General features: G+C 42.5%; 19 protein-coding genes across 38 annotated transcripts in view; 6 read left to right on the top strand and 13 right to left on the bottom strand.

Annotated features, from left to right (window-relative positions):
• The window catches only part of map3k10 (mitogen-activated protein kinase kinase kinase 10), a 28134-nt gene extending 3540 nt beyond the window's left edge, over window positions 1–24594 (top strand). The window contains exons 1-11 of one of the 2 annotated variants that reach the window (XM_068318219.1): window positions 11377–11519; window positions 16356–16536; window positions 17008–17156; window positions 17890–18065; window positions 18303–18549; window positions 19177–19299; window positions 19386–19524; window positions 20490–20602; window positions 20691–20983; window positions 21871–22405; window positions 22873–24594. In XM_068318219.1, the coding sequence (XP_068174320.1) occupies window positions 16454–16536; window positions 17008–17156; window positions 17890–18065; window positions 18303–18549; window positions 19177–19299; window positions 19386–19524; window positions 20490–20602; window positions 20691–20983; window positions 21871–22405; window positions 22873–23258 (2244 nt within the window). In that variant the 5' untranslated portion in view covers window positions 11377–11519; window positions 16356–16453 and the 3' untranslated portion in view covers window positions 23259–24594. Of the gene's footprint in view, window positions 1–11376; window positions 11520–16355; window positions 16537–17007; window positions 17157–17889; window positions 18066–18302; window positions 18550–19176; window positions 19300–19385; window positions 19525–20489; window positions 20603–20690; window positions 20984–21870; window positions 22406–22872 lie in introns of those variants that run through there. The other variant, XM_068318218.1, reaches the window with a different exon arrangement.
• Window positions 24595–31378: 6784 nt separating this feature from the next.
• Window positions 31379–53728, bottom strand: ttc9b (tetratricopeptide repeat domain 9B). The gene is made up of 3 exons (XM_068318199.1): window positions 53254–53728; window positions 33221–33403; window positions 31379–31515 (listed from the first exon to the last, which is right to left on the bottom strand). Exons 1-3 carry the CDS (start codon window positions 53726–53728, stop codon window positions 31421–31423), a joined length of 753 nt encoding a protein of 250 aa, XP_068174300.1. The 3' UTR covers window positions 31379–31420.
• Window positions 53729–59023: 5295 nt separating this feature from the next.
• On the bottom strand, window positions 59024–64391 carry c6h19orf47 (chromosome 6 C19orf47 homolog). 2 transcript variants are annotated; one of them, XM_068316487.1, is made up of 8 exons: window positions 64350–64391; window positions 63291–63378; window positions 62760–62874; window positions 62574–62655; window positions 62303–62428; window positions 62099–62173; window positions 61418–61488; window positions 59024–61320 (listed from the first exon to the last, which is right to left on the bottom strand). In XM_068316487.1, exons 1-8 carry the CDS (start codon window positions 64366–64368, stop codon window positions 60784–60786), a joined length of 1113 nt encoding a protein of 370 aa, XP_068172588.1. In that variant the 5' UTR covers window positions 64369–64391; the 3' UTR covers window positions 59024–60783. The 2 variants fall into 2 exon arrangements, with proteins under 2 accessions (XP_068172588.1, XP_068172587.1); XM_068316486.1 differs by having other exon boundaries at window positions 59025–61320; window positions 62024–62173.
• Window positions 64392–66065: 1674 nt separating this feature from the next.
• On the bottom strand, window positions 66066–74815 carry fosb (FBJ murine osteosarcoma viral oncogene homolog B). Of its 6 annotated transcripts, XM_068316485.1 has the most exons (6): window positions 74544–74815; window positions 74043–74230; window positions 71911–72324; window positions 71349–71456; window positions 70720–71064; window positions 66066–70559 (listed from the first exon to the last, which is right to left on the bottom strand). In XM_068316485.1, exons 1-6 carry the CDS (start codon window positions 74605–74607, stop codon window positions 70494–70496), a joined length of 1185 nt encoding a protein of 394 aa, XP_068172586.1. In that variant the 5' UTR covers window positions 74608–74815; the 3' UTR covers window positions 66066–70493. The 6 variants fall into 6 exon arrangements, with proteins under 6 accessions (XP_068172586.1, XP_068172585.1, XP_068172581.1 ...); XM_068316484.1 differs by having other exon boundaries at window positions 66066–71064; window positions 74043–74280; XM_068316480.1 differs by having other exon boundaries at window positions 66066–71064.
• A 14853-nt stretch (window positions 74816–89668) lies between these two features.
• capn12 (calpain 12) lies at window positions 89669–105780 on the bottom strand. Its single transcript, XM_068317307.1, has 21 exons — window positions 105456–105780; window positions 104740–104809; window positions 103996–104114; window positions 99896–100029; window positions 99575–99746; window positions 99408–99491; window positions 98629–98714; window positions 98456–98533; window positions 97180–97361; window positions 96738–97096; window positions 96550–96629; window positions 95919–96041; window positions 94920–94956; window positions 94752–94823; window positions 94613–94658; window positions 94226–94287; window positions 93929–93997; window positions 93663–93741; window positions 93446–93562; window positions 90693–90745; window positions 89669–90610 (listed from the first exon to the last, which is right to left on the bottom strand). Exons 1-21 carry the CDS (start codon window positions 105654–105656, stop codon window positions 90584–90586), a joined length of 2250 nt encoding a protein of 749 aa, XP_068173408.1. The 5' UTR covers window positions 105657–105780; the 3' UTR covers window positions 89669–90583.
• A 9948-nt stretch (window positions 105781–115728) lies between these two features.
• Window positions 115729–124677, bottom strand: znf296 (zinc finger protein 296). Of its 2 annotated transcripts, none has more exons than XM_068318321.1 (3): window positions 124365–124677; window positions 122040–122402; window positions 115729–119183 (listed from the first exon to the last, which is right to left on the bottom strand). In XM_068318321.1, the coding sequence occupies exons 1-3, from the start codon at window positions 124414–124416 to the stop codon at window positions 117436–117438; spliced, it is 2163 nt and encodes a 720-aa protein (XP_068174422.1). In that variant the 5' UTR covers window positions 124417–124677; the 3' UTR covers window positions 115729–117435. The 2 variants fall into 2 exon arrangements, with proteins under 2 accessions (XP_068174422.1, XP_068174423.1); XM_068318322.1 differs by lacking the exon at window positions 124365–124677 and adding an exon at window positions 123934–124158.
• A 526-nt stretch (window positions 124678–125203) lies between these two features.
• clasrp (CLK4-associating serine/arginine rich protein) lies at window positions 125204–137962 on the bottom strand. 2 transcript variants are annotated; one of them, XM_068317316.1, is made up of 21 exons: window positions 137861–137962; window positions 136674–136813; window positions 135275–135372; window positions 135082–135183; window positions 133988–134067; window positions 133326–133410; window positions 133080–133216; window positions 132156–132252; window positions 131828–131906; window positions 131678–131751; window positions 131563–131604; window positions 131292–131486; window positions 130620–130916; window positions 130353–130538; window positions 129805–129844; window positions 128070–128130; window positions 127871–127929; window positions 127735–127781; window positions 127529–127620; window positions 127247–127271; window positions 125204–125826 (listed from the first exon to the last, which is right to left on the bottom strand). In XM_068317316.1, exons 2-21 carry the CDS (start codon window positions 136770–136772, stop codon window positions 125778–125780), a joined length of 1944 nt encoding a protein of 647 aa, XP_068173417.1. In that variant the 5' UTR covers window positions 136773–136813; window positions 137861–137962; the 3' UTR covers window positions 125204–125777. The 2 variants fall into 2 exon arrangements, 1 of the variants encoding a protein (XP_068173417.1); XR_011035563.1 differs by lacking the exons at window positions 125204–125826; window positions 127247–127271 and having other exon boundaries at window positions 127531–127620; window positions 129801–129844.
• Window positions 137963–143553: 5591 nt separating this feature from the next.
• LOC137596543 (protein jagged-1b) lies at window positions 143554–187582 on the bottom strand. Its single transcript, XM_068317183.1, has 14 exons — window positions 187310–187582; window positions 182218–182562; window positions 162017–162074; window positions 156419–156667; window positions 155446–155506; window positions 154852–154982; window positions 153612–153731; window positions 151986–152099; window positions 149409–149522; window positions 146962–147075; window positions 146589–146635; window positions 146121–146303; window positions 145364–145514; window positions 143554–145280 (listed from the first exon to the last, which is right to left on the bottom strand). Exons 1-14 carry the CDS (start codon window positions 187442–187444, stop codon window positions 144847–144849), a joined length of 2256 nt encoding a protein of 751 aa, XP_068173284.1. The 5' UTR covers window positions 187445–187582; the 3' UTR covers window positions 143554–144846.
• A 3196-nt stretch (window positions 187583–190778) lies between these two features.
• Window positions 190779–193367, bottom strand: snrpa (small nuclear ribonucleoprotein polypeptide A). The gene is made up of 7 exons (XM_068318166.1): window positions 193223–193367; window positions 192950–193030; window positions 192678–192850; window positions 192367–192540; window positions 191595–191759; window positions 191413–191501; window positions 190779–191335 (listed from the first exon to the last, which is right to left on the bottom strand). Exons 2-7 carry the CDS (start codon window positions 193020–193022, stop codon window positions 191176–191178), a joined length of 834 nt encoding a protein of 277 aa, XP_068174267.1. The 5' UTR covers window positions 193023–193030; window positions 193223–193367; the 3' UTR covers window positions 190779–191175.
• Window positions 193368–193566: 199 nt separating this feature from the next.
• On the top strand, window positions 193567–198356 carry actmap (actin maturation protease). 2 transcript variants are annotated; one of them, XM_068318165.1, is made up of 7 exons: window positions 193567–193976; window positions 194658–194867; window positions 195458–195520; window positions 195719–195843; window positions 196153–196282; window positions 196373–196443; window positions 197051–198356. In XM_068318165.1, the coding sequence occupies exons 2-7, from the start codon at window positions 194704–194706 to the stop codon at window positions 197392–197394; spliced, it is 897 nt and encodes a 298-aa protein (XP_068174266.1). In that variant the 5' UTR covers window positions 193567–193976; window positions 194658–194703; the 3' UTR covers window positions 197395–198356. The 2 variants fall into 2 exon arrangements, with proteins under 2 accessions (XP_068174266.1, XP_068174265.1); XM_068318164.1 differs by having other exon boundaries at window positions 195452–195520.
• On the bottom strand, window positions 197893–214518 carry itpkcb (inositol-trisphosphate 3-kinase Cb). Its single transcript, XM_068318163.1, has 8 exons — window positions 214128–214518; window positions 210739–211981; window positions 202207–202306; window positions 200995–201208; window positions 200702–200906; window positions 200138–200239; window positions 199971–200042; window positions 197893–199829 (listed from the first exon to the last, which is right to left on the bottom strand). Exons 2-8 carry the CDS (start codon window positions 211894–211896, stop codon window positions 199620–199622), a joined length of 2061 nt encoding a protein of 686 aa, XP_068174264.1. The 5' UTR covers window positions 211897–211981; window positions 214128–214518; the 3' UTR covers window positions 197893–199619.
• A 636-nt stretch (window positions 214519–215154) lies between these two features.
• gfm1 (G elongation factor, mitochondrial 1) lies at window positions 215155–225591 on the top strand. Its single transcript, XM_068317878.1, has 18 exons — window positions 215155–215328; window positions 215432–215584; window positions 215677–215809; window positions 216465–216669; window positions 218541–218657; window positions 218963–219113; window positions 219265–219416; window positions 219551–219635; window positions 219737–219874; window positions 220015–220116; window positions 220227–220283; window positions 220392–220529; window positions 220677–220759; window positions 223978–224140; window positions 224240–224384; window positions 224479–224639; window positions 224764–224817; window positions 225170–225591. The coding sequence occupies exons 1-18, from the start codon at window positions 215254–215256 to the stop codon at window positions 225299–225301; spliced, it is 2244 nt and encodes a 747-aa protein (XP_068173979.1). The 5' UTR covers window positions 215155–215253; the 3' UTR covers window positions 225302–225591.
• lxn (latexin) lies at window positions 220835–225940 on the bottom strand. 2 transcript variants are annotated; one of them, XM_068317879.1, is made up of 7 exons: window positions 225705–225940; window positions 223237–223407; window positions 223088–223150; window positions 222483–222657; window positions 222216–222352; window positions 221592–221654; window positions 220835–221177 (listed from the first exon to the last, which is right to left on the bottom strand). In XM_068317879.1, the coding sequence occupies exons 1-7, from the start codon at window positions 225855–225857 to the stop codon at window positions 221061–221063; spliced, it is 879 nt and encodes a 292-aa protein (XP_068173980.1). In that variant the 5' UTR covers window positions 225858–225940; the 3' UTR covers window positions 220835–221060. The 2 variants fall into 2 exon arrangements, with proteins under 2 accessions (XP_068173980.1, XP_068173982.1); XM_068317881.1 differs by lacking the exon at window positions 225705–225940 and adding an exon at window positions 223671–223781.
• Window positions 225941–227424: 1484 nt separating this feature from the next.
• neu4 (sialidase 4) lies at window positions 227425–233553 on the bottom strand. Of its 3 annotated transcripts, none has more exons than XM_068317247.1 (4): window positions 233428–233553; window positions 230377–230615; window positions 229585–229840; window positions 227425–228662 (listed from the first exon to the last, which is right to left on the bottom strand). In XM_068317247.1, the coding sequence occupies exons 2-4, from the start codon at window positions 230575–230577 to the stop codon at window positions 227704–227706; spliced, it is 1416 nt and encodes a 471-aa protein (XP_068173348.1). In that variant the 5' UTR covers window positions 230578–230615; window positions 233428–233553; the 3' UTR covers window positions 227425–227703. The 3 variants fall into 3 exon arrangements, with proteins under 3 accessions (XP_068173348.1, XP_068173347.1, XP_068173345.1); XM_068317246.1 differs by lacking the exon at window positions 233428–233553 and adding an exon at window positions 231483–231535 and having other exon boundaries at window positions 230377–230612; XM_068317244.1 differs by lacking the exon at window positions 233428–233553 and adding an exon at window positions 231483–231513.
• Window positions 233453–235493, top strand: wdr53 (WD repeat domain 53). The gene is made up of 3 exons (XM_068317248.1): window positions 233453–233586; window positions 233833–234322; window positions 234429–235493. The coding sequence occupies exons 2-3, from the start codon at window positions 233834–233836 to the stop codon at window positions 235092–235094; spliced, it is 1155 nt and encodes a 384-aa protein (XP_068173349.1). The 5' UTR covers window positions 233453–233586; window position 233833; the 3' UTR covers window positions 235095–235493.
• A 278-nt stretch (window positions 235494–235771) lies between these two features.
• On the bottom strand, window positions 235772–239130 carry srprb (SRP receptor subunit beta). The gene is made up of 7 exons (XM_068316878.1): window positions 238930–239130; window positions 238582–238676; window positions 238413–238490; window positions 238256–238338; window positions 237835–237971; window positions 237695–237749; window positions 235772–236586 (listed from the first exon to the last, which is right to left on the bottom strand). The coding sequence occupies exons 1-7, from the start codon at window positions 239075–239077 to the stop codon at window positions 236376–236378; spliced, it is 807 nt and encodes a 268-aa protein (XP_068172979.1). The 5' UTR covers window positions 239078–239130; the 3' UTR covers window positions 235772–236375.
• A 310-nt stretch (window positions 239131–239440) lies between these two features.
• On the top strand, window positions 239441–265299 carry LOC137596389 (collagen alpha-1(XXVI) chain). Of its 4 annotated transcripts, none has more exons than XM_068316875.1 (15): window positions 239442–240337; window positions 240558–240680; window positions 241092–241195; window positions 254585–254646; window positions 254734–254860; window positions 255366–255470; window positions 255574–255702; window positions 257587–257649; window positions 258161–258213; window positions 258300–258362; window positions 258793–258828; window positions 258900–258944; window positions 259017–259101; window positions 260113–260259; window positions 262039–265299. In XM_068316875.1, exons 1-14 carry the CDS (start codon window positions 240168–240170, stop codon window positions 260241–260243), a joined length of 1296 nt encoding a protein of 431 aa, XP_068172976.1. In that variant the 5' UTR covers window positions 239442–240167; the 3' UTR covers window positions 260244–260259; window positions 262039–265299. The 4 variants fall into 4 exon arrangements, with proteins under 4 accessions (XP_068172977.1, XP_068172976.1, XP_068172975.1 ...); XM_068316874.1 differs by lacking the exon at window positions 262039–265299 and adding an exon at window positions 260380–261918 and having other exon boundaries at window positions 239444–240337; XM_068316876.1 differs by lacking the exon at window positions 262039–265299 and having other exon boundaries at window positions 239441–240337; window positions 241098–241195; window positions 260113–261922.
• Window positions 265300–265437: 138 nt separating this feature from the next.
• On the bottom strand, window positions 265438–267326 carry LOC137596390 (alpha-(1,3)-fucosyltransferase 4-like). The gene has a single exon (XM_068316877.1). It carries the CDS (start codon window positions 267157–267159, stop codon window positions 266089–266091), a length of 1071 nt encoding a protein of 356 aa, XP_068172978.1. The 5' UTR covers window positions 267160–267326; the 3' UTR covers window positions 265438–266088.
• Window positions 267327–272962: 5636 nt separating this feature from the next.
• The window catches only part of cux1a (cut-like homeobox 1a), a 62956-nt gene continuing 50842 nt past the window's right edge, over window positions 272963–285076 (top strand). For 2 of the 4 annotated variants that reach the window (XM_068316870.1, XM_068316869.1), the window contains exon 1: window positions 272963–273173. In XM_068316870.1, the coding sequence (XP_068172971.1) occupies window positions 273111–273173 (63 nt within the window). In that variant the 5' untranslated portion in view covers window positions 272963–273110. The remainder of the gene's footprint in view (window positions 273174–285076) is intronic. The other 2 variants (XM_068316871.1, XM_068316872.1) reach the window with 2 other exon arrangements.

The raw sequence follows: 285076 nt of genomic DNA, 5'->3' as shown, positions 1-285076 counted from the left end.
TGTGCAAAATCTGGAGCAAAATTAGTTTAGGTGAACAATGAATGACAAAATGTCCCAAAATTCCTTTTAAAATTGCAAAACCTAATCAACTCAACTCAAATAATCAGAGGAATAATAGCTTATAAAACTGAAATAAAATGATAACTCATTTCAAAAGATCATGTTTTGTGGTTTTGATGTTCTATATGTAGTCATAATTATCAGTTCCTCTCATGGGCATGAGTAAATTAAGTAGATTAAAAAAAAGTTCAAACATATATTGTAACCGTAATGATTTCATGACATCACAGAGCAAAAGATTTGTGTGAGGTTATCAAAGGTCATCTTTGAATTCCAACACCAGGAACTGACAAACAGCTCAGCCGGGCTCCTGAGTCCTGGGGAGCTGGTCTCCTGCTGCCATCTTTTACTCGTCATCTCTCCTCTTCCTCTTCTTCTGCCTCCTTTTTTCCTCCTCTCCTCAAGGAGAACAGATCTGCTCTGCAACTCGCTGAGCTATTTTAGGTCCTTTGTGCTACATGCTGTTTAAAGACACAGTTGAAGTTGTTGGTGCATCAAAGAAATAACACGCGGCGCACATCTAAGTGCTTGTGTGTGTGTGTGTGTGTGTGTGCGTGTTTGTGTGTGTGTGTGTGTGTATTTATCCCAAGTGACACAAGTGATGGGGGTGGGAGTGTACAAATATGGGTGTGGGTGTGTGCAGGATGCTGACTAAAGGCTTTTAAGGAGGGAGATGGAGCAGAAGTGGAGCTCGAACACACTTCCTGTTCATCGGTTTAAACGTCTCCTGCTCAGTCCCACACTTCTCGAGTCTCTCAGTTATTTCACGTCACATCTGTACCATCAATGAGGGATCAGATGTTTATTGGACAACAGAGCCTTGGCAACAACGCCATAACGCTGCCTCCTCCATGGTGACATGGGCGCTGCTTCTGTGCCACTGAGTCATACAGCTGCTAGCCACGGTCAGCTGCTGCACAAAATGTCAGTCCCCAATTTAGAGTCCACTATTGTCTGCATGAGAATAGCAACTGAAGAGATGCAAGAATGTCTCCCCAAGAATGATGATTGTTACTGAAAAGGCGTTGGTGCTAATTGCTAAGTATGTGATTAGACTGTGACATCACACCCACACTGAGGGACGTTTGACTCGGTGAGGCTCATGAGAGTAAAGACAAGACGCAGGAGGGAGACAGCGAATCAAAAGATTATGAGAATGAGAGAGAGAATGAGACTAGCAATAGCATGACGGACATTAGTCGTAAATGGAAATCTTAAATTTTGGAGCATTCCTACATAAGGAGGGGAAGCCATGGTATTTCTTTTAAATTTATTCTAACAGAATACTATCAGTCCATTTTTATGGACTGATGTGTGTAATGGAATTTAGATTATGGTTTAATTTTATTAAAATGGACGGTTGGGCCTCTGTGGGGCATTCACTCTTCTTAGTGTGTTTCTAGTTTATTGCTTAATTTTATTACTGTAATAATCTACATCTGAAGCATCAGTGGGGTTAAAAAGTATTTCAAGTTTAGAAAGGAGGCTGATGGGAAAGAGCTAGAGAAAGAGAGAGCCGGGAATCAACAGTGGTTCATCTCAGTTTAGGGTTACACCTTGGCTCATTGTACAGGTACGCTGGTCTCAGGTGTCCTCTTCAAACTGCCGACCATTTGGCATCACCGCGGTGACGGAGCAGCTCAGGCCCTCGAGCCTCTCCTCTGTCGTCCGTCAGCCGTCGTCGGAGCCCGGTAAACAAAGTGCCATATACCACAGAAGAAGAATTCATCAGGGCTACGTGTGACACTCCTCTTGGAGTCAGTGTGCGTTTGAAGCTGACCACACATCAGTTTGTATTTTCACTCATATGCTTTTGTATAATTGTATTTGTGGAACAATTACAAACACAATTAGATGAAAATTGTTTTCCAGGCATGACGAAGTGCATGTGTGAGAGGCTGTTCTGTGCTTTAACCTGTCAAGCCCATAGCAGCAAGTCAGTTGGACACAATGTGATTGCTGTGACCTCCTTAGAGTGATGTCACTGCAGGTTTGTGGGTTGGCAGGTCATTGTCACCCGCGGTCATACCTGAGCTGTCGCTCTGACCCCGAATCAACCTCCAGGTGCTCAAAGCATAGGGCGCCAGTCCTCCTTGATTGTCTCAATTCACTAAAGTGGAGTTAAAGAGAGGCAGTGGACAGAACCGGAGTGTTAACATTAATAAAGATAGTGACATAGTATCAGGACTATTACAGATCAGCAAGGTCATCATCAGTGAATCTATGGAAGCCTTTTTTACTTTTTTAACACAGCGAGACAAGTTCAGGTCTTATCTGATCTACAAACTGCTCTTACACTACATAGCTGAATGACATTAAATATTAAAATACAGGTAATATTTGTGTTAAATAAAATGATGGCCCTCCTCCTCGTTGACAGTATTTTTCGCACTATAAGGCACACCTAAAAGCCTTTCATTTTCTCAAAAACCAATAGTGCGCCTTATAGTCCAGTGCGTCTTATAGTGCGGAAAAATATTGTAATATTTTTGAAAACAAATGAAAGTAAATATAATTCAGTGTTTTTTTTATTATTGAACACGATGTCCAGCTGTGATTGTGAACGCTAATAAAACAGCATCGTCAGAGGATGGTTGGTCTTCCTGCCGTTTTGATGGCTGGAGCCTCCAATGGAAGTTGTGTTTACACAGTAAACAGACATGTGAATAATGTCTCCCAGCAGGCTTGTCAGGTATTCTGTTTACACATAGAGTATTTCGATTACAAAGCACAAACACTCCAATACTAATAATAGTTCTTTTTCTGTAGGGTCTTCTCTTGTAGTTTCGCATGATGTATGAAATCAGCTACTATCTCAGCACACGAGTGCCATGGTAGCTAGTTAAGAGATTAGCAAGGCAAACAGTTGTTGCCACTGAATTGCTCACATCTGGCTGTGTGTGTGTTGAGCAGTAGAGAGGTAGATAGTCTGGACTCCTAATCCCTCTGAGAGGCGGAGTGGTTTCGTGTCATTCATGAGTGACGCAGAGGAGTGGGAGGAAGAAACTGATACTCTGGCCTTTAAGACAGAGGTGTGGCATTTAATCACTGTGGATTAGAGTTGTGATACATTCAGGTGACGTTTGGATGTGAATCCTGTTATTTAAAGGGACAAGATTCTTTCAGGATCTGAAGGATTCTGATTCTATTTTTTAGTTCTAGTTGTAGGTTTCAATCCTTTCTGAGGCAGAATCCAAACACACCACTAGTTAATTTTCACAAAAGATGAAATAAAAAATTATTTTGTATAAAGAATATAATGCTAAATTACTCCAATATATTCACAACAACTGACTAGAATGAATCACATCCCTGCAAACAGAAAAACAAACATAACCTAGCGCTACTATTACTGTAGGTCATAGTAGTGAGTAGCCTACTAGAAGCCAGCTTATGTTTGCTTAGATAAATATTGGGACTTTACATTCTGAGAAGGTGTTCAACCTTTGCCGTGGAACTCTCCAGTTTGATCCATTGACATTCTTCTCTTTACTGATGTGTCAGGTTGTAGGTTCAGGGTTAGAGTTACACAACCCAAACTGAATTCCGATTCATTAGAACTAAGGAGAATCTCCTGTTATAATTATGTCATAGTTAAAGCTATGTCTCACTCAAACTTAACAAGAACCAATGCAGTCACAGACTGCAACATCCCGCAACACCCCTGAATTCAAAATTTTACTCTGACCTACAGTATTTACATAGGTCAAAGATCAAAGCTAGTGCTCTGACCTACTGTCATCAATAAAAGCACTATCTTTGATCTACGGTCTGACTCACACTGGCCTTCTCCCTCGTCTTTCTATCTTATCCGGTTCCTGAGTGTACAAAATTTGAAATTTGACCTTGACCTATTTTTCTCAAGGTCAAGGTTATCATCTCATTTTCATCCCCTTTGCCGCCTGAGTAATCTGCTTTTTGTTTCATCTTTCTACCTGCAATGGTTGCAAAGATATTTGGTGGACACACGAACGGGCGGACTAACGGACGAACAAACGGACGAACACACAAACACTGACAATTACAATACATCACCGCTTTCAAGCGGGATGTAATAACAAAAAAATCAAGTAATATAACCTACAAACCAATTATTGGAGAGAGTTTGGATGTACTGTAAACACTGAAGCAACCACAGCAACACGCAAAGGAAGAGGAAGTGAGGCATCACTCAGAAACCTGGGATAACCAGGTTATCATGGCGTAATAATGCGCAGCAGTGACGATGCAACTCTTTCATACAGAAGGGAAAAATCTAGGCCTTGTTCCACCAGTGTGCATTTATTGTAGTTCCTACACCTCACTGATCACTGACGAGTCTTGATCAAATAACCACTTTTTGTTTCACATCTGTCTGAATGCTCTGTCTCTACGGGTTCATTTAAAGGCTTTTTTAAACTATACTCTTGACAACCTTGAGATTTGAGAGCTATTATAGAGATCTGTACATCATCAGTTGTCTTTGTATTTTTTTTTTTTTCCGACAGGGTGCTCAGTGCTGTGTTGTGTTTGGTTGCCTTCATTTAGTGGGACACAGAAAGACACACTATACTCTCTAAAGTACTACAACATGTTGGAAAGCTAAAGGTGCCTGGAGACACGTCAGTCTGTGAGCAGCTCAGACTTATATAGATCATTAACAAACATGTCAAAGCTTCTCTCCTACTTGAAATGATGATGTGATACTCATTTAAATCCCAATTTCTATGAGTTTGATCTTTTGATATTATGATTTTAGAAAGTTAGGCAGTTCCTTCGGCATCTCTACACTGCATCTGTGTGTTTCAAAAGGTGATAATAAGATATTTACACTTACATTAGCAAGGGTAAAATTTGCATTTCTACTTTGACAAAGTGACGAAATTGATAGTAAAACGCTTAAGTGCCGATTTAAAAAAAATTAATGTGTGAAATTAAGAAAACAAGATTATTTGCTAATCCTTTTAGAAATATGTTCCACTGAAAACAACACAATTAGAAAATCCTTATTTAAATCCTTATTCTATTCAAATCCTTATTTACAAGGAAGGTCAACCACATTTTGAAACACAAAAATATATCAACGGTATTACTTGGGTTGGCTCAAAGTGTTCAATAATGGTCAAACAGAGGAAAATAGATGATTTTATTCAAGGCAGGGGTTCGTTTTATTTGATCACCCGATGCTATAATTTCCAGGAAAGAGTCCATACGAGGGAAAGTAAGGGTAGTGACTAAATCCATTACTTAAACTTTAAAACATCATGTTGTCTTTGAAGATTGATGCATTAAAAACTCTTTTTACTTAAACCTTGATCTTCAGGATCAAGGTTTAGCCCTATAATGGCTCAATAATCCTATGGCTTGCTAATAGCTACTTCGTACTTGCTCTGATCTGCAGGGATTATAAAAATGTTCAAGGACACACCTCCACGCCACGTCAAATTAAACATAGCTCGACCAACATTTACAAAGTACTGATTATTGTTAAATCTATTAGATCCATACGACTGTAGTTTTTGGATTTTACAGTGCACAGCTCGTGACTCCACAATAACTTCCTATTTGCATAGCTGATTATCCTGCTTTGCCTGGTACTGATGTCTGATGTGTGCATTTACTCTTTGTTTTTTCCTGCTGTATATCTGATATAACAAGGAGTTTTTAAATGTTTGTTTTGTTGAGAATGTCTGAAAACTTGATGTGGGCGTGTGCAGCTCATATGTAGGCCTGTGTTTCAGCAGTGGACATGCTGACACAAGGAACTCACCCTCCTATCATCACACACATCTACGCACTGCAACAGGCCAACAATGACCCCATTCTCACACAGCAGCCCAAGATAGAGCCAGAGCAGGGCCACAAAGGCAGGAGTCAATGCAGGGGGGGGGGGTTGGTGGCAGTGGTGGTGGTGTATGGGGGGGTATGGGCTGCAAGGGATGACTGTAGGCTGTGAAGGACAGTGAGGAGAGATGGATGGAGGCAAGGCAGGATAGATGGGAAAGCAGAACAGAATTGGAGTGGCAGTAGAAGAACCCCCGGGGGCTCGGTGGGGAGAGCGAAGGGGGAGGGAAAGATGAGGGCAGGAGGAGTATGAGACGTGTTTAAGAGGAGGTCAAACCCTTCTTTCTCTCAGTGAGCTCGATCCAGATTTAGACTGACAGTTTGAATCGGTGAAGGGGGGCCTCTATACCAGAACACCTTTAGTTGTAATCAAAAGCATTAAAAAAAACCCTTAAAAAACATACGACTGCCATTAGGTGCCGGATTTCAACTAGATGATAATCTGACCCCTCTCAAAAAAATATTCCTCAGGATGACCCTGAGTTTTGATAGCAGGCAGCATATGGAACATCCCAATGACGTCAAGTGATGCATAAATAAGTCATTATCCTGATTTTCTACTAATTTAAAACAAAAATTCTGTCAGCAATTGGACTGATATGAAATCAAATGACCCCTGCCTGACCTCTAACACCACCATGACGATACTGTTTGTGTTGTTTGGTGAAACGCTTCCTCAGTCGCGTGGATTGTCAAGAATTACGTTCAGCCCGTTTCTTGCGGAGCTTTTTAACTCTTATAATGGCTCTGACACGTCGGAGGAAATCACTTTAGTCTGTGGAGAGATTAAATACCGTTCAGCTTCATTTGAGAAGATTTCAGTGACAATAAAACAGGCCACATGTTTGTTAGCTGACATTAGTCCAAATCACATTATTCATTTAATGAATTGGTATCTCCTGGATTGTTTTCAAAATTCCCAGGCATCAAATATATTTCTGTCATTCAGAAAAGGGGAAGATGCTGAGTTTGTGACTGACAGCTGCTCAGACATTTTGATGTAGGACAGAGTTTACATCATGTCAGCTTGATTTTACTGTCTCGCCATACTGTAACTGCATTTACCATGTTGGTGCACTAAAGGCGTGGATTGAGGGAAAAATCAAAGCATGAGATAACAAAGTAAAAGTTAAGTTGGTGACTACAGACATTAATGAATGGTGTAAGCATGTTAGCAGGGGTCAGAAGGAAACGCTGTGTGGATTTGTTCTTTCTCAGTGACAGAGAGATAGCTACGGTAGCTACACAGCTACACCAACACTAAGACCAGTCAATGGCTGCACGATTACCAACGAATACACTCGTGTTCACTCACACACTCAGACATGCATGACAATTATTTTTCTCCACTGGTCGATAAAAGGTTGATTTGACGCCAGCCGACGTGATGACTCCCCGATGCGCTCCATTGCTGCTCTGCAGCTCAGGTTCTGTGTGGACCTGCCAAGCATACTGACACACATTTACACCTCCTCCTCTTCCTCCTGCTGCTGCTGTTGCACATAAAACACATCAACATAATTAGCTTTTCCCACATTGATGTGGATCTGCTGTTCTGTGGTTTTATTTGATGCATGCAAATGCTGTTCACTGTTTTGTGATCTTATGTCATAAGTACAGTTTTATCAATACTGTACTCCAGTTTGTTTGCATAAACAGAAAAGACTAGATCTAGGATGGGCAAACCATGGCCCGTGGCCCATTAGGCTATGCAATCCGGCCCACCAAACTCGTTTAAACTATATAAATAATTGTATGAAAATGCAGTTGTAAAATATTTTGTATAATGTTTTTTTTTTTACATCAAGCATTAGTTCAAATAAACATACACATCTGGTCCTTAGCTGGCCTGCCTGGGAACTCTGTGCGGCTCACCAGTCTAAAACTTTGCCCACCCCTGGAGTAGATCGAAGCGTCTGGTGTTTTTTTAAATCTTTATCCGCAAAACAACTCTAATAAATGATTTCCTCTGTTCTGAATTAGGAGATTTTCCAGCATTGGTGCAGTAACACCTCTGTAAAACAACACAGGTCGTCAATATTCTCATTACCACTTCATATTTAGATGGCGTGCTTGAGATGTAAAGATCCAAGAGGTTACAGAAACTCAAGTTATTACACAGAAAATCAACTAGAGGGAAGACGTGTTTTCTCTTGTTTTACTTCATGCAGCTGTCATGTTTTACGTTGATGTTTCCTATAAATATAACACAGCATGACTTACAGTGTGTCACTGGGTACAATTGAATATTACAAACACAGAGGGTCATTGTTGTCTGTAGCAGCCCGTCATGGAGTGTAGGGAGTAAGGCCAAGAGGAGAAGGCGAAGGGACCCCCCCCAAATGAAATTCCTTTAGCCACCTTCATTTTTTTAGTCAAGAAGAGGAAGCTTCACTCCGGTGACAGACAACATGCAGCACGCTTGTACGAAATATATAGATCAGACCTGGACAAACTGTGGCCCTTCGTACATCCCTATCCGGCCCATGTGAGACCAATCATAAATTACTTACACAGAAAGAACACAAATTACGTAAATTAAACACTGCAATTTCAAATAGCCTAATTTAAATATTTTCAGTGTTTTATTCTTCCGATTAGCAGTACCAGCTATTCAAAATATTTAATTTAGTGTATTTTACAGTGGAAGAAAGTCTAGCGGAATGAAGTTCAACTATCGTTGGTGTGACCCTCTGACGCAATTCAGGTTTCTAATATGGCTCCTTGTGAAAATTAATTTCCCATCCCTGATATAGGTAATGGGGTCAGTAGGAAAGTATTCCTGGGAGATTTTATATATTTTCATGTTGTTCTTCTAAACTTCACTGAGAACTCAACCATTACTCAAAATACGCCATTTTTGATCGTACTTATCGTTTACACATGATGCAGCGAGTCGTCAGTTTTCCACTCAGAGAACCCTTGAAGCTGATGTTCAACCAGTTTCTTCTTCATCCATCTTTCTACAATTACAAAGCCGTGCACCGGTTTATGTCTGTCAGTGGTACATTTGACAAAGCTGTTTGCGTATGTGAGTGTGAAATAATAGTAAAAACAGACACACATTTCAAGTTGTCAAATTGGAATAATGGAACAAATAGATACTCTATTCCATCTCATTTCTTGATCCTTCATCAGCAGGTTCCTCCTCCTCATCTTGTTGTGGTGAATATTTCATGAAGAAACTCATCCGTAGTTTCTTCGTTGTGCTTTGCTTTTACAGTCTTTGTCGTTAATACATATTGGTGAAACAAAAGAGCACTTATTTAACTTTTTTGTCATTGTAACATACAGTTGAATCTACTGATGTTGCTGCACACAAAAGGATCAAAAGATCACCGTAAATTCCCACACTTTCAATGCTCCCTTTTCAGATCACACACTTCGGTGTGTTCTGAGAGCGAGAGGCTGTCTGGTCACACGAATCTGGCAGCTGCGTTTGTGTGAAGACAAAGTTGACGGCTGCGGGGTGAAACTGTGCCACAGCACGGCTCGGGATTAGAACCCCGCCGGCCCGGGGCGCTACGAGTTAAGCCAAGCCGGGGTATCGGTGACATGGGAGCATTCCCACTACAACATCCATATGAAAACAAAGGGGACCCAGTGATTTGGTTCATTCCGTGTCCCCCACCGGAATTTATTGTTGTTTATGTGCTGAAACACGTTAGATACAATAGATCTGTGTGTTTAGTCTTTTAGAGAATTAAATAGCTTTTTTCTGCATTTGATTTTTTTATGTCTGATTTAAATTGACTTTAGATTTAAACTCTGAGGTTGTTGTTTTTTTTTTGTGATGTTTCATGTCTTCTCTGCTTGAAATCTCTTCTGAGACAAGATGTGTGAAAGCAAGAGGAAAATGCGGAGACCTTTTGAAATCCAAAGACATCTGGTGTGTGCTGCCAGGAAAATAACAAAAGCTCTCCCTCCAGTCAACTCTCTTTACCTCTAACAGCCTGCATCTTTTCATCCATTCATTATTACCCTCTTTCTACTCCTGCCTGTCTCTTCTCTCGCCATCTTCCTTTTCTTATATTACGTATCCTAACGCACTCCCTGTTCCTGCCCAATATTTCATTCTTCCTCTCTTGCCCTCATTTTTTGCAGCAACTCCTCTCTTCCCTCTTGCCATTTTTATGTCTCTTTCCTGCCTCCATCCTCTTCTTATCTTCTCCCTTCCCCCATCGCTTATCCTCAAACCTCCACCCTGCTCTGGCTCCTCAGCCTCTCGCCCGCCGTCTCCCACGTTACGTACGACAGTCTACCGCTCAGTTACTCTCTTTTACTCTCCCTGCATCTCTTCTTCCGTGTCTTCTCCCCAGTGTGTTGTGATCATAGCCAGGCTGGCGACAGCTGAAACAGCAGACAGTCGTGCAGCGAGCATCAACACAGGGAGGGAGCGGGCGAGGGGGTGTGAAGATGAGGAGGCAGTTGGGTTGGAGGGGTGGGTACGTCTTCCTTGCCACGGTTTTGATCTTTTGCCCAAGCAGAAATGTAGATTGAGACGTGGGGCCTGGGAGGCGGGCTGCTGCTGTGCATCTCATCATGCTGATGTACAGGCGACCTGCTGCCATGTCAGTCGACGTGTCATCCTGACATGCTCACGCACACCACAACAAACAGACGGCTGGAACCAGCACTGGGAGCGATGGTGTTGTTCCATAACAACCAGCAGCTCTTAAGCGAGCTGTGGGACGAGGAGCTGGATGAGGGTGGGAACATGTTGTCCATTTAGACAGACGAGGGTTTGTCGAGACGCTGGTCCTGATTTGCTGACTTGGCACCGCCGTAACAGCTGTCCAGGCCGCACCTGTTTTTACACGAGGGATGAGGAAGAGGATGATGGTGAGATGTAGAGGATGAATGTAGTTGCAGAGAAAGCAAAGGAACAGTCTGCTGCTCCGCTGCCACTCCTTCATCCAAGATCGGTTTCTACACAAAGTGTGTTAATAATCTAACAACAGCAGGATATCAGACACACAAGCGAACGTTAATAGTTAACTTCCTCCAGCTCATCTTGGCATAGGAAGGGGTTAAAGCAGACGGGATCGGTCCAGAACAAATAAATCTGACTGACTAGTTCCACACTTGTCAAGCCAGTTCATATTTTTTACCAGACTGCAGTTTACCAGGAACAGGTGCCGCCTTCATTGATGGCATAACACAACAATAGAACACAATACACCTGCGTCACCTTATAATGGGTGTACATACGCCTGTGTGCACCTAATTGGACGTCATTAACAGAGGTGTGAGAGCTCCAGTGACTGAGAAGCACGTTGACAAGACAGCAGAAGACGGGTTGAGCTAAAGTTTTATGTCATTGATAGAGAATGTCTCATAAGGATGCTCCTATTTGAGCAAATCAGGCAACTGAAATGAATAAAGACACGTTCCAACTGGTTCTTCTTGGAGTTCTAGAAAGATGGCGGAATATATTAAGACAGAAATCAGTTCTCCTTTAAAATATTATGTAATGGGGGGGAAAAAGAGGATTTTTTTCTTTCCTACTATTATGGTCTTGTGTAACTTTTGACCTGCAACAGAAAGTGGGGATCTGTAAAAGGAGAGAAAACCCTGCGGCTGCTCCGCCCCGATCAGCTGCTCTGACAGACGAAAGCTGTCAGCTGACATCTCAGGTAACCTCGCCCAACTCGTCGGTCAGTGTCATTGTTTATTTAAGGTGAGGCGGCGCAGAGACAATAAGGCTTTACAAGCCTGTTGATGTTCTGTTTGCACTTTGATTGAAAATGCTCAAATGATCACAGACAGAAACAACAGATTGTTTCTATTGGTTCATGTTTGTGTGTACAATGTTGTCCTTTGTTCCAATTACATAATGAATGAAATAACAGAGGTTATTCAGTCCCAACCTGCAGCTCAAACAGGTGGTAAGGTTACAGTCCCCTTCACCACCCAGCCTGACTTCAAAGTTTACTACACCGATAATATTTTTCGCTGTTATGTTGTCTTTTTATGTAAACGCTGACCTAATCTGATTTTTATCTTCTGCTGACCTGCAGAGAATTTCCACCACATGCCAAACACGTCGCACGTGTTTGAGGTCTTATAATCTTCACTGGAAGTGACAGTAACACACATTAGAATGGATTTCTCTGTGGAGAAATGTGTGTGTGGGATGTTGGCTAATGCATCACCTGCACTGGAGATCATTAGTCAGGTTAAAGCCCGGCTGTTTACGTCTCTGTCGGCAATGGAGCTGTGGCATTTCTCAACACTCGGTCAGGGTCAGGGTCCAAGGAGGGGTGAAGAATGATGGCTAAATTAAAGATTTACCACACTGAAGGAAAGTTGCTGCTGCGCTGCTGACGATCCGACTCAATAACACAGTAACATTTGGCTCTAACAACAGTTTGTGGATTGTGGCCAAGGCTTCACATTGTGTACTACAGTACATCCCTAATGGCATCTTAAACCCTCCAGCCCTGTAAGAATATATCAGATTCCAAACTGGTGCGAATCCACTGTGTGCCTTTGTTTAATGGCTTTAATGTGATTAATACGAGGCATCACAACAGACCGGGGGCCTCACGCTACGTTATCTGGATATCGCTGCCAATGAGAATCTCTTTTTCAGCTTTATTTATCTCTATCTGCTTCTTTGTATTGATATTTAACACCTCATTATACACTTTATGAATTAAATTGACAATCTGCGAAACCCCGTCCTGATCAGTACCGGACGGGTCGTCTTTGTGACACATTTACAGTATTTTCTGGACTATAAGGCGCACCTTCAATGAATGGCCTATTTTAAAAGTTTTTCCATATATAAAGTACACTGGATTATAAGGTGCATTGTTGGTTTTTGAGAAAATTGAAAGCTTTTAGATGCGCCTTGTAGTGCTGAAAATACTGTAATGACTTTTCTTGTTGACTTACATCTGGTCCAAAACCTTTCTGTGTGTTTTCTGATCATTCAGCTTCAGTGTTGTTGGTGTTATCTCCTTATAAGCAGCCCTAACAGCCTCAGAGAGCTGCTGTTGTAACTATTATTGACAATCAGAGAGATTGCACTTATTTAGCAACTACAGACACAAAACCAGGCCAATCTGATTGTTGAGATTGAATTTGGACACTACCGATGGACATATTCCAAGACACGTAAAGAAATGCTGACACGTGTTGTAGCTCACACGTACGTCACATACACAGATTTGATGGTGATAGTAAACATCAGTACAACATCATACAGTTTTACAGCCTGTGATCTATGGAGGAAACAGGGAGATTGTCAGCAGTGTGATTTTCCTCTCTAGTCTGAGGTAACGTTTCCAGCAGCGCCGCCGATGCCTCGTTGTATAAAAGCCACAGTATCCTCGAGGATGTTTTTCTTTGTCGTTGTGAGAAATAAACAGGCTGTGATGCTTCTGACAGCCACGTGAGCGTTAAATGTTCACTGCTGCAGTTCAGGTTTCTGCACTGCTCTCTGAAAACTAACATATTGATCTTTATGCTTGACGTGTGAATGAAATGCTGGAAGCAGCGAGAGCCTGAGGTGGAAGGTGTTTCTTATAAAGCCTCACACACACAGAGGTTTGTGAGGTGTGAAGGCAACACGCTGATGGTGTAATCACACGGGTGTAGGAGCAGGTGGAGGTGCTGCATCGGTCACACGTTCAGTGAAGTCAAGACACCTCCTCGCTCTTTTCCCTCCTCCCTTACAGAACCTGATGTTGGTGTAGGGATGCGCTCTGAGCGGACTCGCCCGTCAGAGCCACGCAATCGCATCACTTCCTCCGCTCCTGTCTGAAAGAGCGAGCCCCGAGGAGACAGCTGTCCCTCACAGAGACGCAGGATCACAATGGGACAGACATCTGGAGCGCTTTCCCGTTTTAGTAGTCTCAGTAGTCACGTGCACATTTGAAAAGAAAATATGGCCGTAGTTACACTTTGCTACCAGTTATGAGAAGGGACGAGATCAGATGGTCAAGTTTTTATTTATTATAACATTCCAGTCTATAGATTTTTATTTTTTTTAAATCTGATACATTATAGAAAACAATGGAAATACTAAGAATAAGAAGTTCATCAGAATTACACTCAAATACTTGTGATTTCAATTATTTGCCAGTATGGAGATGTGGACTTTACTGAGTGGCGAAGACAGACGTCAAAAGTCTCGTTTGAAAGACTGGTATCTGCAAATTTTTTTCTCTCTGATCAATTTATTGATTAAAAGATGATTTTCTGTCTGACATGATTTTAAAAAAAGGTCAATCCTGAAAACATTACTGGCTCTGAAACGCTTCAATACTGTGTGCTCTATCGGCTCTGATATTCATGTTTATTCATGATTTTTATACTTTTTTATTTACATTTTTTATGAACAAATATGTATTTCAATCAATCAATCAGTTAACTTTTATTTATATAGCACTTAATCACATCTAAAGACATTTCAAAGCGTGTTACAGATAGAAAGCCAACAATGCTGTTAATGATTCAGTTTCAGTTAGTCTGTCGGTCGACAAGCAGTGTTTCTCTCATGCAGTAGCGATGAACACTGTAGATTTTCTTTGTCTTCACTCCTTCCTCTGCCTGGACCATGTTGTGTAAATGTCCTCCTCCTGTCTCACCGTCTTTGCACAGAGAAGCACAAATCGCCGTGACAAAGGCTTCATTTGTTGACACTGAACAAACTGCTGCGTTTTTGTGACCGTGTTAGTGTTCGTAAGCTAAAGAGCAGCGACGTCATCTAACTTTCTACACATGCATGTAAATAACAAGGCAGTCACATGCTGCAACATTCCGCGAGACCCCTGAATTCAAAATTTCACCTTGACCTATTCTCATGATGGTCGCACCAATGAATTCTATATTGTCCTATCGAGTATTTGGCTTTTCTTTTCATATTTGTAAGTTTACCACTGCTAGAGGTACAATATTGTTCTGGGCATTAAAAAAAATTAAAATTTGACCTTGATCTAGTTTTTCAAGGTCAAGTTTGTGATCCAGTTTTCATCCCCTTGCCTCCCTGAATATAACACCTTTTGTTTCTTATATGGTTCCTGACATATGTACAAAAAAATGAACAAAAGTTCAAATTTGACCTTGAGCTAGTTTTCTCAAGGTCAAGGTGATCATCTCATTTTCATCCCCTTGGCTGCCCGAGTAATGTGCTTTCTCTTTCATCTTTCTATCTGCAACGGTTGTGAAGATATTTGGTGGACGGACGGACGCGTAAACATTGACAAGTACAATACATCACCGACAAAAACATCATCGGTCTGGATCTTGTTGTATTTTTAGAGTCAGGACACTTCGCTCCGTCTCCCACGTTGTCCATGAACACATCGTACGGCATCAAAACATGTTGTCCTTGACCCCGTTCACACCTTCATAGCATTCATTCAGAACGGTGGCGCCCCATCCCGCCTGGAGCTGGCTGCGTAAAAAAGGCCCAGGATTCCTTCCTTTATAATTAGATACTGAACTAAAACTGCTGCTTCAGCCCAAAACCAAACCAGCTACCCATGTAATAATGCATCAGTAATTACATAGCGTGTAAATACTATTTTTAATACATTATAATGATTACTGCAGGTGTAATTGGGTAATCTGTCAGTACGGTTTTGTTACTGATACTCAGTGAATGGTGTGTTTATCTACGGGCTGCTCTCAGATCAGCTCTTTATCACTGAAACTGGTCTCTGAGCGAGGTTGTGGACGGAGCAGCGCCCGGAGAGGCACACCTTAGTCACGTGGAAGCCTGTGTGTGTTTCTGTGTGTGTGTGTGTGTGTGTGTGTGTAAACAAAGACATTGCTGCGTGTGTATGGCTTCTCTATCCACCGCCCTTTGCATATGCCTGTAGATAAATGAGAGGGAGAAGGCCCAACCCCCCACCCCCTTCTTCCCACCTGACTCCCAGCATCTGGGAAATGTGTACATTCCAAATATTTCCATAGTCAGCCATGAAACGCAAAGAGAGGAGGAAGTTTCACGGAGAGACGGAGGGACAGGAAGTGTTGTTAGAGATCCTGTGTGAATCAGAAGAATGGAAACGCAGACACAAACCGCTGGTCAACCCCAGCAGAAAGATAATTAGTAGGCAGGTCTGACCACGCCTGCACTACAAACATGAACTTTATCTCATTCGTTTTGGAGTGTGGAAACTCTTTGTGACACAGTTGAACAAATTACTAAACTGGATGTTAATGTAAATTGACTTGAATCAACACTATTTATTTTAAATATTTAGATGGTTTATCAGAAAGTCCTGTTCTCCCGTTTGTTTTGTTTATTTAGATTGATGTTCTGCCTTTATTTTTTCTCTTTAAATTAATTCATAACCGTTCATGCTATTGAGGAGAACATTAATAAGTTATTAATTATTATGACATGAATTTTAAATCTAAATTAAAAAAGGAAATGTTCACATTCAAGCAGTGGTGAGGGTTTGGTACAAGTACAATAACGTGGTTGTCATCCTTTCCTTTCTCCTCTTCCTCAGTCCTCATCCTGGAGCCGGTGCAGAGGGACGACCTGAACGGGAAAACCCTGAAGATCACAGACTTCGGTCTGGCTCGGGAATGGCACCAGACGACCAAGATGAGCGCCGCGGGGACGTACGCCTGGATGGCCCCCGAGGTCATCAAGCTGTCCCTCTTCTCCAAGAGCAGCGACGTGTGGAGGTACGCAACGCTTTCACCTCGTCACTATGACGACTAACTGCCACAATATCTAGATATGTTTTAATGGAAGAGTGTAAAATTGTCGAATCAGTGATCCAGGATTATATGACAGCTTTGAGAACCTCAAGATGATCAAAAATGAGAAAAACAACGCACACAAGTTAGAAACACTTGAAATCGTGTGTGTATGTATTATATGTTGTATATGACGATAATACATATGACATATACACTAGTTATTTACTTATACATATGTACTATAACGGTATTATTGATTAAATAACAATCAAGACGATTAAAAAGTTTTTTTTTATTATTATGTAGCTTGAATTCACACCAGTCTTACATTCTGCTGGGTTATTGTTTCTGATCAGTAATCTGATTACTGTCATGACATTTTGTTTGTGAAGTGTTGGTACGATGGGACGTGACATTGTTGTTGTTGTTGTCTTCCCCCTACTCTCACCACAGTTTCGGGGTGTTGCTCTGGGAGCTGCTGACCGGTGAGGTTCCCTACCGGGAGATCGACGCTCTGGCTGTAGCGTACGGCGTAGCCATGAACAAGCTAACGCTCCCCATCCCGTCCACCTGCCCCGAACCCTTCGCTCACCTGTTGGAAGGTAAGACGAATACAGTGAAGGAATATCTTGATTGTTAATATTTTGTGCTTTTTTGGGGGGGGGGGACCAAACTGTTCATCAGTCATCAAATGTGACATTTAAGGTGTCACTGATGACAGGCAAAGCCTTCTGGGTATTCACAGCTGAGGTCACCGCTGAATTTTTCTAAAGCTCTTCATCCCTCCATCACTCCACCTCATGTTGTCTGCATTCGCTCATTATTCCTGCTATTTCCTCTCCTGCTTTGCTCTACATTTACTCCTGTCTTCATCTCCTCTAAATTTATCCACACAGTCTTTGTGCTAATTATAGAGCACCTAATAAATTCATCGATATACCTGCTGGAAACCGTGAAGCAGATCATTGGTTATTCTTCACAAACACACGGCCCATGTCGATGCTTTTCTCAGCATGCATCTTTCAGTAGATGTGGTTTCAGATATGATCAGGGTGTGACTCTACAGATCAGTGAAGGTGTCCGCTACTTTCTTTAGCCGTCATCCCCGGTTGGTTTCTTTAAGGTGGACATATGCTGTCCCAGATCAATGTTTCCAATTTTCTTTTTGCCCAAAAAAATTCATGGTAGAGTTTTTTTTTTAACACAAGGATGGGTATTACAGATGAGCGGGTGTGTTTTGACAGATATATATACGTCACGCCACTTGAGTATCTTCAAAACATTCATAAGGTAGTGTCAATAATGTAATGTCAATATGCCTCTCTCCTCCATTAGAGTGCTGGAGCCCCAACCCCCACAGCAGACCTTCTTTCACCAGCATCCTGAGGCGGCTGCTGGCCATCGAGCAGTCGGCCATGTTTCAGATGCCTCTGGAGTCGTTTCACTCCCTACAAGAAGACTGGAGGCTGGAGATCCAGCAGATGTTTGACGAGCTGAGGGCCAAAGAAAAGGTGGGACAGCAGTCGTTTCTCCACGGGGGTTGAAGTATTTGTCATTTTTGGGGAAAAAATTAACCTTTTTGAAGGTTTTTTTATATCAAATGCTTTTCTGATCTGGGTTTTTCTGTTGAATAAAAGAATATTTCACGCTGTGACAAAGGTGTTTCCACAAGTTAGAATTACCCTAGCAACAAGCCTGTCATTTGTAAAGGTGTTGCGGCGGTGCTCATCACCTCCTCTTCTCCTCAGGAGCTGAGGTCTTGGGAGGAGGCGTTGGCTCGAGCGGCGGAGGAGCAGCGAGAACAGGAGGAGCAGCTGAGGAGGAGAGAGCAGGAGCTGGCAGAGAGGGAGATCGACATCGTGGAGCGAGAGCTCAACATCATCATCCACCAAGTGTACCAGGAGAAACCCAGAGTCAAGAAGAGAAAGGGCCACTTCAAGAAGAGCAGGCTGCTGAAGCTGGGCCGAGACAGCAACTGCATCAGCCTGCCCTCTGGTGGGTGGAAGCTGAAACTGCAGCCAATAGTTTCTTCTATTATCAGAATCAGAATCAGAAAAAGTTATTGTTTTTAAAGTTAAATTACTGCAGCCTCATTCTTTTAATCATTGCCACGACCGGCAATAAAGGGCCCAAAAAGACCCATAGATGTTTATCAGAGCACTATATTATTTCTGATTCCATCCATCCATTTTCTTGAAGACCAGACAACCGTAATCATCTTGTCTTCAGCCGTTTTTCCACCTTGCGGGTCATGGGGGTTGCTGGCGCCTATCCCAGCTGACTATGGGTAAGAGGCAGGGTACACTCCGGACACGTCGCCAGTGCCCGCAGAGCTGTTTCTGTTTCAGTTTAATAATGAGTGTAACAGCATAAGTTACACTGGTTTCTCAATATCATGCATACTATATTCAAGGGTGTTTTGTGTGACTTGTCTTTTTTTTAAAAATATTTTGGGGGAATTGTGTGCATTTATTAGATTATTGAAGACATCACAGAAAACTAAGAAAAGGGGGGTGGAGGGGGTACATAGGAACTGATGACGTGTATTTATATTCCGATAATTTTGATTCACACAAATGAAAACTGATTTATTCAAATATTTCCGTCCTTGTTCATCTGCAGGCTTTGAGCATAAGATCACAGTCCAGGCGTCTCCCAGTGTGGACAAGAGGAAGACTCAGGGGAGTGAGAGCACCACCCCTCCCGCCAGCCCGGGGGTCATACCCCGCCTGAGAGCCATAAGATGTGAGTGCAGACCCCCAACATGACCAGAGAGCATCCCGTGTGAGAAGCAGGACGTTTGAACTGTGGCTTGTCTCTCTGTCGTTCAGTAACACCGAGCGATGGCAGTAAAACGTGGGGCCGCAGCGCCGTGTGTAAGAAGGAAGACCTGTCGGCCAATAAGAAGAAAGGACGCACCTGGGGCCCAAGCTCCACCCACCAGAAGGAGAGGGTCGGCGGGGAGGAGAAGTACGTGCACCTTTAGTAAACATGACAAAAAGAATCCGTGCACAAAATAAACTTCATTTTAGGAAATGTTGAAGACATTTTTGATGATGAAATTATCTCAGAATAAATTAATGATATTAATATAAAAGTACAGATATTATAAATATCTACGAGTAGCAACCTGTGTTTAAGAAGTTACCCAATATATAAAGTTTAAGAAGGAAAAAGTCAGGGATTTTTTTTTTCAAAATAAAATTCACAAGAATATCATTCTGTTATTAGATTGTTGTAACTGGTTTTTAATTCAATGATTGATTGAACCGAAAGTGATGAGTTTACAACGTCGTTTTGATTATTATATGGTCAATATTAGAAATAATGATGACAACAACAACATTATTATTATTATTATTATTATTATTATTATTATTAATAGTAATAATAATAATAATAATAATAATAATAATAATAATAATAATAATAATAATAATAATAATAATTCAAGGACACATAGTAAAATAAGGCAAAATTCTTCAACTCTTCAAGACTCAGGCACGTCATCGAAGATGTTTCAGATGTCAAGGAGTGGAATATTTCTGATGTCTTCTGGTCTCTTGTTTTCTCCCTGGGGAGCCCTAAATCTGCCTGAATAGAACAGGTTTTCATTATGTCTTGTGGAGTTTTCTAGACTGACTTTAATACCACAGTGTTCCTGATGCTCCTGCAAAAAAACACTGAGGTACTAGTTCACAGATGTATTATTCCTGACAGGTTATTGTTAAAACATGGAAACGAAACCTTTCAATCAATATCTCATTACAGTCTGTGGACCAGCCAGAAGCAGAACAATCATCTGGGGAAATTTGGTGGAACGAAATTTATGTAGTGTGTGACGGCTGTCCTCAAATCATGTCGTTCTTTATTCCGTCTGTCTGACAACAACATTCTCATTTGCTTTTTTGTCTCGGGGATGTTTCGCTTCGCAGGCTCAAGTCTTTGGGCGAGGGAAGCAAAGTTTGGTCGTCCAGCGCACCCAATCTGGGCAAGTCCCCCAAACACGCCCCCATGACGGCCGGCTTCTCCAGCCTTAATGAAATGGGTGAGTGTTGTTTCATTTGCATCACAGACTAAGTGATGAGAATCCACCTGGTCTATTTAACCTCCCCCCCTGCTGGTCGTTCAAACAGAGGAGTGCAGCGAGTTTGAGGAGTCCCCCGGGTCCATGCTGCCCTCAGACACCAGCAGCAACGGGGCCGCGGAGGACTCGGGGCCCCTGTGGAGCAGCCTGGGACCAAACACAGCGCTGACTGTTGGTGGCTACAGTCAGGGGCCCGTAGGCCTGGGGTCGGGAGCAGGAAACCAGGACTCGCTGCGCCGATGCAGCCAGAGGAAGAAGAGTGATCTGTTTCTGCTGGGATGTGCCGCTCTGCTGTCGTCTGTGGGCCTCGGACAGGACCTGATGCAGCTGGGAAAACTACAGGCAAGAAAACACACCGGCACCGTCGTCTGATAGACACTCATACACAATATAGGAAATAAAACCTTCAGATCATAGGTCAGACAAAAGGACACCCCCAATATTGAGAATGTATTAATCCATCCAATTTGAGTTTTCTTCTGTTATTCACACTAAAACAAAATTTCAATATGAAAATGTAGATAAATATTTTACACAGTATAATTGTGACAATTGCATCTCCATTCAGATCATACTGCTGCTGATAATATAGAGCATATAGAACCAGAACCCGATCCGTGGAGAGCATTCCTCCACCAGCGCCCAACAGTCCCTCATCCAAAACCCAGTTATTAACCCGACCTGACGTCCAAGAGGTCATTCAAACTAACAAACAGTCGTTGGAAAGAACAAAACCCCTTATGGGGAATGACACACAATCCAATCACTTAGTTTACAACTTAATATATATAAATATACATAGATACCAGAAGTAGCGTCTGACTGCTCGACTAACTTCAAGCTACTAACCTTTGAGGGAGACATTCTGTTATTAGGTGATATAATGTCAGCGTGGGTTTGACTTCTGTCGTTACTTTAGCTGTCCTTGTTTGAAACCTCATCAGTCTGTGGGATTTGACTGCTTGTCTTTCATTTTATTGCTTCTTTTTTATTTTACAAGCTACAAAGAAAATTTTCCAAAAGTTTTGGTGAAACCTTATAAATTCTTTCTCACAGTTCTTTTCCCTGGATAATCCCTCAAACAGATGAACGCACAGTCGGTACATATTACCGACCAGCTCTGTGTCGTCTGTGTGGTGATGGAACAGCGTCTAAAGTATTTTATAAGAAGCGTGAGGGGACCGTCTTGTTTCCTCCGTCTGGTTAACGCCCCCTGACGCTGTGTGCAGGTCATCCAGGACGAGCAGGACCTCAGAGAGGAGCAGCGCAAGAAGAAGGAGGGTCTGTTCCAGCGGGCGGGGCGCCTCCGTCGCAGCACCTCCCCGCCCAGTCGAAACCTGTCGCTGTCCCTGTCCAGACATCACGACTCAGCGCTCCCCTGCCTGGACCCGTCCCCTTCCGTCACACTCCTGTCTCTGTCCTCCCTGTCCGATTGCAACTCCACCAAGTCCCTCCTTCCCTCCGACCCGGACGAGTTCTCCCTGAGCCCCATGGTGGGGGGGGAAACACCAGCGGGCCCACCGGCCCCTGCCCTCAACCCGCTCTTGGACCTCAAAGCGGAGAGCTTCAAGAAGGAGCCCAACCAGTCGCTCACGCCCACACACGTGTCCACAGCCATGGCGGTGAACAGAGGGCACAGACGGACCCCCTCAGACGGGGCCATTCGGCCCCGAGCACAGACTCTGGGGCACCGCAGGACCCCCTCAGATGGGAGCATGCCCATGCCCCCTCCACCTGCAGGACTTCACAAAACTACTAACAAAGGTAAAGAAACGGAAAAAGTGTCTGCTGGACATCCCCGTCTCGGGTAAATGATGTCATCTCGGTCGGGTTGTCCGGTATTCTCGAGTCATTCTTCACAATATTTGATCTTTTTTAAAATATATATATGAGCAGAGATGGCTTAAATTCACATTTGGGTATTTAAGACTCAAGATTTCTCCAAAAAAATTTGTGAATCTCATGTAAATTTCTGAGCTGCTCGACATGAATCTACAGTCAAAACAAAGACAGGACTGAAATTGGGCCAAATGATGAGTGACATGCGTCTGATTGTCTACAATCAGAGGTTTATTCAGGAAAAAAAGTCTCAAAATCCTGAAAGGCCGAGTACATCAGATATGACATACTTAGTTTTAAAGAGTTCATTGCATAAATTAGATGAACTAAGACAAGACTTTGTCCTTTATGCCGTATAAAGAGCCTTCTTCTTCTCTACGTTCTCCATCCAGCTGCTCACGGTTCCCAGGAAATCCCTCGCCTTCCCGACCCGTCCACCATCTTCCCGGTCCCCCATCGGCGTAAAGCCCCCGCGCCACCCATCCTGGATCCTCATCCTCTCTGCCTCATCAGCCCCCTAGAGAGACCCAAAACGCTGGAGTTTGCCCCGAGACCACGTCCCACCCCCGCCAGGGTGAGAGCCGATCCCTGGAAGCTGGGCTCTCTCTCCCGGACGCTCAGCTCGTCTCCGGGCAGCAGCTGCGACAGCCCCCTGGGCTCCGGGGACAGCAGCGCCAGCGCCACCCGGCCCAACCTGATGGACATGGACATGGAGGGTCAGAGTTCAGACCACACCGTTCCCCTGTGTGGACAGCAGCAGCATTCCACTATGTGTTGACAACAGGAAACAAGTCAACCTTCACAAAGTCAGGACGAGGACAGGACTAAAGGTGTCGGCTTCTGGTTGGGAGCCATGGGAAGTGGAGCCACTGGAAAAACATCAGGTCATGTTTGGAAGCCATTCCTAATAAAGTGTGAACCCCTCCTCGCAAGCCATCCCCTGTTCTCTAATCCGCACAACACTAAGGGCCCTGGAGGCCCTTTCAAGGGCCTTTCTTACCGTCCCATGCCCAGATTTCATTTCTTTCCAGACCCCCAACCTTCAAAAGCCATTCGACTTCCTCGTGAAGCTGCTGTTTGACTTTGCCGACTGTTCGTTTCGACCCACCTGCCCCCGCTTCTGCCCGTCGGTGTAGCTGTCAGCTTTCTGCTTACATCTTACGTCAAACTTCTTTCACATCTCACCTAAACGTTTGCTTCAGGATTGTTTCCTGGACAAAACGTAGAGTTCAGAATTCTTCACTGATAGTCCTTGTTCTTAGTTTTTGCACACCGTTTCTTCTCTCACCTCCTGTGAACCCTCCTTTGTCAGCTCTGCTTTCATCCTCATGTGTCATCTGGGGGGGTGGGGGGGGGGTCTTCATCACCTCTACCCTACAAGTCTCAGACAGAAAAGAAGCCTTCTTCTCATTGCACTGGTGACGTCGTCAGCCTTGTACAGTAAAACAGAGTTTATTTTCTCAGTGCATCCCTACAAAAGGTTTTTCTATTGGTTTGGCAGAGCGGGTGTGCTCCTCTCTGCGTGACTGTGTAAATATCACTATACATGTGTAGAAGAACAAACTGGCTTTTTTTTTTTTTTTGCGTGCCGGTTATAAGTGCATGTTATTTTACATTTGGACGATGCGCCGTGCTTTTCTGCAGCGCTCCATCGGAACACTGGATCCCATTCGACGCCACACAAACGGACCCGAAAGAAGACCCGTCTGGAAACGAGGGAATCTGTTGAATTCAGCACTTCAGAAGCAGCTTGTCAGACTCTCTGTTGAACTCAAATCCTCTCCTACCTGTTGTCACACGGTGGACTTTTACTATCGGCTACAGGTGGGATTTACTGTGTGTGTGTGTGTGTGTGTGTGTGTGTTTGTGTGAATATGAGTGTGTTTGTTATTATTTGTATCAGATGATTACGAACCTTTTCGGTAGAAGAGTGAGCCCGAACTCATTCTCCTTGTGCAGTTAAGAACACTGAGTATTTATTAAATTAATTAATTAATTATTATGACGCTCTTCCTGGGATATCTGTATATATTTGTTAATATAAAAAGGGGGGAGAAAAAAAAACAAGTAAAACCATCCACATCGTCTCCGGTGTCAACCTGTGACCTCTATGGGTTCAGTGAGGAAGATTTGTGAAATGTGATAAATGAGAGACAAATAAAAAAAGAAAAGTATTTCAGCGTCAAAGCTTTGTGTTTATTGGCCTTTATTATTTAAATGATGTAAAAATAAGGAGCAGCTGGCCACCCGCTGTGTTCAGCGCTGAGAAGGGAGCACATGGAGCAACGTTGTGTTTTAAAATATCTAGACTAGACCAAGTTTCTATATTGATGAGTTGTGTTCTTAGACTTATTCCTGAATGTTTTCCAGGTGATGATGTATTTAATTTGATGGCCTGTTGGTGGTGTCAAATTCTCTTCTCCCCCATCTACAATAACAATCACTGTAACCTGTCCCAGCTATAGCCTTTTCCAGCTGTAATCTGTTTTAGATGTAATCTGTCCCATCTGTAATCTGTCCCGGTTGTAATCTGTCACACCTGTATACATGCAAAGTATTCCGGTCTGGATTCGGACCTGGATTCTTCCTGTGAGGTCATGGATCTCGCCGTTGCTTCGCTGTACAAATAAGGAAAGGTGAAAATAATTTATTACAACTAAAAGCCATGAATGAACTCCCCTACAGAAAGAACATAAATACACTCAGGAAAACCCACTCAGAGTGAGGCAGTGATGATCACTGTGGTTCCACGGCAGCAGCAGGGGTCTGGGTTCCATGGAGACCTTCATGTGGAGTACGCTGGCTCCCAGCTCCTTCTAACACAAACATAAACCGGGGTGATCCGCCAACTCCAAAGTGTGAATTTGAGCATGAATATTTTTCTGTATGCGAGGCCTGTGATGACGAGGCGACTTGTCACACTGCATGTGACCCTGACTGTGGTAAAAGTAGTCAAATGTATTGAAAAGGTGGGTTGAGAATGTTCTGAATGCATCCAACATATTGGATCGGTGGATGTGGCTTTAACTCTTTCAGTCCACTGGTTCCAACCCGAGGGGTTATACTCGTCTGTCAGAGGCCATTGGACACATCCGAAGGTCAAAACATTCACAGACATGTGACAGGTGGTGGTAACTCAGCTCCCTTTAACTGTAATGTGTCCCAAACTAAAAACCAGTAAAAACCTGAATGCGTGTGTTTTGCGTTATACATCGAGTAATCGCACGCAAGAAAATAAAGTCATAAAATATCATGATATATCCAAAAGGCCAAATTTAAATGAACACGATGTTCCACAAAAACAAAATGCGGTATCTAGCAGCTGTTCTAGCACCGAAACTGAAGAACAGAATAGGAGAACATGACCATGTTACACATTTTCTTATCAAAGACACTGATGTCGACCACTGGTGACTGAGTGAAACATCCTCCATTCAGAATTTGTGACTTCTTTGCAGAAACAATATCAATCTCTCATATACGCACCGCTGTTACATAGATTATTTTAGTGTGTGTGTGTGTGTGTGTGTGTGTGTGTGTGTGTGTGTGTGTGTGTGCGTGTGCGTGTGTGTGTGTGTAAGTGATTATAATTGATGGTTGAGACACAAATATGTGAGAAAGATACAGTATGTTCAGAAACAAAGAGGGCTGCAGTGACGCGTACAGTCCTGTAGGTGTCACCACTGGGGCCTATGACGTCACCCCCCCATCCCTGCTCCCGTTCACCACGGAGTGAATTCCGGTAGTCGCTGTGTGACTCCGCAGTTACCGTGATTGGCAGATGATGGTGCACTCATGCAATCAACACAGTTTATGTGGGATTTCACAATTAAATATGTCAGGGAGGAGAAACGTCTGAAGAAAATATATTAACACAAACATGACATGTGACTAATGTGAAGACGGATGCCACGCAGCGTGTGGAGTGTGTGTTTAAATACAAACACACAAAAAAATCCACAGACTCCACTGTTGTGTCTGTCAGTGTGGCTGCAATCAAACACCCACAAAGACGCCGGCCAGTTACCTAGCAACCCCATCCTCACTTCGTGGTGATGCTATTAAAAGCCACAACAAAGAAAAAAGGGGGAAAGGGATGATGGGTAAGGAAAATGAATGGAGATGGAGGAGCAGAGGTGTTTAAGAGCCATCAGAGAGGCAGGAGTGTAACTCACATCCCCATCTTTATGGCCGTGTCAATGGTACCTCTCTCTCTCTCTCTCTCTCTCTCTCTCTCTCTCTCTCTCTCTCTCTCCATCTTACCCTTCTTTGTTTCCTCAAATGTTTCCTCACCAGGGTGATCTCAGCAATACTGGAGCGGTTTCTATAATTCTATCTTTTGTTCTCGTCTGTGTCATCAATTTGAAGAAACACAAGTACAAGTTATCTCCTTACAAAAGCATAGCACACAATTTTATCTATTTTAATAATTTGCGATATTTTAGAAATTTTGAAAACATAGTTGAAATTGATTTATAACCCTAAATTCGAATCTAAATTTGCTTGGTGTATACTGTATTATTTTATAGCGCTCGTCATTTGCTTGTTTTGCTTCTTTTCCCTATAATTTGGAACCGGTTGAATGAGGATTCTTCACCAGAAAAAAACATATTGATCATCCTAATTGTCAGATATCTGTTTGTCTTGGACCCTGCTGTATCCACGCTGACCTCTAATGCTGTGACCACCTCAGACTGTTGTTCATGGTGAGTTGTTCCTCTGATCTTCTCCTTTGTTCCAGAGTCAGAAAGTAGATCTGAGTGTGTGAGTGTGACGGACACACAAGTGTTAGATTATTTTACCATAAAATAATCTAACACTCCTTGAATAAATACGGAAGAATGTCCATCCATTCATTCTCTCGTAAAGAAGATGATCATAATCATCTGTCTAAGCCAGGTGAAAAGTGGGGTATACACACACACACACACACACACACACGCGCGATCACACCTACAGACAGTTTGGTGTGACTAATTCACCTAAGCTGCATGATTTTGGAAGAAGTTGGAGAACCCTGAGAGAACCCATGCAGACCTGGCGAGAACACACGAACTCCACTCCATGGAACCTGACTTCTTGCTGTGAAGCGACAGCGCTACCCGCTGCGTCACCCCACTGTTAATAAACACAAGAATGAATTTTGACAGGCGCTGACAGCTTCAGAGACCTCCAGAGAACATTACACACATTCTTCTTTGTGTGTAGAATTGAAGGAGGGTCCCGATAGAACAACCAACGATGTACTTTTAGAATATCATGACTCATGATGGACTTTATCGCAAGTATTAAAATCACTGCAGCAGAACTAGAGTTATCATCTTTTTTATTGTTAAAATTTGGTTCCTACATTTCCAACAATGCACCTGGACATAATTTCCATGCTTGCACATATTTGGGTGTGTTGTGCTGATAGGATCTTGAGTCGATACCCCAGATTTACCCCACAGAGGCTTTGAATAATAAAAACAGAACTGGTAACACATAAGAAGCAGAACAGACACCCTCCTGTAAGCTTGACCACACAAGACCAATATTCCTCTTTGTTTGAAACTTTATTCATAATCTTCATTGACCGATCAATAGTGCATTCCCGGGCTAGTAGTTCAGTCAAACCAGTGATGGAGGCCTGCGATGTTTGACGTCGAATGGCGAAAGGCCTCTAAGGAGCGAGACGAGACACAGATGCAGTCTTAGCATCGATGTCCCAGCTTTACGTCCTTTTGTTCTCTCACATCACCAGGGATGGAAAAACAGGAAGCGGACTTGTGGAGTCCTGCTCCACTGCTGCCTTTCTGGCCGTCTGACGAGGTCATCAGATCAGAGGTGGTCTGGACAAGGTGGGGCGGGGGGGTCATTGCACATACTCCAACCAGTTCTGCATCCCTTGTTGTTTGGGACATCAACAAAAATACCAACAAATACAGACACAGTCACAAAGCAGCTCTGTAGACGAGCCATAGAAAAAATCTCTTTCTATCTCTTACTTTTATTTTCCCATCTTTAAAATAATTGTAAAAATAACAAAGTAAATTAAAGCTTTCCACAACCATAAACTTTCCATTTTTTTTTGTATATTTGTATCATATATTCACAAAAACTACTCTGACATTTGACAAACATTTACCTCAAATGACACCAACAGAAAGAGCAAAAAAAACCCAACACAGCCAGTAGATTTTCAGACTTGTCAGTCTATTTTTTTGTTGTTGTTGTTGTTGTTGTGCTTTTTGTTGTTTCTTTTCAAAGCTACACTGATTTACAGATCAAGTATCTCTTCTTGCACAGACGGCGTGTTGTCAGATTACGCACACGCTGACAGCCTCAGAGTCAGCGCCAACATTGATCAAGAACCAATTAGCCGCAACTGAACTCGTCCTGTTTGGAGCTATTTATCCCCAAGACGGTCGTGGCGCGCGTTGAACTTGAATGACGCAGCACAGAGAGACAAAAACAAGAGGTTTACGGCTGCCACGGAGAGAGGACCATGGGAGGACACCTACCCCCCCCCCCGGGGGGGGGGGGGGGCTGTGGGTGAGCAGGCACAGCCAGAGACAGCCATGGAGACCAAGTCTGCAGGCGCTGGTCCTCGCTTGTTGTTTTGCTGATTTATTTCCTCTGGGGGCAACAGAGTGTGGGTATAGGAGCGAGGAAGGCCTCCGTGTCTGACGCTGACAAAATCACATATTTGCTCAATTTTTGTCATTTTTGTATCCGATCATTGCAACAGATTTTATTTTATTTAGAAGAACACCGAGGAAAAGGATCGGTTCAACACTTTTTCTGGAAAGAAAACTCACTTATTCTTTCAATCCTTGGTTGAAATGTTGCGTTTTCTTGCGAATTTTTGCACTGATTGCACAAACGTCAATGTACTGTATATAAGAATTTGATAGGCTACCTGTTACAAGTCTTTGTGCTACGCTAAATAAACGTAACTATAAACTCTTATTAGCATTCGGACATGGGAGTGTTCATTTCTCCTTTCAGAAAACGTCACCATGTTCAAGCCAGGAGAACATTTTAACTATTCACTTAAAGAAGACCCGTCTGAGAGAATCAACCAGGTTGAGATTGTGGCAGATTAACGACTGGATTTTAACTTCATCCTGTAAATGTTTAACGCTCATCTATGAAGATGGAACCTCGATTTTCTTTCTTCTGTAATCACGTCTGTGCAGTCACAGTGATTTGACACATTCAGGTCCCTAAACTTCCTTGAAGGTCAGGGGAAACATGTGGAGAGGGAGTCCTTAGGAGCATCGTTATTTATTTCTTTAAATTCTTATTTCTAGCCTGGCCTGAGGCAGACGGTGACCCTACTTCATTAGAGACCTCTTTTCTTTTTTTTTTCTAGATTTACCGACCTATTCAAGCTGTGATCATGGTCTGTCACCACTTTCTGTGGTTGATGCATCAAAAAGAGGTATGAGCAGAGAGTGTGGCAGCATGCCATGACAGAAAGCAGAAGAGCTGTTAGAACCCTCATCCTGTACATCTGAACTAACTCTCTGGAATCCCATGTTACATGCAGGAGCTGTGCTCGCACACAGGAGGAGTTTCATGGGAAGTTCAGGTCATGCTGATCCATCCTTTTGCGGAGCAGGGCAGGCAGATTCAAGCTGGTGTCAAAGCTGTTATGAAAGCAATATGTACCAATGCTTTGGCTTCACAAGTCACAAGAGAAGCAGTAGCAACTTATCTATGAGTCTTCTGAGAGTTGGCCACGGATACACACCATACCATCAGTGGCGTTGGCTAATGCTAATGCTAATGTTGCGTTATCTATCCTCCTGGACAGATGGAGGTGATTGTTTGTCCTGCGCTAAATGGACACAGAGACTCCTCTCGTGCCACGGACATCGATAAAAGGTAAAAGTGGAACTCCATCCAGCCAACAAGTCTCAACAAAGCTCTGATCCCATTGGCTATTGACGAAAGGGAGGGCGGGGCTTCAACAGTCACCCCTCACTGCCTCACCTGCGACACGTGACCCAGGTGGGGCTTCAGACAGTCAGTTCAAGACACGCCACAACAGCAGATCCCATCACAGCAGGAATTCCGCGTTCGCTGCACACACAGACGCTCCGAGCAAATTAATGATTACAAACGCTAACAGCGGTATCCTAGTAACAGATTACAAATTAGCCCTTGAATTGAAACAAAGAGATAAACGGCATCTAGGATAGAAAAGCAAGACAGAGGAGAGTTGGATTAAGTTTTGTTTCTCTTCTTGTCGAAAGATTTGTCATGCTGTTCCGTCCCATCGTCTGACTGAGGGGTGTGAGTGAGCCCAGTGGGGGGAGAATGTACAATCAGATTGGGCTGCAGTCTCGATATGTATCACACACACACACGCACACACACATACACACACACACACGCGCACACACACACACACACACACACACGCACACACACACACACACACACACACATACTCCCGGTTTGTTTGAGCTTTCCAACCCCAGAATGGTTCAAAAGAAGAGGGAGAGAAGGCAAAGAGCGAGACAGCAGAAACCAAACGCATTATCATTATATGGTTTGAAACATTTACAAAGTCAAATGTCCATTATCCACATGTATGTTCTGAAGCTCCCTTCTTATTCACACACGTCCTATGAGTATAATACAGCGTGTTGTTCTTTTTTTGTTCCCGTTTTGATGTTTACTTGACTTTCTGAACCCGGTGGGGCAGGGGGGTTGGGGGGGGGGCACGGCACCTGAGGGACAAACAGGACGGAGGAGGAGGAGGAGGAGGAAGCGATCAGGAGGCTGGGCTGCAGACAGCGTTTGATATGTGTTGCGGGTGTTTGGGTCTGTCTGTGGGCTGTACTGCTGTCAGGGAGGGGCAGAGGAGGTAGAGATAGGGAGGATCGATGTAAGGGTGGCTTCTAGGGTCAAAGGTCAAAGGGTCAAGGAGAGTGAAGGGGTCAAGGATTATCCCTGGGTCTCTTTGCCGCTCTCCCTTTCCCGTTGTCCACTCTTGCTCATCTTCATCTCTGTCAGCTGGATGTACCGCAGCACGTTGGTGTCTGTGATGGGGAGAAAAAATGGAATAGATGTGAGGCAGAGACGTCAAAATACAAACGGGACATCACCAAAGTCGGCAGGTAAAGCAATTAAAATGAAGCTTGGTGCACAAGTTCAATGGAGAACAGATAATAAACTCCACTGTTGAGGCCACTGATGCTGCAACACCGGTTCACATCCCCGCCCCCCCACAACACACTACACAACTACATGGGTGATGGGTACGAGTGAAAACAACTACAGACTGGCTTACAGACAGAAATAATGTTGGGGTTCAGTTTTCTGGTTACCATTTCCTGTTTTATTTTGTGAGTTTCACATCCTGTGCTTTATGTTACTCTATGATCTGCTTTATCTCTACAGTTTCTCTTTCTGTATTTTAGTTTTCTATGTTTTTAATCCCAGTTTCCTTCCTTTCCATCTGTCGGTTTGCTGTAGTGTTACTGTATTATCATGTAGGCCTTTTGTCTTCCTCTCTAGGGTTTCCCTCTCCTCCTCTCTGTTCCCCCCGATCTCCATCTCCTCTCATTTCCTGTCTGTATTCATTCCGTTCTTCCTGTTGCGTCCATGTTTTCAGTTCTCTCATCTTGTGCTTGGAAAAATTGTATTGTTTTTAAAACTTTGCCTGTTTTTCTTGTGTATGAGTTGTTGGTTCTATCATCACCTTTCAGACTGTTTTCCTGTCTCGGATTGGATTTTGTGTTATTAGAACCACGGAGTTGCCTGTCCTGTCTCCCTGCCTGCATTTAGGTCCTCAACAGTTTTGCTGAGCTGTATGAAACAAACGCTGAGGACAGGAACACACTCCTAAGCATTTACAGAATGGATCGTCTGAAAGACAAAATGAGCATCTCTAAACTTTGGTAACTTCCTTATATTTCTGTTTCTTTAATTGATCTTGTTAAACTTTACATTAGGTTTTTTTCTTCTCAGCCTGAACATCAAAGTGGTTTCATAAAAGGAATACATTTTTGATAGAAAATCATCAAACCTTGATTAATTTACTCTTAAATTTAGAAATAACGATATAAAAAAAACAACCTCAACTCTTTGTCAACCACAAGAATTTAAAAAATAAGTACAGTACAGCAGTACCTCGAGATACGAGTTTAATCCGTTCCATGACTGAGCTCATAAGTCAAACATTTTCCCATTTTAACATAACTAAAATCATTTTAATCTGTTCCAGCCTCGTATAAAAGCCCCAAAACCCTCCAATTATGAAAAAAAACCTCCATATTTTTTATCAACCAATAAGCTGCATACTTTCCCAGTGCATAATTAATTATATACAAGTTGAGTAAACAATGATAAAAGTATGAAAAGAAACGCAAAAGTCACGAGAAAACAGGAGCTACATCCACCACCGCTATCTCGGATTTCCCTCAAATGTTGAACAAAAATATGGACAGATTGACAGCTCGTATCTCAAATAACTCGTATGTCGAGCAGCTTGTATCTCAAGGTACTATTACATATTGAAATTACCTCATTGTCTTAACTAGTACTTAAATGAGCCTCGTTTTAAGACATTATAACTAAATATTGCTAATCGCCAGACATGGGAGTGTTTTTATGTTCTAAATCTCAAGCTTGCCTTCAAGAAATCCATTTCGTTTCACTTTTTAAACCTTACATTCTGCTTTAACCCCCCCCCCCCCCAGCCATCGGTTATGTGAGTAACGAAACTGATGGGTTTCCCCTCACCTGTGGGTTCGCGGTTCTTGGCGTCACGCAGGTAGCGTAGGGCACATTCGTAGTCGCCCAGGTGATAGAAGGCGATGCCGGCTCGGTACATGGCCTTGAAGTGGTCTCTCTGGTGGCTCAGCACCTTCAGGCAGTACTCCTTCACTCTCTCGTAGTTCACCAGCTCCGACTGCAGCAGGCACGCTGGGAGGAAACCGGATCACAATGTAAAAATGGATTCCAGAAAGGATTTTGAGCACAAAGTGAAGTTAAACTGGCTTCTGTGTCGCATGAGTGTAAAACAAGGATGGGGATATTTCGCTGACATCTAGACATCTGTGCCTTTTAATAGAGCTTGAGTTAATTCCAGGCTCCTCAGTACTTCCTCAGGATGGATGTGAGCTGACTATAAATAGCTAATACTAATATCTCAGCGTGTAGAAGATAAAATATGTTGTGTTAGCAGTTAAAGCCCTGCGGCAGGAAAGTAATGTCTTTACATGCTGCTCTTGAACTCGACATGAAAATAGAAAAATAGTGGGAGCTCGGCTTGTGGGGGATGAAGGACTGAATACTGTGAGGGTGCAAACGTCTTACTTCCCCGACGTAGCATACAGTGCGTGATAGAGCAGCAAGAGACAAGACAGAAAGGTTAATATGCAGAGATCAAGGTGAGAATGTGTGGTGAATGATGAAGTGGAGGCGGTGAGAGCTGCTCGCTGTCGATGAGCTGAAAGAACGTCATGAAGAGAAACAGTTCTCCTCCTGATGCGTCTGGAATGATTCTCAGCAGCTCTGAACTGGGTTGGGATTCCTTCACAGTAAACGCAGCTTCTATTCCACTAAACCTTTAAAGGTCTGATGATCACTCAAATGCTCTTCTCTTAGTGAACACAAACTCTCCCAGCATCACACCCCCTCCGTCCCGTCCTTGTCCGTCAGCTCTAATCTATGTGACGATAAAACAGAAACGATTTTCCCTCCTTGTACCCGTACATCTACCCCAGGACCTTAACCCTTCCTCCGTCCTTCCTCCATCTTCCCCCTCCCCATCTGCCTGTGGCAGCTCTGTAAATAACATGAGTCAGGGACTATTAGCTGGGAGGCAGGGTGAGTCAGGCGTGCAGACAGGCGGAGAGGGGAGGAAGGGTTGAAGGGCATGGCAGCAGGAGGAAGGGGTAAAGCAGAGTGGAGGTGAGAGCTCTGGGGGGGGGGGGTATTCACATGAGGAGAAAAGGGTTAGAAGCAGCTGGTGGTCCACCTGTCATCTCCACCTGAGCCTCAAAGACTCGATGTGGAGGATCTGGCTTCAGCCGTCAACAACAGAACAGCAAAGCACTAAATAATTCATGCTGGACATCAAGGGACCAACTGACTCAGTAACGATCAATGTGTTTTGGTATTTAATGGTTGAAGTTGTGTATCTGGTACATTCAGACAGCGCAGTGTTTGTGCGTGTGTGTGTGTGTGTGTGTGTGTGTGTGTGTGTGTGTGTGTGTGTGTGTGTGTGTGTGTGTGTGTGTGTGCGCGTGTGTGTGTGAGTGCACACGTTTGTGTATTCAAAAAAGTGCAATTATCTAAAAAGAGAGGTGAAAGTTATTGAAATTATTTCTGACCAGCGTTACGATTGTGTTTACAGTGACATCCATCACCATATTTCTATTTTCATTCTAATGTCATTTCTGGACTTTGACCAGGCAGGAGGCCTAGAGGAAGACCAAAGAGGAGGTTTATGGATGTAGTGAAAGAGGACATGAAGGTAGTTGGTGTGAGAGAAGAGGATGCAGAAGACAGGGTTAGATGGAGGCAACGGATTTGCTGTGGCGACCCCTGAAGGGAAAAGCCGAAAGGAAAAGAAGAAGACCATAACAGGGTACCAGCGGTTTAGTATTTTGGTGTAGTAGTAAGCGCTGTCACCTCACAGCTAGAAGGTGCTGGAGCTTCTAGTTTCTGCACACATTCCCTTCAAAAACATGTAAAATTGGTAAATTGGTGACTCTAACTGCCCAACTATGTGTTTGTCTCAATACGACCATTTAGACATGAATGGTTTTACCATAAAATGTTTGTTTTTCTTCCTGTGTTAAAGTCATTTCTTTCTATGACAATCAAATTTTTGGGGCCTGAAAATGAAACCTTTTGAAAATGGGCTCCGGAGCGCAACTGAAAACACAAAAAGCAGCTGTCTTGCAAAATGCTGCTAAACTATTATGACTGTGTTATTATTCTAAAGTGCTGATTATCAAAGATTATATCGCCAACTACTGGCCTGGAATGCATATTACAGCACTTTCAATCAGACAAAGGATACAAAATGTTGTCAAAATCTATTTTAGAATGCAAAAATTTTCAAGGGAACATCGACTTAGTGTCTTGTCTACTAACTCTTTTCTCACAATGTCAGGTGGGACAGGCTGCAATGCCCCAAATCCCCCCAGATATCTTCTAAAATCTGAATCGATGTATGAACACTCATCCTAATAATAAGCTGAACTAAACCAGACCAGACAGTCGTCTGATGTTCAGCTCCAGATCCAGAACAGAGCAGGAAGGTCAAAGTTCCTCTCCTTCTACCATCCTGTATCATCTTGCTCAGAGGGAATCACCTCAGACGCCCTCGTCCCCCCTGCACCCCCTTCACCGACTCCACTCCTCTATTTGTTTTTACAACCATCCAGCTACTAGATGACTACTCCCATCCCTCCACACACCCATCCATCATCGCCCCCCCCAGCAATGGATGAGAGCAGAGCTTTCAGAGGATTCAGTTACAGTACATAATGGCCTAATGGCTGACTCAGTTAGAGAGTTCACTGGCACCTGCACACACACACACACACACACACACACACACACACACACACACACACACATACATGCACGATACAGTAGCTACCAATGGGATAGCAGTGCAAACAGACTGGCGGTGGAATAGGTACCAGGAGGTTTGGATTGAACTTGATGACACAATCACAAACTGATGACATGAATACAAACAAAAGGTTGCACAAAGTGTGGTGGAAGATCTGTGCAAAATACACACAACCACACACACACACACACACACACACACACACACACACACACACACACACACACACACACACACACACACACACACACACACACACACACACACACACACACACACAGAGAAAAGTAGTGTACACAAGTGATGACTGGCTGGCCGCACCCTACTGGCCCATTAGGCAGATGGATGGCATGCCAGAGGAAATGTAGAGTGTGGTGAGATGCATTAAGGGTGTGATAATGACAGCATCATTGGTGGAGGCTGTGCAGGGACAGACAGACAGAGGCTCCATAAAAAAATGGTAAAACAATACGACTGGAGCCAAGGTGTCCCGGTCTGTTCTACAGGGAGACGTGTGGGTCTGAGGGTTTACTTTGTCCTTCTGCTCTATTATACAGTGGTAGATGGGAGGGGCAGGCAAGGAAAAATACATCAAGTGAGTCAACCGTCGTTCCAAACCTGGAGGTCTGGACCCTCTCAACGGCCTGCAACATAAACCAGAGAGAAGAAGACAGGATGTGATGTCATCTAATCTTTGCTTTGTACTGTCAATCACAGACTCCATCAAACTGAACCAGCTGCAAGAAAGAGAGCTGAGTAAAGTTATATAATGTTAGACTACCTTCACATTTGTGTGTTTGTGAGACCGTGGTGATCCATAACTAACCTGCAGTTAGTTCATTCTAACTAAACCTATACATTTTTCTGTTGTCTAATCTTTTTTCCTCCCTTTAACCGTACAATGGGTTAAATTGAAAGCTTCGCCATTCGATCTAATTTATTTTGCAAAGGTGTGCGATGCTGTCATTCAAAGCCAGCAACATGATTCTGACGCCGCAGGGGTCACGACTGCACACAGGGGTCACGTGGGGAGCACAAGTGATCAGTTTCCATTAGTGCTGGATTAAAAAACGAGAACGCTAAGAGGGTACAAACCTCTGTCAGGGTCCAACGATCCCCGACAATCGATAACTGTTACTCCAGCAGTATCGCTCAGCTGCTTCTACAGTCTGACTGTTATATTCTAAGGTTTTTAGCTCCAGTAGGAATAACTCTTCAAAAGCAAAAAAAAAAAAAAGTTCTTTGCTTTGCATCTTTGCGACAATTTCAAGCAGCAGTTTTTGTCTAAACAAACCAAAACCAATCTCCTGGTTGGAAGTAGTTAATCAAAAAAAATTCTATATATTTGACATTTTTTAGTGTTTTTTTTAAGTGTAAATGTTGGATTCATATTCCTAAATGTGATAATCTGTTGCTTGTCGAACACAAAGAAACCAACAGAGCTCACTGTATTATGAGACGTAATGATAAATGTTGTATAAATAGGCAGGTATGGATTATGGATTAGGAAAATAAGACAATAAGAGGTTCAGATTGTTGCCGCAGCGTTCAGAATCAGCTGCTCACAACATCCGTCTGCGTCATGACACACACAGATTCTAAAACGGACTTCCTTTAAGTTCTTACTGGATGGCTAGATTTAATAAGTAATTTGAAAATTCCATCTTTGATCCAACTAAATATTTCACATCATTTTTCACTCATTTCTGAAACAAAATGATTTGCGGATCTGGTTTCAGGACAAAAGAGCCATGAACCGCAGTGATTATAGAAACCGATCATTACATCAATGTGGCTCCAGATCCAGAATCCGTGCCAGCGCCGGTTCTGCTCAACCCACCCCGAACCGTGACTTTCCAATGAAAGGATCAGATGTGGTCTGCTGATTTTTGCTTTTGATAAAAGATGATGAATCTCCACAGCTTTAGGTACGCAGATGCTGAGAGAGCAGGGAGAACGAAACGTGAAAAGGAAATTAGTGGAGTAGACAAGATGGATTGGTTTTAATAAGGGACTTGAAGTAACAGAGAGACAGAGAACGAGGCTTTGCACACCATCCAGAGTCAGGGTCACGACTTGAAGTAGTTTTTTCTTCTGAGAAACCAGAACACGTGATCAGCAGAACAGAACAATTGATTCAAATACATCTGAATGCCTGAAACCCAGAATAAAGCAACAGATGCGTGTGGGCGTGCTTGCATTCACGTGACCGTGTGTGTGCGTGTGTGCATGTGTGTGTGTGTGTGTGTACATGTGTGTGTGCGTGCTTGAATTTCAAATGAGAGGTGTTGAGTGGGAGTGGTTAACAGATGCTCAGGAGCCTCACTGGTGTGCCTGAAGCGTCACGTCTGAAAAAACATCACAGCACAGACACTCGCTTTCATTGTGCTGACAAAGCGCCAAAGGCTGAGATGAATAAAAGAAAAACAGATTTGAGAGAGAATTTAAGGCAAGAGAGTCAGTTCAGGAAAAATATCAACGGATTCTCTTCGTGAAAAGTGAAGAAGACGAGATGAGACAAGCAGAGGGGAAACAGTGTGCATTGTCCATCACGTTCCTCCTCTTCTTCTCTTCTATAATGCATGATCCAACCCCACTTTCACTACATCACTACATCCTCCCTGTGGACCCCCACCACCACCACCACCACCACCCAGACCCACTCGGCTGTCCTTCTCCATCACAGCAGGTCCAGCATCACCATACGGATAATTTAAAGCCACTTAGGTCCTGGTGATTAGTCTCCTGTCCATCACTGTGTAATTAGGTCTCCTTCAAGGTAACGGCAGACGGAGAGACCCGTCAGTCTCACTCATGTTCTCACACGGACACATTTCCTCACACATCTCTCCATCTTTGACCCTCATCTTTCAGTCCTCCGTACTCTGCCCCCCCCCCCACACACACACACACACACACCTTTCACTGTACCTCTTCCATGAACGTAGTGCGCAGTCGTCATTGTGAATCACCTCAAAGATTCTCTGAGAAGAGTCTCCTCCATGTGAAATCAATGATGTGATGTCAAAGCAAGTCCACTCAGCAGACCTCCAACCAAAGCCCCCAGCTCCTTCCATCAGAACGCTTTATCTTTATCTGACGGCGTTCGCTCTGACCTCAGCAGACAGCACCTGCATCCTCAGCTTCCTGTTGCATTTTTGTGTCTCTGTTTTTTCAGAAGTTGCTGCTTCTCATCTTTAATCCTTACTTTATAGTTTTTTGACACTGTCCACTGGATGGTTTTTAGTAAATCATTCAAACGCTGACTATTAAATAGGCTGTTCTCAGAGGAATGGCTCATTGGCTCACCATAAACCATTTCACTTAGAACAAGTGGTGCAGATGAGCTTTGACTGTGTGTCATGGTAACAAAAGACTAATGCAGCTCCACATGGTGTCAGAACCTCTTGATGTGACTACCATTTATTTGACTGGGTGAGTCACACCAGCCTCCACAGGCTCCTGTGGAGTGATGGTGGATTGTGTGGTTCTGGTCCAACCCTACAAATGAGTCAAGAGAAGATTAATTCTTATTATAAGGGGTTCAATTCCCTGAATGTCCCATTTGACAAAGATCTCTACAATAGCTATGATCGCTGCTAAATAGATTTACATCCAAACAAAATTTAACTCATTTTAAAGGAACAATAATGTATGAACAAACATGTGTATTCATCTAAAAAAAATGGAAAAAGGATGACACGCTGTGGAAACCTCTAACTGAACAAGCTGGAAAGAAGTTTTAAGTGCCAGCAAACCATTCCATATATTTAAAAACAGTTGTGTGGTATTTATTTGGGCTCATGAAATGATGTGAGTGAGGCTACGACCACCTCTGACGGAGAACAGTATGGTGAAATAAAGGAGCAGCGGTCCTGCCTTGAATGAGCTGTATGAAAAGGTGTGATTAGGTTAGAATTAACATTTTGAACTGAGTGAGCTACGTGTCCCTCATAAGGGGGTAGGAAGACCTACAGTATTTTCTGCACAGTAAGCAGAAGGGTACGCCAGTTTTTGAGGGTGCGCCTTAAATTCGAGTGCACCTTATACATGAAAAAAAATTAGAAAAGGGTATGGCAGTTGTTGAAGGGGCGCCTTATATTCCAGTGCACCTAGTAGTGTAGAAAATACTGTATTTGGGTAGATATGGAGGGAGCCCAGCTAGCTGTCTCTCATCTTTATGCTAAGCTAAGCTATCTAGCTGTAGTTTCACATTTAGCGGGAACATTTAAGAGCAGCATCGACATTCCCATGACAACGTAATCCTTTAAAAGTTCATCCTGCATCTCATTCTTCCTTTCAGCGCTCTACCTCACAGCATCTGTCTGCCCACTCCAGCGAAAACCCCGGTTGACATGTTGATTTCCTCCCTGACACCTCCTGTCACTGCTTGGAAACTGCTGGCACATCAAACATATTGGCATGAATTACCCACGATGCAGCATGGATCCTGGGAGGGGGGAAATAAAGCATCCACGTTATCCTGTTAGATCCCGCAGAGGGCCAAGGGGGCAAAAGAACGTTGAACGCTGCTGCTGATGGTTTACTGTACAGACCGGTCCAGGTTCTGGGCGCATCCGTCCAGACAGACGGACGACTTGAATCCAACCGTTTGCTGATAACCTGCTTTTAGCCATGCATCACCACACATCCTCAAACTGCAGTTTCACAAAGGTTCTTTTTCTTTACTCCATCATTTACACCCTCCTACACCGTCCTGCTCTCTGAAAATAGTCGCTGACTCGGTATTAATGCTCATCTGCTTAAATATTTATACAACTGAGGGAGCAATCGTCTCCACGACTTCACCTAAGATGAAATCATTTAATGTTCTCCATCGCACAGCAGAGATTCCAGAACTTCAGCCGTCCTGTTCATGGCGCTCAGGGCAGGTCTTAATGGGTTTCCTCCTTTAGAGAAACAAAGGGTTCACATCATTATGATATCTGACTCATTACAACTTCTCTTATTTTATATCCTTTAATCAAACAAAGGATCCAGGACTTTCTATATTATTTTTACTGTTGTCATGAGTAAAACCAGGCTTTCGTATATAACGTAAGTACAGTTTAATAAAGCATAGACGTGACTTTTACTGAAGCTGTAACGGTAGTTGACCCCTTCCAACTGAGACACAGCTTTGTTGCGGTCCTTAGCTGGGCTATCTTCTGATCACTGATTGGTGTTATCTGAGGACACAGGGCAGACTCCCGCCTTCATTCCACTAGACCTTGGGCTATGAGTTCTGCTTTTGTCAAACCTACTGTTACTATCATCAGTAATCATTCTGTTGTGAAACATTGTACAGAAAATGTATTGGATCCCCTTCTTGTATCTTATTGGATTTGTTTAGAATAATCGGACTCTGGTGCATCAAGGCGAGTACAAGACAGATGAGAGTCTTTGGAAAGGTCAAGAGAAAACATTGCCAAGTGCCTTGGCCCAGACTCTGGTGGAGTCAGCCGTAATCCGTGAGGTAGTAAAGCTTTTACACTAAGTGCCTAAAGTAAATTAATAGCTTCAGCATGAACTTTCTTAATTTCAGTAAATGATACAACCACATACCGGCAGGCTGTCATGATCAGAAAGTAGGAAGGTAAGCATCCAGTGAAGATGGAGCATATGGATCTGCAAACTATTACAGTGCTGAATCAGATGTTGGCCGATTGGTTGTATAATTTGAGTTTGCACAAAAGGTTTTTTTCTTTCAATAATGCAGGCAAGGTTTTGTTTTTGTTTTTTAAATGATGGCTTGTACTCCGTATTTTCTCAACATGAATGCATCATGATGGTGATGTCAGGATAAAAGGAGTTCTAACACCCAGATCTAACACTGTTGGCAGCCAGCAAAGCCAGAGAGGCTTGTTGGCAGCACACGGCCAACATAGCTAGTGTTCTTGTCAAATTACCTCTAGTTTATCCTACATGCCCTTGTTTTATTTTTTAATATGATTCTCAATTCATAATGCATCATTTCTATTCATAATTAATAAGGTAAAAGCAATGTAAGAGGGGAATTGTGGGTTTTAAAAATCAGAGTAAAGGTGTAAATGTCCAAGAAATTGTCATATGGTATATGTTTCTGACATTGAATTTATATATTTACTTTGCTTACAGACCAAATCCCTTCATCTTTTAATATTAAAAACTCTGTTTAGTCACGATGTCAATCAATCACATTAGTAAAGGTATGATTTTGTCTCCAGCATACATACCCACAGACACCTATCTACTCTCTAAAGCACCCACACTCTATGGGTTACCTGTACAGTAATACCTCTATTTATGAATGTCTCTACTTACGAAATAGAGACATAGAGAGGTATTACTGTATTTATATTTCGCTATTTGAAATTCTGGTGGTTAATTTATTTAATTTGTGTAATTTGTGTGTACATAATTTAGGATTGGCCTCATGTGGGCCAGACAGGGATGTACAAAGGATGTGGCCCGGGGGCCCCAGTTTGTGTACTGTACACACATCAGTAGCAGCTTGAAGTGCGGGGAAAGTTGACAAATTTAGGAAAGGGATTTATACAAGAATGTAATTTCATTTTTGTTTGTCAAGACTCTTCAAATAGGGTTTAAATGTGAGCAACATTTGGATGGAGCTGTTTGGACTGGGCAATGCATGAAGTAAAACCTTCGGTGTCAGGCTGGCACAGGGAGCTCAGACGGTGACAAACACAGCTTTTTATCAGCGTGGAGCTCAGAGGATAAATTTAAACAGCCAATTGGTTTACTCTGGTCTGTCTGCTGGAGCAGGGCTGTTAGATGGACCCAAATGGCTTCAGCAAACTCTCATTACTGACGGCTTACAGAGGGTAAATATTCTGCATTTTTCTATCATCATCTTGCACCCACCCCCACCCCCACCCCACCCCGAGGGTGTTAGAAAGGGGCATCTGTTTCAGTTTCCTGTCCGCTGATGCCACGAGTTTCAGCTAAAAACAGCTTTGACAGACACGTTCAATTTATTCATTACTTCACACAACTGTCAGTCCTGTCAGTCCACATCAAAAAATGATCCAACAGTCTAAATCACAGGAATCCACACTGTGCTACACAAATTACCAGTACACACAAACACATGGGCGCAAATAAAGCATGTAAATAAACCCCCGAGGTGTCAGTCCAATGTGATAATTGCAATATTGCCAGAGGGGATTTCACACAAATACTGTAGTTTTTTTCTCATTCTATGCTGGTGAGCTGACAAGAGGTCGTTTTTACGTAATTATTCACCTATTTTTATTTTGAATGTTATGTCTTTGGTTTGGTTGAATTTTCAGTTTGTTTTCCTGTTGGCAGGATTACCAAAAGTTTCTGAATGGATTTAAAAAAAACCATTTTCTGATAAGTAGGATACAGCCAAATATAGAATCCAATAGATTTTGGAGATAATCCAGTGGGTTTGAAGCATGAACAAGATTCTGAGTTCTGATGTCATGGATACAACCCATAAGTCTTGGATAAACGCAGAGTCCGACTGACTCTTCTTCTTCCTTTTCTTTCGTCTTTTCCCTTCAGGGGTCGCCACAGCGAATCAGTTGCCTCCATCTAACCTTGTCTTCTGCATCCTCTTCTCTCACACCAACTACCTTCATGTCTTCCCTCATTACATCCATAAACCTCCTCTTTGGTCTTCCTCTAGACCTCCTGCCTGGCAGTTCAAAACTCAGCATTCTTCTACCAATATATTCACTATCTCTCCTCTGGACATGTCCAAACCATCTCATTCTGGCCTCTCTGACTTTATCTCCAGAACCTCTAACATGTGCTGTCCTTCTGATGTACTCATTCCTGATCCTATCCTTCCTGGTCACTCCCAGAGAGAACCTCAGCATCTTCATCTCTGCTACCTCCAGCTCTGTCTCCTGTCTTTTCCTCAGTGACACTGTCTCTAGACCAAACAACATCTCTGGTCTCACCACAGTTTTGTACACCTTTTCTTTCATTTTAGCTGAAACTCTTCTATCACACATCACACCTGACACTTTCCTCCACCCGTACCAGTCCGACTGAATAATAATCAATATTACAACTCTGATGTTTAAATTCCAGAAAATCTGCTACTGTGATATAACAACAACCACAACGACGACAATAATAATAATAATAATAATAATAATAATAATAATAATAATAATAATAATAATAATAATAATAATAATAATAATAATAATAATAATAATAATAATAATTGTATCATCACAATTGGGTAGACTGAGCTGCCTCGGCAGAAGTTGGGGCTTTCTGAGCGCTGCCTCATTAGCACTGTATTTATCTTTCAGTATTACACAATGCAACCTGCAGACCCAATGCTAATAATTTCTGCCACATCAGAAAAACTAACCACATTAAGCCGCCCTGTAGTCGTTACTCACAGCCTCATTTTAAAAGCACAGTGGAAAACGTCTCCAGTGGAGCTTTAGTCCAGTGATTTGTCAGACACCTTTTAAAAAATCAGGTATGGTCTGACATTTTCTTTAATTTTTGGTGAAACGCCTGGATAACTTAATGAGTCTATGTGTAGTGCTGATACCAGAGTCCAGGGATCGATCCTAAAGCTTGATCTTGACTATTGACTGGTTTGCAGTGAATGTGGGTACAGACATTTTAGACCCAATCAGATGTTTTGATTTTCATTCAGGTCAAAATTGTATATTCCTTTTTAACTTAATGATCTTGGTTCAACTTTGGTCCACTTTGGTTCCACCTACAGAACCAATCACACATCCACTAGCTCTATCTCCACTTTTAGCTTAACGCTGGTCAGCGTGTGAACATAAAGTTAAATGCATGTCATCTTACTTAGCAGTGGGTCTTTATTTTGGTCACTGTGAGCAGCTGTAACAGAGCTACTAGTTTATGAAAATCCAAATAATTACAGTTCATTATTGATTGGAATTGAAAACACAGTAAATAAGAGAAAAAGAATTACAAAAAAACCTGTTTATTTTCTCCCTCCTTCCCTCTGAGTCTCTGCCTTTCCTGTCTTCTGCTTTACTTCCTGACAGACGACTGAATCTTATTTACTCTTTTGACAGGACTCATCTGGGCCTGTCAGGACTCTGATATAAATCAGCTTGGTCTGGATTGGATGGTCTGCTCGCTCATATTAATAAAAAATAAATTAAAAAAATAGAGAGATGAAGCTCTAAAAACCCTTCACTGCTTAGAGGTCATGGAGGCAAGAATTATGTTTCTTTCCTGCTGTGTTCTTTTGTGTAATCCCATTGTTTGTTCACTCGGTCCACTTCATCCCTCTCCTTTGGTTTTACTACCCTGCCCCATTTTTTCCACCGACTCACCCCTTTCCCCATCCTGTAAATGTGTGTCCCGTGATTCAGACGGATGTATAGAGTAAAGTGTGAGTGGTAGAGAACAGGGAGCACCAGTCGTAACCCTGACAGCAATGCCACACCATCTGCAGCCCTGGCACACAACGTTTCCACTTCTCCGTCCCCCCCCCTCCAATGACTTGCACACAGTGGGGGAGGAAAAACACCAACCAAACCTCCCCATCCCCCCTTCTCATTCTCCAACACCATCCGTTCCCTCCACCCTCCTACCAGAACACCGCTCTTCATCCCTCCAACAGCACCGGACCCGTCCTTTACCTCTCCCAGCTGCTTACACAAGCATCCAGCGTGAACGTTTCTTCATCCCACCTCTCTTTATCTCACGCACTCCACCACATCCCCCGATGATGGAGCTGGCAGGAGATGAAAGGAAGGAGTTTTCTGCTCCTTTCTGTTTTTGTAAGTCAGCCTTGATTGTTCACCAGCAGCGGTTTAGGGTTGCCCGGCGGATCAAACCGTCCGTCAGGCCTCGTCTGTGCGTGCTGATGAGGTGGAAACATACGCCTACGTCTCATGACTGACACTATAGGCAGAACCTCAGTGTTTCTCCAGCTGTTAATGCCACCAACAGGTTCATTAAATCTTCAGCAATAGGACTGTGTTTGTGTGTCACGTATCAAAAGTTAATGAACAGCTTCAGCGAAGCGTCCCTCAGCCTCAGAGGTCGGAACACGTGACGGAACAGACCTGGTGTTCATATCTGTGCTGAACCTGGGTAGTATCCATCACTCCCTTCATTTATGTCTGGAGTTGATGTTGTGTGATGATGATCACATTCCCATTTTTATAGTTCCAACTCCAACTGAATCATTTTTTCCAAAACAAACTACAAAACAACTGTTTCCCATAGCTTTAGTCGTCCTTTTCATGCTTTCATGACACTCAACCAGACCGGCCATTGATGGAGAGCTCTCTGCAACTCAACCGTCAGACTAGGTGTATTCAGAGCAGATATCAGGACGAGTATTGGTGAAGCTGATTGACGAGTCAATCAATATGACTTGGTTGATGTGACCCTCTTCTAATCTAAATTTAAATGCTGCATGTTAACAATCAGGATGAATGTGGTGGTTTGGAATTGAAATCATTCTCTAATCCGTCAATTCTTACCAGGAACACATATTTATTCATATTTTTGTTTGTTTTTGGAACAAGGTGTGGTTTTTTTTTTTTTTTTGTCATACAAATTGCTTTATTTTTATATAGTCAATCGAGTCGAATTTGCTCCAAAGTCCGAGAAAGCACCACCTGAGCAGGAAATTAAAACAGAATTTAAAGTAATTAAGTGTAGATAAGGTGGCATAAAATGGATGTTATAAACTAAACTAGAGGGATCGGCCTCTTCAAACACAAGCAGGTCCACTGAGGCTGAACGTAGCCTCAGCAGGATGAACATCATGGAGACCGGTCGAATAAAAATGAGGTTGAAGGTGGTGTTAGGAAACAAACCGCTTCACTCATTTCCTCCTCTCTCCTAAAGCTGTGACTTACGACTCACTCACAGTCGAGCCCGTCAGGAGGAACAAAGGGAGACTCCAGGCAGAGATCAGAATAAATTGAAAAAGCCAAACTGATCACAACAGCTTCACACAGTCCTGCTGGCCGTTTTAGGGCAGCAACGACTCTTACATTAACCCCAGCGTTGGTGGTTCAATCCCCGGCCCATGTGTCCTTGAGCAGGACACTGAAATCAGAGTTATTCTCTGCTTAAACCTGCAGCCTCTAAGCTGTTTGCTGAACATGTTGCTGTTAAAACACTTCCTCATGATCAATATCAAGAAAAGGAGCAAACAACCTGCTGCCAGGAGTGTTATTTCTGGATGTGTGTGTTGTCAGTGGGTGGATGGGTGAAGGAGGCAGGCGGTCTGCCTCTGGCCAAAATGTTGCAGCACCGTGAACTGCCAGACATCCAGATGGCGGAGAACATGCAGCCCTACAGGGACACGCAGTCGGGGTGTCTCCTTAACAAGGCCAGCAAAAAGGACATTCATCTTCTATCGTATGTTTCTGACAGAATCGGGTGATGAGAATGTCGGAACTCTTTTCTCTTTAGTCACACCTTATTCTAAAATTCAAGGAATCTTTGTCTGTAATTCAGTCGTTCATCTGATTTACTTCAAACTTCCACATGTGACCTGCTGGGAGGCCCAGAGACGTAATTCCATGACTTTGGTGCAATGTAGTAATGGATACATTCAATATTAATGCATTTAGACTTAACAGACGAACAGAATTCGATACAGCAGCTGGGGTGAAGCTTTGTTCTGAAACGGTGACTCTGCTTTTACAGCTGTGTACTTTCTAGACACATGATCAAAACCTCCTCCACTGTAAATGAGCCAAGGGGCACTGCCTGGGTACTAACAACAACATTAACTAGCTTCAACATGGATAAATGGATAAATGATCACAAAACACATCGCATTTGAGTCAATGTGATGGATTTAATTAACAGTCTCCGATTAGACGCTGTAGTTCAAAGCTAGATCAGAAAGCTTTTAGGAGATAGGATCACACCCGCCATCGCTGATACAATGATATGCTGGTGGGCAAAAATAGAAATAATCATCTCATTCTGCAGCGTTGCAGAGACATTCAGTATCCCGTGTACGACAGCGTTGACCTCGGATGGAAAGGTAACGCGACCTGTTAGAGAAATCCCGCAGCGGCGTGTTCTTTTATCGCAACGTTTTGCATCACTTTCACATGTTGCATTGATAAAGTCACACCTGCTGGATTTTATTCATGCATGTTTATTCAAATCATGCTCTGTAAAAGGTTGTACTACTCGCCTAAAAACAACCACGTTCATCTCATTTGACAGGAGAGACGAGTGAGGAGTGGCAGATGAAGGGACCGGCGCTGAATCCAGTGGGAGGGAGAGAACAAATCATAACTGATGCATCATTCACTGCAACATTTCACCTGATTCTCACATTTTACTGCTTATATACACCACTACCCACTGACGTGGTTTCACAGCTAATGCTGTCTGATATTTGCCCTCCAATTGTCTTTAAAATGCAAACCAGAGAAGCCTAAATTTTTAAAATAATTTCCTGACTCAGAAACTCTCTAGCCAGCTCTGAGTTTGGAACTCTGTGTTACTATTTCTCTCCTGTGTGAGTGAGAGTGTACGCATCCTTTTACAGATTAAACAAGACAGTCAGAGACCGCAACATCCCGCGACACCCCTGAATTCAACATTTGACCCTGACCTACACATTTTTGTGCCTCTGGCTTCCTGAAAATGTTGCTTTTTGTTTTGTGATTATATCTCATCAGGTTTCAGAGATGTGTACCTAAATAAGGTATACAGTGCGCCTGTCGTTCATCGCGGTCAATGCGTTCCAGGAACCACACGCGATTAACGAATTCCGCGATAAAGCGACAAACTATTTATCTCATTATTTACAGTAATTTAAACGTATATGAACCCTCCCCATACTGATATTACACCACCTTCTATCTGTTTTATCTTTTCCCCCACTATGATAGACTGTTTAAAGCCCTTTTGTGTCTCATGGAAGTCCGAGACTCACAGAACATAGCGTACTTCCAGATGCCGTCAGCCAATAGAATGCGCGTACGGTATCACGTGACTGCCTTCCAAAAATCCGTGATGAGGACAAAAATTGAAATTTGACCCTGACCTTAGTTTCCCAAGGTCAAAGTGATCATCTCATTTTTGTTACTTAGTTTGGTTTTAAAATTGTCCTTGCTTCACTTCAAATGTCCTTTCTCAGTTGTTTCTTGTCTTGTTTTCTTGTTTCTTGTTAAAGTTTCATATATTATATAAACCAATGAAAAATACCCACCATAGATTTATAAAGCTGCTCTGTTTTCAACATTCCAAAACTTTAAAATATTCAGTTTTCTATCCTCATACAGCGGCGCATCTCAATGAGATGCTGAAATATTGATCTAGTTTGATGAAAAAGTTGAGTTATTGATCCAGTAATGTATTAATAGATGTACAGTAATAAAAAGTAAAGACACACAAACCATGCTTTTTTTATTAAGATGGATTATTTCAAATTCTTTGTTACCATATTAGTCTATTTTACTGTTAGTTTATTTACACTACAGTTTAACAGTACAAGACAATTTATAAAGTACTGTGTAGCTGCAAAATACAGGCAAATATTTTCCTTTCAAATGTAATAGAGTACTTTTTATTGTGCTTAAAATAGACTCAAATAAAGTACGACTACTTTTTAAATGTTGTACTTTTAGGTGTAAATGCACCCAAGTGACTTTACACCAATGCATTGAGGAAAGACCCCCCCCCCACACAGAACAAAGTCAAGAACACAGGAACTCACACAACACACACACACACACACACACACACACACACACACACACACACACACACACACACACACACACACACACACACACACATTAATGCACATGCAAACAATACGCTCCACTGACACACCATCAGCTGAGTCAGCAGAGGTCGGTCAGGGACAAAGGCAACACACGCCAACACCGACACACACTGACCCTCACATGTTGGGCTGGTTGGTGCTGTTGATGCTCTGCTATCGCGTGTCAGAGCCAGAGACAGTCGGCCAATCAGACAGCAGCTCCTCGCTCATAACCAGGGAGACCATCGTCTGCCCTGCAGCAGGAAGCAGGTGGAGCGGCACGACAGAGATCTGCAGCTGGATGTTACAGCATCAACACACATGTGACTGGTCCACGTTAGCGTGAGTCATGAAATAAACTAGCTTCAGACTTCTAGTTATAAAACAGAGCCAATGCCAACAACAAGCAGCCTGATCGGAACCTTGAATGAACGTGTCCTGACATCAGCATGTTAAATATTCGTGAATCGTGAGTCATTCAATAATCTCATATACATTAAATTATAATAGAATTATGGAAGTATAAATGTAAAAAAAAACCTCATATTAGTTTAATTACAATGTTCTTAAAACTTTAAAGTAGTGCGGAATTGCTTTTAATTCTCAAGCTGCGACAGACTGAGCTAAAGTTCATATTTAAATAAAAGGCGCGAAGAAGACATCTTAATAGTGTGGCTATGAACAGACAATATCAAGCCCAAAGAATTTAAATGCAGTATTTAAAAATAAGTTGTCAATGTTCTTTAACTGTCGTCAATAAATCGAATCGGTCCTACTAGAACTCATTTCCCTCAAGCTAAAGAGCAATTTGTCGTATCCCTCTGCACCAGCTCCCTGGTGTAGAGCTGATGCAAAACTGCTGCTATCAACATCCACACTAGTGCACCAGAGGTTAACTCTACTATAAATGCACTATTATCACAGCTGTTACAGGAAACGACTGGACTGCTTCTAAAAACACTCAAAGGATTTAAAAATATAACACCCATTACTGGCCTTATCCAAAAAAATATTTTCTCTGCCTCAAAGTCTGTCGTGCAATTTAGGGGATAATTCATGTAAAACATGTAAGGTTTGGTCATACGTGATCGATTTTGAATCTGGAAAGACAATTTTTAGAAAATAATGCACATTTATTTGGGAGAAAATTCAAGAAAATGGGGCCACGTGATCGGATCACAGTCACGATCATCTACAGGATGACGTCATCCTGTAAAATGTAAAATACTTTTTATTGTGCTTAAATTTGCGTGTCTGTGTTTTTGTAACTGATTAAAATAATCACTAAAATGAAGGAATTAGAAATAAAATGTGAGCTTTTATTCCCATGAACAAACAAGCTATAACTGAGCAAATTTACAATTGAACTGAGCGCTGCGTTTTTAAAATCCCTGGAGCGTTCGTCTTCAGCGGGAACAATGAGCTGTGGTGTGAGACGGATTTGTTGACAGCAACCGATGCAGCATTGTGAGTGTAGATAGAGCCACAGAAAAACCACAAGACGACAAAAAGACAGGAGGTTTATGATGATGGGGGGGGGGGGTAATTAATATGAATGTAAGGATCAATATCTTAGTTACTGTAAAGCAGGGACATTCATTATCATCTGTGTAAATATGAGAATAGTTGAATTGAGTTTTGTTTGTGTGAGGTACTACACACACACACAAACACATGCAAACACACACACACACACACACACACACACACACATACACACACACACACAGCAAGGGGAGGGTATAAGCGACAGTAACTACAGGGAGAAGGCCCGATGATGGTTGCCATGGAAAATATGGCTCCCTGTCGCGTGCTCGCAGTCCCTTCCTCCCCCTCTCCTCCCCCTCTCCTCCCCCTTCTGTTGCACTGCTTTTTACTCTCCCTCTCGCTGCCTCTCTTTTACCACCCTGACTTCTTTCCTCTCCATCTGCCACACGGTATATCTAGGAAGCTGCTTCCTCCTCCCCCCACTTATTGTCACTTATTTCTCTCCTCTCTTATTTCCCTCCCTCGTAATTTTTTGTAACACAATAGCCTCCCTGCAGGAACAGACAGGCCCTGATCGCTGAGCAGAACAAGGCGACCTTCAATGCATCACCTCAGACTGACTGGGCAGCACCTGGGACAGCAGCGAGACACAACGCTGTACACCCCCCATGAGCCAAAAACTCATCATCCTCGGACTATATGAAGAGATGTCCATTCTTCTCCTGGACGTAAACACTCTTCGTCATATGTGTAGTCAGTATATATAATAGACATTATTTCAGCAAAGTTGGGTTATATAATTATTATTATAAATTTCATTTGTCGCTTCATTGTGGACATTTGCGATAAAGCCTTTTGGCATTTAAACCGACACCACAAGAGTTGTCAATGGACCGTCCTCATACGGGTTTCTCTAGTCCCACACACTGCTCAGAGTGCTTTACAGTTCCAGCCAGCATTCACCCATCCACACATAAATTCATACAGTGGCTGCACCAGGATCAGTTAACATTCACACCATTTGACATCAGCTGCAGAGCCAGGGTTCAAACCACTGACCATCTGATGAGTGGACCACCAGCTTGTGAAAAGTACTTGGAATACAGAAGTATCAAGTCCTCTGGAGAACATTTCTACATACAACCTCAGTTCATAATAAGATGAAGTCATTAGGAACTTCACATTTGATTGCTGTTAATTCATAAGGAATGTACTCATCATTTAGAACCATTATGTAGAACACAGACAACCAAAGCGGATGGACTCAAACACATCACATCATTTCTTCTTGGTTGAGCTTCCTGAGTGTTCCTATTCTGTTGTGTCGTGTCACACGTTGTCATCTTATTTCTTACTAGTCGTGTGTGATACTCACCGATGGATCATCTTGACTGTGTTACTGTCCTTTCCATTCATTTTGAATGATTAATCAGTTTTGGGGGTTTTGTCAATGCATGGATGCAAAACAAAAATAATCTACTGAGGTGGGTTGGAAATGTAAGGAGTGGAAAGTACTGATATTTGTGTTAAAATGTTAAAAATTTAAAAAGTTGATAGAAAGGTGAGTACTCAAGTAAAATACAGATACCTGAAAACTCTACTTAAGAGTAACAGAGTACTTATACTTTGCTTCCCATTTGTTCCGGGGATGAACCACACATCTCTGGAGCTGACACTAGATTTGTTCACCTCTCGCTCTAATGTTAATCAGATGTAAGAGGAATATGTTTAATTAAATATAATGAAAAAATAGAAAGGCTGTCATTACTGTAATGATCCTAAAGGTAACAGCTGGTTGTGATGGGGAGTTGAGGCTGATCTGATGGGTGAACCCACAGACACATTCATTATTCCAGATTAACGTTATTCCAGATTAACATCCACGTAGCGCCTGTTTGAACCCGGTGACCCCGGAGGTACCAGCAGCATCCCGCTGGGCCGGTGTGCTCTCACCTGTCAGGCTGTCGTAACACTCGATCTCGGTGCTCTCCACGGCTCTCCGCTGCTCGTCGGTCAGCTTGGCCGCGGCTTGGGTCAGCAGGTTCACCTCGGAGCCGGCCGTCCCGTCCCCCACATGCGCCCCCTTCAGCTGCAGCAGCGCCCGGTGGTACTTTCCGATCGCTTCCCGGAATTTTTTCTCCTTATAGCAGCGGTGACCCTCCGCCTTGAAGTCGATGGCCTTCTGGATCTTGGTCTCCATCTCCGTTTCAGCCGAGCCGGCTCTGTACCCGCCGCCGCCGCCGCCGCCGTCGCCTCCTCCGGCGGCAGCCGCCAGGCTCCGGCCGCCGGTCTCCGGGTAGCTCTTGAGGCTCTTGATCTGGTGCTGTTTGGCTTCCATGTCTCTCAGTGGAAGCGCCCGGAGCGGGCCATGGCGCTCAGACACGAGTGTGTGTTTTGTCGGGGGGGACCGGACCAGCGTGCTGTGCATAAAGGACGGGAGGCGGCGGCTGGACAGGCGGCGAGGCTCGAACAGCAGCCGATTTAACCCGACCGTCCGCGGCTTGAAGCTCCTGCTAAAAGACCGGAGTTAAAATAAACTTAAAGGGCTTTTTAACGTTATAATAAAAGACTAACAAAGATAAATAAATAAAGATTTATAAAGCTGACAGACACTCCATGTATCTCCCAGACATTAGAAAAACAGATTCATCGGTGTGGAGGGATGCTCGGTGGATTTCTAAGGTAACAGCCTCTGAGGGACGCGCAGCATCAGCACCACAAACAGCTCACAAGACAGCCTCTGCCGCACAGCATTGTGGGAGATAAAGCAGAAAGAGAGAGAGAGGGAGAGAAAGAGAGAGAGAGAGAGAGAGAGAGAGAGAGAGAGAGAGAGTGTGTGTGTGTGTGTGTGTGTGTGTGTGTGTGTGTGTGTGTGTGTGTGTGTGTGTGTGTGTGTGTGTGTATTTGAGAGAAAGAGAGAGAGTGAGAGGTCGTGAGGCGTTGCTGCAGTCCAATTTTCCTGGAATAAGCGCACAGATACATCCTGAAACGACTGGCAAAACAAATCCACACGTTTTATTGCTTTGTAAATAATGCTTTTATTTGCCCATAAATAATCACTATATTTAATGTTCTTCCCTGTCTATTTGTCCTTTTCACAACAGAATCTTTTCTTTATTGTCTGTCACTGACCGGCCTGTAGGCTACATCACCTATAGATGTCCCTCCATAAACATGACATTACGGCCAAACTGGAGATGTCTGAAGACTTCAACTGATGAAGGTTTGAAGGAGAGGAGGATGAAGGGCAGCGGGATGAGGAGCGAGCGGGAGCAGGGAGACAGCGACCTCAAGCGGCCACAGGCTGCACAACACCCAGGTCCAGAGAGAAGCCCTTTAGATAGGTTACAAAAATGTTTCTTCTCCTTGACTGTTGACGTTCATCTTTTATTGCGACCCTTTTCTGACATCAATGTGAATTGATCTCTACCATGTGCATAGAAAGTAGTACCGCATATGAAAATGCCCCAAATCAGAACTGAAGGAGTCCAATCCCATGATATGGTTTGTGTTGTTCATGTTTCAAAACAACAAACAACACACACAGACACACACATCTGAGTCACAAATGAGCAGAAAAATTTTTTCTCTCACTTTGACTTGTAGTATCAAGGTTGTACTAATTTCCGTCTGATACATCTGTTGAAACCTGCCATGCAAACTCTGCACAGATGATGCATTCAATGTAAAACCAGAAGAGGCTGTGAACTGGTTCCTCTGCAGATATCTGCACCACCTTACCATCTGTGAGATTTGATTCATCCAGCCCACAAGCAGGCAGAGGAATCCTCACGCGTTGAAGGAGCAGCCTGTCGCCTGTGAGTCACCAAACAGCTGGAGTTTCACTTTCACAGCTGTGAGGAAACTCAAATTAGCTCAACTTAATGTAGCCGCAAGAGGACACAAGCCAGTGTCTTATTGTGCCGGTCCCAAGCCCGGATAAATACAGAGGGTTGCGTCAGGAAGGGCATCCGGCGTAAAACTTTTGCCAAATCAAAGATGCGAATCAAACCTATGACTTCCATACCGGATCGGTCGAGGCCCGGGTTAACAACGACCGCCATCGGCGCTGTTGACCTACAGGGCGCCGGTGGAAATTGGATTACTGTTGGTCGAAGAAGGAGAGGAGGAAAGTGCGTTCGCACGAAGAAAGAGAAGAGGAACACCAAGAGTATAGGACTGAGAGTAGGGACGTTGAATGTTGGAACTATGACAGGAAAAGGTAGAGAGTTGGTTGACATGATGCAGAGGAGGAAGGTAGACATACTGTGTGTCCAGGAGACCAGGTGGAAAGGTAGCAAGGCTAGAAGTTTAGGAGCAGGGTTCAAGTTGTTCTATCATGGTGTAGATGGGAAGAGAAATGGAGTAGGAGTTATCTTGAAGGAGGAGTTTGTTAGGAATGTCCTGGAGGTAAAAAGAGTGTCAGATAGAGTGATGAGTCTGAAGCTAGAAATAGAAGGTGTGATGTTCAATGTTGTTAGCGGGTATGCTCCACAGGTAGGATGTGAGCTGGAGGAGAAGGAGAAATTCTGGTCGGACCTTGATGAAGTGATGCAGAGCATGCCTAGAAGTGAGAGAGTTGTCATTGGAGCAGACTTCAATGGACATGTTGGTGCAGGAAACAGAGGTGATGAGGAGGTGATGGGCAGGTTTGGTATCCAGGAGAGGAACGCAGAAGGACAGATGGTAGTTGACTTTGCAAAAAGGATGGAAATGGCTGTAGTGAATACTTTCTTCCAGAAGAGGCAGGAACATAGAGTGACCTATAAGAGTGGCGGTAGGAGCACACAGGTAGACTACATCTTGTGTAGACGGTGTAACCTGAAAGAGATCAGTGACTGCAAAGTAGTGGTAGGTGAGAGTGTAGCCAAACAGCATAGGATGGTGGTGTGTAGGATGACTCTGGTGGTGAGGAAGATGAAGAGGGCAAAGGCAGAGCAGAAGACAAAATGGTGGAAGCTGAAAAAGGAAGAGTGTTGCATGACTTTTAGGAAGGAGTTAAGACAGGCTCTGGGTGGTCAGGAGGTGCTTCCAGATGACTGGACAACTACAGCTAATGTGATCAGGGAGACAGGTAGGAGAGTACTTGGTGTGTCATCTGGAAGGAAAGTAGATAAGGAGACTTGGTGGTGGAATGAGGAGGTACAGGAGTGTATACAGAGAAAGAGGTTAGCCAAGAGGAAGTGGGACACTGAGAGGACTGAGGAGAGTAGACAGGAGTACAGGGAGATGCAGCGTAAGGTGAAGGTAGAGGTAGCAAAGGCCAAACAAGAAGCTTATGATGACTTGTATGCTAGGTTGGACAGTAAGGAGGGAGAGACTGATCTATACCGGTTGGCAAGACAGAGAGATAGAGATGGGAAGGACGTGCAGCAGGTTAGGGTGATTAAGGATAGGGATGGAAGTCTATTGACAGGTGCCAGTAGTGTGATGGGAAGATGGAAAGAGTACTTTGAAGAGTTGATGAACGTGGAAAATGAGAGGGAACAAAGACTAGAAGAGGTGACTGTTGTGGACCAGGATGTAGCAAAGATTAGTCAGGATGAAGTGAGGAGGGCATTGAAGAGGATGAAGAGTGGAAAGGCAGTCGGTCCTGATGATATACCTGTAGAGGTATGGAAGTGTCTAGGAGAGGTGGCGGTAGAGTTTCTGACTGGGTTGTTCAACAGGATCTTAGATAGTGAGAAGATGCCTGAGGAATGGAGGAGAAGTGTGCTGGTGCCCATTTTTAAGAACAAGGGAGATGTGCAGAGTTGTGGCAACTACAGAGGAATAAAGCTGATGAGCCATACAATGAAGTTATGGGAGAGAGTAGTGGAAGCTAGACTAAGGGCAGAAGTGAACATTTGTGAGCAGCAGTATGGTTTCATGCCAAAAAAGAGTACTACAGATGCAGTATTTGCTTTGAGGATGTTGATAGAGAAGTACAGAGAAGGCCAGAGGGAGCTGCATTGTGTTTTTGTAGATCTGGAGAAAGCTTATGACAGGGTGCCCAGAGAGGAACTGTGGTATTGTATGAGGAAGTCTGGAGTGGCAGAGAAGTATGTTAGAACGGTGCAGGACCTGTATGAAGACTGTAAGACAGTGGTGAGGTGTGCTGTAGGTGTAACAGAGGAGTTCAAGGTGGAGGTGGGACTGCATCAGGGATCAGCTCTGAGCCCCTTCTTGTTTGCCATGGTGATGGACAGGCTGACAGACGAGGTTAGACAGGAATCTCCATGGACTATGATGTTTGCAGATGACATTGTGATCTGTAGTGAGAGCAGGGAACAGGTGGAGGAGAAGCTAGAGAGGTGGAGGTTTGTCCTGGAAAGGAGAGGAATGAAGGTTAGCCGCAGTAAGACAGAGTACATGTGTGTGAATGAGAGGGACCCAAGTGGAAGAGTGAGGTTAGAGGGAGAAGAGATCAAGAAGGTGGAGGATTTTAAGTACTTAGGGTCAACAGTCCAGAGCAATGGAGAGTGTGGAAAAGAGGTGAAGAAGCGTGTCCAGGCAGGATGGAACGGGTGGAGGAAAGTGTCAGGTGTGATGTGTGATAGAAGAGTTTCAGCTAAAATGAAAGGAAAGGTTTACAAAACTGTGGTGAGACCAGCGATGTTGTTTGGTCTAGAGACAGTGTCACTGAGGAAAAGACAGGAGACAGAGCTGGAGGTAGCAGAGATGAAGATGCTGAGGTTCTCTCTGGGAGTGACCAGGAAGGATAGGATCAGGAATGAGTACATCAGAGGGACAGCACATGTTAGAGGTTTTGGAGATAAAGTCAGAGAGGCCAGACTGAGATGGTTTGGACATGTCCAGTGGAGAGATAGTGAATATATTGGTAGAAGGATGCTGAGTTTTGAACTGCCAGGCAGGAGGCCTAGAGGAAGACCAAAGAGGAGGTTTATGGATGTAATGAGGGAAGACATGAAGGTAGTTGGTGTGAGAGAAGAGGATTCAAAGGACAGGGCTAGATGGAGGAAATTGATTCGCTGTGGCGACCCCTGAAGGGAAAAGCCGAAAGGAAAAGAAGAAGAAGAAGAGCTGTGAGGAAACTCAAATCTGACTAAAAACTCCAACACCATTCTCTCATTGTTGTCATGAATAATGATAATCATTGTGTATCTACAGTCAACACAGCTGTTCACTCTGTATATCAGTTTACAGCAGCTACTGGCATCTGCATGCTGTAGAGATAAAGTGTAACCATCAATTTAGAAGTTCTAAGTGACACAAAGCCGGAGCTGTTTTTGGTCTCTTAGTTTCGCTGTTTGAAGCTCTTTACACTTATTAAATATTGGTGGGGAAATTGTCTTGGTCTGAATTATTTAATAGATTAGCCACATTTTAAAAAAAAATCTCCATTATGTTACTGCACCTGAATGATGTAGTCTTGTCATAACTTATATTAACTTGATCAAACTGCTCCTAGATTTTGGATTCACATAATTTGATGATTATTTTACTAATTGTACTTTTATTCAATAAACATTCAGATGCTTCAGCATTGTCAACTAGTTTGATCTTATTCATAAGTATTAACATTATCTCAATACATAGCAGCTGTTTCCTCTTGAACCAGTTTTCTGCATGCATGTAGGTCAAACATGAAACTTAAGTTTTAAATAAAACTCCATTGATCTTCAGAGAAGTTCATCATCACTGAGAATATCATTCATTCATCGTATTGAACATTCATCTTTAACTGTTTATCTTAATCTGGGTTATATGTTTATGCTGGGGCCTAATCAGCCCAGCTGACTAGAGGTGAGTCGGGGTACACCCTGGACAAGTTGCCAGCTCACAAGGCAAGACTGAAAATATCGAAAGAAAAATTAAATAAGACAATCATATTTCACTTTTTTGATTTGCCCAAAATACTGTTTGAAAATAATTTAAAAAAACTTACAAGAAACATCAGATTCTTGTATTTTATTGTCACATATTCTACTCAATAAAACAATGAGCAATTGCACAAAACATGACACAAACAGGTTCTCATGTCTTTTTCCCAGGAGTGTAAATCTACCTGTATTTATGGCAGTAATGCATCTGAATGTTACTCAGTTCCATCGCACATGTACTTGTTCTGAGGAGGGCGACATAAATGTTTCAAAGGCCATAAAAATCTAGATCTGGGTGCCAAAGCACAATCTGATGAAGCTCCATTAACACTGACAGTTCAACCAGCATTACACTGCTGTGAGAGAAGCAAAAGTTGATCAGGATTGATAAAATACTAAAATTTTGGAGGGGCCTATTCCCAACACAGCGCCTCAGTGGACCTGAACCCCACTGAGATGCTGTAGTGGGACCTTAAAAAAAGCTGTTTGTGGCTGCCCTATAGCCAGTTTCCACGCTTGATTTAAACGCTGGACAATCCCTTTTCTTTATGTAAAATTTATATTTTAAATGTAAGTTTCTGATTACTCAATCGCCTCTGCTTACAATTAAATTCCAAGTGAAGATGTGAAACAGTCTTGGTTTGATCCATCAGGTCCAACAGCTTCTCTGAGTTTCTATATGAGGATACACAGACAAGGATGTCCACATAGAAAAATATGCAGAACTGGTTCTACGTTGTTTGAGATCAAGTCTAACAAATCTATACATTGCATTTTGTAATATTCTACAGATCAGACCTTCAAGTAGGTGGCTGTAGAAAGTGAGCAGTACTATGTTAGAAAATCTGACATTAATGTCTTGAGGTGTGAAATTCTACTCCGCAAAGTGCAGAAAAGGAGGCGCGGTGCTTTTCCATTTGAATTTACTTTTTCTGCACACTGAAACAAAAAAGCAAGAATTTCAATGGCACTTTCCGATGTGGCTGAGGAGGTAATTCAAGGTGGTGAAATAACAAGAAATATAAAAAATGTAATCATAAAAATAGTTTGTTAGTTTGACGCTGGACTGCCGTTTCAAAATTTGAAAAGTCAAAAAAACCCAAAAAACTCTGACATGAGATTCAACAGTACATTAGAATTGTAATTACATTACAGGTGTTAAAAAAACAACCACAAAGTCCATCTCAGAGAAAAACTTTCCACTACAGTACCTTACTGTATTTACTGAGGATGACTCGGAAAGATAAATTTTTTTTTAAAGCAGCATCTTTAAATGTTGTGTAACCGGGGAAAATAAAAACCACCATAATGGCGGCGAGGTTGATGTCATGCTCATGCTCATAAATCTAGTTCATAAATATGTATTTCATCAAAACGATAAAGGGCAGATATGACAGACACGACAAAAAGCTTCCTGTCTGAGCAACACGTTACACGGAGAATTAAAAGCTTGGACACTGATAGATGATCTTCCAGTGATAAAGTGTCACCAAGTAACATCAGGTATTCTATAAGTAAAACCCTGACAAGTCATCCATCACTCAGTCTCAGCACAAATTCAATCCAATCCGCAGTCCTGGATAAAATGCAAAAAGATACAAACGGATAATTTAACCCTTCTTACGAAAAGAGTGAATAATTTTAGGGGTTTCAGGATCCATTAGGTTCTTTTGCTGCCCAGTCTTTTAAAAACACTAACAGCCCTGACATCCATCTGTGCACCTAAACTCTCTCCTCCACCTACGGCGCCTGTGCTGCTGCTGACCTTGGGACTGGCTATGGTTCGTCTCTTCAGAGCTCTGGGCCTGGTGCTGGTCGTCACCCTGTTGTCCTGCGTGTCGGCCGGCTTTGGCGCCGACGCCGTGGTCAGGTGTGTGGCGGGGACCTTGCCCAGTCTCTGAAGCACGCTAATCTTGGCAGGGAGGAGGCCGTTAGTCGAAGAGGACGAGGGAGTCTCAGATGGAGGTAGTTTGAATTTTCCTCCCAGGCGCCGTAGGGTGATTGGGGCTGATTTAACTGCTGGTTCTTTTCTCTGGGAGGGAGACGACTTCTTGAGTACACCAGCGTACTGGAGGACAGAGCCGTCTGTGTCGCTGTCATCCTCGTGGTCTTCAGCCATGCTTGCAGAGACTTTTGCAGGCATTGCCTTCTGTTCTTCTTGCACCTCTCTGTCCAGACGGCTGAACACACCAGTGGGCTGCCAAACATACACATTATGAGCGCGGAACTTATCTTCCTGTCTGCATCCAATACAGTCCAACAAGATTTAAGAAATAAAGTTCAGTGTGTCTCACCTTGATGTTGGTTGTTGTGTCTGCTCTCGATTCGGCACCAAGTCTTTCAAACACAGATGTGCGTTTTAAACCTTTAAGTAACATGAGAGACTGTTACAAAGGTGAGTTCATTGTTGGTGTGGATTTTAATATCTGTAGAGTAACTTACAAACAGCTAGAGAAGAAATCAAAATCATCATGCAAAAGCAAACGCCTCACAGCTTTAAAGTATTTCAATCAAAATGATAGACATGATCATATTTAATGCTCTGGCTTTTCTTTTACAACTATCCAGATTTGATAGTTTGATGGTGACTTTTATATCACCAGAAGAAAAAAATTAGGTTTTATAACACTGGCAGAATAACTGAGCTATGTACATCCGGAGAATTCAGATTAAAAAAAGTAACATCTAGGTGGTGAGAGACAGAAGAACACAGGTTAGCACAGTGGGTTTGAGGGGTGTGAGTAAAAGGGTTCAGAGGGTTAAGTGAAATCAAAGCTCACAGAGAATGTGACACAGAGTCATTCAGGTTGAGTTGATGTAATCTTTTAGTTTGGGTTAGCAGTGATGTGCATCAGCATTATTGGAGAGGTTTGTTGGCGAGGCCACTGGGCCAGGTCTACCTTTTTTGGCCTGCTGGGCCAGGATGCGGCGTGTACGAGGCGTGGTGCCTTTGGGCATGTTGACGATGTACTTGCCTTCCATCTCTGCTGTCACACGTCGCCGCTTCACTACTGGCGTACCAGTTCCTTCATCAGCCGGCTGACATACAACTGACAAAAAAGGGGTAGGGGCATGAGGGTGAGGCAGGGATATGAAAGAAAACAGAACTCAAGGGGAGGCTACAGAAGGAAAGGAAAAATGGGACTTCGGAGGGGAAAATAATTCTTTACAACAGCTACCTGCTTTGCTCATCTTGTTTGCTTGTGTGTTGGACACAGTGACAGACAGGCGGTTGTCAGGGCGACGCACAGGAGTGGCTGGTGGGGAGTCATGGCTCAAGGCGTTGGCAATCATACGAGTAGCAGCTGAGCAAAAGCAAAACAGGGAAAGGACCAGGCAATAGTGATTTAGCTTGTTTTCAGCAGGAACTCTGGCAAGATAGATTTGAAAATGTGCACCAAAAGAAAAGACTAAAAACAAGAGCTAGAAAAGCAAAATGTAGGTACTTACGGGTATTGGCTGTTCTTCTAAGCTCAGCTTTAACACTGGTCTGTCCTGAGGAGATGGCCTCTGTAGCCATTTTACACATGTCCTGTAGAGGTAACATATTATAGAGGTTAAGTAAAAGTTTATGAAGGCACCAAAGCCAACCCAGGTAGAAATAACTTTCTTCACAATATGAACCTTTGATCTCACCTGTCTGTAGACCTGCTTGGCATGTTTGAGAATGGCAATGATGTCACCAATGACTGTGATGCCAAGGTCCATCATGATGTCTTTACTAAGGTCCATTAGCATGTTCTTGTGAATTCTGCAGTGATATAAAAACCAGAAATTATTTCATGCACTCCTGCTTAGATAATATACAAACATTACATCACATTAAAGTTTTGTGATCTATATGTATACCAAGCAAGCTGGAGAGCACTGATTTTCCTACTTAAAAACGCATAATATAAAGAACGTTAAAAAAAAAACACCTGACTGCAGCTGACGGCTCACATCAGGGTGAGACAATGTCTCTCATATGAATGTTAACGACTCCTATGGAGTCGAACAAATCCCCTTATCAAAATAACACGCTCTGTTCAAGTCATTATTATAATTTGGAACTTAAGCAAAGTAGAGGTAATTGTTTTTCAGATTAACTCCCGTCTTAGGTGGTAGTTCAAACAAAATAAAACATTCCAATCCACAACAGTGTGTTTCAGTGTAGCATGATATTACCTGTTGTCCACAAAGGAGACGGCATAAGTGACCGCAAGGCCTGCTGGGATTCCAGCATCTTTAAAAAATTGAATCCATTCTGAGGTGGCTGGGGAAAAAAAGAAAATGTTGAGTCAAGTACGTACTGACCTACAGTACAACTGTTCTGATTAACCATGTTTGTGAAAATACTATATATGTAGCATATATATGATAAAAAAATACAAATTGAAAATGTAGTAGATGTTCAAATAACTTTCAACCTGATCAGAAATCCAGATCCAAACCTTACATGTATTTACACTAGGTAGTTTGGAGATATTTAACAGAATCATGTGAGAAACAAACAATCTGTTTTCTAGTGACTTTAGTTTGCGAGAAAACAACACTCGTTTTCAAACGAACATCGAATTACCCAAAAATCACGGTCCACGACTGATCTAAGTCCGCACAATGGAGGCTCGGCCTGGCATACAGAGGAGGACAGGCAGCATGCTGACCCCGGCCAGCTGCAGGTTATTTATAACACAAATAATTAAGGTCTTCAGACTGGAGCCGTCGAAAGCTTCCAGACCAGATTGATAGAAGACGACTCACGCAGAGAATAAAGTTCACACATGTCTGACCAAAACACAGCGACAAACCACGACCGACAACCACCTGAATAAAGAACTTTGAACAGCTTCCACTGATGGCAGTGCCGGCTGTCAGTACCGTTCAGCTCATCTAACACACACACAATGACTGCCTAGCCGTGCTAGCCGATTTAAACACACAGCCAAAACTCCACGCCGGGTGCTCTTTTGATATCTGCTCTACAAATGTTGAATGAATCGTTATAAAAATTTTATGAAGGGAAAATATGAAAACCGGTGAGTTAGCATCCTGCGTTAGCATTCCCGCTGGCGCTGCTAGCAGAGAGCTAGCAGGCTGTACCGGCACCGAACAGCAACCGGAGGAAAACCCGGTGAGGCGCCGCAGAAACCACACAGCAGACGGAGGCTAAAATAAAACCGAACGCCAAACACCTCCACGGTGGTTAAATAAAACCGCTGGCTCGCCGGGCCTTTGTGCCTTTACCTGTTGTCACGGACGCCATGTCTACAACGAATGTGCGGTGACGCTAATCTATATCCGGAGAGCTCGCGCGGCTCCGGTGACGCAACTTCCTCCAGGAGCAACAGCTGATGGGTAACCGGTGATGGTCCGTGTGGGATTTGTAGTCCAGGGAGAGGGCGAACGAGAAGAGCGGCTTCAGGTCGGACTGACTGGTGTAGTCCAGTAGAGTCCCGGTACCGAAACCACTGGACAATGAGACTCGTTACCGGTCAGAAGGGGGCCTTTGTCCCGACCCCCTCCTCCCCCGTGTGAGCCATCAGGGTGGGCCACACCCAGGTGTGAAGGGATGTTGTGGTGTGGTGTGTGTCAACATGTGTGTGTGTCAACATGTGTGTGTGTGTCAACATGTGTGTGTCAACATGCATCAAGTGGCTGAGAGATGGTGTCCTAATCCTCCTCCTGTGTTCAGTTTGACATAAATGGCCCCTCTACCTACTCTCAAACCATCTTTTTTATATAATCATTTTATATTTGTCATACCTGTTTATATTGTACATATCTGTTTGTGTATTGTAGTGTTAGCGTTGGTTTTCTGTGTATTGAGTCTGGTTTTTACTCTTTGCACTCTGCATTTCCTTTTTGTGCACCAATCCTGTCTTTCACACCTGTCAATACTGTTGTTTTGTGTGCCCTCATTTTTCCCTTGGGGACAAATAAAGTTTTTTGAATCGAATTGAATCTCTGAACATGACTGTCCTCCAAGGAGTGACCTGCGTTCTTCAAGTGGACAGCTGAGTCCAGTTGTCCCTCCTGTGTTGAGCCATACGCTGGTGTACAAGTGACTGCATTCCACGCTGTACTGGACAGCATGCATACACTGGTGTGTTTCCTTTGTAAATTAAACAGAGTAATGTAGTGGATGCTGTACAGGACACTACAATCATGATCAAACTGGAGAAAGTGTCTCTGAGCAGAGGAGGAGCATCAATCAGCCACACACAATACAGCATTTAGCTCCAATCCCTAGAAACCACTACACCTGGTGCAGTTTAAGGTAATGGCTCTTTTAAGGGTGGGGGTGGAGTAACGTCACCCATATGAATAGGGATGACTCCTAACCAGACTTATTGTCTTTGTGTATTGGGTCGTTGATTTGTTATTGGCTCAAACAGAAGATGACTCACTTTTTTTTTTCTCTCATTTGAATTATCGCCAAACGTTTTTGGGCAAACTGAATTTTTCTGCAGGGGTTGTGATGCAATGAGATATCAAGACTTCTAGAGATCTCTGATTGTCGGATTAATGTTTCTATAATCTAATTTTTAAGGAATGTAATGTAAATTGTGCAAGTCAGTAGCAGGCTCCATCGTTAAAATTAAAAAATACATATACAAATACAGGCTACATTTTAAATGAAGCCTGTTTCTGTAAGCACTTGGTGCTGCATCTTATCACCAATTTATTGCATTATACATGTTATCCATGTTTTTGTTTTAAGAATAATTTATATGTCCCTGAAATATTTTTAAAATTAATTCCTTCTACTTGAGCCATGCCAGGAATTAAGCACTGACTTTATCATTTTTTTTCTCTCATTCTAGATAAACATGCCACGAAAAGACGATGAATATCAGTTGTTTTCATACACAGTACATACATGAATATGATCACATTTCAGGCTATTTATTACTTCTTGTGTGGGTCAAATAGAGAACAGTAAAATGAAGGCCAAGTGTCTTAATGTGAGAGACAAATTATTTATTAATTTTTCCCAAGTTGGAAATGAATGGCATTTGGTCAATCATAAAGAAGACAACTCACCCAACTTTTGCAGTCTAGAAACAAACAACAACCAAAAAAAAAACACCCCAAAATGTAATGTAAAATTTTAAGGTTACAAAAAACATCAGAAGATGAAATACAGACACAGAAGATCACATAGTCTGCAAAAGCTGCACATCTGTCAGACATTTTGGTTACAAAAATAAGTCAATAGCATTCTATAGAGATATAGTAAGTAATGCTAAATCATATGCACTGATAAAATAGACTATTTAATTTTTTAAGCACCATCATGAGCTAGTTATGTGATCCATGCACCTTGAGCAACATCTGACCTTTAAGTCTGATGATGTCACTTCTTAAAAAGAGTATCTTTGGGCCTTTTAGTTCTTCAAAAATCATCAACTCATACTGAATATCATCTATTTCCAAATGTGACCAACTACATTAATTATGTCCCCCACCCCCTCAAAAAATGAAGACTGTCACAAAGATATTGTCACAAAAAATAATACAAGGAATGTACTTAAAAACATTTAGTTTTTTTAAATTGAACGTACCTATAATAAATGAAAAAATATAGTTTCATCAATATTACATGATTTACCGTGACAACACATGTGAAAAACAACATTTAACATTCTAACACAACTGAGTAATTACAGCAATACATCATCACACTGGACATAGGGTAGCAATCAGTTTAAACGCGGTAGGACTTGCTACATTATGTCTATCCAAGGGGATAATAAGTATTGCATTTCTTTTCAAAGAGAAACTAAATCAGAATGTAAATGGGACCCGTGGAAAAATAGAATCACGTAGCAACATTCACCTCATCATAGAAAAATAAGAAAGCTCTTATTCAGTTAAGACTAGCATAGCTGTTGTACAGTACACATGGGCGCAGGCAGTTTCTCTCTTATAGCTGGTAGTTAACTATTTCTCCTGGTCTTTCTATTCTTTCTCACTATTTCCAATTAATTAGCAGCCCGTTTGTTATTGTTACCCTACAGAATAACACATTAAATACGTGAGCACATTCAGACCACTTGAATTGTATCCAAGGAAGAGGAAACTGGATGAAGAATGAATCTAATATGTAGTGTAGGTACAGCCCACAGGACTACTGGGACCTGTTCTGTCACACTTTTAGACAATATTAAATCACGATGTAACCACTGAGTGATTACTGGGTTTTTAGAGCTTTAGCTGCTGGCAATTCACTGTGTTATTGGCTTCCGTCCTGAATAATACAACAGCAATGTTCAACTTTACACCATACAATGTGAAACTGCTTCGTCATTAGAGAATACCATAAGTAGCACCACAAAAACCTATTTACATGAGAACTATTGAATATGTTTTATGCTTTTTCTCACACAAGAACATATTCTCATCACATTTGCATTTGGAGAGAAATCAGAAGGCATCTCCAATATCTTATTCAACATTTTCAAAATCAGGTCTGCCCATTTTCTGACCACCAACAGCCAAATCTCGACAAAATCTGATATCATGAATAAAGGCATTGTTCTGAATGAAGATGTTTATTTATTGAAAATAAAGCTTCTATTCAGCAAATACAACCACAGATGATTTTATTCCAATTTAGAAAACATATTGGTTTGTGTACAGGAATGAATAAACTTTCTCATCATGATGTTCATATCAAAGCTAAAGCTGTGATTAACCGTCAAACACATTTCTATTGGAAAATGTTATTGAATGGTAGAATATGAAATACTTGATGCATAAATGCAATAATATAGTCTTTATACTGTAGTCTAAGCATTTTTAAAGTATCCACTGACTTTCAGTCTTTCTTTCCTCCGGTTTTGAATCTGGTAAAAATCAATTGGCATTAAGGTGTCAGTTGTAATGGGACAGACCTCAGAGAAAAAAACAAACAAACAAACAAACAAACAAACAAACAAACAAACAAACCAAAAGGTGTTACCACAACCTTGTAACATCATAATTATAAACATACATGTAATATAACTTGAATAGTGCTTTACATTGTTTATAAAACATAAATACATATTAATAGAGGCAGTGACATCGTGCTTCATGTTTAGGGACAGGGTATACTTCAAATTTATTACATTTTTTTGTTCCTTTAGAAAAATATTTATCTGAAAACTAAACCTCCGTAACATTTTTTCTTGTTCTTCATTGACAAAAATATCCCATTTAGATCTGCAGACATTCATACTTGACAATCATGGTACATACATTCATATATACATGATACCTGTATATACTGTATGTATATGCATATAGTCTTAGAATTAGATTTTTTATGTAGTGCACAACATGCCTCCGAAGTTGCCAAAAGAAAATACAGTGAAATAATGAAACAATAATTACAAAGCAATAATAGCAACAGTTATAAGGACATCTTCTGATTAAAAAAAAACCAAAAGAAAAAAAAATGGCAACAGTACAAATGAAAGCAGAGGTCAATGCAAAACAAACACATAAACAAAGATAGACATAAAAATATAGAGCAATTCTCACTTAGACAGGCAAAACAAATTATACAAATTCACAGGCATAGAGAGGACGCAAACTCCAAAACATCAGCCTACATGATCGCTTCTTTTGTTTCTGGGTCTTGCTTTGTGCACACTCTGTCAAATCAACCTCAGTAAAGAAAGAAATAAATGGGCCAGGTGCCTCAGAGTGGACACACTCACAATAAACGTACCCTAGCCTGGTCTCCATCAAGAGAGCTGGGGGGGGGGCACAGAAGCTGCTGAGCCCAGTGTTTCGAGGTTGTCTGAATCACCACACAAAATGTGTTTTCTCTCAATAAAGGCATTGGTTCACATCTGATTGATTCTGAGAAAAAACGCGGATCTTGATGCAACAAAACGTCTGCATCTTCAGTTCAGAGACGTCAAAGCGATGGTGGGAATATGCACACGTAGGGGCCCAAAGTGATGAGGCTCTGCGGTATGGAGGTGTTTTTACTGAGGTCACCCTTACACGCAGTTTGCAAGAGCAGATCTTTTTTTTAATTTTTTTTATTTCTCAGTTGTGTTTTTTTTTTTTTTTTGCTTTGTTTTTAACATTAGCTCTTTCTTTGTTTTCAACATTTGGTTTAAAAATGGATGATACGGATTGGAGTCATCCTCTTTATCCATCGTCTGTAACTGTAATGATTTGAGTCTATCCGACTAGGTAGCATGTTCCTGCTCTCATCCTGCTAAACCTCTCTCCATCCTCACTTTGAACACCTTGGATGTGTCTAATCATTGTTTGAACAACAAAAAAATGGCTCAGCAGAAGACAGTGGCGTCCGTCTCGTGTGTTGCTTTCATTGATTATGTGCGTGTTGAAGTATTTAGCTGCTGTTTGCTGTAAGGATCCGCTTTGAGTGATACACTCCGTGAAATAAGTTCTTCTGTAATGGGGGGGTTGCATCCATGTTCTTGTATGTGAGGGTGCAAAAGGGCGCATTAGTTGGGCCATCATTCACTCAAGGTCCCAAGGGCTGGAGGAGGTCTTCGGGCTCTCGGGGTTCAAAGACTTCAGAGAGAGGGAGAAACACAGACACAAGAGGAGAAACAGATGGGCAGATGGGTGGCATGGCACGCAGGCAGATGGCAGAAGAACTTTTCTTTTTAAACAACAGAAGAAAGCACACGTTTTAGCAGAGGCTGTGACACCTAAATCCCATCTTGCCAAGTCCAAGCAGCAAATGAAGAAGCAGAGGCAAGTTGAGCAGATGAAGGGTTAGAGGTGAGCAAATAATCAGCCGTTTGTATTCCCCAAGAAAAGCCCCTGATCAAAGTGTCTTCATTCCTTTTTTTTTTTTTTTTTTAGAGCTTCACAAATACATTCAGCAAAGTGGAAGAAGGCAGAGAAGGATGGAACAGGATGAGAGCAAGAGCATTGGAAAAGGGTCAACCAGCAGAGGGAACAAGGTGGGGGCACTGGTGCTTGTCGGAGTCTCACTCAGTGGACTGTACATGTTAGAGATTTGAGACTATTTTTTGTCAATATGTTAATTCAGGCAACTTGGACTGGATCTTGTGACTCAGTCTTTGCTCAAAAGTTTGGACAGGGAGTTCAAACTTTTGACCGGTACTGTAGATTGTCCAGTTGCAGCTTTTCCGATAACACAAAAGGTAAGATTAATGGTTTAAGCTCAGCGTTATTTAAATGGCTCTTGATTGGAATGTTTTTCAAAATGTGCAAAACATGAAGCCAATCAAAAATACTTGATTGCTTGTTTGTTTTACGATGAGACTGATGGTTAATGTGCATGTACTTGCCTCAGCCTCTACTTCCAGCGAGTGCAATGTGTGTGTGGATTGATATGTGTGCCTGTGTGTGTGTCGGTCAGTCAGAGTGCCAGCAGTGAAGGAGAGTTCAGGGAATCAGATGACTGCTCGCTACTGCTGTTCCGCTGGTTGGCACTGACCCCGCAGGCTCCCTCTGGGTAGGTGAACACAAATGAAGATGTGTATGAGGCGTTGTAGCTGGCAATGGCCGCATCGTCATTGTTACCACCACCACCACCACTGTCGCTGGGCATAAGGCATGGACCGGCTGGTGCCCGCTCACCTGAGCCATAGAAAGAACTAGAAAACTCTACCTCCTGCATTATCCCTGGCTGAGGCTGCTGTTGGAGTTGCTGCGGCTGAACCATTGGCTGGGGCTGTGTAGAAGCTGGATTGGCTGTATAAGGAGGAGGCAGATAGAAAGTATCCTCCTTGATGGTCAAGCCCACATTGGAGACAGAAGATTGCAAGGTCTGGGGAGGGAGCTGGGACTGCATTGGAGGGAGCTGTGATGAGCCTTGCTGAGGTTGGTCCTGGTACTGGATCTTACAGGTTGGCTGATGGGCCACCAGGACGAACTCCAGTCGCTCCTTCTCCTTCTGCAGCTCAGATATCTCAGCTTCCAACTCGGCCTTCTCCTCCTCCAGTATGTCGGTCTCCTGTGGGCAGGCACAGAGTGGGGAAGAAAGACACGGAAGAAGACAAAGGTGGGTGAGATGTGCAACAGAAAGCAACACAACGTCTCTAAGGTGGACGCATCCGTGTCAGCGGTAATGCTTCCACCCCTTCAGGTTGATATGTGTGAAATCTTATGTAAGAGACATTAATATGATAACCCTCCTATTTACATACACACTGCTGTACTGTGGATGGTCATGTTTGTCTTAAAATGAAGGCAGCATGTAATTAAGGTCATTGCTCATTATAACAGCGTCACACTCACTGACTGTAGTCTGTCTGTCAGCTCTCTCCGACGGTTTCTGCATTTGGCAGCAGCCAGCTTGTTTCTCTCTCGTCGAACTCGCCTCTTCTCCTCCTCCTCAGGTGTCAGCTAGAATAACAGAGAAAGCATCGACGGATTAGGATGGGAATTTTCGGCATGATTCTCGAAAAAGTAGTCCTATCGTACAAATAGCAGTGTTGGCACACAGGGTAGGCGATGGCTGTCCTGAGAGTGAATTCTGTCTTTTCTGAAGGAAAGGTGTGATAATATTTTTCACATTCTGATTGTATTTTTATCCAGTTTGTGTTCTCCTCCCACAAATCCCTTTTACCAGCTCTGTCCAGACCTGATGTTCTCCAGCCTAATAGGTTTGTGTAAATGAGAAGTCACCACTGTAGACAGTGAAGTGCCATTTTTTGCTACTTTTAGCCTGAATGTGTTTGTGCATACTAATCATTAACGTCACAGAAAGCTTGATCTGATTCAGCCAATTAGCCATGTACCTGCACTGCATATTCAACACGAGAGTCAACAAACAAACCGAGCAAACACACACACTTACTAACACACCAACATCTCCATCTTCACTCACAGACTCTTCTCGTGCACGGCGGCTACGTGTTCTGGAATGTCGGATCGGGCCTGGAGCTGGGCCCGGATCTGAACTTGGAGGGGTGAACGCAGACCCCGAAGAATAACTGGGACCCGGCATGTCGTACGGGTCAACCAGCGATACTGGTTGGGTCATGGTGGTGGTGCCAGTGGACCCACTTTGCCCAGAGGCCTGAGATGAGACGAGTGTTGGTTGAACCATCCACTGCAGGTCCTGACTGGTGGTGATGGCAGTGACTGTTGGCACGAATGAACCGGGCATCTCCCCTTGAACACTGGCCCCCGGCCCGCTGTCCACAATGCTCAAGCCAGCTCCTGCTGACACACACTCCTGAGTAGGAACAGGAGCAAAGATAGAGTGAACCTGTTTAGACAAACCAATGCAGAAATGCACATGGAAACAAGTTAGAAATAGTGAGATTGTAATTTAAAAAGAAAAAAACGCTTTATTGGAGCTACAATGACACCTCCAGTAGATAAAACCACTCCTTATGGCAAAGAACTTGGTTTACAACAGGATGAAATGATGCACTTCCTTTCTCCTGAATATATGTGTGCTCACAGGACATTTTAAAGTCCTCTTATATTCATGTCTACCACTGGACAGAGTTTTTGATTCTTGTTACCAGAGGACCAGGACAACAAGAAATGATCACGTCTGAATCATCTCTGGATAAACTTTACCTTACAGCCATGTGCTGCCATTGCTACCACATATTTTATTTCCCTGCTCTTTTTTTGTCAAATAAATGACATTAAAAATCTTAATCAATCTTATTCAAGAACATAGTTTAGAATGCAAAACACTTAACATTTAGATTAATGACACAACAAGTGTGGAAAATAGTTCTAAAAGTTGTGAAGAATAAAATTAGAATGTCAGTCATCTACATTGAAATTGCATTTTAATTTTAGAGTTTTCTAACTTAAAAGGACTAGGTCAAATAATTTTAGAAATTGACGTACAAAAAATGTGGAATTTTTTTTAAATAACATCTATTAAGAGATAAGTAAACAAATAACGTAAGAAGGACAAAAGGAGGGGCGGGGAAACTAGACATTCTAAGAAAAAATTTGGATTTTCTTTTGATTTCTTTCTTTAATTTTCTTTTAACGTTTTCATTCTTTTAGTATGAAGGCTTAAACACAGAATAGTGTATTCTGCCTGTATTTTAGTTTTTAGCTCAGACCAGAGGGGGACAGTATTCATTAACAGTCGCGCAAAAACGCGTGAAGACATTGGATCAGGAAGCCCTGAAAGAAACCGCGCCGACCAATCATTTCTCTCCGTCACCGCCTTCCTCCTCCTCCTCCTCCTCCTCCCTCTTCCTCCCCCGTCACACCCCCGGTGTTCCCCTTGGCAACTCGGCGTAGCGCTCCAAAATAGAAAAAGCATTTACGTCATGGCGAGGCCTGAGAGAGGCGCGCGGGTGCGCGCGCGGAGAGGGAGAGAGAGAGCAGCGGATAGGGGCGGGGCCACGACGCTGACGTAGGAGAGTTCCAGGACCGTGTCATCAGGGCTGCGGCATGCCGAGCACGCTGTCAGAGATGTAGCGCGTCCACCGCGGCGAGACCCGGACCGACGAGAAATAAACCCACACCGCACTGTTTACACGGGACGCTCACGGAGGCGGATTCACATCATTAAAAACCTCATATTCTGAAAAAATATTGATTAAAAACGCGATACCAAAGTTTTAGAAATAAGATATCTTAAATAAAACATAGAATATGATGTTTATCTATGTCATTTTACTTGTTTCAGATTGTACTGTCATGACATGCGTCGACATGAACGACGAGTTGATAATATAGCACATTTTAGGGAACACTGTTTCTTCTACTGTTTCAAGCCATATAAAACTTAAAATTCCAAAATATATTTATTATAAAAAAATATGTAATTTAATTATATGATAATAATAATTATTATTAGAATTATAAAATTGATAACACCTTTATCGTGTATTGATTTGTGGAAACCAATCTGTCACACAAATAAGCAGCTGTAAAATGAATTCTTTTTTCTTTCTTTTTTCCAATTCTTGATAATATGTGATTCTAAAATAGTTTACGAGTTACCTGTGGAGCACAGGTGGTCGGCGGGCTCCCGAAGGAGTCCACGGAGGAAAGGTACTGGGACTCTATGGATGGAGACGAACTTCCACGGGATCCGTTGTCTGGGTCACCGGGGAACCCTTGGTACATTTCCCCGGAGGGAGAGCGAGAGAACGTGACACCTGCAGTGACCGGTGAGAGCGCGATGTCACCTGTGACGACAGGTAGCGGCACGCACAAGAAGATTACTTAAGAAGAGGTACTGTAAGGAGAGAACGACTGATGTTATAGGCAGAAAGTTACATTGATGGATTTTAAAGACTATTATATAACCCCACCACCAGCGAGGCGCACTGAATAAAACTCCTCGACAACTCCAGACGCGTAAATTGTTGCGCGAAAGGACTCTGAACAAGGAAATCTATCCAGACATGTTTCTGAACTACTCTAACGCGCCGATTTAAAAAAAAAAACAAAAAAACAAAACAAACCTTGATCGATCATATAAAATAAAAGTCGACTTACAGATACTGATTTTTTTCGTATCACCCAGTGAGACGCTATTAGTTTCTTTCCAAAAAAGTTGCATGAAGAGGCTTAATCCAGTTCCCCGTTTTGAGAGGAAAAGTGTCCAAGTTGTGTTGAAACAGTCGCCACGTTTAGCTTTAAAATCCTCTGATCGCTCTTCTGTATCCGTGGGTAAAACGCGTGGCTATATATCCATAAAGTCCACGGAATGTGGGAGACGCGGACGTTAGCTTGTTTTACGGTGCACAGTAGCAGATCTTGTCTTATGAATGAATCCATCCTCGCCGAGTTCAACCACGGCACGTCTGGTCCCGCCTCGGAGTTCCGCTGACGTACATGCCCATATTTGTCCTTGTTGTGTTTGGTATCCTTGGTGACGTTGAGGGATTCCCTCACCCACTGAAACGGACCAGAAGCTCACCTCGCCAACGGATAATAATAGATTTTTTTTTTTATTCTATCAAAGGCAGGAGATAAGAGAATTTTTTAAGGAAACTTCAGCTAAATATGGAAAGTATATGTTTAGTTTAACCTGTTTGTCTATTTCGACTGGAATATATTTTGAGTCATGACTACGTCAAAAGAGCATTTTATAATAATTCTATAATGTATTCAGAAAGCTGTTCAGGAAGTGTTGTCTTCATTTACTTGAACAAAGCAGTTTATTTGTTGTTTGTATTGTTGTCAACATGGATCCCTATCAGTATTGGACAGACGATAAAAGACGTGATCTGCTGTGGTGAGTGGAGTTACCGCTCCATCCTATTAAATATCAAAAATAACATACAATTTGCTCATTTATGGAGTACCTATGTCATCCCAGGACGGAATCCCGTCAGGAATGTGAGGGAAATCCTGCTGTAAAGTTTCTCACGACACGCCCCCATGCAGTATTCCACTCCGATGGGTGGAAGACCTATTTCCATTGTGTTTGAACACTCCCACAGTTTGAACACGGTGGTTGTGGTAATCCCGTACACATGAGATTGAGAAATCATGTATCTATAAATCATATCCTAATGCATCCAGTCGTCCGGCCGGTCTGGATAGGGTGCCACGGAGCCCACGGAGCCCCGACAGGAGCGCGTCCACTCCCAATAAACATCCTGAGGACGATCGGTGAACATCAGCGCAACTCTGTCATCAGCAGTGACGGAAATCGCCGCCTGTCATTGCAAATATCATCCAGACGACTAGAACATGATTCATTATTATAGCCTACATGAGGACACCAGTGGGAATGTGGCAGGTGGGAGGCTGGCTTTTTTTGGGTAGTAGGGGTTGGCAAATTGAGAATGGCGATTTTAAAATACAAGGCTTACGTTTTTATTGCCTCTGATGTCAAACAATGTTGGGGGGGGGGGTAAGATTGCTGCTGTGTAAGGGATGATTTGAGAAAAGGCGTGAACAAAAGGAGAGGAGTTGGGGATAGCGAATTATTAGTCAGCTCGACAACGTCAGAGACGACGACCCACGGAGGACATTCTGTCCCATCCGGACTACCGTTACCGGTGCTACCGCTGCTGAAATGGGATGACTAAATCCTGAATGAAAAGAGCTCCAATTTAGGCGAATGGTCTGATAAAAGTAGGCGAATAGCTCGGAACCACGGGCGCACAGACGAAAACATAACGGGACCTGACACCATAAGAGTTAATAAATCATAAAGATGATTAGAATTGGTCTGCTGAATATGCTTCATATTATAAAACATTGATAAAGATGACAAGTTGACTCCACGGGGATCGTTCCAGACGTGCTCCCCCCTCTCCACGCCGTTAAAAGCTCTTAAACGCAGTAAATACCCGCGTAAATACACGATAATGACTTTAAACCCGGAGGCCGGGAACCATGTGCTATCCACGGGGCTGCTGCATGTGTATAGCGTTTGGTCGCCATGGATACGCCGTCGCCTCTGACGCAAGGACGTATAAATTTGGTCTTTTTTGTTATGCCGCCTAGCAACGGGTTTCCGTGGTAACCGGGCCTGACAGACATGCAATATGGCTTCCGGATTCTTTGCGCGCAGAGAACAGAGAGAGAGAGAGAGAGTTCTGACTGCGTCGATCTCTGTGGACACATGTCGGTCCGTGGGATTCACGTCGAGTGTGTTCTCATCACGGAAAGTTGTGTTGTTGTGTGTAAACGCGTGACGTTACGCTTTCTGTTCCGTGTTTTATGCGGATGATGGTAGGTTATGCAAATACGCACAGGAGGAACAGCAGTGCGCACCCGCGCCGCACGGTTTAACAATAATTTTATTCAAAAAAATAAGCACTGTGTTGTAAATGTGTGAGTAAGAAGCAGACTTGGACTCAGTGGTGTGCTTCAAAACAACGTTCATGTTCATGTAAAGATGGACTGTGTCGAGATTTGTCAACGACTGGAATGGAATCCGTGAAGTGCAGCTGCTTTTAGGTTCTTCATGCAAACAGTTGCTAAAAAAAAAACCACAAAAAAAAAAAAAAAACCCCGAAGCAATTGCAACTAAATCCCTTTTTTTCCCCCTCTCCCTTAAGTGTCCTTGATAATTTTTTGAAAGTATGTAAAAACTACTGCAGCATCGGTCTAAAGCACACACTGACACAGTCTTGCAAACGTCTGTAGTAGTCAGGGCTAAATTTAGTCTGCGCACTCCTCTCTCCAAACTATTTCTCTCGTCCACTGTTTGTTTACAACCTGTGGTGGTCTAGACTCCAGGCGGTCCAGGTAAAAAATAGCTGCAGTGCCGTCTGCTGCCACTCATGTGCTTTGTTTTGCTTGCCCCTGTCTCTTAGCGTATTTTCGGGAAGCCACCAAAGTTGCGCTGCGCTCTGCGCGCACAAGGCCGGCCCCTCGTTTCCCTCTGGAAGGCGGGCTGTGTTTGCCTGTTCTTCCTGCCCAAAATATTTGTTACCAGGCAACAGAACAGGCCTGTCCCACTTCAGAGTAGTGGTGGCTCCATATCACAACAACATTACATAACTCTCACAGGCTCTCCCCTCTTCACTGAGGGAAATATGATCCGTCCTTCTATGGCCAACCAAAATGTCTCACCCCATCACCCCCCCCCCCCCACACACACACACACACACATATCACTCAAACCAATAAAACTGAAACTGAGGCGAAGATTGTTTATGAAAAAGTTAGGCTCAACTTGACTTTTTAGCTCAGGCTTTAACTAAAAATCCCTGAAACTTATTAAAACATGCTTACATGTTTATAATTACACGTCTGTCATGTGGGAGATTGAGACCTGTCGCTGTAATAGCTCAATAATACATCTGTTTTAATTTTAATCCAGTAATTCCTCCTTGGCGAAGTCGAAATCCTTCCTTCACGCCTGTGTAAACATGGATCTTGTGTGCTGTATTAAGTTGGGATGAAACGAGTTCAGATGATAAATGATCATAAATGTTTGAGTTTGGCATATCATCTCTTCAAATTCTGAAAAGCAACTTCTGTCTTTCTTTTTTTTTAACTTAAATGTTTAACATTTACTTTTTAATTCCAATCCAGTTAGTTTGTTGTCTTTTTTAATCCAAAGTCAATCAGAGGATGAATGCTTGAAGGTTTAAATCAGGTGTGAACTCTAGAATATAGAAGTTTGGAGCTGCATGTTTTGGTGCTGCATTGACGTTTTATCATATCGTGTTTCTACTTCTTTGTTTACTCAGCTCATGTACTGTAATTTGTTAATTTTGAGTGAAGGCACAAAATAAACAAGCTTCACCTGCCCCTGTTTTCCTTTTTATAATTATTTAAATGATCCCCAGGGACTAAGTGCGGTTTGTCCTGTTTGTTGTCTCAGAGATGGTTTTGTCTTTTTTAGTGTTGCAGGCAAGAGTGGAGCAAAGAAACTTCCTTTTTTCATTGGAGCTCACTAATCAAACCATCTAGATATACAGTATATCTACCAATATATAAACCCAGAGATCCCAGAGATAGGTAGATAGTGTCAGTGTGGAGCAGACCGGAGGGCTCCGGGCCTCAGATACCTGTGTTCCTTTATTCCAGAAACGGCACAAGACAAAACCGTCAGATCTCAGCAAATCACAAGATTTATTGAACAGACAGAATTAAGTGATTCATATGCAATTACATCAGATCTTACCAAGAGGACGTTCCATCATCGAAGTACCAAGAACCTAAACAATGACAGGAACTCTTAGTGTTTCTGGGAGGCTCTTTTCACCTAAATCTTTGCTCCTGCTGCAACAGATCGACTATAGAATGTTTTGATTATCTGTTGGAGCTTTTCTGTTACCTGGTGTGAACACTTTACCACCCAGACATTGAGTGCTTGACAAACAGGACATTAAGTGTTAAACACATTTGAAGATGCGCAGAACCATAAGTTTAAGAGTTCTGACTCCATTATACTAATTAACAGAGAATGAACCTTTAAAACATAATTATAATGCAAATAAAATGATTATGCGGTGGAGCAAACATCACAATTATTCAACTATGTTGATAATATCATAGATAGATAGATAGATAGATAGATAGATAGATAGATAGATAGATAGATAGATAGATAGATAGATAGATAGATAGATAGATAGATAGATAGATAGATAGATAGATAGATAGATAGATAGATAGATAGATAGAACACTAATATCATCTGTAAATGCGTGATAAGGATGCAAATAATTATTATAATTACAAATGAGTATTATTTATGGTATATAATTAGTTCTGCCAGGTTAAGCAGTTTGTGGATCCAGTAGTTACAAGATTTTAAAGAAAGAATGATACGAGTTAGTGAGGAGGATTGAAGGAGAGCTTTAATCCTCTGTCCTCAATTCACAGCTTTAGTCCCTGCCCAGACCTTGGAAGCAGAACAGAATTGTAATGTATATAAATCAGTAAACTGACATTTCACCCTCAGCCCTTTTTGTCAAAATGTCAAAAAGCAAATTCCCGACACTGCAGTGGGATATAAGATAGCCTCCTGCTTCAGTTAGGCAAGGATTACAGTATTTTCCGCACTATAATATAATATTACTATACTATACTACTATACTATAATAAAATATATTAATATAATTTCCTCCGTGATTAATAAAGTATCTATCAATCAATCAATCAATCAATCAATCAATCAATCAATCAATCAATCAATCAATCAATCAATCAATCAATCAATCAATCTATCTATCTATCTATCTATCTATCTATCTATCTATCTATCTATCTATCTATCTATCTATCTATCTATCTATCTATCTATCTATCTATCTATCTATCTATCTATCTATCTATCTATCTATCTATCTATCTATCTATCTATCTATCTATCTATAAGGCACACTGGATTATAAGGGGCACCTTCAATGAATGGCCTATTTAAAAAAAAAAAAAATTCATACGTAAGGCGCACTGGATTTTAAAAGTTCACTGGATTATAAAACACATTTGTGAACTCATCTTCTATGAATGGTCTATTGAAAAAAAGTTTTTCATATATAAGGCACATTGGATTATAAGAAATTGAGAAAATTAAAGGCTTTGAGTGTGGAAAATGCTGTAGTTGCACTGCAGCGCCGTGCTCGTCTCGTGACCCTTTCAGGATTTGTGTGAACAACCGGTTACGTTATGTACATTTGTGACTTTCCAGTTTTTCTTGTTCGCTGCTTGAGCTCACTTTTGTCCTGTTTATGCTAATGTTCTTGTGTTTATAACGTGTAATCCTTGTGGCTCTCCAGTTAAATAACAAGCTTGTGTTTACAGGATCCCACACAGAAGACACGCACAGCAAGCTACAGTGAACTGTGGAGACTAAAAAAAAAAAAAAAAAAGTAAATTGTACATGCGTCACAGCCTCGGTTGTGAGTTCTATCGAGGTGAAAATGTTCTCACGTCATCTCATTTCACCTAGCAGAGTAATGTCAGGCCACTTCCACCCGTAGCCCTCAGCTTTAAACCGGCGAGTGAGGCTATGGTTGACTGTGGTTTGCTGAACCTGCTTTAAAATGGTTTAAAAGTAAAGTACAAAAGAAAAAGATGTTTAAAGGTTTGATATGAAAGAGAGGTAATTGCACTGTGGTCGAAAAATTGACATGATGTGCTACACCCTGTCATCATAAAACCTCTGGCGTGCCACTAGAGCTATGGGGTAATAAAATTTTGGTGCTTGTGCTGTAGTGCAGTATGAGATCATCACGTTATTTCATGTTATCAGCATCAGAAATAAATGCTTGTCCTTTATATTGGTAATAAATGTCAACATCGAGGCACAGAAAGCCGAGTGTATGGCTCTATTGTATCATGCAGTGCATGGGAGTCAAATGCCTAAAGTTAAATGCGATCAGTGGGTTTCATTATTCCACATGTCTGAGTCAGACACAAGCAGAGCGTCAGTCCTAGCCTACTTTCACCAGGCCTGCTGCCAGTCAGAGGCAAAATGCCAGCAAGAGGAAGGGACACAAGCAAAAGGGTGACACAGAATGAGATCATAGGGGATGTAAGTCATTATATTTAGCAAAATACAGTGTCAAAGAATGGACTTACAAGTACTTCATTTTTAGCATTTATACATAACTCATTTTCTGCTTTTTAAACACGTGTGTCAGCTTCCTTTTCCCATAGCAGGCATGTTGAAGAATTAAGTTGTGACTCAGGACTGCAGAGTATCTGGACACGGAAAACGAAACTGCCAAAAGGAATTCAGCCGTTACTGGTTTTATTTTTTACATCTGGGCCACCCATCACTGGATTCTAGGAGCTGAGGATCTTAATGTGATGAGACTTGTAAAAACTCTCTTTTTAATGCAGATGCAGTTGTGCAAGAAGCATTTTTATTTTTAATTTATGACAAGGTGACAAAAAGCTTCTGTACCCGTCACATACTTAAATATCACTGGACTCCAGGGTTTGCAGGAGTTGATTGCCCCATCAGAAACCCACAGGCGTCGTGACGGAGCTGGAAACCCCTCTGCAGCTGTGGGGGTGAGTATCGCTCAGAAGGCTTCCCACAGGATCCTGGACTGTGTCTGTGGAAATTTATGTCTATTTAACCAGAAGAGCATTTTTGAGGTCAGGAGGTTTTCTCTATGTTTTATGTAAATTGATTTTCCATTTAAAACTTCAAGGCTTCAGTTGATGGTCTCTTCAGTCTGCTGTCTCACCACCACAAAGGTTTTTATGAGCTGCTGACAACAGTTACAGTTTATTTTAATGTTCATTCATTTATACATTACAGTTTGAAGAACTATGGACAAAATATCCTTCTACCTGTCTGTCCATCCATCCATCTATCCATACATCCATTCATCCATCAATCCATGCATCCATCCATCCATCCCATGAATATGCTTCTCCATACAGCAACAACAGCCTGGCCTGGTGTGACCTTACACATGTGTATAATTCCAAATAGAGTACAGTAAAAACCACGTTGCACGTGTTTGTTTTTCACTTGTGTGCCAGGTAGATGAGCAAATAAGACAAGGTCGTTGGATTTGCCCGAGGCTCAAGGTAATTACTCAGGAGCCGAGAGTAATTACTTCTAGACTCAAGTGGCTCCAGTGACCTGTTCTGCTTGGCTTACTGTTTTTCCCACGGCACCGTGAAAAGTTAATATTTTCAACAATTTTTTTTCTGCTATTCAAACAGGTTACAGCGTCTTTGAAAGGTGAAGGAAATGGAGACACATCTGGTAACCCCAAATACCCGCAGTGTGACCTCTGTGGTTTTTTGTGTTTTCAGTTCAACTCTGATGTATAATCAATACTACATTTTGATTAGCTAACATACATTTTTTAACTTTTTCTGTGTAGACGTGGTGAAGATAATTATTCTTGCCACTATTCATTTCTTCCAAAAACCTCTCTAGGCAAATTACAATTTATAATGAGGAGCTAACTATCCACATGTAGAAGGGCTGGTCTTCATTTTTCCTCATCTCCAAGTTTGAATGACGGTTGAGACACCAGGGGTTTTACTTCCACCCACCTGACTGGTGTGTGAGGTACTAAAACATCATGTCTGGAGAAGGAAGATATTTTCCTGTGTTTTTACTTTATGTCCTGTAGTGTCTCATGAGTCCTACTCAACAAACAGATTCAGCTATAGTATATTTTTATTGGCTGATTCTCTTAAAAAAAGTGACAAGTGCAACAAATCACAAAAACAATGTGGGGGTTTTTTTTATCCCCACCTTCCGCTGTGAAAAACTGTGGCTTCTTTTCATCTAGTCTATCCAGATCATGTTGCCATCCACAGTTTTGTAAACCCTTTCAGAAGATTTCTCTCAGTATTTCATTATAAAATTGTTGAAAAGTATGATTATGCTTGTCATTGATGAAAAAAAATATTTGATGACAATGAGACATAACTGAGCTGACTCAGCAGCTACAGAATGCTCATGGGGATTTGTAGAAATACACACAAACACACATCCAGACAGGCATAAAGTGCACTGAGAAACGACAGGAGAAAGTCAGTGCCGTCATGTAGGTCAGCGTGAAAGTGCAGCTCGAACAAGTCAGCTTTATGAAAAATTCAATCAAGCTCATTTCCTGCAGCACTGACAATGACACCAGCCAGAACAACCGGTCTGCGCGGTCCGAAAAGCTGATCATCCAGCTGCAGAGTTGACGCAACAGGCCCAGAGTTTGAATCCTCCCAGCAGAACCAGCAGTAGAGAACCCACAGGGACCAAGACCAGCAGGCCATTTAGACCCAGGCTACAGGATTCTGCCTTTTTCTGACCGCAACACATTTTTTCAGATCTAGACTCAGCATTTCAGAGAAGAAAAAGCCCTCAGGCTGGAAAAAGACACAATGAACCTGGAAATGGAGTTTTCCCAAATGGGCCCCGATGAAAGGGAAGGAGCAGCTCTAGATGCTGATGTCTGATCTGGTGCAGTGTTGGATGAGAAGGACGCTCTCCTGAAGATCTTTAAAAGGTTCCTGCAAACAGTGAAGGGGAAGCAGCAGGAGCGATCAGAGGATGATGGGTGTCAGTATGTACTGGATGTGGACAGATCCAGTGATGGGATGGCGCAGGAAGAGATCGACAGATAACGTTTTTGATCACTTTACCTTGGTATGTTCAATGTTTGTTATTCGACAGGATTTCTAAACAGTTTATAATGATGCATTTTCTATTTATTCTTTTGTAATATTTGACAAATTTGGTTAATATAGTTGTCTTTTATTTTATTGTTGTGATGTATTTATATTGTAAACAGTCAATATAAAACCAGTAAACAGTAAATTACAGTCAGAGACGAGCGTGTATTTCAACTGTTTGATTGTCATTCTCCTCTCCAGCTCATTCAGCGTGAAATCAAACAGTCTTTTAGGCTTTAACTGGAGGATTTTAGAAATAGAGCTGCATCTAATGTTGTACAAGAATATGCACTGTTCAACCCCACACAGATTCAGACACACCCTCGCAGTCTCTATTTAAACTTAATAGCCTCAGTTTGTAATTTGGTTTCCTGCAGAATGACTCCACGAGACATGTAATCACTCTGTCTGCGTGCAGCCTGTGCAAAAGCTTATAGAAGAGAAATTTCAACGAAACAGCAAGAAATAATTTGGACTCCAATACAGATATGTTTTCATTTTATAATAAAAAATATTATTTCTCTGAAGAGGAAGAAGAAGTCATCTAGAACCGGCCGTCCTCCGGTCACCAAAGCCAGTCCCTGTGGACTGAAATGCTGCTTCCCTGAATAACGCTGTTCTTTAGAAATCACTAAAAAAAATTCCTCCTTATTTATTTGAATACATTTGAAGACTTCTTCCACCTGAGAGTGGATACCCCCACACCCCCCCACTCATTCTGTCTCTGCTTGTTTCTACCCAGAAGGCTTTGTCTGAACCTTTTCTCCTCAGCTCACATCCTCCCTCCCCACGTCTTCTCTCTTCCTTACATAAAGACTGCCCTATTTTTCCAGGGACCGATAAGTAGCAGGAATAAAAGGAGTGAGTGAGTGGGAGAATAAGTAGTAGTAATAAAAGGAGTGAGTGGGTGCCGAAGAGGGACTATCTATCTATCTATCTATCTATCTATCTATCTATCTATCTATCTATCTATCTATCTATCTATCTATCTATCTATCTATCTATCTATCTATCTATCTATCTATCTGTCTATCTGTCTATCTGTCTATCTGTCTGTCTGTCTGTCTGTCTGTCTGTCTGTCTGTCTGTCTGTCTGTCTGTCTGTCTGTCTGTCTGTCTGTCTGTCTGTCTGTCAGGTGACCTGCTGTTTTTATATAACCCGTGACACCAGGAACATGTAATGACTGTATGCAGGAAGGAATTAAATGTGACTGAAGTTTAATGTTTAGGTTTCCAACTTACACTTGTGGAGAAGGTTTCAGCATCTTTATATCCGTTTCCAGTGGATTTTCAGTTTTGATTTTATGCGCTCAGTCAGCCGAGGTGTCAACTGTGTGAAAACAGTGTGTTAAAAGTGAGTGCTGAGATCTTCACTCCATCGACTGGCAGAGAATCTGAAGCGAAAACAGACAGCGGGAAGAAACAGAAAGAACTTAATACAGTATTAAGGAAAAGCAAAAAATTAAATACAAATGGATACTGTATACACAAGTTAATATTTTCACTTTAGTTACCCTTTAATCAATCCCTCCATAATCTTATCCCTAACCTGGCTTGTTTAGCCAGTATTTGCAGAGCAAAGACGAAAATAATAAAGGAATTTTGCATCTGTAATCTTTAAAAATAGTAGTGTATACATGTCAGAGAAAAAGGAAGAGAAGGAAGATACATAAGCAAAAAAAAAAAAAAAAAAGATCAGGTTAAAAACATTATTTCTTGTAGTTTAACATGCTCAGCTTTCATTCATCTCAGATTAAAGGTCATCAAACCCCATTTATTTTATTTTATTTTATGAATTTTAAAATCATAATTCTGCTCGGTTTTGATGGCATTGTGATACTGTTCCCTAGTCTGAATAGGCAGATCCCACGAGTACAAGTCTCAATGAAAAAGTTTTTTTTCCAAAAAGTGGGTTTTTTTTAATCTTCATTTGCAAAACAAAAACAATTAATTGTCCTCTCGTTGGATAAAGTCAGATAAACTGCTCTCTCCAGCGTGTGTGTGACACAGCGATGATCCACCTGTCACCACCACCTACAACACAAGAGAGGGGCGTCGCGCTGAAGATGCATGAAGATCCCAATTTACTCTCCATCAGTCTTCACAACTTGTAAATAAACATGTATGATGAATGCTCCCTGCGCCCCCTGCCAACACACACACACACACACACACACACACACACACACACACACACACACACACACACACACACACACACACACACACACACACACACAAACACACACACACACACATCTTTAAATACCCTCGCTCTGACGACTGAGATAGTACTGCTCATCAGATTTATGCGTGAGCAGGCCCAGGCTAAATTTGCAGCCAGGGATCCAGCTTACGCAATCCTCCCTGGTCTCCTTCTGTCTCCACCATGGCTCAAAACCTCACATTTGTGAGACCCTCCCAGCCCTCCCCAGATCCCAGCTTCCACAATATCCACTACAACTCTGGTACTATTCCTGTAGCATCCCCCACCGCTATGCCACAAACATACCAGCACCTCCAAGAATAGAAGCCAAGCCCCCGTCACAGCATCATCACATCCCACGGGACGGTGGGGGGGTGAGGGGCTGGTTGGGCTTGTTTGCAGGTGGATGAGCACAGCCGCTGTCGAAGACAAAACAAATGCTGTCTCTAGAAGAGGGGAGGACCTGGTCCACATCCACACAAGGAGTTTCTCCCTCATTTGATCAGAATGTGTCCATGGGTTTAAAACAATTATTGTACAACATAGCAGGTGCCAATGGAGAGCTGTCATTCCACAGCCATAAGTTATAGCTTATTCATTTTGTCTTCCCCATTTATGAGGCCAGAACAGTGACTATAAGTACAGTTTGGTACTGTAAGAAAACCTGACCTGAAAAGGGAAGCAGAAGACTTTACTGGTAAAAGTAGTCCAGAAAGGAGATGTCACTGAACAATAAAACATAGTACAAATCTTTAATTAGTCATCATAATCATAATTATGAATCATAATTACAATTATAATTGCAGTTATAGGTAGATATATGAGTTAATTATCGCTGATGCTGGTGTACAAACAGACAGTAAATTATAATGGGAGATGATGATAAGATGTAACTACAGAAAAGGTCCTGATAGGAAAAGTGGTTGAAAAATGCATTAATAAACATTTCAAATATGCAAATAACACTTCAAATAGTCTATCCTACCGCCAGCACCTCAGGGTAAACCTCATCTGCAGCCAGCGCCTCAAGGTGCTTCTTTTTTATGTAAGAAGCGACTATCTCCCTACCCAATATTAGAATAAGCTCACTTGAAAACCTCACGCTGTCACGCTTTTTAACTCCACCCATTACCTGTCAATCAAGCGCCCAACCAATCACGGCGCCCAACCAATCGTGGCACCCAACCAATCACGGTGCATCTACCAGAAGGAATCACGTGAACATAATGGTGTAAGGCATCAGGCAGCGAGGCTTTTTGTTGCGGTTACGCCTTTTGTCCACACGACAACGCAGATATCCGGGAGGAAAACGCTGGCCAGAGTGAAGTTTTTTGAAAACGCCGGGTCTGTGTTGTCGTGTGGACGCTGTAACCCAAACTTTTTCTATCCGGGGGAAAACCGCTGTGATGTCAGTGCGTGTGACCCGTGTCTACATGTACACACAGAATAGACTATTTTCTGACATATAACAGCTCCATGTCGAAGATGCGTTGATAAACATGCTTGACAGGTGGATATTTGGTCGTCTGTTTCTTTCTTTATGAGTCATGAAGTTTATATATTTATTTATTTATTTATTCATTCATTCATTCATTCATTCATTCATTCATTCATTCATTCATTTATCATTCATTCATTCACGTTCCTCGCCGACGCCAGTGTTGGATTTCCCAGTTGACATAATTTTAGACTGCCATAACTCTTCCAACAATTTTCATATTTTTGAGCAGAGACTCAATACAGCAGGAACGACACACACACACACACACACACACACACACACACACACACACACACACACACACACACACACACACACACACACACACACACACACACACACACACACACACACACATACTCTATTAAACAAACAATTTGAACACCAAAAGCGAAAACAAGACAAGGGAAAAAAATTGGGGGGTTATGAAATAAGTTCCATGTTCGTATGAATGGTTCGTAATACAGAACAATTTGATGTAATTTAATTTATTTTACACAGGAAACCAAAAGTAAAATAGAAGATGATGAGATATTCAGTTCTCGCTGAGGCCTGTCAGCCCAGTTTTCTATGTGATCATCTATTACAGCAGATATGTTTGTATAGATCGTCCAAAAACGGTCTCCGTATTATATATTATATATTATATATCTATCAGACATCAATCTTTGAGTGTGAGAGACGGGTTAGGAAGTCCACAGGTATATATTCCATTACTGTCCTGTGCCATCCCACAACCGAGGGGCCTTCCCCAAAATCCAATGAAGGAGAATGTTTTTCCTACATCAGTCACCCGCTACTGAGAAGACCCTGGAGGAGAGAGACTGGATCAAGATCAAGCTTAGTTTTGATTGATTGATTGATTGATTGATTGATTGATTGATTGATTGATTGATTTATCCCTCCCCATATACTTCATGCTCTAACAGTGTCAGTTGGAATCTTTTAATATCTGGGGAGTCTAGTCCACCCGTAGCAACAAGGACATCCTGAGTCGAGGAACGAGTCTTGAGACCCTGTTTTCCTCTTCAGAGGACGTGTTCGTTGATTCAAAAGTTGCTCAAGGTGGGGTTTTTTTCTCCGCCACCCAACAATACCCCCCAGTCTTGGCCAGTAGTTTGTGTCCGCTGATGAATGTGGCCCAGACCATGTCCTGCTTTCCCTTCCTGAGTCATCAGGCAGTTAGCCAGAACTTTCCACAGACACCCTGAGCTCTTTCATCCTCCAATGACCTCAGCAGCAACAGGACATGTTGACTCTCTGAGCCTCTGTCGGCCCAACAGACCGTCTGGTTCTGCTTGATGCTGACCTCCGCTGGGGGGCGTCCACCCGGTTCTCGCATGAAATGCGAAAAAGTACATGTTAGCATGCCAACATGCTACACTACACTTTGTACATTGTAAAATCCCACATGACAGCATTGTGAAGAAGTTAGCATGCTAACACTAGCATTTAGCTCTAATCAACACTGAGCGTAAGTCCAGCATCACTGAGCTGATGGCTTCCATCGCTGTAGTCCTGAGGCCTGCTGAGCGTGAGGTTGTGAGGTTGGTTGACTTCCCACAGACAGGAAGACAACAAGAGGAAGCAGCGGCCTGGGGGAAATAAAAATTAAATAATAAAGCAGGTCGCGCTGATGGAGAGGCCAGACTCTCAGAGGGTTTTATGAGTTTCTCCTTCCTTTTCTCCTCCTCTCCCTCCATCACAATGTAGCTGGATGGTTGCTGAGGACAACCTGTGTGTGCTCACCGGTTGCCGAGGACAACCTATGTGTACTCACCTAACGATGAACAGGAAGTGGTACTATTAATAGCAACATGTGTAGAAAGGACATTTGACTCAGGTGTGTGTGTGTGTGTGTGTGTGTGTGTGTGGTGTGTGTGTGTGTGTGTGTGTGTGTGTGTGTGTGTGTGTGTGTGTGTGTGTGTGTGTGTGTGTGTGTGTGTGTGTGTGTGTGTGTGTGTGTGTGTGTGTGTGTGTACAAGCATCTGTGTGCAGGAAACATGTACAAGAGAGGAGGGAGATGAAGATTGTGAGACTCAGACACTTGAGGGACCAGGAGGGGGGAGAAAGAGTATGGGATGGATGGAGGGAGTGAGGCACTAGTGCAGGAGGGGGCGAGTGTGTGTTGACGCTGTGCGTGGCGTCAGTGTGATAAGAATAGAGACGGTGCGTGTAGCTTTGCTGAGACATCACCCTTACACCCTCTGTGGGGCAGCAAGCACTCACTCTGTGTGTGTGCATGTGTGTGTGTGTATGTGTGTGTGTGTGTGTGTGTGTGTGTGTGTGTGTGTGAGCACGTGTGTGTGCGTATGTGAATGACTGTGATACATAACTCCACTACTGGTGTCACAGTGTTTTATTTCAGTTGAGTATTTTCAGGTATGAATTTTTTTATTCAGTTAAAAATTTTAAAAACATTCCCCTGTCATCGTTAAACAATTTTAGAATAAGATCATTCATTTGAACAAAATGAGAATAATATGGACTTATGAGATTGAGGAGGAATTTTCTTCTTAATAGAGCAAAGCTGCAAAAAGAGAAAAGAATATCATTTTTAAATAACGTTTATTACAATGTGGAGAAATATAGCAGCCTTACATACCATAGCATTAACTGATGGTGCTGTATATGATGTATGTGTGCAGACAGTATATATAGTTTTGTTTTGTCTGTTAGTTTTCCTTTTTTTTCCCGGTGATTACATCCACCACTGAGCTTTGGACGTTTTGTACTTTTCAGTAAGGAGACCAGAGTTATTCTGATTCAGAGAATCTCTGTTGATAGTGAGATTAGACATGTAGGTTTGGAAGTAGAATCTGAATCCATAATTGTGGTAAATCACATTTGTGTCGATAACCCATAAAGTGTTGATTATTTTCTCCTGGGTTTCAATGATCAATCAGATTTTTTTTAAACCTGCAATGATAAAACAATTGATTAATGACAGTAGTGCTTCTGGTGGTATTTGCTTTCTGAGTGCTTCCTAATTACATTTCTGTTGCTACTACTGTATACCACATCGAAATATTATAATACTTTTTTAATCTTTTCCCCTGCGTGTAGTAGGTCTGTCAGTAAAGCTGAACCTGCTACAGCGTAGGGCTGCTGTCAGACGTTTGCAGTGGTACAAGAATAATTCAACTAGCAGAGCAAAGCTTGAACAAACAGAGCCTAAGAGTAAGATGTAAAAAAGAGTTAGTGTAGGTTTCCAGTGCTGACTGCAGGTCAGTGGAATCAAACATGGAATCAACATCTCCACCTTCACACCGTCAGGAACTGATGGAGCCACTGTGGGAGCAGTAACAAAATGTGAGAGAGTCGCTCCGGTGTGTGTGAACGGCAAACAGAGATGATCTGTCCAGATACTCACAGGGTTGATTCCCCTCTCTTTCACCTCCTGACTGGTCTCGGATTCGTACAAGGCTGAGGAAAGGAATTCAGGAAATGACTGCTGAGGCATTCAGGAACTTCTGCATCAATGCTAGTGGTTGGTTTCAAAACCGTGTCAGTATGCTGGGATTTAGTGTCTAAACATTCATTTCACTTGTCTTTGAATTCAACCTGTTGTTTAAACTCATGATGTCTTCAAACTACACCAAAGGTGTAGACTTGTAGAAGACTTGTAGAAACATGTAGTTTCTTCCACTTGGGTCCCTCTCATTCACACACATGTACTCTGTCTTACTGCGGCTAACCTTCATTCCTCTCCTTTCCAGGACAAACCTCCACCTCTCTAGCTCTTCCTCCACCTGTTCCCTGCTCTCCCTACAGATCACAATGTCATCTACAAACATCATAGTCCATGGAGCTTCCTGTCTAACCTCGTCTGTCAGCCTGTCCATCACCATAGCGAATAAGAAGGGGCTCAGAGCTGATCCCTGATGCAGTCCCACCTCCACCTTGAACTCCTCTGTCACACCTACAGCACACCTCACCACTGTCTTACAGTCTTCATACATGTCCTGCACCACTCTAACATACTTCTCTGCCACTCCAGACTTCATCATAAAATACCACAGTTCCTCTCTGGGCACCCTGTCATAAGCTTTCTCCAGATCTACAAAAACACAATGCAGCTCCGTTTGGACCTTCTCTGTACTTCTCTATCAACATCCTCAAAGCAAATACTGCATCTGTAGTACTCTTTTTTGGCATGAAACCATACTGCTGCTCACAAATGTTCACTTCTGCCCTTAGTCTAGCTTCCACTACTCTCTCCCATAACTTCATTGTATGGCTCATCAGCTTTATTCCTCTGTAGTTGCCACAACTCTGCACATCTCCCTTGTCCTTAAAAATGGGCACCAGCACACTTCTCCTCCATTCCTCAGGCATCTTCTCACTATCTAAGATCCTGTTGAACAACCCAGTCAGAAACTCTACTGCCACCTCTCCTAGACACTTCCATACCTCTACAGGTATATCATCAGGACCGACTGCCTTTCCACTCTTCATCCTCTTCAATGCCCTCCTCACTTCATCCTGACTAATCTTTGCTACATCCTGGTCCACAACAGTCACCTCTTCTAGTCTTTGTTCTCTCTCATTTTCCACGTTCATCGACTCTTCAAAGTACTCTTTCCATCTTCCCATCACACTACTGGCACCTGTCAATAGACTTCCATCTCTATCCTTAATCACCCTAACCTGCTGCACGTCCTTCCCATCTCTGTCTCTCTGTCTTGCCAGCCTGTATAGATCAGTCTCTCCCTCCTTACTGTCCAACCTAGCATACAAGTCATCATAAGCTTCATGTTTGGCCTTTGCTACCTCTACCTTCACCTTACGCTGCATCTCCCTGTACTCCTGTCTACTCTCCTCAGTCCTCTCAGTGTCCCACTTCTTCTTAGCTAACCTCTTTCTCTGTATACACTCCTGTACCTCCTCATTCCACCATCAAGTCTCCTTATCTACTTTCCTTCCAGATGACACACCAAGTACTCTTAGCTGTAAGTCATAGGTTTGATTCGCATTTTTGATTTGGCAAAAGTTTTACGCCGGATGCTGTTCCTGACACAACCCTCTGTATTTATCCGGGCTTGAGACCGGCACAATAAGACACTGGCTTGTGTCCTCTTGCAGCTACATTACCAAAGGGAAGAATCTAAAATTAAAATGTAGACAGTCTCCTGTGTGCCTTAGATTCTATATGTAAATATAAGTATAAGTACCAATAAAGACTTGTGAAAATACTCTATTACAATAAAACACTCAAATCCATCTTTATCAGAATAAAGAATATCAAGTGCTGCAGTAATAATTCCATCATGATTGAAGTTTTCCTGTAAATCCACAAATTGGCTACACTACATAAATATGTTCTCATTCTCTTTTTGGTAGAATCTTTAAATTAATTTGATATTTTGAGAAATTTACAGGGACTTTTATTTTGGTGGAATATAAGAGGATCATTTTTTTCTTACATGTCTCAAGACAAAATGTTTCAGACCCACTTGTTTAACTAATGTTAAAATTAGGGTCATAAAACGTCCACATGTTCCACTGAAATGTAGTTTAGTAGAAATATAATGTTCCATATAATGGAAATATAAGTCAAGTCAAGACGAAGCGCCTGAATCCTGTGAGTGGCTGCGGTTCAGGAGGTGAAACGAACGCATCCATCCTGAGAGTTGAACGTATTTCACTTGTTGGAATGAATTCTGAGTTCCTAAATGTTCACCAACGCTGAGACAATTTGTGAAAGAAATAAAAACCGTTTGCACATGGTTAAAACCCCATATTAACTGAAAACGTTGCAGTCAACATTTCAATTTTTTTTACCAAATTTTTTTTTTTTGCTATCATCAAACTTTAAAAAGGCAAAAAGTGACATTTCTTATTTTCAACCTTTCATTGTCATCCATGTGATAAATTCACATTCTGTTTTTAATTTACATTTTACACAAGTATCAGTACTGTGTGTATTAAAGCATGTTCATGTCCCAACAAGCCTTTAACATCTTGGGCCATATTTTCCAGGTGCAGGTGTGTTAAAAATAGAAAAATATTTGTCTCACGAATGGCATGAGAGCAATTCTTTTTTAAAAATATCGGTCATGTTTTTTTTTTACGTGCTTCATGACGTGTAATGTTGTGACATTGATTGATTGATATGTGTGTTACCAAAGAGCTTGCGCAGCCTGGTGACACATGACACAAAGCCGTGGAATGGCATGTGAAGCTCCCCCGATGCAAACCGTGCAGACAGCAGCTCAACTATCTTGCTGTCACATTGCATTCCTGGGAAACACAAAAGCAGATGGCATATTATGGTCTTGGCATGTACATATGTGAGTGTGTGTGTGTGTGTTTGTGAAGGGGATGTGTATTGCATGTATACCAATAGCTTGCAGTGCTAAACTGAGTTCAAAGGGGCTCATCGTCCCTGAGGAGTCCTCATCGAACTGGAAAAACACAGACTGAAAAAGAAATCAGTAAAGCAGAAAGAATAATAATTGTAACCCACCTCTACTTGTTTGTTTATTTTTCTATCTTTTACACACACACACACACACACACACACACACACACACACACACACACACACACACACACACACACACACACACACACACACACACACACACACACACACACACACAACACCTGCAGACTGTGCAGTCTGGACAGCAGGGTTTCTGCTTGTTTACGGCTGAGACTGGATCGCCCTTCAGTCTGTCAGATGAGTTGAGGATATTTTGACAAAGCAGATGATAATGGCACAACCAGGGGTCTTCTTCAGAAAAGCATCTGCCTGAATGAAGTCTGAAAACAGCAGCTATCAAAGTTCTCAACAACACCAGTTTTTGGAGGCTGGCCTGTGAGATTCAATGATCAGCTAAAGTAAGATAAACACCAAACTAAGACTGTAATAATAAAGAATATACTGAGGACAAAAGATACATCCTCTCCAAAGATGAGCTGTCTGCATGTCTCCAGTGGCAGATGGTAATCTTTGACAAGAGCTATTGTTTTGGGGGAAGAGAAACTCAAGATTATTTGCAGTGAAACAACGAAAGTTATAATTTAAACTAAACTGGGAAAATGGTGAAGGTGAGGTCAGAGTTTAGACACTTTCATTACTTCTCCCACCCCATCAGTCGCCATCCCGCTACAGCTGAGGCTGTCTAGACGGGAGAACTTTGTGACCCCACCGCTGCTGCCTGTGAGCAGACGGGCTGCGGCTTCGCTCCCACCTACTGGCCACTAAGGGTACTGCACAATCAAAATTCATCTGTGGTGAAGCTTCGAGTCATTTCAGGATTAGGTTTAAGGTTGAAAATGCGGGACCTGAATTAAACAGCATCAGGAGCTCCTTGGCATTCAGTCTGTCATCCTGCCAGGGGAACAGAAGATATGGGTTCAGAATAATTAACCAAAAGACCCCAATTTAAACATTTTTCAGGTACATGTGAGGAAGAATTCTTACTGGGCCAGCATCATCATCGAAAGTCTTCTGAACCCTCATTTTATTCTCTGCTGAGACTGGTACTGCCATAACCTGTTTGGGACAAACAAATACAATTTATGTGGTTGTCATGGTTACCTACTGCAGGATTTTGTTTGAATGCAGATTAGACACGATCAATAAACTCACCTGGAGGAAGCCGGAAGAGCAGCTAAAATCCTGCATCCTGGAGCATAAAGACCACAATAGATAATCAGCACTGCTGTCTCGACTTTGTGTAATATGAATTTTACACAGACATAAATAAGGTCTTACATCGTAAAAACACTCAAAAATCAAATTCTTGAAATCCAAGAATTTGAGATATTTTCATGATGTAAGTTGTGCTGTTGTGCAACATAATAGTTTTTTATAGGACGTGTTACATTTTTATGGGTGGAACAAAAGTTTCACCCCTCCATGTGTATTTCAACTATGCTGTCCGAAGTACCTCCTATGTACGGCTGCTAAAGGAAGGATTTTAAATAAACTGTGTATTTCCCTCTGAATGGTAGTGAGAAGTCGCATAGGCAGTGTATAATAACAGAAATTGGAAATACAAAAAGCACAAGTATCTAATAAATGTGGTTCAAAACTTCAGTGTGCGTAACTTTGCAGTACTAGAAATTGAAGATTATTCTGATGGTGTTAATCCAGCCCAGACTGAGTGATGGGATGTTAATATCCGATCTAAGTTGTTAAAAGTAAGAATTTTAAGAATAAAGTCAGCATTCTGACTTTATTCTCACAAGTCAAACTTTTAAATATCTCTTTCTGTGGAAAACATTTATCATTCCTGATGTTTTATTCTTACACTAAAGACTTCTGACTTTAAAATACTGAGAATAAATTCTGAATTCTAAATTTAAATTGAGACTTCAGAGAATATAGATAGAATTCCCTCAAGTCACTTCTAAATCAGAATTCTAAGAGAAAAAAAAAAGAAAACGTTTATTATTAATTCTCAGATCAAAGACAGATTTTTGCGCAAAAATTCTGAGAATGATGTCAGAAAACTACAAAAAGAAGTTATGGGTTTTACTTCTTTTGGAAGTCAGACAAGAGGATTTTATGGTTGAGGAGGGAATAAAAAATGAATGTAAGCACGTTGTCTTGTTTTCCTTTATACTTTTATATTTTCAATCTTACCCCAGAGTGTTTCCAGTCTTGGAGAAAATGCGGATGAAGAAGTCTCCCGGCTGGTTGGGTCTGTAGGTGGATGCCACGATGATGTAGTCACCAGGGTCTAGGTGCATCTTCCTCCACACACCTCTGTGGAAACAAAGTTAGTGACCCCTCCCAAGTTATAACTCACATAGCTGGCAGTGACAAATAAAAATGTCCAGTGATGTTTTCTCAATGTTTTACATATGATACAGACATAAAGACAAGACTTCTGTGTTGTGTGACAAAGCTTACCACTGGATATGTTTGTGGTCGCATCTCCCAGCCAAATAGACATCATTATTTATTAAAACTACATTCAAAATCCCTCAACAAATGAAAAACCAAAGTAATCAAAGGAATTTTTCTTCAGAACAATCATGTCTCCTCATGATTTGTGCTCATTTTTCATAAATTTTTGATTACGTTTTTCAGGGAATAAGCGCATCAGTCATCCATTTGCTTCTTTTAACTTTACATGTAGTTACAAAATTGGATGAATGAAAACTCAACGAGATATTTTTCAGACTCTACACCAAATATCCTGTTTTAATGAGCAGATTGTGTAACAATCACTGATAATCTCAAACTCCTTCTGCTTGTCCTCGTCTCTCACCTCTGAGCCTTATATTTCCCAGAGCGACCCACAGGACGATTTGTCATGAAGAAGTTGCGGCTCAAACACACACCCTGAAGCTGTGTGAAAAACACCACACAGAGTAATCAATCTTGGATCTTGGTTTGAATCAATGAGATCATGAGAATGTTTTGAACAACACTTCACTGCTTTTATGAGACGCTCACCTCAGGAGGAACCTGTGAATAAACAAAAAGAAGGGTTATTTCTATACTGTAATAAACACGTTCAATAAACGAACACACAAACTGAGAGAAGAGGGCAGGTGTGACCTTGTAGACGTGGAAGGCGATGTAGCGGAAGTTCACTTTGTTTTTCTTCCTTCTGTCTTTCTGCAGGAGCTCCACAAGCACTGTGCACTTTTTGGCTTTCTGAGTCTGCTTCTCTTTTCTCTTCTTTTCCTCTGGAGTCATCATCTCCTCATCATCTTCATCATCCTCATCATCTTCATCATCCTCATCCTCATCATCTGATTGGTCCTGCTCAGTGAGAGTCAACTGAAACTGAGGATTCTGCCAGAATGACTCTAAGGAACAAGCGGAGACGGGTCTGATCACATGACCTTCAGGTGAGCGTGAATGTCTGTGAGGTCACAGGTCACAGACGTACTGTGGTATCTACGGCTACCGCCAGCTGAGCTCCCCGACACCCACACGCCGTCGTGCTCACTGATGGTCCATGTGGCCAGGGGGGCAGGAGATGGGGGGGCGTTGCCTTCCACTAGAGTGTCAGGATTGACGCTGCAGAGTTCCACGATGTCAAACAGGCTGCAGAGGGCCTCAGCTCCGATCCTAACAGAGAAGTGTGCTCATCCCGTTAAAGCGTCAGCCGTGAAATTATTGATAGAAAAATCTCATTTTGGGGAAATAAGGTGTTAATGGAACCTTTTTGTCCAAAAAATTTTAACAAAAATTTTATGTATGAGCTTTAAGTTGTATAATTTCGGCTAAATCTGGAATTTTTTCACATCCAAAACGCAGATGTGTGTTTCTGATTGAATCCAATACCTTTTACGATCTAGAAGTCTCAAAATCCTGTAAGGCTTTAAAGGGTTATTTCTAAAAATCAGTGGTGGAGTATAATTAATAACAGGAGTACTGCTTGTAAAAAAAATATACATACAGCTGTTATATATTAGAGCTCAATTGACAGTGTTAATTACCTAATTTTTAAATGTTCATCTCCTATGAATATATAGAAGAGGATAAAAATTATGAGAAAAAATTTCAAATTTTCGAGACTAAGGTCAGGAATCTACAATAAAACTGAGATTCTAAAGTGCACAGAGTTCCAATCAATAAATAATGGTTTGTTTTGTTTTTTGACCAACGGAATTCTAACTTCTTTCTCAAAACTCTCAAAAAAAATTTTTTTAATTTTTTTTTATGTCAAAGAAAAAAATTTCAGAAGTCTGACTCTACTGTTGGCACTTAAAAAAAAAAAGATCTTCTGTAGAAAACGTGTATGTCAAGGATTTGGTGACTCTTTATGGAACCTTTTGTCCTTAAATTTGAGATTAAATGCCACAAATTTTTAAAGTAAATGAAGTATTCAAACTGCCGTCTTGGATTAGCTGGGAAGTTCTTAGAGGTAAATGGTTCTAACTGTTCACTGTAACTGCACATGAATGATGATTTAATAAAACCTATTAGTCACATTCATTTATTAGTTACAATACAAAAGCCTCTTATAAGTCGATCACAGACAGAAAAACACTGACGAGGAACTTTCTACTGCAGAAGCAGCAACTTTGATTTCAAATACTTTACATTTGGAAACTAATTTGTAAACTTTCCCGGTTATTGATATATAACGTGTCATTTTAATCAGGGTTTGATTATATGTTCTACAGTTGTGTGACTTGGTGTCTTTTAATACCACATACCAGAAATCCCCATCTTCTTTCTTCTTCAACTCAATCCTTTCCTTCTGTTCTTTGTCCACCTTATCCCACTCTTTACTCCTGCAGTCACAAACAAAGAGGAATTCGAGGATGTTTGAGGTCCTATAACTCCTGTGTAAACTGATAATATATTCATTTAATAGACGTTTTCTCACTTGTCACTCCAGGGTCCACGATATTCAACAAAACCCCAGGGGTTCCTCAACTTCAGCAACAGAATCTCCTCTGATGCTTTTATCACCTAAAACAGAACAAATCAACAAAAGAGATCAGCTCATCAGATAATCAGAAACCCAAAAATTAGTACAGATTAGAGCAGATTAAATTTGATGTAATGAAACGTAACTCAATGTCATAACACATGACTTTACTCAGATGAAATGTGGTATGATTAATATGATTAGAATAGTTAAAATTATCTGGATAACTTCATTGGAATATGTTTAAAACATACAGGCAAATTAAATTTGATGGTGAAATCAACTTAGATAATATTAAAATATATCTGATGATAAATTATTCAGATTAGATTAGATTAGATAGTATGAGATGATAAAATGTAAATATTATATTAACAATATTAAGATGTTAATTAAGAATTAAGTGATTAAGAATGTTATGGCATAAGATTGAAGTAGATAGTCACATTACATTAAAGTTGGGATTAGATTCTAATTAAGTCTGTTTGATGTGATCCAAATGAGATGGGATTAGATTATATAATATCAGATGAGGTTAAATTAGAATGTTTTACTTCAGCTTTGGCTAAAAAAATGTTTATCTGGAAATTCAGGGAGATTGTCTCACATTAAAGTCTATTAGTTAGTGTATAGTTTCAATGAAAAACTAATCAACGGGCAACACAACGATGATACAGATAGAAACATCACAACAACTCGGTGAAGACGATGCCCAAACAAACATCGACACTGGCCTTTTCAGTGTCGGTGATGGCGTAGGCGTGGCCCTTGATCAGCCCATCTCCTGTTACTTTTCCAACCTCCTGGTAGCTGCTGGCCTGTGACAACGACGCGAGAAACGTGAATGCATCTACGTTATAATCCAGCTTTGCTGTGCGGATGTTTCCAAGCGTGTCCGTACCTGGATGAAGCAGCTGATCAGGCTGCCTCGAGACAGGGCCGCCGTCAGGGACCTCCAGAGAACTCGAGGGGTCCGGGACGAGACCTCCATCGAGTAGGCGATGCCTCCAGTGAAGTCCTCCATCCCCTCTGATATGTTGCCCCCCTTCAGGCTTCCATAGGACCCCATTAACCTACATACCAGAGGTGAGAAAGTCTTAGACGGCTGTATATCTGATCTTCTTGTTGTCGCAACATAATCACTTTTCTGATGCACAGAGGAAAAGAGTGGGTGGTCGAAGACATTAGATCCCACAAACATATGCTGGTAGTGGCAACTGACTTGGCGTAGGCCTTCTCCACCAAGGCGCTCCAGTATTCGTTGCGGGTGTGAGAGTAGCTGAAGAGCAGACGGCCCTGTCGCACTGGAAGCTTGTCATCCACCACCACCTCCACCCACTCACCATACTGCCAGAACTGCACAGGGACAGAGAGACGGAGAGAACAGAGGACAAGCTGATCCAATAAATCAGGAAGAAAAGCAGCAAGACGACCTGATTTACCAATTACTGTTCTGTCCACAAAGGGGCAGCAGAAACAAACAAGATTTTATTGTACAACCTTACTGACTTTATTTCTACACTCTAATTTATTTACATGGCATCACAGACAATTTAACACTTTGGTCACTGATGCAAAAAAACAATCAGGATGTGATACAACTGTTTTTATTTATCATTATTTATTTTCATTTGTTTCTTGTGTTTCATTTCCAGGATATAATTCAAAAATTCAAATATAATTCAAAGATTTTTTTCCTCAATTCTTTATCCGAACAACAACCAAATATTACAGGTAGTTTTTACCATTATAATTTGCTTCCATGATGTTAAATTGAACAGTCTGAGATTTTTTTTTCACAATTGTTTTTCTGGGGTATTCTTTAAAAACTGATTATTTTTGTCACAAAACCTTTGTAATGGTTATTTCTTGGGCCTATTGATAACCATTGGTGGCCGAGCAAAAATGTCTGACTCTCTAGCAGTCCAAAATGATCCAAGTTCCACAAAGGTTTGTAGCAAAAAATAAACCAAGATTTATTACAAACTAAAATTAATACAAAAGCCCAGAAGATCAAATATTAAATTCAAATAAGGATTGCACTGATAAAGTCATATTTTACAAAGGAGGAGCAGTCTAATCTAAAGCTTGGAGGATATGCATTGAGTGTCGAAGACTGTGTCTTCCTGCTCCGGCCACGCCCTACAGGTAGGATGACTGGACCTTTACGCTCCAGTCCAGCCACTAGATGGGGGTGAATCTGGGATATGGCTCAAACAGAACATATAGTATGAGTTAATGCAAACAAACATTCGTTTTGGCTCCTACAACCTTTATGCCTGGATATGTATACAGGATATCAGATATTTTGGGAAATATCTTATTGATTTTCTCAGTAAAATGTACAAGTGATGAGGGACCCTGAATATTTTATGTGTTGTGTTTATGTGTTATTCAATCTAACCAAAGTCTGACTAAATCTCTGCTGCTCTCTGGAAACAATGACATTTAATAAAATGTTCTTAATAACACCTTTCCTTTGTCCACTCATGTTAAACACTGCATGAAATACAAATATGACGGTCTTTTATTTTAAGATAGGTTCAGTCAACTCAGGACTTTTAAAAACCCGACTTTGAAACCAGATTGCATCACTCATGGGCAAAAACTTCCCTTCTCTCTTATCTTGAACATGCACACACACCACTAGATCTGAAGGTACTGTTGCATCACACACTACAGGATATTACAACTAGTATCATTTAAGAAGGAGTTTACATCAGTACTGATTAAGGTCTTTTCTTTCTTTCTGCTCTTATTCCAGTTGAAATTCAGTTTCATTCTCTGAATCTAAAGGCACTCATTTACAAATTTTTTAAATGATAAACTTATCAACCATTTGTTCTTTTAAATGACTAAATATTAAATGCAAATTAGGTATTATAAAGGCCACCATATTTTAACTTTCTACAAGTTTATGACACTGGGTTTTTTGAATAACTGAATACCGTGTAATGAAAATGGTTTTAATAAGAATTCCTTGTCCCGTGTTGAATCCCATTTGGTTGCTGTGCAGCATACAGTAAGATAGAAATTAGAATTATTTCATACATAGAACTACTTAAGCCTCCCATCCTCCTACTCTTCCTCTTCTATGTACTTTCTCCTCCATCTCAACAAAATTCTGTTTTTGCTCCTCATGTTATTCTCTGATTGGCCGGTGGTAGGTCATGTGACTGCTCCTTAGACCTGCCAGCCTGCTAACTTTTCACAGGTTTGAAGGTTCTAGTTTTGAGTCTACCTGAGGGCTTTTATGAGTGGAGTTTGTGTGTCTATGCTTGGTTTCCTCCTACAGTCCAGAACCCTGCAGTACCTCCAGGTCGCCTGCAGCTGTGGTCCATCCTTGTGGTACCGACTCTCTTGCCCCCAATGGACCCCCCAATTGATTAACTGTAGCTGCATTGGGCTGTTTTTGGATTAGATATTACCACACGGCTATGATGTGTTACCGCACATTAACAGGATATAAAGTAGTCAAAAGAGCTTCACCATAAACATCTACAGCAGCAAATTACAGAGCAACACCCCATTGACATTTTGAAAATATCATAAATAGTAATGAAGAACTCCAAGGACACATTTTGCTCCCTGGAGTGTACATTTTCTTTACATACTATAAACTAAATGATAATTTAGCTAGTAAAGTTTTTAAGTGCAGGACCTGTAGCGGAGCATTTCTGTGTCCTGTGTGCTACTGGAACTTTTACATCTGATGAAGTTCTGGGTATTCCTTTCACATCTCATCATCACATGAAATAGTCAAACAGTCAAAGCACAAATCAGAGCAAAAATATCAAGATGCAGGTATTTTTACATGGTTAGGACTGAAGGACATATGAACTATCAGATACAACATCAAAACCCAGAGGTCTGTTAAGGTGAACACCACCTCCAGAGTCATTATTACCACAGCGATGTGGCCAAGAACGGACTTGTCTGCCCTTTTATACCTACAGCTGTGTGTGTGTGTGTGTGTGTGTGTGTGTGTGTGTGTGTGTGTGTGTGTGTGTGTGTGTGTGTGTGTGTGTGTGTGTGTGTGTGTGTGTGTGTGTGTGTGTGTGTGTGTGTGTGTGTGTGTGTGTGTGTGTGTGTGTGTGTTTCCCAGGGGTAGTTACTACCTGCATGTCCGGACTGCTCTCCCATCACTCTGACAGGGCAGAATTATTATTTTCCAGCCCTGCTTGTTCAGTCATGTCACATTCTCCCTATCAGTCTCTAATGGCTCAGAGCTCTGGGGAAAAATCTCTGAGCAAAAGCTGTAAAAATAATTGTTGTTTTATTGTTTGGTACATGTCACGAGGTGGAAATGATGAACTATTTAAAATAGAATTACCCTTTCCAATGAGGTGATAAAGATGTTTTATGTTAGTCTCAGCTTATGCAGGGGTCCCTAGTGGCTCCCCAGTGACTTGATGCCAGTTTGATCTTGTAATTAAATAACCCAGTGTGTGAATGTAAAGTATATGTCGGTCATAAAGCCTTAATCGTTTATGCTCCTACTGCTCTGAGGTGTTAAATAGAGTATTTAAAACTCACAATACAAACTAGGAGTCACGTCTGGTCTGCTGTCGACACTGATCGAGTTGTTCTCTATTTACTTTCTCCATAAATGTGGATGAACTTCACTTAACTAGGCCTGTTTATTTTTTTTCTACCTTTTTATGATTTTCTATTGATGGGTTATTTATTAATCTTTCTATTTGGTGTTGTACTACTTTCTATGTGTTGGTGCTTGCTGTGTGCTTTTTCTGTGTTTTGTGTACTTACTGTGCTGTGTGTGACGGAGAAATTAATTTCCCTGATGGAACCTCCTTTAGGGATAAATAAAGTTATACTCTACTTCCAGTTCATCCCCTCTAGCTGACATGTTCATTCTTCCTTCCTTCCTTCCTAGCTGGCTCCAAGCTTGTCGTGTGGTTCACTGACAAGCTCTTGAATTAAACACCGATTGAAACCGGAGTGTGAAAATATAAAAATGCTATCGCTTAAATTTCCTTGTGTGATGTCACTCGAGTCAGCAGTGGTTGGATGTGAAAGCTTATTGTAAAAATTTAGAACAAATCTGGGGCACGTCATTACAAAAAAGTGACCTTCACTCTCTTGTAGCCTGCTGGACTCTGTTGGGGGCCAGAGGCTACTAACTAGCACATTGTGCACAAATCTACATCCAAACTGTTTGCGGTCACGTTGCATTGTGGGTAATCTGGTCTCGGTTCAGGAAGAAGAACACATGCAGGTCAATAGGAAACATGGAGGCCTCAGCCGGAGTTTTATTCACCAGTCACTTTTTCCTTGTTGTTCATCCAGTTTTGTGACACTTACCCTGAAGTGGAAGATCCCTGCATACGACTCCGACAGGCTTTGACCGGGTGGAACCACCTTCACGAAGAGTTTAGGGTGCATGGTGAGACAGGACAGAGCCGCCAGCAGCCAGCAGTTACCTGAGAAGCAGACGAGGAACAGATGAAGGAGTTACATGTCGCTTTGGAACGAATGATCTATGTCTAATGCATCCTTTTTACAAGCGCAGAGGGAATTGTTGTCCTGTAAGGCGTGATCCATCTCTCATCAATGCTTTTCATTCTCTCTCTCTCTCTGTTTGACACACAATAAGTCACATTCTTCTCAAACTGCAAACATCTGTTCAGCGGTGATTCTCTGGTAATGCTGCTGTAACAGATGGCATTAGCCTAGAATTTGGAAAACAACTCCTGAAACACAGTTAAAACAACCTGAAACAGTCACGGAGAAATAAAACAGGGAGGAGGAGGTTGGATCGATACTGTGACCGGTGACACGAACCATCAATATTGAAATCCCAGAGGAGGAAAGAGAACTATTTATTGTGGAGAAAACTGATCGTCCTCACAAATGAGAGACAGACAGGATACGTGGACTTTGGTGGGACATGGTCTCTGCAGATTTGGAAACAGTCTTCCTCCCTTGCTGTGTGTTTGAAGTTGGGTCCCTGAAGCTACGTGGTAACACCAGACAGTTTAAACATGCTGAGCGACAGGAAGAAAACACAGATTTGGTTGTTGGCATGTTCTGTTTTCCTGGACTCACCCAGCTGGCCTTGACAGATATCAGTGGTCCCGGTTGTGCCCTCCACAAATACAGCATTCTCACTTATTTCCTGTAGAGATGGAGCGAAAGTAAAACACGATCACGACACGTCAACACCATGAGGTTATTATAGATTAAAAATGTAGAGGTTAGTCTGTTAAAATAGTCCAGGCTCCTGCTAGTCTGGGTTGATTACTGGTTTACTTGGTTTCTGGTTCTTGGACTCAAAATGACACGTGTCATAAAATATGAAGTGTATTTGTTTCTATTTTTCTGACAATTGAAATGTACAGTAGGTCTACACCCTTCTACTTTCTTTGAGTGGTGGACACATTTTGTTCAGGATTTATAATCCTGCATTCAGGCTGCAACATGTTTCTGAAAGTTTTTTTATTTTCTTAAAATGCTTCCCTCTGACTACTTGTTTGTTGATTTCTTTCTCTTCTTCTCCTGCAGATACTGCCAGCAGGAGGTTACTCCCACAGCCCTGGTAGAATCATTATCAAACACTCCTGAGCAGCAATGCCAGCAGGCATGACAAGTAACAAGCTGTAACACATACATGACGACTTTGCTTTAGATTAAACTTCATGCACTTCAGACCTGAGAATGTTATGTCCCAAATTGATGATAGCATATTTGAATATTGGTAAGAAATGGGGATAGTTTTTGTTATTTTACAAGTTAATTGTTGAGTAAAAGACACAACTGTCTACCTTCGGTCTCTGCCACTTTATCGATTTGCTTGGATCCGGATCTTCTGGCATGCCGATGGATTTGTGGGCAGCTGGAAACACCGGGTCAGCAAACAGCTGTCCGCTCCTCACACACTCTTCCAGGAGAGTCCTGAAGTCCTGATCCATGAACTTGATCGGGTTCTCAATAGAACCCAGAGGTGCATCCTTGTCGTTCGCCATGGTCCCGGTTCAACTCTACGCCTGGTCGATGCTCGGCTGAGTTAAAAGCGCACACACACACATACACACACACACCGCTGCGGGAGAGGGTCGCTCGGAGCGCCTCCCCGGTTCCCCCGCAGAGGTATGCGGAGCCGGAGTAATGACACCGTGGCAGCATCCTCTGTGATCCCGTTAAGATTTAGTGTTATTATTATTATTATTATTATTATTATTATTATTATTATTATTATTATTATTATTATTATTATTATTATTATTATTATTATTATTATTATTTGCGTGTTTTGTTCATTTACTGAGGTCCAGTCTGGTGTAAACACCCCTCCCCCCCGAATGAACCAATCTCTATCAAATTAAAAACAGCTATTTATTATAATGAAATGGTCTCATAAAGACTTCTGGATGTGAATTTATTTATCGTACTTCACAGATATCCTGATCTGGTGTGTCATCAGGACACAAACCTCAGAGGGCAGTGTTGTTCTTCTGCCACTAGGTGTCAGTATACTCCACATCAAGATCACACCTCCGTTCTGACTCCACCAGAAGTGAGAACATCTGATGCTTCTGTCAGGAAACATTGGGTACCTGTTGAAGAAGCCGGATGAAGTTACCTGTATTGCATTTTGTCCACAGGTGACGCAAACTTTAAATTATCTGTGAATAAAGCGTAAAATCATTAAAAAAAAATTGTCAAGGTTTAGGGTTTCGGTTCTGATATACTGTACTTTATAAGATGTAAAATTTTAAGAAAATGTCTTGCAGGAATCGAACCACCGATCTTGGGAACATTGGACGACCCGCTCTACCGCTGAGCCAATATTAAGTAGCATGCATATTATTCACTTTTAATTAATTATTTTAATTAAAATAATTATGTGTATGGCATTTATTTGGTCTCTCTCATTTTTACAGATGATATTAGTGTTCTATTTATCTGTCTATCTACCTATCTATCTATCTATAGATATCTATAGATACATATATGTATGTATCTATGTATATATGTATAACTACACATATATGCATATATCTGTATATATATACACATATATGCACACACTGTACATGTATATATATATATATATATATATATAGAGAGAGAGAGAGAGAGAGAGAGAGAGATAGATAGATAGATAGATAGATAGATAGATAGATAGATAGATAGATAGATAGATAGATAGATAGATAGATAGATAGATAGATAGATACATACATACATACATACATACATACATACATACATACATACATACATACATACATACATACATACATACATACATACATAGAAAAAAAAGATTGGTTGGACGAACGACATTCAGACATTTCACCATTTTTGATAGATATTACAATGTTAATTTACTAGAGCGTTATGGATATGAATGTAATTATTGTATCTGAAACCGTAACATGTACGATGGGACGACAGATCTTTTTCATTTAATTTATAGTCAGCATGTTGTATTCACGCTACTCTGGAAGAACCCATTAAAGCTAGTAATAATTCTATGTTTATTAAAGTTAATAATCACTTAAAATTACTTCATAGTTTCATTTTAAGTCATCTTTGAAAGGAAACCCTCAGTTTGGCCGAAAGGTTGTAAATCATAAGGTGAAACTCCACAAATGACTCAGTTTACAACCTGACAAACTGAAAGTTGTTTTGCAAAGCACTAGTAAACGATTTATTGATCGTCACTGCTTTCAAAGAAAAATAACTTCCAAAGTCTTCATTCTCAAATCGATACCCTGAATTTTATTTTGTTCTCCTTAAATAGGACTGTTTGAAGAACGTGTTCAACAGCACTGCTGAAGGCTGAAGCAGATTGTGACACCAGTAGCAGCAGTTAGCTGCAGGCTGCTACTGACTTTTACACAGGCGCTCTCTGAGGACAGCTAATGGCTCGAAAAATTCTTTAGCTTGATAGATGTTTTTAATTGATGTTAAGCTAGTTGACCTAGTTTTCAAATCGTTTGAAACATATTTTTTAAAGAGATGCTTCCTTGACACAGGTTAGAGATGTTTACCAGCCCTTTGTGTTTCGTCTTATACTTTGTGCCGTACTGTCTGTTGTACTGCCTGTGTTGTACTGCCTGTGTTGTACTGCCTGTTGTACTGCCTATGTTGTACTGCCTGTGTTGTACTGCCTGTGTTTTACCGCCTGTTTTACTGCCTGTGTTGTACTGTCTGTTGTACTGCCTGTGTTGTACTGCCTGTTGTACTGCCTGTTGTAATGTCTGTTGACCGTAGGTTTGAGAGGACTGCAATTTCATCTGTGCTGTATGTCGTGTATATATGGTACATTTGACCATAAAGCTGACTTTGACTTTGATTCTTGTTGTATTTTTCAGTGACGGTAATCACTAAACAGAAATAATAACATTTAATTCCAGTTCACTTGTAAAATATTACCTGATTAATATAACATTAAATAATACCCTTCCAATACACTTTAAGCTAATGAAAGGAGATAACTGGATGCATATGCCTGTTTAGAATGAACATTGTGAGGAAAATCTCAGGTAAGTAAATGTAGTAGTTTTGCTGTAAAATAATACGTAGTTGATAGAGATGTTACTTGATAAAGCTGTGAGTGTTTATAATGTTAGACATCTGTCAACAGATGTCTAACAGCCCCATCTAAATAAAGTCTCTGCCACATGAGGTGGCATCTGAATGAAGATCTTTTTTTATTTTTTTTTGGACGGACATACGGACGGACGGACAGACGGACGGACAGGCAGACAGACAGTGAGAGAAACTTTGATCATCCAGTAGTAGATGGATGAACTGTTCTGGACTGACTGTGAAATTTGTATGGCTGTTGTACTTTTTTGACCACAAAAGATGAGTAAATGTGACCTTATGTTTGTCAACCTCTCTATTTTTCACCATCCATGAACAAACTTTACACAGTCAGGTGAACATGGCCGTAGGACATGAGGAAGCATTTTCATTCAAATCAATGATAATTAACTGGTGTTTGTCGGATGAAGACAGTTTTATAGTGGAACTATTGCATTCAGGAACACAGAAGAACTGAGAAAGCTTTCAGACCCAGACTTTGAGTTCTGCTGAAAGTTTAAGACAAATGTGATTTCTGAGCATTTGCGAATTGTTTAGAAATGTGTCCTTTTAAAATCAAATGAAATATATGAAATATATTTTGTCTAGATTGGTCTACATAAACCATCTAACTAGTCTAACGATTGCACATGGTTTGAAGGAGGAAAAGTGAAAGAAAAACAGAAAAAATATAAAATAAAATCCCTCATTTATACCACAAATTAATTCTTTTGAGTTGTAGGAGGTTGTGGGAACTTGACTTTCTAAGTATTCCTGATGCCTCCTAAAAAAACAAAAAACAAAAAAAACAATAGCTGATACACATCAAATCATATAGGATTTATTTTGCTATGTTTACAGAATATAGACGATGCATTATTCATGAGGACTGTTTGTGCTGTGAAACCTATAGCACACTAAATAAACAACGTGTTGAGGTGATGTGGCCTCCTCCTCGAGGCCATGTGTGAACTCTGGTCGTGGAATAATAATCGAAAGTGGACATCCAATTACCACTCCCCTCATCCTCCCCCCTCTGGCCTCTTATACAAAGTCATTCATTAAATTTAGGTAGATATCCATCTTCTACACCGTTGTCCCGCAGTGCTCACTCCAGGCCTCTTCAGGCGTCTCCAGCAGTTACTTCATCGCACGCCTGAATGCACTGAAAACGTGAGACTGACCGGGACTAAACAAACAAGAAGAATGGCAACACAGATCCACCTAATGGTCACCATTTAATCCCATTCATGGGTTCTCCATTATGACCGTATGTTCTTTGAGAACGGGATTATAGGAAGCCTCGGTGACAAAAGGTCAGAGGGCTGAGCAGACACGCCCACACCTTCATGACCTGCACTGATCCCACGACCCAGGCACCCGGAGCCCCATGGGCCCCTGTCGCTCTTCTCGCTGGCTAACCGGCTTTGTCCCATTCAGGTTTCTGCTGCATCACTCATACACGTTGCACCAGACTATATGGGTCAGAGGGTATCCCTGCAGACAAGTCACTGAACCTTAGATGGATCAAAAAATAACATTATCGATATGCCACCAATAAAGTTATTTAATTTTTATGTCTTTAACTTCTTAATCACTAAATGTGACGACTTAATTTTATTTAGTCTTTTTGATCCAGAGGTATACTTATTCCTTATTTAACAACAGGAATTGTTATTAGCAGCACAGTGGCTCAGTGCGTAGCGCTGTGGACCTCACAGCAGGAAGGTGGGGCCTTTACGTGTGGAGTTTCCGTTCTCCCCGTGTCTGCGTGGGTTCTCTCCAGTTCAATAAATATGCAAATTAGGTGAATTTACCACTCTGAGTTGCCCATAGGTGTGAGTACGAGTCTGTCTCTCTATGTGATCTTGCGATGAACTGCCGACTTTTCTGGAGTATTTCTATCTTATGATACCATATACTTCTACAAAGCTTAAATTCTGTAAAATATTGTTCTGTTTAGTCCAGTAGACTCATTTAAGAACCGTTACTACATTTCATTGTAAGATCTTTCATACAAATGTGAAATACATAATATAAATGATCAAATGTGAAACTTTATATGGAGCGAGCAGTTTTTAGTGTTAGAAATGTTTTATGCTGAATCAAACCCTACTCATAAATCAAATAATAAAACTAACTAATCATAATTACTATGTTTTATGACCAAGATAGTTTTTTCCATATAAATCAGTAAGATTTAAAATGAAGGCTTTAACAGAGCCTTACCTTTTACTTGAGTTACAGTGTACTGTGTTTATCTTTTTATAGATGGGGAAAACTGTAATATTAGCTAAGCTTCAACTTCCCTTATTTCTAATATGAATTTTAGGTGTGTTTGAATGTACATCAGAGTTTTAACGGACTTTTAAGAGCAGAAGTACTCTCTGTCACAAGAACTCAATGAACTGAGTGATGACAAGCCAACTAGACAAGCTGAGTCAAATATGAAGACTCAGAATCAAGCCGCCTGTAGTGGTTATTTGCTTGTGAAGACTGAAGACGGTTGGAAGTTCCAGTTCACCTGCCCTCGGGGCCGCTGGCAGCAAACACATTAAAGCATTTTCACCTGTCACAGGACTGAACTCTGCCTCCTGATCTGACTGTGCACATGAACCAGGCAACACCTCTGACCCCTAACGTGGAGCGTATATGTGTCTGTGTGTGTGAAGTGGGGGGGGGGGTGACGCGGTCAGATATATGGTCAAATCCAGTTTTTCAAGAATTTATGGACGTTTCTGAGAGGCACAAAAAACTAAACTGACTGACCTGAATGTGTGTGTGTGTGTGTGTGTGTGTGTGTGTGTGTGTGTGTGTGTGTGTGTGTGTGTGTGTGTGTGTGTGTGTGTGTGTGTGTGTGTGTGTGTGTGTGTGTGTATGTGTGTGTGTGTGTGTGTGCATGTGTGTGTGTGCGTGTGTGTGTGTGCGTGTGTGTGTGAAATTAACTGAAGGTTCACAAGGAGGGTCACCAGGTGCCCCAAGTACAGAGTAAACATGAGTGTTTATGAAAGACAAAGAGAGTGACAGACGCTGCAGGAACAGAGTGTTCCAGTGGGCAGATGTTTGATTTTCTCATCGCTTTCTTCTTCTTTATGATGAGATGTGCGGTTGGCTTTTGAAGCTCTGTGCATTAAGATTAAGGTTCTGGGTGTGTAGAGACATTCACCAGCAAACATGATACGAAGGGAAAACACCTGTCGTGAATATTCTAGTCAGCAACTCAGCTCAGAATGAGGTAGAAACAGATGAACTCACCCATTCAACCACCTTAGAGACTAAAAAAATCTGCAAAATCAAAACTACACAGAAAAAGTTCTGTCATGTCAATCATTCATTGTGTGTAGAAAGAAATTAAAGATACAGTCATTCAATAAAATTCAACCAAAAACTGAAATACAATGAAACAATCCACTTCATCACTGATCATGTAAGATTTACTTATTATACAACTCAAAAGTCACTGAAATCCCAAGTTTTTAACATTTATTTTCACATGAGAAACATTTTAAAGTGCATGATGATTGTTTTTCGGTTCATGGTTGACACACCTCTGATAAATAAACTATTCAGAGCTTATTTATTTATTTATTTATTTATTTATTTATTTATTCATTATAATTATTATTATTATTATAATTATAATTATTACAATTGTTATTATTATTATTATTATTATTATTAATATTATTAATATATTTTATTTTACATAGCCTAGAAACAATTCCCTGGTTCTTGAGGTGATTGTTCGTTCATGTTTTAGAGAAAGTGGCATTGGTGGAGTGTTTTGAGCTCTGAGCACAATTCTAGACCCCAAAGAAATAAAGTTGTTAAAGTTATTACTAACTTTAACTTTTAACTTTCTTTACAGAGTACGATTTTTGATGATTTATTTTTTTTAAAAAGTTCCTTTCCCTATCTCTTTTGTTGACCAACTCCAGAAACTTGTGCAGATATATTTTGACTACTTGTATTGTTATTATTGTTACATCCCTGCGAAGCGGTGATGTATTGTATTGTATGTGTTTGTGTGTTCGTCCGTCCGTCCGTCCGTCCATCCACCAAACATCTTCACAACCGTTGCAGATATAAAGATGAAAGAAAAAGCACATTACTTGGGCAGCAAAGAGGATGAAAATCAGATGATGACCCTGACCTTGAGAAAACTAGGTCAAGGTCAAATTTCAATTTTTGTACATTTTTTGTACATATCTCAGGAACCAGATAAGATAGAAGGACGAAACAAAAGGCGTTATGTTCAGGGAGGCAAAGGAATAAAAATTAGATCCCAACCTTGACCTGGAAAAACTAGGTAAAGGTCAAATTTTCACTTTTATACCTTTTTGGGAACACGTCCCGGAAACCTGATGAGATATGATCAAAAAACAAAAAGCAACATTTTCAGGAAGCCAGAGGCACAAAAATGTGGGATGTTGCCGTCTCTGACTGTCTTGTTATATTTAAATCTAGAGACAGCAATTCAGTGAACTCTGAGAGACATTATGACACTGGATTACAAATCACATCATTGTATCATATCATGTTATCATATCATATATCATTTTAAAGTCTCTTACTAAAATATACATATACTTGTCATTCTGCTAACATTTTCTATTACTAAAGCAGTAAATGTCAAAAGTGATACTTCACAAATTAAGTTCACGAGACAATTATATCAACGATTATTTATGTCTTTTATGTATTCTCTGAATGACTTTTATTTAAATGTGCAGTTTTGCTAGCTTTACTATTTAACAGAGTTTTCGGTAAAGAACAGCCGTATCCACTGGGTTGGTGTGAATGAATGGGTGTTTCAGCGAACCTTTCACAAAGCCGTCTCATTGACGTGGGGTAGACTCTCATTTGGGGTTAGCCTGGACATTTATTTCCACTATAGCCTGTTTAATGCAACCTTCTGTCTCACATTGTGAAAAAGAGAATCAGTGAACTTCCTCTCTTTTGTTTTTAAATGAACCTGCCTCCAGTCTCATCACCGCTTCCTCCCTCTCCAACCAAACTGAAGTGACACCGTCTGCAGAGTCTGTCCTCTGAACATGGACGCTTATATAACCTCCCATAAGAATGAACCCTCCTAGTCTTTCCCTCCTCTTATTATCTGGAGGTGTTGAATAGCAAAAGAAGAGGCGCTGGATTGACGAATAGCTGCCTGGGACAGTGTCCCCTCTCACCCCAGCCCCTCACACTCTCACTGCTGGGGCGGGAGGGTGAAGGGAAGGCGAGGATGAAGTGGGTGTAATTCCATGGTTCGGGTTTCTCTCTGCGGTCACTGCGGGAGGAGGGAAGGGCTTGAGAAGGTGGGAAATGTGGGAACTGTTGGAGGATAAAGAGCAGTGAGGGAGTCTTGTGGTTTGTCTGATAACTCCCAAATGCATCTTTCTCTTTCTTGTTATCTCTCACTCTGCTCTGCTCTGCTGCAGATTTTAATCCTCAGCCTCTGCCTCCTCCTCAGTGATGTGGGGAGGAAGAGGACAACAAGACACAGACCGCAGAGATGATTGCAGCCGTCTCACAGTGCGGCATGAGAAATGTAATTAAAGACTCTGAATTAATTGGTTTTTTTCCATGATAAAGCACATCTTCTCATACATGAGCGAGAGCCTCTCATGGCCGCAGGCCGGCCCCTCAGGAAACCCAACACAGCAGATCACTTTCCCTTTGTTGTGAGGGTTTTCACAGCTAATCACCTTAAATTCAGTCTGCATGTGTTATTCTTTGCCACGGCTGGCTCGCCAGGTCAATAAAGATAACCCATGAAGTCGGGCAAGTAGATGACAGTCAGAATGTCATTTTCATTTGTGCAGTTGTGCAGGTGAAAGATTTGTTTTGGTATTGGTGAATCTTTTGGGCACAATAATAGTTTATGATATATCTGGATCAATCCTGGTGCTGCTAACTTTATAGCAGATTTTTTTTTTTTTTTTAAAGAATCTCCACTCAGATGAAATAAAGTCATCGTGTAACTCATCACTGACTTTAGCTCTACATAAAGATCTTTACAGTTAATTTTCTCAAAAACCAAAAGTGCGCCTTATAGACCAGTGCGCCTTATGAAAAGTTTTAGAATGGGTCATTCATTGAAGGTGCGCCTTATAGTGTGGAAAATACTGTAATTTGAAATGCTCTCACCAAAACATTTTGGAGAAGAAAACAAAATAAATTGTCTTTATACTGGTCTATGTGATATTTTGATGCTCATTTCAGATTCAGTCACGCAATATTTGACCCGTGTCACAACCGGTTACAATGACAAATCAGAGGGGCAGTGTGTCTAGAGGTCAAGATGATTCAGAAAAGGTCATTTAACTTTGTGTGTACATGTGTTTGTGTACTGTAAGATGCCATTACTGTCCGTCACTGGTCAGATAACACCCCCCCCCCCAACACACACGGTGCTACCCTCAGCCTCCCGTTGGCACGCGTTCCGAACACAACATTGTGATTGGTTCATCGGGGCGCCGTGTGCAGGGGTTGACAGCAGCTCAGAGGTGTGGACTTAAAGAAGACAAAGAGCATTCTGGGATATGGAACAGATATCCACTTGCTGTAGGGGCTAGTGCGCCGTGTATCACCTTACCTTACATAATTGGTCCGTACGAGCACCAAATGGCGCCGAGCGCGGCGCCAAAGAGACGGAGGGAGAGACGGAGGACGTTACCTGTCACCTGTCCCGTCTCCTCCTCGTTTCACGTCTCTGTGGACAGAAACGAACAAACTGACTCATCTGGATCCAAAGGGGGCTTCTGTCTTCATTTCCTCCTTAGTCTCTAGAACACAATGGTAATTGGAAGGAGTGGGCGTGTGTGCATCTGGTGCAATACCCCCCCTCACCCCCCCACTTCACCTCAGCCATCTACCCCACTCCTCCCTTTCATGTACCCAGCCCCCACCCTGTTGAAAGCTCATTAAAAGACCTTCTGTTAATGAGCTAGAGGGATCATAGAACATCATTTTCATAGGGGGGGTGGGGTTGGGGCAGAGTTGCTGGTGCAGAGGTTTTCAGGCCCTTAAAATGGAGTCAGCAATTATCCCAACCCCTTGACACTCCCAACACACCACAAACAATAAGCAAAGTCCCCCCCACCCACTTTAAATTTTGGAATCCTGAGAAAAGCTTGTCACCCAAGTCCCATCACCGCTCACCCCCCAACCCAGCAGCAGGTTGACTGACATCAACTCAAACCCGTCTGCGTGCACACACAGCTGGAATCGCATTAGTGCTTGTAGACAAAGCCGCTAACATCACAGGGATGTAAACAAGGAGTGGGGGTCCCTCATCCAAACACTCGCATTAAAAATTAATAACTCAGCGCCGACTGGAGTCCTCAGAGAAACGACCCGCGCTAAATAAGACGGCGTCCTGGAGAGACGGGACACTTGAAAATAGTTTCTAAATCTTCACGGCAGCAGAAGGAGAACTAACGTATGCGTGGAAAAGCAACAACAAGATGATAAAAATAAAATTAAAAAAGACTCAGTGCAAAATGTTTCACCTCAAAGCTTTATTGAGGCTCCTCGTTTACAAAAAAAATAAAATAAATGGTGTCAAGTTCATAAAGACAAGAGGAGCAGAAGAGCTTCACGACAGCCGGTGGAGACAATGCTAGCAAAAGTGGACACAGTTTATATTAACAATGACAATGTAACAGCAAAGAAAATGTAAATCTATGTACATTATATTATCCCTGAACAGTTACACTGCACTCATTCATCGGCATCTTCTCACACTTAATAATTATTTTTTTTTCCCTGACATGAATAAAGTAGAAAAGTCACGAAAAAGCTGGTGTGGCCGTCCTCAAGGAACCTGCTATAGTTGTTAAAGGAACAGATTTTCTAGTGCTTTACTCGCATTTAACTCAAATCCTCATTGTTCCCGCATGTTGACCGGTCAGAAGCAGCAGCGGCTGCATCACGCCTGACGCAAAGAGGAGTGTCGCTACGCAAAAAAATAATAAAAATAACAACGAAACAGACAAAATTCAACCTCATTCAAACAAATGCTCACTTTTCAAAAGAGTCGACTGGCTAATCCTGCCTCTCTTGACCCTGTAAATCAGTAGTGGAACAACTCTGTTCAGTTATACAACCACCAACATGCAGCGTCCATAAATTAGGAATAATTCAAACACAGATAGCAAAATGAAAAAGGTTTAAAACAAAAAAAAACAAAACAACAAAAAAAAACCATGCACAAGCTTCAAGCAGTCCGACGCTCTACAAATGTAAACAGTAAAAGAGAAATTACCATCACAATAACAGATAAAGAACAAAACACACACCCGTTTTCAAGGTAAAATTGCAATTTTTTTTTCTGCATAGAAACAAATAATGGAAAAAAAAAAAAAAAAAAAAAAGTACACGAGACTTTGGAGTCTCATTATTCACATTTATAAAATTAGAAACAAATAAATCCAAACATTTATCTTGTCACAAAGTCAGGAGCACGACCTCACCGGGCTGCACCGGCCCTGTAAACAATCTGTTAAGTGATGTGTGTTGTGACAACCCAGCGCCTTTAAAAAGAGGAGTCTGACAAACTGCAGGCCGACAGTGTTTGGATTCATTTGACTCCTGCGTCTGTTCAAAAACATCTCTTAGTCTTTAAAAGGTCTTCTCCAAAAAAGAAAAAAAAAACAAAAAAACAGCAATAGCTAGGTAGCACGGTTTGACCTCTCTCTCCATCTGCTGAAAAATATATTAACATTTAGCAACATTATGTTGCCAAGTTGATTTTTTTTTTTTTTGTTTCACTCGATATAATCGTTTCTCTATAGTATCTGACAGTTCATATCTATCTCCATCTGTCCGGCGGGGCACCAGGCGCCGTAAATCACTCGTATTTTTGCATCCTGTGCTGCAACGTGGTGATCGGTTTCCTGTGTCGGTGTGGACTGTGGTGGTTCACTTCCTGCTCTGAGAGCTCTGGTAATCACCCCCGCTGAATGTCACGGCCTTGTTTTGCTCTGTGGTCTGAAGACGTGTAGGAGCTGAGCTTCCACCACCAGACTGTGTGTGTGTGTGTGTGGGGGGGGGGGGGTGAGGGCTGCTGGGTCGCTCTACAGCGTCGTCTTTAACTAGGTTACAGTTTAACGGTCAGTTTGCTGATGATTTATCTTCACTTGAATAGTGGAGACGGTTCCGATTACGGTGCTGCGTTTAACGTCAGTCGCCGAACGAGAGCGGATCTCACGGCGTTGACGTCAACGCTAAACCCAGATCGCCCGACAGATCGACCTCCACCGCCGGATTCCCAACGTCCTCTACGTACTTCCCTTGGTTTTGCCCCTCCTCCTTCTCCATCTGCTCCACCGTGGCTTCCTCCTCCTCCTCCTCCTCCTCCATCTTCACCACCGCCGCCACCGACTCTTCCTCGGCTTTAATGGCGGCCAAAGTGTCTTCTTCAGCTTTGATGGCGGCCAAAGTGTCTTCTTCAGCTTTGATGGCGGCCAAAGTGTCGGCGGCGCTGGCCTGAGCGTACGCGCCCACGCTGGCGTGGCTCAGGCCGTGAACTTTCTTCAGGTGTTTCTCCAAAGTGGCGTAGACGGTGAACGGCACGGCGCACAGCTGGCACAGGAAGGACGCCTTGGCCCCCTGGGCGCCGTGGGTCTTCATGTGACGCGTCAGCTTGGAGCTCTGAGCGCAGGCGTAGTTGCAGAGGCCGCAGCGGTACGGCCTCTCGCCCGTGTGGCTGCGGCGGTGCACCGTCAGGTTGCTGCTGTTCCTGAACTGTTTGCCGCAGTACTCGCAAGCTTCGTCTTTCTTCTTCTTCCCGACTGAAACGGCGGAAGCGTTGGCGACCCCTCTGCCTCCGACGCCGCCGTCTCCGACGCCCCTCCGCTCGTTCTCCCACTGCCACTCCTGCACCGCCTCGCTGACTTTAACGGCGCTCCAGTCCTTCTCCCCCCTCTCCGCCGTCTCCCCCCACTCCCCCGCCCCTCGCGCCCTGTCGCCCATCTCCGGCCGCTTGGGCGTGCAGTTGCCGCTGGCGATTCCGCTCTCGCCGCTGCCCCCCGTCTCGCCGCTCTCCAGCGAGCCCTCGGAGGGACTGGCGCAGGGCGAGGCGTGCTGCTGCTGCTGCTCGCCCTCCTCGCCCCCCTCTCTCCGGCAGTGGTACAGCCTCAGCAGCTCCTGGTCCGACGGTCTGACCTGGGGGGTCAGCAGCGTCAGGCCGGAGGCGGAGGACGGGTGTTTGGGCGGGGTCGGGTCCAGCTCCGCTCCCTTCATTCCAGCCGGCTGCGTTTGGAACGGCCCTCTCGTCTCCTGCCGCCCGACGTCTTCGTCCAGCGCCACCAACTCCCCCAACTCGTACGCGCCCCCGCCCCCGGCGACCCTGTGCTGGTTTCTTATATGACGGGCCAGCTGGCCGCTCTGGGCGAAGGCCTGCCCGCACAACCCGCAGTGATAGGGACGCTCGCAGGCGTGAGTCCGGCGATGGGCGGACAGGGCCTGGAGGGACGGGAAGCTCTGCTCACACGGCTCGCAGTGGAAGTCACCCTGGAGGGCGCCGGAGTGGGGGAAAGGCGACGCCGCCGGCGGGGAGGACGCCGGAGACAGAACCAGGCCTCCTGGGGAGCTGCCGGTGGAGGCGTTATTCCCCTCGGCGAGCTCCCGGAGTCGCAGAGAGAAGTTCAGAGCCTGCAGGGCGCCGGAGGAGGCGGCGCCGTGCATCTGACGGGGGCGACCGGGGTGCAGAGGCGAGGGCTGGAAGGCGGAGGCCAGAGCTTTGCTCAGGTGGCGGGGGTCCAGGGTGGCCGCCGCGGGCTTGTGCTCTTTCACCGCTCCTCTTCCTCCAGCTCTTCCTCGCACGTCGTCTTCCTGGTTCTCCTGGTAGATGAGGAGCGAGTGTGTGTGCTGGACGTGCTGCAGGAGCGCCCAGGCGGAGGGAAACACACCCTCACACTGCTGGCAGGTGAAGTAGGACGGCTCCTCCGGCACTGAGAGACAAAGATGGGGGGAAAAAAAAAGATTCAGGCACTGGTTGTTGTTTTTGTTTTTTGTTTTTTGAGTGTCTTCATGAAGCAGGAAGTGAAAACTGAACAGTTCCTTTAAAGACCTGATGGAAACTGAGGAGTTAAACAGTGTTTAATAAGCATTAGTCTGATCTGGACAGAAATGAAGAGCAAAATAAATAAATGAATAAATTTTAAAAAATAAAAGAAGCTTCAGTGAAGAAGAGTCGAACAACAAAACGAGGAAAAAGTGTGTCACAAAAACAGACGAGAGAGAAAACGAAGCCGGAAAAAAAAAAAAAAAAGGGGGCTGAAAGATGTGAGACGAGTCGCAAAAAAAAAAAAAAAAAAAAAAAAGTACATCTGGAGATATTTTCATGTGTGGGGAGCTTTGTCTCATGACCGAGAGCCACTCTCCAATTAAACTGCAAATTGCTAATTAGCAGAATGTAGAAAACGAAGGCTTTATGCAAATCAGGCTCTGACTCAGCCCGCCTGACAAATGAGGCCTTTCTGCATAAATCAAAAATTGGAGAGAAGATCCTCAAATTGAGGTTGAAAACAGTTTTTTTTTTTTTGGAGAGGTTCAAAGCCGACTCTGGTATAAGCCTCTTTCATGTTTCCTCAAGTCAAATCCTTCTGTATTTTCCTCGGGGTGGGGTGTTGGGGTGGTGGTGGTGGTGGTGGGGGGGATAAAGATGAAAAAGAGAGCAACTGTTTCTCTCTTTCTCTTTCTCCCACCCTCTCTCCGTCCGTCTGGAGACGAGAGGAGCTGTGGTGTTTGTGTCCTTTGACCCCCCCCCCCCCCCCCCCCGCCGCCGCCCTGGGAGAAACCCCAGAAGAAGTTGGGATGCTTTTAAAAAACTGGGTGAAGAGTGATAGAAGAGAGAGAGGGGGGGGGGGAGGTAGGTCACGGCTCAGGAGATAAAAAGGAAATGAGATAAAAAAGATCATAATGTAGTGCGGAGGGGGGGGGGGCACCACAAAAATATGTCACCCCCCGTTGGATTGTACTTGAGACCCATCCTCCACCAAAAACCTTCCAAATCTCTCCCTTAGGGGGGCTCGGGGTGTGGAGGTGGTGGTGGTGGTGGGGGGGGGGGCTTGTCTCAGGGTCCTGGAGTGAAACAATACCCAGCCGGTTTCTCTTTCCTCTCCCCTCCTCGCTTTTTTTTTTTTTTTTTGGTAAGGATTCCCATTTGGCCCCGGGGGGGTGGGGGGGGGTAGCACTTGAATATTAAGCAGAAGCAATAACTACTAATTAAAAATGCAGATTGGCTGGGAGCAGTAACGAGCAGCAGGCAGAATCTCTTTTCCCTGGGGGGGGGGGGGTGAAGGGGAGAGGAGAAAAGAGAGAGAGGAGATGGTGAGGGGGGGGTTTGAAAGAGGGCAAAGTGAAAGTGTGTTGAAGATGGGGAAGAAATGATGAGGATGGGGGGGGGGGACAAACAAGGAGAATAAATAAAAAGGAAGGAGACAGATGCACTTTGCTCTTCAGTAATCCACCCCCCCCCCTGGCCCCCCACCCCCCGGTTCTCCCCCATTCTCGCCGCTTCTACTCTTGAATAGAGAAAGTAGATGGAGGGTCTTTCACTAGTCGTCATCTCAGACGCTTCGGTTTCCCTCCCACACAAAAAACGGCACTCAAGTAAACACCGATAACACCTCCATCCCAACGCTTTTCCTTCACTGCAGCGCCCTGCAGACGCGGGACGACACACACTGGGGAGGACGACACACACTGGGGAGGACGACACACACTGGGGAGGACGACACACACTGGGGAGGACGACACACACTGGGGAGGACGACACACACAGAAACACCAGACCGGTGGTGGACGAAGCCAAATGGGCCGTGCACCCGTCCCCTGAAGGCCACACGCTGCAGAGGAAGGAGCTGCTGACGGCAAAAAGCAAAAAGGGGCATTCACACTCAACCACGAGTGTGTGTGTGTGTGTGTGTGTGTGTGTGTGTGTGTGTTAGATGCTCGGTCCATCCATGGCTATTCCCCCTTTGTGAAATAATAGCCGACCCCCCCCCCATGTCACGTTCTGTTCGGTGTGATTATCAAGGTGTGAACACGCAGCAACAGAAACGGTGCCAACCTGCAGGAAAACATTTAAGAAGGGCTGAGAATAGAGGGATGGGGGGGGGGGGCAGCTTAAGACACACAATGCATAAAACCAAGGGGAGACGTGTGTATGGGTGTGTATGGGGGGGGGGGGGCAAAGAGAACGCCAAAGGATGAGATTCCCAGGAGCTCCGACAGTTTGGCCCAAACCATAAACTGGTAGGGGAGCCAAACATGATGCAACGGGGGGGGGGGGGGCAGGAACAGCCGTCTGACCATTTCACACTGTAACTCATCAAGACAACCGTCACACCGCCCACCAAAAGGGCCTCGTCCACACCGAAACCTGCCCCCCCCCCAGAGGATATTGACCGGGACGCGCTGGATGGATGGATGGATGGATGGATGGATGGCGGCGATGGAGAAACATGTTTACTTGGCCGTTCCACCTCAGAGACCGACAGCGAGGGACATGAGCCGGAGCTCGGGAGCTCAGTTGCTCTGTGGGGGGGGTCCTCAGGGACCCCCGGTGTCCTCTGAACGCTCCTGACGCTATCCTTTCCACACAATTACTCTGCGCGTCACCGACTCATGCAGGTTTGCTAATGGCAACGGCAAGCTAATGAGCTGGACTCGAGAGGGAAGGGGGGGGGGGTAACGGCTGGTAAACGAAGAGGAGGGTGGCGAGTGGGGGGTGGGGGGGGATAAACAAAAAACAGAGTCTCTAATTAGCAACCTGCCCTCTCCGAGTCCTCCCCTGCACTCACCTGCTTTTCTGAGCTCCAGCATCACGCCGGACTCCTCCCCCCGGACCCCCCTCCTGTCCCCGCTCGCTCCTCGCCTCAGCTCGATGAAGCCCGGATTCAGATCGGCGCCGGCGACGTTCTGCTGAGCCCGGGCGGCGGGCGATGGCGGCGCGGCGCCGGTATCGCAGGCCCCGTTCCGAGAGCGGCAGCCGCCCTGTTTGTGCTGGATGAAGGCCAGGATGTGGGCCAGGGGGAAGGCCCGGCTGCACTGACCGCAGGTCAGGAGGTCACGACCTTCTCCCAGGGCGTGCACCGGCGGCGGGGGTGGAGGAGGAGGCGGCTGGTGGTCCGACGGGCCGGTGGCGTCCGACATGTCGGTGGCATCTGGGAAACACAAGGAGGAACGGAGGAGGGTTCAGTCAACAAGAAAATAAGGATTCTAATAAAGTCTTCAAGCAAAAATTCTCGTGTAAAATGTGACTCGGTTTGTTTTTTAGTCTGGTTTGAAATTTTTGGGTCAAACGAAGACATCTTAGATAACAACAATCACAATTATCTCAATTTAAAGCAGTTATATGATTTATGCCGTCTTTTTGTAGTCGAGGAGTCAATCATCTATTGTCCATCCTTAGTCCTCAGGTGTCCATGAAAACGTTCTCTTTATCTCAAGTCTTTATCCATATCGCCGAACACAGAAAAACCACCACTGACCTGTCTGTGATGTCACACAGGTCATGGTCAAGGGTTGTTTTTTTTCCCCACAGCGCTCTCAGAATAAAGCCCAAAGTGTCCAAACTAGTTTCTCCTCAGCAGAAACCGTCGCGCTGGTTTTGGGTTGTGAACACGAAACGAGGTCAGGCTGCTCTGCCTCCACTGACCACTTCCTTCAACCGCCCCAGATCAGCCCAACGGTCCCCCCCATCAGCAGGAAGGTAATAATGAGATATGAGAGAGCCGCCGCCATCAGCGTGTGCTGACAGGTTCCATTATTGATTGACAACAGGCGGCGTGAAGGACCAGGGCTTTCACCTTTCACTCTGAAGTACGACTCGGCCCAACAGCCACAGGGAGAGTTTCTCAACAGGAAGCAGATTGCAGTCAAGAAGAAGAAGAAAAAAAAAACACGACTGAAGGTGTTTGAGATAAGAACAGCCCTTGAGTTTGTGTGTGTGTGTGTGTGTGTGTGTTTGTGTGTGTGTGTGTGTGTTGGACATCTCATCCGATTTAACACTGACAACCTGTGTGCTCACAGGGAGCTGAAATGTGACTGCAGGCCCTCGAGGAGCCCGTTTGAAAACGACCCACAGAAACCTCTTCCCCTCCACACACTCTCCCGGGTCAGTTGACGATTGCTCAACGTGGTCAGGGCACACCTTGATGCCTCTGCCGGATACACCTGCCCGGGCTCGGCCGGCTCACACACAGGACAGGTACAGACAGTACAGTCTGAAGTCGGATCTCGCCAGTTGTTTCTGAAAAAATGTCACCTTTCCTGTTTCAGGGCTGTGCTGTTTGTGCAGACTTGCAAGGCGCGGTCACACACACACACACACACACACACACACACACACACACACACACACACACACACACACACACACACACACACACGATTGAGACAGGGCCTGTGGTCACATCAGACACGCACCATCGGTCTTCAGAAGAGAACTGTGAAAAGCTGTTACTGTATTTCTCCCATTCTTCTCCACGCAGGCAGCATCTTTATTCTAGAAGATGTTTCTGATCGGACCCTGAATTGATCCCTACTTTAATTCAAAACATTTATTTGCCAAAGGAATGAAACATGTAGGATTACATCACGCAGGGTGGACAGACTCTCTGCTGTCTGTCCCAGAAGCAGGAAACAGAAAATGTCCGCAGACAGACAGAGGGAGAAACTTAATAATAGCCTAACCTGGAAATATTAATCATCATGTTCGGACCTGTAGCCTCTGGAGCAGCGTGCCAGTAAACCGGTCCTTCCTCTATGAGTGCAGCTCCAGATCAACACAAGGAAAAAAAAAACCCTCACAATAACATTAAGATCCTGAATAAATCATTATTTTGAGGAATCTGAACGGATTAAACAAACATCTGAAGTCAGTCAATATGCAGATGCTTCAAATCTGCCCTGAAATCGGCTTTAGACCATTTAAAAAACCGCGTTTAGTTGTTTATTTACGCCAGAGCGCGTGTAAACCACGCGCGCGAAACGACAACAAAACAACTTTTGAAACCTTTTTTTTTTTTTTTTTTTTTAACATTTAAAAAAAATAAAAAAAAATCATCAGGACATCCACTTAAACCTTAAACCTCGTCCACACGTCGCTTTCCCCTCAGACTTACCTTGAATTGCACTCAGGTGCTGCGGTCTGCTTCCAAGTTTGCGCCTGGACATCTCGTCGTGCGCTCCGCGTTTGGCACCTTTTCAGGGTCCCACAGAGTAAAAACAAACACACACACAAAAAAAAAAGTCCACAAACACGATCAGGTCGGAGGGCGGAGGGGGGTGGGGGTCGTTCCTTCTCCGGTGAGCTGACCGACACCTGAGCGCGGAGGACGGGCGAGAGAGACGAGCGCAGGCCTCCGACTGGACTCACACTGAGCGGCGAACGCTGCGTTCAAGTTCACGCTGATTTCCCCCGCAGCGAGCGGAGGGCAGGAGGGGGCATGGGCGACTAAAAGGCACCGCCCGCCCCGCTCAGACGACCCTAACCCCGCCCTCCTAAGGTAACGCGCTACCAAAGCACATCTAACACATCTAAAAGCGTTTCAAGTTGTTTTTTTTGTTTTTTTTTTAAATTTCAACTCAAATCCGCGTCACTCGTAAATTTCACATCCGATAATGGAAATAAATACTTCCTTCTTAGCAGCTCAGAGGAAATGCATCTTCGGGTGTTCTACAGGTGTCTCCAAAGCTAAACCACAAGGATGTTCATTTCTCCTTTTATTGTTTAGCAGCTGTCACGATTAAACATCCATAAATTTTATTTTATTTTTTTTAAAACTCAGAAAAATGCTCAAAAGTTAAGACACATAAGTGAGATCTGTCGCCCCCTCCTGGTAGAAACAGCAAAGAGCAGCCCGATGACGGCCGTGGGTTTGATCACTGATCACTATCATCTCACCGATACTCACTCAATGTCAAAGCTAAATCACTGAAATATGACACGGAGAGAAAAGAATAATTTCAAGTTGAGTTTTATTTCTTCTGTATTTAACATTCAACATTTTACTGAAAAGAAAAATTTGCAGCTGTTAATTGCTTGGCAAAAGACGGAATATAAAAGAGTGATTTAGATTGATTTCATACATGGATCATCTTCTTTCTTCTCAGTTCCTCAACAAGTTTACTATGGATGTGAATAAATATCTCATACACAAGTTCATCAAAGTTGGCGAAACAGTCTCGAGGGTGAGTGTCTAAGAAAAGCAAAAGGCAGGTAGAAAATGAAAAGGTGAGGTCTGGACAAGTGTAATTAACGGTGAGATTTTCCTTGTTGTTCAGGGCATTTGAAAACAAACTAATGTCTGAGGCAGAAAAAAAAAAAAACATGCAGAAGAAACTGGAAATCCGTTTCATAACCTGAAACTGGTTACAGGCTGAAGCAGAAATGAAAGCAGATCGGCTGTGTGATCTGTCAAACTAGTTTCAGCGTAAAAACGTTGTTCAGTCGACCACTCTAGTGTCCAGGTGTAGATTTATAAGACAGCTTCTCTCTTCAGATCTCCACAGGACGCGTCCGTGTTCCCACCGCCTCAGTGTCGATAGTGTGGACTCCGTGAGCGGGACCGCGACCTCGACCTCCTGAAGAGGAACAAACGGATCAGTTTGGACAATCAGAGTGAGTGGAACGTGCGCCGTAGGTCCGTCAGTCACAATCACACCTTGCGTCACTCCTCATTTCCTTCAACTGCAAAGCAGCCCAACTGCTGCTGTGCTCACAGCGCCTTCAGGCCTACTGGACTCAGATGATTGACTGCTAACGGTCCTGATCATTTGTTATTCAAAACATTCAGGTGTATCAAGGGCCTGGGGGGCCTTTGACTTTGTCTTATCTCTCTGTGTTTGACCATCTTGCTTCAGCTCTTGATCTAAATATTAAATCTAACAGTCACAGGAGAGGAACCAGGTAGGTTAGAACAGGTTGGACATGAACTAATTACCTGGGAGAGGCTGACAGAAGTGACTGCAGCGAGCCGGCATCAGTGACTGCTGTGTGGAGGTTTGCTACAGCCAAGGCAATCTTTAGATTTCTGTGATGATAAGAGCTGCTCACTACAACTGGATGAAGCTTTTTTAGACAGGGTTTGCCTTCATTATAATGGAATCTACAGGATCGGTTTTGTTTGTTGTATTGGACCAATGTCTATTTCAAAACTTCAGTGATTTTTTTGGTTACTGTAACTGTTGACTGGTTAATGTCCAATCAAATTAACAAAATATATATCTTAAAATGTTGTTTTTCCATTAACCACAAACTGCTGGCTTTGAATGGCGATACAGAAACACAGACTGGAGTTTAAAGAACACCAGTGAAGCGCATTTAGTTCACTTTGAGGTCAACAGTAAGACTAGCCATGAAAAAAAAAACAAATGAACAAATTTGTTGAAGGCTGCTTATCATTAAAACTCATCCACAAAGAATTGAATTTGGTTTTGTAATAAAACTTTCAAACATTCTTTTGTGTCACGTCTTCCCAATTAAAATGACATAACTGCATCGTATCTTTAATCGCAGTTGGAAGAATGATTCAATTTCCATTAGATATTAGGTTGAGGTCGAAACGTGTCGTCCATCAGCTGCTTGTAATAACGTCTCCAGAAAGCAGACGACCACACAACAGACGTTAGAACAACACAAACTCTCCAAGGGGAACTTTATCAGTAGGTTTCATTTGTGACGGCTTACATTTGACTACGGGCCTCATGCTCCAGCTCCACATGTGTTTACTGGAGAGGAATGGGTTAAGACTCTCTTGTGTGTGAATTTGTGCACTTTCTGTTTCACTTCGGGAACCAAACACTTGTAGTATCAGTTGAACTGAGGTATTGAAGCTGTTCTTGTGTGATTGGGTTTTTTTTTGCAAACACCCGGTTGTTGTTTTTTTTTTTTCCAAGCACTTTTGTAGGAACCAGTTTTGTCCCCGAAAGAACTATCAGACCTAATCCCATAAATCACTCTGCTTCATCAGAGCTCCGCAGATTCTTGTGGCATCTTGCATACCTTCTGTATGAGCTGTGTTCTCGGCCTGAGGGACAGAAGACAGAACACGTGATCAAAAAAAACAAAAAAAAACAAAAAAGGGATAACATCATATCTCAAGGCCTGAAATTGTCAAACCACAAACCAATATTGGCAATTAGATGAAGGCTAAGCTAATAAAATATTTTGATTACTTCCGTTTGCGTATGCAGAACTACACACACAATAAACACGGCGCTAAAACTAAATGAAGTTGGTTTTAGAGCCGCTGAGCTCTTTGTGAGCGCCGGACTTCAATCTTACCGTATTTGGTGGGAGAAGGAGACGGTGAGTGGCTCTGTCGTCCGTACTGCCGCTCCCATTCATCCCTCTCTTTCTCACGTCTCTCACGCTCTCTGAAGCAGAGCAACTGGGTCAGACAACAGCAACATACATTCACCCAACAGTCCAAACACACACACACACACACACACACACACACACACACACATACAGAAAGACATTCTTACTTCATGCGTATTTTGCGTGCCATGGCTCGTAGCTCCCCCTCTCTCTCCTGTAACACAGGACACATTCATGAGTAGAAATGCAGGGTACCCTTTTGGGACTGCAAACACACACACACGTACACTCACAAACACACACCTGTCGTTTGTTTTCCTGCTGCTGGATCTTCACCTGAGCTGCCTTTTTATCCGCCTTGGCTGCAGGGCAGCAGAAAACACAACAAATAGGATTGGGGGGGGGGGGTCAATTCCATAACATTTTTTTATTTGCATTATGACATAAAGAGACTCGGAGACGTTTCTCCATCTGGAGCACAAAACCTTTGAATTGCACTCACACTGCTTGTTGAGGGCCTTCTGCATCCGTTGCTTCAGACGCTCCTGTGGGGTCATCTTGGTCTGCAGGTGACACGGTTGTATTAGAATGACTATCCACAGCTTGACAAAACTGTGTCTGTTTGTGTGTGTGTGTGTGTGTGTTACACAGAATATTCAAAGGCACTGCGCCGCTCTTCAATTTAAGTAATGTCACCTTTAGGTACGGTGGCTGGTGGAGATGAGAAGGCTACAGATAAATTAATTATGTCGGACGGTTGTTGAGTCAACAAGTACATCGGAATCTTACCGGATAAACAGGCTCTGTGTGCATGTGGGTGGAGATGTGTGTGTGTGTGTGTGTCAAACTGCGGCTGTAGCTTGTCGCTGCTGCAGGATTGTAAAGACGCCACTAAACGAACCTCTACACAACACATTAGAACGTCTGAACACTGTCAGAGAGGTAAGAGGGAGGAGGTAAGTCGCTCAGGAATGACAGGAGGACAAGTTCAGGTCCAGTGAGTTCAGTTTAGAGAAGAACCGCTGGGACTCTACCAGGGACACACCCATCTCTGGGCGGTTTAAACCTGGTCAGGCTAGAAAAACTGCAGGTCAGGACACCGCAGGCGAGCTTTACCGAGAACCAGAGAGGAACTTCCAGCTTCTATTTGACAGTTTAAGTGTATTCAAATCTCTCCTTCTAGCCTTGTGACACAATGAGGAGGCCGTTCAGGACCACACAGTTCACAAAGTTACAAAGTAAAGACAAATTTAAGGACATTTTAAGGCCAAATATTTATTCCATCTGCTGCAGAGCAAAGGGGAGCTAAAGTAAGCGGCTGGTTAGCTTAGCATTAAAACTAGAAACAGAAAAACAAACTGTGGCTCTTTCCAGAAGGTAAGAAAATGCAGCAGCCAGCACCTTTTAAGCCCTCTTCTACACATTACGCTGGTTTCATGTGATTTAAAGACAGGCCTTCATATTAACCTACATAAAACGGATTAAGCCTTTCTGTTAGGATGAAACAACACAGATAAACATCGAGGACTGTTCCTGAGATGTGCTTGAGTACAAGCTGTTACCCTTTGGAAGGAGCCAGGCTTCGTTTTTTGTACCAGCTGACCGCAGCTTCTGACTTTGGTAAAAACATGACGTTTATTGACATTCTGACTCGCCGAGAAACAAGAGAAATGCTCCTTTTACGCACCTACTGAACTAAACTCACCAAACTTTAGGTGGGACAAATAAAAAAATAAAAAAATAAATGAGAACAGTAAATATGGGCTGTCCAGAGAACAAACGTGGTTTTTATCATGAATTAAACGCCATCTGCCCCTCCTCTGTGCTCTACGGGCCACTGGTCAGTTTAACACTCCTGGGACTACAAACACACAGAAAGACGACACTTCCTCACCCACATACTGTATCTGTGAACACATGCATGCACAACCAAGACAATGATGAAGTCACAGGGCGCATAAACGTTCATTCCATCCTGAAGGAAGCTCAGCAAAGCACCGAACAGGTGAAGAAGATTAATAATACGGTTTCAAAACAGACGTAGCTTTAGATTTCAGTGCAGGTCTACTTTTTTTAGGTGGGGAGAAAAATGAAATCATATCTTTTTTTTTTTTAATGTTTCTGAGAAAAACAATGGCTTCTACATCCCAGTCTGGTGGACAACCACGTCAGCCTGTCAGGGATGAGGGAGGCGTAGGCTTTAGCAAGAAACCCAGCTAGGTCAAATTCTTACTGACTTTGGCAGCTCCCGTCTCTTTACCACCAGGAGTATCAGGCCTGGGGAGAGGAGGGGAAGAAGAGGCAGAACACAGGCATTAGAAATAGGAAAATGTTTCAACTTTTAAACAGGAGCAATCTGGAAATATTCACACACACAAACACACACAGAAAAACAAACCCGTGTATTAAGTATAGAATACTTCCTCTGTTCCTTTGGTGAGCAAACAGTCCCTAATATTATTTTGGATATATGCACTGAAGAAAATGTCACGTTAAAATCATCTATGGATGAAAAACTAAAAAAATAAGAAATGATAAACTAACAGCTGCTTAGTCGTTAAATTTAATGAAACCAAAATAAAAACTGTCTCATGCTCTAGAGAAGATCATCACTCTTCACTCACTTTCAAAATGTATTTTTCTATTGAAACAAAAAGGGCACAACTATGGGGATAAAAACCTAAAGACTACCAGATGTTAACAGCGTGTCTGGAGGATTAAATGCTACTAAACTCCCGCCCATGAGACCCTTCAGATATTTCTGTTCCGTGTTTACGTGTCTTACTTTCTTAGCTTGTCAGAGATAGTGACGGTAGAGGGCTGGCTTCCTCTGTGAGCGAGAGGAGGGCTGTGGTTACTGCGACTGGGGGACTGAGAGAGGCTGGAGCTGTTGCTGTCCCCCCGCCGCCGGCTTCCGCTGCTTCGACGCCCTCGCCTCAAACTGCCCCCCTGCCGTGAGCTGGAACGGGACCTGAGGGATACGGAGCGAAGCACGGGTCACAGCAGAGACTGCATTAAGTGGACGGCAGTGAACGTCCCTGGGGAGTCGTACCTGGATCTCCTGTGTGACGTGTATCGCCTCCTGTCCCGCTCTCTGTCTCGATCATTGGACCGCGAACGCGTCCGGTCGCGTCTCCTCCAGGATCCCCCTCCGTTCCCTCCTCTACCCCGGGAGTAAGATCTGGAACGCCTCCTCGACCGGGACCGGCTCCGAGATCGCCGCCCATCCCTCCCCCAACGTCCGCGTCGGGCGTGACGCGAACGGGAGGAAGAGCGAGAGGAAGAGCGAGATGAGGAGCGAGAGGAGGAGGAGGAGGAAGGGGAGTGACTGGAGGATGACTTTCGTTTCCTAGACAAATAGAGACGAGCTGTTGTAGCAACAATGCTAGCTTAGCGCCTAGCCTAGCTTCAGAATATTTCTATTGCTCATTTAAAAGATTTTGAACAGTCACAGAGTTCAAATATTAAAACTGATATACTTAATACTTACTACAGAATCAAACTGACTTGAGTGTGTAATACACATTCATCTATGCACACATGCAGTGGAAAAGGTGCATTTTTCAATTTTAAGACTGTAATCCACCAATCAGAACACCAACAGAATTATTTCTAAATCAGTTCTCTTTGTGCCTCAACACCAGTGGTCATTTCAACTGAGAAGAAACCGACTGTACGAGGAAAACAACCAATGAAAAGCCAAAAAAGATGGAAAGTTACCGACCGGGAGCCCCTGCTATGACCTGCAGGGTGCGGCAAGCTGGTGGGGGTGTGGCCAGAGTGAGGAGGGGCTGTTGGGGCGGCTGTCGCGGCTTCGTCGTCACTGCCGCCGAAGCTGGTGATGAAGGTGATCTTCTCCGGACCGAGAGAGCGGGATCGAGAGCGAGATCGCGATTCAGAGCTCGACTCTGACTTTGGCCTGAAAGAAAAACCAGGAAGTTGAAACATCAGGACGACGGGTCAGGAAGTAGAGAGGGGAAATCCGTTCAACTCACCGTTTATAGGGATCATACGTTGGGCTGTCTCTCCTGGCGTAGCTGAAACAGGAAGACAAGGAGTTTTAGCAGAGCTTTAATAAAACAAATACCCTGAAGACGCCACGCCTTTCACCTGGGGGGGCTGATCTGTCTGCCTTTGAGCCTCTTCTCTCTGAACTCCCTCCTTTGTCTGCGAGAACGTCGTCCCTGAGATGATACAGAGGTTAAAATGATACTGGCCAATCACGTGATTCAGATTCCTCCAGGAAAACGCTCTTCTTACAGAGTACATGGCCTTTTCTGCCTCCAAAGCCTTGGCATGTTTGATGGCCTCCACTTCTTCCTTATCCTTCCTCAACATCCTAATGAAGAACAACCACAGTAATGTCAGAACAATAAACCATTTTCTCAACAGTGCAAAATATTTAGTTGCTTATTTTCAACCCCAACATGATACACACGCTCCAGTGTTATCACATTTTTATCATTCATGTTATGACCACCGACGCTCTGAGATCCTGAAACGTTTCAGTCACTCACATTAAGACAGAGACATTAGACGTGTTATTCTTAAAAACCTGCTGACTATGGGATATATACCAACATGTTACCTCACAAAGTCTCCTTCTGACATTCCATATGACGTCGCCATTTTGTTGACGTCCAAAACCTGTTCCTGGTTCAGCTCATCAACATCGACCTCCACATCTGTACATAAAACACAGAAGACAATTCCACACTGAGCTAGAAACAGAACAGAGTGTCGTCTCCTCTCTGACACTGAAACACGTTTAGAATGGAGATAAAAGAACATATACGCAAAAATCGAGGTAACTGTAGTCGATGACATGGAAATGATTTGAACAATTTGCTTTCTGCAGTTCTAGCAAATACATCTATTTATCATCTCTTAAATAACATTGCAGGTTGCTTTGAATGAGGACTTACTGCTGCAGCTTACAGGTAACCTTTGAATACGGTATTCTCTGCACTATAAGGCGCACTGGACTACAAGGCACACCTTCAATTAATGAATTTTAAAACAATTTTTACATATACAGTATAAGGCGCACTGAATTATAAGGTGCACTGTCGGTTTTTGAGGAAATGAAAGGCTTTTAGGTGCACCTTATAGTGCGGATAATACTATAATTATAAAAAAACAACAAGATTTAAATCTCCTGCTCCTAAAACCATTGTTAAAGATTGATTCTAAACCACCAATCAGAGCCAGGGGGTGTGTCTACTAATGTGCCAATCACTTTTAACCAATCCCTGCTGAGGCGTCAGTCACGAATAAGCAATCAATTATTGTCTCAATCACTGTATTAGTTCTACAAATGAATTTGCTTTGTTTTTTTTTAATTTTTGTTTCACCTGAGTTTTACAAGGTCAATAAAAATCATAAACATAACAAATCGTATCATTAGTTTTGGTCATTTAAAAGTTTCAACACCAACACAAATAGTTGATCATCGTAAAAGGGACGAAGGTCTAAAGCAGACGTCTCACCACCATGAAACCCTTTCACTTACCAATATCTGGTATGCCCTCATCCTCTTCTGATTCGCTATTCTCTGAATTGTCTTCATCTTTGTCTGACTGGAGGTCAGGCTCGGTCACGGTGCTGTCTTCATAGGTGTAGCCGATAGAGGCCTTTTTTTCAGCCAGTCTGCACAATGTAAGGGTGTAAACATTCAGTGACACGCGGACAAACCAAGAACAGAATATTTTAGCTCATCAGGACGAAAGCCAATTAAAGCAACACTTAGCGGACATACTTCTTCTTCTCGTCCTCATTGGGTTTCTGCAGGCCTCCGTAGAGCTCATCCAGGTAGATCTGGTATAAACACTGCTCCTCAGAGACTGTGTGAGGAACAAACAGAGTTGAGAGAACAAGACAGCTGAAAAATATACTTTCTGAAGCCAAGTGGTCAAAAACTTTTACTTAAGTTAGAGTGGATCACTCTGCATACATAAATCATACTAACAATACCTTTACAGATAACATTTAAAGTGTTACTCGCTGCTGATCTTTAACTTTTGACTCAAACTGGATTTTTAAAATGACTTTGTTGTAGCTCTGCTATGTGGAACACGACTCCACCCGCCTCTGGTGTCAGGTCCTTTTCTGTTAAAAGATAACAAAGTGCCGAAACCACCTTGACACCATTTTAACGTGACACACAGCTCTCACTGGCTAGCTGCTAGGCTGTTTAAAAAGCAGCATGTGTTTGAACTGCGTAGGACATTCCACGCATGCCGCACATCAATGACATCATGTCCAAGTGACGATTCAAAGTCCGCAGCCTTTCAACTTGAAGTATTTGTGATATGTTTGATTACAAAAAAAGTAGATACCAGGAATTTTTATCAATGGACAACCAAAAAGGGCAAATAGAGTCAATACGAGCCTGAACTGCTTAGTAGAGAATATACTCACTGTTAGCGAAGTCGTTCTGCACAAGTCCTCGGTAGCGTTCATAATTGCACCTCCTTTCCTCCATCTCCTGCTCCGGGGTGCTGCATGAGACAAAGAGTAGAAAACATTGTTCTTTACTTTATCACTGGACTGAAAGCTCTGATCTCATCACTATAAGCTGTTTATTTCCAACAGAGGCAGAAATTAGTTTTTAAAAATCTGTTAAAATATACGTGCTTGACAAATTCAGTCAAATCAAACTCATATAACTCCTCTCTATCAGAGCCATTGTGCTCCTGATTGCAGAGGACGTGTTACACTGTCCAGAGAATACTGAACAGTATTTTCCGCACTAGAAGGGGAACTGGATTATAAGGCACATTGTCAATGAATGGCCTATTTCAAAACCTTTTCCATATATAAGGTGCACTGGATAATAAGGCGCACCTTAAATGAATTGCCCATTTTAAAACCTTTTTCATTTATAAGGCGCACTGTCAGTTTTTGAGAAAATTTAAGGCTTTTAGGTACGCCTTATAGTGTGGAAAATACTGTAATCCATTCTACTTCCTGTGACCCACGGTGACAAACAGTGTCCCGGCTGGGTGTGGGTCCGCCTTTAAAGCTGAGAACATGTTGAATGAGAGCTGAAGCATTTTGATTGTTGAGTAAAATCATCAACAGCCAAACTAAAAATGAAGAGTACTCTCATCTCTCAGCGTCAGACGAGGAACACGGGAGGAAAGGCTCATTGGACACACGTGCATACGAGAGCGACGCATCATCGATGCTCATAACAGCTTTCAATTCAGTAATAACTTAACACACATCTTCACAGGCCGATATTTGATGAATGACAACTGCGGCATTTAATTTTAGATTTCTGGTTTGATCTGAACTATTTAATTTCAGGAGTCCAATGAAAATACACAGAAGCACTTTGATTTGATTGCATTTGTGACCAAACTGGATCGATCCTGGAGCCCTGAGTGCCTCTCACTCTCAGTTTGGTTTTAAATGTCTCTCAATCCCCTAAAATTACCCATAAATATAATGAAATCATTTAGATAAAATATTCACACTACTCTGTGACATTAAGTAGCTGTTAGACTTACGACGTGTTGAGCAGTGGAGGCGTGTAGGTGGGGATGTAGTCCAGATGGGCCCTCACATCAAACCTGTCAATCATATTGTTGGCGTCTCCCTGCCACGGCATCCTTTAGACAAAACCAGACAACGGATTGTAGTGCGATCAGTGAGTTCCTGTCAACACTGCATCTGGTTCATGTGTGGCGTGTGTTTCCTCACATGTTGATGGGACTCTCTGCCGCTAGCGCCACAGCAGGATCCAAATGGATCTTGTAGGCTCGGCCGTGAACCTGGAGAAACTGAGCCGGATCTTTTTTCTGATGAGATAAAATGGGAGACAGTCAAAAAGACAACGGAGCGACACCATGGCTGTGTTCAGACTGCAAGCAAATCTGATTCAATCAGATTCCCTTTCATATCTGCTTTTTAAAGCTGACCGTCCACACTGTTGTTAGCTAGTGGTCAAATGAGATGTTCCTCTGTTCAGACTGGGTCACATTATTGGTGGCTCTGACAGGTTGCCGTAGACACAACGTCGGCGCTGACGCGTCGTCCACGCTCCGTAACGAGCTTTGGCTCTTAGAGTAGAGCGACGTCGCAGTTAAAACTGATGGGTATGTTTGGACTTTTTCAGACTGAGACGCATCTGTCCAAACCTCCTGAAAGTGGGTACAATCCGTCACACAAAAATTGGATTTCATGTGGTATGTGACTACAAAAGAACCATCTGATTTCAAACTGGGATGGATGGGCTAAAAATCGGATTTTGGCTGCCAGTCTGAACACAGCCCAAGTAGCTGAAGAAAATAACCAAATCCTGGAGGATAATACGCTGTTGTTAATAAAGGGAAACTTTATTAACAAGAGGTTGGTCAGCTGATCAAAAAGAACCATAACAAAAACATTTTTCAATTAAATATAAAAATGGGCAACTCATTAATGTCCTCCTGAATGATGCTACCCACAGATAATCCTCAGTGACGTGCCAACATGATTCTCCAAGTCCTTCTATTGGGAACAACCAAAAGAAACTGCATGTCCTTAGAAGTTGATGTCTTTTTCCTGTGCCTCAACAACAATTCTAGACTAGAAAGGTGTCTTCTCTACATATCAGATAATTGATTATCTATCATTTTTGGTCTAGAACACTCTGGAGATAGAAGTCTGTATTGAATCAAGTTGACTGGACTTGTGGAAAAGCTTGAAGACATTTCGCCTCTCATCCAAAAGGCTTTTTCAGTTCTTCAGATATTTACCTTGTGGGAGTGATCCAGGTCATAAAGTAATCATGACAGTCATACGCCCACAGGTGAAAACTGCAGTATATCACTGGGTTTTAACAACTCTCATTACGACTTAACCACCTCGACCACTTCCACCCTACAACCTGGATGACTGAGAGACTTTACAGACAACTCTGAAGGCAGTTTGAAGACAAAGTAGACATAACAGCCGATGTTAAAGTCTACGGATCAGTTAATTTAACTCTCAATATGGCTGCACAAAAGAATAAAATGGAATCGTAATTCTTGCAGAGAAGGACCGAGATCGTCTGATTTGCTCTTCCTTGCTGGCACACGTTTTCTAAATGTTGCTCAGATGGACGATGGTGTCTTACGATCTTCTCGTAGTACTCGCGCCGACGCTCGCCTCGGCGTTTGTAATCTACCATCATGCCTCGGAGCTTGCGCTCATGTTTGCGGGCCTCCTGCCACATGACGGCTCCGCTGGGGGTGGGGGCGCGGCGAGGCACGGCTGCTGTAGAGAGGAAAGAATGAAGACACACAGGACAGTGTGAAGACACACAGGACAGTGGCCTTCACTCCACCATCTCTCCATTACAATGTGTGTGTTGGCCTGTATGTGTTTATCGCGTGTACAAAAATTCCCCATTGATGATTAATAAATTTCATAAAAATATTTTAAATATTAGCACAAAAAAAAGGAAAGACATGACATGAAAGATTGAAGATGACTGTGCATACAACTTTATTTTAAAAATATTGGACAGCTGGGATAAGATGAACAGATAAGACTTCTAGATAAAGAACTTAGCTTGTAACTATTTAAAAGATTCCCAGTGCACCTAACAGTGCAAGCAAATCATCCAAATGTATTATGAAAGATGTGGACCACTGGACATAGCTTGTGGAAAAAATTAAATATTGTCTTTTCCATGAATTTGAAAGGCTGTTCTTCTTTAGACCACATAAACAATAAATGGAAGCGGACACAGTGTAGTTGCATATTCTTCCCAAATCTTTGAGGACTTAATTTATGTACATTCATAATGTATGTCAGTAAAACTTAGGTAAATATTTTACACATCGTAAAGTTGATTAACTCCTTCATAAAGTGACATTATAAGGTCATAGTTAATATTATCGCCTCTCCGTTTAACAAGTGTTACTTATCTTAATGATAGCAGCTAAGCCGCTTGGAGCTAAAGAGCTAACCTAGCTAGCTAACTACTAAATGCTTATCAAGTTTATCACAACACATAACTGTTTGTAAACTCCAGTTATGTAAACCTTCATAAAGTTGACTTATGACTGAATGGAATGTCGATGATCTGCCCGACGCAATGTTTACTAAAATAAGTTTAGCTACACGTCGGCCAAGTTGCGATCCTGCAGCCTGGGCCTGTGTTGCTATGTTAGCCAGTTAGCCATACATTAGCTTAGCTTTGTTTAGCAAGTCTCCAAATCATCAAGGGAAACGTGTACATTGAAATTCTAAGCAACGTATTGAAAGCGTGAATTCGAACTGCATAGATTCACTGCAACGTTCATTTTCACTGTGTACCTTTTTTTTGTGACCGCCGACACACACTGGGGTAGTTCTCGTTCAACCGGGACACGGTCGCGTAGCGCTGTCACACACACCTTACGTTACACGCCGTGCTAGCTGAGTAGTGCAGTACCGGCATCATCCACGAAGGGCGCTGTTTACTTACATTTCAAGTACATACGCGGCCTAAAGGATGGAGCCTGCTGCGTACAGTACTCATTCTATATTTGACCAAACTATGGAATTCTCTAGTCTAGAAATTGGCAAATGAGTCAATCCAGGTCGTAATAGGAGTAACATTCAATCTAGGAGAAGTGTTAATCAATGTTATGAGTATTTATTCTTAAATATTGTGTATGTGAAAAGAAAAATGTGAACAATCGACATGTAATGTTATATTAAAACGGGCTGGTAATATACGTTTTTCCTTCCTCTTTCATCTTGTGATGAATGTATAATAATTGTGTTTTGCTATAACATGTCACCTGCTGCAAGTAAAAAAAACACTGTTGTCTTATTACTCCAGTCAACTAGATATCTGTGGATCTGCAGGATCTCATCCCCACCCTGGAGAGGGCACTCCACCCTTTTCCGACTGAGGACCATGGTCTCAGATTTGGAGGTGCTGATTCTCATCCCAACCGCTTCACACTCAGCTGCGAACTGCTCCAGTGAGAGTTGGAGATCACGGCTTGATGAAGCCAACAGCCCCACGTCATCTGCAAAAAGCAGAGACGCAATACTGATGCCACCAAACCAGACACCCTCAACGCCTTGGCTGTGCCTATCATATTTTTCTAAGAACTGCTTCACATCTGTATTGCATGGAGTCAACCAACATCTGTCACCTGTGAAAAAGTAATCCAGGCCAGGCTGATTTGACAACTCTTCTGCACTCCTTGATTCATCCACAGAAACAACCATTTTCCAATGGATTGAGGTCCAGTGATTGGTTGGGACACTTCATAGCTTTAATTTTGTTGATCTGGAACCAAGATGCTGCTCAATTGCTGGTGTATTTGAGGTCGTTGTCTTGTTTAAACACCCATTTCAAGTGCATGTTGTCTGCTGTGTGTGTGTTTCAGGCCTGTAGGGTACAGTATGTACTGTACCCTATGATGGTTATTAATGACAACTAGAGTGGAAAAAATAATTTCCCTTATGGTGGGCTGATAAATGTTGATCCATGATCCCTGGTATGTGATAAATAGACCTGACACCATCATAAAAAAAAATGTCCCCATATCATGGTGTGTGTACCACCATGATCCACTGTCTTCAGACTGTGCTGTGGCTTGAGTTCAGTGTTTTTGACAAACTTTCTGCAGCCTGCAGCCCTTGGACCCCAAAAAACACTCTTACTTTCATCAGTCCACAAACTGTTTCTCCGTTTCTCTTTAGGAAAGTCAATGTGTTCTTTGGTAAACTGTATTGTCTATAGATTAGGTACACACAGACATCGTGTAATTGCCACAGTACTCACAGCCAACTTCAAGCCACCTTTAATCACCCTGGAGTGGGTCTTTGGTTGAGTCTGTGTCATTCTGGCTATTCTTTGATCCATTGGAACACATCTCTTTAGTTTGGCTTTTCATTCCAAAGTATTGGACTTCATTTTAGTTAAGCAACCCATAATTTTCTCCACTTTTTATGATTTTTCCCTCATCAACATTTTAGAACAATGTCTGGAACAAGGTGGACAAAATGACTCATTAGACAAGCTGTCTTTTTTTCATTGGGCAAATCACTATGATGTAATATAGATGGCAGACATTGCAGTTCTCATACTGTACAGAAGGAGATTGGATAAGTATTTATTTACTTTTATTTATTTACCTGTTCTCTTTTCGATATTAAAAAGAAAAAAACTTCTTTGGGGCTTGAAACAAATATAGATCTTTCTTTTTATAGAAATATCTTTTAAAAAATAAGGAACCCTCAGAACTCCAGACAGTTTATTTTTCAGTGCCTTCTCCTCCAATCAGAGGGCATTATGCACTCTAATCTATTATCCATAAGCAACTATCTGTGGGGGATTGCAGATGGGTTGTACTCGACATAAGTTTTTTCAGCATTAAGTTCTTTTTTATTCAGACTGCAGAAAACCTGTCAGAGGAGCCAGTATGAGTGGCAAAACAGTGAGAAGTAGAGGACAAAGTGGTACGCTGTGTGGGTGACAACGCTGCAAACAACGCCAAAGCCATAAAAACTCTGAAGTGGTCCAACCCCCCACCCCCCTTGTCCTGCACATACACTAAACCTCATGATTAGAGATACTCTGAAAGTGGTCAAACCAACTGTGGGTTTTGTGAAGGAAACAAAACATGCTGTCATCTCCACCGTAGCCCTCATCAGCACCAGTTGATGCCCTATGTCAAGAAGAATGGGAGCTAGTCAACCATCTGCACCGTCCTGCAACTATTTAAGGAAGTGACTGGAGAGATAGGTGCAGAAAAGCACCTTGAACCATTGGGGTTTTTTTTCTACTATCATTTGGTCACTATAAGACATTGCAGAAAAAAGCTTAATTTTAAGTGTTGCTGTTTTCTTCCCCTAAGCTTTGTCACTGCATCAAAAAATGGTCTGCAGCAGGTGACAGCCCAACACCAACAAACTCTAACCATTCAGAAAGTGAAAGAATTGGTTGCCACTGTTTGTTCAGACATGGACTGAAAATTTTTGCGTACAGAGTACAGCACCATCCTCTCAGAAACCACATTAGTAGATCCTACGTTTAAAAAACTTGCATTCAGTAACAACAGAGCTGTTGATGAGGCACTTCAGATAATAAGTGCAGCAGCTCCACCATTAGTGCATGAGGGAACACAAACTTCTGTTGTTAGGAAGCTACAGGAGATGCTGCAAGGAGAAATCCTATACAGCTGATACTGTCATGGAGGTGAGGTCTTATCTTGAGAAGCCCATCATCCAACGAGCAGAAGACCCACTAAGTCTTTCCACGCCTGGTGAAGGTGATGGAGGGAATACCTTAATACGACAACATCTGTTCCTTCAGAGAGAATCTTCTCTAAAACAGGGCAGGTACTCACCAAGAGGAGAAATCAGATCCATCCATCTGAGCTGAGGCATCCGACATTTTTGAATGCCAAGCTTCACTGAAGACATTAATACTGTTTTCTTGAGTTCGGTCCTACCTTCTGTAGATATGTTTACAGTTTTTAGTTCTTTTGTGTGATAAAAATATTTGATTAAAATATGCAATAGAAGAACTGTCTTGTATCAGAATAAATGCACAAAATTAGACAATTATAAGGCTTCTCATTAAAATACTGAACATTAAAGAAGTTTCAATACAAACTGTTATGGTAAAAGTTATGGTAAAATAAAGGCCTACAAAAAATCCTAAATGAAAAGCCGTTTAAGAGTGGAAGAGCTGGATCTTCTTTGGTTATCGAACCAAAAGGACCAGCTTTTTGAAAAGAGCTTCCCGTTACTATTGAGTTTCAGGAATGAAACGGGCACATCCATCGCCTTTTCTGTATTACTTTCATTCCATGGTGCTCAAGCACTTCTACATGTAAAGAAGAAATGCAGTTCTTTTTTAAATGTAGTAAAAGAACCGCATTTTTCTACGTTTTCTTTTAACATCCCATATTTTTCATTTAATATCCCAGTTCTTAGAAGAAAACCATTCGAGCAACTGCAGGAACTAAATACTTTAAAACACCAAACTAGACTAGAAGAAAAGTTACAGAACAGTCAACAAGTAAATGGTGGGGCTTCCAGATTTTACAGTATTATGAAACAGTCTCTTCCAGGTCTAAATGGTCTCAAAGGTGCCTGGGAAAAGGAATTAAAAAAAAGAAGTAACTGATGAGAGATTCATAGAACTTTTGGGTTCCTGGTATAAAATATTAAGAGAAATACAGATGAGATTAATCACTTCTAGGATTTTTCAGAGGAACGATTGGATTTCATATAAAATGGCGTATTCAAACTACAGGAATCTAATTTGTGTTGGAAATCCAATGATGACAAAGGTTAAACACACAATTTAAACACATTATATGATGGAAGACATAATGTACAACACGCTCTGGCTTCATCCTGAAAGGGACACCCGCTTGACACCTGCTGTTTTCTTATCAGAATGAATAACTTCAATAATCGAATTACACACTGTTATTTTGAACACACCCCCTTCAATCAATTATTCAATCACACAAACCAAGGAGTATGCAAATCATGGATGCTGATGTCTGTTGGTTTTCTATGACTCTACTCCACCTACCGATAAAGCATTTGCCATGCAGTAATATAATTTCTACCACAACAGTGATGGATCTGATTACCTATGTTAGACACAACTGTATAATATATTTTGGTATGATTTTTTAAAAAAAGTTCTTTGATGATAAATCCATTGATTCACTCCACTTATTTGAACAAAAAAAACAATACTGGAGATTACAAAGCCTCATGAACAATACAGTATAAGTTTTTAATGATCTCACAACATGGTTTGATATTTATCTAATTTATTTAAACTTGTCAATTCAAGTACTGTAGTAAAAGAAAATATGCTAAGTGACTTGAAATAAGTTTAAAGCTTTGGAAAAAGCAAATACGAGGACTTTGTGCTGTAGTTGTTCTATCAAGTGCATTTTCGAAGTTCAAGCATTAACTTACCTGTGCAGCAGAACATGAGTATTCTTGGTTTGAGGTGGTACCTGCTGTGGCCACAAGGTGTCCCCACAGGAGAGGATTGAAGCCTCTGACTTCAAAATAGACTTTCCTTGAGAATTTTTCGTAGAAAAATAAAATTAATTATATTGAACTGAGCAGAAGAGCTTCATATACATACATTTCTATTTTGTGTGGTAGTACTTGTAGCCATCTAGATAAACCAAATGTCAATTTGCAATCCTATCTTATTACCTATGGGCGTTGTATAAATGAAATTTTGATCTGCACTGATACATCAGTCATTGCTTGAGCCCCAGATTATCCTGTATTTGTACTATTACCCGCTGGCTGTCAGGAGAGTCAAGGAGAGATATCCACAAAGTTTGTTTCCAAGGTTCTGCTTTTAAATGGCTAAATTGTTTCTGGAAGCCCCCCCGAGGTCATGGCATCAACACTAAAAGATTTTTAAAAAAACTTGTTGGCATCAACTTCACCAATGTCAACATCTGATACAAAACAGTTAAACAGGTACTAAAATAAAAGACATCTGTTAATATAATGCAGGGCAGCAAATCTCAACTGAGTGACGCTTTCCAATCAGCAGACAGCGGTCTGACATCAGCTGCACAGCAGGTGTAGAGATACATAAAATACTGCGTGTATGTGTGTGTGTGCCTGTGTGTGTGTGTAAACTCTATTTCCTACATTTCCTCCTGACCAGGGTGGTTACAGGAAACCTGTGTCCATTTCCAGGCCATTGCTGTTTGTGCAGGTCATAGGTCACATCCACTTGCCCATTAACTGTCGCGACCACGTCCTTGAGGCCACTTCATTCTGCCCCGACACAAAAAACCTTCCCTTCACTCACTGAAAGCAAATTTATCATTTTAACGTTAGATAGTGACATACAAGCAACAACTGGTTCGAATTTTAGAAATGGAAAAATGCCATGCAAACATTTTATTTCTTCATTTTAAAACATTTCATCCGCTCTTGCTATCCTGTAAAAAAAAAAAAAAAGGTTTTACTAAATGTTTTGACTGAAAAACCAGCTGCTAGTTCTGTAAGTTTGACCAAATTTCCAGACAAGAGGAACTCCTGGTGAGGATTTTAGTCTCCTGAAACTGTCAACATCTTTATTTGTGAATGTGTGTCAGAGAGAGACTTTAGGCCTACGGTGGTAAAAAGTCCTTCCTGTTACGTCCACCCACCTAAAGCTTGTGTGTACTTTCGAGTCGTTCACTTGAATTACAAATTAATAAATAGTTACACAATTGAAACATGACTATTTTTTTCTTCAGGAGATGTCATCAAATAGGCCATAGAAAACATTACAAACAAAAAAGTTAGTCATGACATTCCATAATTTGACATACTCATATAAAACAGTGACAAATGCTCATTGTTAAAAGGCTCCCTGCAGCAGCAGCGAAACCTCCGTTCAGCATTGGTTGTAAGACACGCAGTCCCAACAACGGTGGTTAATGATTATAGGCAAATAAAATAAAGTTGGTAAATGCACTTTAATTATAATCCACATGTGCTGTTTGCTCCAAATGTAAAGCAAAATGGGAAAATCAAAGTAACACGGTGATACTTTCAGAACAAATAGAAGTACAAAAAGCTCATCAGTATGTACACTATATCCACATACAAAAAAGCAATATTACATGCAGTTATGAAAAAAAAACCATACATCTTTGACAAGCTGTAGTTTTACAGAGACGATACAGGCAACTGTGTATAGTCCTTAAAAAAGTTTTCAAAAGGCTAAAAAGTCTTGAACACAAGAGTCTTTGACAAGAATATAAACTTAGTTTTCTTTCCTTGAAGTAAACTGCATCTGTCCTTCCTTTTGCTCAGCTTACGCTCATAACACACATTCTCTATTTCACTCACACACTCGGTTACAACCAGACACAGAAACACACAGAGCGTTAAATGAGCTTCCGTTCATTAATCGCTGCTTGGTGGAGTTGAGTCTGAAAAAGAAACGGAGATCTGAGCGATGAAGTGTCATCGTAAACCACGAAACGGCAAGAGGCGCCAATGAAGGGTGATCCTTTTGTGTGGACAACATCTCAGGCACCCAAGTCTCCAATTTAAATCAAGTTCGTTATAGTTGTCAAATTACGATTAAAGACAACAACACAGTAAGACACCGACCCTCTGACTTGACAGTCTTGGCCCCTCACGTGTCTGCTGGTAGCGATCCGACAGCAAAACGGTCTGAGGATGACTCCGTTTTTATGACTGCAATAGTGACACCATGAAAAAAAAACTGGACACAGGTCACTGTGAATGGGAAAGTGCGAAAAAAGTCAAAATAAATCAGGAGCTCAAGAGCACAAAAGTCAGGCCTCCAGCTCCTGGCTGTCTGTGTGGTGGAAGCGGTTCAGCTTCTCCCTCTCCCGGTTGGAAATGTCCACTTTCGGGACGTGGGCTGGCTTCAGAGCCGGAGAGTTTTGTGATGGTGCCGGGGAGGGCGGCAGAGTCAGTTCAATTTCCTCGTAGCACCGTGAGACGGGAGCTGGGGCTGGGGGGTGCATGAGAGGGGTGGCAGGGGGCAGGACGGGCAAGGGACGGTCCACATTTCTGATGAGGTTGACAAATTCCCTCTGGTTGTTGATGCCTTCTTCCTGCGGGATGGCCTGCTGCTTCTTCCGCTTCTGATGGAGGTGCAGGATGAAGATGCAGGCCACGCAGCCACAGACCGTCACTAAAGCTAAGATGCCCACCAGAATCATGTAGAAGCTGGTGCCTCTGTGTGTGGTATCAGACATGGCGCCTTCATACACGGAGCAGAGACAGAGGTCAGGAAAGACGTATAAAGTTTAAGCATCGATTCAAACACAGACATGTTTACATTACCTGGACAGTGCTGACCAATGCAGGGCTTTTTGAGGCTCACACACTCACTACCATAGTAACCCTCAGGGCAGGCACACATATATCTGCCCTCTATGATGTGACATGCTGCCCCCTGTAGGCAAGGGTTGGGATTGCATAGATCCAGCAATAACTGCATTCATGGAAAATACAAAGGAAAAAACACAAGAAATGTTGACATGATTTCATCGACAGCTCTTCTAATTCATTACCTTTATAATATTAATCCTGGTAGCTCTTGAACCAGAAGATATGAGACATCTGCCCCAAAATTTTGTACAATTAATTTATCAACTACAGAAAATCTATCAATTTGGCATTTTCAAAAATGTTAAATTTCTAATTGTTTTCATTCACGACCCTCTGAATATAAAAATCTGCATCTTGGAAACAGCTTTATATCAAATATACATACATGATAGCAATTTAGTGCCATCAAGATTGAAGAACACTTCATTCTTGGTACCAAACAGCATAATTTAAAATGTCTATTATGTAACATACTGTTAATACTATAATTCTTCTGTTTTACTCTTGATGCTTTTGCACTTTTTATAGCTACACGTGATTGAAGCTAAGATGCGCATCAAGATGGATAAGATTTTACATGTGTGTGTGTCATTTTTCTTCCTCCACATCGAATATCCCTTCACTCTAATCAGTTTGTCTCAGTAATGATGTTGTTTCCATTCTGCAGACTTTGCTGTCCTTAAATGAGTATCAATGAAAGTTGGCCAACCTCACAGAAGATTCCTGAATATCCTGTTGAACAGTTGCAGGTGAATTCTTCGATCTTTCCATCTTTCTGCAAACATTGTCCTCCATGTCTGCAGGGGGCGCTGTCACAAGGGTTAGGTGCATTTTGGCAATACTTCCCCGTGAACCCAGGAGGACACAGACATCTGGACCCGGACATCTGGTCCTACGTGGAGTAACATATAGTCTTTGTTATTGTATGGGTGTAAAAAAAAAAGAGAAAGAGCAACTATTAAAGTGGAGGAATGAAAACAGAGAAACAAGGGAGATCTGTCAGGGATTACATCGGCAAGCAAAAAATAAAAAGAATAAATACATCACACCACACTGGAACAAAATAAAGGAAAAAAGCTGTTTTTTTTTCCCAGAGGAAAGCAAGAAATGCTGATAGTGAGAGGAGGAGACTGAGGAAGGTCTTGGTTATGAAGGGAAACACAGCAGAAACCCTCACCTCACAATATCCACCGTTTAGACACAAACCCTGACAGCTGCTGTTCCCTACGGGTAAACAGAGAGAGCACATACATCATGTTATGCTGTATGAAATGCTCAAGTGTTCTAAACATATGTATGTGTGTGTGTGTGTAATACATTAACATACTGAACAAAACAGTATTTGATATATTCTCCTGGGTTAGTATTTGATTTCTAGTGGATTTTTGCTGTGACAGAAAAATGATGGCCTGTACACAGCGTCTCCCGCCTGCAGGGGAACTGCTGTTTAAACACACGCCACTGAGGTTCTTCATGTTTCACTTCCTGCCACAGGACTCTCATCTTTTATTCTGTCTATTTCTTTCCTTGTTTTTGTTCTTTCTACTCACTGATGTTGCAGTTGGGCCCCGTCCACCCAGGCAGGCAGTCACACAGGTATCCACCGATTAGGTTGCGACAAGAGCGGGCGTGGACACATATGTTGATTTCACACTCGTTGGTGTCTAAATGAGAAAAATATTTGTGAATATGTTGGTGCAATGATGTCATGCATCAACATATGTGATAGAAAACCTGGTTTCTGTTTCAGCGGAACACAAATGTGACAACAATGCTTAAAGACCGCAAAATTACCACCAGAAACGAGAGCTGCAAACATTTTAAATCACTATTAAGTTCACTGCATCCAATATTTCATTCATAAGTGTTTTTCCTCATAACTCAATTCAACAAGAAAATATTTATTTTTATTTGTTTTATATGATATCATTGGACTGCTTGTATGTTTTATATATGTTGCTGCCAAACAGTAAATCCTGTATATGAACGGGAAATGAAACGAAACACAAGACGGGAGTGCGGCATATCATGATACAACAGAATTCCGCAGCAGAGTTCACAAACAGAAGCACATTACACATGTGTCTCAGTGACATGAGATGAACCATCATATATAACCCTGATTGTAATCCTGTACATCCAATCTAATGGATATAGCTGAACCTCTAATCTGAACTAAACCATGAAGTGAAGAATTGCTGAGCAGATGCCAGCAGGACGCACATCAGTATGTTTTGCAGATGCAGTGTTCATCCGAAATAACGCCTTGCAGCATCCACTTAAATCTTTGTTTATGCATACCCTCTTCTGACTGTTATGGCTCCCTTTTCCCACTTTTGGCTTTTTGTGTGAAAGCAAGGAAGCCCAAAGGGCCTTGCTCTGATAGGAGAGGAAGAGGATTAGAGAGATATGTTGCATCAATGAGGAGGAAGAAGTGATTCAGTTAGAGGTAAACTAAACCTGTTACTATCAGTGTGAGACCTGTTTGGATTTAGCACAGGTAGGGTGTGTGTGTCTATAAGAATAGCTTGGGGACTCTGCCCTGTGTGACAGAAAGAGCTGGGACAAGAAACTCAACCCATTATAGAGTAAAACTGATAGAAAGTATAATTGTCTTTCACCGTTTGAGGCACTATGATTCTCTGCCTCTCGGCTCGGGCTATAAAGAGTGTTATCACTCGTGTTTGGATTGTGTGTGTGTGTGTGTGTGTGTGTGTGTGTGTGTGTGTGTGTGTGTGTGTGTGTGTGTGTGTGTGTTACACTGTGAGCTGCTGCCCTGTGATGTAGACATAAAGGGGATTATCAAGTGTCAGAGTGACATATCGCTGTAACACAGGGGAGCAGAAGATGCTGTCATCCTGAAATATGTCTCAGTTTTTACTTCATCAGCCCCGAGCTACTATATGTGTAGAAAGGAAGTCATGTGTGTGTGTGTGTGTGTGTGTGTGTGTGTGTGTGCGTGTGTGTGTGGGCGACCTGATCCTATACAATATTCCCTTTGCTCCACTATCTAATACAACAAGCCTAGGGGAGGGTCCCTATTGACATGAACGAATGCAGCAGAAAGAGAAGTGACAGGACATTAAGAGAATACTAATTCACAGTCAGGTTAGGCTGATGGGAAATTAAGATGCAGTTGGATGCTTCTTTAATTTGTGCTTTAAATGCATGTTTCCAGTTCAAATAGAAGCCATAATCACACATATCATCTATTGGAAGCAGCTGAGCCCTGAGGCTCAGATTGATTTATCCTGCTGGAGGATCAGCATCAAAAAAAAAAAAAACTTCTAGGAAAATATTCCTGTTAATGAAACAATCTTTATCAACAACAGTAATGACATACACTCATCAGGAAAAATTATCAATGCTGCAAGACCTCCACCCCCCCAACCCCCCCGGGGCTGAGCTTGTGAAATCAGATGTGCTTTTGCTTGTGGTTATCGATGAGGGTTTGATCAAAGTTTAATATTTTATGGATTAGTTGTTTGGCACGTAGCGCCAGCGTCAAAGTACACAACATCACATGAAAGTTGACCTCGTATGAGCTGAATCTGCAGGGCAGTGAAGATGATTAAATCTCTGCTGTAAACACCGTCTCTCTCTCTCGCACACACACACACACACACACACACACACACACACACACACACACACACACACACACACACACACACACACACACACACACACACACACACACACACACACTTCACTAATCGGAGGAACACACTACGTTCATCAGAATGAAGTCATCTTATCTGGTGAGGTGTAACTTTATCTTGAACAAACTGGCCAATTGTGTGCAGCATGATTTTGCTGTATATTATTAATTCTACTAATGAATAATAATTCTAATTCTATTTATAAATCATATTCAAGCTGTATTTTTGAAAGCTGCTATGTTGATGCATATTTTTAAATATATAAATAAAACACGAGGCACCCAGAGGCTCCTGCTCCTCTCCTTGTATGACACATCCGTTCCTGACCTACTGACCGAGCTGGCAGGTCCTGCCAGTCCATCCAGGCGGACAGAGGCACCGGTAACCTCCAGTAACCTCCTGACACGTGGCTCCACGTCCACAAGGGCTCCGGTCACACATCCTCACCGCTGGGAAGAGAAAGTGAAATGTTTTACATGATTGGTCTGTGTAATGGGAATGTGTGTGCGTGAATATCAAAGAGACTATGCATGCTTGTGTGTGTGTATGTGTATGTGTGTGTGTGTGTGTAAATATGTGACATGGACATGCAAACTGAGCTGCATTTTGTATTCGTATGCTTTGCCTGCTGGTATTTTCATTCTCTTTTTCTGCTTTGAGTGCAAACACTGATAAATATAATCATCTGCTGCACATAAATGGACAGCATCCCAAACCTTTCCCAGAGGACAGGCGAGCAAATCTGAGTTCAAATGCAGAACGCTTGAGAGTAAAAACACAAATAGAAAAATGGAGCTGCCACACCCTGTTGTGCTCCTGAAAAGGAATTGAAATCAGATAAAGAAACAGAGGGAATGTGAGGAAGACAAACAGACAAGAGACAAGCTCCTGGTTTAGGGGTCAACCATCCTTAATGCAAAAATCCCATACACAAAAAATGTCATTCATCTCTTGCTGACACTCTCATAACCTCATCTCATTTACCTAAGCCTGCAGAACATCTATTTTCCATCTTCCTGACCTCATCTCCAACTCTGAGAAATAATAATTCAAGCTAGGCCAGTGGCAAGTTTCCTGAAAATAGACAGAGAATTCCTTACATATGAAGAGTCCTTTATTAATATTGATTGTATATTCATATATATCTGGACCCAAAGCAGAGCTTTTGGACTTGATATGTTGTGGTTGTGGTTCTTTTTGCCTGCCAGCCTGATAATCCACCCACTTTTTTCTCCAGAGAGCCTCCCACAACACACAAGAGACAAACTGCCTCCCTGACAGCTAATCAATCCAACAGTAAATAAACTATTACTGAATTCCTCAGTTTGACCCTCACCTCTTGTTTTCTATTTCTGTAAAAACACTCGTTGCAGAAATGCTTACACGCCATCACCCAAGGGGCAATAAGGTTTATCCTGAGATGAAAGCAGAGGATGTGGGATGCTGCTTGTTGACACACGCATCTCTGACAGACCGTAACCTGTATGATTCAATCTCACCTGTAGCCACTCACACACACATATACAATATGAGATCAGACCATGATTGAGCCTGAGACATACTGTTTTGACAGCTCAGTCAGTACTTTGCCACTAAAAAACAAGTTTGACCTTTCAGGGACACAAAACAGGGACAAATTGTGTTCAAGAATGTAAAAAAAAGCTGTTTAAAATGCTCATTTAGTGATGAAATTAAAAATAAATTCCCTTTAGCTTGTCCTTCCAGTGATTAAGTGAACTTTGACGGTAGTAATACATGACAGATTGCCCTTGGATTGTATGATTCAGCGCGTCTGGGTTTGACTTACAGCCCCTTCAGAAATCAATATCAGGATATCCCAGCCTTTACTGCTGCATCTTTACTTTTACATCTTAAATTTAAACATTTTGAAAACCTGGATGCACCACAGTTTATAATGGATTTCATAAACCTTCATGATGCCAGATATTTTTTATGCCTTAAGTATTTTTTTATGCGCATGAACTCCACCTGCCAGCAGGAATCTGGCTGATATCCAGACGTCTCAGATATTTCAAGCTGATTGCACAAACTGTTTTCTGTTTATATTACCGTTAAGAAATCAGATTACTGTAGGAGGCCAATAAAGTGCAAGTTAACGGCATGTGAAAGTATGCAACACAATCTCGATGAGTAACTGTCAATGACAAAAGTTTGACGAGAAGTTTTGATGCAGAAAAAAAATCTGTTTCAAGTTGAAAATACAGTACAGTAAAAGTCTAGTTATGTGGAATAATGAGTCTGCAGGCTCTGAATAAACTCATTAACAATCTCAATTATTTTTGAATGGTTGTAATATTTCTCTCCAACAATGAAAGTTATTGTAAAATATTAAGGAGGGAAAACATGGTGAAGAAGAAAGAAAACCAACAAATACACGTCGATCCTTTACTAAACACAAATGTAGGTTTCAGTGTTTGACAGTGATGTTGTTTTCCTCACAGAACAAACAAGTTTGGTGACATCACTTTTGTTTATCAGACACTTGGGCTCAAACAGCTTTTTATTTTGTCTCATGTACACCCCATCATGAGGGAACTGGCTTCTGCTGCACAAATTCCCCCATATGGGATTAAAGTGTGTGTTGACATCATGTTTTGACCCTCATTAAGAAAATGACACTGCACACGTATTGTGTGTTTATCTATAAGTATACATGTGATTTTCTGGGGATTCATTTCCTTTTCTTTATTGGCTATAATGAGGATCGACTTTGTGTTTTTGACTAAAGATTCAAACCAGGAAAAGGTCCAAACGGGTCACCGGCTGCTGCTACCGGTCGTGTTGAGACTAATTTTGTTTCCTCTTGAGCATGATTAAACACTCTCTGACTTTGATCCTGTAACAACCAATCAAAGACTATATGTGTGTGTGTGTGTGTCACGAACTCCCACCATCAGCGCACGTGTGTCCGGTCCAGCCGTCGGTGCAGACGCAGCTGAAGCCTGTCGGGTTCTCCACGCAGCTGGCGTCGTTCATACACGGCGATGACAAACACGCGTGTTCCACTGATGAGAGCAGAAAAACCCATGAGGTGGAAAAGATGGAGGCAAAAGAAGAGATCAATGAGAGAAGAGGATGACATTTAAAACCCTGAACACACACAGCTTGTGGTCATTGATGTAAAAAAAAAAAAGCTTAATAATCGGATTGATAGTTTAATGTTTATTCCTGAGGTAAATGAATGTGCTAAACATTGAAATTAAATTGTCAACAGTGTATAAATCCAGTTTGTATAAAACGGTTTGCAGATAGTTTATTCATTTATCCATTTATCATGTCGAACTATGGGGATCAAACTTTAAAATGACTATAAACTTAATTATCAGTTAATAAAAATCTATTGGTTATGAAATTTGATTTATTTTCTTTTAAAATAATGCAAGTAAGATTCAGAAGGAAGTCCATGTCTGTTTCAGACTCCATACAAACGTTCGATTCAATACAGCTGGGATGTTTCCAGGTTTACTGTTCAAAGATCAAAACATTATTAAAATGAAATGTTTCTTATACTGTGGTGAAGTTATGGAATAACGGAATGTTTAATACATTTACATTTTTGAAAAGATTGCCTTTTTGCAGGTTACGACTGTGAACAACTCGTCCATCATCCTGAATGGCAGCCGATGATGATGATGATGATGTTAGCTTGTTGCTTCTGCCTGAGGTAGTTCAGTCAGTGCATCACACATAGAGTGATGACTTCGTTTATTATTTACGTATATAGAATAGAATACTGCTGCTACGAAACAATCGTGAGGATGTCAGTGGACTGCTTCACAGAATGACTGATGACGACTATGCCCCTGACCCTTTTTGCTGTCTAGTGTCCACTTAACAGCAAAGCACCACAGTTTACCGGCTGTGATGGGAAACTAAATACTTTCCATTTAAATTACGAAAAGTTCCCAAACGGAGTCTGGAGCAAAACGATTTGATTCAATCTCGCAAAATGTGAAAAGGTTTCACAACGAGTTTATGGGATTACGTAAGTTTTCTTCTTCCCACTCCCTTTCAAGCAGAATTGTATTGTTGAGTTTATGATCTTTGCTTATTTACTTGCTTAGTTAATAATTATTTTGTTTGTTGTTGTTTTTTGTTTGTTTGTTTGTTTGTTCATTTTTCCTTGCCTTGCCTGAAAAAAACGAATAAATGAAGAAAATGAATGAATGTCATGAGTGACATTTTGTTGTGGCAAACACATCGTTATATATATTATGTATATCAGAATACACACACACACACGCACACGCACACGCACACGCACGCACGCACACACACACACACACACACACACACACACACACACACACACACACAGTGACTCAGCTGATCCCACAGGTTTTCTTTTGAATTTCATTATTTATTTTCTAATATTTTCTACACTGTACATTTTGAACTTAGATTTGACCTTAACTTCAGCAACCTGCTGTATCCATATATGATTATAACGGGATTATAACTTGATTATAACATGTTTATTCAGTCATTGGGTGTGTGCCTAGAGGAGCCACACTCACCGATGTCACAGTTGCGTCCTCTGAACCCGTCCTGACATTCACACTGGTACTCATTGGGCTCTGTGTTGGTGCAGGTCCCCCCGTTCTTACAGGGCAGGTGGGTGCCACAATAGTTCAGATCTGCAACCATGAAAAAATGTACTATTGAAAGTTATGTTTTAATTCAAAACGCATTACATTACATGGCGCAGATGGTTCAGGTGAACTTCAGCTTGACTTTGTCTCACATCAGGAAGTTTATCCGGGTCAGCTCATTGTGCTGACTATTCAGGCCGGTGGCAGCAGGCCTGTTGTCCCCTGTGTTAAAGGCTGATTAAAGCTCTGCTGTCTCTAATGATCTCCTCTGTGCCAACAGTCCCTTTGTCCCTCTGCAGCTCTTTACTGAGCCCTTCTCAATACACAGAAGCAGCTCAAGACCCCACCTAGCTAAGAGCGGCCGGCCCAGCCCTGCTCACATTCACCTTACCCAAAGCTATCGCCTTTCCTTTGCACAATGCGGCGTCCCGTGGGCACGGCTTTGGCTCCCGGATCCCAGCTCCCACACTGTGACACAGGTGAGAGATGGGCGGCTGTATTCTGGGGTAGTGTTTAGGGAACTTTGCTGCTCTATGGTGGGAAAAGTTACAGAGGATGAATCCCTGAGGGCGCTGCGTCTTATCTCAGACAGGAGATCAGTATGCCATGCCTGGGAAGGTGTGTGAATAACAACACCGTACAATATACTGCATACACAATGTTTCCCTCTGTGTCACACACAAAGTGAGTCAGTGACCAAAATGCAGTACAAAGTGAACCTTATTTAACACTAAATAGTGAAGACTAGAGGTAACAAATACACTGATTACACACGATCAGCAATTTGTGTTCTGAATCTAAAATGAGTGTCTCAGTGTCCCAGAAAGAAAAATGGAAAATAAATTAAATAAGACGTACACGTAGATATTCAAATTAAATGATCCATGTCTATGCCACTGCACACTGGGTAGTACTGTAGCTACAAACTCTGGTTGGCTTTGTGCCTGTTGATGCTCGTGTGTAGCTGAACAGACCTGCAGCAGGTATGAGGAGAGAGTTGTGTGTGTGTGTGTGTGGATTGAAATGTGAAAAGACGCTCCGGTGTCAAAGCGACGACCAGGTGTCAGTGCAGACAACTCCAGTCACACATTTTGAATGCTAACTTAGGAATCCAGACCAACAAACCGTCCACCACACTGGACGAAACATTGGTCACATGTCTGACCTTTGTCACACAGCAGTCCTCCCCAGTTGACATCACAAACACACTGCCAGGGTTCGGCGCAGCTGCCGTACACACAGCCGGGGAACGTCACACACTGGTCACACAGAGGGCCCTTCCAGCCGTAGTGACACCTGGAGAGGACGACGGGCGCAGTGTTAATATCACCTTCAAAACAATGATTGTTGGGACCAGTTCCACTCATACTGTCGCTGCTGCTGTTTTAATAGAACTACAGCGAGAGAAATATTTTTTTTAGTTTGAGAGTTGTGCACAAAATATGAAACTTTTTGGAGTAAGAGTTGTAAAGTTAATGAATTATTGTAGAGATGGATAATTTTACTACATGTCAATTTATAAACTATAATTTGTGGAGAATAGAAATACCCAATGACTGCAGGCAAACATCAGCGACTGGTGCAGGATTTAAGACCCATTCAAGTTCAGAATTAACAGGACAACTAAATCATAATTTGGCTTCTAGTATTCAGCTGCATTATCTGTACTGTCCTTCATTAGACTGCTCTCTGTCATCAGTTTTAAATATACTTCATATGGTAGAAATAAAATAAAACTTTGTTTAATCCTGTGGCTTACTTGCATTCTCCAGGTGCAGTGCAGGAGCCGTGAACTTGGTGACACCCCTGCTTACACACCGCTGTGAAAACACACACACACACACATACAGCCACACACACACACATGCAAACACACGCATGCACACAAAGAGAGAGAATAAGGGGGATTAGAGACACCAATGTGCAGAAACAGAAACTTGAAGTCAAAATAAGTCGATCTGATGGGTAAAACATAAAATCAAATGGTCAACAATAGAAAAAAAAAAACCTCTGGCATCACCAGAATTACAAAACTCATAATTATGTTACACAAAAATGAGATCTTCCACGTCAAGATGAAACCTTAACAGTTAGTCTGACAGCACGTTAAGAGAAAACCAGGAACAATGAGAGACGCCTGAACTTCATCATCTGGTCATTATCCTGCAGGGGGTCGTGCACCGACCCTCCGGACTAATTATCCAGACTTTTTCTTCTGCAGTCCAATCAGTGACCTGCTGAGCAGGAAGTCAGCTGATCTCTACAAAATATCCTCAGCATCCTTTGTGTTAAGACGACGACCTATTTTTAGTGATCTGTGTGTGAATCCAAACCATGTACAGCTCATAATCATACGTGAGTGAAGTTTTATTTTAATCAGCTCTGACGACGTTGATCAGAAACAGACTGATCAGACGCTTTCAACAAAGAAACTTTTAAGGGAACCGGGGAGGAGGGAAACCAGGAATAGTGAGAAAATAAATAAAAATAAAATTCCTTCTCAGCAGTGGCCTGAAGAAAAAAAAAACACTAGAATATCTTCAGGCAGAAACAAGTAAGAACAAGATAAAAGAACGGAGAGGTTCGCATTACACAAATTTAAAAAAACATTAATATGACTGCAAATAGTTTTTGATACATGTGACCACTTCACAGATTCTAACTAACCCAACCAAACTATTGTTTAAACAAACTAGAACTTCCTGGTGTGAGTACTCTCTCTACTCTCTCACCTTTCTGACACTCTGGCCCCGTCCAGCCCTCCATGCAGACCTTGGAGCCGCTGGGGTCACAGTTGAAGTGCCCAAAGAAGTCGTCACGAGCCCTGCAGAACTTGTTACAGAAGGGCCCGTAGTAGTTTGAGTCGCAACGGAAGCGAAGTCGATACTCCAGGCTGAGAGTTCGTCCGTGGTGGCGGTGCGTCTGCCACTGCTCCCCCGGGTTCAGCATGGACGAGAGCAGGACTCGCTCAATCAGCTGACCTGAGAGGGGAGAGGAAAAGGAGTTATTGACTGAAAAGGTTAAGCAAAAATATTGATCAAGGCTGAATTAAAGGGTCTGCGGCCGTTTATCTTGGGTAACCACTTCAGGATATGTTTTGCTGCTTTGAATGCCGCAAATCAGCTGCCGTCTACTTCCATTAGTCTTGAGAGCTGGCAGACGTCTCTCCCAGTGACAAAAAGAAAATTCACACAAAAACAACCTCAATTGGATAACATGAAGCAGATGTAACAGGAAAAACATGGGGGGGGGGGGTTTTGTATGAAACTGTCCCTTCAAACTTCACCGCCACTAGGGACATGAAAAACAATTAAGCGAGCAATCTGAGGAAATTTTAGTTGTGATTGCATTACATGAAAATCACATCAAAATTTTATTGCAAATGGGTTTTCTTACTCCAACCACACAACAGTGAGAGCACAGAATGTAGTGGTATTCAAGCTGCGAACAGGTCAGACATTAAGGTGCATTTTCAAATCTGTCTGCATTATTTACGTACTCAGCATTGTTATCGATGTGGACATAGAAAATGGGTTTGAGGTCTGGGGAGGGCATTCTGAACACAACACGGTCCAGGTTTAAGGGGTTGTTTCCCCTCACCCCCAAAGGAGATCTCCCAGAGGCCCCATCAACCCCAGCTCTATTATCATCTCCTCTGACGAGGTCTCAACACACAGAGCGCCGCTAACACACACACACACAAGACTGTGTGTGTGTGTGTGTGTGTGTGTGTGTGTGTGTGTGTGTGTGTGTGTGTGTGTGTGTGTGTGTGTGTGTGTGTGTGTGTGTGTGTGAGAGAGAGAGAGAGAGAGAGAGAGAGAGAGAGAGAGAGATTCTGATGCAAAGAGGAAGGGAGGCAGCTCTTAGTGACACACACTGCAAACCGCCTGGTGGAGAGATGAGATCACCATGGCTGGACACAAAGGAATGAAAACAGGGGCACATACTGACCAGTGTGTGTGTGTGTGTGTGTGTGTGTGTGTGTGTGTGTGTGTGTGTGTGTGTGTGTGTGTGTGTGTGTGTGTGTGTGTGTGTGTGTGTGTGTGTGTGTGTGTGTGTGTGTGTGTGTGTGTATTTAAAAGAGAGAAAGAGGAGTCAGAGGGGACACTGAGTGGTCTGTTAGTTCTCTCCATCATCATCCTACGGCTGTACAACATTCATCCATCTACATCAATGCATTGTGTGTTTGTTGTTGTTGTTGTTGTTATTTAACAGTTATTTGATTAGTCAAAGCTTCAGATAAGAGAAGAGTAGAGAAAAGGACCACATTTATAAGACAGCAAGCAGAGGAAGAGTTCAACCCTCTAATGAGGACACACAACACGTCAAACTAAAGATGGAGGAAAAGGGAGATGATATTAGTCAACAAAAACAACACACTGGGATTGGGTGTTGGTCCCATGTGACCAGGTTCTACCTGTGAAGAACTACACAACAGGAGAGCTGAAGGCCAATCAATACGACAGCCCGGTGGAAACAACAGATCAGCTGGACAGCGTCTGCTGCATGTGGGTAATTCTCTTGTCACTAGAAATTACTCTCATTTGGATAAAAGGAGTCAAAGACGTGTCTCACACAGAATGTCACTGTCTCTCCCCCGGTGGTATTTCCATGGTTATGAGCTCAACATCAGTCCAGTGCAAACATGTTGCTATAGATACATGAACAGCAGGCAAAAAAATGAAAAACGATAAATTACTGCTGGTTGGTAACACTGTAGAACAGCTGTAAGTGTGTTGTGTGCAAGGTTTGACCATTAAAGCATGTTTTGCGTTTGCATGTGCATCATAGTGTGTTTGTCATGTCCGTTATTGGTTTTAGAGATGCGTAAAACAACAGGAGGTTGTTTGTGGTGTGGCGGGCTTTTTCCATTTCAATGTTTCAGAGACGTTCAAATCTAATTTCAAGATTCATTCATCTTTTTTTTGCAAAAACAAAATTTCTAATTCTACTAGTTAGTCTTCTCTTTCCCTTGACATAAACATTTATTTTCTTTGGTTCAATCTTCTTTTCATTTTGTGTTCTTCACTTTGTTGTGTTTTATTTTGGTCTGTTTTACGTCAAACTTGGATTTTTTTTGACATTTTTTTTTTTGGAAGTTGAAGGTTGATCTGTTCTATAAGTCTGTGGTTTCTTGATCTCTCCAGTCACATTTGCTCTACATCTGCGTTCTGGCTTTATGCAGTTGTGTATATCCTCAGTTGCCAGTTTATTGCTTCACCCAGCTAAAATACTGTAGTCAAATAAAACAGTGCTTCAATAAATCTTAAATTGAGGCTTTCAATGTTATTTTAGAGAGGAGTTCATTCAGCTTTTTTCTTGCTTGGAGCCTGAGGTTTGTGGTGCTGTTTAATTGGGCAAACATGTTTTTCTATTAATATGAAAACCGTACTTACATAAATAAAGCAGGGCTTAATCATGTACATGGATATATAAATAATTTAATGCACCAGTGGCTTTTTTACATAGGTTTCCTGCATAAGTCATTACTACTAACATTTCTGGTGCACTGAATTCTGCCTTCCAGATAAAGTGGTTCCACTCGGAACTGTTGCAGAGATTCCAATCTGTCTACACAAATAAATAGAACAAATAAATAACAATGACAATTAGGACATATGGGAAAAGGAACAAGGTTGTTTTAGACCAGAATCATCCTTTAATAGATGTACATTAACTTCAGCTAGATTATTTTAATGAGATTCACTGAAAGGTCATGCTATCGTCGCACAAATTTCATATTTTCTCCCGATTTCCAAGGACTGTTTCTGAAGGTACAGTCATGGGTAATCCCTTCTGATTAGCAGCGGGGCCTGATAAGTCCATTCAGGCAGCCACGAGACGACCGTGTCAGGACTGAACTAAGCTGTCAGCCGAGCGAACGGCTTTAGACCCGATGTAAGGGCTGTCAGGAGCTCAGGTGGGAATGGCAGATGATGCAAACAAGATGTAAGAACAGAACCGGAGGACAGAGGGAAGCAGAGGTGGAAGAGGACAGGAGGACAGGAGGGACGAACGCGGGGGACGGAGGGTCTTCCAGCTGCTCATCATCTCTGCCACCGTTTGGATGCAGCTCGGGTTGATGTAATGAAAGAAATGTCTGTGGCACGACAGGAATGAAGACGACAGAAACATCTGTCTCCATCTGCGTGTGTGTGCGTGTGTGTGTCATGCTTTTTATAGAATGCGGCTCACATTCCCTGACATGGAGCTTTTCCTGATTATGAGGAGAAACAACAAAGAGACGAGCAGGAAATTAAAAGGTCTGGATAAAAGACTCTCTACCCGAGCGTGATTACAGACATAAGGGCTCAAGGGATACTTGCACATTGTTCCACCATGTTGAGCACATTCGTAAACAAGCGTGAGAATTGCTTGCTGTGGCGGCAACGTTGCTTGTTGACAACTTAAATAATAGATAAGACTGTCAATTATTTTTCGTTGGACAAACAACTAGAGCTTTAGCCTACGCATTTGGTCAAAATTAAGTAAAGATGCAAGGCCCAGGAGTCCTTTTGGCATCTTTAACATTTAAAAATTCTTAAGCAGTACATTTGAGGAAGTCCTCATTTATAAAGGAGTAATAAAATGCAGAGAAGACACAAAACAGGTGAAGAACCAGATCACAGTGACTGAATTTTTGTCATTCAGTCAAAACTAGCTTAAGCTAATGCTAATGGAGTGGCATTTACAAACCTACGTTCATCCATCAAAGGCAAGAAAAAAACATTTCAAAAAATGTTTTTTTTCATGCTCCAATATTTAAGGGGTTTGTAGTTTACATTAGGGCAGTGGTTACCAACACATGGTACCAGTACCAGTACCAGTACCACGGACTGGTACTAGTACTGGTACTGGAAGTCGGTACCGGGTCACAAAGAAAGACTACGTGACTTACATCATTACTGTTTTATTATTTTGCGCTTCAAAGCCGTTGTGTATTATAACTGTCAGTGTTTGTGTGTCCGTCCGTCCGTCCGTCCGTCCGTTCGTTAGTTAGTTAGTTAGTCCACCAAAATATCTTCACAACCGTTGCAGATAGGAAGATGAAACAAAAAGCACATTACTTAGGCAGCAAAGGGGATGAAAATAAGATGATGACCTTGACCTTAAGAAAAGTAGGTCAAGGTCAAATTTCCACTTTTGTACACTCAGGAACCGGACGAGGGAGAAGGCCAGTGTAAGACAAAGCTAGTGATAGTGATCAAAGCTACTGATTTGATCTACCTATGCACTAGTTTTGATCTATGATCAAAGCTAGTGCACAGCTTTGAACTACCCTGCAAGGTCAAAGCTATGCTACTTTCAGGGTACCCTGAACCTACACTAAAAGTAGGTCAGGTTAAGTCGCGGGATGTTACAGTCTCTGACTGCCTTGTTTATTATCTGACTCTGAATAATGTTTTGTTTTGGAAAATTACAGGATTCTCTCCTCCACACCTGTCCAAGAGTCACTCTTGATGCTTGTCAAGATGCTTGCCTCGGTCACATGACTACCGTCTTACAGTGGCTGCTCCAACCGGTAACACAGAATACATTATGGCTAAAGGGAAACTCACGAGCTAGCAAAAGGAAAAAAACAAAGGTTGGTGTGTTGTTACGAGGACGCTGCTAATAAAGTTGCATACACACTGGATTTACATTTATTATATTTAGAAAAAAATATTTTGTTATGCTGGTTGTATCATTTGATTTTGTTACATTTATCCATCACATCTTAAAGGCCGGACTGCGAAACTATTTTCTGACATTAAACCACTTGAACTGCCTCAGTGGCTGAATGGAAAAGGTCAATTTAAAAGGATGATCCAGCGATTAGACTAATAACTTGTAGTGATGCAAAATGTTCATTCATATCTCAGTAAAAATTTGGTCATGATCATAATCAGATTTTTGAAATATTTTATTAAAAACTGTAGCATATAAAATCTCAGGAACAGATTTGCATCTGTCCTTGTAAAAGGTTGTTGGAGCGCCGTCTGAATTAGCATTTAGTAAAATTAATGTTTCATCTTCTTTACCTTTTATGTTTTGAAAATCATTTCTAAGATCTGACATTCTAGTAGACGAACCGTTAATCGTCATGCTGGTCAGGCGTAATGCTGAACAAACAATCTTGGATGTCATTTTGATGTGACACCATCTGGTTCTATCTGGCACGATAATGGGGACAGTTAAAGTGGCATGAGAGTAGGGTGTACAATTTATTTGTCTACATCGGCTAACGACACTTCAAAACCAAGACATGTGTGTTAATTCATTCCCTTTTACATTCCTCTGCACCAAGACATGCTTAGAAAGGCCCTCAAACATGAACAAAGCAGCTTCACCTGATTCTGACGTGTCGTTGTCGTAGTCCAGAGCCTCCAACACCAGCGAGAAGGACTTCTGTGAAAAGCACACAGAGAGAGCATCTGTCAAACATGTGACCCAACATCCTCTCCGAGCTCAAAACGACGACGGCACTCAATAAAGCACATGTCTCCACCGAGGCCTAACAGTCCCTTTTAATTAAAAAATTAACCCTAATCGAAATTTCCAATGAGACGCGTGCATCATCAAAACTCTAAACTGTTCGGTTCACGTGAAAACCAACGCAGGATCCACCATTGATGTGGATTTCCTCCAGAACTGAATGGTTCTATCATTTTCTTTCATGTTTCATATTTTATGTGGTCAAACTTCACACACCACAAATATTTATACACCCGTGTTTAGAACGCTTTGTAGTTTGACACAGTGATTCACTTTTAAAGGAACTGATCGGATTGAAAAATTGATTTCCTGTAAAAAGAAATCTACCAGCCAGAATCAGCAGAACGAGGTAACTGCAGGTTACCTCGTTCTGTCTGTTGAAACATGTGAGCACTTTTTGCACCAGTTTAGAGTTTGTGCAAACTCTACTTAACTCAGATTCAGAGCCTAAGAGTAACTGGATTTATTTTTGAAGTAGTGGAGGCACAAACGTAAATCCAGGCACAAACATTAATTTGAATGAGGCTCTCTTGGCATAAGGATTGCTATCGATAAACAGGACAAGCAGAGAAAACCCTATTCAGTTTGATGAAAACACTCTGGGACCAGGTGCCGCGTCTTATTTTCTTACACACTGAAAAAGTCTTCTCATGCATGTGAAATATTTTCCTTCTATTCAGCCTTTAATCGACCAGATATGTCCCGCTGAGATCAAACGTCTCTTTTACGAGGGGACACCTGGCCAGGAGGAGCAGCAACATAACATTTCCACATAAAAATCAAAGTCATTACAAACAACAATGACAAAAAAAAAAAAAGACTGAAAAGAAAGATTTTTATTGGAATCCACAACTTTATTCAAAGATGTAGTCAGCCCATTAAAAAAAGAAAAAAAAAAACCTTCTGCAGAGGAATAGACTGGACATCCTGAAATGTCAGCTGGGCTGACAGCGATCACGATGAGATGCTGTGACAGAGGACAGGTGTGTTCGTCTTCTTTCCTGGTCAGTTCGCTCTGCCTATAGAAAGTCAATGAATAATTCAGATCAACACCTTCTCCTTCAACTCTCTCTGCTTCGATGTATCTCCCTCCATCCATCCAGTCCTCCTTCCCTCAGAGAGATGCACTGGGGTCTGTCATGCAAATCAGTCCGTGTGCATTGCGGTTGAGGTTTCTCCTACATAGATGTACAGTCACGTCTTTGTGGTCACAGCAAACTGCCTGAGGCGGGGAGAGAGGAAGCAACGTGCTGAGAGAGGCAGGAACGGATAGAAGGCAGGTGACAGGCACGGGGGGGAGGGGGGGCGAGGTGTGAATTAAAGGGGAGGGACGGATTTCTGGGAGGTTGCAGGCAGGAGGTCAACAGCAACACCAATGTGTGCTAGAGGCGTGAAGAGTTGGTGCAAGGAGGAGAAAAGATTAAGAGTTGCAGCGAAGTCATCAGAGGAGGATAAACTGGCTTGGCAGAAAACGCTGAGTCAGAGATTTTCTTCAAGCGGATGGACGTGCAGAGCGTCGATGCTCCAACAGGTGGAGGAAAAGGTTGGCAATGTGAGAATAAGGCAGAGAAAGGGGGCGCGGTGGATTATTATGTGGGAGGAAAGACGAGCAAAGGCAGGAGAAACTGTCGCAGCTGTGGTGGAACGGCAATTTGCACGACTCCTGGAGTTATAGTCAGATCTCCAGATGCAGCGGAGAGAAAGAACAAAGAGGTCAGAGGGAGGTGAAACACACAGACGAGATGGAAATGATTAGAGGTGAGCACGAAAGAAAGGAGAGGTGATAAGATAAGGGGGGGAAAAAGGGAATGGAGCAGAGAGACGGAGCTTTAGAAGTCGTGATGCTAATGAGATGTGCTGGACTGCAGAGGGAAGATCATTAAGGCCAGCAGATAGCAGGTAGCCTCAGACGGACCGGCTAGAGGCTCAACGCCGCTGCTGCTCGCAGCAACTAGGAACCCTGCTGTAATTATAATGATAATGACACTGTTTTAGGTGAAATAATGACACCGGGTGACGACTGTATCACGATTTTCATTTTGATATTTTCTGGAAACTATTTTCCAGTCGTTCAGGTTTCTGTGACGACTTGGCAGACGTATACCAATAAAGCATCTTCCATACCAACGATGATAACTGGCTGCTGTAAACAGGGGCTCCATGCACATGCTGGGCTCTCCAGCTGTGTCAGCGGGTTACCAGTGGTTAACTGGATATTTATGCCCCACCGCTGTATGACGCACAAACAAAAAAACAGAGCCATGAAATTCTTCAAAGATCAGACGACTTTGTTAAATCACTTTTATGAGCGTTTTTGTCTTTTGAAGACAATTTCACTCATATTTTCACATGGGTAACAATCGATTTAATAACAACATTGAGGAAGAAGGCAAAACCTCCATGACTGTGACCTGACTGACCTGACTGTTCACTGACTGAAGTGTGTGAAGCGTCCGTGCATTTATCTTCAGTAGACTTGACTACTATAATGTTGTCTGACTAAAAAAATCCATCAGACAGCTGCAGCCGATTCAGAATGCTGCTGCCCGGTCCTCAGATCTTCACACTGGCTTCCTGTGTGTCAAAGAATTGATTTTAAGATACTGATGTCGGTTTGTGAAGCACTAAATGGTTTCGGGCCAAAATACATCTCTGATCCGTTGTTACATTATGAACCATCCAGACCTCTCAGGGCTAAACATTGAGAAGCAGCATTTAGTTTTTATGTCCTATTTATCTGTAACAAACTTCCAGAAAACTAGATCTGCTACCACTTTTAGTTCTTTTAAATCACGGCTGAAGACTTTTCTGTTTGCCACTGCCTTCCATTAAACCACATTAACGGTTGGTATTTTACGCTGCACTGTGGATTCTAATGTCCTGTTTCATCATCTTGTTCTTTTTTTTAGCTTCTTTTTTTATTCCTAAGTTTAACACATTTTAATTACTTTCATGTATGTTTCCTTGTGTTGCTTTTACACTGTTCTAATGCCTTTTATGCACCAACTAAACCCTTTTGAATTGCCCTGTTGCTGAAATGTGCTATAGGAATAAACTTGCCTTGCCTTGCCTAAAGAGTTCTAGAGAACTGTAACTTATACTTAATAACCCCGAATAATGTTTTTGTAAACTAAACTCTGACTGTGAAGAGCAGTCAGAGTTTAGTTGATATTAAATATATAGTTGTGATTATAAAGTGGAGATGATATTCCTCAGGATTTGACACTCATTGAGTAAATGCACTCTGTAGCAGATTGGCCAACATTCACATACAGCTTGTGGCTCAGACTGATAATGACCAACAAAAACCTGCGCACGCGCACACACACGCACACACACACACACACACACACGCACACACACAGTATTAGCTCTCTGCCAGCCTGCTTTCAGACCTTTTAGCCTTATCTTTCCAATCGCCTTCCCTCTTCCCTCACCCTTCCTTCCACCTACTGTGCCTCACCCTCTTTCTGCCAACCACTCCTGCAGGTTAAGACCTGTCGGAAGTCCAGAGCCTTTTTCTTTTTCGCCCTTTCACCCATAAGTGCTCACAGCTATAGAAGTTATGATATCACCATGGATACAAGGAGGATGTAACTATATTTAACGTCCTGTATGACAGTGTTCACATTAATCTTGGTTACCAAGTTAAAACCACAACAACACCAACCGATAAGACACGGAACATGTGTCTAAAAAGATTGAGAGAATCACCAACAATGAATCTCTCTTGACAACCTTTCCAAAACACACACAAAAATGATATTATGTGAGGACCAATTTGTTTTCCCATCACATTGTCTATGACGTCATGGAGACCTGTGGCCATTAGAGGCCAGGCAAACACAAAGTGGCCTCATGGCCACGTTTTAAAAACACATGGAGAGAGGAAAATAAAACTATAAACATTACAAAGAAGGAACTGATAAGATCACGGCCGCTGATGAAGTCAGACTTTTACCTCGTTCTGACACAATCAACAACCTGCTATCATAATGGTCAAAGTTCTGACTGTGGAAGTGACATCATGAGAAAGGTGTGTGTGTGTGTGTGTGTGGCTGTGGAATGAATTTTACTCAAGACACTGACGAGAAGGGATGGACGGTGAGAAACAAAGCATCAGAGGATCTCATCTCCCCCATCAGACAACACTACTTCAGTTTGCACATGAAATATCAGATAGCTGTGATAAGAGCACCACTGCAGCCAGGTTAAGTACATTTTAGAGAGCACCACCGGATATTTCATTTTCTCTCCATCCACGGAATGCCCAGAATCCCATTTTGTCAATTTCCTGGCTCCGCATCTACAGCACTAAGCAGCAAAATGCTTCAATTTTGCTGCATTGGGAAAGGGGGGTTGATGATTTTGGGTGGGAGGCAGGGTAAACCCTGGCTCAGTCCCCAGATTATTACAAGGCCACAGAGAAAGACTTTGGAGTCACCAATTCACCTAAATTGCGATGAGAGGCACACAGATGTGGGGAGAACACACGAACCCCTCAGAAACATCCCAGGATGTTAATGCACATGTCTGAGTTCAAGTCAGGTGATGGACAGAAACGGATCATTGTTAGCAAAACACTTCCTTGTTAAATAATTCCAGTAAGGCCATGTGCAGATAGTCTCAACCTGGCCTCCCCCCAAACAAAACAGGACAACATCAAAAGTAAAGAATTATCCCCGATGATGAGCTGCCTGTACCCCCCGGCTGCATGCTGTCTAGTCGTCTGGTCCAGCCCCTCCACCTCCATCCCATCCTCACACCAGGATAAAGCTCAGGATTACACTAAACCATGTTAACTCAAACCATTGTATAAGCATGCCAATTCCATTAAATGAAAACTTTACATTTTGTTTCCCATCCACTGGTCAACTTTTAATCCCCTCCATTTCTCAGGCTGACCCCCTCAGGCTCAGTCGCTCCCTCCTTTATCCACATATCGGTGCCCCCTTCTCTTCCCCTGCCATTCCTCCCTCCCTCCACCCACCTCTCTTTCCCTCACTCTCTGTCTCTGTCTCTCTCTGTCTCTCACACACACACACACACACACACACACACACACACACACACACACACACACACACACACACACACACACACACACACACACACACACACACACACACACACACACACACACACACACACACACACACACACACACACACACACACACACACACAGGCAGGGTAGGATATCCCGACAAAGCCAGGCTGTACAAACACAGCTCTACGACAGGAAGAACTCCCAGCCATGAGAGAGGAATTTCCCCTCAGAGCTCACACACTAATGCACATGCACACCAGACATGCTGATGCACACACACACACACACACACACACACACACACACACACACACACACACACACACACACACACACACACACACACACACAATTACCCAAGTCCTTATTTTTTCCATACACACTGTATTCATTCAGTCCTGAAAATATTAGTCTAGAGCGCAGCAGACAAGTTCTGTCATTTATCATTTCAGACAACGGGATTTGGTGCTTGAATCGTTGAACAACGGTGACAAACAGACCAAAACCCTTCATTATAAGTCTGTAGTTCATAATAATTTTCTACCTTTTGGACTTCTGAAGGCTCCAGAAACCTTCAATAACTGTTGTGTTTCTTTTTCTTTCTTTTTATACCAGTGCGCAGGTCAGTGGGAATATTTTTACCTTTCTTATGTTGGCAAACAGCTGCTTATTTCTGCAACCAGCAGCAACAGAACAACATAATCCTTCACTTGGAGTCATGCTTCAGACCACCTTGTTGATACCAACGGAGGATTATAAGTATCAGCACTTTAACCTACATCTGTGCTTTTTGTTCAAAAACAAGGCGTGAACCTGGTTTCTGGCTGGTAAAATTTAACAAGTAGGAGCAGGAATTATATTAAATTTAATTGTTTCCTTGGGTTGGACCTGAGATATCTACAAAGACTGTCGTCTTCATTCTCCACCTTGTGGACCTCCTATATTTCTGTAGTTACTCAGAGAAGACTGTAATGGAGGGGTTTGGATAGAGCTCAGGGGGGAGCCATCGGTTCAGGTAGAGGCACAAGAGAGAGAACTAATCATATCCAGTGTGTGTGTTGGACTGATTGCTCTCTCTTCCATACATTGCAGTAGCGTGTTGAACCTGCAGGAGCAGCATGAACCTGAGTGTCTGCCTCGCACACACACTTCCTGTTCACTTGAGGCTTAACAAGTGGCATGAATAAGAAGTGGTGAAACTTGTATTTGTGTTGTGTGTAAAGAGCATTGCTGTGCGTGTGTGTGTGTGTGTGTGTGTGTGTGTGTGTGTGTGTGTGTGTGTGAGATACTCTTCCATTAAAATCATCATCAGGGCGTTCACTGAGAACACCCAGCTGACACCAGAGATCACGCTTGGAAGTAAAGACTAGAGGCCTTTTCAACTTTACACGTGTTCCCCAAAAGAAGGATGAGAAAAAAGTTAGTTACGATTCATCACATATTTTTTTTCCACAGTGAAACTTTTAGATTTTTTGATTGATCTATGTTCCCTGGCTGACTGTGTCTGTCTGCTGATCACGTAGCGCAGTGAGGACTCTACTGTGTATTTTAGCCGGAGACAGCTGCCTGCCTTGGATGACAACATCCGACTGAATCAGAAAACAATCATTATGGCCAGAGAAAAGTCGAGAGGACCCTCAAATTCACAAAAGAATCCTCTGCTGGTTCTTCCTCATGAATGATGGACATTTTCATGCCATATTTTTGATGGATTACTTAAGAAATTGGCTTTAAATACTAAATTTTCCGTGAATGACCTCCGTGAATGAATGATGTTTAAACCAGTAGTTGTTTGGTGATGTTTCCCTACTATTCCACTACTATTTGACAAGTAAAGATAAGCAATTCGGTTTCTCATCCAAAACTAGTTATATAATCTTTTAATATTCATTTCATCTGTTTTCATTGATCTTAACTGATTGGCTTCTATTTGACACTCAAACATTTTAAAATCCCATTTCTTTCCTCTTATGGTCCATTATTCATCCATTCTGTACTTTGATGAGCAACATTCCCACTTCTTAAACATGTTTCTGAAGTTTTTATTGAATATATAACAATTAGATTGATGCCTCATATATAGATGACTGTAATTATGTTTTCATTTATTTTTGAGTTAACATAAATTATTGGTTTTCAAGGACAAAACAAAGATGAACAAATTAAAATCTTTCTTTATATTTTTTTTCACCAACATTATTTTATATTTTAAAGTTAACTGACAATCATTCACCACCTTTTGTTGTTCACCAGAGATGATAAAACAGATGAAATCCTCATGTGCATCAAAATCAGGAGTCTCATTCTGTTTCATTTACAGTTCCAAACTCATAAAGCTCAAAAAGCTCGTAAAAGCATCGCACAGTAATCAAACAAAAACATTTAAGCCTTTATGGACACACACACAAAGTACACAAAGACACACAATAAATATCAAGCGTGCACACACAGACACGCCGGGAGACGAACTTGTGATTAAACGTTCAATGCTGATGAGAGAAAATGCAATTAGCAGCAAACTTTTTATTTATTCATAATCTGCCGACGAACATTTGTTGTTTTCATACACCTGCAAACTCTCAGCTTTAGCGCTCAATAATTACACACTCACACACACAAACACAAACCTGACAACTTACATAAACATGAAAACGGCTACCATGACAGCGGGTGTAATGGAGCCGGATTGGATGGCTTACGCCTCACCTGCACTGCAAATTAGTAGTGGAGGTAACCACAGCAACAATGCAATTATTATTCCAGTGGCTAAGCTTCCAACATTTAAAGTGCATTCAGTAAATATTAAAGTCTGTCGGTCTGGACTACTCTGTTAGCCTCGTGCTATCTGTGTCGGAGCGGAAAAAGCAGAAAGGTGAAAATATTATAGATTTCTTGTTGATTTCTGCTCTGCTGAAGAATAAAATAAGATGTCACCTGGCCACTGAACTGCCCCCCCCCCCCATCCCCCCAAATATAAAAACACTTGTGTCAACCATGATTATGCTATCGACTGATTCTTCAAGACAAAAATCAATCCCCTTGGATCAAAGAGTTGCCATCACACAAGAGAACAAGAGAGAGGAAGTTAGAGATTGGACTGATATTATCCAGTGTCGGTCATCTCCCTTCCCTTAGGTGGAACACACACACACACACACACACACACACACACACACACACACACACACACACACACACACACACACACATCATGAGACGTGGAATCAGACTCCGATGTGCAGCCGCCCACCTCACCCTGCTCCCAGGACCCCGTCTCTATAATTAAATGTCTGTTGAATTCTCACCGTCTCACTTTTGCTCTCTCTCTCTCTCCGACCTTACTTGAGCTCCATGTCTCCACCTCCACCCTGTCATCTTCTATAAATTCTCTCTCCCACCAGGGTTGTCAAAATTATTTACTTAAAAGTGGAGGTGGTTCAATCTATTTTATGCAGTGTGTGGTATTTAATGTCTCATTTTTGGCATGGCAGAGCTCAAACTGGGTGAAAAGCTGCTTTATGCTGCATTTTATTATCTCACTTCAGTCAGAGTCAAAGTAAGCTTAGCTGATATTAAAACATGGGTTTAAAAAAAACTGCAGAACACCAAACTGTCAGAAATAATTCTAGAATCATCACAAGTGTGACCAAAAAAATAAATCCAACAGACTGATCTGGTCTTCCAAACATTTCATCTGCCTCTTTTTTCCATTTCTCTCTTCTCAGTTACAAACTTTCAATATCTTCCACCGCTGTTTTGTGTCACACTGAAAATGATGTCATGAAAGCTTCACACAGCATCGCCATGACGATAGATGCAGTGTAAAATGAGGGGATGCGATCTGCATGTGAAGTGAGGTTCTATAAGAGGCTAAAGCCAAACCACACAGTGGAAACAAAGCTTAAACAAAGAGTTGTGAACCTAAAGGTCAAGCCCCTCCCAAGGGGCAAACGGTACCTCTGAGGGGTCATGAGGTGTTGAATGCAGGTGTAACATTATCCACACAACAAACAAAAAAGTTTTTTTTTTTGCTTTTCCCTTCAAATAAAGAATTGGCACCACAGTCCATATGAATGTGGAATGTCCAGCTTGAAAATGGAAGTTTTAATCTTCTCTTTTCAATCTACTGGATTCTGTAACTCAATTGGGACAAATCTCAAATCTATTACTGTACATTGATTTTATTTCGGCACAAAACCTGATCCTGTTCTTTACGCCCAACCACACCACAGCCACAGTGGTGCTTTGTTAATAGCTGCTGTCGATACGATGCATCTGCTACGATCTGGAGTATGGAGCAGAAATATAAAATAAATGTTATAAATACTTAAGTCCTTAAAATAATTTTTTTTATAGACATAAGACCTAGAGTCCCATTTTTTTTTCAAACTTGTTCCCTTGATAGTCAGATCTCTGCAGGGTTGATTGAAACCAAACCACAGAACAACAGAGGCCTCTTGACATCATCCTCTATGTCACACTGCACCATCCACATCCCGTCACCCCTCCCCTCACGGGCTACATGCTGTTTATGATGCTTACACACACACACACACACACACACACACACACACACACACACACACACACACACACACACACACACACACACACACACACACACACACACACACACACACACACACACACACACACACACACACACTCCCTGTGTACGCCCTGAACCGCTAACTGCTCTAAACCCTCACACCCCTCATTCCCCCTCTGCAGAGCCGACATCAACTTTACCCTCTCGCTCATTAATCTCAAGTCTTTCTACCACCTTCCACCCCTCCCTCACATCAGCCATCGCAACCCAGACCATCCTCACCCCCCCGCCCCCCCTCCTAACCTGCCCTCCTAGTCCTCTCCAACTTCCGCAGGAAATTACCTTGTCTAGCCACTGGACCCTTCACATCCATGTCTGCACTTTTAGATAGAGGGACTATGAAGGAGAAAACACAACAAGTCTGGGAGTAAAGTGGTGTTTGTTGACACCGTGTGTGTGTGTGTGTGTGTAATGTTGGTGCGCATGCGTTAACAAATTGAAATAGAAAATGTGGAGAAGCGTCCATGAACGCAAAGAGTCTGTAAGCAGTGATGGGGTTAGTTTTCACTGGTCCTGATTCAGTCAGTGAAATCTGAACCCTCATTACCATACAGTACGTCTGCAGTGAAAGAGATATCGCCTATCAAAGAAGTCAACACATCTACACCACCTTTAAAATGGGGCAGGAGGAAGAAAATAGAGGTGGACATAAATACGTAGAAATTGTCTCTCTCCCTTCCTTATTATGCACAAACTAATGGATGCATTTGCATTGAAGTGAGTAAATTGAGGTAAATATCTGGTCCAGATCAAGATCAGGGAATCTCAGAAAAAAAATCCTGTTTGTTGTTCGAGTCTAGGTGTAAACTGTAAATATTTCATTGCTTTATTTAAAAAAAAAAAATCTGACACACAGAAGCTGCAACATGAAGGCGAACGTCACAAAATAGCAGAAGTGAGCAGTCAGTTATTTGACGGCACCAATGAGCGACGTTATTGAAGTCTCCTGATCTATTTGTAAAACAAACTTGAAATATTACAATATCATCATGACAATTTATCTCAAACTGAGAACCCAGTCAGAATGTTTGACAGCGAGATGTTTGTGTCGAATCTCCTGAACCTGAAGCATCACAGGAAAAACAGAGGAGATGAGACTCATGACAGCCATTCCTGCCCAACTGCCCCCTCTCTGTAGCCCACGGGGATGTGATGTGGCTGAATGTAATTGGAGGGCAGTGACACGGAGAAGAAAAGGTTTACAGTAAGTGATTCAAACGAGGCGGCGGGTTAGACGGCGTGTGTGGGAGAGAGCTGACGGATGAGAGATGCTGATGTTAGAGTGTGAGAAGATGTGACAATAAGATTAATAAATCAATGGGAAAAAAGTCGACAAATATCTGTGATTACGCCTTTGTATCCATTCAAAAGACTGTGTGCTCATGATGTCCATTCAACGACACATAATGATGCCTGGAGACTGTCATTTCACCACGATCACGTCTTTTCTCCCGCTATAGAGAGACTCCCACCCTCAATCCAATTTGCACACAAATGAAATCATTAAAACACGCTTCCCTTGAGACGTTTACCCCCGAGTTATTAACTTATCTCTAAAAAACACAGGCTCCAGATCCTGATGGAATTAACCTTCTCTGTCTGTGTTGTGTGTGTGTTTTTAGGGTGTGTCTATTGAAAGAAAATCTTATGAGGGGAAAAGTGTTTGTGTGTCTTTATACAAGCCTGCAGGTCTACTTGTACAAACCCCATACACAGCAGTGTCAGCCTATATGCAGGTATGTAACGCTGTGGAGGAGAGTCAATTAGAGCACAAAAGACACGAGAGCAGAAACAATTGTCAGAGGGAAAAACAGTGAAAGAGAGACCCTAGAGAAAACTCTATGCTCCTCTCCTTTTGTCACCCATCACTGACTCCCCCCCCCCTCCCCGGTTCAGCTCCCACACAGCAGGAATGCACAGGTACAAAGATGTGTGTGTCGCCTATATGATGGGATATAGAGTATCACAGGATCTGGTTCACTGGTGGAAGTAACTCAAATATATTCAACCACAGATTGCATTAAAGTGACCAAATATTTTATTTTACTTCCATAGCATTTCTACGGGATACTGCTTCATACTTCTTAATGAAATTGTGTCTGTGTGTGTGTGTGTGTGTGTGTGTGTATGTGTGTGTGTGTGTGTGTGTGTGTGTGTGTACGTGCGTGCGTGTGTAAAACTTGGTTCTGACCAATGGGACACTTAAAAAGTCATGGTGCTTTGTAAAGAAACAGTGTATGTAAAGATAAATTAAGCTAAGAGGCTGATGATCGTGTAAAGAGTAAAGCTTTCCCCCATAAAATTTCACAGAGGCAAAAAACAAATTTTAAAATCAATTTAAAAGATTAAATCCTGTCTTTAATAAAGAACTTCTTACCTAATTGCAGTGAGAACCTCTAAACATCTAATTTAAAATTTATCAGCGACATATTTCTGATGTTTTGTGTGGTTATTATAGTATATATACATATATTTTGTTGATAATCATGTTAAATGTGGATTTTACTGTAGGACTTTAAAGCTCAGTTTATCTTCTTTTCGCTCTGTTTTAGCCTCTAACAGTTAAAGTGGGAAATATGTGAGCTTTTAACTGCTAAAATGCTCCACCGCGTTCTCCAGACAGTCGCTGGTTGTGTCTGTTTCGGTCGATGATATCAAGTAGGTTTTTAGGGCTGTATCACTAAACTAAGAACTAATTAGAACAATGATAGTGAACCAAAATACTAAAGCTTTAATGGAGTAATATATGTCACATTGGAAAAAAAAACTCATTCAAGCAGCTTTATGAGAATGTTTTAAGACGTCTTTCGACATACTCTCAGACTTATGTGAGACTTTCCCATGATCACTCAGCACTACAGCCTCTGGCAACCTGACCTAAGTGACTTTTAACACTTGACACGAGGATTGTAAGAGGTGGGAACTTTACACCATCCGTGTCAGGATGGCACATAATACATTTGGTGGGGTTCTCATAGGGACACCTACAGATGTTGCCCTTTCACACTGCATGAAGCAGAAATGTTTCAGGTCATCACTTGTAGCCAATATGGAGCAAAAGGCGTCCATCTATTGCATCCATTCAGATCCTCTGGCAAACTTCCCCAAGAAACAATTGTCACACCACACACCTTCTTCAACTAGTCTGTTTTTGCCCCATCTTTCTGTAAATAAAAGCTTAGTAAATTATACAAATGGAGAGAATAAATGTCTTTCAACGATCAGCTGATTCAAGCAGTTTTCAGATTCGTATTGAGCAATCAAAGATTGCTACCGTCACCCGGTAGCACTGACTGCAGCTCAATCTTTGCAGACTGAAACCAACTTCATCTGCCCTCACCCCATAAAACCAAAAGCATGGAGTTAAGAGTTGCAGAAGCCAATTTACTATTTCCTGTTTTCCATTATATTCACAGCTCAATTAAACAGTGGTAGCACGGAAATCACTTCTTGTAACAATACAGACTACTAACTATTTATTTTCACCTCCCATGCACACCTGCGCACCACTGCTCTGCAGCTCTGCATATAGAGCCTCATACAGTCATTTGTCACTGGCATTAGTCTATTCTGGGGTGTTTAAATATATATTTGATCACAATACAGTAACGGAGGGGTTTGAGACATGACGTCTTTAAAAAGGTGTAAGAGGAGTAAGGGCACATCATCATGGTGACATAACAGTGGGTTCTAGGCCCTGTGATACATAAACTGGAAACAAATTTCTTAAAATTCAGTGAGAGTAGCATCGATAAAGATGCCTGATTTAATTTTCGTATGAATACACAGTTTTATTTTCACCTATTTTAAAGAGATTAGTCAAAGCTCCATTGCAATGTAGCCGCAAGAGGACACAAGCCACTGTCTTATTGTGCCGGTCCCAAGCCCGGATAAATACAGAGGGTTGCGTCAGGAAGAGCGTCCGGCGTAAAACTTTTGCCAAATCAAACATGAGAATCAAACCTATGACTTCCATACCAGATCGGTCGAGGCCCGGGTTAACAATGACCGCCATCGGCGCTGTTGACCTACAGGGCGCCGGTGGAAATTGGACTGCTGTTGGTCGAAGAAGGAGAGGAGGAAAGTGTGTTCGAAGGAAAACAGAGAAGAGGACCGCCAAGAGTATAGGACTGAGAGTAGGGACGTTAAATGTTGGAACTATGACAGGAAAAGGTAGACAGTTGGTTGACATGATGCATGATGCATACTGTGTGTCCAGGAGACCAGGTGGAAAGGTAGCAAGGCTAGAAGTTTAGGAGCAGGGTTCAAGTTGTTCTATCATGGTGTAGCTAGGAAGAGAAATGGAGTAGGAGTTATCTTGAAGGAGGAGTTTGTTAGGAATGTCCTGGAGGTAAAAAGAGTATCGGATAGAGTGAGTCTGAAGCTAGAAATAGAAGGCGTGATGTTCAATGTTGTTAGTGGGTATGCTCCACAGGTAGGATGTGAGCTGGAGGAGAAGGAGAAATTCTGGTTGGACTTTGAAGTGATGCAGAGCATACCTAGAAGTGAGAGAGTTGTCATTGGTGCAGACTTCAATGGACATGTTGGTGCAGGAAACAGAGGTGATGAGGAGGTGATGGGCAGGTTTGGTATCCAGGAGAGGAACGCAGAAGGACAGATGGTAGTTGACTTTGCAAAAAGGATGAAAATGGCTATAATGAATACTTTCTTCCAAAAGAGGCAGGAACATAGGGTGACCTATAAGAGTGGTGGTAGGAGCACACAGGTAGATTACATCTTGTGCAGACGGTGTAATCTGAAGGAGATCAGTGACTGTAAAGTAGCGGTAGGCAATAGTGCAGCCAAACAGCATAGGATCGTGGTGTGCAGGATGACTCGGGTGGTGAGGAAGATGAAGAGGACAAAGACAGAGCGGAGGACAAAATGGTGGAAGCTGAAAAGGGAAGAGTGTTGCATGACTTTTAGGAAGGAGTTAAGACAGGCTCTGGGTGGTCAGGAGGTGCTTCCAGATGACTGGACAACTACAGCTAATGTGATCAGGGAGACAGGTAGGAGAGTACTTGGTGTGTCATCTGGAAGGAAAGTAGATAAGGAGACTTGGTGGTGGAATGAGGAGGTACAGGAGTGTATACAGAGAAAGAGGTTAGCTAAGAAGAAGTGGGACACTTAGAGGACTGAGGAGAGTAGACAGGAGTACAGGGAGATGCAGCGTAAGGTGAAGGTAGAGGTAGCAAAGGCCAAACAAGGGGCTTATGACGACTTGTATGCTAGGTTCGACAGTAAGGAGGGAGAGACTGATCGATACAGGCTGGCAAGACAGAGAGACAGAGATGGGAAGGACATGCAGCAGGTTAGGGTGATTAAGGATAGGGATGGAAGTCTATTGACAGGTGCCAGTAGTGTGATGGGAAGATGGAAAGAGTACTTTGAAGAGTTGATGAACGGGGAAAATGAGAGAGAACAAAGACTAGAAGAGGTGACTATTGTGGACCAGGAAGTGGCAAAGATTAGTCAGGATGAAATGAAGAGGGCACTGAAGAGGATGAAGAGTGGAAAGGCAGTCGGTCCTGATGGTATACCTGTAAAGGTTTGGAAGTGCCTAGGAGAGGTGGCAGTAGAGTTTCTGACTGGGTTGTTCAACAGGATCTTAGATAGTGAGAAGATGCCTGAGGAATGGAGGAGAAGCATGCTGGTGCCCATTTTTAGGAACAAGGGAGATGTGCAGACTTGTGGCAACTACAGACGAATAAAGCTGATGAGCCATACAAAGTTATGTGAAAGAGTAGTGGAAGCTAGACTAAGGGCAGAAGTGAGAATTTGTGAGCAGCAGTATGGTTTCATGACAAAAAAAAATTTGCTTTGAGGATGTTGATAGAGAAGTACAGAGAAGGCCAAACGGAGCTGCATTGTGTTTTTGTAGATCTGGAGAAAGCTTATGACAGGGTGCCAGGAGAGGAACTGTGGTATTGTGTGAGGAAGTCTGGAGTGGCAGAGAAGTATGTTAGAGTGATGCAGGACATGTATGAGGACTGTAAGACAGTGGTGAGATGTGCTGTAGGTGTGACAGAGGAGTTCAAGGTGGAGGTGGGACTGCATCAGGGATCAGCTCTGAGCCCCTTCTTGTTCGCTATGGTGATGGACAGGCTGACAGATGAGGTTAGACAGGAATCTCCATGGACTATGATGTTTGCAGATGACATTGTGATCTGCAGTGAGAGTAGGGAACAGGTGGAGGAGAAGATAGAGAGGTGGAGGTTTGTCCTGGAAAGGAGAGGAATGAAGGTTAGCTGCAGTAAGACAGAGTACATGTGTGTGAATGAGAGGGACCCAAGTGGAAGTGTGAGGTTACAGGGAGAAGAGATCAAGAAGAAGGAGGATTTTAAGTACTTAGGGTCAACAGTCCAGAGCAATGGAGAGTCTGGAAAAGAGGTGAAGAAGCGTGTCCAGGCAGGATGGAACGGGTGGAGGAAAGTGTCAGGTGTGATGTGTGATAGAAGAGTTTCAGCTAAAATGAAAGGAAAGATCTACAAACTGTGGTGAGACCACAGTTTGGTCTAGAGACAGTGTCACTGAGGAAAAGATAACGAACAGAGCTGGAGGTAGCAGAGATGAAGATGCTGAGAATAGGATCAGGAATGAGTACATCAGAGGGACAGCACATGTTAGAGGTTTTGGAGATAAAGTCAGAGAGGCCAGACTGAGATGATTCGGACATGTCCAGAGGAGAGATAGTGAATATATTGGTAGAAGGATGCTGAGTTTTGAACTGCCAGGCAGGAGGCCTAGAGGAAGACCAAAGAGGAGGTTTATGGATGTAGTGAAAGAGGACATGAAGGTAGTTGGTGTGAGAGAAGAGGATGCAGAAGACAGGGTTAGATGGAGGCAACTGATTCGCTGTGGCGACCCCTGAAGGGAAAAGCCAAAAGGAAAAGAAGAAGTCAAAGTACCATTGCAATCAGTGTCTTAACGTCTGTCCATAGTGTGCTATTAGCTGTTCATTCATTGTTGTTAACTAATGTGGAACAGATCCATCTGAATAACATTTTGGATTATGCTGTTATGATGCTCCTTTACTTTGGAGCTACTGGGTTTTTAAACTGTGGACAGTGGTGGAGGTCCTCTCACAGCAAACTTCTGGAAGTGACTTAACTTGACTGAAATTGTTTGTGTTCTCACAATCAGACAACAGCTTATGTTCTAAGATTCTCTTTAGTGGTGTCAAATGTCAGTGTTACTTCAATGCTATTTAAGCATGACTCAACACTGCTCTGGCGCTGTTTCATTGTTTGCAGCAGGTGTGATGTTACCAGTAATGTTGAACTGGGCTTTGTTACTTCACTTCTCAAACTATGTTGTTCTGCCATGAGGGACTTTTTGTATCTCTGCTTGGATAAACCTGCAACCTTTGAGGTCACTAAGGCTCTGCACAATTTAGGGCTGTCATGGTCAACATGCCTCTGTAACACTGCACATATTCCAGAGGCACTGGCCCTGGAATGGTAAACTGGTTCCATGTTCATGGAGGTGGGCCAGAAGGGGTATTGCACAAACAAGGTGTATCCCAGGGCTCTGGAGAGGTGTGGTATTTGTCCTAGCAATGGATCACTGGACTGGAAGTGGACCCATGCAAGGGTGCTGGAAGGTGCATGGGAATATGCCCAACCAAACCAGGTTTGTTTTTTTGGATTTGGAGATGGCTCATGACCTTGTCACTCGAGGTATCTTGGAGGAGGTCCCAACCGTTACTGCGAGCCATCAACTGCGAGTGGTGTAACACTGCCACCACTAATGTCCCATGGCCTGGATAAGCAGAGAAAGCTAATCTCACAAGCTACCATTAGCATAACTAAAGTAAAATATTTGTCCCAAATGTCTGTAGTTTGGTCCATATTGCTAAATTAACATTATACAGTATACAGATTTTTGTGCAAAAAATCACATATCTTATCAATGTTTACGTAACTTATGCATAATTAATTACGCACAGGCAAAGTATGCATGTCTATTGGTTCATAAAAAAATATGTTGCTTTCATTATTTAGAGGATGATTTTACAAGGGTTGAAGGGATTAAAATGGCTTATTTTAAATGTTACTTTATATTAAATTATAAATACAGTATTGTCTTTTTCCAATACTGGGGGGTGAATATGTTTGAATTATTCGGGTCACCAGCTGCCCTAAACATCAGCTGATGCTAAAATGAGATTCATATATTTTAAGACAGATCAGCTGTCATACCTGACTTTAACCAGACCATCACAACAGAATTAAAGCATCATTATAACATTAAAAACGATGTTATCAACACAACGCATGACAACTACACTCACATTCAAGTGTGAATAAACAGACCCACTCATAACTGCACACTGTTTCCTGAATATATTAATGTGGGAAAAAGCAAGTGGATGGGTGAACGAGGGCAAGGGACTGACAGAGCTCACCTTTCCTCATGACTAGGCTCACCTGTTCATCCCCTCACCTGGGGCAGGGGAATCACTCTCCCTTCCCACACCCACCACCCCCTCCTCCAAGAGATGGGTTGATAAAGCTAATCTTTCAGCCCAAAATGCAGCGACGTTACGTTCACTCTCTTTCTCCCTTTCTCTCCCTGCAGCCCAGCCCTGAAACTGATCCGTGCTGTCTTTCTGACAAAGAACTTTCTCACAGTTGTACCTGCCAATCTCACACCTCCTCAATGTGAAGACAGAAAAAAACCTGGAGGAAGTGCGACACACACACACACACACGCAATATGTATACAGGACACACAGAACGGTGCACAAAAGCAAACTGTACACGGATAAGGGAAGATAATTGGCTGTGGGATAAAGAGTCTCACAGGTAAATGGGCTGATACTGATCAAGGAGTGTGTGTGTGTGTGTGTGTGTGTGTGTGTGTATGTGTGTGTGTGTGTGTGTGTGTGTGTGTGTGTGTGTGTGTGTGTGTGTGTGTGTGTGTGTGTGTGTGTGTATGTGTGAGGCTTCAGCTGGATCTATGCCATATTAGTTAATGATAATAAACCAATGGCTAATAGCACACTATGGACAGACTTTAGAACCTTTATTGTCATCACTGAGATCCTAAAGAAAGTGTAAATGTGTAAAATAATCTTTAAATGTGTACAGTACTGACATTTGTGAAGATGTACAGGAATCTGTAAATATATATATTCAAATCTATATATGAATAAACTAAATATTTATTCTTTGGAAGGCTAAGAGTGAGTGGTTTTATGTTTTGGATTATAATTATCATATCCTGACAGATTAAACTATCATGGCACCCATGGTGGTTATTATCTGTTGACAACCTTTTCAGCTCTAATGCATGTTTAAGTGTGTAAATCTGTTTTTAGCTTCTCTCTGTATAAACGGGGGAAATTATGTAAAGGAAAAGCACAGATAGATGTGGAGGAGGTAAGAGGGGACAAATCAATATCTCTTCTTGGTGAAATGCCTACTGTTGTGCAAACAGTAGATGAATCGCCGCGATCTTTACGGAGGACACAACATGGAACAGCCAGGACAACCATAATGGATCAGGATAGAGATTATTGGGTAGACCCCGAAAGACCAAAACTTTTTCACTTGCACGCAGAAAAATTAGGATGGATGGAGGAAAGACGAGGGCAGAAATGTGACGGAAAAGCAAAACACATGACTGCAGCTATTCTAAAAATGGACTGTGACATATTTGGCATTGTTGCTTTGATATCTATAAAACCACAATCAAAGCAGATGCCATTCAGCTAATCAATAAACCCTTTAAACGTCTACTCACACATAATAAGTACAGTAGTTTCATTAATAACACAGGATGTGGAAAGTAACTCATCGTTAAAGCTGTCGATAAATGAACATTAATGAAAAGAATAAAATGAACTTCTAAACCAAAGCATTATGATTTAATGTGCAGCATCTCATCTACGGTACGAAGGATTTCCACAGTGTGTGATGTTTTTAAATAATTAAAATCTCCCCATTCTTGTGACTAACTTTAGCTGCCCCCATTGTTTTAATGCTCATATCTCTTTCATGAGGCAATGCTAATATACTCTTGCTAAAAAATATATTCGCTTCTTTTTAGCATCTAAAATAAGGGTAAATACCAAATCAATCACTACGAAATAATAAAAATATCAAAATGGGATTTTTTATCACTCATAAATGATGGGTATTAACCAATTGGTTTAACTTTTCTACTTCCCAGATGTACAATAGTATTTAGATTTCTAAAAGCAGAGATGTTTTTTCTGTCACCTAGCCCTTCGGTTGTTTCACACATCCTCAAAAGACAGAAAAGGTGTAAAAGCATGCGAGTCCTGATCATTGTTATTCCACTCTAGCCTCAGTTTGAGAGTATTGTTATACTTGAAGCTTAGCCTGTTCCCTTGGTAACCATACTGATAACCAGTGCTGCCCCTGTACTTACTGGCCAGGCGTATTGGAAGGGAATGACAATGTGTCCATTAGTCCCATCCTCCCCTCTTCCTCCTCCTCCTCCTCCTCCTCCGTCGTGGCCTCGGTGGTGGAGTGAGTGGGAGTTCCCACCCAGGATGCCTGTGCTGCCTGACCCAAAGGTGCAGGTTCCACTCAGGATCACCCGGGCCTGGTACTCCTTGAGACAGGCTTGAAAGAAAGTGTCACATTGGTCCCTGGCTGAGCAGCGCTGCCCCCCACTGGCCTGGAGGTCGCAGCAGTCTCCTGTCAGCAGAAGCCCGTACGGGTTCTGGAAGTGACGGATCTGGAGTTCAAACATTCCGACAGCAAACACAACCTGAGTCCAGAGAGAGGAGGAAGAGAGGGAGAGAAAGAGTCAGCGGCATGAAGACATAATCTATCATTAAACAGGAGAATGTAAGAGAGCAAATCACAAGATGGACATTCTCACTGTTATGTGGGGAAGTGGAAATAAAAGCAGTTAAAACATTTTCAAAAGGAAAAGCTGGGTTAGATGTGATGATAATTTGTATGCTGTACAGTTTACAAGTTAAAGTCATGTTTATGTCAGTTTACCCAGACATTTTTTAACATTAGACAGGATGGAAGGCAGATTTTTTTATTTTTTGGACTATGCCAGGCCGGGCTGTGTTGACTACATACAGAGGAAAAAAATCATAATTCCAATCCAAATCATGGATAAACACACAACAGCTACGACCACATAATGCTGCTTATCCCTCAACATCCGGCTCTTTCTTCGCACCTCCTGTGTCTCACCACTACCACTCCCTTATTTCTCTCTTTTCCCAGGGGACAATGACACAGGGAACCTCACACTCTTCCTCCTCCTCCTCCTCCCTCCTTTCTCTCTCTGGGAACAAGCCGTAATGCTCCTGTCATTTCTCTTTCTGTACCCATCAAGTCGTCTCTGCATTGTTTCCATTTTCCTTTTCATCCGCCTCCCTTTCAGTTGTGTGTTTGCCCTCGCTGTATAAAGATGAGTGGAGGACACAGTCACACACACTCTCTCTCTGGAGTTAACAAGACCCCCTGAGAGTCTGCCAGCACCAGGGTCAGGTGTGTGTGTGTGTGTGTGTGTGTGTGTGTGTGTGTGTGTGTGTGTGTGTGTGTGTGTGTGTGTGTGTGTGTGTGTGTGTGTGTGTGTGTGTGTGTGTGTGTGTGTGTGTGTGTGTGTGTGTGTGTGTGTGTGTGTGTGTGTCACTGTGGCAGACTAAAACAATGGCTTTGGCATCTTCCAGCAACTGTAAACACAAAAATAAATCCACCATTATCTCAGTTAGACATGACGCCTCCGGCGATGAATGAATCTTAATAATTCAGCCATTTCCAACATTCTGGCTCAAAAACCCAACATAATGATCACTCATTATGTCAGACAATCCTAACCACACCAACACCACTCCTGTGGTGTCACACACTCGATGCTGGACGTAAATGACCGAGGCCAACCAGAGCTCTGGTGTGAGCTGCCCAACACTGAGTCTGAACCTCAGTCGTCCCATTGTGTCGGGATGCTTGTCCCTCTCCTGCCCCCCCCCCCCCCCCCCGCTCCTGAGCTGAGAGGGGGTGAAGTGGGAGGGGTCAGGGCAATGAAGGGGGAGGTGAGGCGAACTCATCTACATCAAAAGGCTTGTGGAGATAGAGTGGCGCTCATCACTCTACATCCTCCTTTCTTCCTCTCCTCCTCTCACTGCCTGAGCCCCATTCCCTGCATACCAGCATTTCAGCACTCAGTCCGACCAGAGACAGAGAGAGAGACAGAGAGAGAGACAGAGAGAGAGACAGAGAGAGAGACAGAGAGAGAGACAGAGAGAGAGACAGAAAGAGAGACAGAGAGAGAGACAGAGAGAGAGGGAGACAGAGAGAGAGACAGAGAGAGAGACAGAGAGAGACACAGAGAGAGAGACAGAGGGAGAGGGAGACAGAGAGAGACAGAGAGAGAGAGGGAGAGAGAGAGAGACAGCGAAAGAGAGACAGAGGAAGAGGGAGACAGAGACAGAGAGAGAGAGACAGAGAGAGAGAGAGAGAGAGAGAGACAAAGAGAGACAGAGGAAGAGAGAGAGAGACAGAGAGAGACAGAGAGAGAGAGGGAGAGAGACAGAGGGAGAGGGAGACAGAGTGAGAGACAACAAGAGAGGCAGGTAGAGACAGAGAGACAGACAGACAGGCAGAGACAGAGACAGACAGAGAGACACACAGGGGGCTCAGACAGTTCTGACTTTTCCAGGATGAGTCCAACCAAATTGAACAGTGACTCACAACATTCATAAAAAGTTGATAAAGACTTCAAACATTTGTGGGTCAGAACCTTTAAGTGTTCAGGTCAGGTGAGGCTGTCAGGCAGTACCGCTCAACCCACAGAGATAAAGGAAAAGTTCAAACCAACATAAACGTGTGGTCATTTCTCCATTTAAAGACTTCAAGTTCTTATGTTTAGATGATTCAGCAGGATTTCATGGGGGGAGAAAGAAAGAACATCACGACAGACGATTCATTAAACGGAAGCGACACAAAATGAGGTAGGTTTGATGTTTCACAGGTTCAAAATAATGACATTCCTCATTGTTTTGATGAGTTAATGTAATATCATAAGAGTTATTTCCATCCAGTGATGCGATATTTTTTTTCATATTTTTCATCAAGATCTTGCATTTATGATGATGGGGTCTGACCACTATGGAAATCCATCTCCAGCACTCATCGAGATTCTTCTTTCAAATAATTTCAACGGGTTTAAGGTCTGGACTCTGTGGTGGCCAATCCATGTATGAAAATGATGTCTCATGCTCCCTGAACCTCTCCCTCACAATTTTAGCCCAATGAATCCTGACATTGTCATCTTGGAATATGCCCGTGCCTTTGGAGAAGAAATAATCCATTGATGGAATAACCTGGTCATTCAGTACATTCAGGTAATCAGCTGATCTCATTCTTTGAACACACACTGTTGCTGAGCCTAGACCTGACCTATACGAGCATATTCAACGACAGGATTCATTGGCTCAGTGGTTTGAACTGCTTAGAAAACACAAATTCTTTATGAAACCTTTTGCTTACATTTCACAGATCAAATGTCATCATTTTCTTCTAGTTTACAGTGAATCTGAGTGATTTACTACAAATTAAAGAGGGTTTGCATGAATTAATCTCATCGACAAGAGAAACCAATGAACAACTGAACTAATATCACTAAGAGGATCAATTTATTATTTCAAATTTTAAAATTAACTTTAGAAGTAAATGTTTTAGGTCATTTTCTAATATAAACTCTAGTAACAAAGGACAAAGGAACCAACTCAACCCATGAAACTAAATCTAAACTCAGGTATATTTGATCTGTGTTTGAGTTTGCTGTATCTGATTTCAGGGAGTGTCCTGACAATCCATCAGTCAGTCATGTGACCTCCTGCTGTCACCTGACTTCCTGTTTCTATATCAAATACAAAAGTGTTATATATTAATCTATAACACTCATATTATAAATTAAAGTTTCATAATACCATCAACTTTTAGTCCATCTTAAAGTGTATCTCTAGTCTGGAACGTCACTTCTTTTTTTCTTTGTTCTGGGTCAAACCAAACAGTTTGGTTTTTTCAGACATAGAGATCTTCGACACACTGGACAAACACATAACTGGAATTCATTTTCTTGTTATTGTAAAACTGTGCTCTGTTATGGGTGTCTTTTTTGGGTTATGATAAAGTTAACAATCACATTTTAAATAAAGCCTTGAATGGATGGAATGTTTCACTCCAACAGCTCCAGGCTTCACACCACATCCAGCAGGGAGACCTCTGGGAACAATGAAACGGACAGCAGGCTTCAGGCAGGGCCCGCTGGAGAGTCAATAAGCCTCACTTTGTAATCATGGGTCAGGGTATGTCCTCATGTTTTCTGCATTAGTGGTGGTGGTGGTGGTGGTGGTGGGGTGTCTTGAGTTTTTCCCACTGCAGTGCAGAGAATGGAGGGAGTGGATCGTGTTGTTCCTCAGCTGTGATGGGGCTGCAGAGGTGCGCAGAGAGACGCGCAGAGCTGCTCGAACGCTCCACATTCACACGCCCCGGAGTTTATTCGGCTGTGGCCCGGGGCGGCACACCCCACCCCCACCATCACCACCCCCCACAGACACAGATGCTGAATGTGAGCTTAGTGTTTAGAAAAATACACGCGCGTGCACACACACGGACACGCGCACACACACCCTTCAGGGCTTGATTCTTGCCACTGCTGGATCCTGTCACACATCAGCATCCTGATTGGCTCAGAGGGACGGGGGGGGGGTCCTGCTAGTTCAATATTAAGGCCTGATATTTTATTGTTATAAAACCTGAAACTTTACATTCTGCCCGTAAATACATTGTCAAAATGATTTATACAAGTTATTGCGGCGACTTTTGAACTCTGGCACTGAAAGGAACTAAAAAGAAAAAGTGCATCAATTCCATAAACGCGCCATAAAGACAGAGGAGACAGAACTGACAGTGAATAAATAAAATGACTTTGAATTAAGATTTCTGCCTGATGAAAATGCTTCACTTTTTCTTCAGCATGTGAACGGCGACAGACTAAAAGGGATGATTAAGATCCCAAAATTGTCATTTAGACATTCAGCTGAAATCGCCAAAAAAAAGAAAAAGATAATTTGTAGGCTCAGCAGTTGTAAACCATTATTGATGGATTGGTGCGTTATCGGCCTCATAACTCTTTCTAACAGTTGCATAATTAAGTTTGACCCCCCCCTAATTGTTTAAATGATTAATATAACTCCACTGTGCCGTCTTCTACATGTTTTCTGTGATAATTGCTTCCCATGCGTCTAAATCGGGGCTCCAGCAGCTCTGCTGCGGGAGGCGCCGGGATGGAACAACAGGTGGGCGCAGCGCCACGCAGGAGCAGAATGAGGGCAGCACAAAGAAGAAAGGGACAGTGCGTGTGTGGGCTCCATTATTGGCTGATATCGCGCAGCTGTGCTGAGAAGTGTGGGGTAACACACAGGTAAAAGTCTTCTGCGGGGTTTTAAGGGCATGCCGCCCGAAATAGCACTTAATCGGTGGCTTACCTGCGGTTGAACAGTGAGTGCGACCAGAAAAATCACAGTCCCCTGCAGGTGAAGGTGTGCCTGTTGTCGGCCACTCCTCATGTCTGCCTTCCCGGTGATCTTTCTTGTCACTGTGTGCGTTCTCCTGGTCTCCATCCCTACATCCAGGGACTGGGAGCCGTTTGGTGCGCCTTAGCGGGTTGGAATCCCCTTCCTCGTCCGCCCAGCTCTCCTCCTCTCCCGGCCTTAAACCCTCAAACTCCGGCGGACCCACTTCATCACATCCAGATCGGAGAAAACATAGCGCTCAGATTGACACCCCCCCACCCACCCACCCACGCATGCACGGACGCACACCTGATCTCCCCACTCAGCGCTGTGTCCAGGGTGGATTTCCACTGGGAATTACACGCTCAAACAAACACACACACACACACACACCCCTTGCGCCGTATTCCTCCTAGCACCTGCGTTAAGAGGCTTTAAAGGTCCAATCTGCCGGCTTCACTTGACTTGAACTCTCAACCCAATTAGCTTCTTCAGTCTCTCTCAAAGTCAGACCAAGACATAAGAATTAAAACAATAACTACGTGCGTCCGATTTCGTCATGAGCGCGTTGGCGAAGCAGCCGCCGAAGTTGCGTCTCTCCGGGAATGATTTCACTTGGCGCTCTTCTCATCCTATGGGGGGGCTGTCTGGTGAACGCAACCCGGAGCCCGGTGGCAGCAGACAGTCAGCCAGAGAGACAATGAGGGAGAGGGAGAGAGAGGGAGAGCGTGGAGGGTGTGTCCTGGGGCAGGGACTATCCGTCTTTCAGCTCATCATGTCGGTTCCCGTTGCGCACCACTTCTCTCATCCCCGTTTCCTTCACTCAGACACCTGCCAGCCAAAACGCAAACACTTTTTTGTAAAGCACGTCATAATTATGATGAGATCATCATGAATGTGGAAGACACACACACACACACACACACACACACACACAACACACAAGTAGAGCTTATCCTGACAAAAAAAAAAAGCTGGTGGAAGGTCCGTGCGCAATGCTGATGAGCGCACATGTGGCGCAGGTACATCCAAAAACACCTGAACCCACAAACCCCCGTCTTGTGAAATGTGGTCACGTGTTCGCTTTCACGATAAGGCCTGTTTCAAGTGCTTTACAGCTGCTGGTCTATATACGGGTAAGTGTGTGTGGGTGTGTGTGTGTGTGTGTGTGTGCGCGCACATGCTGCTGCTTGTGCCGTCGGGCGCAAAGCGTTTTAATATAAAAGAGATCTGTGAGCCACTGGCATCTTTTTGAATAATGAACTCGGGCCGTGTGACATATTTTCCACGTTTAACTTCCAGTTCTCGTGAAATCCAAGACCTCCACACAATGCACCTTCTTCATTGAGGAGAAACATAATGAGATTCTGCCTCCTTCCTTCTCCTCCATGAAGGTCTGTTGCTCAAGAGCTTCCCTGACAACCGCTGGTGTTTCCGCAGCCCGGGCACTTTGCGCTGACCCCAGAACGGAACAGAGAGCTCTTGAGGAGCAGGGACTCGATTTGCATAGCAGAGCAGTGACCTCCAAACACGAGTGGAATTCTAACCAACCACCCAGAAACACACAAACATCAGTGAGTCGTCATGGAGGCCGCTTTGCGTGATCACCTGAAGACGTTCCGCCACGAATTTGCGCCCTTTTTTCCTCAGTGCTTTTTTTTTAAAGAGTTCTGAACTGAACTTTTGTTGGATTTATATTTGGCGCCACCTACTGGTCACACATAATAAAAAACGTATGAATGATAATTTATGCAAGACAGATACACAAATACACAAAAACAAAATAAAAATGTAATTAAAAGGACGAAATAGGGAAAGCATTTATTCACAACCAGTTCAAACTTATAAATGGTGATTACCTTCAGTGTTTGTTTGGTTTTTTTAATGTTGGTTAAACTCATACTTTACAATTAACATGAAGTTTCTCTGCAGATGAACCAACAAATACTTAGAATGATGGATCAGCTACCTGGACCTCCACAGTCCAACATCTTAAATGTGAATGGATGAATGGTTCCATGGAGTAAATAATAGTTATGTCAAATATAAGGACATTTGAGGATGGTTTGTTCACTCAGTTATGAAAGTGTCACCTTAATATTTCTGAGTTTGATTTATTAATATTGCTGGTGTAATCAGGTAAATATACTTTTTGGTGATAGTTTATTTCAATGGACTGCTGTTAATTCAGGATTAACACAAGAGACACGCTAACTTGTATTCATGGGGATTCAAGAACATAAAAAATATATGAGACATAAATAAGTTTATAAATAAATGGAAATTGTGAATCTTAATAAAATAAATTAATTCAATTGAAGTATAATTAAGGTATAATTGTTTTTCAGATATTATATTAAACATTGAAAATTCTCACATTATAGTTCTTTTTCTTGAATTCTTTTCTTTCTGAAACAAACGTCAGAATTCCATGGATCCATGCGCAGCGACTCACTGGCTGCGCTTGGATCCATAGAACTTAGAACCCTCAGTAATACCTAAAGTTCAAATGTGCCTGAAAACATGAAGCTAAGAGACAAATTATGAGAAGAACACATTTAGGGTCCTTACATGGCATTTCTGAAAGTTGAGCAGCGTCCATCAGTTTGGAGATAATGGGAAACAACTTAATTGTGTCAAGATATTCTAAATTGCTGACCTTCCAGTTGAAATCCTATAAAACAATTTACTATAATCCGTATCATTAATTGTGGCAGACATCAAAACTGACCTTTTCCCCTGTGACTCAAAGCCAGTACTGTATGGAAAACGACCTGCCACAGCTTTCATGTACCGGTAAACACGATAATCTCCTTCATTTGTCAAACAAAACAGGCAACATGTTTGTCATGAGCTAAAAATTAAATAATCAAATTACTTATTTTGTGCCAAATATCTATTTTTGAACAAATGTGGGGCAGGCAGTGAGTCCTGCTGAAGAATTCTTTAGCTGCTTCATTGATGTTAGAGGCAAACTGGATTATTAGTTTCTAAGAGACCTAAATTTTCCATTCTAAGGAACACTGCAAAAAAAGTTAAGGGACACTTACACAGCAGAGCTGATCACTCTGTTACTTCACACTGAGAACAAAATATCATTAACAGTCATTGGAAACCAAACTTGCGCATGACCTGTTGTGATACTGATGAATAAACAGATCTCCGAGTGTTAACGTAACAAACTTATATTCCCTCAGTCATCCATATTCATGAAGACCCGTTTAAGAGAAATACAGGTCATCAGGACTGAGGAAAATGTAGCAGGACCTTAGGAACTAAAAGTCACTTTGGAAAGCTAACACAACACAGAATCATTTAACATAGATCAATCACAAGTTTTTATAGCACAACTTCCACCACATTATAAATATATGAAGAAATGATTCAGAGCATTAGGTTAAAAAAATTTTATTATAAAAAAAGAAAGAAAAAAAAAGCTCCAGGTACAATATCTGGTAGACCAGACTCTGGGTGCAATGCTTTATGACAAAAAGAAAACAGACAATGCATCAAGTTCCTGATTAAATTGATCAAAAACCCCAAAAAGAAAAACGTGACAACTGAAGATCCGAACTGGAAGATGCACAACTCCTCCGTAAATTTACCTGACTAGCAATTTATACCAAGAGTTGTGTCAGTGTGACTCTGAAGCAAAGCAACTTTATGCAAAGAATGTATACTTACATGTAATTCTGGAAGAAAGGGAAAAATACAGCTTTGCTTGGTTGGAAAATGTCAATTGCTAATTAAAACGGAGAAAACCCACCCCCCACTGATCAGGTCAGGACTGTACGTCGATTTAAGACCTGCGTGTACACAAACGAGAAAGCGGCTTGGTGCTACTTTTTAGCAAACGATATCTTCATAGCGTTTGATTGTGTGATCTTAAACCCTTGAAGAGCATCTCGTGCGGCGCCAGCCTGCACTTCATTGTCAAATTCCACAAACGCAATGTCGTGACGACCAGGAACCAGACGCACCTCCTTGAATCCAGGGAACCTGACCACACAAAACACACACTCAGGTTAAATGTTCCGCACAGAGATAAATGCAAAAACTCAAAAATGGTTACTGACTGGTTGAAGAGCATGGACAGCATGAGTTCGTTTGTCTCCTCTGGCAGGTTGGTGAGGAAGAGGATGTGATTGGGAGGATTTTCTGCGACCTGTGATGGCGAACAGCAGAAGTCAGAATCAAATCAAGTCAAAACTTGCTCTTTTATTAAACATGCGTTAGCAGAAATCTGGGTGCATGCAACCTGCTGTGGCATTTGTCCAGGCATCATTTGTCCAGGAGGCATGGCGCCCGGGGGCATCTGTCCAGGGGCCATCCCTGGAGGAGGCATCATTCCGGGTGGAGGCATATAAGGTGGCTGGCCTGGCATGTGCATCATACGAGGAGCCTGGCTCATGGGAGGCATTCCCTGGAGAGGAAAGTACAGCAGTCAGAAGAAGACAAGCATTTCCTCCAGTTGCACCTCCTGACACGATGAATGATCTCCACTCCAATGGTGGGAGTCTGGACTCTAACGTTCAGTCTGCAGGATTAAACTGTGGTGTGACTTTCAATTATACTGTAGGATTTTGACTTTTGGATCCGTCTGTGGTATTACTCTTTGTATAAACTTTAACTCATAGCACAAAGTACTTAGAAAATTCAAAAATTCAATCACAGGGTGTTATCAGAGGACTTCAAACTATACCTGTTTTAATTTTTTTCCAAAAATTTCAGTGTCATTTAGAAAATCAAATGATCAAAAATTGTCACTTGGGTGATAACTGATTAGAAAAGCTCATCAGCCTTATAATTTTAGTATTATGTCACTTGCAAAAAGAGATTTTGACCATAAGATAAAAACCAAATATCAAATTTAGGAACAGCAATTGATTGAAAATACACAGGTTCATACTCAAATTGCAGATATAGAATCTGATGAATTTTGCTACATAAACCTTTTCACAACAAACTTGTACTTCCAATGTAAATTCTTCTACATGATCACCAGTAAAAACACACATCACCCCACTTACAGGCATGGCAGCAGGTACCCCAGCAACCATGGCCGCAGCTCCTGGAACACCTTTCTTTACTCCACCTCCCTCGGGTCCCTTGATCTTCTTTTTCTCCTTTTTACGGTCACGTTCCACATATGTTCCCTTCATTTTAGCTATGATGTCTGAGTCCTGCTTGGCATATTGGATGCGCTACAAGAAGAAGAGAAGTTAAAACCAGGTGTAATTTAGATGCTAGTTTACACGTGTTTAAAATGCATACATTTTTTTTAAAATAAAAAAACGTTCATTCTCTGTTAGGCTTGTGGCATTCACGGTTTTTAACATACCATCGGTTTGTCGTAGAAAGGAAACCCCTGCATGGATCTCAAGGCATTGGAAGCGCTGTTAACTTCTTTAAAAATCACAAAGGCCTGACCCTTCATCTTTAAGTTTCGTGCGACCAAGATGTCCAAAATCTGACCGAACTGCGAGAAGATGGCGTACAGCGACTTTTTCAGCTCTGCAGACAGAAGAAGAAAAAAATCATTGTTTGGAGCATGTTTTAGAATGACCTCTGTGCGCTAACTCAGGGCTAAATAAAAGACGCGGATAAATTTACCATCTTTCTTGATTTTCTCATTCAGGTTGTTGATGTAGATGGTATGGTTAAGGCGCACCTCCGGAGTGGTCATCTTTTAACCTAAAAGAAAAATAACTTGAAGCACTAAATTTCAGTTCGCTAAAAGCAAAATTAAAACTAGCTGAGGTTAGCAAGCAAACACCCGGTTTGAACAACGTGGGAAGAAGGTTAGCCTACAAGCTAATCTTTAGCTACAGCTGACATTAAGCTTGATGTACTACAGTATACATCACACCGTCTGATAATACTTACCGGTAAAAAAAATTAAGTCGGTTTGCAAACAGTTTCGACAACAAAACAGAAGAAAGGGACTGCTCAGCTCGACGAGGAAAGAACAACGTAAGCTAGTTGCCTCGAAACGATGAATGAAAACACACCGGCCGCAGTTCACCCCGGTGTCTCGTCACAGATCCCGCGCGGAAATCTCGCGATATGTAAGACCATGAGGTCATTTCCGGTCTATCTCCGGTCTAACTCAAATAAGTAACTAAAAGAGCGGAAGTTAATGTTCAGATTACTTTTGCGCTAATGTCGCCTTTTCAATCTTTTTCTAAGTCGCACTGGAATGTGAAAAAGTGCAGCTGAATAACTGTGGAATCAGCATGACCATATTACAGATACGAGTCAGTAAATGCAATGGAGAGCTCCATTAACGTTGCTGTGTAATGTGGTATTTTAAACAAAGAATAATAGTGTCGATATCGTTGCACTTTCTTGTCCAGTAGGTGGCGGTATGATCCAAAAGACTGAATAATAACAAGTCGGTGAGGAAAAAGAAGAAGACGATTCCAAATATGGGTACAACACTGGTTAACAAGCTAGCTGTGATCGATAAAAGTAGTTGTCTGAAACCATATAAACGTGCCACTTTCGTCAGTATGACCGTTAGCAGATGACGACTCCTACATTTCGATTTTAACCCAAATATCCATGAACTCAAAGATCACTTTACTTTCGCCGGTGTTCGTTGGTTGAGAGCAGACAGCTGCCGCAGGAGGAAGGGGAGGTGAGCCGACTGGTTGTGAGCTGCACTATTGACTATATATTGGTTCTTGTCAATATCAATTCTGTAACTTGGCAAACGTGTAAAATACTGAACACCACTTCTGTCTTAACCCTATTCTTAAAATGGGAAAAACACAATATGGAATATTTCCAAGTTAGTGCACAGTATATTATACTTCTGTATAATATTATATTATACTTCTGATAAAGATATTACAGCTATTGGATGAATGTTCTTGCAGGTGTGTGAACACAGACAGTGGGTCTGTTTCTGGGTTGTGGGGTGATTTTGGGGTCATCTTGCTGCAGACAAAGAAGATCATGTTTCATTATGACATGTCAATATTATTGTACAATATATATCATATACATATATAATATATAAATATATATACACGGTATATATATGTAATATATATTATATATATATGCTTATAGCATATAAAATATGTGGTTATAATGGGAGTCAATTGGACCATTTTTGACCATTTAAGGTATTGTGTGTACACAATGAAAATCTGCTAATTCTCTACACTTCCAATGACATGCATTAAGGAATTTAGAAAATAAAGATGAAAGAAAATCACTGGCAAAATTTCATATGTGTAGTCTTTTAACTGACTGATTTATTGGGAGAGAAACACATAAAAACAACAAAAATGTCACTTTTGGGCCCAAACAGTGCTCCACGGTTAAATTCATCGAGAAGAATATCGCCAAAAAAAAAAATGTCACTGGAGTGCCCCCCTGCACCACCACCACCTCCCCCTCCACTGGGCCCACCACCTCCACCTGCCCCTAGGAGGCTCTATCAGACTGTCGCCCATGGCAGGACGGCTGTGGAGGGGAACTACACAGAGGCCCGCGTCCTGCTCCAGCAGAGGGAGAGCAGGTGGGCGTTACACACTCCTGACACGCTTTGTTATGGTTGTGACCTCTGCTAATAGCTGGTTTAATCACTAGCCAGATAACACGTCAACAACCTTAAGCTAATAGAAACACAGCCACAAGGAAAGGACCCCCCTCCGTCAGTTCAGATCACTTACACCTGTAGAGAGAACACTGGACGTGTCATACAAACATGGGCCCCTAATAACCAGCATGGGGGGAGAGCATTGTAGCACAGGTTCAGCAGACAGATATGTCTGTCCTGATTGTGGGTCGATTCATGTAGGCGACTGCAGCGGGGTTGATCTGTAGCTGCATTACACTGGTGGAAACACACTAGTGTGTGAAGGAACCACTTGTCTGTTGGACAACGTTACAGTTCTAGTCTGACAGAATCGAGATGACTTGTAATGATAAGTCAAATGGAACCAAACTTCCTGACAGTTCCCACAAAAAAGACATTTTCAAATTGGACCAAAACAATTAAGTGCTGCATGTTTAAATCCCTTGAGTGTAATTTGAAAAAGGGCTTTAAGCGATGGACGTTTTCTCCTTAACGTTTCGTGTTGTGAGTTCTTTGTGCTTCAGTTTTAGGAAGGACCTGCAGTGGATCCTTGTCAATGAATATGTGCCCTCCCTCATCCAAGATGGTCCCCAGTAAGTCGGTAACCTGCCATGAACTGTTTAACACGCTGATCTGTGTTTGAATTAGTCATCCATCACTACTGCTGTCACACTGACAGTGGCTCTGTTGTGTTATCAGGTGAACGCAAATTCTTGAATTTCAATAACATCATTGAACATGACATAAATGCCGGGGTGTGACTGTGAGCGCTTTATTAATTTGCCTTTTAGGTGTGGTCTGGTGGCGTTGTGGATGTCTGCTCACCTTCGACAGCCTCCGCTGAGTGTTGATATGGAGAGTGTTGTTCAGACTGCTCTGAACAGGGGATACACCGCACAGGGCGAAATGTTTTCAGGTAACACAAACATTTAATGTTTTCAGCGTGTTTGCTTTCTCAAAGTGAGGCATACCATCGTCCATGTGGGGGCAGTAAAAGCATTCTTAAAGAGCAGAAGGGAATCAAAACCTATACCTACATGAAAGAATGTCATTTAACCTTGAGTAACAGATGCTGGATTCATTAAATGCCATAAAATTTCGGATGTCTACATCCAGATTTTTCTTAATGTTTCTCAAACAACTAAAATGCATTTTCACACTGTTGAGTTTATTGTGTGTGGCTTTTTTAATGTCTTCATGACATTTTTTTTAATGTTAACGTCAGCTGACAACATGGCTCGCCTGGCAGAGGAGGTCTGTGGCTGCGAGGCAGAGCGTCTGTCGGGGGGCTTAACGGGTCACAACGCTGCAGCCATCATCACACACCTGTGGGGGGGGCAGCCCGTCCTCATCCCGTATCCTCGACCCAAGCAAAGGCGACAAGTCATAGTTTAAATATTAGAGACAAATTGACAGTGAGACAGATTTCTTGACAGTGCGTGCAGATATGATGAAGACTTCAACCACGAGCCGTGTCAGCGCAGCGGCCACAAGGCGCACTGGGCGGTGGCTTCAGGTAGGACAGGGTCATCGGCCCACCCGAGGGGTGTTACATAACCCCAACACTTCCTCCCGAGTCTACAGAAGTGTACGTGTCTTCACACTAGAGACAGGCCAGTCATCAGCGTAAATACACCGACTAGCCAACGGGTTTATATAACTATCTGTCTGCCTTCAGTCTGTAACGTAACGTGACTTCACTCGATTTGACTGGACAAACTGAACCAGTCAGCCTGTTTTAGAAAAATCAGACATCGAGCACAGATCACAAACAAAACGTGGAGCAAAATGTCAGATTTTGGAAGTGATCTGGAACATCATGAATCCATAACTACATTGGATTCATTGTTTGCAACCCGATAAGACCTGCCACACATCCAAGGCTGATCTGGATTTAGGCAACAGATGTTTGAATATTATATATAGACCTACTGGAAGATTTCACTACTCTAAGATAATAAAAATTAAAGCTACAGACTTGGAACTAAGATCGATAAGCTGGTCTGATTCATGGCGACTGGACGAATTTAAACTTCTTGATGTGACAGACTGTCCTGAATGGACTGATGAACCATAATCAGCAGCTTCAGCCGCGTCTCAGCCACCATGTCTGTGTGCTACAGGTGTTCTCCTGGGGTTGGAGCAGGGCAGCCTGACTCAAGAGCAAACTCTCCCTGACCCCATCCTGCCCTGGCTGTCCCTCGCCTCTGACGCCCGCTGCTCCTGTCCAGTCAGAAGCTCAGTCATCAGAGAGGTTTACATCCTGGCTAAACAGGGTAAAAGTCTGCGCTACCAGCTGTGGGCTCTGGAAGGCGTCGCTCTGAGCAACCAACAGTTGAGAGCGATGGATCCCCGGAGGGCGAATGACGGAACCCGATACGTGGTTCCTCAAGGTGGGGTGGAATCCGGGCTGGCTGGACAGGCGGTGTTGCTCCACACAAAGACGCAGAAGGAAACACGAGTGTGACGTAACTCAAACACGCAGTCACTGAGTGAACTTCATGGCGCTACGTGACCAAACAATCTAACTTTCTGCGTGACCTCAGAGTCCACGAGGGTAGTGACCCCATGAGGTTTGAGAAGGGTCTCTAAATGTTTCAGGGATTGTTACATTGTAATGTACACGGCTGCATTATCAAAATGCAATGAGAAATGAAGTTTTAAGACTTGTCTGAAGACATTTCCTGTTTCTATCAAAATGGCTATACATAACCTTTTTTTACAGATGTGATATCCGTAGGTCACATCAAAATCCTTTCATCACCTTGATAGAAGCCGAATTCAGCCTTAATGGAGATATTTAATACATTGCTGACCCAACGCCAATAAATATCTTTGCACATTAATCAGGTTCTCTGCTATACATTTATCTCCTGTGTCGAAAAGCTTTGCAGTTTTTGGCAAATGAACATACATTAACGCCACGTTCATATGAGTTGGGTGTTTAAAGAAAAAGACTACAAACTCATAATTCCAGTTTATTACAATCCATGAACTGGACAAAGCAGGTTCATATCAATTTTCACCAATCTGTTCTGCAACTTACACTTTTAAAAATACAAAATGCTTTCATTCCAGTTTCCTTTTAACAGCACCCAGAAAACCTGATTATTTCCCATTTTGTAAATAGAGAATTTGTGGGCAAATGAATAGAACACTGTAAACACCATTTTATCATAACATTAGTCCTCTTTAGTAAGTTTACTTTTCAGCAATGGAAAAACCGAATGTGAACTTGAATTCTTATTCCTAGAAGTCATATATGTTGGACTTACAAAAACCATTCCCGCCGTGTGAAGCACACAAATCCCAACAGCGCTGCTTCACACTGAAGGTCATTTTTGGTTTTCATTCTTCCAGTATTCCAATCAAGGAGTGGCAGATATATTCAGGGACAAACTAAATAGCTACATAAAGCAATGCTGTTTCTTTGTAAACTGTCTTACATACAAAAATACAAATAAAAAACCCTTTAGTGTAGCTGACTGAGGTTCACAGCATTGTCCTCTTGTTAGAAAATGATATTCCTGCATTTGATTTGTCATCCATTGCATCTTAAGACACGTTAAAAAGTTGAGAATCAAAGGCTTTATCGGTCTGATCAGTTTAATCCAGGTTCATTCCAGTCTTTAAACCATTACGTTACATCTGCCCTGCTATTCCAGAGCAACACTGACCAAACAGAATGAAGTAATAACAGCAAATTAATTCATGTTAAACTTGAAAATATTTGCCCCTGTAAACCCAGCAGTTGTCTGCAGCTTCCCGTATTAAGACAAGAGGCGTTGCTCGACTTGTTCAATGGCTTAATGAGGATCAATAGTGCAACAAACTCCAGACACGCTGACGAACTGCTTACCGTACACTTAACATAAACTTCTACCTGCACTGTCATACAAAAATCAGAGTTTAGAAAACACTTTCAACAGAGGTTAAACTTTGGGATTAGTTAAAAATCAATTTACACTTGGGTGAATTCTCTGGAAGGAAAAAAAAACAGCAAGAGTTCACTGCATCGTAACGACCAACAGCTCTTTCTTTAAAAATGGCAGGCACACTAATTATACAAATATTGTAAGGAGGTTATACAAAGGCAAAAAAAAAAATTAAATAAACATGATGAGTTAGTTTACACATGGTCTGACCAGTGTTTTAGTGTTGTTATATTCTGAAAAAGTGGTCCCTGACTAAATAATCCTGTGGACCAAGGCTCCTCAGAGGCCATGTAGAAAGGTGTGAACCGGCATCACATGAGTCTGTGGCTGTGGAAACTCAAACCAACACAGGAAGACACTGAAGAGAAAGATGAGCAACGTTAAATGTCTTTGCAGGGCAAAAAAGTTGACCAGAGGACTCGATTCTCAAAAAATAAGCCATAGTCCATGTGGCAAGAGTTATAACTCTGCGTTAAGTTCCCCTCTCTTTTGGTTTTTCTCCCATTTGCGTCGTCCCACTGGAGGCCATTCGTCCACAAGTTCCACATGAGATGTACATTGCATGAAGTCAGCCTGTGGCGTATTCCACTTTGCTGCAAAAATGCTTTGATTGCCGTCATCTCCTTACATGGCTGCAATTAGATTAAAGACACTTTGATCACTGATAAAAAGAAACACACTTGGCCATCTGGTTAAGCTGCCTCCAGAGTGTTTCGTCTAAACTAGACGTGGACCAGTGATTTGCTTCCCGAGTCTCTCAGGGTGTCTGTGGGGACATGCTGCTGAAGATGTCTATGAGATTGTCCAGTCCCCACAGGTAGCCATCCTCCCTGTTCCCTTCCTCCCACGGGGTGCGATGGTCAAGGACCTGAGGAGCAGGGAGGGGGACGGTCTTCCCGAAGTCGATCATCCAGACTCTGGCTTTCCCAGTGGCGTCGTGCACAAACAGCAGAGAGCTGCCCACAACCTGTGACGGCAGAACCAGTGAGACGGGTGAGATTAGGAGTGCGAGCAACTTGACACTTAGTTTAAGACGGGTTGATATGAATCTGTAACTTGGCCAACAAGATTGTTTAGAAGTGATGAAAACAGTGTGAGCGTGTCTTACCTCATGTGTTCTGAAGAATTGTGATTGCTCAAGGGCTGATCGCAGCTTCTCCAACTGCTGCAGGTAGAGTTTCTAAAAAACAAACAAAACAATCAGGGTTTTTGTACAAAGTCAGGAAGTTGACGAATTGACCAACTACTGTAGTAAATATATTTTAGCCAACACACCAGAATCTGAGTGTTGCCGCCGACAAACTCCTCCAGGGCCTGCATCACCTGCTCCCTGTGTTTGGTCTTCTTAAAGTTGGTGTTACACGTTCCATCACATTTCTGCAGAAAAAAAGAAAACACAATTTCATTGCTTTTACCAAACGAATACATTTAGTCTTATTTGCTTAAGCCTCCTGACCGCTGACACCTCTAAGTATTCAATGCAGTGCAATCAGCAGGGTTTTACTGAGAATGCATCACTTGACTGCTTCGACATGTTTCACAGCTATAAACGCTCCGTGTGTCATCAGATAGTTTTTATTTTTTCCTGAGTGACATGTAGTTACTGGTAAAACCTGATAGCCAGCCCTGGATCTGAATCTGGGAGAAGAAATCCTTTACAGCCACCAGACACTTGGTGGATTTCTTCTGTGTTTCTGCTTCAGTGTGTGATGTCTGTCCATTAAACAGAGGGACAAACATTCGCTCACACTGACTGATATAATGCTTGTCGAACCTGTGTTTCCTAATCTGCATATGAAACAGGCGCTGTTTATTTCAACGACCAGGATGACGTCTGACCTTAATGCCTTCGATGCGGAAGCCCAGTGTGGCTGTGGAGCTGAGCGTCTCCCTCCACTGCATGTATCTGGGTTTGAGGACCCCCTGCTGGATCCTCTCCTGCTCAGTAGGAGCTCCTGGATCCACTTCCACCATCTTCTCGTACATGTCCTTCCTTAAACGTGGGCGCTCTCTGGCTTTACTCAGCTCCTCCTCCAAGTAAGTCCTGAAAAGTGAAGGCTTACTCTTTAATTTTATCCAATTTAATTTTTCCCTGCCTTATTTCCCACTCTCTTCATCTCATGCCGTCTTACCTGCTGCCCATCTTACAGTCCATGATGGAGGGCAAGTCAAAGTCAGCCAGCAGGTCATCCATCAAGTTATAGTCCTGCTCATCTTTCTGTACAACCCCATAATAACCGGGCACATAGGGGCGCAGAGTGTCTTTCATCAGCTTCTGCAGACACTGCTGCTCACACTCACAGTATCGCTTCAACAAGCGTCCAAACTCCCCGGCGTGGAAGTTACCTTTGATGAAAGACATGAAGATTAAAGACTAAAGATCTGATGTGGGGAGGCTGTGAACAGACATGTACAGTGGTACCTCTACTTACGAAATTAATTGGTTCCGGAAGAAATTACGTAAGTAGAGACGCGTTTTCCATGCAAATGCCCTAATCCGTCCAAGCCCACAAAAATTCCGACAAATGTTTTATAAAGCATAAAAATGCATCAAAACATGTAACAAATACATGTTACGATTAGATTATTACGCAATAAATGAGAGTTGTGCATAACGTAAAAAACAAAGAATAAAGAATTATAATGACAGTCATTTACCTTTTAACAGCTTTTGTTTTTTGTCCTCTTTGGTTCATACGCTCCTATCTCACCATGCCGAACAACAGAATGAATTCCAGTCCTCCTTTTGAACTTCTCCAACCACCCACGCAATGCCTTAAACTCCTTAAACTTCCTCTTGTTTTAATAACGTGTCGATTGTAGATTTTTGGCCATATTCTTTGGCGAGATCAACCAAACGCATCCCTTTCTCATGCTTTTCTATTATCTCTTGCTTTGTTTGTATGGACAAAAAAACTCTTTTCTTCGTCTTTTCTTTTCCTCTTTTCTCCGTCACTTTCTGGGGGTCCATAGCAAATACATACTTAAAAAGTTATTATATTTGCGCAAATCTATCAACCTATCTCACGGGTCGAGTGCCGAATGCCGAGACACTCCATAAGCACCGTTCTAGCTCCACACAGAGGTGGAGTGGCATCCCTCTTAGCCAATGGGATGCCAGAAAGATACATAATAGGTAATAGCCAATGGCAGAGCAGCTATGAGAATGTTGCGTTCACAGGAACCTGTGGGAGATTCGAGAATCAGCCGATACTGTTTTTATTCGAGTATCAGCCGATACTGTGTTTTTACATTATGTAAGTCGAAATTTCTTTCGTAAGTAGAGGTAATATTTTCCTGCTGAGAAATTTCGTACGTAGAGGCATCACTGTATTTACACATACCTGCATGGCCAGCTAGCTGCACCCATGGGTATCGCTTCTTGAAGGACACAACAAAGGGGGACCAGTGAACCATGTTCTTTAATTTCTGCCACGACTTATGCTGGAAAAAAGGAAAAGGAAACCCACGTCATCCTTCTGCCACAGAAGCTGTGGCCTGTCAAGCTAACGTCTGGAGCTCGGATTACTCAGCGCGAGACAAACATTCTTGTTCTGCTCACAGACCTGAGCTGAATACCAGCCAGTGGAATGATTATTCCATCAACAAAAACTCACCCTGAAGTGTGTGGAAAAAGAAACACCCTCAGTAGACATTGAACAGATCCTCCCCTTCAACCAGGGCCAGGCGCACAACGTCCATGACACAAAGCCCATTCATAAAACATTTACCAAAGGCACAAGAGATGTGTCGTAAAAACAGAACCTTACTGTCTGCGACTCTGTGTGTGCGTGTGTGTATGTGTGGGTGTGTGTGTAATAGTTATCTGTGCTGGGAAATGCCAGAGCAAGGACAGTGTGCAACAGCAGCTTTGACGTAAGCAGAAGAAGAACATGACATCCATTGATTAGAACGTGGGAAATTACAACAATCAGACAATTGAGGGTTTTTTTTTTTAATGTTTGCTTAATGCAATCGATGTATAACACTGATCGATCATAATGAAAGCCCGAACTAGAAAATACAAATACAGAACGAGTTTCAAAGGGTTGGAACAATAACAATGTTGTTGGTGAGTGACACTGAAGCTACCCGCCTGGCCTACTGTTTACATATCTGAGCTCTCATCACAGCATTCTTTCCACATCTGCTTAGTTGAATGTCTGTCACAAAAAACAACACACACACACTCACACCAAGCTGTGGCTCTGTGTTTAAGAAGGAAGAAACAACGTGGTCTATTTGAAATTAAAGAGCTGATTCTCAACTCAAAATGTTCCAAAGTGCAGAAAAATCTTATCTTTGAGTGTTTACAGAACTCACAACCTTCGTCGTTGGCTAAAAATCACAAAAAGACCACAACTCAGCCCCGCTGGGTGTTTTTCATCTTGATTTGACATTCACAGATGCATGAAATCATTTGAATGAATCTTAATCCACATTATCTCAGCTCCAGATTAGTGGCACACGAGTGTTTGCCTTGATAGTGTCAACATGACACTATCATGAAATTAAAATATCCTCCAGATAAACAAAAAAAACAACAATGAGAAAATGTGGAGAGTCCCTGCTCTTCACCTCCTGTAGGCAGAGGTAATGAAAGACAAAATATTTATCATTGTTTGATAGAGACATCGGTCTCACAATTAATGATTCTGTAATTCTGTGATGGGATGCATCTGGTAACTGTCAGCACTTATGAGACACCAGAGGCAGAGAGTACAGTATTTTCCGCACTATAAGGCTCACCCAGAAGTCTTTAATTTTCTAAAAAACCAACAGTGCGCCTTATAATCCAATGTGCCTTATAGTGCAGAAAATGCTGCAATCTGATTACAAGACATCCATGATCCGAGCTGCCGATCCAAACAACAAGTCAACCCTGACATAACCTCGGCCACATCAGAACAAAGAGCAGTGATGAAAACACGAAGACCGACTGCATTTCAACAGATCATGTTTTGTTACGACAAGCAACATAACATGATTTCCTCTCACTCATTCTGACATATTCCAGTAATCAGACCACAAGCATTGCGACCAGCGTACCCAGCCTGATGGGCATGTGGTTCTCACGTTTCAACCTCTTGAATAATGACTTCCCCCAACAACAACTGGGGGAAGGCAAATGATCGCCCATGTTCGCTATTTGTCAACAAGATGCCTCAAAATATTGTTATTTTTCTTGGTGTGCTTCCTGAATGCTTTATACCTCCTTCCATTTAAATGGTGGCATCACTCAGACCTAAACATTTCCTAGCCTCTCGTTCACATTGAAAACATGTCATCCGTGTTCAAGCGGTACAAAATTTTCAGGTTGTTAACAATCAACAAATCCCCTAATCTGGCGCCGCATCACGAAACAATCCACTTGCAGACACCCCACCCAAGCTGTACAGTAAAACTGTCGCCAGGTCGGCCTCCATTGTACTGAAATAAAGAGAATTATGAACACGCTGGGTAAAGTTGGTAACAGGTCTTTTCTCACTCGTCAAAATAAAATAGACCTTTGGTTGACGTCTTTAACATGTCCATCTAATCGATCCAGTTGTCTTTCTAGGTTTGATGCTATGCAAATGTTAAAGATCACAACAATTCACACATTCAGTGTTTATGTAAAACTGGAATGATTGGTCTTTCCCGTCTTGTTGTTGCTGTAAATAGACTAAATTAAATCCAAGACACTATCACTGTGTTCTAAAAATAATCTGACATGACGTTTCTTTGTGGACGAGGAACCCACCAGGTTGAGCCTTCAGACCACAGCTACCATTTCATTTGCCGTGAGTCATGGTAGTTGTACTACTCCGGCCTGTCTTGTCTTACTCGTCTACATGCCATCAGTCTCTCTCTCTCTCTCCCTATCCCATTCTCTCTCTCTCTAAATGCCTCTATCTGACAGCCAAGCATTTTTCTCCTGTGGGCTCAAGTATGTCTGACTGAAACCACCATCTCAGATGAGCTCATGTTGCCTGTCCTCTGACTGTTAACATATTGTGTTGTCTGCTCTCTTCACCCCCACCAACCATGGTCATCTCCAGTTCAGTTACATAACTCGCATACAACGGATCATCTTTCCCTGTCTTTTCCCAAAGCAATGGTGGTCATGAGTAGGCTACATTCCCTTTTGTTTTCCTATGCTCCTGTCCCCTCACTCCTTGAATCTTCTGAATATTTGGAGGGAATGCTGAGAATGTTTCTAGAGCCTGTTAGAAGCAACAGAGACAAACGCTGACATGTCTCTACCAGCTCCCTCTGCGTCACATGAAAACACCAGAAGTCAGCGACTACAAGAGCGTCTCCATCATCTTCCCCTTCCCTCTTTCAACCTCCACAGACGCACAAGCTCCATTTATTACACAGAGTCCAGGGAAGATGTTTGCCACGCTGACCACAGATAAGCCCACAATCTGGTCACTGACATCACTTGCTACTGTAACCTAACAGTTACTTCCTTTTTACATCTCTGCATATCTATTATCACCAATTATAACCCAAAATTATAAATGTTGGTCAGCTAGCAGTGCTGCTAACCTCATCGTGTATCTTTATATCTCAGATTCTCACTTTAACTGCGTGGTTATTTTTCATGTTGAGCATTTTCAGAGGAAGTCTACCTGTTTACAACAAAGAACTTGAGAACATGATAAAAGAGATATTTTAAATATAGTTCCTCAGTTCATTGTGGTAAATATATCTATCGATTTAATTTCATATTAGATTTGAATAACAGCCTGAGTAAATTGACAGCTACACACTTGGAATACTTTTCTTTATTCTCCGTCAGGCTGAGGTAAGGCTGTGGGAACAACACTTAAATCTGAAAGATTGCTCAAAGTATTTTTGCCTGAAGCACAATAGTACATCTTTGTTTAAACCAAAGGACAGTCAACCGTGTGCAAAAAAACCATCACATACTGTAATGGCAGCAACACAGATATCAATCAGGTTATGTAAGGACGGCTAAACCGGTCACCTGCCTATGATTTTATCTTTTCTAGCTTCATGTTTGTGGAGAGGCGTGGATAGTGTACTCTGGGTCTGAACAGGCGTAATCCAACGATCCACGTTCTACGTCTTACCTGGCAGACAGCGCAGTCGTGGAGTAGGAGGAGGGTGCCAACACAAGCACACAACGTTCCAGAGAAGAAGCAGGAAAGCAGCCTCCGCAAAACCCTCCGCACCGTCAGCAAAGGATCACCACCAGCCCCATGGGTGTATGCCTCCATGTCGTCTCAGAGTCCCTCACAACACCTGACCTTCTTCAACAGAGCCAGCCGTTAGCTCTCGACACTCAGCTCTGGTTTTATGCCAATGGTTTAGCCATTTGCTTTTGGCTTTAATGTAAACTGGTGCTTGTGTTGCCTGGTATTTGGCTCTGCTTATAAATTCACTCATAAACACCACGCCTTCTCTACAACGTTTTCTGTCCTCAGAATGTGTAATTTCTCCTGTTTCAACATCCCATCACTTTCCTTCCTCTCTAAAGACTTTCAATACTGGATGTTGTTTTGGTTTTTTTGCTGTCATCAAGCACATCCACACACCTGCCAACCAAAAGCTGTTGTTTTTCTCTTGCGTTCTGGTGTGCCTGTTGGAACTAGCACCCCCAATTCCTTTCACTTCCTCACATAAAGAAACAAACAAACTCCTCACTCCCTGAAGGCAGAAGTCTTCTCCTCAAGCTAACCTTTGTATTTGTCTTTGTTTCATACCCTAATCCTAGCGAGATCTATACTGAGCCAATCCGATTCATAACCGACTAACAACATGGGGGTAGAAGAGCCTTCCCATTCCCCTCCAGCACTCCCCTATTGTCAGCATGACAAATTCCTCACTATCTGCAGCTTCCAGAGGGGTGTGTGTGGATATAGGGTAGAACCCGTCAGACAACTATCATCAGCTACATAATAGGACTAGATATGCATACACTACTGACACCACACTACAGTCAGGCTCTGCTCTCTAAACTAGTTTATATCAAACCACATCCCTTTCCCCTGTCTCAGGGCTTCAGTGTTCAAACGGCTGTGGTGGGCAAGCCAACGCTCAGGAGGAGGCACGGCTTCAAAACATCACCAACATCCCACCTTCACAAAAAGTACCTCTGATAGCGTTAAACCGTGATGCCACTGATTATAATTTGCGTTGTAATGCATTATCTCATATGTATATTAGTGCTGACAATTTTTTTATTTTGCATTGACAGTATGACGGGATTACCAGTAGAGTATCAACACAAATGCAAGAAGTATTCCATTGTATGCTAGTATAGATGCTTCTATTTCGCTTCAAATAAGATGGAAATACTTTTGTTTTACTTCATTACATATATTTGAAGATATGAAATTTACAATAAAAAATAACCCCCTTTTCATTCACATGTGCTATTGCTTCTTTGACTAAAGACGAAGGCAAATACTTTCTCCATGGCGCACAGAAATACAACACGATTTATACATAATAGAAATGCCAGAAAACAAACGGCATGAACTACATTTCAGCTGTCTTTGTTTTCCCCATGTAGAATGGATTTTATGTTTAGGCGTTGTGGAAGGGCTGAGTGGGACTTTGTGTAATAGCTGCTACAAAAAAATGCTCTGCGGTTGTGCCTTGTGGATAAACACGCATAAATAAATAAAAACTCTTCACGTGTTCAGTTTCAGGGCCCGTACTCTGTGTTTGTCAGCTATGCTCATCGTCTTCTTTGTTTCTATTATATTGTATTATAGTGTTTAAGAATAAAGTGTTAAGTGTATTTTTTATATTATTTATGTCAATCAATTCTATAACATTGTTGACTCCAGTGTTTGTGTAAATTACAGTCATACTTACAGTAGATACTGTGTGTGAAATGGAGAACGCAAAGAGAAAAAAAATTACCATACATGGCAAAAAAGTTGCCTAGCAACTGGCTCTGCCTTCAGCCCAATTTTCCATGACACACGCTGAACTCTGAATGCAAGACGGCATCTACAGATGTGTGTGTGTGTCTGAGAATGCATGTTTGAGCAAGTATCTGCTCACGTCACAGTGTACCAAACGCATCTGATTTGACGGAGCAGGCAGGTTGGCCACAGCATTTAAAGCCAATGACAACAAACACACCCTGGTTGGTATTAAATCCAAGGCTTTAACTAAACTGGAGGACATAATGTGTCCATTACTACACAGCTCTTATCAGAAACAACAAGTAAGCGTCCTTCTGTTTGTTAGCTGAAGTGCAGCTTCTCAGGTTGCTCATGTCCTGGCTGTCAGCGTAATAGTCAGGAAATTGCAAAGTCCAACGGTTTGGAAATTCAAAAATCATTGCTGTAACTTGCAGCCAATCAACATGTTTGACGCGTTCAGCCCTGGAGAGCAAAACATTCTTGACTGTTTTTATAATACTGTCAACTGAGTCCGTTTTCAGCGAGACAAATCTTTAAAATGCCATTCTGGTCTGTGAGAAATTTTAAATTTGTTGAAACTTTTATATGAATTGATAATGACAATAATCCTTAGTACAGTATATCCTAAAGCTGAGTTGTTGAGCTTATTAAGACACATTTTATATTTGTCATCATAATCATTGGAAAATATGATAGAAACATAACTGAGCCAACCCCTCCGGATGAAAAGCAACTATAGTATTCAAGTTTCAATGAATTATGGAAAGAAGATGCGTGTTAATAGAATACCTGGCGGGAGATGAACATTTATGTTCACAGAATTACCTGTAATACGTTAACATACTGATATAAGGTAGCTGATGCAACTTTTCATGCAGCCATATGAGTGGAACATTAAACACAGTTAACAAAGAACATTGTCCCTATAAAATACATAGGGCCCTGTTCAAACAATCTCAAGGACACAGTCTCAAGCTGTCGGCATTTGTACAACTCCTTCTGGTTGTTAAACAAAGTGTAATCTAGGTGCAAAGTAACATGCCAGGAACTGTTTAGGAACATTTATATCAATACCAATGTTTAAAACATGAGGAGGAAGAGGAGGGATGCTGCACATTCCTGCGTATGGAATTAAGGTGTGACAAGTCTGATCAGACCCCAGAGTTCATGTAAAAATTATTCTGATGAACAAATGATAAATCGGTGTGTGAAATAATTATTTAAGAATGATTTTTTTAATAATCAAATATTAAAGTACTTTCAGGCCTCACCCAAGAGTAAAAGTGTGAACCTGTGCCATTTGCTCTCAAGCATCAACTTTTAAATACGATGAACTATTTGAATGTCCCTTCACTCTTCAATACATCCAGGTCACACTTAATTTACAGTCAAAGTTTAGAGTGAAGTTATTCGGACTAAATCTGTTCTCTTGATTAATCCCGAGGTGTCGGTGAAGGAGAGTGGAATGTCGGTGTGGGTGTGAGTCGCTAGACAGGACAAAATAACCTGTTCTGTGGGTAGGGGCGCGGACAACAATGTCTATGCAGATTTAGTTGATATCATTCGTCCCATGCATCAGTGAACCAGTGTAGATAGACATATATAGTTCTTTAAATGGCAACAGCAACTTTAGACCAGATTTTTGATGAAGAGTTGTGCAATCACTTTCCTGCACCACCACAGGTAAACTAATGTATGCAATTACATGTTACTTACACAACATGGGTACTAGAAAGGAAATGATAGTGGTGTTAGTGGTCTATTTGGTCCAAGCTGGGACTTAGAAAACAAACCTCTCAGATTTTCCCCAGAGTCACATGTCTGTCTGTCACATGTCACCAAATTACCAAAAAATGAGGGGAAAAATATTGGGGTCATTTTTTTTTAACAGATGTTAGTACAATTTTTGTTGGGATACTATGTTTTGGGTAGCACGGTATGATTAGCATGTGGAAAAATTAACACATTTCAACATGTTGGGAGACATGGGCGGAAAACTTCGGCTGATACAGGAGGTGGCTAGTTTAGATTGAGATTGGAAGACTGTCTCCAGTGTAGACATCCTGTTTTTAGACTACAGTGCATCAAAGCCTCACGACTGGAAGGGGGGCATCGAGACTTCCTACTTGGAAACTTTAAATACATCACATGTCTGGAGGAAAGGAAAAACAGAAGCCTCAGGGGTCCGTAAAACAACTTCCAGTTTGCTCACGTACTGTTTAAGACTGTTTGCATATGATTTTTACTAAGCAAAAGTGGCAACTGCAAAGTGATGACAGATAATCCAAACACAAATTCTGACCATGTGTAAATGGTCCTACAGCTGAGCACACCAAAGCCATGTGACCATGGGTCATGAGTGGGGGGTGGGAGATTGGAGCAGTTTCCTGTCATTTGATTTAAATGTATTGTAATGCATTATCAGGGAAGTGTACTCCGACCTTGGAGGCTTGAAACTACCGTTTTTCACACAAAGATCCATCAAAGCCACATGGGACACACATTCAACACAGTACATGTTTCTAAAGAATACCCTTTACTTAACTCGCACAAAAGTATTCCCATTACGCATGACATGATAATTTCATGTCATGCGTAATTTCATGACACATGACATGAAATTATCATCTTCAACTATCAATACAATATAGAGATCTGTCCAGCCTTTCTAACATTACCAAGAGTTCAACAGCCATACAACAGTTAATGTCTGAAAGCTGCTGCAGGGGTTTGCATGCAGTGTCTGTACTGTGTCTGCTTATTATAATCTGCTCTATTATTTTGCTCAAATTACTTCTTTTGCAGCTGTAAGGAAACCTTCTCACTCCATGTCTACCAGAACACATGGTTTTGTATTTGAAGAAACAAAGCAGGGCCTACTGTAATTTTTGTAGGCTAGCTAGCAACACATAAATGTAAACATGATACCGTTCATGTGGTTAAAACTTCTGCAAAGACCATTAAAAGCATTGGAACACTACTCACCCCTGTCCCGTCGTCCGGGCTGCACAGAGAACGGGCTGGAGACAAACTGGATTCGATGTCACTTCCAGTGTAGTCATCCTCTGACTCTTCAAAGGACGAGGCTGAGGACAGGCCGATGGAGGAAGAATTGGACAGCTTCCTCGGTGAGCGCATCAGCGCAGGGGACCCTCCGCAGCCACTGTCCGAGCAGGGAGACTCGTCATCCGGGTGCAGGTCCAGACATGAGCCGGTGTTGAGCTCTGCCCGGGTCGGTGTCTCCGGAGAGCGGATCGGGCTGGGGTCTCTGGTGATGATGAGTTTGGGTATAGTTCCTGGGTAACTTCGGCCTCCTGTGGGACCAAGAGGGGCCTGATCCGAGTCCCTTTGTCTCGCTGCGTCTACCTCACCTTTACTTTGGTCACCGGCCGCTTTGGTCGGACTTGAGACAAGACTGCACTTAGTTTTGGTCATCTCGGACTCGGAGTGATTGTTCGTCGTTACAGTCAGTCTGCCTTCACTACGATCCGAGCGCAAAGAGGTCAAAGTCCGCTCCGTGTCGGGGTCGGAGGTGAGTCGCAGGGCAGAACTCACACTACTACAGGTTAATTCTCTGACCTCAGACACAAGTCGATCCTCGTTCGTTACCCGCAGCCGAATATCTTCCATGGTCCTCGTGGTGGGCTCGGAGGCATTGTCCTCTCGCTCGGGTTGTGGTTCCTCGCAGCCTGCCCCAATGATTTCACCCGTCCGTGTTTCCAAACTTGACGCATCGGACGGACGAAACGTTGCTCCGCGGTTCACGTCGTCAGCTCGTTCATTACCAACATCTAGGCACCGTGGAATCTCAAACCCACACGAGGATGCTCGCTGTTCCCCAGCCGTCGACACGCACTCGTCCCTGGGTAACTTTCCTGTTCTGTAATCGCGGCGCGTTGTTGGATCTCCGGGCTGGTTTCTGTTGTCTAAGTCCGTTTCAGGTTGACTGGAGTCTCGCTTTCTTCTTCCCAAACACGTCAGCGCTTTGTTTTTCATTGGATTCCTGATTATTCGATCACAAGGTTGCTTTTCTCCGCTCCTACATCCGCGGATACGGAGACACTGGACCGTCTTGCCTGGATTCCATTTCGCTCTGTCTGCGGTGGAGGCTGTGCTCGCTAGATCCGAGCGAGTTTGGCCCATCCTGCCTTCCGTAGTAGTGCAGCTCCCAGTAACCTGGACACACCCTCGTAGAGTCTGAATAGTTCAGACCACGTAGACGTAAGTCCTATAAAATATAGAAAGGTATCAATTACTCAATCCTGGGGATTCTTACGTAACTCCAAGCATTTTTCACCTCCTTGGGGACACGCTGATGACGAATACCAAACACAATGACCTACAACAATAAAGGCCCTCACAGTCAGCTGAATTAATCAGACTGAAACTGTAATCATTAACATCACACACAAAGCACACGCATATTCTCAATTGTTCCAATTTACTGGCCCCACAATGTAGATTAAAAACAGATTTATCTTTACGGAAATTCTGATATTATTTCCAGAGCATCAAGAAATAAACTGACAGTGGAAAGCCAAGTAACACCAAATAACCACCAACATATAGTACTTCTTCCCAGGACAATATGACAGGAGGGGTACTTTAAAAATCAGACAGCAAAGAGTACAAAATAATGTCAACTTTTCAAATACATTTGAAAGAGTTCTGAAGGTTTTCACGCCTAACTGTCAGCATGATACTGCCCTCCTGTGACAGCACACTAGGTAAGATGGTTTTTGTGATCAACAGCCTTTTCACTAGCATTCAGAGATATGAGGTGTATTTTTTCATGAGACACCAAATCAAACTGGTGGGTAACATTAAAAACAGGAGACTTAAAAATATGGCATTAACGTCTAAATGATGAAAGAAATCTAAATAAACTATTTGAAACAATTGTTTTACATATCGACATTTATACAGTTCCAGTTGAAGGGGCATTTTCATTATTTCGACACAATAAACTGAATATTTAACAGATTTTAGGTCGAGGGGATGGAAATGAACACAAAAAAAATAGAAAAAGTTTGCTTATTGGGGCGGCAGTGGCTCAGCGGTAGCGCAATCGTCTTGTAGACAGGATCGCCCAGCCATCGGGGGCTCGAATCCCGCTCCCGCCAGAACATCCAACCGAGTGTGAGTCAACGGTGGGAGTTGTCGGCTCACCTCCCAGCAACTGCCGAGGCTCCCTTGAGCGAGGCGCCCTTGAGCAAGGCGCCCTTGAGCAAGGCGCCCTTGAGCAAGGCGCCCTTGAGCAAGGCGCCGTCCCCCCTACAAGATGCTCATTGGAGCGCGACCTGTCACTCCGCCTCCCTTGTACTCTATATGTCCTCTCTTGACTAATTGCATGCCTACAGGCCCCTAGTGTGTTCTTTGTTCAGGGGCCTGTAACCCCGTGTGTGTAATTAACACACATATATGTACATGTGTGAAGTGTGAGTGTAAAAAGAATTTCCCCAAGAGGGATGATTAAAGTATAGATTATTATTATTATTATTATTATTTGATCCACTTTCCAAAACTGAAACAGTCTATTTTATGGACTAAATGAACTACTATAATCCTCTCAGCACTGAGAGTCCAGTACATCTAAGGAGGCGTAAACACAACAAATACCAAACTAGGCCTCAACTCTGAGTTTAGTCCTGAGTGATAATGGAAAAACTGGAAATCTTAAAGCTACATGATTCATTCCTTTTGTATTCTGTAGTCAAAAATTCCAGCCAACTAGGAACTACTTTATTCCAAATTCTACAACTTCACATGCCCAACCAAAGATCATAAAAACAATTAATGAGATAGAAGCTTTTCATGTATTAATAATCACATTACAGGACATACAGAACAGAATCCTCATTCATTCTAAGCACTTGATGCCACTTGTGAGTGTCATTCACTGTCAGACTTGACCCACAGAAAGGAAACGACACAGGAAGGATAACAATGGAAAGAACAGCTCATCAAGTACATTCTTGTGCAATCAAATTATAAACGATCATACATTGTGACTCATCTGAATGAATGGCCATGGGTCTGGTGTAGATCTGTCATTGAATCAATTGGTGCAAACACTCAGTGTGAGACATATACTACTCATTCTCTTTCAAACATGACACCCCAAAAGATCAAATCACACAGGAGCTATGTGACCACAATGGAAACATTTACACATAGATTTACTTTCAGTGTAAAAAAACAGTCTATTAGTGTAAATGTTGCTCCGAATTTTAAGAACACTCTTATTTTTAAATGTTACCTTAAGAAATTCTAAATCTAAACCAGTATATTAAAAAAAAACAATTATATAAATACTATCCTAAAGCTGACAAATAACTAGCTTTCTGCATTTTTAAATATTGTTCCGAACTCACCAGACCCACCCTTGAGATCCTCCACTGCCGACTGTGACGCAGCTGCTTTGGCTTGGCACGTTTCCACCAGCCGGTTGGTGACGGGAGCGTGTCCGGCGTTGGAGTGGTGACAGGCGGCGTGAGGCAGGTGTCGCTAACCGCTGCTTCTGCTAGTGCTGGTGATACCGCTAAACGTTAGCTAGCTTTATATGCACTCGAACTAGCCAAGCCTCCGATAAAAAGTAACGCCAAATTTAAGTTGAGTGTCTTTAAATGTCACATTTTACCGAAACAGTTTGAATTAAGCAAAAAAATGCCAATTCCAGAAATAAACGCTAATAATAAGTGTTATAGCTAACGGAACCTGAGCAGCAGACTCCACGCCACACGGGTCAGGGCTACCCCGGGGAGAAGCTGATTTAAACTGCGGTCCTCAAACGCCCCTCTCCCCAAAGTTTTATTGTAAATAGCGGAAATACACACGGTGACGTCACGCGCCGGTTCGTCGACTCGGTGTTTTTTCATATTATTTATCCAAAAAAAATATTTGATTGAAAAAGATGATATGTTCAATTATGCATTAATGTATTACAATTGATTTTTTTAAAAAGTTGGATTTTATATCATATGATATTTTACTATTACAAGCATTTCGTGCCATATTTTCTTTCATGACGTCTTTCCTCACATTGTGGCTAATTTTTCATCGTCATGGTTATTTATTTATAAAGTATTTGCGTGATTTTAATTAAATCATATCAATGCATTATTGACACATGGTGACTGTATCGTTTCGTTCAGACAAACGTAACGTTATCCTTCTGCTGTCTTCAGTCATTTTAGAGCAGTTTGGACGCACTTGAACGCGTCTCTTTATTTAGTCTCGTTTTTGGTACTTTCCTGGGCATTACATGATGGGTCTTTACGGTATCCTTTAAGAATAAAACATATTGGGCCCCTCTGTGATATTGTTTGTTAGATAGGAAAAGAAGATCGCGGCATCGTTATTAGCGTTAACTCCAATAGCGACCATTTTGTTACCTCTCGCTTTCCGTAGTGCGGAAGTAACATCGGGACCCGGCGTGACTTTGAGTCGAGGGGTTGTCGACACGGTGGGCATCGATCGGCCGTGCGAGCAGTCATCAAAATGAGGTTTCTAACCGGGGGGCTATCTTTAGCGAAAACAAGTGTTTTTAAATCAGGAAGCACAACCCTTAAAAAGGTAGGAGTGTGTCTGAGGAGGTGTTTGGTTATGACATCAGATCTCTTAACACACTGCTCTGCTGTGAGGTTGAACATCATGTTTCTTGTCTTTATTCCCACAGGTTCTCATCAACAGCTGTCGCACATGCTCCTCTGGTTTCTTTCCCTGCGAGAGGATCCGTAACATCGGGATCTCGGCCCACATCGACTCGGGAAAGACCACCCTGACCGAGCGTGTCCTCTTTTACACCGGCAGGATAGCAGAGATCCATGAGGTAATCACTGAGATGTTTGGTGACAGGTTAGGTCTTACCGGTGTGCAGCATCCAGCATTTAGGAGCTTGTTTCCCTTTTCTGTTGTGTGTAGGTGAAGGGTAAGGACGGTGTAGGAGCCACTATGGACTCCATGGAGCTGGAGAGACAAAGAGGCATCACCATCCAGTCAGCTGCTACATACACAGTGTGGAAGAATCACAACATCAACATTATTGATACACCAGGTAATGAAAGTAATAAAAGCCCCTATCTAGTTTAATCTTTTAGTTTGGTGATTTTGGGGGGTGCACGTTGGTGATAAGATAGGATAAGCCTTTCAATGGTTCTCTAGTTATTTATTTAGCTATTACTGTATATGTCAATAACTACGTCATGCACAAGTGCATTTTCCCCAAAATGGATTAGTGACTGTAGCATTTCATGTTGGAGTCTGATGCACAGCAGAATAATTTATGTTTGAATGTTATGGAAAAATAGGATGGTAAGATAACATGATATACCTTTTTTTTTTTAAAAAAAAATCACTGAATCCAAAAATTCAAAAAGTGAAGAGTTCAGTTTTCGATTTGAGTTGTTTTTAAGAATACACAGGAATATTTACAATATGAAGGAAGTTTTCAACTTTTTTCTCACTCACTGTCCGTTCAATGTCAGAGGCTAAATAACTGTCCAAGTGGTTTGATTACTCTGTCCTTTAAATGCTGGTATGAACAAAGAACTGCAGTCAACAAAAAAGTTTGATCAAGTTAATGCATAATAACCTGACTTTAACAATGTTGAAGAAATTGGCATGTGACCCTTGTCCTTATTTTCTGGCTCCATGTCTTAACACTTACATTTTCATATTTACAGTCCATTTTTTCTGTCCTGATTCTTCAGGTCACGTCGACTTTACAATTGAAGTGGAGCGAGCTTTGCGTGTATTAGACGGAGCGGTGCTGGTGCTCTGTGCGGTTGGAGGAGTCCAGTGTCAGACCATGACAGTGAACAGGCAGATGAAGCGCTACAACGTTCCCTTCCTCACCTTCATCAACAAGCTGGACCGCTTGGGCGCCGACAGCAACCGAGCTCTGCATCAACTGAGGTGTGATGTGCTCGCTGTACACACATTCATGCAAAAAGTGCTTCTGAGCTGGGCGAACATATTTTACAGTGGTATGAAAACATTTGGACACCCCTGACAATTTCCATAACTTTAATTAACAAATCATTGGATCAGCAACTTCATTTTGATTTATCAAAATAACTGATGGACACAGTAATGTTATTTAGTGAAACTAAATTTATTGGACTAGTAAAAGATGTGCAATATGTATAAAAACAGAATTAGACTGGTGCAAAAATTTGAGCACCCCAACAGAAAAAAAAATCACATCAATATTTAATAGAGCCTCCTTTTACAAAAATAACAGCTTCTAGATGCTTCTTGGAACTTCCAATGAGTTTCTGGATTCATTTTGGACCGTTCCTCCTGACAAAACATTTCCAGTTCAGTCAAGTTTGATGGTTTATGATCTTGGATAACCTGCTTCAGATCATTCCACGGATTTTCATTGGTACTGTATTTAGGTCTATGGACAGGGTTCACCATCCCAGAACATTGTACTTGCTTCTTTGCATGAATTCCAGAGCAGAATTTGAGCAGCGTTTAGGGTGGTTGTCTCTGAAGTATGCAGCCTGGGCGTAACTTCAATTTTGTGACTGATTGTTGAACATTATTATCAAGAATCTTGTCATATTCAGTGGAATCCATGCGATGCCCAACTTCAACAAGATTCCCAGTACCAGGTCTGGCCAGACAGCCCACAGCATGATGGAACCACCACCAAATTTTACTGTCTTGGAATGCTGTGTTCTTTTGCCACCATGCACATCACACCTTGTTATGACCAAATAAGTCAATCTTTGTTTCATCGGTCCCCAGCACCTTATTCCAAAATGAACCCTACATGTTTAAATGTGTTTTAGCAGACGTCAAGCGACACTGTTTGTAACGTGTGTGCAGAAAAAGCTTCTTCTGCATCACTCTCCTGTACAGCTTCTGCTTGTGTAAAGTGTGTTGAATTGTTGAATGATGCACAGCGACACCATCTTCAGAAAGATCAGGTTTTAGTTCTCTGGTTGTGGTTTGTCTAAACTAACACTCCTACCTAAAATAGTCCCTGTTTACTTTGGAGCCGTATTACCTGGAATACACGTACAGTAAATTTCACCTATCAATGCACAAACTCCACCTCGCTCAGCTGGGGTAGCCTCCAGCAACCCCGCGACCCACGACAGCAGAAGAAGTGGGTTTAGCAAATGAATGAATATTACGTATCTTCTGTTAGTCTTATAAACCTAGTTTCATATCTGAAATATTACTGTGTCCATCAGTTTGATGATGGATCAAAATGAAGCTGCTGATCCAAACACCAAATTATTTACAACTGGAAATGTTGGAAATTGTCAGGGTTGCCCAGACTTTTTCCTACCACTGTTTGACTTCATTAGTTGTTTTATAAGAACGTTTTGTGTGGGGAAATAGATTTTATTTTATTAGAGCAAAATATGAGCTCTGCTACGTGTGATTTCATATAACAGGTACATTCAAACGTTTACACAGCTTGTAAAGCCAGTAAAAAATTTTTTACATGTATTGCAATACAAACCCACATATCAGATAATAATGTAGATTAAAATCAATGAGTTCTTAGACTCTAATTGCACAATTTATATAAATGCAACTTGTATATGATGTCAGTATGCTCGAACTCTTAATTTATGCTTTAAAGAAACCAAACTCTTATGTTTCTGTAGTACAAATAGCAATAGATAAACCTTCCTCTGTCTCTCACCGGGCATCAATGCTCTGGCATGAAATCGTCTTTCCAAACAATCCAGTAGTCAGCTTTGCTTCCATCCCATTCCTGTACTTTAGTTCACATATGATTGTTTCTCTTTGTCCTTGTTCAGAACCAAACTCGGTCACAACGCAGCATTTGTCAACATCCCCATGGGTCTGGAATCCAACCTACGAGGCATCATTGACCTGATAGAGGAGCGAAGCGTTTATTTTGATGGACCCTTTGGGTAAATAGCCTGACGATGAAGAGAATAGTTGTTAGAATGATGTGTGAATGTCTTTTTTATTTTTTTTATCTGCGCTGTTATTTACAACCTTGTAAGTACAGATCATTTTGATTGTTAAGCAGCAAGAATAGGTAGTTTGTCAGCATAAATGTGATTGAAGACATTTCAGACCTATAACTAAAGTTACAGAAAAGATTCATACCTCAAAATGATTGTCTCTCAGTTTGTTAAAGTGTCAGCTTCTACTCCTGCTAGATTTTTAGTTTAAATATGAAGCTGATCCAAACTTTCTTTCCTTACTATAGTCAAAATATTCGCTACGATGAGATCCCGGCAGACTTTCGTGCTGAGGCTGCGGACCGTAGGCAGGAGCTGGTGGAGTGTGTGTCCAATGCTGATGAAATGTTAGGGGAGATGTTCTTGGAGGAGAGGTTCCCGACCACAGACGACCTGAAGGTTTGTGTCTTTTTAATCTGATTTCTTCACACAAAGACTTAACATGATATCAAGCATCACTCAGAAACTTTCATTTGAGCTGAACGATGGTCCTCACATCACATCAGTTTTCTGTTCAGCGTCTGATGTCTTGTGACCTCCTCTTTGCCAGGCTGCGATCCGCAGGGCCACAGTGCAGCGACTTTTCACTCCAGTGTTGGTGGGCTCGGCGTTGAAAAATAAAGGTGTCCAGCCTCTTCTGGATGCTGTCCTGGATTACCTGCCCAACCCCGCTGAAGTAAAAAACTATGCTATTTTGAACACGTGAGTATGGTTGGAGATTATTAATCTGATTAATCCCATTACATAAATAGTTTAGATCTGCATTTTTTGTAGAAAAAAATATTTTAATTAATATTTTTCACTAATGTCTTTTCTTCTTTTTTTTGCTGTTCTAGAGAAAACAGTGAAAACTCCAAAATTCAAATGGATCCTTCAAGAGACTCGGCGCAACCCTTCGTTGGCCTGGCCTTCAAACTGGAAGTAAGATTTTATTCTTCAGCTTTATTTTAAAAGTTTTACTGAAGCACAAATTCTTAGTCCAACTTGTTTTATTGTTTCTTGGTTTACTTTGTTGTTGGAAGGCAGGGAAATTTGGTCAGCTGACGTACGTTCGGGTGTACCAGGGCTGTCTGAAGAAGTCAGAAGTTATTTACAACACACGCACAAACAAGAAGGTCAAGGTTCAGCGTCTTGTACGTCTGCATGCTTCCGAGATGGAGGTGAGAATAAACCACTGTCCAGTAATCTATTACTGATAGTAATAATAATAATCTATCTATTTACATGTCCACATCCCAACTTTTTTTGTGCATCAAAATAAGGCATTAGCTTTGTTCGCCTTCCATCCGTTCTCTTCCAGGGTGTGGATGAGGTCTATGCGGGAGACATTTGCGCTCTGTTCGGCATCGACTGCGCCAGCGGAGACACTTTTACAACCAAGGACAACACTGACCTCTCCATGGTGACTAAAAAGATCTCACCTCTGAAAGAAAAAAAGCATTTTTAAGGCATTTTTTAAAAAAATTGTTCTCCTTTTTCCAGGACTTAAAATCTTTTTATTATCTTGTACAGGAGTCTATTTATGTCCCAGATGCTGTCATTTCCATGTCGATTAAGCCATCTGACAGGGTAAAAAAAAGTTTTAATCCATCAATAAGTACCTGTAATGTAAAATTCAAACTTCGGTATTTTTTGTTATGAACTCCTCCCTCCTGTTACTGTCTTGCCTCTGAATAGAATGACCTGGAAAAATTCTCCAAAGGTATTCAACGTTTCACCAGGGAAGATCCGACTTTTCGAGTGCATTATGAAGTGGAGAGTAAAGAAACCATCATCGCAGGCATGGGCGAGCTGCATCTAGAAATCTACTCACAGGTACCAGACAAGGATGTACTCTATATATTATATATTTAATATTTAATGTCAGGATGGGACAACCTAAGTGCTGCACAAATTATTCTTACGTTTGAAGGAATTATCTCTTCAAACCTAATAGATTTGTGTTTTGGTTTGTTGTTTCAGAGGTTGGAGAGGGAGTACAACTGTCCTTGTGTGATGGGAAAGCCCAAAGTGGCTTTCAGAGAGACAATCACTGATCCTGTACAGTAAGTGCTGATCTCCTCTCTCACTCACTCTCACTCTTACACTCACACACATTCACACACACACACTGAGCCCACTGTCTTTAAAAAGAGTTTACTTTGGCTAAAAATGCAACATCAATTGAATGTGCTGCAAAATGAGTGCAAAGTATTATCATCATCATCATCACTGAATGCGATGCCTTCCATGAACTCTTTGACAGCCTGAACTTCCTGTAGTTCCTTCAGCGTCACCACAGACACAAGTTGTGAGCATCGAGCTGTTTGTGGTGGTAATGGTGGTGTGGGTGACGTCAGGCCGCTTTTAGTTTGTGTTTGGAGGTTTCTCACAGGAGTGGCAGTGAGGCAGCTGTTCCATCTGCTCGACTTTAACCCCCTCTGCAGGAGACCAGGTGAACAGCAGTTTCCAGTTAATGATTTCCTAAACATAAAATAAGAATATTACAGATTATCAAGGATGAAAGAGTGGATCTCACATGATGTTCACAGTTAAATCACAGAGATAAATTCATTGTAAGATCACTATATGTCAGTGTACTGAAATTATTTAGTACAGGAGGCTTTCTCTTGATTTAATGTTTGGTTTGGTCATTCTGAGCTACCGTACAAACATGGACTCAATACTTGTTTGATATAAAGCAATCATCGTAAAGAAAAAACCCCCACAGTGATTCTTATTATTTTGGGATTATTTAGTGATGAAAGCAATGATATTTTTTTATTTTTTTTTAATTTGTCTTTAGGTGTAATGACAAAATAACGTAGCTGTGGGATTAATAAAGTATATACCTATCTGCAGTCGGATATACGTTAAAGAGAGAGTTGATAATAATACCTGTGACACCATGTCATGGAGCAGCACGTGATAGTGAAACTTCAGCTGGTCGTTCTCAGTCGACTGCCGCAAATGAGGGGAAAAAAATTTCAACTTAACAAAAACAGTGAATGGTGGTGGGTTGTGATACAGAGTGGATAAAGTCAGGCTTTTCTTTGCATGAGGTGACTATAAGATCTAATGATTATGATAGCCACTCTTTCTTTGCTAACGTCGTCTGCTTCAGGCGGTCTATAGCTTCCTTTAAAAAGGATGCATTTCACTGCTTCATGTAAGTCTTCGTCCCCACGAAATGAAAAGGTCATAAATCGTCTTATTTCAGCTAAGTGGAGCAGATTATTATCACGACGTGATTTTCAGCCATTATAGTTGGTAGGACAGCTTGAATAGGGTGACAGGAATTGTGGAAGACAGTGTGGGGGAAGACGCTCATCAAAAGACCAAATCGCACCCAAGGCAGACACGGGAGGACTCTCAGCCTCAGAGATAAATGTCTTCCAGTCTGCCCCTTTTAGATTAAAATGACCCAATTTAATCACTTTGAGTACCGTTAATTCGCTACTCAAAGTTAACTTTGCTTACAAACTGAGGACAAATGAGCCAGCAGTGGGTGGGAGGACGTACCAGTTGTGTGAGGTTGGCCACCTGAACCATGTTGTACAGAGTGTTTTCACTGGACTGGTTTAGCATGACGACGCTGGAGGCCACGATGCCCAGGGTCCTTAGAGGCTCCATGCAGGGAGAGACGTGCCCGTAGCTGTCTGTCGGAACATCAGTGTTTTATGAAGACGTTCAGTGCTTTATTATGACACCTTTAAAACCCCATGATCCTGCAGTGATGTGCAATGTCTGTGTTTTTGTGTTGAATAGAGTTTGTTCTACTGTGCGTACCAGGCAGATATTGGGCCGTCACCAGGGTTTGGTTATTCTTGTACTGTTGATAAAAAGCCTGGTCTTGAGTTGTGGAGTTGATTTTAAGGAGCTCCTCACATGAAGCCTGGATCCGGGCCGAGCCCTGCTGCTCCCCACCGGGAAACAAAACCTCCGCAGAGCATTTCTCTGTCACCTGCAGGGAAGGGCAGCGGATTGAAAGGGAGCAAACAGGATAAAGGAAACATGATAGTCTGCATCTTCAAGTCTGGACAGACCTGCTCAATCTAAAGCCAACGATTACTCAACTTTAAGCATGAATGTACTTAAAGTCGAGTAGTGGGCCCAATTTGAGGAAGCAAACAATACTTTCAGAGATGTTCAATGAGGTCTTAAGCTTTCAGTGACATTATTTACTGACAAATTTTATTGTATGTGTGATTTATTGGGCTTTTTTTATTGTCTGGGAAGGGATTTCTGACTACGTATTTCACACACTCATTTTTTGTCTTTACTTTGTTAAATTTATTGTCACTACAAAACCAAACAGATTTGGACAGTAAAGTAAGCCCAGAGCTGTCTCAGTGATAATTTTCACAAGCTTTGAAACTACGACAGTGACTCACGTTGCTCATTATCTCCTGGATCGAGACATCCAGGTGATACTTTCTTCCTGTGTCTGGTACATCCTTAAAAGGGGAAGAGGCGACTGCAGTTAATAGGAGTCGACACATTTATCTCTTCACGACAAAGTAAAGTTTATAAGTCGACAAACCTCTGCAAACGCTCTGTGGACCCTGTGCACCTTGAACAGTCTGTGTGGAGAGCCATGGCGGCTGTTCAGATAGTGTTGGACCACTTTGGCCGCCCTCTGGGCCGGGTAGTGATTGGGGTTCAGCTCCCCAGTGGCCATAACTTCCTCCTCAGCTTCCTTTTCCTCTTCCTTCTGTTTTGCCAGAAAAAAAGTACAGACTGAGTGTAATGAGAAAAAAAAGAAGTAATGAACGGAGATAGGACTTTGACCCTCAGATGTCAGCGGTTTGGAGCTGTTGCCTTGTGTTTGTTTGTCAGTCAGAAAAGCCTCTGTGACAACATCCGCTAAAAACAATCAAGTAAATCTGTAGAAGTCCGAGAGAACAGGAGGAATTTCTACAGCTGACAACGTGACAGCAGATTGAATAAATAAAGGAGTGTGACTTCCTGCCGTGCCTCTGACTGGAATGCTCTGTTTGTGTAGCAGGTGGGCGATGTTCAGTCTCAGCTGCTCCTCATGCAGAAAGAACACTTCCTACTTCCTGTCCACTGGGACCCTTTAAGGACTGCCCCCTTTTTAAAGAGACAGAACAATATTTCTGTCGTTTCTTACGCTGCCTTTTGATTCAGCTCGACATAATAGGAGCAAATAGACTCACGATTCTCTCAAACAAGAATCATAAATTTCACACAAGCAATACTGAATGTATGTAAATATGACTGTTTACCCCATCTTGATTTAAGATGCGAATGTTTCCCACAGGTTTAACTACACTCACAAGAAGCAGAGCGGCGGCTCTGGCCAGTACGGTAAAGTTATCGGGGTGCTTGTGCCTCTTGAACTGGAACATTCCAACAAGTTGGAGTTTGAAGACGAGACACTTGGAACAAACGTCCCAAAGCAGTTGGTGCCGGCTGTCGAAAAGGTTCATCAAGCTAAACTTTAATGCATCCACGGTCAAAGTGCAGCTATTTGCGTGAAAACTAATAGAATCCACTGAATCATTCTCCCCACCGTGCTGCAGGGCTTCAGGGAGGCCTGTGAGAAGGGACCCTTGAGCGGACACAAGATCTCAGGAGTCAGATTCGTCCTGGAAGACGGGGCGCATCACATAGTGGACTCCAACGAGGCCTCCTTCATAAGAGCAGGAGAAGGTGCTCTGAAACAAGGTGTGGCCGGCTGCATCACCTCAAGACTTTATTATTCATCATGAAATTCTGTGTTGGATGCTAATGCTGGTTCTTTTTTTTTTGTTCACCCAAGCGATGGAAAACGCCAACATAATCATCCTGGAGCCGGTCATGTCTGTGGAAATCACTGCACCACAGGAGTTTCAGGGAGAAGTGATCGCAGGGGTGAATATTCGTCACGGTGTGATCACAGGACAGGATGAAGCTGAAGGCTACTTCACGGTCTACGCTGATGTGAGTCCAGTTTACATCTTTTCTACACATGGCCTGGGTTTAGAGTTTTGAACTCATTCTATTTGTTACCACATCCTTCACTGTTACTTGTGTTTCACTAATTTCAGTGTGTTTCCCCCAACAGATTCCCTTAAACAACATGTTCGGCTACTCGTCAGAACTACGCACCTGTACTGAAGTAAGTCTTCACCTGACACCGATCAGGAATGGAATCTGTATCCCTAACATTTGTAGGTTTTCTCTGCTGACCTGTCAATGCATGGACACCAGTAGACCTCTGAAGTTGTGCTGTGGTATTTGACACCAAGGCATTAGCAGCTGATCCTTAAAAGTTCCTGTATTTTAGGGACTTAAGAAGTGAAATTCAAACCTTTTTCCAGGTGAATATAGTCTGAAATAAGAAACATAACCATGAAAAATATGCAGTACAGTTATTTTTTTCTAGCCTAGTACCATCAGGAGAGCCTCCTCATTCAGACAACTTCCATAGTCCATTATAACTTCTACATTCTCTGTCGTTGTGTGTACAGGGAAAAGGTGAGTTCACCATGGAGTACAGCAGATACATGCCCTGCTTACCCGCAACACAAGAGCAACTCGCCAACAAATACTTAGAGGCTACAGGACGACTGCCTGCCAAGAAGAGCAAGAGCAGGAACTGAGAAGGAAAACTAGGAAACGCCGAGACATCACCAGCCCTTATCGTCCTCGTCATCATGATCAATACTGCATTTAATTATGGAGGCGTGTAAAAATGTGACACTTTTATTGTATAGGTAAAGCTGTTTTATCCCACAAATGTTTGACATGTCTAACAATGACTTTAGTGACGCCTTAGCGGTTGTCAAGGAAACCTCAGTGTCTGACTCAGGCTTATAATGGATTTGTAAACTATGGTCTTGATTATATTGATTTCAATAAACATATATATATATATATATATTTATTTATATGTGTGTGTGTCTTTAAAAGTGGTCCCTTTCTTTGTTTCTGGACGTCTACAGTCTGTCCATGTGTTCAGTCTAACTGTTCCACCCCAAAGCACTGGCTCTTGTCGGCTCTCACCTGTCCAAAGGCGTGTGTTTCCTCCACCGTCTCTGGGACGCTGTTGGGATTAGCCGTCATGTCCGATGAAGCGGCCTCAGGTCTCATGGTTGCGTTGGGGCTTCCAGTGACCCCCGTTAACACAGCCAGAACTACTACGATCCTCAGAGCCATTATACAGTAGTGTGGAAAACACAAAGCCAGAGGCAGGGAAAAGACAAATCCAGTGAAAGAGATCTGGCAGGGTAATGACCCTCAAGGTAATGACCCTCCTGTTAGGGCAGAGTTGGGTAAATGAGGAAGGGGGGGGGTCTCTGGTGAGAGACTGTCCAGATCATACTGAATGTGTTTTTTCTTTTTCTTAACTAATCAAACTGCTCTGTTTTATCATGGGTTTTTTTTTCTGCTCTCAGCACCATCAGAAGAGTTGATAAGACAAGTAGCGGTTGTTTCCGTGGGAACATCTGCTGTTGGAGCAGCTGTGAATATTATTCTAGAAGAACTGCAGCGCTGCTTAAAACCCAGAAAACACAGTTTAGGTCCTTGGTTTGACTCCACCAGGGGCCTTTTTGTGTGGTGTTTGCATGTTCTCGTGTCTACGTGGGTTCTCCAGCTTCCTCCCACCACCAAAAACATGCAGGTTAGGTGAATTAGGTGTGAGCCTGAGTGGGTGGGTGTCTTTCTGTGTGGCCCTGCAAGGAACTGGCGACTTGTTGAGAGTGTACTTTGCCTGTGACCCTGATTTGATAAGCAGCCGAAGACAAGACAATTCCCGTTGTTTCATTTTCAAGAAGGTGAATGAATACGCATTTTAAGACTTAAAATTAGAAAGTAGCTAAGATAATCATTATCCAAGGTAAATACATAAATGGTCCAGAAAACATGTCCTGGTGACTGACATGACGTCAAACCAGGGAACGTTCTCTCTGTATTCTATTCAACTTCTGTGTTTGGTGGAGTTTTTTGTTTGATGAAAGAGGAGCTTTAAATATGAATGACTGACATTTTCAAAAATTACAGTTCATCCTAGACATTACAGAAGGTTGTTGGGACAGAACTCATCGTGTGATCAATCAGGAGCTTTTGATTTCTCTAATCTCATTCTCTATGTTTAGCCTGAAGACTTGAAGGAATGTTTCTGATAATGGATGAAAAATAAAAATAAAACGGCAGATGATGAATTTGTTGGTTTTTTTCCTCATATTTCAGAAATTGTCATTAGAAAGTCGTGTAAAACCGTTGTTTGAACATAAAGTTTTGAACATGCTAATAATAAGTCTAAATTGAACACAATTTAGACTTATTACTGTAATTCATTCTTTTTCTGAACTAGTTCTTCTGCTGTCGTGGGTCACGGGGGTTGCTAGAGCCTCTATCCCATCCGACTTACAAGAGTGAGGCGGGGGGGATACGCTCCGGATACGTTTCCAGCTCATCGCTGAGATTTTTAATTTCCTAAAATTAGATTATTTTTCTTTCAACAAAATTCTCCCGACAGACAAAGACAGAAAATTTAAAGGTCAGTAGAACTTGAGTGGCACAAATTCTGACCTCAAATCACACTGAAACTGAATTAATTTGATTGAAATTGATTATTGATGAATTGAGCTATAAAAAGTTCTCAAACAGGTTCCATCAGGAATGTGTACAGTGTTCTACAATGATTTATTTACAGTCAGTAATCACCTTATTATCGTTTACTAATACACAGGATAAAATCTTATAATCCCTTGTGCCATAATCCAACGTAGATTGGTAAACAACCCAACACAGCTCTGTGATAAATTATGAATTTGTTCAATTTCTGTTGAAATATTTAGAAATGTTCAGATTTGATTGTTTTAAGTTAAACATGATTAAATGACACAGAGGAGTTTCTCATTTTCATCCTTGCCGTTTACATTTAGTCCATTAAAGTCCAACACATTCATTTATGACTTGACTGCTGGATGAACTTTTCTGTGATAGTTTTCATAGACATTCGTAAAACTATCTATTTATAAAGAAATAACTAAGACATTTAAGCCACAGAGCACACTTCAGTCAGCTTGTTCTTCTTCCTCTGCTTTCCCCGACGGGACACTGGTGCAGTTTGAACATCTTGTCTCCAACTTGTCTCAGGAACTTGGTCGTGTGGCAGGTTGTCAAAGAGTTCATAGAGGGTGAAGATGCAGAAGCAGATTTCGTCGTATGCCGTTCTGCTGCCACACTCGAACAGGCAGGCGAAGGCCACAGCGGGCGGCGCGCCGGGGGAGGGCGACAGCTCCAGGTAGGCGAGGTCAGAGTACGCGCTGGGCCCCTCGTAGATCACCCAGGGGCCACGCCAACTGTCTGGATCACGTGGAAATGGGCTGAGGAAGACACCCAGATCCTTGCGTGCGGTGTTCCATGTTGGGTGGGAGTACACAACCCAGGTGGGCGTGAGGAAGTCCGGAGGGGCAATATGATTGGATGAAAGGTTAGTGATGATGTCTGAGGAGGGAGACGTGTTATATGAACACGCCATGCCAGGTGTCCAGTGTCTGCAGCGATACACAGGTTTACACGAGCGATTCTCAAGAGAGTGACGTGAATTCAACGGGGCAGGGAACCCCACGATGCTGCCATGACAACCGTTTCCAGGCTCCACCAGCCGCTGCACCAGCTGCCCCTCCTGAAACACCAGCCCGTCATCCAGGCTGAGGGCCTGCACCCGGTACCCCAGAGGACTCCGCGCGTTGCAGTACAACACGTTGGTCCCGTCCTCTTCATCCACAGACACCATCTGACACTCCACGCTCTGCGGCCCTCGTATCGCCTCCCCAAAACGCCAGGTTCGCCCGTGGGTATCGCTGTAAAAGCAGAAGGCGTGCGGAGTGGTTTGGCAGAGCTGTCCGAAGCACTCTTTGCGTGAAATGTGATACGCATAGGCAGGAATCAGCAGGCGGCCGGACTTGAGCTGGACGCCGTGGCCGGGGCCCAGAGCGAACGTGGCCCATTCTGCAGGACCAGAGGAGAAATGATTGACAGATGCATCGAAGGGAACCGACCGGGTCACACAGGACAGATAAATGACATCAGATGTCACTGCATTCAAATGATGATTTGTGTGTGTTTGTGTGTGTGTGTGTGTGTGTGTGTGTCTGTGTGTGTGTGTGTGTGTTTGTGTTTGTTGTCTCTAAATGTCTGTAAATACTACGTTTACAATAAATTCAATGCTTTTAATCTTTAAATCAAAAATCTCTATTATGGATGGCAAAAAACACAAAACCGAGACACTTAATGTGAAATTCAGAGCAATTACCTGGCAGGAAGCGCTGCTTATGGTGGAAGTATTTCACAGTGTTTTCACTGATAGCAATACAGTATTTTCCGCACTATAAGGCACACTGTCGGTTTTTGAGAAAATTAAAGGCTTTTAGGTGCGTCTTACAGTGCGTAAAATACTGTACTCACACAATTGTAAACAAAAATTGGCAAATATAAGGAAATGCATTATTGCTAAATTTGTTATAGCTGTAAAATTTAAAATAATTATTTCTAAGTGGAATAATTTGTCACAGTAACAGTTATGCACCACAGGAAATCAAATCAGCAGTCACCAATTTGCTATCAGATTTAAAGGTTAAGCTTAAGAAATGAAAACAGTAACTCCTAAATAATGATTATAAAGTTAAGCTGCAGGTTGACCGTGTGATCCATTGTTTTTTTAAAACCATTTGTTGGATGATCTGACACGAGATATTTTCCACATTTGAACTTTTCAAGTTTTATACTAACTTAAATAGTGAGTATAAAAGTTGATGAGTATTATTAGCTGAAATATGAATTTCCATTTATCAGATTTGTCATTTAAAAAAACCTTTGAGGCCCGAAGACATGAGCCTGACGACTCAGACGTGAAGCCTGGATGGATCACTACCTTTGATGGTGTCTCCGATGACGTTCTTGGTCAGGTCAGTGACTGGACTCCAGGTTTCTCCATCGTCGGTGCTGCAGATGAAGCAGAGATGGGTGACGTTCTTCCCCGTCACCAGCTGATAGGACTCCGAGGTGTGGCCGAGAACGGCGATGAAGAAGAGGAAGAGTGTACCTGTGAAGTCATCATACACCGGGGTTGGGTTCATGGAGCGGTACCCCGGCAGGAGGGCTGTGCCCAGAACGTGCATGTCTTCCCACTGGAGCAGCAAAATGATGGAGAACAGAAGGACCAACTAATACTGAATTATATGTTACAATTTATGCTATATAAAAATAATATATACATTATGAAACATACTGGCTTTTTGGTGATTCATTCTGAAGGTCAAGCCTTCACTCAATCTGCTTCTACTTATTATTGTGAACTCATTCCTAATATTTAAGGCTTTCTCTCTCATTTCTTTCCTGATCTTCATGTACTATAATCTAATATTTTCCCTATGAATCATTATATATGATCAAGAGGGAATATATGATAATTACAATATATGATAATTACAAGAAGTGATTGCTATAACTGAGCCTCCATTCTCAGTTCTTTTTTTTTTTACTCAATTCATCTGACCTATGTCAAACTCCAGTGAGTCCTGGTCCTGCTGTCACGGCTGCACAAAAGGGCAGCAATAGGAAAGTCAGACACAACATACTGTTTTTTTTTAAATGAAATACAGAGACAATAGAAGTTAGTTATGGAGTAATTTATGCACTGCACACCTGAGCTGCTAAAACTGACCTCAACATAGTTCCTGTAGAAAGTTCCCTTCCTCATGACCAGCAGGTGAGCCTGAGAGTCCGATGGACTGAGTCGCTCTTCACAGAAGGCCAGGAAGCATCTGGAGCGGAACAGGTAGAGCAAAGCCGGGACTCGGTACGTCACTCCGTTTGGCTCCTTGTGGAAAAGCACCGTCCTCGCTGGGAAATAAGGAGACCTCATCCTCTCAGTGTGAATATTCAAGGAAAACCCCAAGTCTACTGGGAAGGAGAATGAGAATGGGAAAATAGTTGCATCATTATTTTGTCAACTATATTAAAATCATTATTATTTTTATTAAATGAAGCTCAATCCATATGGGAAGTCTACAATTTACATTTGAAACTTCTCAAAATGGAGACTTAAAATGTTCACTTAACTGGATAACAGGGCAGACAGATGTCCTCAGAAATTCTTTACATTTAAATCAGTTTTCAATCAAAGAAAAACCCGTTACTCAAATAAATCATTTTGTTTGCCCCTCTGGAGTTCACTCAGTGGTTTCCTAAAACAAGTTGACCTGATATTTGTTCGGACTTCATGCTATTAATTTGTTCTCTCTTTTTTATCCTTTGTCAGTCCCCAATATTTGACTCTCTTAGCACCAATTCTTTTTTTGCAAGCCTTTCTCTCAATATAAAACAATCACTTCCGACAATCGAAAATCATGAAAGGAAATTCAAAAACACACATATCTTCACTGATCCATCCTACTGCGATGGATCAAACATTAATAACAGGTGAGTTTGTAGAGAGCTTCAAATACAAAAGAGCTCAAGTACTCAAAACAACACTGACCTGACTTCAAGTAATCTGAGTGAGTCATTTACAAGAAAGACAAATAGGAAGTATTTTCTCATTTTGTCATGATGATGGACTGTCAGAAAGCTTGACAAATTCATTCTTACAGCAATTATATTATCAGATCTAAACGCATCTGCTCTGTGAAACATGTCAAAGTACAGCATTTTCCGCACTATAAGGCGCACTGGACTATAAGGTGTACTGTCAGTTTTTGAGAAAGTCAAAGGCTTCTAGGTGCAGAAAATACTGTAATAGATTTAAAGAAACCTCTGCTGGGTACTCACAAGAGCTCTGGGAGAACTGGTGCTTCTTTATGAGGCGATACAGAAAGTGTAAGCATTTGACTGTTGGGTCGAGTGTGTGTGTGTGTGTGTGTGTGTGTGTGTGTGTGTGTGTGTGTGTGTGTGTGTGTGTGTGTGTGTGTGTGTGTGTGTGTGTGTGTGTGTGTGTGTGTGTGTGTGTGTGTGAGTGTGTGTGTGTGTGTGTGTGTGTAGTCTATAGTCTGCCCTCTCTGTTCCCCATTCAGAATGCAGTATGACAGGCTGCTCACTGACCCAGAAATGGAACACACTCATCAGATCTGCAGCTTTGGGTGAATCAACGGAGAGCGGCCATTGTGGAGCTGAAGGGTGGGGGGACGTGGGTGGGGGGTGGAGGGTGGTCCACTGAACAATGATCTGCCTTCTGTGAGTTCTGCATGCTTTTGTTTTGCATTTTCTGCAGATTGTGCAGAAATTAACGCTTGTTACGCATATTTCATATTGCATTGTGTGACATTGCTTTTCTGATAAACAGATCAATTTGATCACACATAGAGAACTGGACAGCACTCAGAAGAACAAATCCTAATCAGTCAAGAAGAGCGAAATCAACTGGACTTGCTTAGGGTTGGTTGAAGATGTTTCACCTCTCATCCAAGAGGATCCTTCAGTTCTAACTCACTGGAGGAGAGTCCAGATCCTTAAACTCCTGGAGCAGAAAACAGCAGGAGCAGCAGTACCTGAAATTCAGTCGTCTTAATGCTACACTCAGAATACATGACAAATAATACGCTGTAGTGAGTGTCATGAACCTGTACAGCTGGAAAATCTATATGGAGAGTAACATAAAAGACAAAGAGAATGTGTGATGTGTTGTAACCTAAGAATTGTAAAAATGTCACTTTCTCCACAAGATGAGTCAAAAGTAAATAGAAATTCATATCTTTCTTTTGAAAGGAGGACAGTATCCTGAAGGAGAGATGGAGGCAGCGAAAACAACATAGCAGAGGAGTTTGGGTCACCCCATCAAGAAGCCATTCCTCTCAAAACAGAAACAAACAGAGGTAATCTGATAATGAAATGAGCATATAAGATTTTGACATATAGAAGTAAGCATATAAGTTTTTGCTGTTTCTCCTAAACAGCAAAAGCTCCAGTTTCGACGAGCACCCAACACATGATGTCCTGACAGTATCAGAAACAGCCGAGGACCAATGGGACCAAACGCCCACCAGCCAGGAGTCACGGTTTGAAAGGTGCACTTTGCTAATTGCCTGCTTTATTTTGCAGCTACAATTTCATTGTAAAAATGTACTTTGTGGTTGAAGATAGTGAAATCATTTGATTTGCTATCATCAGTCCAATTAAAACTCTTTACACAAAGCTCAGATCTCCTGAAACAAATCACATGACTGCAAATGACTGATTAATGTTCCCGAACCTGTAAGCATAACAATATCAGAAACAACGTCCCTGACAAAAAATCCAGCTCTGCCGTCTGAAATTAATTAAAATTAGTTTAAACATATAATTAGCAAATGAAAATAACTGCTTATTAACTTGATTTAACCTACTAAAATCAAGTTAATAAATAAGGAGAAAGACTTCAGTTTCAATATTTTAACAGTCATTTCCTGCTCTAATAATAATAACAATAATAATAATAATAATAATAATAACAATAACAATAATAATAATAATAATAATAATAATAATAATAATAATAATAATAATAATAATAATTTCAGAAATCTTTAAACAACTTCAGTCCTAATCATAATCAAATATCGACTAATTAATTTGAGTATTTTAACCATTTAAATACCAGTTATAAATAGAGATATACGTACTGTACTATATACAGTATACTGTATACTATATAAAAAATATGGGGTTTATTTTGCGTTCATTGGTTGATGACACATTTGTAAGATGTCAATAAAGCTTTGCTTTTAAAAAAACGACCTACGTCACTGAACACTTCCCGGAAGCCTCGCCGCTCCGCCCCGCCATGGACAGTTAGCTCCCTGTGAGCTCCAGCAGCGGCCCTCGTCCCCGTCCTGCTAGAGAACAGCTTTACTTCACTTGTTCTCAGCTTTTCGTGGGTGAATAAAGCGAAGCAGCAGCGGTGAGCCGACATTACTTTACAAATGTTTTCTCCTGTTTTGTTCCGTTTAGAGACTGGAGATGAACTCGTGGACGTCAGTAACCTGTGTTCAAGGATGAGATTCAGTTGAAATGATGGTTGAAAACACGTCCTGTGGAACCTGATGATGATTTAATCAACATTATATTCCCTTAAAGAGATTTGATTCTTTCGAACTTTATGTTGTTTGTTTATTCACTCTTTGTTATTTTCGTTTTGTTGAGTCAGCATGGCCAGGCAGTGGTCTGGGGGCCACTCCACATCCATCCTGTGTGTGGGGGCATCTCCGGGCCCTGAGGGCCTCCTGGCTTCAGGCTCTGAGGGTGGACAGGTCACAGTGTGGAGCCCAGAGGGGGGCGTCACCGGCCGCCTCACCCTCCCTGGACAGGATGACTGCACCAGCGTTGTGTTTTCCCCTGCGTCTCCAGGCCAGTTCTATCTGTCACACGGAGACACGGTTAGCGTGCTCGACCCCAGGAACCTGAAAGGCCCCGCTGAGCAGTTCCCACATGCAGGGGAGGAGGAGATCAACGCCATGGCACTGAATGAGACGGCGTCAGTTCTGGCGGTGGCTGATGACTCCGGGGCAGTTCGGGTCCTGGAGCTTCCTGGGGGTAAAGTTTGCAGGACGCTTCGCAGACACACTAACATCTGCTCCTCTGTGGCCTTCAGGCCCCACAGGCCCAATAACTTGCTGTCTGCAGGACTGGACATGCAGGTAAGGAAAAACGCATTTGAGTAAAGTCCAGAGAATTTGATCACTTGTAAATCAATTTTTTTTTTTGCAAATTCTCTTTGTTTCACTTCTCTATTTGTCTCCTAAGGTTATGCTGTGGGGGCTTCAGAAGATGCGTCCTCTTTGGACCCTCAACCTGCAGGATGTAGCAGAGGAAGAAGGTGACCAACAGCAGCGCCCCGGGCAGCTGTTCAATCCGCCGCTGGTCCACTGTGTGTCTGTGGCCGGCTGTGGGAACGTTGTGGGGTGTGCAGCAGAAGATGGGCGGGTGCATCTGATGCAGATCGGAAGTGGCTCTAAAGTGGAACAGCAAGGAGCTTTCAAGGCTCACAGTCAGGGCGCCTCGCAAGCCCACTTTGTGAGGTTCTTGTCCCACCATTACTGGCTTGTCACTGGGGGGAATGATGGTCTGGTCGCCCTGTGGGACCTTAGTAAGCATCCGGTGGTGTCGCCGGAGTCAAAGGCCAAAACCCGAGTCCCGGCACGCAGAAAGGGGAAGAGCAAAGCAAAGAGCAAAGAACAATCCCAGGAAGAAGCCAAGACAGCAACGAATGTAGAAGCAAATAAAGAAGGAGGAGGAAGAGGAGGAGCGGGTTCAGAGGACGTTGTGGAGGACAGGAGTCGTCCCAGCCTGAGCATCCGTCACGGGGACAAGTTGAACTGGTTGTGTCCTGTTGTGTTGAAAGGACAGCCCAGTGTGGTGGTTGCAGATCAGAGCTCCACTCTGACCGTTTACCCTCTGTGTCAAGTATAGAATCACACACACGACAATGTGATCTGTGTGTTATTGGATCACGGGTTTCTCTTTCCTTGTTTATAATTTACAACTTGAACTTTAAAGGATTTTTCCAAGCTTGACTTCATGAAAGACGTTTGTATTTTGCCCTTTTGACTGTTATTTTTCTGCCTTATTTTTCCCTGTGGAACAGCATGATGTAATTTTATTAAATCAGAATATTTCAATCATGATATTAATTTTATGTTAAAAGTGAAACCGCATCATGAAAGTGAGAATGATTTGATCTGTAATTTGCTTAAAAAATTGTCATTAAAATCTTCCCTCATGAAATAAACCCTGAGCACAAGACAAAAACACAACCAGTGTAAAAGAGAACTTTTGTTTCTATTAAAGATTATTCTAAGAACTGCATGTGTAATTTTTATATACGGTAATTTACACTTTATTCATTGGATATGGCTCATTGGATTGTTTTTAGTCCTGTAAAATATTTTTTCTTCCAAAATAGACCAAAGAAATGTTAGCAAACTGGTGATTCTTTTGAGGATGGATCTGGTCTGTTTTAATTTTACGTTTCAGAATTCTTGGTTTTTGTAGACATGATTAGTTTGTTATTAAATTGGTTTCTCTTTAATAATCATTCCAAATTATCCATTGCAGACATGCACACACCTCTTTTTGCTACTAATCTGTAGAGTCCATCACCATCAAAAAACTTTTTATTCAAGCCAGATAACGTCAAACAATATCAAGAAATTCACTGTAAATGTGTTTTACTCACACAAATTTCATTCTTATGAAAATAAGCAAATCAAACACTTTTTCCTAATACTAGACCTAAGGCACAAAGTCATGTAATTCACACACATCCAGTCTCTCACAGGAAGCTCAGAAATCCGACCAGTTAAAAACTTAAAGCAGAAAATCTGTCAGCAACGGGTTTTTAGTTAAACAGCGAATCACATAATTTAACTTCTTTTAAGCTACACATTTTCCTGAACAAATGCAGCTCTTGAATGTGGACGTTCACAGTATGATATACACTGAAAAAAAGAGACGATTTCTCAGCCCTGCGGAATAAACATCAGTCTGTTGGTGTGTTCTGACTGAACGACTCCAAAAGTCGAACACTTTTAATGTCACTTGAAGTTTGAACCAGAGGGTCAGACAGGACAGTTTGGAAGCTTCCTCCTGTCAAATGCAGATGTCTTCCCTTCTTTGGTCACAGGCATTACAGCGGTCACTGATTTGCACATTTAAGGCAAATTCTGCACACAAGATGTTGAGGTGCTGATTTTACAGTTTAGCCAGGCTCTTCTCCAGGCATTCCAATTCCGCTTCTCCGTCTTCCCCCTTGTTGCCACGGGCGCTGCACTCGAGGAACTCCACCTTCATGGGCAGCTGGCCGAACTCGAAGTCCTTCCCTTTCTTACCCAGATACACGCTACCGCCCACAGAACCGTCCTGAGAGCTCAGGGCTGCAGAACGGGTCACTCGCAAGGTGTTCCTATGCAAAAAAAAAAAAGATTGTGTCCTTAAGCAAGGGGCTGAATTGATCATGTGAAGTAAGCAGCACAGTTTTTATGCAGCGTGGATGAAGAGAAAAAAAATTGCTAAAGATAACAGCTTCAGACTTAAACTACAACCAAAGCAGTCAGACTGCAACATCCCGCGACACCCCTGAATTCAAAATTTTACCCTGACCTACTTGCATAGGTCAAAGATCAAAGCTAGTGCTCTGACCTACTTTCATAGATCAAATCACCAGCTTTGATCTATGGTCTTACACTGTTTTTCTCCCTCGTCTTTCTATCTTATCTGGTTCCTGAGTGTACAAAAGATGAAATTTGACCTTGACCTAGTATTCTCAAGGTCATCATCTCATTTTCATCCCCTTTGCTGCCCCAGTAATGTGCTTTTTGTTTCATCTTACTATCTGCAACAGTTGCGAAGATATTTGGTGGACTAACGGACGGAGAAACACTGACAATTACAATACATCATCGCTTTGAAGCGGGATGTAACAATTATGTGGCTCTCAAATAGAATTCCTTTACTTTGGCTTGAATGTTAGATCAATGCGGTGTCATGAGTAACGCTTGTGGAGAAAAAACTTGACAGCTGGGATTCTTTTTCAATTTGTGTCAATTTACCACAAAGAGCTTTGTGTTTGTGATATAATGGTTAAAATATGAACAATTAAATCTCATTATTGACTGTCATAAAAAAAGGGAGACATAACTTACTAAAAGAGACCCAGAATGAAACCTAGATACGACAATACAGACTGGGCTTGCGCTAGCTGATCGTCACAACGCCATAGGCGAAGTAAAGTCCAGAGTGGCTACAAGATTTTTAGAATGTGTAGCCACAGTGGCGTTCTTATTTTCAGGAAAAAAAAGGCTAAAACTTACAACTTTTTTGGACTTGCGAGCGATAACATAAGAAAACAAACTTTTTCTCTCGCTCTTTCTAACGCTCGTCGGCACGGTGCGACGTCTTGGACACAGAATGTGGCTTTTTGTGGCTTACTCAATTCTTTTACACTGGGCCAAAGTGGCTTAGTCATAACACCTCCTAGCACAAGCCCAGACAGACATATATTTGTCACTTACAATTCCTTTTCCAGCTGCTGCTGAATCAGTTTAGCAGATTTCGCCATGGTGATATCTATAGAAGAGACACATCAGTAAAAAAACACTGCTCCAGGTCCCACAGGTGAAGCACTGACGTTTGGGCAACGGGGGTGTTGAACCTTGTTTGTTGCACGCCACCAGAAGCGTTGGGACGTTCCTGGAGATGACGGCGTCCGTCAGCAAGACGTACAGGAACTCTGCCACATCTCTTACTTCCTTCTGGAAGATGGCGCTGTCCACTACGAACACAATCGCTCTGGAGAGATGGACACATTTTTCAGTGAGTCATTTAGCAAACACAAGTCAGAGACAGGATCAAGCTACAATGAAGGTGAGATCTTTGACTACAAATCTACCCTACAGTCCTCAGCTACCTGTACAAGTGCTCAGCTGTGTTCTAGATAGAGGGATCGAAACAAGAGAGGAAGGAGGGGAGAGGCTGCAGGTGAGCAGGAGGTCTGGAGGTCTTCAACAGGACGCAGATGGTGGTGATGATGATGAAGATGCCACCTATCAGTTCACCCCCTCCGCTGATCTCACCTGGCTGAAGACTTGAACTTCTCCAGGTACTGGGAGCGCAGACTGTCGTGTCCCGGCAGGTCGGTGAGCGTCCAGCAGCTGCCCTGTGGACAGGAGGGACACCTGTGAGCCGAGGTCCTGACGGACCGACGGGGGAGGACGGTGACCCGTTACTCACTCTGTCATTCCGGGCTTTGTAGGGAGCGCTGCTGTCGGTGATGGACGTCTGCGTCCGCTTGAACTTCCCTGACAGCAACTGAGAAACACACGAAACGCGTTCAGACGGGCGGCAGTGCGCACGGCGCGCCGCGGCGCGGACAACGTGGCGGCGGCTGTCAACGACTCACCCGGCTGAAGAGGAGGGTTTTCCCGGAGTCACACAGTCCGACGAGCAGCACGGCGCTTCTGACGGTTTTACTGGAGAGGAAGTACTTCAGGAACACTGAAAGGAAGGCAGGCGGACATTAAAACTCCTCTAATCAAGCAGACATGTGGAGGAGCTGCAGAGCAGAACGCCACTGTTAGCAGTTAGCCTCATGAGCTAACGCGTTTATTTTGTAAGTAAATATTCCAACATTTAATCATTATTGATTTGTGTTGAAAACATCCACCATCCACTTTGAAGTCAACGATGCTAACGTGCGGCTAGGCCTCGCTGCTAGCCTAGCCTAGCCTAGCTACCGCTAACGTCTTACCGCAGGTGATGACCAGGACCGCCAGAGCCACGACCAATCCGATCACAAAGACCGGGTCCTGCTGCTCCAGCTGCCGCCGCGCAGACTCGATGAACGGCTCGAACGGGTTCTCTGCCATTTCCATTTCCACGTCGGATTGTCCTTCCATTCTGGAACCGCTGCTGCCGATCTGGCCCCCCCACCCGTCGGTCCGTTAGTACGAGTGAGTAGGACACGTCTGCTTCCGCGTCACTGCTGCGTTGAGCCTCCGGCGCCGGCAGGGGGCGCTGCTGACCAGGTGGCGGTGTGACCGGGACAGTCAACAGGTGTTGGAATACAGTATTAGATTTATTATATTATTAATATTATCAATACTAATATTATCAATTCTACTACTACTAATAATATTATCAATATTAGTTGTGGTATTGTTATAGTATTGTTATTGTCAAAGTACATTTAATTACTGAAACGCTAATTAATTAAATAAACGAAACATGTTTAAAAAGAAGGCGGATTTGTTTCAGAGAAATACAATCCTGGCGTCCAACTTATGCGGCTGGTTTTAATAAAAGTATTGAACTGCTGTTAATACGTGAACATTTGCTCAGCTCTATCCAATCTGGAGATAAAAACAAACAAACTTCACAGTAGAGCTCCAATTGGAAAAACATGTAAAAGACCGATCCATCCAATTATATTAATATCAAGATGTCATAACTTTTATCTGTTCTTTGGTTTGTAATTGTGAATGAGAGGCGTGAAAATAAGTCCTTGTCGGGTATGCTATTGATCATCATTGGTTATCAGTTTGGTGATTACAGTAGACACCCGGGATGAAGTTCAATAACCGACTCCACAACCATCACATTCACATCATATGAAAAGAGAAGGGTCGTGGTTTTGTCGATGGGGACCAGATGAGTCTTTACGCACTCCGGCTCCAACCCCCACTCTCAGCGCGCCTTTTACAAAGCGCACTGGATATTTGACTCCCCTTGTCCACAGCGCGATGTCAAACGTTTGAAAACCGTACTATAGTTTAGGAACAAGCTGCTTACCATTCATTCTGGGCTCTAGAGAGGGAAGGACATGACCAGCCAAGTAATGGTGTCAGGAGGATTTTCTTATATTTTCTTCCCACGTCACATTTTAGACGCCATCTAGGTCTGTGTTTGTATTTGGATTATTAACGACAGGATTTACTTGGAAATCAGCAATTTCTGCGGGTACTTCTGTCAGGGATAAATTCAAAGGACATGTTGGCTTTAACTGTCCTTTACGCGTTGTGCATGTGGACTAGTCTCCTCTCTCCTTCTCTGGGAACTGGTTTTATGTATCACATCCCGAGCATCACTGTGCAGCGGCAGCGCGCTCAGTCCGAACAGAGCGGCAACACTGGACCCCCAGGTACCGGGTCCCAGCTCAGGTGAGTGCATGTTCACACTGGATATTCCGCCTTTCCACTGAAGTTGTAAAAAATGTAATCTTATTGAATCCTTGAGGTGCAAGAGATCGTTTCAATTAGTTTTCATAAAGATTTTTTTTTTTACACATGGACGAGTGGCTGAAGGACACAAGTTATGTATAAAAATAATTCATGCAGATGTATTATAGAAAACGAAAACTGTGTTAATTTTTTTTTGTAGGAACTGGTGTCAGTATACTGTTTCTAGAACAGTGTCCTGTCAGGTGCACAACGGGACAGAGACCAGGGTCCAGAGAGTGTTTCAGGGCTGTCGATGGCCAGGACCCTGCACCAAAGTCATCAGGTACCCCCAGAGTCCTCATTTAATGAAGCTAAATTCAATTTGCTCATCTCTTCTCTCACATTTTCTGTTTTTCTGTTTTGCTTGACAAAATCACTGTGCATGACGTTGCAGGGTGGATTTTGTGATGTGGGTTTGCAGAGCTAATCTTTATGCCTTGTGTGCAAATAAATACATTAATACAAACTGTAAAAAAAAAAGTCATTAATTTCTCCTTACATGCATGGAAAACAATAAACTTAAATTACCTCTTCAGATAGACAGGATTTTCCCTCCTCATACAGTAGAAACAAGATGTATCTCAGCTCATATAATTGTTTTCCTTCAAAATAGATTCTTCACATTTTCTTCATTCTAACATGTTCCGTATATGTGAAGCTACAACCTGAAATCAGTGAATGTGGTTTCCTTCAGCTACAGGACCCTGATCAGGCCATCTTTCATCGTTGCCTATAAGCAGGTCACTTCACTGGAGTGGAGATGCTGCCCGGGTTTTGTAGGAGAGGAGTGTCGTGAAGGTGAGTTTCTTATCTGGGCTGCTTTTCCTTCCACGTGACACAACTTTCTCAAACGCTGTAAGGAAGGAATGTGGTCCGACGCAGGGTTTCTCATGGACTGAAATAAAGACCATGTGTTCTGTCCCCATCTGTGTCTTTTTAGCAGCCTTAGCCACATCACTGCCTCTCTCATGTTTGGTGGTGCGCACTTGATAGCTCACAAATCGTGCTTCTGTGCAAGAGTTCGCCTTTTGATTTCATTGTAAAGTGGTTTTAGATTAAGATTGAAAGCCTGTTACGGATTATTTTGGGGAGAACCCAGGCTGCATCACAGCAGCAGTTGAAAGGGAGGGGTTTTTGGTTTTGTATCTTTTTAGAATCTGTAACCTTCTTTCTGTACCTCTGCCTTCATAAATTCACACACACATATGACTGCTGGCCACAGACAGGACAGAGATAGCTTTGTTTGTGTTTCTGATGTCATCGGGGCTGTTTCAGTCCAAAAATGTAAAAACGCTTGGAGGGGTGTCCTGCTGAGCTGCTTGTAAAGTGGGTGGAGGTCTGGGTCTCTGCGACGGGCAGCCGTGCTGCTGGATACCACAGACCACAGACTATAAGTTCAGTTCAGACCAAAATGTCCAAGACTGAGGTACAGCAATCAGCTGTAGGGGGAGAAGCTGGAGGCTTTATTTTAGGCTTCCTTAATTCTGTTGTATTGAAAGCACTGTGGAGCCCATAAAAAGGTGGTTGACGCTGAATTGGCTGAGATTCAGTTATATAAAATCTAATTCCTCTTCAATCTCACTTTAAAGATAATTTTATTCTCATAATAGACCCACCAACACTCTTTATATTGTTTTCGGGTGAGTTATAGTCGTTCATGTAACATGCTGGAATGGCCTCTTCATATTTGTCCAAAGGTAACAGTTACCTCAATGACTTTTTAGTTTTGCTTACCACACCTTGTTCCATTTTTCAGAATTACTCCTTGTTGCACTTGGATGGGCAGGATTTACCATGAGTTAAGAAAACACACATTAATGCTAATGGAATAAACGCAGACGTTATTACCAAACACTTGAAAATCATTATTTGCCCGGCCGTGGATATTACTCCACACAAAGATTAGCACATATCCGCTGAGTCTGTAATGCCAGAGATTATGGTTCACTTGAGACCAAAGTGGTTGCAGCAGTGTGAAGTGGTAATCTGGCTGTTTATTTAACGTTTGCTGAAATGTATTTGCAAGTTCCAACAGCTATAGAGCAGGAGGAAAATTACGTCCATATGCATAGACAGAAGGCCAGATTTGACTCAGCAAAGAGGCCTTGGAAGCAGCGAGTGATGTCACCAGACAGTCTGTTCCACACTGAGGAGGGAACGAAGCTGTCAGGGGTCAATGTGTTGGAGGTATAGGAAGAGGAGAAGGGAAGGGAAGTGAAGAGTAGAGTAGAGTAGAGTAGAGAAGGGAAGGGAAGAGAAGAGAAGAGAAGAGAAGAGAAGAGAAGAGAAGAGAAGAGAAGAGAAGAGGGTGGATGGTGTAAGTCCAGCTGAATTTAGAGGTGTTTCTGTCCCACAGGGCTCCACAGCTGCTCCAAGCTGCCCAGACAACAGAGATCCAGTTCAGATCCAGTTCTGTGGGAAAGTGGCCCCCTTGAGTTTAATGAGCATGACACTCCTCCACCAGGCCTTTAAACAGACGTGACCGTGCTAAGACCAGGATGGAGCTTTGGAACAAAGTCGGGTTCTTATGTGGGTTAACCCCTGTACTATAAAGCTGAAATGTAATGTTTATCAGGAACACATTGGAAACGACGGTTCTGATTTGTAACACCACAGACGAACAATTCAAAGCTATGCCACGAATGTTTTCACTTCATTTTTCAAAGACAGATTGATGTTAAAGGGATCAAAAGGATCATTTTTGGTGTGTTTTGCTCTCGTTGCTCGTTTTTGAACCGTTCATTGAGAACAAAGATCTCTCCTTGCCTCATTGTTAGCTGTTGTCAAGATGTTGGGTCCACACAGCAGAGAGAGTTCTGCTCATTGTGCTAAGCTAAGCTAATTCCCCTCTTGATGATAACCAACATATTTACTGCACGGACATGAGAGCGGTATCTTATTATCAAACTCTTGGAACAAAAGAGAATATTCTTACTTCTCACCAACACGTCAAACTATTCTTTAAAGTGTGGCCGGTAACCGAATCCTCGTGTCTCCATGTCACGCAGCCAACACCGTACACATCTACGCGTTACACATCTACGAGTTACACAACACCACTTTGCCTTTTATCAGAGCGCGAGAGGACAGCCTTAACCAATGAAGATGACATCACCCTCTGGTTTTTGTTTGATGAGGCGCTGGCTCCACTACAGAGGCCACTGAGGCCCTCAGAGATGTCGATACAGATACATAAGGAAGGCTATTGAGTCAAATGTGTGTTGCTCGTTCCTCCACATCTCCAAATTCTCTCTTTCATCTTCTAAAGCTTAAGTCATTTTCTGCCAGATTCCACTGCCGTCTTCTTGTGTTAATTTTGATACATCCCTTTTGTCTGCTGCAATAGTCGAATGTAATGTCTAATGTTCATCTAATAGTCTCTTATAATGTCTTCTCAGAGGTGTTTTCTTTCTTGTGACTCGAGGTTGCAGCCAAAATCAGCAGTGATTTGACTTCATAATGTTGTATAATAAGTATAATAATGGATTAGATTTAAGTAGCACTTTTGTGGACACTCAAAGACGCTTTACATTGAATCCATTATTCATTCACTCCTCATTCATACTTGGTGATGGTAGACTACGTGTGTAGCCACAGCTGCCCTGGGGCAGACTGATGGAGGGGTGGCTGCCAGTCTGCGCCTACAGCCCCTCCAACCACCACCAGAACAATCACACACACTCACACGCCAATGAGTCTCTCACTGGAGGCAAGGAGGGTAAACTGTCTTGCCCAAGGACACAACGACAAATGACTCAGCGGAAGCGGGATTCGAACTGACAATCCTTGAATCATTGGACGACCCGCTCCACCACTGAGCCACTGTGTAGGATGAAGGCTTCTAACTTTTCTCCTGAAAGTCATATTAAACAAGAGTGATGCATCAGCATTTTACAAAATACTCAGAAGTGAATATTAGTTGATCAGATGAAAATAATACTCCTGCTTTTTTAACCATTTATTGTAATTTAACTGAACTTTAATGCCTCCTTTTTACGACTTCCCAACTTGAGGATTTAGATTTTTTTAGTCTTTTGAGGAGCTACACTAATATTATGCCTTTTAGATTGCTGTTGAATTAAAATGAGTGATTAGCATATTTTCCATTATTTTTGAATATTTTACACCCATCAGCAACATTGACTGTAATTGCTCACAATGGCGTTTACTATTTTGATCTGCACACATCTGAGTGCAGAACTTGTTGCACAGCCTGACCTTCTCTGTCTGCTAATGACCAGTGGGTCTTCACTGAATTAATTTCCCCGACACCTGACCAGTCAATCTTTCTGACAGTCCAGTTTGCCCTGGCCGTATAGAGCGCATCACAAGATTTACATTTTGCTTTCAGCGGAGCTGTGTTAACATGACGGCATGGAACACATTTGGGAGAAATGTGTTTGTAATTTCCGTGCTTTGGGCCCCTGCCCTGCTCCTTTTCCAGCCTGCAGCGGCACCCCAGCACCTTTCTGCTCACATGATCCAACGAACAGTAAGAATTGTGGGTAAAGATGTGAGCTTCTTGTACGAAGAAAAAAGAATTGCCGGGACCTCCCCTGATGAAAAAGGGTAACCTTTGAGCTCCAGTATAAGCCAAGGAGGAGAAGCTAAACAAAGTTTACTGCTGGCTGTGTCGGGGTTTTATTTTTCTAAAGTTAACAAGGAATTTCATTAAAGAAGTGGCCTAAAGCGTTGGGTGGCAATGTGCTAATTTGCTAATGTGCTGTAGTTATGACGCTGCTTAAGTCACTTTTTCCCCTGTGCAGCTGAATCAGGAGGAAGTGAAGGAAGTATACTAAAACCCATTGTTTGAGAGTTTATCTGCATCAGCAGCTATATTATATCATTCAAAAATACCTTTCCTCTCTTTTCCATTTCATCATCTGCACTCATCCTCTTGTAGACTTTGGCTGATTTGCCCTTGCCATGCCTTTTCTGTTCCTTCTTTATCTTCTATATTTCTTGCTGCTCGCTCTTTATCTAACTTCCTATGTCCTTTAGATCTTCTGCTCTCCTCTCATTGGAGTAAAAAGATTAAACAGTCGTTCCACATGTGCTCCTCAATATGGATATGACTGATGTTTCTACTACATCCTTGGCTCTGCTCAAATGTAGGTCAGATGGTCACCTTTGACCTGCGGTGAGCTGTGGAATAGAGTAGCTGTTACTGGTCCAGGTCAGATCTGCCTGATGGATGATCTGTTCCTCCTTCGTCATTTCTTTCTTTCATCATCTTATCATTGAGTCTTCCTGTCTCCATTTAACCATTTGCCCTTCGGTCTGCAACTCAATGCATCTGTTTGCCTTGAGTGAGGCAAGCAAAGTTCCAGAGTTCCTAAAATGTTTGCTGGAAAGGGTTCTGGGGTCGATAAGAGCCACATGTGAGCGTAAAGTTTGGTGAAAATTCGGCTTTGGAAATTGTATGAAATGTACTATTTGGATTGAAACAGACCACCATTGTTTTGGTGCTTTTATTTATTTATTTATTTATGGACACTGGTGCTCAGTTGTGGAAAAATCTACAAACAACAGAATGCAGCTGTAGCTATAGTTACAGTAAAGTATGCTCCTGGGCACCGCAGCGTCTTTAGCTGAACGCTCAAAGTCGCAATTAGTCAGAACATCCAGAGGTGCTCAAAGATGATAAAAAGTGCTTCCCTTTCACGGATTTTTTTCCTGATATTTTAGAAGGGATGTAAACCCGAAGTAAGGAGACATTTAATCATAATAGTGATAAAGTTATAATTCTCACAGAGCATCCTCCTCTTCTTCTTTTCCTTTCGGCTTTTCCCTTTAGGGGTCGCCACAGCGAATCAGTTGCCTCCATCTAACCCTGTCTTCTGTATCCTCTTCTCTCACACCAAGTACCTTCATGTCCTCTTTCACTATATCCATAAACCTCCTCTTTGGTCTTCCTCTAGGTCTCCTGCCTGGCAGTTCAAAACTCAGCATCCTTCTACCAATATATTCACTATGTCTCCTCTGGACATGTCCAAACCATCTCAGTCTGGCCTCTCTGACTTTATCTCCAAAACCTCTAAGATGTGCTGTCCCTCTGATGTACTCATTCCTGATCCTATCCTTCCTGGTCACTCCCAAAGAGAACCTCAGCATCATCATCTCTGCAACCTCCAGGTCTGTCTCCTGTCCTTTCCTCAGTGACACTGTCTCTAGACCAGTGGTTGTTAACCTGGGTTCGATCGAACCCTAGGGGTTTGGTGAGTCGGTCTCAGGGGTTCGGCAGAGACGGAGGTCCAGACAAAACACCCGACAGAATGTTTCGGGTATTTTTGCCGAACACACACGAATCACTGTGTACGTTTGACACATTGTGTCAATTCGTGATGACACACCCCCCTTAGCCATCACTGGCTGCAGGTGATCACACTACATCGATTAGCCTACCTGTGCTACATGGGACTTTGCGCACTCGGTAGTCGATTCATGCCTGTCATGATGGTACATCATCTGATTGCTTTCTTAAATATTTATTTCATAGTAACTATGTTGATCAAAAAAAGAAGGTGGCCGGACAAATATGTGCAATGTGAATTTAAATGTACTGTATAACAGAACGTGATCAGAGTCAGCGTTCTGCATAATTTGCAATGTCAAGTTGAGCAACTCTAGTCTCGCACTGGCAAAAATAAAGGAACACTTCCTTAAGCTGCATGGAAAACAAAAGAAACTGACTTTGCTGTGAAAATGACATAAGAGTAGCACTTGCCAAGGTGAAGCCACGCATATCTGAACTGGTCTCTCAATAACAACAGCAGAAGTCACACTGATTTGCAGGTAGGTAATTTCATGTGAGTTCATGCACTGTCTTGGTTTTGTTCTTTGAAAAAGGTGACATTAATGCACAATTCATAAAATACACCAGTAAAACATATAATTTGGCTTAAATTTTAAAAAAAAATTACTAAAGAAGGTTTCGGTGAGTGAGCACATGAAACCGGCAGGGTTCGGTACCTCCAACAAGGTTAAGAACCACTGCTCGAGACCAAACAACATCGCTGGTCTCACCACAGTTTTGTACACCTTTCCTTTCATTTTAGCTGAAAATCTTCTATCACAGATCACACCTGACACTTTTCTCCACCCGTTCCATCCTGCCTGTACACACTTCTTCACCTCTTTTCCACACTCTCCATTGCTCTGGACTGTTGACCCTAAGTACTTAAAATCCTCCACCTTCTTGATCTCTTCTCCCTATAACCTCACTCTTCCACTTGGGTCCCTCTCATTCACACACATGTACTCTGTCTTACTGCGGCTAACCTTCATTCCTCTCCTTTCCAGGACAAACCTCCACCTCTCTAGCCTCTCCTCCACCTGTTCCCTGCTCTCACTGCAGATCACAATGTCGTCTGCAATCATTTTTCATGGAGAGTCCTGTCTAACCTCGTATATCAGCCTGTCCATCACCATAGCGAACAAGAAGGGACTCAGAGCTGATCCCTGATGCAGTCCCACCTCCACCTTGAACTCTTCTGTCACACCTACAGCACACCTCACCACTGTCTTACAGTTCTCATACATGTCCTGCACTGCTCTAACATACTTCTCTGCCACTCCAGACTTCCTCATACAATACCACAGTTCCTCTCTGGGCACCCTGTCATAAGCTTTCTCCAGATCTACAAAAACACAATGCAGCTCACTCTGGCCTTCTCTATACTTCTTCATCAACATCCTCAAAGCAAATACTGCATCTGTAGTACTCTTTTTTGGCATGAAACCATCCTGCTGCTCACAAATGCTCACTTCTGCCCTTAGTCTAGCTTCCACTACTCTTTCACATAACTTCATTGTATGGCTCATCAACTTTATTCCTCCGTAGTTGCCACAACTCTGCACATCTCCCTTGTCCTTAAAAATGGGCACCAGCACACTTCTCCATTCCTCAGGCATCTTCTCAGTATCTAAGATCCTGTTGAAGAACCCAGTCAGAAACTCTACTGCCACCTCTCCTAGACACTTCCATACCTCTACACGTATATCATCAGGACCGACTGCCTTTGCTTTCTTCATCCTCTTCAGTGCCCTCCTCACTTCATCCTGACTAATCTTTACTACTTCCTGGTCCACAACAGTCACCTCTTCTAGTCTTTGTTCTCTCTCATTTTCCACGTTCATCAACTCTTCAAAGTACTCTTTCCATCTTCCCATCACACTACTGGCACCTGTCAATAGACTTCCACCCCTATCCTTAATCACCCTAACCTGCTGCACGTCCTTCCCATCTCTATCTCTCTGTCTTGCCAACCTATATAGATCAGTCTCTCCCTCCTTACTGTCCAACCTAGCATACAAGTCATCATAAGCCCCTTGTTTGGCCTTTGCTACCTCTACCTTCACCTTACGCTGTATCTCCCTGTATTCCTGTCTACTCTCCTCAGTCCTCTCAGTGTCCTACTTCTTCTTAGCTAACCTCTTTCTCTGTATACACTCCTGTACCTCCTCATTCCATCACCAAGTCTCCTTATCGACTTTCCTTCCAGATGACACACCAAGTACTCTCCTACCTGTCTCCCTGATCACGTTAGCTGTAGTTGTCCAGTCATCTGGAAGCACCTCCTGACCACCCAGAGCCTGTCTTAACTCCTTCCTAAAAGTCATGCAACACTCTTCCCTTTTCAGCTTCCACCATTTTGTCCCCTGCTCTGTCTTTGCCCTCTTCATCTTCCTCACCACCAGAGTCATCCTACACACCACCATCCTATGCTGTTTGGCTACATTCTTGCCTACCACTACTTTGCAGTCACTGATCTCCTTCAGATTACACCATCTACACAAGATGTAGTCTACCTGTGTGCTCCTACCTCGACTCTTATAGGTCACCCTATGTTCCTGCTTCTTCTGGAAGAAAGTATTCAATATAGCTATTTCCATCCTTATTGCAAAGTCATCTACCATCTGTCCTTCTGCGTTCCTCTCCTGGATACCAAACCTGCCCATCACCTCCTCATCACCCCTGTTCCTGCACCAATATGTCCATTGAAGTCTGCACCAATGACAACTCTCTCACTTCTAGGTGTGCTCTGCATCACTTCGTCAAAGTCCAACCACAATTTCTCCTTCTCCTCCAGCTCACATCCTACCTGTGGAGCATACCCACTAACAACATTGACCATCACACCTTCAATTTCTAGCTTCCGACTCATCACTCTGTCTGACACTCTTTTTACCTCCAGGACATTCCTAACAAACTCCTCCTTCAAGATAACTCCTACTCCATTTCTTTTCCTATCTACACCAAGATAGAACAACTTGAACCCTGCTCCTAAACTTCTTGCCTTGCTACCTTTCCACCTGGTCTCCTGTACACAGTATGTCTACCTTCCTCCTCTGCATCATGTCAACCAATTCTCTACCTTTTCCTGTCATAGTTCCAACATTTAACGTCCCTACTCTCAGTCCTATACTCTTGGCGGTCCTCTTCTCTGTCTTCCTTCAAACACACTTTCCTCCTCTCCTTTTCGACCAACAGTAGTCCAATTTCCACTGACAACCTGTAGGTCAACAGCGCCGATGGCGGTCGTTAATCTGGGCCTCGACCGATCGATGGAAGTCATAGGTTTGATTCGCATGTTTGATTTGGCAAAAGTTTTATACTGTATGCCCTTCCTGACGCAACCCTCTGTATTTATCCGGGCTTGGGACCGGCACAATAAGACACTGGCTTGAGTCCTGTTGCGGCTACATTAATTCTCACACAGCATATTATGCAATAAAAGATAGATGGTTCCTAGAGAAAGATCCACATGAAGACTTAAGAGATGTAGGAATGACAGAAATCTATTATTTAAATTGCATCCCAACTTGTTAAGTTTGGTGAAATTAGCACATAACCCGGTGTGTTTGGTGCAGTCCGTTTGAACGCAGCCATCCGAGCCTTGGCGTGAGACTCGACCCCATGATGTGAGGCTCAACAGCTTGGCAAGACAGAAACCGTTTATTTGCCTTCTAAAGAGGAACAGGTTTGCAGACGTGCGTCTTAGGATCCCCCTCAGGTACACGTGTCACGTGTTCGGTAGGCGCCACGGTAAACTCAGTTAACTAAATGTGTGCAGATGTTTCAGTAGAAGATTCACTCCAAACCAAAACATGGCAACCTGCTGGAGATGCTACGAAACATTAAGTTCATCCTCTTTGGAGTCATAATCTTTAAACCAGAATCAGAATCTACCTCCTGCAGTATTTGCTGACATATTTTTCTGAATCCATCACCCAAACTGCCTTTTTTTATGCTGGAAGTTCTTCAGCGTCTGATAATCAGTGCTCATGCAGAGGTCTGTGCTCCTAGAGGGTCAATCCAATTTTGCAATCATTTAAATATGACTTCAGCAGCAATCCTCTGATTCTGTTCCCTTCCTGTCTGTAGCGCCACCACTTCCAACTCTTCATCCGTGGCAAGAAACACCACTGCAAAACCAATTGAAAATGCTGCACTCCTTCCAAGCGGTCGCTTTTGCCATCATCTCTCTTGAAATTTCTCACAGCATCATCTCATAGCACGATGATGACTTCATGTCTGTGCACCAACGGGACCATCATCTATCTCAAGCTGTGACCATTGTGTTGCTAATGTTTCACCGGTGCTGTGCCGAGCGGTCCATTCTGGTAGCATGAGGGAATGACAGAGAAATTAGGTCTGCTCGTAGACTGGGAAAGATTAAGTCTGCCATTGTTTGATCACTTTACTTCTGGGGTTCCAGCATTTAGTGAGTAGAAATGTCAGATTAATCGTAGTTCCTGATTTCATTTGATTTAATCTTGCAGTCAAGTGAAGTCTGCATGAAGTAACGAATGATCAAATGCAACCATATACTCCATTAATCACCAAGTTTTTCTTACTTGCAAAGTGTTGCTTGACTTCAAAGAAAGCCCTGCCAGCTGGCATCATGGCAGACATGACTAAACGCTCACACTGTTGAACACAAGACGTCTGAGTTTTCAATAACGTCGGTGTGTGATTCAGAGAGGACGAGAGTTAGCGACAGTACGAGCTTGTGTGTAAGTCTATGCATATATGTGAAGGTGTGTGTGTGGGCGTGTGTGTCTGTCTGTGTGTGGGCGTGTGTGTTCTGCGTCAGCTGCTACCCATGCCAGCAATAGCTGACCACTTGTTGGCTGAGGCAGATACACACACCAAACCCCTGGGACACAAGTCGGCTGTTGGAGGTTGACTGTGGTCTACGCACACACACACACACACACACACACACACACACACACACACACACACACACACACACACACACACACACACACACACACACACACACACACACACACACACACACACACACACACACACACACACACACACACACTATTAGTGCTGTGTGCTGTGTGTTTCTTTCTTTGTATCCATGTCGAACAGTCTACTTTTTCTTATAATATATTAAATTATTCTGAACAGTCTTTTATAGCTCCATAATGAGAATGACAATTCATTGAAGCGGTTGGAGATTTGTGGTTTTTTGAGATAAAATATTCTCTCTGTTATGGTTCCTCTGATGTTTCATTGATGTTTCAATGGGTTCTTATCTTATTTGCTGCCTTTGTGTTTTGCCTGAGGGACTTTCCTCCCAGTAATCAGTCTGCTCCAGTATCTCAGTTTTCATCACCATCATCATTAACAACTGAGCTTATCACACAAGTCAAACAGCATTGCTTCTGTATCATGCTATTTATGGACATGTGATCCCACCAATGTCACGTATTTATGCGTTAAAATGTTTGGTCTGCGGTCAGTTTGAGTGACTTTGACGTGTCTAAGTAACATTTTATCACCTAAAAGTTATATTTTGAAGCAGCTTTTATACTGACAAAATTACAGTCTTGACATAACATTTGGATAAATCTTCAATAAGATCACACAATATTTGGGATCTGCTCAAACATAGTTGTCATTCTCTTCTCTTTGTGGGAGACAAAGTTCCTCCATTTGTTTGTTTTGCCGCTGACTAAAAGCAACACCATTATGATTCTTCCCCATGAACTGGGTACAATCCAAGAAAAATAACCCTGTTTTATGGTGCCATGGTATAATTAAGGAACCAAACAGAGTCTATAGTTGCGGTCCTCTTCTAAACATCAGCTTAAGTACAACGGAAGTTTGGGTTTTCCAACCCAACATAATTAAACTGAGAATGCAGGACCAGAAATCCCACCCACCACCTATAGAAAAAAAGAAATACAGTTGTTTTGTTCATATTTTTGGTTTGATTTGAGTCAGCTGTGGTGTTTTCCTGCGGTGTGAGTTTATGACATAATAACATACGTCTGGTTTATTTCTGTCTCTCTTTGGTAAAGACATTTACAAGTGGACAAGTTCGCAAATTAGCGGCAAAGAGTGGACATGGCGTCAGACGTAGGGTTGTGTTCCACCAGCTTCTGCAAACCGCTCTCACTGTGGTTGAGCTGATAGTGGGCTTAGCTGAAAGTCTGGTGCATGTCATGCAGATTTTAAAGGATCTTTGTATGCCTGCATGAAAGATAAGTGTGTGACAAAGGAATTAAGAACAGGGCAGAACCCCCTCTGTTTGTGGAGCCAGTGTTTGCCCACTTTCTGCATGCTGTGCAGCTTTGACGTCCTTGGTGGACTTCCTGAAGAAACCTCAGGGCAGGCAGTCACAACAAACCACTCGTGGGGTCATTTTGGCCTTGTCAGCTCTCGGGTGTTTGGGATTGAGGAATGCGTTTTGGGTCGGGCTGTTGATTGTTGTTTCCGTTTGTGGCTGCGCTCCAGGCCCAGATCCAACATGTTGAAATGAGGTATTGAGAAGCCACGCCCGCGTAGTCCACCAAGACACCACTGGACTGGATGCACACGATCTTAAGCACACACATAGACGTGGTCTAGACGTTCACCCAGTCCTATTTCAGCAAAAAGCTTTGAAGCTGAAACCTCAGCGTCTGCTATTAGAACCCACTGTCCTCCCATCAAAAATGACCGTTTAGGCAAACCAGAGCCGTTTGGGTCAGTTTTCTGTTCTGTTATTTATGGGCACCAGTTGTCTCTCATTCTAGGTGTCCCTGCTATGACCACAATCTGGGTGGGTCCCAACTGCAGCACTGACAGCTGATATTGCAGACTCCTTATGAGCCATAATGTTGTCTTGGTTTGAGAACAAATACAGTTGTTCTATGCTGCGTTTTGAGTTTTGGATTATAACTCATGCAAAGAATCCTAAATTACACAAACAGAATGTTTAGGTGTCTGTGGAGAAATGACTGCTAGTCGGGTTAAACTTTTTTGTCCAGAATGAGGAAACAGAGAACGTGAGTGGCAACAGGAAGTTCAATAGAGTGCATGTATGTAAACATCTGAGTGTTACTGACAGGAAACTGAAAGCAAGAATCCTAAAAACAAGCTAGACATGTCTTATTTCCTACAACTATTAACTTTTAGCACTGTTAGCACTGTAAACAATCTTATTTAAATGATCAACAGGTCGGATGAATCATTTTCACTTCTCCAACCTGCAGCGACTTTCTGCAAAAAAACACTAATAAACTACCATCCAACAGTAAAAACAAGTTGGCTTCCAAAGATATTTTTCTTGGGGAGTTGGTGGAGAGACCAAAACAAGGATGAAAATGAGTGAGCATTGTATTGCACTTACACTAACGTACTGGTTAAAACACAACAAACAAGAGACTATGTCTCTCTGTATAAGGATGTATTATTAAGCAAATGACAGACACAAACTGACCCAATCAGCTTTTAAGGTTTCTGCTACAGCAGGATGTTGTGCTGCAAGTCAGCTGGATCCATTTGATTCTACAAGAGGAGCGTGCTGCCCACTGCAGGAGTGTGTGTGTGTGTGTGTGTGTGTGTGTGTGTGTGTGTGTGTGTGTGTGTGTGTGTGTGTGTGTGTGTGTGTGTGTGTGTGTGGTGTGCTTTTACATGGACTGCACTCAATTAATGATTTTGTCAGCAAGACAGCAAATTCCATGAGAGGTGTAACCGTTTTTATTTGTGTGAGTCGATTCAAGGAACACTAAACATTCCAGGATCTGGTTTCACAGGATTTTTCTTTTGTTTCCTTGTTGGACGTGATTCTTAAATGATATCAGGCTGAAAGAAGAAGCAAGGGATGAAGCACAGACGGAGATAAAAGAACTGGTTTTTTCTGCTAACGTGATGAAAGTGTTTTCTTGTCTTTCCTACAGAATGTTTGAACTGCACCAGTTTCTCTGACATGAGCAGCAGAATTAATGCCATTGAATCAAAGGTAAAGACATCTCTGGATTCAGTCGTCCTTTGAATGATTTCATCGGAGATATTATGACGTGTCTGAAGTCTGCTGCTCTTTTTCCAGATGAAGCTGTTGGAAGGAGGTCAGTTCCCCCGGCCAGCGGTCAGCAGCCTACCGGAGCACTCCACAGACAATGAAGTGGACGCACCCCAACCTACACCTATTGGACCACCATTGCACCTTCCACCAGGTGTCCACCTGTCATAAAAAAAACATGATGTTGATGAGCTGTTATAACTTAATGTCTGCAAAAAGGTCAATGAAAAAAATCTGATTTCATATTCAAATAAAAATGGATAAAAGGACAGGGAGAATTTTATGGTTGTTTTTATGTCCACAGCAAAAGGGCAGCTTGGATTTCAATAATCAGAGATAATTAAAACGTTGTTCACTATTTCACTCAGGACTCATTCAGCCGCTAAATGAGGACAACTTACCTCAATTATGATAAATAATAACCCTGTGGGTGCAGACGTTCAGCATTTAGCTGCTCATTTGTTCTAGAATAGAGGATAAGAATTCTTTATGGGCAGAAGAACACACAACTTTCTTTATATAATGAACAGTATAAAGCAATTATTGTTGTAATTTAAATGTTAGAACAATAGGATTTTTTTAAAAATTGAAGCAAAGGATGAGTATAAATCATTCCAGAGTGAAGTATTTGACCTTAAATTGATTTTTTTTTTTTGAAGCACCAGCGGGTAGAGGGCCACCAGGGCCCAGTGGGCCACCGGGGCTTCCAGGATCTGCTGGACTTCCAGGGCCGGCTGGAAGAACGGGCCTCCCTGGACCCACAGGTAAAATTTTATAATGGGACTTAGTCTGATTATGATCAACTGATTATTTCTTGCTTAACCCGACCTACCGACTGATTGGTTGCGTTTTGTCTTCCTCCTTTAGGACCAAAGGGAGATAGGGGTCCTTCAGGAGAAGCGGGTCTCCCCGGCCCTCCTGGTCCACCGGGTCCTCCTGGGATGAGCTCCTCTCATGCACGGGAACGCGGTGATGTGTTTCACGTGGACAGTGAAGGTGAGGATGATTTACTTTGTTAAAGTAATACGTAGTTTTATGGTAACTCAAGTTAAACCGTCCCACATGGACTAAAGTAAGGACATGTGAGAGAAGACTTTACACGCGCTTCAGTTATGACTGAAACTAATGTAAAAATAAAAACATACATATTGAAGTAAGATCAAATTAATGCCAAATCCATCAATGTATTTTCACATTTCGTCCTACATTCACGAATGTACGTCATCTATTATCCTCATTTAGTTCTCTTTGCAATAATTTTCCTGAATCCTAGTCAGGTGGATGTTTAAGTATGAAAAACGGTTCAGATATTTAAGTATCTGTATCTGTAATACCAAGTTTTTAAGCAAGTAATGTGCGTTGACAACTTTTAGCAGCACACTCCTCTTCTGTAAAGAGCATTGTTTCCGAGCAGCAAAGGACTGCCTTCCATTTACTTTAAATATTTCCATGTGCTTCACGGCTGCAGAGCTTCAGTTTACCAACAACGGAGCCAAAATGCCCAGTTTAATCACCAGATTACCTCAGGTGGTTTTAAAAAAGACAACCAAAAAAAAGAAGGGAAAAACAAAATGAAAGAACGAGATGCTTTTCATTGATTTTATTAGCTTTAATAAAGCACCGCTTCTATTATGTTTGTTCCCTGCAGACATCTGTAATAAAAATATTTAGTGTGGCGAGTATGGAAGTGATCAACAACCTTCATGTGGAATATATAAGAAGAAAATAATAAAGAACAGTCCTGAACTTGCATCTGTGTGTGGCGTCGCCACAGGGCGGCAGTAGAAGTCCACGCTGTGATCTCAGCTCCACGCAGACTGCTGGCTCCCATTAAGCTTCTGGCTGAGCTGAGACAGAGTCTGTGGGTCTGGAACTATGTAGATTTGGGTCTGTGGGACTATGTAAGCTGAGGGGGGGGGGGGGCAACTGGCTGTAAATCAGACCTAATTTGTTAACTGTCAGCACAACAGTCTGCGTTTTGGGGGAAACGGGCCGCGGCCCTGAGCCAAAATCTGGACTAGCAATGAACAAGGAAAGGAGATTGTCTGCCACTCATGTTGAGTGTGTCGGGGATGCAGCCAGGCCTCGATGAGCCTGTAACATTAGAAAATTAGTTCCAGAGGGAAATCTGCTCTTTCTCGACGCCCGCTGTGGACTGTTGCCATAATACAACGGCGCTGCCTCGCTGCAGAGGAAGACTGAGCACATGTTGTAGTGGAGGAGAAGTGGGAGTGTGGTTGCAAAACAAAATTCATTCTTAGAAGCACGCTGTGAAATATCCTGCGAGGCACGACCCCCGCTTCCTGAACGCCTTCGATGAAGGGAGCGTATGCAAACATTCACTGTTCCGTAAACGGAACCATTCCTAGATGGACCAACTGTTCCTGTCCGTCATACTGTATTTAATCCTACTGCTGACTGCAGATGAAAGTCATTATCCTGACTGGTGAACCCTGATGTCTTAATTCTTCTGTTCTGTTGACAAAGGGATCCCTCACCCTGAGGTCTGGGCTGTTAGAGAACACATGTAGCCGCAAAGATGGATTCAGTCAGAAAACAGTTGTGTTAAAACACAACAAACAATACGTTACTGTAAATTGACAGCAGAAACGGACTTATTACCTTCAGATGCAGATTGTTTCTAAATCCTTTTCTGTTTGTGTCTGACTCTTGGGTTGGTTTCACTTTCCTGCTAAGTTGACTTTATCTGTGATGAGATCAAGAAACCTTGTTCTAGTGTTTTAACACATGAAATCCACTCAGGATTTAGTTTAATTTAATTCCTTTACATCAGGATACATTACTTTACACTTTTGCTAATGAACGTTGTTCTTGTATTATTTATTGTTTTCTTCTGATCTGTCTTTGCAAACTTTCCAGCTCTCTCTGCTACTCAGACGGTCGTTGGACCCGCTGGGCCGACTGGTCCCGTCGGCCCCCCAGGTATGAGTTTAATCCCCCTCTTGCCGTCAGTCCAACAGCTGAGTCGAAACTGATTTTCGGCTGGATTTCAAAGTAAAACTTGAAACATTCCAAGACTGAACTCGAAGAAAAGCAAATTTATCTTTGATCCTGTTTCTCTTCCACCATCTACATTAAGCAGACATTTGAACACGATTAGAAAAGGCAGATTACATGTAAATAACAACACCCCACCCACCCAATCTGTCTTCATGTGACCATAAGATCTGAAACAACTGTGGTGGAAGTTAGAGGATGTTTCACCAGAAGTAAATCAACTTTTATAGCAAGTGAGATTCCGGAGGCTCAGGAGGTTAATCATGTGTTTAATATGTTTAAACAATATAATTTATTAATTACATTCAACTGTGGTAAATTAATTTGATTGAATTTACATTTTGAAGTTTAACGTTTCATTCAAATCTTGAATTATTTGATATTCATAGAAATCCTTTTTTAGTCATTTCTTTTCCTTCATGGTTAACATTTTCAGGCCCTGCAGGATTGAGAGGACCTGCAGGAGCACCGGGCCTCCCAGGACTAAATGTGGGTAGCTGTCGCTGTTGCTTGGTAAAATTATGAATGTGAAGTATGTCTTGCATCATTAGTACATTCTGTTTTACTGATATCAGGGCAAGGACGGCCTTCAAGGCAAGCCGGGGGATCCTGGGCCTAAAGGAGATCCAGGAGAAAGGGTGAGTGTGCTTTCAAGACTGTCCTCCTTATCAGATTAGCAGTTTGGGGGAACATATTTGAATCTGATCAACTATCAAGATGCTTTTTGTTCTGTAGTTTGCAAATGATCTGGGCTGCCATGCAGCCTTAAACACATCAAAAACACACTCCAAGCTCTGACTAATCCCCCCCACCCCCACCCCGTCTCCTTCACTCCCTCATCCAAGGCCAGGCCTGACTAATCAGGGCAGCCATGTCGGGTTACTTCTTTTATCCTGCTTTCTAGAGGGACTCCAACTCCAAACCTGATCCCTTTTTTCCTCCGATGTGGTTTAAGATTAGACCTTTGATGAAGAGGCATATCAGCACAGGGCGTAAAAAATGCAAGTCAGTGAAATGTGGAAGTACAAGTCCTAAAATATTTATTTCTGGTATTTTTTCCTCCACCAGGGGCATCCAGGTTTAACAGGAGAGCAGGGCCTGCCTGTAAGTATAAAGTTATTGAGTTGCATAAAACACACGGAACAGAGATGAGATTGATTTTACTGTTGTCTTAGGGGGCACCAGGGCCAAAGGGAGAACCTGGACAAGGCTTGAATGAGGTAAGAGACGTGACTTTTCCCTCTGGCCTCGTTTGATGAATCATCCTAAATAACTACGGTGGTGTTATCCAGGGCGAGGCCATGCAGCAGCTCAGGGAGGCCTTGAAAATCCTGGCGGAGAGAGTCCTGATCCTGGAGCACATGATCGGTGTCCATGGTGAGGAGGGAAAGCATTTCTCCAGGCCTCCAGTGATTACTAAATATAAGCTCTAAGAGAAGTACCCCTGATTCACGGCGCTCTCAAATCGTCCGTTAACTAAAAAATTAAAATTACAGTTAAAAAATTTTTCATTAAAAAATTAAATTAAAATTAAATTGAAAAATTAAATAATTTTTTTTTTTAAATTTAATTAACTGTAACTGTACAGCTAGCCGCTGGAATTAGCCTTGCTATGCACAGAAACTAGAAAAAAGGAGTTTTCAGCCAGCGCTTGTATTTAGCTTAGCTTAGCTGCCAAGAGAGGCAAACAAAACCTGAAAACCCGCCCCAATTTAAACATTTTGCAATGACAGCCATAAGTTATAAACATGACATGAGGGCTCTATTCCATACAGCACACCATCCATCCCATCAACCCTCCCAGTACAAATTTACATGTCGCATGCTTGGTTTAGATTTGTTATGATAAATTGATGTTTGATCACCACAGCACCACCCCTTCTAAAGGTGACTCACATCTCACACCTCATTTGTTTAACCTGCACCAAAAATTAAAAAGTATAAAGTATATTGCAATCTGCTGCTTGATTTGGGTTTTCAGCCGGACTTTGTTTTGGCCGTGAGCTGCCACCGAACCACCAGGAGCTTCCTGCTTCCTTCCAAGACACACACTGATGCACACACAAACGTTGTCGTTAATACTCACTTTTACTACAAATTGAATGCAGGACATGTGACATGTCAATATTTGTTCTGTAGTTAAGTCAGGACGGATCTGTTTGCACCAAGGCAGCTTGTTTTTACTGATTCCAACTTCATTTCTAGCAAACAGAGATGAGAGGAGTATCAGTCTTCTTATCTAGTTCTGTTTCTAGTTAGCAAATGAGCAAATTCCTTATAAAAGCCAAACATTTCCTTTAACAGTAAAATCTTAAAATTTAAATGAGGTTGTTGTTTTTCTTTTCCTTTTCGATTTACGTTTTTCTGTTTTTCATGGACCAAACCCAGACAACTCTGAAGGTTCTGGGTTCAGCAGGATTTCAGACCCGCTGTCTTTTCCCCCCTTGAAGATCAAGCGCCTTCAGCCCGTTCAAACCCCGCCGGCCCCCGAGGAGCGGCACCGACGAACTACCCTTTAAGAGTGCAGTCTAATCTGTATGTATGTGTATAATGGTGATGGATGTGGTTTGTTGTTGATATCATGCTTCTCATACCTTTTAATATTACACTTTATTTGTTTATTACTGTCTTGTTTTTTGTCACAAATGCGCACAGATGTAAAAAGAAAAGCAGACATGAGATGTTGAACATTTCATCCACACGAAAGGCCTTTTGTCTGCCTCCTCGATCCTGTTGATGCACGATCCTACAGCATGTTTTACAATGAAATATAACCCCATAAAATACCACCAAGGTCTTTTTTCCTTTTCAAATAATAATAATAAAAAAAAGAACATAAACACATTAGTTATCTTGATTGATGTGACTCGGCTCCTCAGGGGTGATGTGAGCTAAAGATACAGTTTAGTGTCAAGCGTGGTTTTTGGACTGACATGAAGGTTCATCTTATGTTAGCATGTCAAACATATTTCTTCCTGTCTCTTCCTCTCTGGTTGCTCCATCTTGTTAAAACTGAGGTAATACATGACAGACTGCCAAGAATATCTGCTTACAATATATGGAGGTGAAATGAACGGCATCTGGAGGGCACACATCTGGAAAGCAAAAGAAATAGAAACAGTTGAATGTAGTCGTGGAAACCGTGAACCTGGCTGAACTCTGGTTCGCCCTCATGGGACAAGGATCACATCCAGTTTTCCCTCAAACCGCCTCTAAGATCTGCTCACAAACTGATATGATTATTCTGTAATGACACAAAGCCTGTTGCTCTCAAGTTTTGATCATATCTGGTCCAATATTTTGTTTTCTCTGTTACGGATTCATACGTAAGTGGAATATTTTGGGATTTGAGCACATGAGCTTGGAGCGTTCACGTTTAGCTGAGAATGATGAGAAGATCAATACAGGAGCCAGAAGCCTAGCGGTCAATACTGCAAGTTTAAAAAAAAAAAAATGTGAGCAGCGGAGAGATTAAATAATACCAGAGCTACAGACTTTTCAGCGGTCCAGCAAATGTCTGCCGAGGTCCAAGAGTCGTCTGTAATTCAGTCAAGTCACAACTCAAACAACCCTGTAAATGTACACACCAAACTCCCTCTATAATCCTGTTGTCTGTTTTTTTTTTTTTTTTTACATTAAAGCTGAGAAACGGAAGAAAAAAACCTGTAACTGTTAGATGTTGAAGAAAGTGTGGGGAAAAAAATCTGGCTCTGCTGCTTTACTGGATCTGCACCAAACTTTAATGAGATATAATCCTCCAGAAGACCTGTCCTCTCAGCAAGTTTTATGGAAATCTGTTGAGGTGGTTTTGAAAACTCTGCAGACAATTCATGTAACAAACAGACGTGAATGAAAACATGAAGTCGTCCAGTTATCCTCCCCCGGGTGCGAGGCTGTCCTTTAGATGTGGCTGTTCTGTTGTGTGCCTGTGTCATTTTCTTCTAAACTATGTTTAGGTGTGTGTGTGTGTGTGTGTGTGTGTGCGAGTGTGTTTTATTTAAGCAGCTCAGCAGATCTTCATCTGTGTCAATTATTGAAAAAACATCAGAGATTAATGCTGTTGAGTCACTAAAGTGTATCCGATGTGATTATGTTAAATGTCACAATAAGTCTACCCATCATGGCTCTGCTACTCCATTTCTTCATCTCCTCCTCTGTGTCTTCCTCACCCTCCTTCTACTCCTGCTCTTTGTCCGTTCTACATCCAGAGAGGAGTTTTAAATATCTGATTTATTTAGTATGAAAAGTAGTAAAAATGCTTTATTGTACCCTCTTTTCTTTATTTCCCCCTCCCCCCCCTTTTTTTTTTTAAAGAAATCCGCTGCTGCTGTGATGAAGAGAGCTGTCAGGTTTGCAGAAGGGGATCACACATGCTGTTACACAAACAGACAGAAAACCAAAGCTGGCTTTTGCCATTCAATTAGCTCATCAGAACAGGAAGATAAGTGCAGTTATGTATCATTGTCATACATTCCACGCCGGCCTCTTTTATCTACGCTTTGCCTGCCTGTTTCTGTCGTTCTCCTGATTCGTCCCCTCCTCCTCCTCCCCCCTGTTTCTCTCTTCTTTTTCCTGCCTACTGAACAGAGACATGTTGATATGAGGGCTTGCTTGCATGGCCACAAGGGAACGAGTCTCTGGTGCTTTTGATCAGCTGCAAGATCAGACATGTCCACAGCTCCCCCGTGTACACGCCAGTGACTGATCATGCAATATAATGGGCAGGCAGAGACGGCTAAAGATGCACACCCACACATGTTCTCTCTGTAGACGGTATAAGCATGGACACACACAGACGGACACACACACACACACCCGGCGCAGCGGGCCTAAGGTCCGCGTGTTGGCTCTCCTCATAGTGGGGCGGCTTGTTTGCCGGACACAAGGGAGCGAGCGAGAGATGGTGTGTGTGATGTCCCCTTTCTTGCCCTTTTTTTTCTTTTTTTTTTTTGCCTCTGACAGTAAGATGGATGATTGCAATCACAGGAGCCATCAGTGAGACAGAGTGGAGGTCTATGGGGCAGCGAGACACAGCCATGGGAAACCAGTCGTCAGATTACTGCCCCGCGCTGCCATGGGAACGCAAGCGCTGTTTATTTGTCTGGGGGTTTTTTTTGTTGTTGTTGTTGTTTCATATGCATCCCCCCCCCCCCCTCCTCCTCTGTGTGGCCTTTTTGATGTGCACAACATGAAAGCGTCCTGGTGAAATACGTGTAGGCCTAGTGAGAAGGAAGGAGAGCGTTCATGTTTCACAACACAGTAAGCCTACTGTAAGTCAATATGTCTCCTCAAACCAGTACAAATGTGACAGATTTCTTGCCGATTAGACTGGTCTCTTTGATCCCATGGAAGAATGAGAGGCGGACTTTTTCACTCGCCAGTGAACGGATGTTTTTAAGAGAAACATCTGTTGCTGTACAAATGAGATTACTGAGTCTCTAGCCAGAGGCCGTGGAGGTTATGAATGGTCCTGTTATTGGAGAGGGCGTCTGGAAGAGAGCTGAGAAGGATCTTTGTAATAAGCTGTTGCTGGTAGTTAAGGACTTTGAATCAAATTAAATGGCTTCAGATTGGATATTCATCAAAGCTCACCTTCAAGTTGTTCAACTGTGTTTGCCACCACCAGCAACCCCCGAATCACATATCTGGTATTAATGCATCCGATATTTCACCCTGTTGCCAAGCAACAACTCACCTCATCCTCTGTAAACTTGTCAGCCTGTGACATGAGGTGATATTTTATCCTCCAGGAGAGGAACAAGAAAGAAGACTCAGTGTTTCCATCTCTTTAACTCCTTGAATTTACAGCGATCTGGAAAAACAGGCGTTTTCTCGACATGTTGAAACCTTGGTGATGATTTCACGGGTTTTTTTGTATATGGTACATATTCATATCATCCGGTTGTTGAATTAACGTGAGACGTTTCACATTTCAGGGTCATTACAGCTGTGTCTGTGCAGAACTGATGAGAACCCCCCCCCCCCCCCCCCAGAGAACTCTGGCATCTTCTGGGTCAAAGACCCTGAAGGAACCAGAAATCCTCCAAACTGGTTCCTGACAAAACACCAGTAAAGCTGCAAGTAGCCGTGTTCACATCTGTGTGGCCACACACTGACTCTGATACCTTCAAAGGATATTTTATGTGTCATAACTAATCTATGAACCATTTTTACGTCCATGTGATTCATTTTTGTTTCAAAAATTGAAACAAACTCTAAAGACTCTGAATATCCAGACTGCAAATAATTTCTTTATTCAGATGAACCTTTGTCTCTTAACATTTAGGAATGCTACATTTCACTTTAACCAATAAAGGTGCCCTGCCATTGAAAGCATCGTACATTAACATTGACTTTGTGAAACGATAATTAAAAGATGAACATGACAGTATAAATAATTAGTATACAAAAATGTATAACTGCCATTCTAGAATAGAGAATCCTGTGTAGAAATGCAAACTCAGCCTGAGGTCTGTTGTCTAATAAAAACTATCAAGTGTCCTTAAAATCCCTCCAAAGGATGATACAGATGATACAGACTGTTCTGATCTACAGTTGTGGACATGGAGGACAGTTCGTTATCGAAGGAGGTAGAACAGAGAAGCGTGTCCTACGTAAACCCAACACGCACACACACACACACACACACACACACACACACACACACACACACACACACACATACACAACATCATCTGCTGCCACACATTGACGCTCTGGATCTAAGATGCTGCAGACTCCTTGCCTCTGTTGTCTTTTTATGCCCACTGAGGTGAGAACCAGAGACTCAAACTGGTTCTAAACCAACTTGTAGATGTTGTCACACATTACTGCATTAAATGGTAACAAATACACAATGTATGCATCATGGAGCAAGAGTCTAAAACCTTTCAAAACAAAAAGGATTTCCTGCATACTGATTAAAAAAAATATTTACTGCAACGTAGCTATTGTGCAGGAATTTTATTTATTTATTTGCAAGTTTTAAGACATTTATCTGTCCTATGCACTTGACAATAAATAGTATGTTAAGTATTTGTCAGTGCATCTATTTTCAAAAGGATGGTAAGTGCATGTATATTTTTCTCACACTAACTGGATGTTCTAATCATTTCCTCGTGGATGGGATCGTGACAGGAATGAGTCTGGGTGTTCCGGCCGTCTAACAACATTTTTGCTGATCGACGTCAGCGGTTTCACCATCTATTGAGGCTTTGGCTCATCATGGAGTGCAAAATGAGGTGCTGCCGCTATGCCTGAAGGAAATGTCTCATTTGACAGGACAAAGTGTTAATTCGAAGTCAGGGCACAAACACAGAGTGTAAATTTAAAACGATCCACAAATGTAGCTTCTGATTTCTATCAAGTAGATCCTGAAACTTTTTTTCTGGAAACATGTTCTTGTGTTCAACTCCTTCCCTTCTTTTCTTAAGCTGGAGTTGTATAAAGTGAAGCATCGGCGTGTAAACTAAATGAAACTCTGTGTATTGTTGTAGATCCTCTACATCTTTTTTTTCCTTCACGAACAGGAAAGATAGTTTTATGCCCATAAATGGGAAGCGGTGCAACCAATCAGTTTACATACACAAATCAAGGCGGCTTTCTTTTAGGGCCTCCAGGACACCAACATCAACCAATATGATTTAAAATTCCATTCCTGACATGAGTGAATGTACTAATATACAAAATGAGAAGAGAATGAGGTCTCAACACTGTCTGTAATGCTATTTGTTGTATTTTTGTACTGTGATGTAAATTTTGACTGGCATGAAACACTTGATCTGAATGGGTTAATTCACACTTTAAGCTCCCTGATACCCTCTTCACTCCATCAATTCATCTCAGGGCTGTGTAAGAGACAACCTACAAAGACGTGAGACTTGCACTGTCGAAAATACACCAGTTAATAGTTGAACTTTAACCTCAAACTCTGTGTGATCCCAAAGTCGTGACACCATCAGCATAAACACGTGTCTAAATCAAAGCACATTGAAATATTAAATCTAGATTTATGAATTAAAGTTCAGCGACAGATTAATGTCTGAGCGTTTGGGCCTTATTGAGAACACACAGCACAAAATAAAACTAACGTGAAGATAAAACAAATGATATTTTAGTAATCATCATAACACATGAGGATGATGCTCTGCAAAAACAGCAGTTATAGAAAGATTGACTGAAACAAAATTAATCCTATCTAAAAATATAAAGCAATAAAACATTAATAAAAGATCATTGCAGCTTCATTAGAGTCGTTTAAATTAAATGAGCGCACAATCAAGGACCAAAATATTTCTGTGCGCTCCCGAAGCCGGTGATGATCAGGTGGGAGGAGAGTCACGTGGGGATGATCCAGATGTTTCCTCACGAATTAAACCAACTACTCAGATCTTTGACCACATCGGTTCTGGTCCTTGTCCTCCTCACCGCCCTGCAGGCCGTGCAGTAGTGTTCGGCCCAGAAGTCGGGCTTGTGCGCGCCGTAGCCGCTCCTCCAGTCCAGGTGACGCCTCAGCAGATCCGGGTCGTGCCTCAGCAGGATCAGGTAGCGCGCAAGTCCCCGCGCAGTGGGGAAGTCATCCACGTGGATGAAGGCCTCGGGTGGGAGAAAGCGCTCGTAGTTCTTCCTGGACGGACCCAGGACCACCGGGACGGCCCCGGCCAGCACCGCGTTCCACAGCTTCTCCGTGATGTAGTCGGTGTGCTGGGAGTTCTCCAGCGCCAGGTAGAACTGGTACCGCCGGAGCAGCCGCACCACGCTGTCCGCACCGCGGTCCTCCGGTACCGGCCGGCCCGCTAGTCCGAACACATCCACCTGGATGAACCGTCGGAGCTGGGAGAAGAAGGATATCCTCTTCTGGGACTCGGACCAGTGGCTGATGACCCACGCCAGGGGGCGGGGCCGGAGGAGGCGTGAGCGCAGAGGAACGTGGAGCGGGCGCACCAAGCTGTTCTGGAGAACCTTGGGTCTGTGTGCGAGCAGAACCAGATACCCATACGGCAGGAATATATCAGAATCTGTCCGGTAGGTCATTGTCAGATTGAAAACCCCCTCGAAAAGCCACAGTCGGGGTGTGTGCGTGGGGGACTCGTGATTCATCCATATCCACTTTTGCGCACGGGGTCTCAGTTGCGTTGGTAGTTCTGCGGCGCCGGTTCCGACCTCCCGGTGGTGAATGATGACGGCGTCAGCCAGCGGGTACGCGCTCCGGTCATCCGTGATCGTGCACCCTGGGATCTGATAAAGCTCAGAGCAGTCCGGAAGCGTTTGGTCGAGACCGAACGGATGAGTCCAAATGAGAAGAGTCACCTTATTGGAGAGGAACGATTCCAGGTCCCGCAGGTAGATCAGGCGGACCCCGATGAAGAGCAACACACCGACGGTGGCAACGCGCACCGACGAGCGGGACCTCCTCAGACCAGCTGACCTACACATTTTCTCCTGGGACACAATGAACCGGCTCCTCCAGTTCACAAAGTCACTCCAGTCTCCTCCTCCTTTTTATTTACAATTAATCTGAAAGGTAAATATCCTTTGTTTCTTGGACACTGGTTAATCATTGATCTTTTCAGAAAGGAGTGACAATAATGTATTCAGGAATAATAAAGAAGCTTGCAACAGTCCAAGGTTCGACAAGTCTCTACCTGCCCCTGCCCCATTGGTCCCCTGTCCTACTTCCTCACTGATGGTAGGGAAAATCATATTGTCCCATTTGGTCCAAACAGAGCAAGAATAAAACACACACACACACACACACACACACACACACACACACACACACACACACACACACACACACACACACACACACACACACACACACACACACACACACACACAAATTGCAGCAATGATGCATACTTGAATATTTTTGACGTGGCAGCGTTGGTCTGGGTTCCATTTACCCGTGAAAGGGGCTTTTGTGAGGCCTCCTGGCCTCCGAGGCGCTTTTAGGTTGGATAAACATTTTTTTGCCCAGGGTGCGGTGTACTTAGGATGGAAGAACTAGAGGTGTTTTTTAAATAACTAGAAATATTTATTTTACTCAACTTGGACTCACTTGCTATAAAACAGTGTATTATTATTCGGGAACATCAGAGGTTCATGGGTTTGGAGGATCCGGCACCCGCTTGGAGTTGGATTTAGAGTTGTGGTAAGTGATGTCACATCTAAAACAGCTGATAAACACTCAGAATTTAAACTTTTTTTGTTATTATCATTATAATAAACCATATGATAGAGCCCTGTGTGTGCTGTTTCTCCCCATACACCCTACACACCCGGTTCACCACTAGGTGTCTCCATGCACAAGTGCAAAGCAGCCCTGTGAGGCGTCCTGTTAATCCTGTGTGTCGTTGGGATTGTATAATTTGGTCAATGAATAAACATTTCATCTGGAAATTAGGCAAGCAGCAGCAAGGCTTTGAAAATGTTCATCTTGAATATTTTGTTTATCAGATATGACACAGCATCGCAACCACCCTCAAACCAGAAATGTTAATAAATGACTCATAGTTTTAATGTGGTGATCTCACATTAACCTAAACAAATATGGGGATGGGGGGGGGGGCAGCACACATTAGTCTCTGTGTAAAGAGGATCAGGATCCAAACTGAACACATTCTAATATGACTAATGAAAAAATAATGAGGTGGTGGGATTGGAAATGCTGCAGTGTGTTGTGTCTGATATGTGGTGGGCAGGAAAAACATGCCAAGGCTGGGACAACATTATTCCTCCCCACAGACAGAGTGTGTCATGAAGTCTGAACGCGAGTGGAAAAAAAAATGGCAGACGAGGAGGAGTGGGAGGAGATGAAGCAAGAAGCATACATGTCTCCACTGGGTCCTCCTCCTTCCTGTTACATCCATTCACTTTTCTTCACTGTGGAATTTAAAAAAAAAGAAAAAGAGAGATATGGTTGTGTGTTAGTGTGCGTGCATGTCTGACTAGTTATCCCCATAAGAGGTTTTGTATTCTTTCTGCATTATTTATCCTTCCTTTCATCTGAACAGCTCTATTTTCAGCTGATTATTTAATGTTCTGCCTGAGGTTAGCCTGAGTTGGGAAGAAAAGCAGAGAAAACTCATGAGTTATAGATACATGGCCAGGCTCAACATTTTAAATACATGTATGTGTTTCATCAGGAATAGCTCAGGTGGCTAGAAGGTCAGGAAATGACACACGGGAGTGACTTTTGTGTTTCGTCTTCCAGTCCAGTCATGTTTAGTCTCATCTTTTTTCCCCCCACAAACTACACATGGACTTGTGCTATAATTACATTTTCACTGATTGGGGATGCGGTGACATATTATTTCCTCTCAAATAAAAGCCAGGTGATGCGTTTTTTTCCTCTTTCGCCTCACAAGACACAACTTTTTGACATCAAATTCTTTTCTTAGTTGTTTCAGTAAAGGAACCAGTATTAAAAATTCTTTGAAACGTGGATGCAGAAGAGGCACAGCTTTAAACGTTGTTAGAGGACTGTACTTATTTGTGTTGCTATGTGAAATATACGGACAAAATACTTGGGAGATTTTTGTGTCTTTATGTCTCTTTTTCTTTAGTGTTTGTTTTTTGTTGGAAAAAAGATCGCTGTGTTCCTGTATGCTTTTTTTTTGTGTGTGTGTAGATGTGAATCATCCCAATACAGACAGAAACATTCAGCTCTGATGGGACCCCCAGGTCTTTACTCATCTTTCCCATCGATTTTCACATGCTTTCTTTTTTGCACTCCCCGGGGATGGGATGTCTCAATTCATCCCAGCCAGTAAAGGAGAATGTGAGCGATAGACAAACAAATAGAAAATGAGGAAAAAGTTAATGGAACCAATGTAGAGAGAAAACGAGGCGGTAGTGGCGGGGGGATCTGTGAGCACCCCGATCATGGGGGCCCTTGTTGACCCCTGACCTTGATCATGACCTCAGAGGTTACCATATAGGTCAGAGGTTGTGTGAAAGTGCCACAGCGGCGATTCACTCCCCTGTTGGGTGATGATGATCTTATGCAGCCTCCCCAGCCTGTCTGACATGATCAGTGTTGCTCTCTGCCTTGCGGCTCCCAGGGGCCACGCGGCCATCTCTAACCCGGCCGCACCAGCCCCGCTAAAAGCACCTTGCAGGCAGAGTCAACGAGCAGGAGGAAAAAGGGACACAAAAAGACAAAAATGAAAGCTAAAGGATAGAATGGCTGCTTTATTGTATACCCTGTAGCTCTGCCAGGGTTTAACATTCGTGTATAGTGGCAGCGACACAAAGAACGTGTGTTTATTCCTCTATATTTAAACTACAACCCAGTGTGCATGAACTGATGAGGCTTTTTAGAAGATGATTCTGTGGGCGCCAACACGATTCTCCTGCAGTCCTCACCCAGACCTATTTATGTTGGGTTTTTTTTCCTGCTCTCTAATTTTACCATGGAGTATAATAAAAAGACAAGTAAAGAGAAAAAAAAACCCTTTCATGTCGTGCATGCAGACGTTCTCTGGCCTCTGTACCAGGAGCGTGATAATTTGTAGGTGGATTGATAACGCTGACTCTTACTGGTTATGATTTACACCGTCTACCTCCTACTGCTTCAAAGTAACCCAGGGCCAGGTGGAGCTACGCTCACATCCTGGTAGAGGGATGGTGTGAGCAGGAGAGAACCGCCTATAGCAGTAAAAAAACAAACAATCAAATTATTTAAAAAAAAAACCTTCATATGTGTGAAGTTCAGGACAATATTCACATTAATAGAATTTGACTGGGTAACATTATTACTTTACGGATGACAATTTGTCATCAGAATTGTGTTATTGTGAACAAATACAGTAAAAATTCATTGACAGAATGTTATTTATTATATACATAAAATTTGCTCTTTGTGTGAGAAATTAGTTTTTGCATCTCTTCTAGGAGAGATAAATTCATGTCTTTTATTCTGTGATACATGATGTTTAAGTCCTGCACTTTTTGATTATTAAAAAACTTTTTGAAAGGACTGTTTTGTCAGAAATTGTGTTGGAACACAGCATACGTTTACAAAGTCATGTGAAGTAATTGTATATTTCATTTATGGTGTATGTTGTGTCGTTAAGATGTAAATAATGAAGTTAATAAACAGGTTTTCAATACAAATATACATTTTGTGCTTATTGTCACCCGTTACGATTAAATTATATGATCTAATGATCTTTTAACAGCGCAATGAGAGACATAACAATATGTTATATTCTGTGGAGTTGTGTTTTATTTGTCTTAGATCAGGAGAAACCTATACAAACAATATAATCAACACACTGTAAAACTCAACCCATACAGATTATCTCGGACCTGTATTTCAGGTTTAGCTCAATAATCAGCAACATCTAAAGTCATGAAGGACAAACCAAGGAAATGCTGATCAACACGGTAGGAAGAGAATAAAATGTGAGCATTAAACGTGGGATTTATCTGTTCTTGCAGTAATTCGTCTAATAGGTATTCATTACATACCTGAAAATACTAACTGGACACTGATTTGAAAGTGAATAATTTGATTTGGTATTTGACACTCTTAGGATCATGCTTCTCATGTGTCCTTATCATGGTAACTCTGTTAAAGCAGCTGTTCTTATTCGCTACGCAACATTTTATTAAAGGCATGAGACTTGATGTCATGGCCAAACCAAAGCTAGCCTTTAATTCACTGTATTGAATGATTGTATAATTGCATGTCTATAAATGACTAAAAAATAAGGCAAAGCTATTGAGGCTAGATGTCAGTTGAGCAGTGAGTCCTATTTAAACCCCAGAATAGAGCAGACGCAAACAGCTTCCAATCAAATCAAGCAATGACCTGAAAGTTGAGCTAATTCAAAAGCGTAAAATGCCCACCTTTGTTTCCACAAAAATACAGCAAAGGAGTCCTCATTATCAATGGCAAATTCTTGTTATTTTAGCAAACACAATTATGGAGCAGCTTTGAAAGTGGAATTGATTGGAGAGAAAAAAAATTTAGATAAATATTTTTGTAAGAGGCTGTAAGATTTTTACACCAAAGAAAAAACAACCCCTCAAGTGTGAATGCAGGCGTGGATTTTCCAGTCCTCACAGCACTCTCAGCGAGTCAAATTTGGAAACCCACAAAAAGCTAAAAATGAAAACGATGTGTACAACAGATGTGTTACCCTGATAAACCTGAGCAACTCGGCTCCAGCTTGGCGTGCAAAGCAATTACAGGTTGAAGCGGAGGAATTGTGTGTTTTAAGATGCACGGTTTGACACAGGAATTCATGTCACACCAGAAACACAGGATATTTATAAAGTCTTTGCATTTCTAGGCTGAAGGTGACATGGTGAGCAGGGCCAACACCCCAGGAGCAGCCAGGATTCAGTGTTATTCAAGGTCACTTCAACCACTTATGCACATCGAATTTACTCTATAACCCCTGAGCTGCCCGACTATAAAAATGCCTAAATAAGTAATTTGATAAGTAGCAGCGAAAGAATACCTCGGACAAAAACTCATCCACACTGAGGAAAGCACTGACCTGGAGACACCTCAAACCTGTTTTTAGGCCACTCAGCCTCTGACGCATTCAAAAATGTTCAGTCCAGCCCTGGTTTTTACTGAATATCCATCCTTTACTTTAAATATTAAAATAATATTCATTTGATATTTTGGTTAACTTATATTATTGCATGTTTTGATTCATAAATATCAGAAAGTCATGTCAAGACTGAATTCTGCTTATCATAGGTAGTATTTTATATTTTTGCATTTGTTCTTTACACACAAATAAACCATCTATCTATATGTTATAGAACAATTCAGTTGTTCATTCCTTTTAAATCTGACTTTTGAGCGTATTTTGTGTTTTATTTTATGATTACGCTTGAAGGAAACTACTAGTTGTAGGTCTGGATGATGACTTCTTCCAATCTGACGCAGCTCAGACAGGAGCGTCGGCCCCCGATGCCCCCCCCCCCCCCCCCGCCGGGGCCATTACTGTTTTATTTTTTTTTTTTCATTTTAGATATGGCTTCCGAGGCGCCTCCTGGCTTTATTTTACATGATCTTTACTCTGCGTGACGCGCAGTGGTCACACAAACCACCCCCGGTCAACATGGACTCGCCCGCCGCTCACAGCGGCGTGTAATTTAACAGAAGAAGACACGCAGTGTTTTTAAGGTCAGTTATTTACCTGTGATATCTGAATGTTAATAAAAAGCTATTTAAGCAATTATAATGGCGTTTTAAGGCGACACCGCTCGCTTGACTCCCGTCCGTGGAGCCGGCCGGTGCGCAGGGGGAGCCGCCGCAGTGGTCCGGTCCGGGTTTTCCCGCCGCCCGGTCCTCTCCACTGAACTCCAACCCCCGCGCGCTCTATCAGCATCTCATTCCTGTCTCAATATGTCTCAAGATGGCGGCCAATGCAGGATCGATGTTTCAATATTGGAAGCGCTTTGACTTACAACAACTACAGGTCAGTTCAGCCTCCGTTTGAATCTCCTCCGCTCCGTTTCGTCTCGGCTGGCTTCTCTCTTTCCTCTGTTGGGTTTTGTGCTTTTTTTCCGGCCGCCGCCTCGTTGGTGTTTCGGGAGAGAATTCTAAGAGCTCTTCCTCACATTGATGAAAGTGGCTCTCTCTCTCTCTCTCTCTCTCTCTCTCTCTCTCTCTCGCTCTCTCTCGCTCTCTCTCTCTCTCTCTCTCTCGCTGATCAGAAATTGATCCTCTTTGTTCAATTCAACATCGATCGGACACTGCAACCGGGCAAGTCGGGGCGACGCCGCGGGGATGCGCCGAAATAAAAAAGCAAACGGCGAGGCTTGGGAGGGAAGCGTTCGGTGGGAGATCTTTATTGCGTGTTCAATAAGTTTTAGCGGAGCGGGGTAGCCGTAGTTAGCCCGACGCTTTAGCCGCTGAAGGTTGGATCATTTGGGGGGGAAAGAAGTGCGACTCGTTCGGTGGCGCTGTGGTGACACACACCCGGAGACACGGCCAGCTCAGACAACAACGCGTTGCTTGTGTGTTTTTCTGCTTTTTTTTTTTCTTTTTTTTTCTTACTTACTCTCGGTAAGTTTAATGAAAACATTAGCATTCTTATCGGCTAACGGGGTTCCAGCCAGGTTTTTTTTTTTTTTTTTTTGTTCGGGTCTTTTTTTTTTTTTTTTTTAATTTTTGGTTTCCCTTGACGGTAATTATACACAGTTAGATATTTACAGACATTGCCACGTCTGTTAAAAAAAAAAAAAAAAAAGTGGACACGGGACGGGGACAGTGTTTTTGTTGACGTAATGAAATGAAATGGAAAATGTGAATTGTGAAATAATGGTGACCTTGTTGATCGTGGTTGAACTCCTCCGCGAACGTCCCGCGGCTCGATCACCAGGATCACCCCGGTGGTGGTGGATGGGATCCGGGGGCAAGAAGAGGATAAAACACGGGGCCTCCAGGAACATATAGCTGGTGTAGATCAGAGTGTGTGTGTGTGTATGTGTGTGTGTGTGTGTGTGTGTGTGTGTGTGTGTGTGTGTGTGTGTGTGTGTGTGACCTACAACAAGCCGTGTAGACAATGGCACTGTTGTGTTGTTTTTTCCTGTGGCATTTAACGCGCACTGATGAATTTCAAATCACGATTTATGAATATTACTCGCCTGGTCTTGGTCGTCATTAACATAAGATTGCAGGAAATGTAGGCTAGCCTAATTGTTCATACATTATTTTGTACACTGCACAGGCTTGGGATTTAAACTTTTATTTAGGTCATGACTGTGCAGACAAAAGGACAGTGAACAAGTCTTCCCAGCGGGCTTTGTGTCTCACTTGTGCCACATCATCGAGGCTTCACTTCTCCTATTTATTTGATCCTGTTGGGTCCTCCTACTCGTGCCCCCTCGTTCATGCATTATGTAAAAAAATGAGACTGCTTTCTCTTGTCTTTCCTCACTATCTATCTCCCACCCCCTTCCTGTCTACCCCCCCTCCATTTCTCTCTTCCTCACCTCCCCCTCCCCTTCTTTTTTTTTTTTTTTTTAAACATTTTTTTTCCTCCCTTTCCTGGCCCTTCACCCTGCTTTCACCCATTCCATCCTGTTCGAACTGGTGTGTGTGTGTGTCTCTGTGTGTGTGTGTGTGTGCGCGTGTCTGTGTTTGTGAATTTGTGTGAGATCAGTCTTTTTCGTGGATTGACTGCCAGCCCGGACAGTGAAGGCACCGCCAGCAGCCAGGACATGAAAAATGCATCGCATAAGTTTGTGATAAGGCCCTGGGTAATTATGGCAAAGGCCCCTATCACAAGCGATTAGTCAGGACAGTGAATCTGAGTGTGTGCAAAAAGCCTGGCGGTTGGCAGGCCTGTCTGCAGGATAGGAATCAAACTTGTGTGTGTGTGTGTGCGTGTGTGCAGAATTGCTCAGAACATTCACTGTCTATTATTGATGACATCTTATTTACTCTCCCTCCCATCGAGAGCCTCCAAGAGGAAAGCCTTCAGAGAGGAACGTTTTTTTTCTATCGGGATTTCTGAGAATAATATCGGGTTAGTATGATATGATCACGGTCTGCACATGTTCTTGACAGCCAATTGCTTTCTCATTTGCTTCTGCCTTCTGATTGAATGGACAATGGGCTCTCAGGCTGGCAGTTTGTGTTTGAAGCACTGACACAGACATGCTTTTATTTTGTTTCATTTCTTTTGACGATGGCGGTCCGACCCAACCTAGACACATGCCAGCACCAAGACCACTACAAACACAAACGGGCGCTGGAGCGATGCTTTTAGCAAGGTCTTGCACACTTGCAAAATGGATCTGTGATTCGGAGAGGATGGCAGGGTGACAGTGAATTACAGATGGAGGAGGTTTTAACGTCTGTAATCCCTGTCTGTCCATTACAGAGTTGAGTTTCTTTAGAGGGGATCATCACTCTTCCCTCCTGTTGTTTTTATTTCCTTTCTTTCCTTTTTTTTTTGACCCAGGCAAGCAGTTTGCTGGAACATTGAGTTTCTGCTTTAAGAGTGAGTGTGTGTCGCTATGGGAAAACCTAAAGACATGAGTAAATGATTGAGCCTAAACCTATACTTTATATTTTCTGTATATAATTAAGAACAGACCTTTTTCTTATACACAATTCCCAATTTAGGCCTAATAGCCCACATCTCACCTCATAACGTTTCCTGGAACAGTGCACCCCTGAGCCATTTTGAAACATACCTCACTATGTTAACATACAGCTAAATAGTGACTTAGTTGAAAACTGATCTAGGGCTGGTTCTTATTCACCACCTCCTAATGGGTAAATTTAGGAAAAGGGTTTTGTAAGGTGATCCCAGAGCTGTGGTCAGTGGCAACCTGAGTGGTTTAAATCTCTCAGCGACTGGCCTGCTGTTGTCTGTAGGAGTTTTAGTGTTAATTTATGAGCTGCTTGTCTGAACTCACTGGTGGGATATTTTTACCTTTCTGTTGCTGCACAGGCTGGGGAGCACAGAGGAAGGGGCATCACGTCATGCTTTTACTGTAGCCAACCGCTCCTCTGCCCAGTGACAAAATCTGGCATTGGGACTGAGGTTTCACTGTGTGTCGGTGGGTGGTGAGCGACTAAGCATGAGTCAGAGAGAGGGACGGGTGCATGTCAGGTCTTTGGTCCGCGCTGAGTCTACTTTAGGGCTATGTCATCCTGCATTCTAAGAGGTTATAGCGCGTCCTGAGAAGGAAACCCTCTGGACGACTGAGCGCAACATGCAGCGTTCTGAAAACTGAAAAGAAAAGTTCTGTTCATCTGCCCGATCAGTGGCTAATTCTCAGTGGAGGCCGGTACTCCTCTTCAGTGATTTAGTGCACAGCACAGCCGGACTCAATTTATACGCCCCCTCCTCCTTCTCCTGCTGAGCGTCTAGGCTTTATTCAGTTTATACAATATTTAGTATAAAAGGTAAATATACATTTTGCGATGTCAAAGTCGGTATTGGATTATTTAATAATTTACCGGATATGGAAAAGAAATGTTGACTGTGGTCTGATGTTTGAACAGAAGCACTTAAAATTAAGATTGTCATTTGGCTGAAGTATGCAGTTCTTATTGCTGTCTTTTTGAAGTGTGAGAAAACAACGTTTCCTGTGTTCATGTTTAAAGTGTCAAATACAAAAAAATTGTGTTTGCACAATTTAAAATTTTGGATTCAGCATTCAATATTGTATGTAAAAATTTTATACAGAAATGCCTGAAATAGCAGGGTAAAAAAAAACACCACAAAATTGAAAACGTTTTCCTTTTGTCACAACTTTTGTGTTCTTACACTTTAAATCTTGACTTATTCCAGACAGATGAGGTAGAAGTAGTTAATATTCCTCTGTGGCTTTATTGAAGGCTATATTAGATGTATTAGGGGTTGCGTGAAACCTCTCTGGCTTCCATTAAAGTAAAATGTACACTGCTCACTCCTAACTTCATAACTTTTTACATAGTTTTCTGTCTTGCCAATCTGAATCTTAGTGAGACTTTTCAGTTCCAGTGTTTAGTTAAATCATGATCATAAAAAAATGTCTTAGCAGTATTTTTAAAATATACGCTTTACGTCTTGGCATGCTCACTCACTACCTAAATAAAATGTAATTCCTCAGCTGTGTGGCCCTTAGGAGTCTTCATTGTGTGCAGGAGCTCCAGGAGCTGCGACTGCTGTCTTTTACCCTTGTCATACAAAAGTATCACAAAACATCTCTTCAGTTTTAGTAATATTCAGAAAAATCTCTGCGTGAAACCGTGTCATAATTTTATATTTGATGTGGCTCATAATAACCAGGGGAATAGTCTGGCTTTATTGCATCCATATCTCACACCACACAATACTAAAACATGTTAATGTGACTACACAGACAAAACTTCCACCCACACGACCAGCAACAAGAGCACAGGGGGCACTTTCCAGAGACCTATTTTCAAGTGGCAGGCATTATTTACAGACCCACTTGGAGTCTCTCTCACCTCCAGCATCATAGAGTTTCACCATATCTCATGGCAGAAGCATCCATTATTCTGCTGCTCTGTATTCCACTGGAGAGAGCCGGCTCTTCACTGACTGGACACTTCTCTTTAGCCTTACTTTGGAATTTACTGGCTATTTCCACTTCACTGCGGTGATGACACCCACGTTATTTAAAAATCAAGCCTGTACTCCAAACAGGGCCTCCAAGTCTGGTGTAATTGTGTAACGTCTGGTGTTCATTTGGTGATATTAAGTCTGTGGTATTTAGTACATAAAATTGTGTATTCCTAGGGGGAAAACATTTGTTTTCCTTATCCACAGTTAACTGGAAAGATGAGTAGACCACCAGTGGGCTCAGAATGACACTATTGTGTGCAACGGAGCAATCAGACAAGCTCTTCTGTTGTTGCATTTGTACTTGTCTACCACATGTTTTTTGCTTTCTAACTCGGTCAAGCCAAGGAGGTCCATGGGCCTAAGTTGACCCCCTGCTACAGCAATTTATTGGGAATTTTCTGAAAATGTAATTTAAATACAAAAACAAACTTCAGCTGATCAAAATGCTCAGCAGCATCAAATGACTACTCAGTCTTACTCAGTCTTTTTCTGCATCTCTTTAGCGCCTTGGAGAGCCATGGCTTTCCTGCTAGCTAACAGTGCAGCAGAGAGAGACTGCTGCAAACGTCACATTAATAACACAGTGGAGCAATCCACTGCCTTCTCATTTATTATTCTCAAACAAGGAAGTTAAAATGGCTTGCAAAATAATTATTTCATTACTTAATGGAGTTAATTTTTTGTGTTTCAGACATTTCTGTGAACTTTATGACACCAGTGAATAATATGGCACAAATTATCCTCAAACTTTTGCCCACTTATCAGTTCGATCAATCGACACTCTACCCTGAATCAAATCTGCATCTGAGTTTGTTGGTGCAGGAAAAGGAGCAGATTATTCTGGCTGAGCGTGTGCTGTGTTTGATGCATTAGCTTCGATTATGTTGTGGTGTGGTTGCATAGTCACCATACCACAAAGGTAAGTTAGCGTGACTGAGAAACTGGCGAACTAACAACAGCAGGAAGCCGCACCGGTAGTTGTGGGACTTGGTTCATCCCTTCAACGTTTGTCCATTGATGTTATTTGGTAGGCAGCAGTTACTGTCCTTGTGAGAGGGTGAGAACTGGTATGATGTAAGAAATTCATGAACACACAGTAGGAATCTGAAGATTGTCTAATTATCTTCTCGACAAAAATACGGCAAATTGTCAAGATATTAGTTTTTGTTATGATCACAGCCCCAGCAATACATTGAAGCCAATTATGGTCAAGACATGCTTGCACTGGGCCCAACTTTTTTTTATTTTTTAAATCATTATTGTTATCATAGTAATTACTATTTTTGCCTCCTGTAATGACTGTTTGTTTGTGTATGTGTTTGTGTGTGTGTGTGAGAAGGATAACTCAATAAAATTGTGTGGAAAGTTTTTATAGTGTCAAAACCAGAACCAAAAACTGGTTTAATGTTTTTACCAGACAAATAGTTAATCAACTGTCAAAATAGTTGATGGGTAATCCTTGGGGATTCATTCATTTATAACATTTTTTTGGTCATGAATCATTCTGTCCTCTCTTTCCCTGTGTCCTTTGACACTCTACATGTATGACATAGAGGAAGTTTTGAAATGTGCAGTGATAGGTAACTTTGAATAATAATAACTTCAGAGGACAACTGTAAAGCGGTGGATGAAATCTGACCCCATGTGATTGGTTCTGATCAGATATCTGATGACCCAGCAGGCCAAACCTAGTCTGGGCAAGATCTGCTGTATTTCGAGAAATTAGTCAGGACGTTAACATGTAGATATAAACAGAGGCAATTAACCAGGAAATAGATTGGAGTCCTTTTCCACTGGGTGGTGTGATATTTTTGACCAACGGCAGACAGTTGTGTGTTCCAGGCCAGCATGTGAAACATTTCTGACAAGTTTGGCTGAGTGTGCTGAAAGCTGATGTGGCGTTCTATTGTGCTCAACAGTTGTGTCCATTTTCACCAGCCTGCCAAAAATGTTTACTTTGAGCTAATGCGGCGTCCTTCTAGTGTAGCCAAAACGTTTTGGTGGACCATTTGCCCTGTGCCATTTTAATGTTTGTCTCGCTGTTATCAAATAGACTTGGGATAAATTCGGCCTGAGGATCTTCATGTGCAGACTTCAGCCCATGTGAACCCATGACTCCAGTATCAGTGACGATGGGTATTGAATTCTAATAGTTCTATTCGTGTGTCCAAATCGTCAGAGTGTTGAATTATGATATTGGCAGGGCCGATTGCCCTGGGTTGAATTATGATATTGGTGCTCTCCAGGCTAATGGTTCTTAGTATTGAATTATGATATTGGTACGCATTGACGGTACAAGGATAGATTTGTGATGTGACTTTCTATTTGCTAATAGCTCAGTCTGTATAACTTCCAGTGTCAATCATGACTGCGGTGACTGGATCCATAGCTGTACTTGAGGATTGGCCAGTCAGTTCCATCAGGCGTGAGCAGCCTTCACCCTTCAGCCTCAGTTCTCACTCCGGATTCTATGAAAATCACTCTTGGTTTTGATATATTCGATCCATCCAGCTGGATGGATATGCCATCCTGTTGGGAATGTATTGAAAGTAAAGGGATTGTTTATCACCTCATAAGGATTCTCATTTGCTTTGAAACAACTATCGGAGTGAACTTTCACAACTTTAAGGTGGTGATGTGTTTGAAGCTTTAATGCGTGTGATCTTGGCATTTTCATACAATGCCATGAAACGTTTAGAAGGACTCTAATGTTAGCAATGGAATAGTTATGGCTCTGAATCTGACATAACTTGTTTGTCTTAGCGTCCACACCTTTGTGGTGTTTATGTTGAGCTCATTCCCATTTTGGTAGTTTAAAGCAAGCAGAGCTGTGATGGTCCTGCTGCCAGCTCACACAGTAAGTGGACGGCCTGCTTCTGTGTCAGCCCTCTAAAAATAACACAGACTGCTGGCTGGTCTCAGCAGAAAACTACCACCGATTATGATGATTCAACTACCCTGTATTCACAGGTGTGTGTGTGTGTGTGTGTGTGTGTGTGTGTGTGTGTGTGTGTGTGTGTGTGTGTGTGTGTGTGTTGGGGGGTGCTTAACAAATTGTTCTCTGCTGTCAGTATACTATTCACTGCTCTCATTTCACCTTGTAGCTTGGCAAACTTTGCTTAGTCAGAGCAACTTCGAAACTGTTGAGGAACTGCTTATGTGTATTTTCGTTTCTGAGCTGTAATCATTTAATCCAAGGATGGCTGACTTATGTAATACTTTGGGGTTAGGGGTCAGACCACTATGAATCCTAAATGTAACCCTTTATATACAGCTTTACATACTTTAGAACATGCTGGAGGTTTGGTATATCGCTTTCAGAACGTCGCCTCTCAGACCCAACAGTAATTTGTTCTCTTTAACATGAACCTAAAAACATGCTCTGGTTGGGTTAGGGTTGGGGTTAGATGTCACACCAGTATGATGTCAGACCCCAGAGGATTAGGGTTTAAATGGCTGTATCTGCTATAACTCTGCTGTTATTACAAAGGCTTTGCCTAATGCAGGATTAATAAACATAGGATCACGTCACAGCTTTGTCGACCAAAACACAAGAAATTCTGCGTAAATAAGTCAGTCCTGTACATTTGAAATTTTTTGGACATCCTCAGTCTGTACCTCAACCTTTTCCTGACATCTGACCCGAGCAGCTGTCATCCTGGAGCCGGGGTTCAGGGGCTGTCTGACCCCAGAGACCGAGCCGTGACCTCTGCTGTCTGACCGGCCGATCCTTTCGAGCCAAAAGACGATAATTTTACCATCTGTCTTCCCTTTTAAACGTCTGGCCTCTTTGAACTTGAACTTGTTTTGATGTAAAAATTTAAAAAGTAAATAAACTTGAGTGACTGAAATTGTCACGAAATTATTCGAGGCCCCTTTCAGTATATTAATAAATAAAACTAATTAAATATATTATTAATTAGTTTCATTTGTGAAGGTGCCTGAATGAGTAGCCAGATTCAGACATCCTTTACGAAGCTTATTTTGTGAGTAATTTGTAGATTCCCGGTGGAGTCGGCCTCTACTCTGTACGACCCGATTTTAAAACCGTTAAACTGGATGTGCATCGCTGGGCTCTGAAGCTGGCCGTCTCATTTTTAAAAGTGAGAGTTGTTCTCTTGAGGAAGGGGGAAGGGACTATGTGTTTAGTGGACACATGCTCATCCGCTGACTGCTGTCTGACCCTGAGTTCAGTGGTATGGTTATTAATAGGCCCAGAGGCCTCGACTTCCAGGAGGCCCTCTGATCAGCTCCAGATGTGGGATGGAAGAGGACAATTCTACCTCAGCCTGGCCTTTCACATGAAGCAGAAAGTAGGGAGATAGGCATTTGGTGAGACTGATAAAGAGTGGGGGAGGGAGGAAGGGAGTGACAGGAGACCTTTCCACAGCAGGCGAGTGTTTTGTGAGTTTTTTTCATGTGTGCATTTTTTTTTTCATTTATTACACTCAGCCCCAAGACCAAAAGACCATAAAAACGTATGGCATCACCATGGTGACCATAATAACTACCTATAAAACAGCGTGTAAACTGTGAAATAAGACAAACAGACCAGAACAGTCCTGACTGGCTGGCTGGCTGGCTGGCTGAATGAATGGCTGCCTTCCGCCATAAAACTATTTGAGAGCCAGACTGAAGGAATGCCTTGGAGGCTGCTGCTGCTGTCACGACACATGAAAGGATTAGGCTCTGTGTTTTATCTCCTCTTCATCTGATGGTAATGGATAAGCTGAGTGTAGCCTATCATCTGAGGCTTGGGCAGAGGGTTTGATGTTTTAGTAGGGTGACTGTTTGTTGAGTTGACCACTTTGGTCTATTGATTGCTGTTTGATGGTTTTGATATGTAGGCTGCGTGGAGCAGGTCAAGTCTTTTATGCAGCGAGGGCTCCAAATAGCTTTTAGCTGTCCTTCACTCCCCCTATACTCCAGTGGTTCATTTGATGTTTGGACCAATCAATAAAAAGAGCTTGAGCTCGTACACATGCTCCATCCTACTTCCCACTGAGCTCAATTCCTCTTTCTTTATTGTGCTGCCGTTATATCATATTCTCTCAAAGCACAATAAATGGTATAATTACAACTCATTACATACTGTAATGAATGCTAATTATTCTGTTATTACTGTAAGGATTAGCTAGGCTCATTCTGTTCCTCACTGCCTGTCTTTTTCCTCTCAAAAGTTGTGCAAGCGGAGCAGAAATCTCTCGCTCATAAGGGCTGAGTAAGTTTTTGCCCCAGGACTGGAGCTGTTGATGTTTATCGTGAAGACCATGGGTGTCAAACTCAGTCCATTGATTGCTAGAAGATAGCGACAGCATGGGTTGAGACATGGATAGATTATATAAGCAACACTAAATTAAAATGTGTTAATGTGGACACAGTGCAGGGAAGGTTTTATTGTGTTATTGTATCTGAAGTGCATAAAAGAGCTGTGGACCCTTTTCCCTGTTACCATTCCATTAGCAGGAAGTTGCTTGTAGTCTGTAAAAGGAAGTCAAAGTGAATTACCACAAATTCGATTGGCTAACAGACTAAGACCATGTCAGATGTTAACAACATTATATTAACTTTTACCTCACAGACGAATGTTTGATGTGTTCTACAATCTTCGTGTCTTTTTGAGGCTGCTCCTGTGACCCTTTCACTATTCACCTTTACTTGTGTCCCCATTTGATGGCATTATAAACTAATGGAGATGCCAGTCGTTGCCCTAGTAATCGGGACAAAAGCTAGGTGTATGTGCTTCAGGGTTTGGAGAGCAGCTCGCTTCTCCCAGAGTTGATTAATCCCTATCGCCCCTCTCTATGATCACAGTTTCCATTTTTTCTTCCGTATCAGTGCAGTCATCCCCTCCCCAATCTCTTCTCACTGGAACAGAATGGCTTCCTGGCAGAATAGAGGCATTAATTCAGGGATGAGAGGTGTGATTCTCTCTCTCTCTCTCTCTCTCTCTCTCTCTCTCTCTCTCTCTCTCTCTCTCTCTGTCTCTCTCTCTCTCCTTCTCTGTATGGTTCTCTTCTCCTCTGTCTGTGCTGTGTTTGTAATGCGTGGCCTTTATCGTAGCTGAAACAGCTCACTACCCTCTGATCCTATCTCAGATCTCAATATCCTAGCCGTTCCACCCTGTAAACGCAGGGATGAAAAATCTTGCCCTTTCACCAGTGCATTACACCCTAACATATCGCCATACCTCTCTCCTTCCATCACACCCTTTGTGACACAAGCCTCCATCCAAATTGGAACTTTGCAAAATGAGACCAAAAGCGCTGGTCTTCCTCCATTCCAAAAACCAACTTAGTCTCATTATATTTGTATTTAGGCACAATCCTGGCCTTTGAGAACCTTTTCCAGACAATTGGTCGGGCAAAATAATGACTAGCTCTCAGCAAACTTCAGGAGAGTTCAGGCTTGGATGTAGGGGAGATAAAACAACAACCAGTCTCTCAGCAGAGAAACATGGATCAATACAAACAAGGCTGGGGTGTAAAAAGGCTGTTTTTGATCCAGGCTCGAGTCAGCGTCAGTGAGGTGAGTCTTGACAGCTCTTGTGCTGTTGGTAGATATGGATCTATGTTCAAAAAAAGGAGCAAAACGCTCAGGGACCACAAGCATCTTGTTAGATTGTGGAGAGTGGTAGGCTAGGCTAACCCCCCCCCATCCTGCACTGAAACACTCGGCACACAAACACAGGTACACACACAGCTCGACAAACACACACAAAAGTGTTTGGGTCTCAGTTGTCACAGTGGAACTATTGTGTAGCTTGTGGTGAAGCAAACTTTGCACCTTGAATCCTGTTGGTGGCTGGAAGAAAGAAAGCAATGATATCCAGGAGCGACTTTTGTCTTCGTACCCTTTTGTGGTTCAAGAAAACAGACTGCTGTCGCATTTAAAGTTCTGCACCCTCGTATGTCAAAGGTAGGGAGGCAGACAGGCAGCCACGGTTATCTGTGCCGCGTTGTGATGTGTTTTGTGGGGGTGTGCCTGTGATCTGTGATCATGTACCGTGTCGTCGTAGCAAGTGTGGCTGTCTTTCCTGACTGAGGGAGCGCCACACGATTGGTTCGGCATACAGACGGGTCGGCCGCATACGAGCGGAGGAATGCTGCGAGGGTAGATGGAGGGGGAGTTTCTGAGGTAGGCCTCATAGATTTCAGATAAGATGTCTTTCCTGACGCCTTTACTGTTTATTATCATAACCACATAACAGCCTCAGACATGTCAGAGATAAAAGGAAAGATTAGTGACTGCAGTGGCAGGACAGAAAAGTTGATCTCCTAAACATGTGT

This window comes from Antennarius striatus, chromosome 6, assembly GCF_040054535.1.
Source record: "Antennarius striatus isolate MH-2024 chromosome 6, ASM4005453v1, whole genome shotgun sequence".
NCBI classification, from domain to species: Eukaryota; Metazoa; Chordata; class Actinopteri; order Lophiiformes; family Antennariidae; genus Antennarius; species Antennarius striatus.
This window is presented reverse-complemented; position numbering and strand designations above follow the sequence as displayed.

Bases quoted from the DNA above. Each gene is read 5' to 3' on its own strand.
- wdr53 (XM_068317248.1), top strand. From the start codon at position 233,834: ATGGCCAGGCAGTGGTCTGGGGGCCACTCCACATCCATCCTGTGTGTG. The intron at 234,323-234,428 runs GTAAGGAAAAAC...TTGTCTCCTAAG, and splicing joins CTGCAGGACTGGACATGCAG to GTTATGCTGTGGGGGCTTCA.
- LOC137596390 (XM_068316877.1), bottom strand. From the start codon at position 267,159: ATGTGTAGGTCAGCTGGTCTGAGGAGGTCCCGCTCGTCGGTGCGCGTT.
- capn12 (XM_068317307.1), bottom strand. From the start codon at position 105,656: ATGGCGAACGACAAGGATGCACCTCTGGGTTCTATTGAGAACCCGATC. The intron at 94,957-95,918 runs GTAAGATTGAAA...TTTATGCTCCAG, and splicing joins AAGACTGGAAACACTCTGGG to GATGCAGGATTTTAGCTGCT. The intron at 93,998-94,225 runs GTATCTTTTGTC...CTCATCTGACAG, and splicing joins AGCTCATCTTTGGAGAGGAT to ACTGAAGGGCGATCCAGTCT.
- c6h19orf47 (XM_068316486.1), bottom strand. The intron at 62,174-62,302 runs GTAGCTGTTGTA...CTTTTTTGTCAG, and splicing joins AAACAAGATGAGCAAAGCAG to TTGTATGTCAGCCGGCTGAT. The intron at 61,321-61,417 runs GTGAGACACACT...TATGTTTGGCAG, and splicing joins ACACAACAACCAACATCAAG to CCCACTGGTGTGTTCAGCCG.
- neu4 (XM_068317247.1), bottom strand. From the start codon at position 230,577: ATGAGGTCTCCTTATTTCCCAGCGAGGACGGTGCTTTTCCACAAGGAG. The intron at 229,841-230,376 runs GTCAGTTTTAGC...TTGCTGCTCCAG, and splicing joins TCTACAGGAACTATGTTGAG to TGGGAAGACATGCACGTTCT. The intron at 228,663-229,584 runs GTAGTGATCCAT...CTGGTCCTGCAG, and splicing joins CATCGGAGACACCATCAAAG to AATGGGCCACGTTCGCTCTG.
- ttc9b (XM_068318199.1), bottom strand. From the start codon at position 53,728: ATGCACAGCACGCTGGTCCGGTCCCCCCCGACAAAACACACACTCGTG. The intron at 33,404-53,253 runs GTGAGAGCACAC...GTTTCCTCCCAG, and splicing joins GTGTTACGACAGCCTGACAG to CGTGCCTGCTGCAGTCGGAG. The intron at 31,516-33,220 runs GTGAGGGGAAAC...TCCCCATCACAG, and splicing joins CAAGAACCGCGAACCCACAG to ACACCAACGTGCTGCGGTAC.
- srprb (XM_068316878.1), bottom strand. From the start codon at position 239,077: ATGGAAGGACAATCCGACGTGGAAATGGAAATGGCAGAGAACCCGTTC. The intron at 237,972-238,255 runs GTGAGATCAGCG...CCATCTCTCCAG, and splicing joins AAGTTCAAGTCTTCAGCCAG to AGCGATTGTGTTCGTAGTGG. The intron at 237,750-237,834 runs GTTCAACACCCC...TCTCTTCTATAG, and splicing joins GGTGGCGTGCAACAAACAAG to ATATCACCATGGCGAAATCT.
- znf296 (XM_068318321.1), bottom strand. From the start codon at position 124,416: ATGTCCAGGCGCAAACTTGGAAGCAGACCGCAGCACCTGAGTGCAATT. The intron at 122,403-124,364 runs GTAAGTCTGAGG...TGTGTTTCCCAG, and splicing joins GCACCTGAGTGCAATTCAAG to ATGCCACCGACATGTCGGAC. The intron at 119,184-122,039 runs GTGAGTGCAGGG...TTTGTCTCTCAG, and splicing joins GCTGGAGCTCAGAAAAGCAG to TGCCGGAGGAGCCGTCCTAC.
- itpkcb (XM_068318163.1), bottom strand. From the start codon at position 211,896: ATGGGCCAAACTCGCTCGGATCTAGCGAGCACAGCCTCCACCGCAGAC. The intron at 202,307-210,738 runs GTGAGTAGTGTT...CCTTTTTTCCAG, and splicing joins GCCCGGACGACGGGACAGGG to CATAAGTCGTGGCAGAAATT. The intron at 200,907-200,994 runs GTAAGACGGCAT...TTCACTTTTCAG, and splicing joins GACTGTAAGATGGGCAGCAG to GACTTACTTGGAGGAGGAGC.
- actmap (XM_068318164.1), top strand. From the start codon at position 194,704: ATGTCACTGGAGTGCCCCCCTGCACCACCACCACCTCCCCCTCCACTG. The intron at 194,868-195,451 runs GTGGGCGTTACA...TTTGTGCTTCAG, and splicing joins CTCCAGCAGAGGGAGAGCAG to TTTTAGGAAGGACCTGCAGT. The intron at 195,844-196,152 runs GTAACACAAACA...TGTTAACGTCAG, and splicing joins ACAGGGCGAAATGTTTTCAG to CTGACAACATGGCTCGCCTG.
- fosb (XM_068316480.1), bottom strand. From the start codon at position 74,607: ATGCAACTTTTTTGGAAAGAAACTAATAGCGTCTCACTGGGTGATACG. The intron at 72,325-74,042 runs GTAACTCGTAAA...TTGTCTAAACAG, and splicing joins CGACCACCTGTGCTCCACAG to GTTCACTCTATCTTTGCTCC. The intron at 71,457-71,910 runs GTAAGTGTGTGT...CTGTTATTCTAG, and splicing joins ATGGAGATGTTGGTGTGTTA to CTGACACCTGAGGAGGAGGA.
- LOC137596543 (XM_068317183.1), bottom strand. From the start codon at position 187,444: ATGGAGACCAGGAGAACGCACACAGTGACAAGAAAGATCACCGGGAAG. The intron at 156,668-162,016 runs GTGAAGCTGCTT...CTCCCCTCTCAG, and splicing joins CAACGACACGTCAGAATCAG to GTCAGCTGATTGAGCGAGTC. The intron at 147,076-149,408 runs GTCAGTAGGTCA...TTTCTCATTTAG, and splicing joins TGGCAGGACCTGCCAGCTCG to ACACCAACGAGTGTGAAATC.
- snrpa (XM_068318166.1), bottom strand. From the start codon at position 193,022: ATGACCACTCCGGAGGTGCGCCTTAACCATACCATCTACATCAACAAC. The intron at 192,541-192,677 runs GTATGTTAAAAA...TTCTTCTTGTAG, and splicing joins CTTTCTACGACAAACCGATG to CGCATCCAATATGCCAAGCA. The intron at 191,336-191,412 runs GTCAGTAACCAT...TTGTGTGGTCAG, and splicing joins CTGTCCATGCTCTTCAACCA to GTTCCCTGGATTCAAGGAGG.
- clasrp (XM_068317316.1), bottom strand. From the start codon at position 136,772: ATGTGGCAGGAGGCCCGCAAACATGAGCGCAAGCTCCGAGGCATGATG. The intron at 132,253-133,079 runs GTAAGTGAAAGG...TTTTATGTACAG, and splicing joins TGAGGGCATACCAGATATTG to ATGTGGAGGTCGATGTTGAT. The intron at 128,131-129,804 runs GTCAGTAAGAAT...TGTCACCTGCAG, and splicing joins AAGAGACGGGAGCTGCCAAA to ACCAAGATGACCCCACAGGA.
- gfm1 (XM_068317878.1), top strand. From the start codon at position 215,254: ATGAGGTTTCTAACCGGGGGGCTATCTTTAGCGAAAACAAGTGTTTTT. The intron at 215,585-215,676 runs GTAATCACTGAG...TGTTGTGTGTAG, and splicing joins GGATAGCAGAGATCCATGAG to GTGAAGGGTAAGGACGGTGT. The intron at 224,640-224,763 runs GTGAGTCCAGTT...TTCCCCCAACAG, and splicing joins ACTTCACGGTCTACGCTGAT to ATTCCCTTAAACAACATGTT.
- lxn (XM_068317879.1), bottom strand. From the start codon at position 225,857: ATGGCTCTGAGGATCGTAGTAGTTCTGGCTGTGTTAACGGGGGTCACT. The intron at 222,658-223,087 runs GTGAGTCACTGT...CCTTCCCTGCAG, and splicing joins TCCAGGAGATAATGAGCAAC to GTGACAGAGAAATGCTCTGC. The intron at 221,655-222,215 runs GTACGTCCTCCC...CATTTGCGGCAG, and splicing joins TGGCCAACCTCACACAACTG to TCGACTGAGAACGACCAGCT.
- LOC137596389 (XM_068316875.1), top strand. From the start codon at position 240,168: ATGTTGGCTTTAACTGTCCTTTACGCGTTGTGCATGTGGACTAGTCTC. The intron at 240,681-241,091 runs GTACCCCCAGAG...GGTTTCCTTCAG, and splicing joins CCCTGCACCAAAGTCATCAG to CTACAGGACCCTGATCAGGC. The intron at 254,861-255,365 runs GTGTCCACCTGT...TTTTTTTTGAAG, and splicing joins ACCATTGCACCTTCCACCAG to CACCAGCGGGTAGAGGGCCA.